Source organism: Candoia aspera, chromosome 7, assembly GCF_035149785.1.
Source record: "Candoia aspera isolate rCanAsp1 chromosome 7, rCanAsp1.hap2, whole genome shotgun sequence".
Classification (NCBI taxonomy): Eukaryota; Metazoa; Chordata; class Lepidosauria; order Squamata; family Boidae; genus Candoia; species Candoia aspera.
Genome location: NC_086159.1, coordinates 8,449,973 through 8,674,928, shown reverse-complemented (window position 1 = coordinate 8,674,928; position 224,956 = coordinate 8,449,973). Strand labels below are relative to the sequence as shown.

The 224,956-nt window shown below is 45.7% G+C and overlaps 6 protein-coding genes across 11 annotated transcripts; 2 read left to right on the top strand and 4 right to left on the bottom strand.

Moving 5' to 3' along the window:
- Window positions 1–1,304: 1,304 nt before the first annotated feature.
- Window positions 1,305–50,615, bottom strand: UBE2H (ubiquitin conjugating enzyme E2 H). Its single transcript, XM_063309192.1, has 7 exons — window positions 50,309–50,615; window positions 16,919–16,995; window positions 15,823–15,897; window positions 10,048–10,087; window positions 8,406–8,458; window positions 7,350–7,478; window positions 1,305–5,259 (listed from the first exon to the last, which is right to left on the bottom strand). Exons 1-7 carry the CDS (start codon window positions 50,359–50,361, stop codon window positions 5,135–5,137), a joined length of 552 nt encoding a protein of 183 aa, XP_063165262.1. The 5' UTR covers window positions 50,362–50,615; the 3' UTR covers window positions 1,305–5,134.
- Window positions 50,616–68,678: 18,063 nt separating this feature from the next.
- On the bottom strand, window positions 68,679–93,910 carry ZC3HC1 (zinc finger C3HC-type containing 1). The gene is made up of 10 exons (XM_063308228.1): window positions 93,668–93,910; window positions 91,717–91,828; window positions 90,625–90,775; window positions 88,936–89,019; window positions 87,590–87,717; window positions 84,529–84,704; window positions 82,643–82,862; window positions 80,937–81,155; window positions 72,293–72,493; window positions 68,679–69,753 (listed from the first exon to the last, which is right to left on the bottom strand). Exons 1-10 carry the CDS (start codon window positions 93,826–93,828, stop codon window positions 69,685–69,687), a joined length of 1,521 nt encoding a protein of 506 aa, XP_063164298.1. The 5' UTR covers window positions 93,829–93,910; the 3' UTR covers window positions 68,679–69,684.
- Window positions 93,911–95,362: 1,452 nt separating this feature from the next.
- On the top strand, window positions 95,363–135,776 carry KLHDC10 (kelch domain containing 10). Of its 4 annotated transcripts, none has more exons than XM_063308953.1 (9): window positions 95,363–95,573; window positions 101,367–101,588; window positions 102,678–102,832; window positions 104,303–104,451; window positions 105,410–105,494; window positions 106,050–106,116; window positions 107,073–107,120; window positions 107,959–108,098; window positions 135,570–135,776. In XM_063308953.1, the coding sequence occupies exons 1-9, from the start codon at window positions 95,435–95,437 to the stop codon at window positions 135,627–135,629; spliced, it is 1,065 nt and encodes a 354-aa protein (XP_063165023.1). In that variant the 5' UTR covers window positions 95,363–95,434; the 3' UTR covers window positions 135,630–135,776. The 4 variants fall into 4 exon arrangements, with proteins under 4 accessions (XP_063165023.1, XP_063165024.1, XP_063165025.1 ...); XM_063308954.1 differs by lacking the exon at window positions 135,570–135,776 and adding an exon at window positions 121,173–121,368; XM_063308952.1 differs by lacking the exon at window positions 135,570–135,776 and adding an exon at window positions 109,637–112,958 and having other exon boundaries at window positions 95,369–95,573.
- LOC134501290 (uncharacterized) lies at window positions 114,443–149,160 on the bottom strand. The gene is made up of 20 exons (XM_063308951.1): window positions 149,062–149,160; window positions 139,898–140,059; window positions 137,304–137,431; window positions 134,387–134,495; window positions 133,150–133,266; window positions 132,912–132,973; window positions 132,464–132,592; window positions 129,695–129,880; window positions 128,602–128,704; window positions 127,861–128,002; window positions 126,158–126,341; window positions 125,517–125,616; window positions 123,884–124,002; window positions 123,519–123,556; window positions 121,817–121,929; window positions 119,019–119,167; window positions 118,057–118,151; window positions 117,464–117,542; window positions 115,441–115,549; window positions 114,443–114,667 (listed from the first exon to the last, which is right to left on the bottom strand). Exons 1-20 carry the CDS (start codon window positions 149,114–149,116, stop codon window positions 114,594–114,596), a joined length of 2,253 nt encoding a protein of 750 aa, XP_063165021.1. The 5' UTR covers window positions 149,117–149,160; the 3' UTR covers window positions 114,443–114,593.
- Window positions 149,161–151,389: 2,229 nt separating this feature from the next.
- On the bottom strand, window positions 151,390–169,058 carry TMEM209 (transmembrane protein 209). 3 transcript variants are annotated; one of them, XM_063308315.1, is made up of 14 exons: window positions 169,044–169,058; window positions 168,245–168,384; window positions 167,014–167,072; window positions 166,530–166,661; window positions 165,095–165,333; window positions 163,963–164,167; window positions 163,448–163,623; window positions 161,945–162,016; window positions 160,568–160,664; window positions 159,761–159,886; window positions 158,864–158,961; window positions 156,519–156,633; window positions 156,108–156,205; window positions 151,390–152,040 (listed from the first exon to the last, which is right to left on the bottom strand). In XM_063308315.1, exons 2-14 carry the CDS (start codon window positions 168,379–168,381, stop codon window positions 151,900–151,902), a joined length of 1,695 nt encoding a protein of 564 aa, XP_063164385.1. In that variant the 5' UTR covers window positions 168,382–168,384; window positions 169,044–169,058; the 3' UTR covers window positions 151,390–151,899. The 3 variants fall into 3 exon arrangements, with proteins under 3 accessions (XP_063164385.1, XP_063164386.1, XP_063164389.1); XM_063308316.1 differs by lacking the exon at window positions 169,044–169,058 and adding an exon at window positions 154,660–154,733 and having other exon boundaries at window positions 168,245–168,387; XM_063308319.1 differs by lacking the exon at window positions 169,044–169,058 and having other exon boundaries at window positions 168,304–168,364.
- Window positions 169,059–202,964: 33,906 nt separating this feature from the next.
- LOC134501198 (carboxypeptidase A2-like) lies at window positions 202,965–218,720 on the top strand. Its single transcript, XM_063308808.1, has 10 exons — window positions 202,965–203,114; window positions 205,985–206,119; window positions 209,723–209,821; window positions 210,795–210,896; window positions 212,899–213,000; window positions 213,584–213,694; window positions 214,342–214,432; window positions 215,344–215,543; window positions 217,716–217,800; window positions 218,479–218,720. Exons 1-10 carry the CDS (start codon window positions 202,965–202,967, stop codon window positions 218,664–218,666), a joined length of 1,263 nt encoding a protein of 420 aa, XP_063164878.1. The 3' UTR covers window positions 218,667–218,720.
- Window positions 218,721–224,956: the final 6,236 nt, after the last annotated feature.

Here is a 224,956-nt window from a genome sequence, read left to right as displayed (position 1 = left end):
ACTCTTATAGGCAGCCTCTGAATCACCCCACCCCAAAGATGGAAATTGTGGACCCCCCCTCCGAAAAGGGGAGGTAATCCAGCTGTAGCACATCCGTTTTCTGATCTCTAGCTGATCTGGAGACCTCAGGATTTGTGGCACACAGTTCACAAAAGCTTATCAAGCGTTGCTTTCATTTGATGCCTTGTGAAGGAACCACCATGCCAGACGCTTGCTTTTCATGCCCTAATTTTGTTCTCAAACCCAAAGCAACCTTTTATTTATTTCATTTGAATTTATTAGCTGCCCGGGGTACAAAAAAATTTGATCCAAAAGGTAGTAAGTTGGCTTCCTCAAGCTTCCCTGCCAGAAGAAATCTTAAATTAGGGTCAGCAACTGGTTTCTCCCCTAGCTGAATTTGCAGTTCTCCAGTGGGATCACGTAACTTTTTAATAATGGGATGCTTCCTTTTTCAGTAAGAAAAAAACGGGGAGGTTGCCAAAAAGCAAATGGCTAATTTCTACCTAAAGAGATCCAAGCAGCTAATGTTTAACTTCTGAAGCTTTCCTCCAGTTCCTTTTGCACCAACGGCCATTTCTGCTCCTGGTCCACCTTCCGCACCCCCCGGACCTGCTTCCTCACTGGGTGTGCCAAAGCTCATGATTTCACAAATACAGGAAGATGCTCAAAATTACTGAAAAACACTGTGTGCACTCACACTGCACAAAACTGTCGTGTGCTTCATAGTGGCTTGTTTAAAAGAAAGACCAGTTCACACAACTTATCAGGATAAAACCCAAATGAATTATATTAAAGCTCACAAGCTGGGTAATCTCTGAATTGCAGGTAGCCTTCATGAACTTCTGTCACCCCAAGATTAGACTGTTGAAATCCATTTTGATCTGGCTTATTTTTTTTTACAGAAAGCAAAGGAAGTGGGCTTGTTAAGCCTCTGTAAGCCAACTTTCCCACCCAAAGCAGCCTGATATTTTACTTTGGCCTCTTTAACATTAAAGTCACCTTGTCTCTTGCTGGCCTGGCTTGCCTGGAATAATAAAAATTTACAAGTCACGTATTTGGCTGCAGAAAAGATGCCTCATGCCCGTTTAGTGCAATGCATGAAGCCAGCTGCTGAGCAATAGCCACCGAAAGGGAAAACACACCCACACCCCAACCGCCGTGGGAGCCACTGCAGAATTTGGTGCCCATGCGCTGGTATGTGCATGGCAGGAGAGCCTATTCCAGACTGTCACTCCTCCAAAGTGCCCTTAAAAGAAAAGAGCTTAGGATTTGATTCCTCTTACAGTAATTACCAGTCAAGGGGCCAAGGTATATACATATTTTATTTTTTAAAAAGTTTACAGTTTCTTTTATTATACACAACTATTCTGAGAGGTTATAATCCTTAGAAGAGGCATTCGCCACAGGGTCTGGCCCCCCCACGACATCATTGCAATGCAAAGAGGGGGAGCTGGGGCAGCTCAGACGCCCATGGAAGGGCTGGACATCCTGTTTGACCTCTTCAAGTATTCACACAATGTACCAAATACACTCTGGGAAATTAAACGAAAACAAAAAAACCTGGCCATTTCTCATGTTGCATCCACCCCTGCTTCAAGTGCCAGAACAACACAGCGCTAGAGAAATCAATGTCCTAGATCCCAACCTGGGACAGTGCACATTGCTATGACCATCCCCATGTTAACTCTACCCTTCGCTACTCGTTCCAAATCTAGCTGCAGAACACCAGCATGGTCCAAAAGCTGAAATATTTTCCATCTTTCAAGTCTCCTCCCTGCTCCCAAAGGAAAGAAGACACCAACCAGGAAACAAGAGTTTACAGAAGCTGTCCCAGAACTCTTGATTTTACATCTTTGTTGACCCATCTCTGCTCAAACCAAAAAAATAAAAATCTCCACGTGCTACCAACTTGAATTAAGGGGACAAGACCAGGGTCATCTGGTCAGTGTGATGTGTGGCCCTGCAGCTTCACTTCCATCTACATTTTAATTTTGTAACTTAAAATACAGCAAGAGCTGCTTAAGAGTCTGTTCAACAGATGAATCGGGGAGGCGGTAAGAGAAAAGATGGAGGAAATGTGTGCTTCAAGGAAAACTTTGAAAACGTCCTGAAGACAGGACTGGATTGCAAATCAAAAAGGATGTGGGAAGTTTCCCAGGCAGATGGCACAGCACTCAGAGGGATTTGCTCAGCAACAATTAAATCTGAAGATTGGATTGTCATCTCAACAGGCAGTCTGAAAAGAGACATCAGCACCACCAGCGGTTGGCAGTTATGATGATGGCATAATCAACTGAAGACTGTTCATCAAACAGCGAGCAAAGATCTTAACAAGCCAGAGGAAGAAAGGAAAGTGGTTGGGGAGGGAAAAGGAACAGAGAGCAACCTGTTCCAAGATCAGCAATGTGAAGGAGACAGAGCTGAAAATCGCTCCATTTAGCTAAATGCTTCTGAGGTGGTTCCTCACAAACTGTTTCTTTCAAGCTTGATCCCATGAAATCACAAACATTTGGCCAGCCATGATCACTAGGTTAAGTCAATACTACATCAATGAATGTCAGAACTGTTTGCAAGTGTGTGTGTAAGGCTGTGTGTGTGATGCTTATGTTCAAGAACCAATTCTAGCTGACAGAAAGAAGAGGGATCACCTTAAATCTTCATCTGAGCCATGAACATTCAAGGGATAAGATGCAGTGACAGATGCCAAAAAGGGCCTTTGCGAACCAGAGACTTAGAAGGGAAAGCAGGAGCCAGGGTCATGTTTGGGGGGAACTTTGTGTAAACATGGGTCACCTCTTTGTTGGAAATCTTTTGTTTTCTCTCCTTAATTAAAACCAGAATTGTGGCTTTGCTTAGGGGGAAAAAAAGGAGTCTTAATTTACAAGTGCAGTGTTGTCAAAATCTCAAAAAATATCAGGATTCAGACTTTATTAATTTTTTTTTTAAAAAAAAGATTACCTGCATAAAGGGAATTAGAACACTAGCATTTATATATACAATCCTGGGGAGCAGAAGAAGGGAACCATTTATTTTGTTTAAATTGGTACTCCTATCATGATAGATAGCTTGGCACTCAAGTCTAGGCCAAACAGCACCTAGAGGTCATTTCACAGGTAGACCAATTAGCAGCACATTTAAGGCAGACCATCCCCATCATGTGCCCTCCCACCCACCCGTGGCTGTGCTGGGATGGCAGTTGCGGGAGGGCACCAGGTTAGGGACAGGTAATCTAGAGGGTCCTGCTGTAGGAACAGCCCCTCCATGTCTTCTATCAAGACCCAGAGTGACGGAATGCCATCTCCTGTCGCACAGTCAGTTCACAGCTACTAACCACAGCCCGATTTCACCACTTTTTCAATGTTTGCGAAAAGGAAAAGATTATTACTATTAATTTTTTTTTTTTGCTTTATGCCTGTAGTTCGAATACTTGGTAAGCTTTTGCTTTATTAAAGGAAAATAATCATGCCAAAGTTAAGTTCTACTTTACAGATCTTTCCAAAAGGGAAGAAAGCAAATTGATCACGGTTTAAGATTGTACTCTTTTGTTACCCTCACCCCCCCAAACACACACAAACTCCCCGACTCCAAACTCCAGTGGCATTTAAGCAACGGGGGAAAATAATACAATTTACCAAGCTTCTCTTGACATTCAACTGCTCGAGTCACCCAAGTTCTGTATGCTGATCCTAGAAGATGCACCAAGCCCCCCCCAGCCCTCCCCTCAACATCCTGTCCCAAAATATCTAGAAATGCAGAGGAAGCAACATCCAGGGTGCAGCTCCATCTTACCAACACTCCTGCTATTATCCATATTCAAGCATCATCAACATCCCAGGTAGGCATTTCTGGTCTGAGGTTCCTTATGCATTCAATTAGCAAAGGAAGGAAGGAATTCTCATTTGGAGTATCTCAGACACCACCTTCATTAGCCATTTCCCCCATTCTTTAAGAAGAGTGCCCTTCCAGCCCATCGTGGTGGGATTTCTCAGATTGTCTGGCCTGCTCACCCAAGCACAGCAAACTGAAACTGGAACTGACAGCAAGCATTGGCACAGGGTGGGGGGTAAGGAGGGAATTATGACCAGGGATGAAAAGTGCCAATGCCACCTTTCACAGGCTCGGAGCACTTGGCCAAATCCACCTGGTCAGAAAGCTCTTACTGAAGTTCACCTTGACAGCGTTTGCAGAAACATCAAGAGAGCAAGAAGGGGTGTGTTTGTGTGTGTAGAATTACTACTGCTGGTGGTTTGGACAAGGGGACCAGAATGGACCGGGTTCAATGTACTCCGAGTTAGATACCCCACCCTTGGGCAGGGCTTGCTTGCTTCCTGTCCCTTAAAAGGAGAAGGGAGACAGACTGAGAATCCGGAGGAACGAGGTGACTACTGTTGAGATGCTGGCTTTCAAAAGTTTCCCCAAGCAAACTAGATACCATCACCACCATCACTACCATCACCAGTGTAAGCAGACAGGAAGTCCATAAAAAAAGCATACTTGGAATCACAGCTGCTTTGTAAAAATCTGACACTTCAAGAGCTCCATGCATTCAGTTGGTGGATTTTTTTTTAAAGGAAAAAAAAGGTTAACTCCATCCAAACGTGTAAGCAGCCAAGTTGAAATGAAGGAGCACCGTTGACTTCACTGCCTCATCTTTCCATCATTTATCCCCCCACCCCCCAAATATTTCTCCTTTACATTCTGAAAGTGCTGTTCCATGTTTGCATCCAAGGGCGTCTGCTGTCTTTGGAACACTTAACTAAAAAGAAAAAGAAAAACCAGGAAAAAAACAAAATGGGAATATCCACTCTCTCCCGAGCAAAGCAGCAGCTTAGGGTTGACTCGGCTGAAATGGAATTATGAATGGATGCAAGCACGCACCCAGGTTCATATTGCTACCAAGTGGAATGTCGGAAATGCACTGCAATGCATTTTGGGCTCTGAGAAATGACCGAAAGAAAAAAAAATCAAGATCTAAAGGGTGATATATATATATGTATATATATCTCAATGCTATTATTCATAAAAACCTTGTTTAGTAATAAAAAATTGCTTTGTTTAAATATGAATATTACAGTCTGCTTCTCAGCGCATGGTTAGGAAGTCAGTCTTTCCGAAAAGCAGGACGCTGCTTCTACTACAATTCCATATCCTGGGCCTCGTCCTCTGAAAAGTCAGACATGGAGCTCTCGGAAGAGCTGTCTCCGGTCCCTTCTTCCTGCTCTTTTAGTGCTTCCTCTGTTGCATATTTCTGAATGTATTCTGAATGACCGGGGGGGGGGGGAGAAAGGGTAGGGGGTAAGGAGCAAGAGGGGAAAAAAAAGAAGCAACGGTCAATTCAAACATTCCAAGGTCCAGGCGCAGCATTTTGACATACACATTGTACAAAGACACGCCCACTGCCTTTCCGGGTCCAACCTTGCCATGGTTGGACACTTATTACACTGACATTTATCCAAATCAGTTCAACTTTGCCCTATTTGCAGAGTACAATGGAGCATCCAGACCTTCATGTCTTCCAGGGCAATAAAACAGAGAGTCCAGTGGAATAGTTTTGTGCAAAATGGCCTCTTTCTGAAGGTGGGCCGGGAAGGACAAGGGGACCAATGGGGCCTGCTCTAAAACTCAAGGTGGCAATAAAATACTGGAGCTATCATTTCAAAGTGTAGGCAGGGATATGAAGAATAGTTCTGAATTGCTTCCAGATGGATAACCTTAACGTATTATTACCTAAGACAGAAGAGTTTTGGGCCTTAACTTCAGCTTACAGGTAGTCCTTGTTTAATAACCATTTGTTTAGTGACGGTTTGGACTTATGACAGTGCTGGAAAAACCGACTTACAACCGGTCTTCGCACTTATAACCATCACAGTGTCCCCACGGTCATGTGATCACAATTTCAGCGCTTGGCAACCAATTCACATTTATGACCACTGCGGCATCCCACGGTCACATGATTGCCATTTTCTAGCTTCCCGGACGCTTCTGGCATGCAAAATCAATGGGAAACTGCGTGATTTGGTTCACTTAACGACTGCCACAAAAAAGGTTGCAAAATTGGGTCAGATCTGCTTAATGACCGCTTCACTTAGCAACCAAAATTCTGGTCCCAACTCTGGTCATTAAGCAAGGACTACCTGTGTATGCTTAAGGCAAGAGACAGAAGGGAGAATTCCGATAAAGAAGATATTAAAAAGGGAAAATTTCTATTGTCAAATGCAGGTTAAGAGTAAGTGAGCAGCAACAAGAGAAGAAACATCAGCAGAAGGGAGAGAGACCCCCTAGGATTTGTTTAGCGTGTTTGCCAATGGCATTTCTCACTGAGCTCATTTGCAACTTCTTGCCTGATATGATGGAGCATTCAGAAATGCAAACTTCTCTCCGTGTGACATAATCCAGCAGGCTCCTTAATGTGCAGAGAAGTTCTCAGAGAGAGGCACGGAGGGCAGATACCTGCACACAGCTGCCCTGCCTGGCCTTCTCAAACATCAGGCGGGGCACAGTTATTTCAAAGCTCTACACCTCGCAACCATTTTAAATCCACCAGTCAAACAAAAGTTCAATTCAAGGATAAGATGCAATTTTAAAAAAAGAGTTTAAACAACCTTGGTGTGCTATGAAAGCGAGACTTCCATGCACTTCTGAAATGGAGCCCTTGAGAAGATGGTGAACTACAATTCCCAGCATCCCTCGCTATTGCCCATGCTGGCTGGTGCAGCTGCGAATTGTAGTTCACCATCTTCTGCAGCACCACCAGCTGGGCTTCCAAAGCTCTGATGTCCCCAGGCCAAGGAGAAAGGTCTAGTGGTCCCCCCAGGGGATGGAAAGCAAGCTATCTGCTCTTCTGCACACAGGGTGCCTCCATTGCTTCCTCCCACCTTTCCTTTTTAAAGAGTGATACCTCAACTGCTGTTGGGGCCAGAGAAAGAGGCTTAGGAGATGGGCAGGAGAAAGCCCATCTTTCTGCCCACAAATGGCATAATTTCAAGCCCCCTCCCTCCAATGCGGATTTCACCAGTTTCAGGTTATGCCTCGCTCATCCCCAAAAGCAATTCCCCCTGTGGGAAAGGGATGGGAGATAGAAGGAAGATGTAAAATGGATCGCACGCTTCAGAAATCCCACCCTGGGACTGTCAGCTGGTCCATCTTGGGGCCAACCCTTTAGCCACAATTCATGGCTCAGGCAAGGAGGTTTAACCTGACTGGGCTGCAAGATTTCCAGAATGTTCACCCTGGGAGGAACTCCACCTTTGCCCTAGAATGAATAGGACAGTTGGGTACATGTTTTTCCTTTCTTAGACAAGACCCCATAGCACAGCCCTCTTCCTTCCGCCTTCCACCCGAGCCCTTACCTTTAATTTTCTGTTTGTATTCTTCTGGTCGGTGAAGGTACATGGCTGCTGCGTCACCATTAAGGGGGTCTATGGGGTTGGGATAGGCCAGCAACTGGGGCAGGAACGACTCAAATATATTGGTAAGATCTGAAAGGATCAACACAAAAGATCTGAAAAATGACATGCTGTGTCTGAACCAGGTGGTCAAAAGAGTCTTCCATTCGTATCTGATTAGCTTTACATCTCTTTTCCCACCTCCCCGTATTGAGTCCCAGATGTTCTAGGATGGTGGTTTTTCAACTGTATGACCCAATTACCCCTTTCCTGGTCTCAAATAATGTCATGCCACCCACAAAAGAACAAAAACAGACTCTGTTGTTTTATGTAAGTATCTCAACAGTGGCAGTCACAATCTGATCCTCAATTCCCAAACAAGCAATTAGAAATTGCTCCATTACTCCCAGGATATGCCCAAATTACCCCTCGTCCAAGGAGTTGTGCAAAAATGAATGGGAGGTCCATCACACAGGGCTGACAATGAAGGCAAAAACAGGAACAGGAAGGTGGGCAACATTTCCTAACATGGAAGGAAAAGCTTTTAACAGCACTCGTATTACGGTAACCCATTTGGGGAGAAAGATCTGTCTCTCTTCCCCCACCACAATCTTTTTAGTGGTGCAGAGTTTTACACGCTGGCTTCCAGGGAAGCCCTAACCCATTTCACCCATAGGATTCAAGTCCCCCATGGCTTCAATAAGTATCATGCAAAAATTGTAGCCACAGCTACAACGGTGGATTTTTCCTTTGAAATGAACATGGCGGCCACAGTCACGCCATGAAGCCCTGCCCCCTTTTTATGTGTCTGCCTGGAGTCACCGTGTGAGAGTTGGGCAGCCTTATACATTTGCTTAACCAATAAATAAAAATGTGCACTGTGCCCCACATGAAAAAAGCTGGGTTTTTGATCAAGGACATCTTGACCTTTTCAATCCGCTCCCTGTGGACACACAAGGGATGGATGCGCCCCCCCACTACATTTTACAAACCACCCCAACGTCTTGTTTTTAAACTCACCATAGAGAGCTGTCCAAGTCTGATTAATTACATCTAGACATACAGTTCCTGACCTGGAATAAAGAAAGAGGAGAAGTGGTGGATTCAGTTACAACTCAACCCTGCCAATACAGCACAGAAGCGAAGAAGAGGAGCTAGCCAGTCCCCAGTTTAGATCCTACCTCGCCAACAGCGTAACCCAGGGGATGAACGTGGACCGCAAGACAGTTCTGCAAAAGATTTCTACTGAACCTGAAAGCCCCCCCAGGAACTGTTGTGAGCTGCAAACACTCACTCAAGGTGCTCTAAGCCAGTGTTTCTCAACCTTGGCAACTTCAAGCTGTGTGGACTTTAACTCCCAGAATTCATGGCTGGCTGGGAATTCTGGGAGTTGAAGTCCACACAGCTTGAAGTTGCCAAGGTTGAGCAACACCGCTCTAAGCCATTCAAGTGGCAACATTTTGCACCATACACCCTGCTCTCAGTTTGTGAGACCAAAGATTTGGGCCATTCCTTTGCACCATTTGACGTTTCGGGGGCAACATAGATGACTTCAGCCCTTTAGCTGCTTAAGGTCCCACTTTTGCTTCTCAACTCCTCTCCCCAGTTTCACGCATCTTTGCGTACACTCTTGACACACCAGGAAAGCCTGGTGGTGCCTTCAAGCCAACAGCATTGGGCACGTCCACCCTCCTGCAACAGCAGGAGGCAAGAGAGAGTTCCAGGCCTATGGGTTGATCTTGGGGGGATCTATAAGAAGCCAGTACAGATTTTCAAGCAGAAGCAAACCAGCCTCCCAGTTCCAAATTAGGCTGCTGAAATAAAGCATGGTGCAGCTTGGGAGAGGTTCCTGTGCTGGAGACCACCAAATCAATGGCAGCTTGGAGGAGCTGAACAAAAATGTACACACCCATTCCTGAATTCCAGATGCAGGCACGTTCGGAATTTGGAGGGCATTTGATGAACAGTCTGCCTAAAGAGCTGCTATCTGGAAATGGCTATTTAGACACCCAACCTACCAGAAAGGAACTGTTTCCCACCACAGCTTCTAGTCCTCAGGAAGCTGTCTACCACCCAGCTTACTTATGACTTTCAACTATTTAGTTTTCAGTAAGGTTTTTGGCAATGAAGACAATGCCAGAGGTGGCAGTTGCTATGGTTCTGCTCAGTGCCAAATTCCCCTTAATGTCGGAGAAAGTGAGGGAAACAGCAGGCATTGGGGACTGTCTTTAAATCAACTCAAGGTAAATTAATATACAGTGACAGCTGTGCTCCTGGTTAGCATTTTAAAAAGAACTCCCATTCAAAGCCAAGCCATTTCCACTACCTACCTAGATTAGCAAGGTTTATCCAAAGCCAGGCTTGGCCCTGCCAGCCCCCAGCCTAGTGACAGCCACCCATCAACCAAGCAGATTGAGAAGGTATTCCACACGAGACTGGACATTTGAAGACCATCTTAAACCCAGGGCAGCTTCTCCTCAGGAGAAAAGGTGTGAAAACTGGTGCTTGCTGTCCTCCAACATCCTTTAAGCCTCTGTGGTCATGCTTCTGCTTGCCTCGTGGTAGGACTGGAAAGGCTGGTGAAATGTTGCAGTCAAAGGCCTCCTTATTCCCACCCCAAATAAGATGCATCTTTCAGTAAAAAACAGCTTAAGTCACTTACGCTTCATCAATGTTGGGATGGAAAATTTTATTCATGAATCCTACAAGGAGAGAAACACGGGAGTTGTTAGCAGCTGGGTACCACTTTCATGGGGGTAGGTGCTGAACACACGAAGCGGTAGGTGGTACTCCTCACACCAAGAAACATTCACCATTTGCCAAAAGGAGAGAGAGCGCTAAATGATGGAAAGATTCTCTCCAACTGAATCCTCTAAGTGGCTTCCTTAACTTTAATAGCCACCCTCCTTATTTATGGAGTCAATCTATCCAAGGCTTCTGCATCTTGCATTGGGAAAAAAGCCACTGGCCCTTGAAACCTTGACATTATTATTTGGCAAGAAAAATGCCCCCCAGGAGGCCTTTGGGGTCCATCCTTAATTTAAGCACAGCAAGAAAAAAAATCCAGATGCCGCTTGAATAAAACGGACTTCAGTCTCCGACAGGAGGTGTCAAAGGGAGGCAACTGGAAAATTATGCTACTCAACTCCCCCCCAAAGGGATAGGCAGCAGTTTCCAGAGGTGAATTCCCTGGTTAATGAGAAACTGCTCAGAAATCAGAATCCAGTATTACTCACTGAACACATCTAAGGAAGCCCATCTTAGTCTTTTTAAAGCAAGTATTCAAGATATCCAGCAGTGAAGGAAGTAACACTCCAGTTGGTTGAACCATGCAGTTATGCTGATGGGACCAGGCTATGGAGCTCAACAGATGACCAAATATTTTGAAATCAGAATACTGGGCAAGGAGCAGAAGCAAACGCTTGCATATCATGTTAAGATACCCTGGCTGGAGCTGCTACACCTGAATAAAATAATCTTAAATTAAATTACCAGCATATTTTAACAGCTGCTCTCCAAAGCTTAAGTAGCAGTAGAATCAGTGTCCACTCCATACAGACACAAAAACTTGATTCTGCATGCTAAATGCCTTCCCACTGAGCTACGGCCTGTGGTATAAAGCACATGCCAAATGCTTTCTGTGTGAGATCAGGGACACGCACCCAGCAAAGCAATAAAGATCAAAATAAGTGCGAACAAAAAACATAATGCAGCCAAAGCTGTTCTGAAAAGAGGGGCAAACACCACATTTCTTTTCTTGCCCTGCATCAGTTAGCTGATGATTCACCAATAAAACTTCCCTCATCTGGTCACTTGGTGGCAACATTTACTCGCTACCGATAATATGGAAAGTGTCCTTGGGGAAGGACAGCATGCTTGTTTTTACAATGAAAGATCAAGAATTTTGTTCCGTAGCCTGGAATGTAAATGCAGGACTCTCAGCCCCAGAGACAAAGCTTCATTCATCCTGACAATGGCCGTGCACCAAGGACACTTCAAGTCTCCACGAAAGACGTGTGTGCACAGTCATCCCGTCTTTCTGAGACAATCCAAGATCCTGAATCTATAAAACGGACGCTGCACTGGGAGCACCAGTTTTGGACAGGACAACTTCCTAAGAAGAAGAAAGGTCCACATTCTATTTCCAGCAATGACCAGCCACAAACTCCTATGCAGAGCAGGGAGGAACCCAACATTCTGATGCCTGACCCCAATGGTCAAAGCTGCCTCTGCCTTTTTTAGTACAAGCGTGTCTTCCATGATTTGAAAGTGGAAGATGTCTCTTCCATAAATTTATAGATTACTGTTAAAAAACCCTTTTGTTTTTGTTGGAAACGAACTCCACGGCCTGTATTTTCCTAACCTAGCAGTCCCTAAATGTGTTGGGATTGGTAAGTGAGGGACTCGGGGTGTAGCAGCCCCAAGATGCCGTAAGGCAGTGTTTCTCAACCTCAGCAGCTTTCAGATGTATGGACTTCAACTCCCAGAATTCCCCAGCCCAGTTGAGCATCTGGGAAACCAAGCAAGCTGTCCTGATTCCAGTTCAAATCTTTTAAGGGGAGGATGTACAGGCCACATTTAAGCCTCTTCTTAAGCAGATAATTCAGCCTGTAGAGAATTTCATGTCTGTACAGATTAGGTTTTGATTTGACTCATTAACAGGAGAATGCCTTTAAGCTTCCCAGTTATTGGCCAGTCCTTTAATAGGCTAACCTCAGTGGAGCTGAGTTGGTTCAGAATGCAGATTTGGACAAATTTTGGAGGACACATCCTGGAAGGCTAAAAGGTTACCCACTTAATCAAGCACATCAGGAAAGTGCAAGAATCCAATAGGCTGGAAAGAGATGCTATTCAGAGATTTATATCAAGCAATGTAACACAATCAACATTCTCTGGCTCAGATTAGTCTGTTGGGGACACAAAAGCCTGGCCTCGCTCAAGCTTAAAAACTGTGACAATCCCACACATCCTCAAGCAGAAAACTATTCCTTTAGATTTTTTTCAAACTTGGCAACTTTTAGATGTGTGGACTTCAACTCCCAGAATTCCCCAGCCAGCAGGAAAAACACTGTTTCAGATAGTGGGATCCTTATAAGCCAAACTATAAGCCTGCTCTTCAACAGGAAAGCATTGAGAAGGGATGACTTCCCCATTTCAAAATACAAAGATATATTTCATTTTCTCCTCCAGGCTTAGAGCCTTAGCCGCTATTTCAAGAAAAACAACTCCTCTGAAATAAGCAGTATGTAACCGGTCTACCTTAAGAGTCTTTTCTGCAATTTTAAAATTATGAGTCTTTTCTGCAATTTTAAAATTATGTAAAGATAGTCCTCACTTAACAACAATTGGGACAGAAATTTTGGTTGCTGAGCGAAGTGGTCATTAAGCAAATCCAACCCAATTGTATGACCATGTTTGCAGTGGTTGTTAAGCGAATCACTGTGGGCGTTAAGTGAACCACATGGTCATTAAGCAAATCACACAGTTCCCCATTGATTTTGTATGCCAGAAGCCAGCCAGGATAGTCGAAAATGGAGATCATGTGATCATGGGATGCCGTGATGGTCAAGTGTGAAGGCCGGTCATAAATCAGTCTTTTCATTCAGCACAGTCGTAAGTCTGAACCGTCACTAAACAAATGGCTGTTAAGTGAGGACTACCTGTATGTCAAAAGAACAACACTGGAGTATTGTTCCAGCACTTTGGGAGACCAGTGTAGGGGGAGAGCCATGTTAGTCTGTGGTGGCAAAAAACACCCAGGTGGAATTTGGTAGCACTTTTTCTAACTAAGTCTTAATACAATTAGTTAGTTGGAAAAGATGCTACCAGACTCCTCCTGATCCTGGAGAGACCTAGGCAGAGAACCCAGCACGAATAGATCCCAAGTAACTGAATCATGATTGGGAGACCTGCTGCAATGTTGCCCCCAGATAGGCTCCAATCACCCCCAACCAGCATGACCGTTCCACTAACAGAGATGGTGAGAGGCAGTCTGGTGTAGTGGTGAAGCTGCTGGCTAGAAACCAGGAGGCTGTGAGTTCTAGTCCTGCCTTAGGGATGAAAGCTGGCTGGGTGACCTTGGGCCGGTCCCTCTCTCTTAGCCCAATCTACCTCACAGGATTGTTGTTGTGGGGAAAATGGGAGGAGGAAGGAGTATTAAGTAGGTTCACCACCTTAAGTTGACCAGGTATTTAAAAAAAAAAAAAAGGCAGGGTAAAAATATGATGATGATGATGGGGAGGGGGACTGGCAGCATTGTCCCTCAAAGAAAAGGCAGGTTTCTGCTCAATCCACTTTAATAGATTCCAGTTAGAAAAAGCAGGGTGGGTGTCTTGCCCACCTCACTGCCGGCAAGCGTTCTTCTCTCCGTTACTGTGGGAAAAGATTATATAAATGTAGAAGATAAATATTCCGCATTGCAGAGTCGCAGCCTAACTACAGAAAATCTGCTTGCAATGGTCAGCATTTGACCCTGGTGTTGAGGGCTGCGTGGCTTCCTGCCTCAGCCGGACACTGCGTTTTATTCTCTACAGAGATAAGTATTACAAAAATTGGCCTAGGGAAATCTGGATGAATCACAGAATCCTATACTGTAAGGGTTGGGAGGGACCTTGAAGATAATTTGATCCACTGCTATAGGACCTCCAAGCATCTCCAGCGAAAGAGAGTCCACCACCATCAGAGGCAGTCTTTTCAACTGTTAACAGCTCTTATCATTAGGAAAACTTTCCTGATATCTAAACGAAGTCTAATTTAAACCCTTTGCTCCTTATCTTCTGGAACCTCTCTGAAGAATTCTGCCCCATCTTCTACATGGCAGCCCTTCAAATACTTGAAGACAGCTCTCGTGTCTCCCTGCAGTCTTCTCCAGGCTAAACATCTCCATTTCCTCCAACAGTTCCTTGTAAGTTTATCCTTCTGGGCCCCTTACCATTTTGGCTGTTCTCCTCTGGACTTGCTCCAGTTTGTCCATGCCTTTCCTAAAATGCAGTGTTGAGATTTGGGTGCAATATTTTAGGTGTTGTCTGACTAATACACAACAGAGAGGCACAACTTCTCATGGCATCACTGTTTGGACAGTCAAGCACTGCATTCACTTTTTTTGCAGCTGCATCACACTGTTGCTTCCTGTTCAGCCTTCTGATACGCCAAGACACCAAATCTTTTCCTCATGTTCTCTCCCGTTCGTTGGTTTCCCCTTCCCACATGCAGAACTGTTCATTTGTCCCTGTTGAAATTCTTCTCTCTGGTTTCTGCCTATCATTCTGGTTTGTCAAGATCTTCCTGAATCTTGAGGGGTTCTCTAAGGGATTGGCAACTCGCCCTATTTTTGTGTAGTCTACAGCGTTAATAATCATTTATCCAACCCTTCATCCAAGACATTAAGCTGAACAGCACAGGGCCTAGAATGGGCTGCTTAAATTAAAGACAGCACTCCCATACCCCAGATTAGACAGGAGGCACAAGGCTGAGGCCAGAAAAGATAAAAGCATAATTCAGATCAAGGATGGAGATAGCTGGTTAAGGTAAATCTGGACTATTTCCTTTCCCGTCCACTCTTTGTCCTGGAAACTTACCACTGTTTCCCCATACTTTGAGAAGAACCAGACCCCAAGAAAGGACTCCCTTTTTTTCAGCAGTTAAAAAAAAAAAGATCTTTATTGCTAGACTGTTTAGTCACTTTGAAACAGCATTTCAGAACCCAGCAGCCCCAGGTGTGATGTAACCGCAACCTGTATATTGACTAGGAATTGTCAAATTTCCAGTCCTCACACATTTATTTATTAACCTTATATGGGCACCTATCTTATATAGAATCATCCCAGATGGCTCACAACAACAGGCAATAAAACAGAAAATAAACAATACAGGTAGTCTTTGACTTACAATAATTTGTTTAGCGACCGTTCAAAGTGACTTATAACCGGTCCTCACACTTATGACCACCACAGCATCCCTGCAGTCACATGATCAAAATTCAGGCACTTGACAACTGGCATGTATTTATGACAGTTGTAGCATCCTGGGGTCACGTGATCACCATCTGCGACCTTCCCAGCTGGGTTCTGACACGCAAAGTCAATGGGGGAAGCTGGATTCACTTAACCACCACAAGATTTGCTTAATGATTGTGGCAAAAACGGTTGTAAAATCAGGCGTGACTCACTTAACAACTGCCTCATTTAGCAATGGAAGTTCCAGGCCCAATTGTGGTCGTACGTCGAGGACTACCTGTAGTCACAAAACCCCTCACAAAAAAAAAAATAATAATCATATAATATTTCCCCCCATGGCACCACGACATCCCATCAACTCCACATTTGCTGGGCTTACTTCCATCCCAGCCCAGTGCTTGGGGGAAAAAGCCAGATCTTGACGGCCTTCTGGGTGTCTGTCCTAGATGGAAAACAAAAGATGACGATTTTCACTCTCTTACCTATAGACGGGGATTTGAAGGGGTATTTGTCAGGAAGGTCCACTCTAACTTTCCACACGCCACCTTCATACGGTGCTGCAATTGGAGATTAAAAAAAAAAGTTAGTCATACATACCCTTCAGGCTTCCAAGATCACACTACTTAATTGGATGCACAAGACAGATATGAAGGCGAAACAGAACACTCAATTCAAACCAGCAGGTTAGTGAAGAAAGAGCTTCCTTTACTTGCTCGGTATACTTCTTGTTTAGAGCTTTCAGCTGCCTGCTTCTAAATACACTAAATATTGTCAGTGTGAATTGTAAATCTTAAGATTAAGAACTACTGTAAATGTAAAGCAGCAAGAGAGGAATATTATATGGGGATGTTAAGACTGTAACACCCTAAATTCCTTGTCAGTATAGCCACGGAAATCCTAGAAAGACGGCTGTAGATTATTAATTTTGGAGGCTCTAATCTTTAAAAGAGGTATCCTTCTTCCGCTATGATACCTTTTCATTTCTAAAAAGAACTATTCTCATTTTCTAAGCATTGCATTCTTGATGAATATGTATTTATTTTCTTCTTCCTGACTTTTACTGTTTTGAAATCTGCTATTAAATGATCAACCCTAAACAGGCCACCACCGGTTTTGGCCAAGAATCTGCTGTACAGACTTGAAAAATATTGCTCCTGAGGAAACCTGTGTTCCCATAGCACTGATTTTTTGTAAAAAAAGCTTTTTGCAAAAGCTTCTTAAAATGCAAGCGGGAGGAGGACATAGCTTAATGAGAAAAAAGTGTTTTATATGGAGATTGCAGGTTAATTTGGGGCATCTCCAGTAAAACAAGGTTCCCAAGGTTGCAGAATGTCTCTGCTCAAGTTTTTTGACAGTCCCTGGCAGTCAGAGAAGACAATACTCAGTTAGAGGGATTTGAGGCTAGGCTTAACTTCGTGTAAAATGCTTCATGTGTCTTAAGAGGCATGGGGAACATGGGTATTTATCATCTTTCCCAATAATCTCTTTTTTTCCCAATCCTTCCTCTACCCTCCAGTGACCAATTACGAAGAAAAAGTTTCCTTTCAACATGTTTACGCATCTCAAGAGTATACATACTTCCTTGTGGTCCATAGAATTTCACTACAAATTCATTGAGTCCTCCTAGGATGGTGACTTCATGTTTACTCTCAATACTGAAGGCATTGGAGTCAAGGAAACATCTGATGCGGAGACAATATACTCAATTTGTTAATTAAGTAATGCCAGCAGTCCAGGATCAGCCAAGAACTGAATTCACTAAAATACTTACAGTCAGCCTGAAATAATCACAGAAACCCAATGATACTTTTAAAGCAACTCTTAAATGGAGCAAAGATCTTGCTGGATGGTACAACTAACTCTTGACTTTTCATAGACTTGCAACTTGTAAGAAACATTTCTGGTTATTGATGATAACGTTTCCTTTATCACTGTACAAATGTGCACCAGCACCTTACAAAACAATAGGATGGCAGGTTCCTGCCCCAAGGAGTTCTCGGGCTAAAATCTGAGATGGAGAAGAGAGGGTCAGAAAATGCATTTATTTTCAAGCACAAATTTTGGCTCGGAGAGAGCCCAGCGCATGATCATGCGATGCCTGTCCTGCAACTTTAGGAGACTGCAAACAAGTCCACAAAGTCAGTAAACCACCACAGCTCTTGCAGGACTGCAGGCCCTGCATATTCCAAAAGGAGGGGGGAAAATCCATCTTTTGTTTCCAGGAATGATTTCTTCCTCTTCACATGGACTAGTTGCAATCCTGAAATAAACCAAGAAGCTGGGCCGAATCACGCTGACAAAAATGATTTCCCCCGCCCAAAACCCTTACACCTGTCAAGTGCCATTGCACATCTTAGCATTTCTGCTTGGCCTATTAATGGGGATACTTAAACTGCAAACCTATTGGATGGATCTGCTCAAGCCGATCAATTGTCCAGCATGTTATGTTTACTCCGCACCTTTGACCTTAGAGCCCAATAGATCAAGGCTTTGCATGAGATGCCCCTGGTGCAAAGACCTGTGGCTTTGCTCTGCTCCCTCTGCCTGTACTCCACACTGCCACAGCTAATGTGCCCACGGAACACAGCACAGTCCGGATCCTAGCACCACTGGAAGGATGGGGCAACGGAGAACAACATGGGCAAGAGTTTGTTAGAGAAGACCCGGGGATAGTTCCTGGGGAGAAACAGAGAACAGCTAAATTCTGACTTGGCTGTTAACCGCACTTCCCTTAACTGGGAGGATGGATCTATCTATCTATCTATCTATCTATCTATCTATCTATCTATCTATCTATCTATCTATCTATCTATCTATCATCTATCATCTATCTATCATCTATCTATCATCTATCTATCTATCTATCTATCTTCTATCTATCTTCTATCTACTATCTATCATCTATCATCTATCAATCATCAATCATCAATCATCAATCATCAATCATCAATCATCAATCATCAATCATCTATCATCTATCTATCTATCATCTATCTATCTATCTATCTATCTATCTATCTATCTATCTATCTATCATCTATCTATCTATCATCTATCTATCTATCTATCTATCTATCTATCTATCTATCTATCTATCTATCAAATTTATACAGCTGCCCATCTCACTGCCGTGACTCTGGGCAGCTTACAAAGTTAAAAAAAAAACAACCACAAAAAAATCATTAAAACCATAGAAACCTAACCGGGGGGTGGGGGGGAGAGTACCATTCATTTCCCTAAAAGCACCACCACTTAGCAGGCTCTCCACCAACGCCACCGAATCCCCAGGCCAGGTGGCAAAGCTGTGTTTTCAGGCTCTTCCGGAAGGCCAACAAGGTTGGGGTGGGGGCCAATCTCACCTACACCTGCTGCTGAGGTGCAAGAAACGCTAATCTCGGCAAGGCTGCAAGCAGACAACCCCATGCTGATCCCAAATCTGCTTCTGGGGATGGAAGCTGCGTTTGCACGGGGTCTGGGCAGGAAGGAGACCAGTATTCCCCTAGCTTCAGTTCCACTCCGTCAAGGAGAAGCCATTTCCCCAACTGTGGGTGAAGGAGATGCATACTAACCCCGTTAGAACGTTAATTTTGGTTAAGGCCTGTTCTCACAAAGCACAAGGAGAGCATAAACATCCCAAAGGGCTTTCATTGCTCAGTCTACAGCACACTGTAGCTGTCCACTGTTTCTGGTGTTACCATTCTAATGACAAGCCTTTCCTTTTGTCCTGATACAGGCAGGCCACCGGGAGCTCATTACGCAGCGCTACGGGGCTCACAATGGCTTCCCTGTCATTTACGCTCTATTCAAAGGATGGGCTTTAACCAGCCAGTGCCAGTGAAAAACTGGGCAGCCGCACAAATGATTCCAGGCGTTCTGGATTGATGGGACTTCCAGAGATGCCCGGTGGAGCTGCATACAGCTTGGCAGATGTGCCCCAGGGGCCCTCCAAAGGTCAGAGGGAGGCTCGGTTGCACCCCCCCCAATTCCTCAGTGCTAAAAGTTTAAAAAGAACCGGAAGCTGGATTTTAAGGTGCAACACTCAGCACCCAATTTGGTTGTTGGGCGATGAAATTAATACAGCTGTGTTGCTTCTCCTGACAAACTGGATTCATGCTGGAAAGGTGCTGGACTAGGACGGGGAGACCCAGCTTCGGATCCACTGTTGGCCAAGGAGGCTCAGCAGGTGATTTGTAAGCAGACTCAAGTGGGTTGCTGTGAAGGTGTGGGGGGGAGAACGGGGAGAAGGGGTAATAATAATAATTTATTAAACTTGTATGCTGCCCGACTCTCAGTGGCTCAGTATGATGGATGCTGTCTTGAGTTCTTGGAGGAGAGGCAACATGTAAATCTAATGTATGAAGTCAACAAATAAGCTAGGACATCTGGGAGCTGTCCCTTCTGCTGAATTCTCCAGTTCCCTGAATGCTGAAGAACCTGCCCCAGGGCAATTTACTAAACAGCAAGGCAGCCCCATATGGGCCACCAAGAACAACTAATCCTTAACAGTTGCAGGGAGGTGGCAGTGGGGAGAACCAATCTATTTCTACGCTGAGCAACCTGAACAGACGGGCTGCAAGTGAAGTAAGTCCCAGTGTCTTTTATTACTTTGGATTTAGAAGGCCACCTGACTTCCAAATGATGCTTGGTGGCTCACATAATTGAGAGAGGGAAACAATAACATAGGCCCCTGGATGAAACATACTTTACACGACAAAAAGTCTCCTAAGAGCTCCACAACCAACTTAACCCCAAGCCTGGGAACACAACCCCCTTGGGAAAGGAATGGAATGTTTATTGCCTACCCTGATGTTGGGATAAAGCTGGATAAAAACAAGGATTTGAAGATTGACAAGAAGCCATCAGCACCTGAAGGAACTGCCTGTTTGCCAGTAATCTTAGCCATGGCCACGTTGTGCAACAGGCAATAAGGAACACCCTGATATCAGGATTCAGCTGGGGCTTAGATGGATTTGAAGCCAACCATCAGGACCAAAACTGACACGGAAAGCAATGGGGTGGCACCTCTAGTGCCACAGTCTGCAGCTGCAAGACACACAGAGAAAAGAGTCAAGCTGAAAGCAACAGAACTGTCCCTGCGATGCAGAACCCTTCCACAGCATTGTCCTAAACCAACCTTCTCCACTCTGAAGCCTTTCAGACACACTAGTCTTGAACTTTACTGAGCAATGGAGTTGGTCAGTTGATGTAGGTTTCCACATTTCCCTAAGCAAATATTTTCAATCCTGGCTTGTTGAATTAGCTGTAATGAACAGGTTCTTCTGTAATGCTGAGCCACAATGGTTAGGCTCATGCATGGTGCGAAGTCACAAATCAACTAATGAGAGCTTTCCTTATGAGGCCAGTCTAGAAGCTGAGTGCCTTGTTGACTAAATCCCAAGGAACCACGCAGGGATGGCCTCGTAGTAGCTGCCCAGAGATTACCATGGTTCCAGGAGAGGCCTTGAGATGGTTGAAAGTCGGTGAGAAGTAAATGCTCAGCAAAAGATAAAGGTGCTAGGTAAGGTTGAGAATTCCATTTAGAGGACACCATATCTCTAATCTTTTCTTCTAAGATGGAGCTCTTAATTTGCTTCTCTTCAACTACAGAATCTCATCCTGGAACAAATGCCAAGGGAGGAAATTGCTGTTTTAACTTCTCCAAAACTTGATGGTGCATAATTATAGCTTGAGTCACAGGAGCAAGTTGGAGGGCCGGTAGAACTTTGGCAAACAACTCCAGATCTGATGCCTCACTGCCCATGGGCTCTCTGAGACACTGGCCAGCACTCAGCACTTCTCAAAGCCAAGACAACATTTTGGCACATTTGTTTGATGAAACATACTCCTTCATCGATTCAAGGGTAACAGCAGCTTTTGGGAGGGTTAGAAAAATTCTAGGTTGCCACAAGACTTCCCTTTCCAGAAAAAATGCACAAGGTACCTACCAGTGCAGACTTAACCAAGGCAAGAGGAAGGGAAAAGGGAAACAAAACATGGAGTAGAAGAAATAAAGACAGAAGAATGAAGAGAGCAGCCCATCTGCTCTCTGCAGAAGATCCAACCAGTGTTTCTTCTAAAGGGGTCAAGAAATCACTGAGCAGAAGGACAGAAGCCACAGCCTTTGAAAATGGCTCATGAGGGCTGAATGTTAAGTTTCCCACTAAAACTCAGCATCTTCCCTAGCTCAGAAACCATTTATTTTTAAACTACTGGGCAATAATAAAACGACAATATTCAGCCTCATTCACACTGTCTAGAGCAGAGTTTCTCAACCTTGGCCACTTGAAGATGTGTGGACTTCAACTCCCAGAATTCCCCAGCCAGCATTATACCCCGAACTGGGGTGATATATTGCACAACTACACCAAAGCTGAGATGGTATGCAATATGACCCTCTGAAGGGGTTCCTGGCTGGCTTCCATCTCCCTCAAAGTGATTCATGGTATCTTAAGAAGCTCTACCTGCTGATATTTCCTACACAATATTCATTTTCCTAGGTTCTCCCTACTCATTGTCCAGCTGGCTCCACTTACAGAAACAATTCACTGCCTGATAGAGTGTTTTGCAAGAGCTATCAAAATTCACAGAGAGCCTGCAAAAAATTTGAATCGGACATACAAAAAGACTTGCAAGTTTTCTCCCCACCCCCCACCCCCCATTACCCACAGGAAAAAGTGGTGAGTTACAAATAATCAAGCTTGCAAGTCTAAAATATTGCTTTGCCCTCAAATAACCTACTGAAAGAAACATCTCTGAAGCTCAGATTGTGCCAAATCTGAAGCCATGCCCTAGACAATAGACATGTTATTTCCAGAGAGGGCAGCTGCTGATTTCAGTTTTCTTGAGACAATTTGGGAGGGGGGGGGAGAATGCAGAAGTGCTTTTTTTTTTTTTTTTTTTACAAGTGCTGTAAGACTGGTCCAAACTGGCTTTCAGTGACAGGACTGAAAGCAACTAAGGCAAAGAAGGGGGAAAACACCTCTCTTTTTGCCCAGAAAGAATGCACAAAGTATTCCCAAAGTTCTTGATAGAGATTTAGCCTGGAAACAGAAACTTCCCAGCTGTTTAGGACTCCAATTCTCATCATTCCCAACCAATGGAGCCATTAGTAAGGAATGTGCCCACTGTCATCCAAAACATGCAGTGGGCACCATGTTGCCTATTCCAATCTCTTTCCATTCAGACAAAAACATCCACTGCTCTGATGCAGTGACTTAGTTTGCCCTTGTCCGGCATCCACAGTTTCAGAACTGTCATCCACCTGGTGAGGAGCCATACCTCGCCAGGTGCATCCTAGCATCTCCCTTTAAAACGTTCCCAGGAAAAAGATCTTGGAGAGCCCCCAAGGGTCAGAATGGGTCTAATTTAGGGCAAGAACGCGCCTCCGGCGCCTCCGTTCACATCTGCTTCAAGCTGAACTGATGATCAAAATTCAACACCTAAATGGTGGCACTTTTCACAACTGTCTGCAATTCGCTAGATGAGACCCAGAGTCATCTAGTGTAACTATACACTGGCGTTAAGTGTTATTTTGGTGCCAGGGGAAGGCCTTTCTATTTTTCCTTTTAATCGTATTTTAATTCATGTTGTTTGAGATTCCGAATGATTGCCCTGCTGCTGCCTGGTTTGTGTGGTGTTTTCATTTTGCATTTCCTTTGATTTTATTGCATGTTTTTATTCAAACTGTATATTTTAAGGAGTTTTATTTTAAGCCACCTGGAGGGTTTTGGCAATTGGGTGGTTTAAAATGTTTTAATAAATACGGCTAATTTGTATTTGCAGTTCAAAACAGCAAAGCATTTGCACAGCTCTGGCAAATTTTACCCAATCCTGTCAGCCTTCTGATCTAAAATGCTAGCTTTTGTATGCCTGACATGCACTGTAGCTAAGTGCTTATGCAAACTGCCCTCTCAGCCACCAGACTGAATCCCAAGAAAAAGACTTTCCATAAGGTGCCCAGGAGACCACAATGGCAATACACACACACACACACAATGGCAAGATGACAAATCTGGCCATGCTGACCTGATTACGGGCTCCTACTTAATCTGATGAGAAGAGTAAAAACCAGTATGCCCAGTTCATATATCCTAAGATTAATCCAAATGAGAATCAAAATTCAGCTTGAAGCCAGATCCGGAAATACTCCAGATACCTTGTGGCCCAGAAATGCAACACCAGTTCCTAGGACTGTGAAATGTTTACTCAGGCCTGTGCAGCACTGGCAGTTTCAGATGGGAAGTATTGCTTTAGGTCTAATTAAAAACCATTCATACTACCATATCTAAGTGAAAAACAGGATATCTGGATAATTAAGACAAGGTTTCCAGCAAGTTTCCTGCAGGCTACTCTTTTTGCTGTTCCAATTTAAGTACTGTACCGTCATATTCCCAATCCTGGAAAATTTCTCTCTCTCTAGCTTCCAACTTGGCAACTTTAAGATGTGGGACTTCAACTCCCAGAATTCTCCAGCCAGCATATTAAGATGTGTGGACTTCCACGTGCTGGCTGGGGAATTCTGGGAGTTGAAGTCCCACATCTTAAAGTTGCCAAGATTGGGAAACGCTGATCTAGAAAGTGGCAGATTCAGGTTTACCTCCTCCTCTGCAAGTAGCACTGTACTGATGAAGGATTGGCACACACGTTGCCTGCACAAGTGGCTTTTTATGGAAACACCAGGGTGGCTGAACTCTCTGAGATCTGAGCAAAGTACATTTTGTTCAAGACAGGAAAGGTTGATAGCCAGACTGAAACTGTATCTTAACTCCCCCCCCCGCCCCACAGCAATACTCGTTCCCCAAAGCAGCAAAGAAATATAGCTGAAGTAACTGTAACACTCTGGTGATAAGTGGGCTACTGGAACAAACCATACATGGGTGAGACAAGAGAACCTGGAACCGGTGGAATGCTACTGCAACAGTAGACAATCCCTATTGCCGCCATAACTCAAACCAATGAACCGGTATACACTACAGCCGCTGTAATCCTGGAGATTTGGCTACACAATCAACACATCATGGTCGCAGACAAGGACCAGAAGACAGCGGTGGTGATAGACGTAGCGGTGCCAAGTGACAGCAACATCAGGGAGGAGGCGGCTGGGAAGCTGGAGAAGTACCAGGGCCCGAAAGAGGAACGGGACAGGATGTGGAAAGGGAAGGCCAAAGTGGTCCCAGTGGTGGTAGGGGCACTTGGGGCTGTGACCCCCAAGCCGGGAGAGGGGCTCCAGCAGACCCCAGGAGCATCATCGGAGCTCTCTGTCCAGAAGATGCAGTGCTAGGAACAGCTGCGATCCTGCGCAGAACCCTCAAACTCCCAGGTCTCTGGCGGGGGACCCGAGGCTGAGGAAGACACACACCACCCATGGGGGTGAGAAGGGAATATTTTATAAAGATAATTTTATTGAAAATTTTAAGAAAGAAGATTAAAAACTACCAGAAAATAATACAGAGAAAGAGAAGATCAAACAAAGAGCTATTTCCTGTTACGGCCAGACATATATAGAACTGAAATGCTGAAAGAGAGAAACACAAAACTTATTTCCTTAGTTTGCATGTTTTTATATCAACACACAGAACAAACAAAAAATCCACACAAACAACAAAAAAAGAGAATAAAAGGATTTGCCTAGTTAACCTGAGGCAATTATTTTTCTGCCAGAAATTAGGCATGACAGACATATTTGGCCTGAGTAACCAACTTGCCTTGCTGGTAGCTGGCGGGGGCTTCCTGTTCCACTGAGGCAAAAGAAGGGAAGAATCCAAGCCTCTCTTGGCTTTCCAAAAACTGAAAGCACAGCTGCATTTGGGGGGGGGGGCGGGAGGAAAGGGCAGCAAGGCAGTGGCTTAATGCTCTCCACTACAGGTCATATATCTAATTAAAACTGTCCTATCATGCTGCTCTCCCACCAAGGGAGAAAAGGGAAGCTTGGGGATATTTAATTGAAAAACACTGCCTTAAATGCTGTTATAAACTTGGCAACTTTAAGATGTGTGGACTTCAACTCCCAGAATTCCCCAGCCAGCCATGCTGGCTGGGGAATTCTGGGAGTTGAAGTCCACACATCTTAAAGTTGCCCAGGTTGAGAAACACTAATTTAAGGGAAAGTTTAAGGAATCCCACTTTCCTTGGGGCCAAAAGCTGCAGCACCGTGCCTTAACATTTCAATCTTAAAAAGTAAAAGACACAAGACTGTTGAGAGAGGCCCTTGCCTTGCCTGACAGGCCACGTGCCAATCCTGCAGCCAGGATATGGGCATATGCATGCACTGGGGAGCGGCAGGGGGAGAAGGGGGTCAAGCAGGAAAAGGAGCTGAAATGTACATCCTAATTTGCTCCTCTCATTCATATCCCCATGGATGCATGCCAGGCATCACCCTTTCAAGAGCAACACACACTCTTTCCCAGTGCTGCCAGCAGGTTTTTGCCAGGGCTTAGTTCTCATGTAAACCAAGTCAGGACAGTTTGGTTTTGAGTTAACACTAGACAACCTGTGATTAATTAGGTCATCATTTCAGAGATATTTCCTTACCAGATTCCTCAGTGCCTTCAACAACAGCAGAGCTTCTAATGTACTGGGAAAGTTCTTAAAAATTCAGGGAGACATTCAGAGATGTATCTGCCTTGAAAGTAGCCAAGGTTGAACTGTATAGCCCAGTCAAACATCAGGGGTTGACCACAGGAAATGTTTTATGACTTTTTGTATTATGTTATAAAGTATTTTATGATGATTTTTATGTCATAAAATATTTCATAAAATTTGCCAAATTTCTATTCCATGGGAGTCATGGGTTCCAGGTTTTGGATGCATTCCATAAGTTAGCCCATTTGGGGTACCTTGGTTCAAAAATTGCTGCCCTACGATGCACTGTTTTGCCCAGTTAAAGGTTACAAAGTATCAAACAGACATGCATATAGATGATGTGCCCACTCAATTGTTACGGTTTGGGATAAGACCTCTGGGTCTTTTCAACAAACATGTTTAAGAAAAACTTGAATTAACCCAATATGTGAACCCAGCCACCAGCTTCATTTCTGTGGGGCAAGGATTTTGCTACCAGCCATAGGAATGAGAGTTCAGAACATCCCAGCCGTAGCTCTTTGTGCCAACTGTTGTGGCTGAATGCTGCACAGTCTCCATAGAGCTAGTTCAACGTGGATGGTGTAACCACTGCGGTATAAACACAGCTTGTTTTTATCATGTTACTCCCTGGTCAAACAGGTCTTACAGGCTTTGGAAGCACAGGGGGTGGGGGTGAGAGAGGAAAATTTGCCCAACTCATTTTACCAATGACAAGAAGAGAGGGTCAGCCCACCACAATTTCCACCCTTTAAAAATTCCTTCCAGTGGGGTTTCTCCCTCATCTTAAAGTCTAATAACTGAAAGCTTTGCTCATCCGGGGTGGAGAATTTTTCTAAGGTTTTCAATCTTGCCAACCCGAGATGCAATTCACCATCGCAGCCACTGCTGAAACCACCATTGACTTAAAAGCAGGCTAGCTCGGGAAGACTAAGGAACAACCTCGGTGAACACAGTCATGCCTGAAACAGCCATGAACAACCGGTAGAGAATGGAAAGAATTAGCTGCATTATGCCAGGACAACTGACTGCATAAACAAACCCATAAGTATGCCTGATGCCGAGAAGAGAAAAACATACCACTTTTCTACCTAAGGAAGAATCCATTTTTCCATCAGACTCTTTTGAGAAGAACCAAGCAGGATCTGCCCTGACTGCTGCTCCCTAAAACCAAGAACCAGAGGTAACATTCATTAATGCAGCTGAAGATTTCTTTTTCATAGCTAGCTAACAGCTGTTGACCAATGAATCTGCAGAGGACCGGTCCCATTCCCTTTCTGGAGGAGTCCCTTTGGAAAACTAAGTTCTCAGGCTGGGCAAGGATGTTCTCCATGCCACCTGCTGAACCAATGCAATGAGGCAGGAAGTTGGCAGACCATGAGACAAAGCCACACATCCATTTCAAAGTTACTGAACTTCCAAGGTCAACCTGAATACTGGGACCAGGCCACCTCCTTTCCTTCCTCTTTGGTAGAGATTTTGACAAGACAGGAATGTTTTCCAATACACTCCAAGTCATTAAAGGGGGAGGCCAAGTCTCAACATATCCATATCCAAGTCAAATGTTCCTTCCAGATGAGCTTGACTCCTTAGGATCTCACCGACACATCCACAAAGCTTCGTTGTCAACAGAATGGAAATAATTTGCTACTGCTGTCTTCTGATTTGTTTTAGTTTCTAGTCTAGTCTACAGTTTTGAGATTTCCCATCCAATATTAAGGTGATCCATACTGGCTGGGGAATTCTGGGAGTTGAAGCCCACACATCTAAAAGTTGACAAGTCTGAAAAACACTGCCTTAGACAAAACTGTTGAGACACATGGAGCTGCTGCAGATCCAAGGGCCAGTGCTGACCTCCTGATTGCTGAAAGCAAGCCCAGCGCAATTGCCAAGGTCATGAAACACAGCACCGATAACAATTCCCCGCTGCCCTTTTGTGCCACCCTTGTCCCCACTCAATGAAACCAGCAGGAAATACATATAAACCAAGGGGCAAGAGGACGAATGCTGCAGATATTTCTCCCGTCCTACTAGTCTTTATTTTTAAGATCCTCTTGAGTAAAAACCACTTTCCGGTAGCATAAAAGCAGAACATCAGCTTCCAGTCTAGCTATACATTCGTTTCCACAAGAATTTATCTCTACAGATGTTCTTAGAATTTTTTTAAGTGGCTACAGTCTGGAGCTTTATTTAGGAAGAGGCTCACGATCCAAACAAGTAAAAGAAGGGGAAGGTACTGTCTGGGGTGAGTGAGTTTAATAACAAGTGGCAGAGACGATCACATCTTCTACTAAATGGGTGCTTTGTAGCTGGCCACATCCATTAAGACCCTCAATTTTATGAATGGCAACCCCCCCTTTCTCAAGCAACAGTTTCAGCAGCAGATTTATACAAAGTTCTCAGAATTCCACTCATGCCCACACACCACCGAGGTCGCCTACCCCAACTTAGGTTCGGCCTCAAAAGCTCAGTTTCTGATTGAAAGAGATGGAAATCCACCAAAAGGCTTTGCTCTCCAGCCCAGCTTAGGGAGACACTCTGCATTTGTCTTTCTGGTCTTCACAGCCCTGCTAGAAGGGTGGGAGACAGAGCAAAAGTTCAAAGCAGGCCAGAATGGGAACATCTGCAGCAATGCCCACAGGCAAGAGCTCCAGAAACATGCTGTTTTTAAAAACAAAAGCCAAGAGCTTTCCTGTCTTGGTCAGTTCCACACCAAGAGCAAAAGAAGTATTGGGGGAGAAGTAATATTACTGCATTTTTTTATAGGAGTACGGTTTTAATTTCTGGACTGGAAAGCTCTGCTTCTCCCTTCTCTGCCCAGCCCTCTTCCTTACCCTTGATACCAGCGCTAACCGTATTCCAATACTTGGGCGTCCTCTATTAAACCACATTTTTATGAGAGTCAGCCACACACTTCTGCCTAGCCTAGAGATGGACCACTCTTTTGGAAATCAGGCAGCTTTAAAAATATTCCCACTGCAGTTTGAAAATGCTGGGCTTCTTGCAGTTGGTTAAAAAACCAAACAAAACACCTGCCAGTTCTAGCTCTGCTCCATATCAAGCTTTTCCCCAAAGCCTCACTTGTCAGCATCAAGGGTCCCTGGGTGCTGCTTTTTCTCACAAGTGCTTCTCCCACTTGATATGGACTCAGGAGCTTTGGCATATGGCAATTTATGAACTATATCTGCACTTAATCATGCATGGTTAACTTAACCATGCTTTACTCATTTAACCTGGTTTTCTGGGTTTACCTGAGACAGAGAACTGTAAACCAGCTACCTGGGCTGAGTTTGCACAACACCCTAGAGCAGAGTTTCTCAACCTCAGGAACTTTTAAGAGCACAGCTGGCTGGAGAATTCTGGGAGTTGAAGTCCACACATCTTAAAAGTTCCTGAGATTGGGAAACACTGCTCTAGATCTTATAATGGATACATGCACATACCTCCAATTACATGGTCTTAGGGACAGACTGTCATGGAGAAAAATCTTTCTGTGGTCACTAAGAATTGACACCGACTTGATGGCATATAATCAATCGATCAATAATCAATGGAGATGGTAGGAGCGTGACCTGCAACCTTTGTTACAAGGTACATTTTGAGGAAAGGGAAGGAGGAGAAGAGATGATAGTGGACTTGGACCACGACTGGGAAGATGATATAAAAATACAGGTAGTCCTCGACTTATTACCACAATTAGGATCATAATTTGTTGTGGTTGTAAATCGAGTCACCATGTGACCAGACCTGATTTTATGACCATTTTTACAACGGCCATTAAGCAAATCACCATGGTCATTAAGGGAATCACAGGTTAAGAGAATCCAGCTTCCCCAATGGGTTTTTTTGGCTGGAAAACGGCAAAAAGGGTTACAAAAGGCAATCATGTGACTACAGGATGCTGCAACTAGTCATAAATATGAGCTGGTTGCCAAGCACCTGAAATGTGATCATGTGACTGCAGGGGGGTGGTGCGACATTTTGCGATGCTCGGAAGTGCTTTACAGGCCCATTCCAAGGCTGTCGTAACTTTGGACTGTCATTAAATGAATGGTCGTAAGTCGAGGACTATCTGTAAGGTCAAGTTTTAGTCCTAGCTAAATTGGCTCCAACTGACATTTATTAACACAACGGGAAGGATGACATATGTGATTTTACTGTGCTTACTAGCTCCAAAAGCAAGTACAGGGTGGATGCCACTAGAAACATCGCTGAAAGGGGTTACAGAGAAGCTGAAGCATCAGTACAATCACAGAAGAGAAGTGTGCAGAAGAACAGAAAGAAGAAGTTACACCTTCCCCTAAACATAAAAACTGCTTTTTTGGGGGGGGGGCGGACACAGCCCAGCCCAGTGTACTAAGCAGCATCATCAACTAAAGAATAGAATGTATTTGAAAAGAATATAAATAAGGGCTTCCTGCTCTGCCTCCAATCTAGCCTGAGGAAAGGGCTGGCTGACACATCAAATGGAACACAGGCTTGTAAATACAGTATTGTAATTGTGTTTACGCATTTTGCAAATTGCAATATTCTGCAGTTCCAGTAAGACAGCCAGCAAGAAAGAAGGCATCCAAATTTGGCAGAAATAAATCGTTAGGCAATTCTGATACAGAACCTAAGTCACGCAGACATATTTCCAACACTATTATTGTTCTAGGCTTCAAGCAAGACTACTGCTCTGAGGACCACCCCTTGGCAACAAACTTCAAGTCTGCCCTGACATTAGGCTTGCCTGTGGGTCAAGTGTCCCGAAATGCACCTGCGGCAGATGCATCTTATATTTGGCACGAGCACAAGGAAGGAACCTAATACTGTATGTGGACTAGCCCAACGCTAGCCCTTCCCAGCCTAGAGACCTCTGGGGGGCTGCAGTGGGGATCATGAATGATGAAGCCCAGCACATCTGGGAAGGCTGTGCTTGGCTTCAGACATCATGCTAAGCCATAATGCCATTGGTCTGGTTCAGCGTTACTGAGACATGTGAACCCAGACTGTGTTTCCATGGCTCAGTGTGTTGTGTGAATTCATGTAGTGGCAGTCTATTCAACAAACCATGGTTAAAAGAAAGCAAGGCTCATACGGTTGTTTCTTTCATACCCAAGAGCAGACCGGTTTCGTTTTGTTTTATATAAATGTTATTAAAAGTTTTACAAAGACATAAAAACTAACACAAACTAATAACCAATCGAGGAGAAACTAATAAAGTTAGTTAATAATCAACTAATAAAGTTAGTTAATAATCAACTATTAAAGTTAGTTAATAATAAACTAATAAAGAATAGAAGAAACAGAGAAAGAAAGGAAAAGGAAAAATAAGAAAATGTACAGAAAGAAAGAATAAATAGAAAGAAGCTTCCAATTTCCTTGGCAGCAAATATAAGTACAATTACAAAATTATCTCTTACCCTATGACTACAGAAAAAAAGCTCACTTTTATCTATTATCCATTTTTTTCTAATCACCAAAACCACAAATCGTAAGTGCATTTTTTTTTCCATTTCATGCAAAAAGTTTCTTTGGCTTTTTTACAGTGCTTCAGATTACCAGAGGAGTCCAGACTTCCATTACCTGCAAAGTGGTCTCTCTGGAGTTAAAATGCTCAGTTTCCCCTCTTCGAATCCTAGAACTGAGGGGCCTTTCTTCTCAAGAAATCCCAGACGGCCTTTCCACTGTGCTGTCAGATCTCGCCTTGTATCCAGTGCATGGGTGCAGCCTTCCATAGGGAACAAATTGGACCAAGCTGCTTTTCTGACAGTGACAGACCACTGCTGGCAATCACAGGCATACCTAGCAGCTCCTGAAGCTGAATGGTGCCAGACAGACTAAAAAAAAAAGTGTCTTATCCAAAAAGCTCATGGAAATGATTCCTTTGATTCTGCAATAACTACAAAGGGCAAGCCTTTTAATACATTTTATGAGGAAGATGGCACATTCTTTCCAATGTTATTTCCATTCCCAAGGAGGGATCCAGGAGGATTTCTCTGAGATCCTTCTTTCCCTCTCTGTTACACTTAAAATCATCCAATGGCCCCATATCCAAGGACAGCCTCCAGTTCCCTACTGCAGGCCTGAAGAGCAGAGAGGAAGTGTGTACTTGGTTCACACCCAGACACAATGAAACAGGCAACCTAAAAACCCCACTCTCTTGTCACCAACTCCACAAATTACCAGCAGAACAGTAACACCCAAATTGTAAGGTCAAGCAAAAGGGACTGAAAATGGGGCAAAAATGCTCCTTTGAACTGAAAAGCCATTTTGCTGAAAGACTATGATTCGGCTCACAAATCACAGCAAGCCACCATTTGTTAACCATGGTGTGTTGAATAAACCACAATTGTATTGGTTTGCATACAGATCCATTTATAAAACACGAAGCCTGCCTTCCCATAATGCAGTGTTTCTCAACCTCAACATAGCTAGCTGGGGAATTCTGGGAGTTGAAGTCCACACATCTTAAAGTGGCTGAGGTTGAGAAATACTGCTGTAATGCTAAACCTCACAGCCATGGTTTCACAAAGTATGTCAAATCATATACCTGTCCTTCAGAGCAACAATAAATGAGACTTTTCATTTCCATTTTTTTTTCATGAAATAGGGAAGGAATGTCAGAACTGATAGCTTTCACGCTCACACCGCTCTTCTATGGAAACCTCAAATTATGGCTTCTGATCACAGATGTCACTTATCTTACTTCCTTATAGAAGATACACTTTTTTCCTCCTACCCATCTCCCTGCCCCCCCAAACCCTTCCATGCAAATACAGCAACCCACCCAGAGATGCCTATTTCTGCTCTGGGTAGATCATTAGCCCAAAACATTAGCTAACCAATCGAGAAGAATGCCAAGGCGCTGCACTGCTTAATTCTCTCTTTGCGACTCCGTGTAATCAATACCTGGCTGGTGTAATCTCTGGCACAGCCAGATTTAAAGATTTTCAGAAAGGTCAGCAGGATTGCATTTCTCACCAAGTCATGCTCCCCCCCAGCATGTATTTTAAAAAAGGAAACCAGTTGGGTGGGGGAAGGCCTGAATACAGCCGAAAAGCTTCAGGATTCAAAAGCACTGATCTGATATAGGCCAGGAAGGCCACCGCCATTGTAGGTGTCAGACGTCTGATGGCCTGCCCTGGCAAGGACCGCGGGGGGGGGGGGGGAAACAGAGGTCAGAAGGACAGCTGAGAATGCACTGAGGTCCCGGGTTCAAGTCACTCATGAACTTATTAAAAGGCCTCACGCCATTATTCTCTCACTCATAGTTTCACTTCTATCAAATAACAAAAAGAATTTACAGATAGGCTCAAAGCGGAAGAATCCCGAGAGTTACAGGGATAAACACAAGGCGGCCGAGTGGAAACTTCATCCAAGTCTTCAGCCAGGTTCTACTGACTTCCTGCTCCTCTTCCAAGGACAGAACATGCTGCACCTAGACGGGCACCCACCTTGAAAGGCTACAATGAACTCTTCAAAATTCTTTCAGCCTTTATCTGTACAGGTAGTCCTCGCTTAATGACCATTCGTTTGGCAATGGTTCAGGCTTATGATGGCACTAAAACCCAACTTGTAACTGGTCCTCACACTTACGACTGTTGCAGCATCCCCACGGTCAGGTGATCACAATTCAGGTACTTGGCAACCGGTTCGCATTTACGACTGTCACAGCGTCCTGTGGTCACTTATCACCATTTTCGACCTTCCCAGCTGGCTTCCAGCAAGCAAAATCAATGGGGAACTGCGTGATGCACTAAATGACCATGTGGTTCGCTTAATGGACATGTGGATCACTTAACCACCACCACAAAAGAGATCATAAATGAGGTCGGATTCAGTCAACAACCGCATTGCTTAGAGACTGAAATTCCAGTCCCAATTGTGGTTATTAAACGAGGACTACCTGTACAGCTGCATTCTATCACCGTGGCCAAACACAAATGAGTACATACTGTACATTAAGGTGCTACAAAGGTGCAGAGGTGCACGCAGACACTTTTGTTCCTTTGAAATCTAGGTTGGTTCAGCATGCTGGAGACTATGGGAAACTTGTGTAGGCTTGGGCAAGACATTGCAAATACCTCTCCTTTTCGCTCAGCCTCAGTTTACCACCTGAAATATGGGAACACTGACCTATTTTAGAGAGTCACTGCAAATGAAACCTAGATGGAAAAACAATCCAGCACATTAATGCACAATCCAGCTCTGTAATTAATGGTGATTAATAGCCTCACACAAGTTCTCCTCCCCTTCCATCCCAGCTCTGAAAATACTTTGCTTTCCTGGTTTGTAAATCAAAATCATAGAAAAAAGACAAGTAATGTGGTAGCACCACTGAAGGGAAACAGGTCTTCACCTAACCAGCTGTGGGGCTGTATGCTTGTCAAACAAAATGTATTTGAGCCACAATTATACAGACTTTTTACAATACATTCCACTTCCCTGAATATTCAAGGGAATTCAGTATTCCTTTATCACACACTTTTTAAAAACACATAAGAAATTAAACATCAAACTAATTAGCAGTCGCTTTCTCCCATGGGAAACTGAAATGGGGATCTAGATTGGCTGAAGCCACTTTGCTGTAGTTGTTTCTCTCATTTTCTATAGAGCACTTTTTCCTGGAACTTTTCTATACAGCACATTCCTGAAACTTTTGCATGATTCTGAACAGTCTTTTGAATTTGCTCAAAACCTCTCTTCAAAGAAGCCACATACAGGAAGTTCTTCCTGTTAGCTCAGGACAGGCTATTCTACAGCTTAAAAATCTGAACACTCATAAATTGCCCACTAGTGTCCTTTATGAATGGTTTTGAAACCACTTAAAGCTTTATGAAAGAGGAGAAGAATATGACTCGAATCACACTTCATGGTAAACTATGATTTAACTATTGTTTATGGAATCAGCTCATTTTGTATGATGCGCTAAGCCATAAATAATAGTTTACAGGCTACCATGATTGGGATTAAATCACATGCTAAACAATATTGTTTCATTCTGGCTTACCAATGTGTGTGAATACAACCTTCAGGGTATACCTCACTGATTTTAAACAAATTTGAAAATGAGGGAATTTGGAGAAACTTGGAACTGTCCAGTCTTAAGACCCCGATGCTCTTTTAAAATGGGAGCAGAGAGGAGAAATGATGATTGAAGCTGCACAAGCACGGGGTCCCATTAAACCTCTGTAACTAATTTGGTTTAAATATTAAGCAGAAGATAAATTACCTTTTCTGGCCCAAAATCAGTTCAAGGAGCATATCTGATCGCCTCCCTCACATAAACAGTATCTGTACACAAAGGATCAGAAAGGCTACTAGGAAAGCTGACTTCTCTGACCTGGTTCCAACTCTCTACTAGCCATGGTATATAGCTTATTTGCCACTTCAGTTGTGACCAACTCAACAGTGCACATCCCATGTCAGAAAAATAAAAATTAAAAATTAAAAGAGCACATAACAAAACACATAACGTCATCTTAATTCAAGGAACACACTCTCAATAACCTTCTCAACAACTCATTGCAGAGGTGATTCATATCTACTTTCAGTCCCCAAAGTCTTCCCAACCTGGCTGGAACTCCCCTAACCTAGGGGAATGCTGTCCCAAAGGAAAAGAATCACCTTTGTGGCCCCTGAAGGTGACACTTCTTCAGAGCAGGAACCCAAAGAGAACAAACCCTTCCAAATCTCACTGGGTGGCCAGATACTGCTAGGAGCAGACAATTCTGAAGACCCCCAAGTTCTGAACCATGAAGGGTTTTAAAGGTGACAACCACCCCCTTGAATGGCACTTGGGAGTTTATTTAATTACGATTCACAGTGGCTGGAATCAAACTTAATGCTAAGCTGTTCACCATAGTTCACAATCCACAATGACTGCATTTGTACGACACGCCAAGCCCAATAGGAAACAAAGCACATTACAAGTTTAGGATGTATGTATGCAGAGATCTTCGTTTTGCATTGGAGGACATTCAAACATGCCAACAGGCTGAAATAAGCCATTTTCACACATGCAAAAGGGCTTCTGAAACTACATCTTCATTTGTTCCTTTGAGAAAAGGATCATACAGGCTCCTCTTCAGAGAATGTCAATGCCAAATATCTTGATGAAATGAACAAGAGTGCATGAAATCACTTTTCTAGATTCACAGTCTTAAGACCCACTCAAGCTCTGGAAGGATAGCCAAAAAACCAAGATTAAAACCTCTAAAACAACCAGATTAGAACATCACTTCTCTATCATAACTCTGTTGCTATCTAGGAAACATATTTTAAATTGGAGTTACAATACAACAAAAGCTGGTCATTTGTAGCTCCATTTCATTCTGGTCATTAAATTTAAAATAATGGATGCAATCCACTGAAGTTTTCCTGTGGAAACCCCACTGGAATCATTATGGCTGACCTTCATTTTATCTTGGCTCAATAAATCAGGTCAGAATAAGCCTTATGCACTCACATGCAGCCACTCTGCACTGAGTGAAAAGTATAAACAGCCTTTCTCAACTTTTTGACTCTGGAGGAGCCCTTGAAATATTCTTCAGGACTTGGGGAACCCCTGCATGTTCAGGCTCAAATATAGGCCAGAAATTACAAAATTATTATGTTTGCTTCATGTGTAGGCCTGTATATATGCATTCACAGTGTTCTCATACTCAAAATAAAAAATGAAACTGACCTCTTTAATGTGAAGTTGCCCAAATTTGAAATAACTTTTTAAATAAATCATGATCTCCCAGGGAACCCCTAGTGACCTCTCACAGAACCCTAGGGTACCACAGAACCCTGGCTGAGAAACCCTGATAAAGAAAGTTGCTACTCACCCTGGCTCATTACAGCCTTACTGAAAAAAAAATTAATGATTTCCAAATAGCCAGAATATAAACACTTTTAAAACACGGTTTCACATGCTTTTTTTAGGACCTTGAACACAGGTTGACACTATGGCTTACTGCGCAGCGCAGATCCAGTCAATGGGTCATCAACTCTCCTCCAAACTCAGAATAAATAAAAGGAGGCTCTGTTAGCTTTACGGAAAAAAAAAATAGGCAAAAGTTAAGCACAGCAGATAAAATACTAAAATCAAAGAAATCCTGTCTGCATCGATACTTATTACCGACAAATCAGGTTTTCCAACACAGAGATGGTCCCACTTAGGGCATTTTCTGATTTCAAATACTCTGCCTGGCACTCAGGCAGTTGAATAACCTAATCAAGGCAATAAAAAGGCAGGGTTCTTTAGGCATGCATGCCAAGGACTTGTGTCCTCAATGTATACAAGAATCTACTAGAAAGCAAGGGACAATGGCAGAAGGGGAGCTGAGCACACTGTAATACAAGGTATACAATGTTCAAGTAGAATAAACACCTACTACACTATGCACACCCAGCTGCAGGGCCACATTCACAAGTCAGTAAATAGAGGCCTTTCATCTTTCTTGGCAACAGAATAGGCAGGATTCCAAAAAAGGGGGGGGAAATAAAAGGAAAAAAAACCCTAGAGGCTACTTAGTACTAAGTTGGTTCCCCTAAACCCTATTTTAAAATAAACTTTTTAAATTTGTTGTCTGGGGAAACCCATAGGGCAACGTTCCGCAACTCATCACTCTCCAGATGTCTGGATTCACAGTTCCCCAAATCCTCCAGCTATGCTGACTAGCAATCCTGGGCATGGTAGGGCCAGCACATCTGGAGGAGGCCAGGCTAGGGAAGGTGTTGCAGTGCATCCTGTGTATTGTAAACGTGGACCCTTGGGGTCATGCGGATTTTGAAATATGATCTAAAACTGTTTCAGGTATGCACAAAGGTACACAGGGACAAAGAATGCAGGCAATTCACAGGGGGCTGCTGTGGGACTAGCACAGAGTACCCCTTTCAGATATTAGTAAGGCCTCTTCTGTTATTGCTTTGTAAAATTTCATAACCAGAAACCCGCCTGGGACCACAAACCAGCTGAAGGACTTCTAAGTGTTTCAGCCAGGCAAGGCAATAGAGAGCCAAGGTGGTACCTGCAAGATCTGGGCTCTTAATTTACAAATCCAACCATACACAGACTGATAGGTAAAACTTTTAAAAACCTGCTCAAAACCATGTTCAGCCACCCCCAACCTGGTGGCCTCCAGGTACGTAGAAACTGCAGCTCCCAGCCAGCATTTTGGGAAAAGCTGCAATAGTCAGAAATAGATCACATTTTTTGGAAGCATCTCTTATATTCTGAAGGAGTGTTTTTCAACCTCTGCAACTTTAAGACAGGTGGACTTCAATTCCATGAATTCTGGGAGTTGAAGTCCACCTGTCTTAAAGTTGCTGAGGTTGAGAAACACCATTTTAAGAGGTTGGGAACAGACTGGTGCCTTGGGAGTTCCTCCGGAGAATCTGGCTCCCTGCTCCTGGAGGCCACAAGCTGGATCAGACAGTCTCTTCTCTGATCCAGGAAGAGGGACATCTTACACTCTGAAGCCAATCCTCTGCTACTGAACACCCCACCTTTTAAACATAAACCAGCTGCCTCCCCCACATAATTACCAAGCGAGCTAACACAATAAAAACTTCCAGCCGTAAATCTACAACTTCCACCTAGCCAATTAGGAGCAGCTAAACAAACAAGAGGTAGGAAGTGATTGTAGCAGTTATTAGCTAGATCGCCCATGCTGGCTGGGGAATTCTGGGAGTTGAAGTCCACACATCTTAAAGTTGCCAAGGTTGAGAAACATGGAGCTAGACCACGAGGGTGAAAAACTAGTAAGGTCCTGAACCACAGTGGCTGGTTTTGACACCTGGGACCTGGCTTTGGCTCCTCGGTGCTCATTTTTAATTCTCACTAACTTACTTGAGAAGAGGGCTTGCAGGAATAAACCGACACAACCTGAGTACTTGGAAGAGGGTGAAAAAAGAAAGTCTAGCTATCAACACATTCTGGGATCTCCTAGAGAAAGTGAGAAATCAAAGCCTATTTCTAAAATAAGCCACCTTCCAGCCGCACAAGGATTTAAAGTGTATTGAACAATGTGGGAGTTCTGATATATACAACGCATACTTGTCAACTGTCAAGACAAGACTTGGTGCCCAGCGGGGTGCCAGCATCTGAGATTCATGGGTGGACTTCTTCATACAACTTCCCTGCCATCCTCACAGCTCCTGTTCCCCCCTCCTCAAAATATCTCAACCTATTTAAAAGAAACCTGAAAAAAAATCCAAACAGCCCAGAATTAAGCATTTCTATCAAGCGCAGGCAGATCAGTCTGAATTCTCCAGTAACAAAATCTCCACCTCCGAAAAGAAATTAAATCTTCTTGAGGCACAGATAGATTAAAGGATCCCTTGGTACAAATTCAGAGAGCAGCAACAGTTTTCAAGGACAGTAGGCTGGGTTCACACACTATGGTGATAGTTTGTTTTAGCTGGGTTTGCTTAACAAGCCATCATAGCCTAGACTGTCCATGGCACTAAGCTATAACAAGGGGTGTACGAAACATGTTGAAATGGAACTGTTCCAAATTTAAAAAGATCCGTCTTGAGGGCAAAACAGGCCATTGCAAATATTTTGGAAATGCTTCAAGCTCAAAACTGTGTGTTCAGTGCTGATTCAAGTCGGAAACACTCCCTGAATGTTAAAAATAGCCCATTTCACGCTCATGGTGGCTGTTCTGCCCTCAAAATGAGGGGTTTCAGACTTGGAAGGGAGTGCTTCCAAATCAAAATGGCCCCAAATGCTTTGCATAGCACTATAAACCATGATTTATTATTTACTATTATTATTATTTATCAAACTTTATCAGCGCCCATCTCCCCCACACAGAGGGACTCTGGGTGGTTTACAATAAAACAGGATTAAAATTCAGAACAATTACAAATACAATAATACAATAAAAAATAGAGATATATTTATAAAATGCAATGACAAGAAAACCATATTCTGGCTTAGCAGGAAGCGTGAAAGCTACATTACTTGGGGCATCCATAAGTGTAGAATCAATTTCCCCAACCTGATATACCCCAGAGCTCCTGGGACCACAATATCTAATATTCCAGCTAGCACTGGTGGAGAGAAGCCTGGTTAGATATTCCTGATATGATTCTTCAAGAATTTAGCAATGTTTGAAAAGATGAAGAATAAGATATGAGTTCTTATTTAGACGTTGTGGGAGGAGGGCCATGTTAGCCTACGGTGGCAAAAATCAGGAGTCTGGTAGCCCCTTTTCCAACTAATAAATTTTATTAAAAGGCAGAAGCTTTCAGGAGCTGCAGGTTACTTCATCAGATGCCCATGCTTTGCTCATGTAAGCATATGCCCTTTAATAAAGTTTGTGGGATGCAGGATAACATACCAGGACTTCAAAGTTTTAAAAACTTATCATAAATGAACATAATAAAGAATGCCTGTCCACATCTTTACATTATTTCATGGTAAGGCTAGGCTCCAAGTAACCAGTGGGATGTAAGAGAAAAAAGGTAAATGACCACTGGCATAATTAACATTTGTGAGGTAGCCAAGAATAACTCCCTTGTTCATTTTGTCTAACTTGAAGAATTTGAAGCCACCCACGTTCCTAAATGAGACTTACGTCTAACATCCTAAAATTTCATTGTCCCTTGGCAAACTCTCATGGCTGGCTGAGGAATTCTGGGGGTTGAAGTCCACACATCTGAAGTTGTCAAGGTTGAGAAACACTGGTCTAGACCAACCCCACCACTTGGTTTCCAGACTGGCACTAGAGCATTAAAGACCTGCAGCAGGCATGATCCTCCTCTGGAAGCTTCTTCTCCCACTAATTAGCGAGAGCCAAGGGCATGCGACGCTCGGAGAAAGTGCTTTTCCGGCACCCAGGCTTTCAGATTAATGATCAACTTGAGGCCCCAAATTACCACCAGCAGAACAATGGCTCAGCTCTTATGATCTGGCATCCCCATCGTAGGGGGCACCCACCATCAAGGGAGTCTAAGCTGTTTTTTTCTTTCAGACTTCTTTCTCCTCCTAGCCTCCAGGAGCTCAAATCTCACCACACTGATGGCCAAAGGTCACACACTGCCCCCGCTGAGCAGACACCCAAGCTGATTAACCAGCAGCACAACCTGGGCCAGCAAAGCAATTTGGCATCTGCACATCTCAGTGTACAAGGAGCAGAGGCCCTGAAACGAGCCACTTCAGCATCGTAACATAAGCCATGGGAAAAAATCACTGTCACAGCAACAGGACCAGGGGAAGGAAACTTCAAGGCTTCTCTTGTATGAAAGGCCCTTTCAGAAAGCTTTTGGGTAAGCTTGGCTATTACTTTTCACTCGTCTTACACTGCTTTATTCTCTCATCCATAAGATAGAAGCAAGCAAACATGCTGGCTGGGGAATTCTGGGAGTTGAAGTCCACACATCTTAAAGTTGCCACGGTTGAGAAACATGACTCTCACATTTCATAGGCTGAGGGCTCGGGGCAGTGTTGCCCAGTCATGGCACCTCTGGATAGGGATGAAGAGAGGTATTCTCCACACAGAGAAACCTTTCCAAGATATGGGCCATCCAGCGAGTCATACTTATTTGACTCCTTGCCAGGGATAAAGCTGGTCTTAGAGCCCACCTTTCTGTTGCTCCACTGCTCAGAACTGCTCCAGTTAACACATTATTAAATAATACCTCTTAAGAATGAAGAGAGATCTTCCAAGATCTCTCCTAAGACAGGGTGGCATGCTATACAAATCTGTGGCAGATGGTTCTAGTTACCCTATTGGAGAAAGCATCTAATAGAGCTGGAAAAAATGCACAAGACGCCAACTCTAATAATCGGGGTGCTTAAACACTTTCCTGGCAAGAGAAGACCTACGATGCTTTAGCTTGGGAAACAAGGTGACCGAGGGGGACATGATCAAGGATTATAAAATCACAGATGATCTGCAAAAAGTGGACAGAAGGAAATGTTTCTCCTTCAATCCAAACACCAGCTGAATGAAAAGAGATTTAGAACACACAGAAGGTTTAAACACTTCTTCACGCAGCGAAATTAATTCCCATAAGACACAGTTTTGCCCACCAACTTGCATGGCTTTAAAAGTGGGTTGAATAAGTTCATGGAGGACAGGTCTGTTAAGGACTGCCAGTCTTGAAGACTCTACATTACATCTGGGACAAAGGCAATTATGCCTCCAAATACCAGTTGCAAGACAGGGGTACATTTCCTCCTCTTGCTTGTGAGAATCCAGAGGTATCTGGTTGGCCGCTGTGAGAAATGAAATGCTGGATTAAGATGGGCCTTGGCCTGATTCAGCAGGGCTGTTCTTGCATTCTTGGTAATCTGGAGGGCTTCATTCCTGCTCTATGGGTATAGAGAAAAGAAAAGACAGCACAAGAGAAAGGTTGGGATCAGACTTGTAAGCAAGACGATAGTGATAGGGAAATTAGCAAGAGAACCTTCTCCAGTTTTCATATTGAAGGTTAGAAATAAACCCAAAGCCACGCTCCCCCAGAGTCTGTTTAATCAATAAGCCTTAAAGTACAAACAATGCCGTTCTGAGCTGGTATGCTCTACAACACCTTTGCCCAACTTGGCACTCTCCAGATGTGTCAGGACTGCAACTCCCAGAATTCCATGCACCACACTTAGAGACCAGGAGATTGGGAAAACCTTACTAAAGACTTTTTGCTGCCATCACAGGCTCCAGTTAAATGTTCCAAAATCTCTTTTCATTACTCCTATTCTCTCTTCACTGACCTGGAAAAAGCTTAGCAGGAACAGATGTGGTTAGTACTTGATAGGAAACCATGAAGCTAGGATATCTGATTTCTTGGGCAAACCCAGCCACTGGAGCTTGCAAACCATAGTTTTTGGTTCACATTGTGTGAAGCCATCCAACTAGTTTATTCAACAATTCAACCACACTCACATGAAGTACGGACTAGATCTCTTCTGATCTTTCCCACCTTCGTGCCATCCACAATCAGGGATCCCTAGCTGAATATCTTGAAAAAGAGAGTTGTCTCCCTATTTATCCTGTTAACGGAATTAACAAACAATGCTCAAATTGAGGTCTGCATTTATTTTTGAGAGCAATGCCTTAGCCTTTCAACACAGCCACAGTTTTTTTAAAATGCATTTCATATATTTGAAATCTGATTAATGCATTAATTGCTCTAATTCAATTCCTGCTTTCAACTTAATTAGGCTGAACCAACACACAAACAAACCCTTATTATAAAACAGATGAGAAAGAAAAAGCTTCATATGGCAAGCTGTTCTAAGCCAATTCTTATTAAGCCATTCTAGCCCCAAATATCCATTTTAATGATATTATAAGTAGATGCAGCCCTGTCTTCAAGTCTGCTTTACAAGCCTAAGCTCCAGGGGGACACACAATCAAACTGACAAAGCAACAATGAGACAGTGAATTTAAAATCAAAGCTGAATGCCCTTCCACCAGGCAAGAAACTCGGGAGAACCTGGTAAGTTCATTTTTGAGAGCAACAAGGTAAAGTCTTGGAAAGCTGTAATTCATCCACAGCTGAGATCACATAAGCAATTAATCAGCATGCTCAGACAACTCATTAATCGCAGATTAAAAATATGAATTTTTAATCAGAGCTGCCCCTCTGTGAAATGATGTTCAGCACTTACAATATGGTTGTAAACACTCTTCTTTACTATCCAGACAATAAAGATTTGCCACACTATCTGTGCTTTGCCCAAAAAAATGAAGGAACAATACAAATTAAAATTAGGGGGGGGGGATCAACTTGGGCCAAAAAGGTTAGTTACAAGATAATTCATAAATGGGTTGATTACCCTGTATTATTCCTTAATAAATTCCAGCTCATTTAAACACTCTCATTTAAAAAAAAAAAAAGAAATAAGGGGGGGGGGATGTGATGTTTAGGGTGACTATTTGTTAAAAAGCACACTGAATTCGGGAGGTGTTTGGTAGCTACAGATTGTATGACTATTTTGTTCTGCAAAGAGAAAAATAAAGACAGAATTTCGAAGCCTGAGTCACTCAGCCTGAGACTTAAGGGTATCTTGTGTCACCAAAATCAAGCATAACCTTGCATAAGGAAGGACAAATAATCATCAAAAATTCTAAACATCTCAACTGGGACAAAGCTTTCAAAAGATGCTTCACAAAGATGTCCCCCTCCCAGCCCCCACCACCAAGTTTGTATCTGTTAACAAGGAAACATCAAATGCACAAGATACAAACGTCCACCAATGTTCTAACTTTCCAACCCCATTATGGAATTGTCCAAAAATGAGTATTCTCTAATAACTATGATATATTCTCCTTCAATAAATTAACTTCTACTCCCTGGTCTGTTTTTTTCAAGCAAATAATCCACAGTGTCTTTCTTCTTAGATTTTCAAACAAAAATACATTTTTACCACTTCTAGGGTATCCCCTGAACACACAAATTTTGAAAGCCACCAATTGTATGTCATGACCTTCAGGCAGGGATATAACTCTACTGTATGGGTCTCTGGAAGGCATGAGATAATTTTATGAATCTCTGTTTATAGCGCAGTGTATTTGCGTTGCTCCGCTATTTATATTTTTACGCTGCTGCAAAGTGTAAGTTAAAGATAAATAAGTGAATGATTCTAGAGCAATTAATACAATTGTGGTTGGGTTAAAATTACTCATTTGGTGCTCCAGGACAGCGGTTATCTTTCAGATTAACGCCAGTGGATAAAACGGAAGGAAAGGCATCTGACACACTGAGCTCAAGAGAGGAAAAGCAGTCTATAAATGTAACCGACATTGCTGTAGTCACCAATTGTTATCATGGACTTTGTTTTCTCTAAATTCATAAGTTTCATTATTTTAAAAGATGCATATTCGAAGAAGATCTAGGCTGTATTTTGTACCTCTACAGAGCTGGGGTGAGGGTTCAAATGACTGAATTCCCCTCTATTAATTAATTAATTAAATGGAGACAATTCCAGCCTTAAGCCCTTTCCTAAAAAGATTGTTCTCTGTCTCTTTCTCTGCACAAACACATACACACACTCATATAAAAAAATTATATGCTGCCTAGAGTCACTGGGAGTCAGGTGGCATATAAATTTAATAAAGAAAGAAATGTAGCAAAAAAGACCAACAGAGAAGAATCTTTTTGAGAAAAGAGCTTAAACCCGGAATTGTCTCCATTACTACGTGGGTGAAATCTCTCTAGTGTCCACACAAACACACAAGTACCAATCATGCAAGAGGCTCCATGCCATCCACAATGATACAATTGATAGAGTATAAGTATATGTATGTAAGATTTAGATCCCTGCCAATTATAAAGAATACTTAAGATTTTCCATGGAAGTTAACTCCTATTCCAACTGTCTGTGCCCCAAATGTGACAGGGGCCCTCCAAAACACTACATGGAATTTTAATAATTTCACCGTCCAGGAAAATGCAGCCAATGACCATTACCAAGCCTTTGAACCAAAGGCTTTGAGTCAAAGAAGGATTCACCTTTCTCAGATGTTCCCACACATGGTGGTACAGTGAAGGCCAAGATTGGTACAGTGTCATGTTGTCCATCTTTGCCCTGTTTTTCAGGCTGCAGATATTTTATCTAAGCACTCTGCTAGTAAACACAGGGCCTTGGGGAAACTGTACAAAAGAGTTCAATAAAATCTTGCTGGAGTTGGGTAGACACACAACATGGGTTCTTTGTGCACAATAAAAGATTCCATTGCATAATTTCCTCTGCAGAAAACTGGAAAAAATACTTTTGGGGGAGGACTGTTAACCTACTATCTGAAAATACTACCAACAAAAAATATATGCAGCATTTTACAATCTTTTGTAAAAAGATTGAGTTACAATCTTTTCCTCTTTTGAATAACTAGCATCCATTCTCACCCCCATTTCAGAGGTGAGAATATGAAGAGTGACGAAGCACGAGCCACCTAAAACTGCCCTTTCCAAGAAACACAGTGGACTCAAATAAGTGTCCGTTTGGTTATAGCCTGGATAAGAAAACACATGAAAACGCCACACCATCCAGGAAAGGTGGAACATAATTGCACTAAGCCAAGAACAGAAATTCACCCTGAGCCCAACTCTCCGGCCACACATCTAGCTGTTTCTAGCCCAATGTTTCTGACAGAGAGGATGCAAAAGCCCTTTGAACCATCTGGAGGACAGGATTCATCCCAGATAAGAAAAAGTAGTTCAGAGTAGGATGGAATTAAGTGTAGCACCAGACAGCTTATCCCCCTTTTGACTCAAGGGAGAAGATGGCCGCACTACCATTTTCCCCCAGGTTTTAAACATCAGCAAAGTGGCTGCCTCCACATTCTCAATTCACCGTGGCGTGGTGTGTGCAAGGGAACGATCAAAGCTAGTTGCAAAGTAGAGGTTTAACCAACGCGCCCATCTGCTTGCAGGCCACACTTCCTGGGCCCAGCTAAGCCTTGACCTGGCACAGATTGTTCTGCTCTCACTGGCAGGATGCAACCTTCAGGCAGGCCTCCCCCTTCCCAGCCTCCTGCTTTGGTGTATAAACACCCTCTTGTCACACTCTCCATCAGCTGTTTGGGCTGTTCCGCCCAAGCCTCAATTTCCGGGTAGTAACAGAAGAGCCAATCAGCTGATTTGAAAGCTCAGCCCAGGGCCTTTTGCCTGCAAACACTTTTCCAAAACAAGCAGTTCCCTGGGCACTTCCGGAGCAGCGCAGCGAGGGGAGGGAACCCAAGTGCCATGGGGGGGGCGGGGAGGACAGAGGAGATTCCTCCACTCACAGACCTTCAGGGGCAAGTCCCAATTCCCCAAACCTCTCAAGAAAGGAGCAGTGGAGACTTGGAACTTAAAAGATTGCGTTCATTGATCCCTGATCTCTGAATTAAGAAAGGGTCCCCAGCCCCAAAGAGGCAGCTATGGGAAAAGAGGCTGTTCTGAGCCTAATGCAAGAAGAACCCTAACAAAGGGGGGAGGGGGGGACCGCAACCGGAGCTGCAATTCCCACACAGCGCAGAAGCGCAAAGCACACACAAACACCGGCTTCTTTCTAAGGTTTGCACAACGCTTAGAGAAGCGTCCAAAAAAACAGCTGAATGACTCAGAGCTTCAGATCATGCAATTACCAAGATGAGGTTTTCTTTAAACATGTGAAGAACTTACCCCCGTAACACAGGAGGTTGGTTAACCAACCTCGCCCTCTGGGTTGCAGAGAAGGGTGTACACAAGGCACGGGCGAGCCAAGGGCAAAAATAGGAAGGCAATGGGAAACTACACTCTCGTCACACCAGACTAGCTGAGGAAGAGACACAGCTCCAAACGCTTGGTTGGCAAGGCCACGTTTGCATTTCTTACCCACACCCCGTCGCAAAGTCAAAATACTGGCTCGCCAGGCAAAAGCCAAGATCATAGGGTAAAAGTACTTTAAAAGCAGGAAAGGTAGAATGAAACTAACAACAAAAGCGGAGGAAGCAGAGGGCCTCTGGTAACACCTAGAAGCAACAAGATGATGTCCCACACTGGCAAATATTATCCAGAAATTAAGTGCATTTAGGAAAAGAACCTTACTTGGGAGGAAGCCTCGATAAAAATCAATGGAACTTCCTAAACATGGTTAGATCGAGGCTGTGTCACAGTAACCAAGGCCTGGGTAAACCAAACCCTAACTGCACAGATAGAAAAGTGAACCAGGCAAACCACAGACAACAAAAGAGGTCTATTTTGTCATTCCACAGACACAAAAACTTGCAGACGCAGGAGAAATTGGTCTAGCTCTCTCAGAATACCAAGAATTATAGTAAGAGGTCTGGTCTGAGAGCTTTTTTAAAGAAATCTCTATGGTTCTTTTGTTGAACAGAAAGACCAGCAGCTAATCATGCACTGGAGAGGAATGCCAAGCTATTTTCTTTTCTCCTATCCACCACTGAATTAAACAGCGACCACACCACCAATAAGCCATACGAAATCTCACATGTACATATTTAACAGACCCTATTCTTTGTCTCAAAAACCACTGTGATCTTTTAGCATCACAAGCAACAAAGTGAACAGAAACTGGGGGAAGGTAGATGAGAGAAAGACTAGGTCACAGTGGGGCTCATCTCCCCATAATCTAGCCGCCTTTTCAAAATTTATATATAATGAGAATTTTTGTCACTGAACAGCTGGAGTTCTAGCCTTCTCTCAAATCAGTAGAAATTAACCATCAAATGCAATTTGTATTTGAGGGAGGACATGCATATGCAATTCGAGGATAAAAATAGCTTTGATTCCAGAGCAGTCACGAGCCACTTCCTATTTATTAAAAACATTTTTAAAAAAGGTCTACGTACATTATCAAAGATTGGTTTTGTTTTTTAAACAAAACATAGAGAGCTAAAACGGGGCTGAAAACATCATGCACTGCTTTAAAATAAGAATTTGACCCCGGCAAACCTAATCTAAATAAGTTTGTTTTATCTCTCAAAACTAAATGCTATTTGTAACCCCCTCACCCCACCACTACCTAATTCCTTCACGATTAAATTCTCCAGGGAGAGGTTAGCACATTCAATAAACATCTCGGAGTGCATTTCGGCTGACTGTGTCAATTGCAACCAATCTGTCTTCCCCTCCCCACCACCTGATAAACAGAACTATTAACACAACAATTCTATAAACAAATCCACTGTAATAATTCAGAAGCTTCCCACTCTACAAATATATAGGTAAACACACAAACACGCAGACGGTAAAATCTTATTAGGCCAAGAAAGAAATATGATAGGGGGGAAAAACCCTTTCCTTTAGAAAGGGGCAAAAGAAATCTACAGTGAAGTGTTACATAAACAAAAAAAGCAGCAGGACGACGGGAGAAGAGGGGCCACAGGTTTCGGCATCATTTCAATCCTCTTTCACCATGGCTACCCCAGGCCCATGGACCAGGTTTAATTTCTAACCCCAGCCCCCCCATTTGCTGGCACCAGAACCTTCCTGAACAGCAGCCTAGAACCAAATCAAGTAACTAGTAACACACCACCAGAAGCCAATCACCGGATTGTAACTGTCAACAACCTGCCCCCCACCACCCGGTCATCCCCAACTAATTCTGGTCCATTGCTCACCCCTCCCCAATCAGTCTATATTCAAAGTAGCTGTTGAGGGTGGAAGTTGTGGGAGAGGATGAATTATTATTATTATTATTCAATGGCTGACATAATATCTGAAAAGGGAAGAGCTATTCAAAACTGTGACGAAGACAGGCAAAAAAAAGGCCATATTTCTCTCCCCTCCCCATCCATACTGTGTTAATATTAAGGGAAATTCTTTGGCAATGCCTCCACAACAAGAGGGGATGTGGAGGACAATAAAATGTGCCCCTCCAGCCCCAAAGAGTGTGTCTCTGCCCTCTGTGCAATAGGGAGAAGGCTTGTGATGCCCCCCCAGCAGGTTTCTATAGGGAGAAACTGATGTTGGGGAGTGGGGGGGCAGCTGCTGGCTGGGGAAGGTGACTATAGGTGGGGCTCCATTATTTGCTCATTTGTGAGGAGGGGGGATTGACACCTCAGCAATTTCCAGAGCAAAGGGGGAGGAGGAAAGGAAAAAAAACCCGTTTTTAAAAGGTCTCTATTTGCCAAAGCAAAAGGAAATTGCCTACAGGAACTGAAGTGTTGTTGACACTGAGCAAAAGGGAAAATGTCTCCCATTCTGTCTGGGGAGGGGTAAGATAGTCTCCAGCCCCCCCCACCCCAAAAGGGGGAAATGGCTCAAGAAGATCCCCACTGATCTGCCCTTGCTGGAAAGTGTGGGTTGGCTGGGGAGGGGTCTTCCAACAGGGCTGGCTGCCCCTCTTAGAACTTGAGGCCTCTCTGGGTTTACCTGAAATGGATATTCCTGAAGGGTGGGGGGGCGGATTTTGCTCTCTTGCTCAAAGGGTTTCTTCCAGGCTTTCTTAACAGGGACCCTCCCCATTTAAAAAGCCCTCCTGGGCCAAGGAAAAGACCCACCAGCTCTCTGCCTCCCCTGCCCATTAAACACCAGTGTGACCCCCTTCCTCAGCCCTCTTCCAAACCTCTGACCCTGCCCACCCCAGGTTGGCAGTGCCCGCTCTGCAAAGGGGCTGGTTCCCCCTCTTTGAGGGGTATTTCCTGGGGGGCACCCAAAAGACAGGCCCAATGCTTCCATCTCCAGAGCCAGGAGCTTTGGCATGGTGGGGGGGAGGCAGGGCCTGTTCCCCAGCCTCCAGCTCGGGGGGTCCAGGAGTTTTCATTCATCCCTAGCAACTGGACGTCCCCCCGCGCCAAGGGTCTCCCCGAGACCCCCGCCTGCCCCCTCCCCTCCCAGCCCGTCTCCCTTTCATTGCTTCTGCACGGGGCGGCTTCTCCGCCATTCCCCGGGGAGGGGGCTTCCCAGCTGCCCCCCCACAGCCACGGGGGGCACGGGAGGCCCCTCCTCCCCCCCCAGGCTCCCCTCCAGTAAGGATACAGCTTGACCACGTCGGTGTCCATCCGCCTCTTGCCCGGGCTGGGGGAGGACATGGTGCCCCCCCGGCCGGCGGCCCCTCCCGGGCGGAGTCTCGAGCGGCTGCCTCGCTCGGCCTGTCAGGACCCCTCGGCGCGCGGGGGGGCGCTTCGGCGGGGAGGGGCCCGCGGTGCGCCTGCGCGGAGGCCTCCCCTCGCGGCCCCTCCCTTCGCGAGCCGGCTCTTCCTGCCCCGCGGCTTCCCCTCCCCTTCGCCGCCGCCGCTCGCTTCCTCCGCCGCCGCCGCCGCCGCCGCCGCCGCGTCCCTTCAGCTTCCTGCGCCCGCCCGCTCCCCACTCGCTGCTTCTTCCTCGGCCGCTGGCTCGGCTCTGCCAAAGCCTCTCGCTGGGCTCCTGACGTCACCCACAGTGACCTCACCGCCCGAGGCTCGCCTAATTGGGTGGTGGGGAGCCCCGCCCTCGTCTCGGCGGCCGCCTTCCCCGCAGGGCATGCCGGGAGAGGTAGTCCGCTGCAGTTGGGGCTCTGGGCCTCTGTCAGGCCTCCCCACTTGGACGCGGGTTCGAGTCCAGGCCTTGTCCCTTTTTTTGGTGGTGGTGGGGGGCTTCTTTAACTAACCTCCTGCTCCGACTATGAGCTCCTGAACGTGTTTGTAGCCCTTGTCCATGAATGAACTACCAGTGGGCACCTCTGGGCATGTGCAGAGTGCTCAGAACCTGGCAAGAGGGGGAAGTCCACCAAGCTGGATTCCGGGAGTGCCCAGCACTTGCAGCCTCAACGTCGGTTTGAAACCTCATGAGGTGATGTTCTGCGGGCAGGCAAGAGGGCCTCTGAGCATAGGAGGAGTGCCAGCCCTTCTCCCTCTGCATTGAAAACCCTCCTGCAGAGTGGAATAAGGGGGCAGAGTTCCCTTGTTAGCAAATCAGGCTCAGCCTCCCTGCAGACCAGCTGGAAAATTTCAAAGGGGCTTTGGAAGAATTCTACAAAGCAGAAGACCTATTTCGGGGCTAAAACGACGATTGCACCTTGGCATAATTGCCTTTCCAGACCACAGAATGCAAAATCCTAGCAGCGCGAGGGGGGCTTAGTTCCCCCAAGGCTGTTTCTATCAACCACCCAGAGGTTTTGGCTGCAAAGCAACGCACGGAAAGAAGGTCCTTGGCGTTGGTGGGTGGGCAATGCCTGGCCCTTTTTGTGCAGGACGAACACACGGGTCCAGCCTAGGAGTTCCCTTGTCTTCAGCTCTCCCCAAAGAGCTCCCAATATATGGGGAGCCCCAAGACCCTCTCCCCCAAAATCTTGGTGTTCTTTTGCTGGGTTTCATCGCTACAACTGCTAGAGATGCCAGCCACCCAAAATGTTGGCCGTGTAAATCAGGAGTGTCAGCCATGTATGGTCAAAAAAGTCAAGATGGCAGCTGCAGCAATGTAATGGAAGCTCCACCTCTTTTTATAATCAATGCATCCATTCTATTGCACTGTTGTGGCTGCCATCTTGACTTTTTTGACCATATCCTGCTGATTGAAAGGCCCTATTCAATAAGTCACACCAGCATACTTTTTCTCATAGTCAAAATTTCCTTGGACCTAATTGGAGCCTATTGGATCCTGCAAATGATCAATTAATTGAAACTCAATGCAGGGAGATTCCAGACTGGTAAAACGAATAATGTCTTTACGGAACATGGAACAGAACTGTGGAACTCACTGCCCCTTGATTGGTGGTGACCACCAACTTGGATGGGTTTACAAGGGGACTGCAGCAAATAATGGAGGATCGTTGGTCCCTCATAGTACTGTTATGATCCCTGCTGGTCGACCTTAGCGAGTGACAATGGGAGTGGATAGTTAATCTTTTTCTCCATGTTTGTGAATTTCAGACATCCAACTGGTCAACCACTGGAGATCACAGGATGATGGAGGTTGGCCTCTTTCAATGTAGTTTGTTGACCTCCATTAGACATGTGTTTTGGGCACAAAGGACAGAATAGAACCATTGAACCTCCCATCCTTTTGATGAAGATTCATGTTTAGCTGCTCTTCAAAGCCCTGAAGTCTTTTAATGCAGTGTTTCTCAACCTGAGCAATTTTAAGAAGTGTGGACTTCGACTCCCAGAATTCTCTAGCCAGCCATGCTGGCTGAGGAATTCTGGGAGTTGAAGTCCAGACATCTTAAAGTTGCCAAGGTCGAGACACTGCTTTAACCTGTTGTATTACACACCATGCCGAACCAAATCAATTACAGCTGTAGCTATACATTAGGCTAGTCTTCCCAAGCCTGGATAAATTACCCAAAATTGGGTAAAAGTGGTTTTTCTTTGGGTAATGACACACAAGCCCATTAAATTGACTTAATGTGTTTTACCTATGTTGGGACTTTCTGATAAGCGGTTTTGGGTAGTGAAGGAAAAAGTTTGGGAAGCACTCCATTAGGCAAAGCTTGAGGAACATTAACCTTCATTCATTTTTTCAGGGTCATTGGATGTTATGAGAATGCATCTGCTTGGTTAGTTAAACCCTGAAAAGAGGTGAAGTCAGAAACCAAGTTAATATGTCATGTGAATGCAGCAGTACAAGATCAAGGGAAGTATCCTTCCATCCTGTAATCTGTAACTCATATTTTATCCAGCGTAAAAGCTGAGTGGACCTTTCTCTCTGCTGGGAATTCACATGAATAGCTTGGTACCTCTCAAGCACAATCTAAGATCCATCACAGTTTGATGTCATCTGCAGATGCCACGAGGATTTCCTCTCTTAATGCACATAATTGAGAAAGAGGTTGAACAATGCTGGGTCCAGGAAAGACTCCCATGGCACCATGCATGTCACTACTAATTAAGGGATGATGAAACATTGATGTACAGTATTTCTCCATGAACCCAACTAACATCTACCCAGGGCTGGGGAAGAGGAGAAGGCTGACTTCATTTGAAGACACTTCCTATTTTGAAAACCAATTTAAAAAGCCAGTTTCCTTACATGGTACACTGCTATGGCATGGTTTGTTTTGACCAGGGTTTTTTGAACCAGCCATAACAGCCTGATTTATATCACTAGGGTTTCAAACCACGGTGGCTAGATTTCGCATACCACTTTGCCAAAATGAAGCAAACTACAGGTTGGCTTAGAATGGGTTTTGGGTGGACTATCCTGGGCTGTTTCTTGTGTTTAGTAAAACTTGGGAATGGAGAGACACAAATATAATAGTCCTGAAGGAGGTTCTCCAACTTTGCTGTTGTTGTCGTGTCTGACCCTCCGTGACCCCATGGACCGTAGCATGCCAGCCCTTCCTGTCCTCCACTGTCTCTCGGAGTTCGCTCAGATTCATGTCCATTGCATCAGTGATGCTATCTAGCCATCTCCTCCTCTGCCATCCCCTTCTCCTTCTGCCTTCAGTCTTTCCCAGCACCAGGGTCTTCTCCAGTGAGTCCTCCCTTCGCATTAGGTGCCCAAAGTATTTGAGCTTCAGCTTCAGTATCTGTCCTTCTCATGAGCAGTCAGGGTTGATTTCCTGTAGGGGTTTTCTTGGCAACTCCAACTTAGTGCCTGCCTATTTTGGTTGGTTAGACTACAGTTCCCAGAACACCACTCTCATTTCTGTGCTGCTCTTAATGTTGGTCAAACAAGTTTTGCAGATCTTTAAGCACTCACCCCCCAAAAAAGCTTGTTTTCTCTGTGTGTGTGTGTGTGTGTGTGTGTACACACACACAAACACACACACATACATACATACCTCATCTTAACTGTTGCCGGTCTTAGTGAAATATGGAATATTTCAGTAAGAAATATGCCGCTGCCTGTCTAACCCAGTATGGAATAGAAGGGGGTCTATCATCAGATGTTTTTGACTTAATGGATTAGGAGTGAATTTGGATGGGCTACAACAGAGGCCCAAAGGAGCATGTGTTTTCACTGTGTGCAATTTCCCCCGGTGAATCCCCTTAAGTTGCTGTTAGTTGTGGGGAGGGGTGGGAAGAAGTCACACTAGAAAATGGGTATTTCTGTTTTCCCCTCCGTGGACAATAGAAACGGGTAGTTTGTGGTTGAAATTCAAAGGTGAACTGATCCAACTGTTGCTTTGACTTGCCGAGATAATGTTTTCATTTTACTTTTTACTTTTTACAAGTTATTTAGTTCAGATTGGCCTTGATTCCCTCCCTAAATGGCTCTGAAGAAGGAAGGAGTGACAATCTTTATTTTTTTATGTATTCTTTGGGAACTGGGGACATTCTTAGGTGGCTCCACCATGATTGATGCTCTCGCCCTCTCCATGGGGTTTTATAGTTTAAAATGTTTGCTAATGTTTTTATTTTAATCACTTTTTATCTTTCTATAAATATGGTTTTGATCTAGTTGCTGCTTTTATCTTATTGTTTGTTCGCCCCCCAGAGTTGCTTTGTGTGAGATGGGCGGCCATATAAATATGGTTAATAAATAAATAAAAACCACCCAAGCCAGGTCTGGACCTCAGCACTATTTAGCCCAGTGTTTCTCAACCTTGGCAGCTTGAAGATGTGTGGACTTCAACTCCCAGAATTCCCCAGCCAGCAAGGCTGGCTGGGGAATTCTGGGAGTTGAAGTCCACACATCTTCAAGCTGCCAAGGTTGAGAAACACTGATCTAGCCTATGACTTCTGTGTGTGTGTGTGTGTGTGTGTGTCTGTGTGTCTGTGTAAGAAGCCAGTGCAATTAGCTGTGCAAAAAGCTTGTTTATTAAGCAGCCCTGTGTGGAAGATGGGGCTTTCTGCTTTGAAAGCCAGCACCCCTAGAGAGAACCCAGCTGCATGACACAAGCAGAGGGAACGTTGCTGGTTCTGCAGGTTGCAATTTCCATTGTTCCTGTTTCCTGCAGGGTTCTCCTAGCATGGCTCACAGGGAGTTTTCCTTTCCTCTCTGCCATACGGAGGTGGCACCTCAGCACCGCCCACGCTTCGGGCAACGCTCCAGCCCCACGTGCCTGCATATCTGCCTGGCATTCCGTCTGCAGCTAGGTAGCCAGGTCAGGCTGCTCATGACCTCATCATTCATTGTGGCAGGATGTCACCAGCAGGTTGACAGTGGAAATAGGCATTCTCCAGGGACCAGAATCCAGGTCTTGGCAGGGAATTGCACATCCTGAAGGACAGGCTGTAAAAACGATTGGCTTCCTCAAAGCAGAAGACAAGGCTTATTGTACTTACTGTGGCCTGACCAGTCCTCATGGGGTTCCCCTAGTGTGCACTACCTCCAGCTTATTTTCAGTGTGTCATCTCAATCACTGTTAGAAAACCCCAGCTTGCCACGGGTGAACCCCAGCCCACTGTGGTTTGTTGAAGTGACCCCCAAAAGGTGGCTTAGGATGTTATGTACCAAGCCCTGCCATTTTCACCCAATTGTTCAGGGGGTCCCCAGCACCCCAGCATTCTTCTGGGCCAAACAGGACCTTCTTAGATGTTGTCCTTCTTCCTTGCAAGGCTGGGCCCCCAGTGCCATCTTTGCTCTTTTCCCAAACTCCCTGATTTCTCTCCTGGAAGCGTACAATACAGGTAGAGCTGGTATGTGGCCTTGGGTGACCTCAACAAACCACCTGCTTAGAAACAACCTCCCAGCTTTTCTTTCAAAGGCGTTGCTATGCTAAAAAAAACAGAATGCTACCTAAGCCTTCAGACCAGCCTAGGCACTTTCTCCCCTTCCCTTTAAGACCCAGGAATATAAGTCAGCCCATCTCCCATAGTTAAGGATGGTTCATCCATTCAGGACAGTGTTTCTCAACCTTGGCAAGTTTAAGATGGATGGACTTCAACTCCCACAATTCCCCAGCCAGCCATGCTGGCTGGGGAATTGTGGGAGTTGAAGTCCACCCATCTTAAACTTGCCAAGGTTGAGAAACACTGATTTAGGATGTCAGTCGCTCTCACAGATCCCCATTTGCTTTGTTGGACTCTTAGCTGCAATCCATCTGGGCAAGGTTCGGCTTTAAGGAAGGGGCTCGAGTTGTACACTGTTGAGTGTGCTCCAGGGATTGTGCTCTATGCTGTCATGTAGAAGACAAGTCCTGAGAAAGGACAGCGCTGTTGAGTCCGGGAGAGAAAACAGAAGCAAGGAATCGTTACAGGGAGACTCTCCTATAGATCAGTCTTCCACAACTTGGCATCTTCCAGGGAAGATGGGCTTCAACTCCCACAATTCCTAGCCAGCCCGTGATGGGGAATTTTGGGAATTGGAGTCCAGTGTTCATGGAGGGTGCTAGTAGGGAAAGATGGCAATCCTTAACCAAACAGCATCTGGGTACAATACAGGCATTCTTATCTTCATGATCTGGCGAACCCTGTCAGAAGGCAAACACTAAGCCACGATGTGTGGTAAGCCACAATAAGCCCTGCTTTGTGGCTTAGTGTATCATATGAAGCTGCCCAAGGAGGATTGATTCACGGTGATGCATGTTTTCTGTCTATTAGGACGTTACCAGCCAGGTGTCAAGATCAGAGAGGAATTCTGGGTGCTGCAAAATGGTGATTCACAAACCAAGTTCATTCCAGGGCTACAATTTGCTCTCTCCAGACCGAAGCAGGAGAGACTCGGCTTCCAATTATCACTTTGGCAAGAAGCTTACAGGCCCTGCTGTGAGGATCACTTGTGAGGGAGAACTGCAGATGTTTAGCTCATGGCACAGAAAGATAACAAGCATGCATGCGTTTTTTTTCTTAAACCCACATCCATGCTAATCTTCTCTAGCCCTCCAGGATCTCACAAACAAGCATTTTTCATATGGTGTCTGCAAACATTTAAGATTCAGGCAGGTGCTGCTGCTGCTGTTGTTTTAATAAGACATGCCTTTATTTAAACTAGGCTGGTTTCACCCCCTTGATGCCTGCATTCCTGAAAGACATTTAGCCAAACCAGTTAGAGACTTTTTCCAACCCCTGTTGAAGATATCTTGCTTCTGGCCTGCAGGAGTGCCCAAGGAATGGTTTTAATTTTATTTCTGTTTTATTTCTACCCGTTGATGTTTAAATTATATAATTTTTATGCTGTGTTAATTTCCTGCCTGTATTTTGTACTTTAATTGTTCATTGTAAACCACTTTGAGACTTCTGATAATGGGAAATAGAATACCTCTTTATGATAATGGCATCAACAACAATGCTAATAATAATATAGGTAGTCGTCACTTAATCCCTGGAGAAGATGCTGATGCTAGGGAGAGTGGAGGGCAAAAGGAAGAGGGGCCGACCAAGGGCAAGGTGGATGGATGATATTCTAGAGGTGACGGACTCGTCGCTGGGGGTGTTGACGACCGACAGGAAGCTCTGGCGTGGGCTGGTCCACGGAGTCACGAAGAGTCGGAAGCGACTGAACGAATAAACAACAACCTCACTTAATGACCATTCGTTTAGTGATGTTCAGACTTACAACAGTGCTGAAAAAACTGACTTACAACTGGTGCTCACGCTTATAACCATCGCAGCATCCCATGGTCACGTTATCATGATTTGGACACTTGGCAACCGGTTCACATTTATGACCATTGCAGCATCCTGTGATCATGTGATTGCCATTTTCAACCTTCCTGGCTGGATTCTGGCAAGCAAAATCAATGGGGAACTGTGTGATTCACTTAATGACCATGTGGTTCACTTAATGACCATGGTGATTTGCTTAATGACTGCCCAAAAAAAGGTGGTAAAATCAGGTTGGATTCGCTTAATGACCACTTCACTTAACTGAAATTCCAGTCTCAATTATGGTCATTAAGCAAGGACTACCTGTAGAGGGCTATTTTGGCTACATTTGGACAATACAGTGATCCATTCTCTGCCTTCACCCGATGCACTGAATTATAAATTAGAGCAGAATTTCCCAACCTCAGCAACTTGAAGATGTGTGGACTTCAACTCCCAGAATTTGGGGAATTCTGGGAGTTGAAGTCCACACATCTTCAAGTTGCTGAGGTTGAGAAACACTGAACTAGAGAGATCCATTCACACAATGCACTAAAGCATCATAAAGGAGACAAGGTAAAAACCAACATAACCAGTTTAGTTAATGCAGCCACCACACTGTAGTCCTGAAGCTGAACTGCAGAACATGCATAAGCTACCTTGTTCTGAGCTGGTCTCATGCATGTTTGGTGTAAACAAGACAAAGCCTGTAAGACAGTGTTTTTCAAATGTGTCAACTTTAAGATGTGTGGACTTCAACTCCCAGAATTCCCCAGCCAGCTTAAAGTTGCCAAGTTTGAAAACCACTGCTGTAAGATAAGGTGTGAACTAGATCCCACCCTAACCATTTACACTTGTTCCAACTTTATTGTAGCAGCATAGCAGTTTTCATTTGCAGTCCATGGAAGAATTTTCTCTTTTCTCCCCCTTCCTGTAGATTTTCAGTAACTGCTGGTGCTGCCTTTCCCAGAACAATGTTACAAAAGAGCTTTGATTCCTTATAAGGCTTCAAAATGCCCAACAGTTCATCAGCTCTTTCAACGTTTCCTGATTACTTGAGCACCAGATTTTGAAAAAAAGATTTTAAAAAAATGTGCTTATGAACCTGAAGTGCAAACTTAGGAAAAGCATTCCTTCTTTGCTCATAAGCAGGAGCAAGAATCTTTTTTGTAGTAATGCAGGAATATCATAACAGCAGCCTTTTCCATATGCAAGTGCATACAGATGGAATCAGTTAATTAAGGTGTATAAGGTATATAATTAATCAACTAAGATTTAATTAATCGGGGTTTTTTAAAGACATAGGAACAGCATTTAATGCCATCCATTGTGCAAAGAGATATTCAAAGAGAAAGAGAATAGTCTGTAGCAGCCAACCTGCTGTTCTTGATATTCTGGTTTGTGAAGCCACAATTCATAGTTTAAAGCAAGGGAAGGCAATCTTTTCTATAAAGGGCCACATTGTTTACTTTCACAGTTGATACAATGGCACCCTACCTGTGTTTCAACAGGCGTGTCCAGATGGGGTCAAAAAAGTCAAGATGGTGGCCCCAACCACATGACTGAAACTCGGCTCCTTTTTTATATGCATCATCCACATCCCATGAATGTCCCTGGTGCTGCCTGGATTCCTAACTAACCAATTTATGCAAATCCAGGAGTGGCCGGGATTCACATAACACACTAAGCCCTGGTTTAGTTAAGCATGATTTTTGTAATAAACCACAATGGGCCCAATTCACAGTTGGTTTGTCTAGCATGCTAAACCAACTCCAAGTTCCATCATGGTTTCATGCCCAGGTGAACCCAGCCATGGTGACTGACCATAATCATGGCATGAAGAGTTGAATGATCTCAACCCATAGAGACTTGTTCAAGAGCATAATCATTAGATGGCAGTGTCTTATTTTGTAATAACATTATAATGATCAATGGAGTAATTACTGTAATTAATAATGCTATTAATAATTCCACCCCAGAAACTATAGGACAGCCGTGTTAGTCTATGGTGGCAAGAACATCAGAGGGACCCTGTTATCACCTTTTCCTATTCACAAATTTTATTCAAAGGCGTCAGCTGACGCCTTTGAATAAAATTTGTGAGTCGGAAAAGGTGCTAACAGGGTCCCTCTGATTTTTTGCAAGTCATACAATGATATACATTGTGTTGTTTTTTGTGCATCAAGCCACTCCATGCATCCAGTGAAGGGAGATGCAGCTCACAACAGCTGTTGCCTTTGAATAAAATTTGTGAGTTGGAAAAGGTGCCAATGGGGTTCTCCTGATTGTTTGGGTCTTCCTGCAGCTTCTTCTCCAGCCTTTGCTTGCTCAGCCCCGTGCTTCAGACTCATCTCCAGCCAGGGAGATTGTTCCTTCAGGGAATCTTAAACCTCCTCCACACAAGCCTGACTCAGTTTCCTTGGTGGACATCCCATGATGCGAGCAGATCACCTTTCCTGGCTGCGGAGTGCCAAGCTGTGTGGGCTGAGCCTGTGAGGCTCCACGGAGTCAATCTGTCAGTGCTTCCTGGGTTGAGTCTGACATGAAAGGCTTTAGGGAAATGGGCTTCACGTGTGGGAATCCACCCAAGTCCGCCCTGCCAAGGTGTGGCCCATTATAGCACCATGAAAAATGTCCTCTAGGGAAGAAGCAGCAAGTGAGTGGCCTGGATGCAATGTTGTTTTGAGTCTGTTTCCGGCCGAGGGTGCATTGCTGCCAAGTGTCTCACCAACATCTCACCTGGAAAATGGCTCCCTGGGTTTGTTTTCCCACATGACTGACCTAGCTAGGGAATGACCCAAGAACCTTGGGATTGTATCATGTTAGAATCGTAGGGTGGGAGGGACCTTGGAGGTCTTCTAGTCCAACCTTCTGCCCAGGGCAGGAATCCTCAGACGATCTCAGCAAAGGGCTGTCCTGCCTTCGTTTGAAGACCTCCAGAGACAGAGCCTCCATGACTCCAGGAGGCAGCTGTTCCATTGCTTCGTAGCAGGAAATTCCTTTATTTTGAATTGGGCTCTCTCTCTGTACAACTTCCACTCTTGGTTCTTGTCCTGCCATTGGACACTATGGAGAATAGAATCATAAAATCATAGAATCCTAAGGTTGGAATGGACCATGGAGGTCTTCTAGTCCAACTCTGTGCCTAGAGGAGAAATCCTCAGACCCTCCCAATCAAAGGGTTGAACAAGCTTGTCTTGAAAACCTCCAGTGATGGAGCCTCTGTGACTCCAGGCAGCAGCTGTCTGTTGCTTTGTGACCCTCCCAGTCAAGGCGTTCCTCCTTTGGTTGAGTTTGGATCTCCCTCTGGAAAGCTTCCATCCACTCATTCTTGTCCCACCTTTGGGACCTATGGAGAATAGAATCACAGAATCATTGGGTTGGAAGGGACCTTGGAGGTCTTCTAGTCAAACCTCCTGCCCAAGGCAGGAATCCTCAGATCAACCCAGGAAAATGGTTCGCCAAACTTTGCTTAAAGGCCTCCTGAGATGGAGCCCCCACAACCTGGATCTATCCACTGCTTCACAACATTCAGTCAGGAATTTCCTTCTTACTCTGAGTTTGAATCTCTCTCTGTGAAGCTTCCACATCTTTTCCAGCTGTACTTCCCAGAATCCTCAGCAGTGGTACACTGGCTGGGGAGATCTGGGATTGCAACCTGAACATGGGGAAGGCAGTTTAGCCTAATGATACCAAGCCTGCTGATCCTGGCCAAGATACAAAGTGATCCTAAACCAGATGGAAGAGTGGCACCCAGATTGCATTCACATCCTGTGCTAGACCATGGTCTCCTTAATCATGGTTTGCCAAATCAGCCACAGTTGGTGGGTTCCTGCAGCATGCTAAGGCAGGTGATCTTTGTCCCTGACTTCCCTCCCAGTGGATACCCATAAACTGGTACACCTCTTCCACCATTAAAAAGACAATGCCCAACTTAGATTTGCATCACGTGTCCTGTTAAAACAGTGTTCCTCAACCTTGGCAACTTTAAGATGGGTGGACTTCAACTCCCAGAATTCCCCAGCCAGCATATGCATATGCTGGCTGGGGAATTCTGGGAGTTGAAGTCCACCCATCTTAAAGTTGCCAAGGTTGAGGAACAGAGTTAAAATATTGAATAGTTTACAGTTCAGTGCCTGTATTCATAATACACTTAACTTAAATATCAAACAAACCCATTTTCTGAGTTTCCCCAAGCCATTGTACCATGTAACCAAAAAAGCTCACATAAAACATTGAGCTATCATTAGTAACAACAATAGCAAATAATAATAATAATAATAATAATAATAATAATAATAATAATAATAATAATATCCTGAACCAGAGTTAATACTAACCAAGCTTGGCATGTGATACCACACAACTGTTAGGTTTTTAACTAACTTAACTATGTGGGTTGTGAACACAGGGTGCGGTAGGTGTGTGAACATACAATATCAGCCCTTCTACAATAATAATTTTAAAATATGGAGGCTGGCCTAGTGTAACATTCTAAGTTAACACCAAAACGCAGCCAGATAGGTTTGCCAGTGGTTCAGTGTATTGGATGAATCAAGGCAAGTGAATTCGGCAAACCACGGTTATATTAAACCAGGGTTGGTGTGTTCTCCAAGGGATACTACTGTAGAAGGATTGTTAAGCCATCCTCTGGTTGGGCTGGTGTGAGCCCAGCCATTCAGGCTTGTAAACCATGGCTTAGCACTTTGTTTGAACCCAACCCAATGTGGTTTCCCTGGCAAATTATGCTAATGCTTGACGCGGTTTGTGAACTCAGTCCCAGCCACCCTTCCATTCTCATTCAGTCTTCCTCCAGCAAAACGCCTTTTTGCTGAAGAAGAAAAACCTGTCCTGAGGCTAAACACTGGGAGCAGTATTAATAGTTGCATCTTTCTAAGACACTAATTGGGGAGGGTGAATGTTAGCATCGTGTGAAAGGGAAGAAGGACCCTCGGACCACAGGCCAAGGGGGACATCCAAGAGGGAACACCAAAGGTCTGCTTTAAGGACTTTAGCTTCTGTCCTCTGCCTGTCCAAACTTCGCAGGACATAGTAGGACTTATTTTAAGCAGGGTTACCCCACTTCATTTTGCTTTTCCAAGTGCAAAGCCCGAGGGATACACAAACATACCGTTCAAGGAATGTCCCCCCTCAACCTAGAAATATATGATTCAGGCATAATTTTGGGGTTTGACGTTATACATTGTGCCAGGTTTCCTTTGTGTAATTTTCATGCTGTTTTATTTTGTCATTTCTTTGTCTTGTGAATCTCCAAGAGGAGCGGGACTGTGGTGAGATACCAATTTATTTATTTACATGGCCAAGGATTATATTGTATAAGTTGGCGGCCAGCCATATAAATCTGTTAAATAATTTTTTAAAAAAGATTAATTTAAAAAAAGAAGCAAATGAACGAATTGAGAGCCTTGTCATACTTTCTTATGTAAAAGGACAGGAACGCACACAAACACAAATAAATAAATATTTTTGGGAGCAATAGCAGAATTCTAGTTGTAGCTGGGTTTTGGGTCAATGTGTTGTGTGCAGGGGCATCTGCAGAGATGGGCAAAAAAGTCAAGATGGCAGCCATGACTGCATGATCAAAGCTACCATTCTGATTTTTTCAACCCCTCTCTGTGGATGTCCCTGGTTGTGTGAATACAGTCTAAGCTTGTTTCCTCAGAGATATTTCAACATACTGCTCAATGCTCCAGTAGCAGTAAAATATCTCCATCTTGCTCCCAAGAAGTTTAATTGGCTTATTTGTGGCTACAGAATCATTATTTTATTTATTTATGTATTTTTATCCCACCTTTATTATTTTTATAAATAACTCAAGGCGGCCAACATACCTAATACTCCTTCCTCCTCTTTTCCCCACAACAACAACCCTGTGAGGTGGGCTGGACTGAGAGAGAGGGACTGGCCCAAGGTCACCCAGCTGGTTTTCCTGCCTAAGGCGGGACTAGAACTCTCATATCATGCCTGATTGGCTCTTGGGCTGAGAGAGAGGGACTGGCCCAAGGTCCCCAGCTGGCTTTCCTGCCTAAGGCGGGACTAGAACTCTCATACCACACCTGATTGGCTCTTGGGCTGAGAGAGGGGGACTGGCCCAAGGTCCCCAGCTGGCTTTCATCCCTAATGTAGGACTAGAACTCACAGTCTCCTGGTTTCTAGCCAAGCATCTTAACCACTAGACCAGACTGGCTCTATATTAGGTCCCCACAATCCTCAGAATAAAATAAGCCTTGATTGTGCAAGCCCAATCATAATCATGGGTTTATGGCTCCATGCATTGGATTAACCCAGCCAATTAAGCATGGAAAACCAGCCTATGTCTTTCAGGTAAAGCTCCCTTCACTCCTGTGGCTTCATGCATACATCCAGTTCATGCAACAATATGGAAGTGATTTGCCAATGCTTTATTCTGGGATGTGTTGACCTGCTTAATTTTTCACAATTAGTCAAAAAAATAGGTAGATGCTGTAGGTAGATAAAATCTCCGTTGGTGTCCTGCTCAGACTATGAGATGGCCAGACAAGGTTATAATCAAAAAACACTCTTTATTAATACAACTGCTTACAAGAAGAAGTCTATGTGATTAATGAGGTAGACTGATTCTGATCAAGACCATCCGGGCAGCAACGGAAGAATTGGCAAGGCTGCAGGCGAGGGCGGTTGCAGAACTGTCCTAACAGTCAGGATTCACGCTGAGACGAGGAGTAGGTCTCTAGTGTTTATTACTGCTACATAAGACAGAAAATCCTAACAAACTGAAGAAGCGTGGGAAATACCCAGACAGATAAACCCCAAACGTTAAGGCGGGCCTGATCTGTGTCTCTTTGAATGGCTGCTTAATTCCTCAGTACTACGCATGCATTTTCCCCCCTGGATAGAGGCCCCCTCCTGCTCGCCATCAGTACTCATGACAGAACTGCTAGGCAGGATTCACTGGCTGGAACCGTGCGGCTGGATGAAACTAGGGCACGTGGCAAGGCTGGGACTGGAGACGAGTGTCTGTGATCCGAAAACCCATTCGAACTGGGATGACACGTGGAGGCTAGGCAAGACTGAGCTGGAGCCGCTGGGCAAGGCTTGACTCTGGAAGCAAGGCTGAACTGGACCAGATATTCCAGGCTAGGCTGGTTACTGGAAGCAAGACTGGACTGGGCTGGATGCTCAAGACAAGGCTGGGAACTTGAAACAAGACTGGACTGGGCTGGAGATTCCGGGCTAGGCTGGGAGCTTGGCACCCGACTGGGCTGGACTGGAGACTCTGGACTAGGCTGAGAACTGGGAACATGACTGGACTGGGCTGCAGGTTCTGGGCAAGGCTGAGAACCCAGAGCACAACAAGATGGGTCTGAAGTTCCTGAACTGAGCACTTGAAGCACGACTAGACTGGAGTGGAGATCCTAGGCAAGGTTGGAAGCTGGAAGCATGACAAAACTGGACTGGAGGTTCAGGGCAAGGCTGTGATCTAGGAATACAATGAAACTGGACTGGAAATCCTGGACTAGGCTGAGAACTTGGAGCAACGTGCTTGAAGCGCGCTGAATGTTGGTGGTGAGGTCCGGAACTGGATGCGAGGCTGAGGTTGCTAGAATCGGCCAGGAAAGGATCCTCTGTGACAGCGTGTGCAGGATACAGGTCCTCCACAACTGGAAATGCAGGCGCCGATTCCCCTCTGGCTAAAGACAAGGTTTCCAACGCAGGTAAACTCTCTTCTGCTGAGGCTGCGAGCTCGAAGGATCGGTTGTCTCCAGCAGCTTGCTCTTTGCGCGTCTGCCTTTTACGCCGATCCCTTCCACGACTTTTCTCTCCAGCAGCCAATTGGGCTGATTTGCGTGCTTTTCTGCACGCCTTTCCTGCACACTGATTGGAGGATTCAAATCCTCCTCTGAAGACTGGCCTATCAGCATCTGTAACTTCTCCCGCTCTGCTGAGTCACTTCCGGGTTTTGCTTTCCCGGTTTCTGCCTGGTAAGCTTCTGTTTCCCCTTTTGAATCAAAGAGTTTTGCTTTCTGAGTCAGAAGCCGGCTGAAACCTCACAGTTGGGTCCATCTTGATGACTTCATGGACACATCCAGGTAGTTTAAGGGATGGGCTAGTTTGTATCACATCCCATTTTAAGATAATATTGGGTTCCTATAACATCCTGGACTACCAACCCCAATTTAGTTTAGTGTACCACATTGTGCAAACCCTCTGACTATGTGCCATTAAGTCACTGTCGACTCTTAGCAACGACATTGATAAGATTTTCTCCAGGAGGACCTGTCCCCAACCTGGTCCTTCAGGTCTTCTATTGGTGCACCCATCACCACTGAGTCCATCCCTCTTGCTGCTGGTCATCCTCTTTCTCCTCTTTCCTTCCACTTTTCTCAACATCATGGATTTTTCAAAGGAACTTGGACTTCATATTGATTGATTCATTATGTGCCATAAAGTCACTGTTGACTCTCAGAAACCATGCACAGTAGATAGGCCTTCTCCAGTCCCTAACCTGGTCTTTCATGTCTCCCAACAGTGCCTCCATCTGTAACTGAGTCCCTCCACCTTGCTGGTGATTGTCTTCTTCTTCTCTTTTCCTTCCACCTTTCCCACCTTCTCCAGAGAGCTGGGTCTTCACATAATTAAGACTATGAAGGTATCTTTCTAAGCAGCTGTTTCCGCCTCTAATGAATGTGACCCAGTTTGACAAAAGAATATCAGATTTATTGCAATTTTCTCCTGGGGAATAGAGCAAGATGCAAAACGTAGAAATCCCTCTCCCCTGGAAAGGAATGCTGTGTTACTGAGACAGAAGGGAAGTAACTCACATGCATTGGTGTTGCACACACTGAGAGAAAGTCATTTGTACCCATCTGGACTATCTTTCCTGTAAGCTATTTATCTATCCTGTTTGGAATATCTAGTGCAGTTTCTCAACCTTGGCAACTTCAAGCTGTGTGGCTTTCAACTCCCAGAGTGGAAGTCCACACATCTTAGAATTGCCGAGGTTGAGAAACACTGCTCTACAAACCAGAGCAGGATGCAGGGTTTGTCTTCAGTTTATAGATACGGCAAAAAATCAGGAGTCTGGCAGCACCTTATCCAATTAACACATTAAAAGGTATAAGCTTAGCAGACACCTGGTTTTTTTGCCACAATAGACTAAAATGACTCTCCTAAAACTTACAGATGTGGAGAATCGTTGCTTTCAAGGCAAGCTGAAGGTTAGAAGTTGGTTTGACACAAGAGGCTTAAGGGACGTTGGGGTTGTTTTGCTGTTGGATCAGCTTGTTGTAGAAACCCAGCCATGGGGCTTAGCAACTGTGGCTGATCGATGGGCACGCCTGGCCAGTTTGATTAACTTGGCAACCGTGGCTTAACGTGGTGTATGCACGTGGTCCTGGAATTGTGGGAAGAGAGACCTCCAAACCGAAGTTCAGGGTGGGGATTTGCTTTGGGGAGCCTAGCTGGTCCTTGCATACAGATTTACTTCCATTGCCACCCCAGATGTAGGAGCTTTTGGGTTGCAGAAAGCAGGGAGGAAACATAATTCTTTGCACCCCTCCTTCCTCCCTCCCTCCCTCCCTCCCTTCCACCAATTTACAAGGCCGCCCAACTCACATACAGTAACTCCGGGGAGCCTATAGAATTATAAACTATAAAAATCACAATAGACACCCCTCCCTCTGCACAGCAACAAGCCCATTCATACCAGCCACTTGATTGGCTCTGAAGCTTGGGGTCCCCAGGCCCACCGACAAAACGACATCTTCAGGGCCTTCCCGAAAAGGAGCAAGGAGGGGGCCAATTTTATATCTGGGGGAATGTTGTTTCAAAGGGACGGAGCTACGGAGAAGGCCCTTTTTCTTGGCCTCACGAGATGTACTTCCCTATCTGAAGGGCCCCGCACCACACCCTGCCTTCCCACTCTGGTGGGCTGGGTGGATGTACCACAGACCAACCAAAATTCCAGCAGATGTGGACATTGAGGAAAGGGGTGGTGGTGGCATCACACGCCACATCCTGACATCACCATGCAAATGACATAAATTACGTCACACTGCTAAATTAACCTACTTTTAGAGTCTGCAAAACACACAACTGGCCCCTTTGTCTGGCAAGTCCACCACCGCCTCCCAAGGCCCCCCGTTCCATTGTTGAATGGTATTACCGTTAAGAACTTTCTCATGTCCACCTGACATTTAGTTCCTGGTAATTTAACTCCCCTGCTTTTTGTCCTAAGTGCGATGGCTGTGTTTCTACCACCACCCAGTCCTAAACAAAAGAAGCCAACCTACATCCCACAGCTTCAGTTACAGGAGGGGAGATTGAGTGAAACACATGGAGAAGGACCTTCACGACAGTAAGAGCAATTTGCCAATGAAACCGGTTGTCTTGATCGCCCAGAGCTCTCCCTCCTTAGAGGTCTTCAAGCAGAACTGGGTGAGAAAATTTAGGATCTTCTTTACTAAGCAGGGGACCAGATTAGCTGGACACCAAGGCTGCTTCCTCTAGGATTGGGTGGGCTACAGCACTCAGAAGTACATCCCTTCCTCCTTCTGCACCAGAGGCCTATCTTCAAGGACTACAGCGTCAAGCTCCATGGCCATGGTGGCTCAGAATTCTGGGAGTTTCAATCCCATCACTGGATTGGGTCTTTTGAAATGCTCTTTAAAAGGGGCTCTCTTCCCTCTCCACACTGTAGTCCACTGACAGCTTCACAAGCAGTCAACACAAAGACTTTGAAATGCTTGGTTTCAGTTTTCATCCTCATCACTTCTACCCTGGCACGAGATGGCCACTGTGGTACAGTGCTGAAGGCGTTGGATTAAGACTAGGGAGACTTGGGTCCAAGTCGGTCCTCAGCCACTGGATGACTTTGGGACAGTCTTTCTCTCTGCCTCACATCTCTTGGGAGGAAGGTGGGATCCACATCATGAGAAGAAAAGTAAAACGAACACACCTGAATTCCGTTGTTTATTTTGTACAAACACTGCATGAAACATCAGAATGTGGGCTTTTTAATAAAGGGGTACATCTAAGCAAAAGGCAGGCATGCTGTCCAGCAGTCAAACAGCTCTCACCAGTGCATCTACAACACTGGATCCAACCACAGATGTTCAGGTGGTTTTTAACATACACAACGTTTAAGGCAAGCCCTCCCCAACCTTCCTATATGTCTCCAGGGGGAAGACAATTCTTGAGATTTCAAAGTACAAAACTGGGGAGGAACATGAATTTTCTCCCCAGAGGAGAGATTGCATACCATCACATGGAATTCTGTACAATCTTTTTTTTTGCATGTAGAAATAAGAAGCCAGACAAGTGTTTCATTATCATCCTGGTTCCCCCAAGGTGGTGCAAACGGACCAGGTTTTGGCTCAACTTGAGTCCCGGGTGGTCAGCGCAGTTTTCCATTTGATGTACATCACAGGGCTGTCTGGCCCCAGTGGAATGCCAGGGACTGATATTGGTGCTGGTGCTGAGAAGGTCTGATCAGCTCCCCAGAGCCCTCCCCCAATCCCACAGACTTCTTTGCAGAGGCAGGAGGAAGTAAGCGAAACCACAGCCAAACGCAACTCCATAGCAAGGATGAAGAAAAGATGCCATGTGGGAAGTTGTTGACCACCTTGTTGCAGGACAGATCCAGCGAAGCTTAAACGAGGGGTTTCTCAGTGTTCTGGTGCTTGTTTGTGCAGTGCAAGGGTTCCAGAAATGCTCACACATCCCTGCCCACCTCCAAAGGAGCAGAAGTATTTTTCTGTGTCTGCAATGCAGGCATCTTCTTCCGTGTGGTCCTGGCATCGCCCAGGCTTCTGTCTATGAATGTGGGTGGAAGGCACGCCTTACCATGGCAGCTTGGCTAGACAGTAAGTAATAGTTTCTTCCTGGGCTCCTCCCTGACTCTATGGGAAAAGTTCTGCTGATCATACTATGTATTGTCCTGATGCTGCCTAAAGGCCCAGGTCTTCAGGAGGAACAGGCTGCTTCCCACTGACGGAAAATCTGGAACACTTTGCGGGATTTCGTCGAGAGATTCTGCGGAGGGAAGGAGAGGGAGAGATGCCAGTAACAGAGAAAGCGTTTATGTGGAGTGACACAGTTGTAAAGGAAAGGCTAATATGATTTTAGACTGTGTTAACAGAAGCGTAATTTACCAGTCTTACAAGGATCCATTTTATGTACTTCATCCCTCTCCTATCATCTCGTAAAGCCCCGATCTCCTCACCGCTGGCTTACAAAATAAAAACGAGACAAAACAGAGGAATCTTTGGTCCATCCGGCTTAGTCTGGTTGATACTGTCAGGCTGTGAAACCTTTGCATGCAAAGAGGTAACTAGCTGCTGCTCTGGATTCACACTAAACAGCTTTCTATGAAACCAGATTCCAGGAAAATTTGAAAACTTCCTCAGAGATGGTATTAAAAGCTAGGAGGAAGAATTTCAAGAAGACCTTTAAAGAGGTCATGCCTGTCTCCTAGAAGAAGATTTTCTACCAATTTCCTGCTGTGCAGGAAATGCAGAGGATGGTATCCAGTACTAGATGTTAACACTTCTAAAGGGAATAAATCAACTGGAGCAGTTTCAGATGAAGGCAATAAAAAAGTTTGGAAAAATTAAGGCGATCAAGCGCCAGAAGAATGAAACACTCGATGTCTGAGTGCACACATTATGCTAAACCAAGTTTACTAAACTATGGTTTGTTAAACAAAGTAGACCTGGCTAGAGTTACCCATCCTGCTGCTGTTAACCAGAAGTGGGCAACCTCCAGCTTGCAGATGGTTTGTGGTCCTCTAGCACCCGGTTAGTAGACCCAAGATCACTTGGAACAGATGGGGCCAAATCTGTCCCATTTTTTTTGGTCCTTGCTGTTTGGGGGAGGCTGCAGGAATTCAGGGTAAATGTGTGTCTTCCAACTCCCTAAATATCAGATCCATTTTCCTGATGTTTTCTGAGGTGGGTAGTTTTAAGGAGCAAAATTGGGGCATTAAATCTCTCCAAAAGTTTGAAAATTAACCCTACTCAATCTGGTGACCTTATGGCCTCACTGGCTATGCCCCAGGAGGCCCTAAAAAATTTAAAGTGTACCTCCTGGACAGATGGAATTTATTCACCCCAGCCATAAATCAGAGTTTACAAACACCTCGGTGTGTTTACATATTGGCTTAATCAAAGCCAATTGAACCCCATTCTGGCTTAGCGTGACAGATGAATCCAGCCTGCAAGTTCCTGAAGAATTATCCTGCCCTAAAGGGTAGGGCTACTTTCCATGGGCTCATTTAGGATTTTCTGCACTAAGCAGGGAACTGGACTACTAGGACTGTAGTGTCAGTGTTCTGCACTGGTCAAACCACCCCTAAAGTAGCGTGTCTGGGCTTGGGCACTACGTTTTAGGAAACCCACAGACAAACTGGAGCGTGTCTGGAGGATAAACTTACAAGGAACTGTTGGAGGAGTTGGATTTGTTTAGCCTGGAGAAGACTTCAGGAACATGTAAGAGCTGACTTCAAGTCAAATCCGAAGGGCTGCCATATAGAAGATGGGGCAGAATTGTTCAGAAAGGTTCCAGAAGTGAAGGCAAGAAACAAGGGGTTTAAGTTCCAAAGAAGTTGGTTTGCGATAGATATCAGGAAAACTTTCCTAGCAAAAAAATCTCTTCAGCAATAGAATACGTTGCCTCAGAAGGTGGTGGACACTCCCTTGTGGAGGTGTTTAAGCAAAGGCTGGATAGCTACCTGTCAGGGCTGTTGAAATAGTGGATTCCTACACCAGGAAGAGGGTTGGACTGGACAATGTCCAAGGTTCATCTAAATCCTTCCAATCCAATTCTATGAGCTACATCAGGAGAAAGCAGCATCTAGCCAACTTTATCTGGACACAGAAACTAAACTGGACTAGGGTTGGGGCTAGTTGGCACTGTTAAGCAGTTTACAATTTTGTGTGTGTGTGTCCGTCCACCCATCCGTCCATCCATCCTAGGAGTGTGGGCTAGACTGGAAAATTGAAAAGCATCACAGGTAGAGGCAATGATACACCACCTCTTGTGCCTTGTCAAGAACAATACATGGTTGTGTCCTTGGAGTCACCAAGAACTGAGGGGTGTTTACTCACTTACTCTCTTGAAGCACAATAAGGAAGGAACCTCCTTCTTGCCTATGCTGTACACCAGTGTTTCTCGACCTTAGCAGCTTTAAGCATGCTGTGTGTGGAATTCTGGGAACTGAAGTCCACACATCTTACAGATGTCAAAGTTGAGAAACTTTGCTAGAGACCAACTAGCTGACCACTGGTGCTCTGCCAGCCCTTCCAGGTAAACCAGACAGGAAACACGACTAGAGGAACTAATTCTACTTTATTGTAAGGCTACATTGATAGAATCTTGCAAGTCTGTAAGTACAAATCTCCCGCCCTCCCTATTTATCGCTTGAATGGTCAAGGAGGGTCTTTCCTAAGTTTCTTCTTTAGACTGCTACCCTCTCTCGGACTCCCTTTCCTTTTATCTGATCACTCCCCAGGCAGCATCTCTTCCCTCTATTCTTCAAGGTCACCCTCACATTCTATCACATGCTCAGACTCACCTCAGACTCCAGACGGGCTGGCCTTTCCGCATGTCTGGAAGCCTGGAGAACCTTCAGGACCACCTGCCAGCCAAGGTCTGCCTTCCCCTCCAGGCAGTCCCCGATGGCCCCCAGGGCCATTGCCTCCTTCACCTCATTGACCCAAGGGCACCAGTCACGGTGCTGGGCCAGGGGGTCAAAAAAAGCCCGGGCAGATGAATCCTGTTAGGGGAGAAAAAGAGCCTGTGTTCACACAACAAAATTAACCTGGCTAATGAATTAACTCACCTTTACCTGAGCTAGGCAGATTCAGATATCCCATCAAAGCACCAAAAATGACTTTTAATATGGACCACTCGGTTTTGGACTGACCTGACCAAGCCTTTGATTTAAGATGTACTGGAGAAAAGAAGATGAATGAGAATATATCTATCCAGCCTTCCCCAAACTGGCATCCAATCTTGTTGAACTGGGACTTTGACTCCCAGTTGGCTGGGAATTCTGAGGCTGAAGTCCAAATCCTTCTAAAGGCATCTGATGGGAAAAACCTGATTGAGCTACTGGCCAGTTGGAGCCATTTGGGTGAGAAAGAATATTGTTTTTATTGTATTTTAATCTTATTTATTCCAGTTTTATTGTAAACCGCCCAGAGCCACTCTTCGAGGGAGATGGGCAGTGACAAAATTTGAAATATAAGTAAATAAAATAAAATGAAATGCAAAAGTTCTGTCCAGCACAAAAAACTCTGTAACCCTTATCAAGATCAACTTGGCTGTCTTAACACATTTCAAGAGAGTCTATTTGCCTCCTTTTTAATGCCAATTTATTTTTTATTTCCCTTTGGCAATGTTGCTGGGGAGCTTGAAACTCTGTTGTATTTTTGTCGTGCCCTTTAAAAATTCAGCATTTCAGGAAAGCCTGCAAGTTTGTTTTCCTCTATGTACCACCAAGGAAGATGACCCCAATGGAAAACAAATTATAGGTACAGGCAAAAGTCCTGTGCAGGGCCCACTTTGTCAATTTTGGATTGCCAATTTTAGGGAAAGCCAATTCCCAATAAATATATTTATGTGACACTCTTCTGTCTATATAGCTAACTTTAAGATGTGTGGACTTCAACTCCCAGAATTCCTCAACCAGCAATGCTGGCTGGGGAATTCTGGGAATTGAAGTCCACACATCTTAAAGCTGCTAAGGTTGAGAAACACTGATCTATACTTCCCAGAGCCACAACCCCCCTCAAAAATGGGTGGAATCAGGACAAAAAAAAAAAAGGTATATTAATTGAATTAATTACCAAGGATTAAAATTACCTGTTGGTAAGACATTTGCTACATTTATAAAACTAATTAAGCTGTCATCTACATATTCACCATTCTCATCTCCTCAAACCAGCTCTTAGACACAGAAGCATACAGCCACGTACGTACACCTTTTCTTCTTTTCAGCAGAAACAAGAAAAAAGGAAAGGTCGGGGGGAAGGAAGAAGAAGGGGGAACTGAAGACAAGGTGAAGGGAAATGCCATCTACCAGGGGAAAAAAAAAGGAGAGAAAGGGTTAAATTAATCAGGGAAGCCCTATTTTCACCTTCAGCCCATTTCCTTGCACTAAAAAACTTCTACAATGACTCCTTCCCCACCCAAATCTTGAGTATTAACTTGGTTAGAGAAAAGGGCTGCAGAAGTATATTCATATATGGGGCAGGAAGCAAGAGGTTCTCCTCCTTTGCAAGACCGCAGGCAGACTGCGCAGATGTCTTCTGCTCTCCTGCCTGCAGGTCTTGGCAACTCTTTGACTACTAAGCTGCTCTTTAAATATGAAGCTCTCTCAAGCGCAAGGGTGCTAGAATGGCCTTGCAACTTAGCCCTCAGAGGCTGGCTTGCAACAGTTGCATCAGCCATTTATACATATATACATACATACGTACAGTATATACATATCACATGGTTTCCTTTTGAGATAAGCCACATTATTCAGAGCATGGAAAACAAATAAGGAATGATAAACAAAAGAAATCAAGGTGTGAGACAAGAAGAAAAGGCAATGCAACTCAATCCAATTCACACAAACACCATTCATCATACCTTTCCATGCCTTTCTGTTCTTCCGAACCCACCTCGCTTCCCCAAGGTCATTAATTCCTTTCTGTTCTTTAACTTCTCAGCTCTCTCTTTTTGAGGATCTCATCAATGCCATCCAACTGAGACTTTCCCAGTCTTGTCCTTTCCATCCATTCACTCCTCCTTTGTGTATTTGTTCTACAACTCAATCCTCATGAATTCTCTTTATGTAACCGAGCCACATGAACATATATCAGCAGCTAGAAGGAAGGAAGGAAGGGAGGAAGGAAGGGAGGGAGGGAGGAGCAGAGGAGTAGACATGCTAGCAGAATATGCCACATTGGGACCACTGGCAATAGCAGTGACTGGAGGGAGGGAAGGGGCTGGAAAGATGGGGGTGAGGGGATGGGAGGTCGCCCAACTGGGAGTTGCTGAGTGGAGGTAGTAACAAGGGAGCCTTGCCTTACTCACCCTGTAAAATCACTCAAGGATGCCTCCAAATTTTGTGGCATCTGAAGTCTGGAACAACCAAAGCATTCCAGGTCTCATTTCTACTGAACCATGGCTGATTCAAATTGGTCCAACATCGTGAGGGTTTGTTCTGGGTTGGCAACAAAACACGTCCATCCCTTGACCTGATCTCTTATCATAGAGTAGGAAAGGACCTCAGAGGCCGTTTGGTTCAACCCCCTGCTCAGGGCAGGATCCGCCAAAGCAATTTAGACAGAGGGCTATCTAGCTTCTGTCTGGACCTCTAGTGAGGGAGAAGAGGCAGCCTGTTCCACTGGCTGACAGCTCTTAGCCTCAGGACATTCCTCCCACCATGAATTTATTTCCCTGCAGTTCAAGCCATTGGTTGTGGTCTTTGGGGCCATAGAGCACAGATACACTCTATCTGAACCCCTCTGACTACCCGAAGACTCCCATCATCTCTCTCCTCCGCCTTCTCTTCTGTAGACTAAACACCTCCGTTCCCCTTTCTTCATAGAATGTGGATCCATCTTGGTAGACCTCCTCTGAATGTGCTCCAGGTTGTGGTTATCCTGTTTAGACTATGGTGCCCAGAACTGGACACAGGACTCCAAGTGGGATCTGACCAGGCAAAGTAGAGTGGGACAACTGATTTCTGTGATCTGGACTCTTATGCTCTAAGTTCTTTTTCATACATCCCCAAATAATATTTGTCCTTTTAGTGGCTGACTCACCCTGCTGGCTCACCTGGATCACCCACTTCACCCTACTGTGATCTACTAGATCAGGAATCTGGTAGCACCTGTTTTGATTAACAAAATGGCTCGTTCTTCAGTTATGTGCCTCTCCATCCATTTCCGTTTTGTCCCTTTTCTTTTTTTCAGCGTTTTATAAAGCTCTCTGGATATTCACACTGGTTACTTTAGACATTTTCCATTTTTCCTTCCAGTAGGATTCATTTGTGATTTTTTTACCAACACACTTCTTAGCTACCCCACTCTCACAGCTTCCTTCTTCCTTTCCTGTTCCTTTTAACACACCCAAACCCTCACTTCCAGGTAAGAAAGTGGGCAGAATACACAGCTATTTCCTCTTCATACTGGACCTGCCAGCTGTTCGAGGTAGGCCAGGTCAGGAAACAGACCCTGCAAGGACTGTTAGGACTTGATTGTTGTTGGGTATAATAACAGAGCCTTGGAAGTTGCCAAAGAGAATCAAGGTGAGGCTGTCTTGAGTCTCCTCCTTACTGCTTACCAAAGCTGAGGTTTTGCTTAGTCTTCATTAACGGCTTTTGCATTCCTTCACTACCTCTGCCTCCCTTGACCATGAACCTTCCTATCAGCCATTGCACATCTCAAGGTTTCTCCAACTACTTCCTTACCTTCAGTGAACATCTTACCAAGGCACCCGAGTGCATCTCTCTCTCTAATTTATACAGCTGCCCGTCTCACTTTTACAGGCGACTCTGGGCAGCTTACAACGAAGTTAAAACAGCAATAAATACCTAAAAAATACTATAATTAACAAAAGCATCAAAAACTATTTAAAAAATAATGTACAGGTGGTCCTTGCAACCATTTGTTTAGTGACATATGATGGTGCTGAAAAAAACTGACTTATGGCCAGTTCTCACACTTACAACCACTGCAGCATCCCTACAGTCAAATGATCATAATTTGGGCACTTGGCAACCATTTATGACTGTCACAGCATCCCATGGTCATGTGATCGCCATTTTCAACCTTCCTGGCTGGCTTCAGGCAAGCAAAACCAATGGGGAACTGTGCGATTCACTTAATGACCATGTGGTTTGCTTAATGCCCACAGTGATTCGCTTAACCACCACTACAAAAGGTCTTCAAATCAGGGCAGATTTGCACAATGACTGCTTCACTTAGCCACCGAAATTCTAGTCTCAATTGTGGTTGTTAAGCAAGGACTACCTGTACAACCTGCAATAACGATTCATTCCTTTTTTTTTCCTGTCTGACATAACTACCTTGGCACTTGACAGTATATTATGTCCTTTGGACAATGGCTGTTTCTATAGAAAGTTGTTTCTTTTAAGTTTGAAGCCACACAGAATCATTTTGGAATTGGAGGCCTAGAAATTCACTCCCTTATTGCATCATACAATCTGTTTAATGTTCAACACAAATGATTCAGACTCTTAGTGAACAACGCAGCATCACAAAAGTACATACCCATTCATGTCCCCAACCCACACACCTCTAACATCACTATAAACATTCCTTATACATTTGTCCTTAAATACATTCAACAACCGAGGGAATATCACTCATCTTGTCTTACTCCCTGCTCAACACTGAACCATCTGCTAAATGTTCCATTTACTCTCACACATGCTTTACTTCCACCACATTCAACAACTAACCTTTAACTGCACATTTGCACAACGCCCATCCTCATTCTTTTCAGCAATCATTCTCTTACATGCATTTTTTCCCCATTCATACACAGTATTTTTCATTCCGCCAAGCTTCCCATTAGTGTAACTTCACACACCCTTTTATGGCCCTCTGCAAGACAATTCTTTTCACTCTGTTTCAAGCAGTTTCCACATCCTCTTTCCTTACATCTTCCCATTCATTCTTTCGGTATTGCACTTCCCTTTTCCGTAGCCCTTCTATTTTTACTCTACTTTCTTTCTTTTCCAATTATTTTTCCCCAAGACCCACTTCTGACACTACCAACTAATGGTTTGTCCCATAGAATCTCTCATTACCTTTGGATCCTTCACTAAATCTGTCTTTCATCATAAACAATTACTCAAGCATACGTTAAGATTTATAGTCCTTCCTTTGCCAGGTGTATATACGAATAAACTTATGCTTAAATCATATATTAAAACCAAGCTAGTCTTTTTCTAAGCAGATATTCACCATACTCTTACCCATTCTCGTTTACTGCTGGTCACAAAATCACTTTTTCTGTACTATCTCATATGATCCATTCATATCCCCTAGCAGAATATTTTTCTACCTCCTCTGGATCTCATTCATTCAGAATGTTGCTCAGTTTTCAGTTTTCATCCAAACTCATCTCTGATTCTTCCATTAACTGGAAGAAAGCATGCAACTATCACTGGCCCATGGAGCCCTACTTTCCTTTGACCCCCACAACAGTCTGATGTATATTTCATTCATAATTAAACTTCCAGCTTCACTTTCTTCCAGGGACTGTATTCATGAACTCCACAAGATCTTGTCACTTATGTCCAGATTTATTATACCCTTTCCCTTTGTTCCACAAATACAGAACACTGTTTTGATTACATTCATTCATTCACGTTCTTTACTACTGATTCCCTTTTATATTGTTTAGAGGCATCACATTAACACCTAAGGCCACGGTTTTCCCACTGTATCATACAACTGTGAAAGCTGCACTGTCCGAAGGGCTGAATTCAGAAACCTCCCCAGCTATGAACTCTGGTGCTGGAGAAAATTGCTGAGAATTCCTTGAGAACAAATCATTTCATGCAGAATGAAGTACAGGAAGCACTACCAATGAAGCTAAAGCTTAGACTTTTTTTTGCACACAGACTGTCAAGGCAACTGGCCTTGGAGAAGACCTCGACACTTGGAAAATCAAAGGTAATCACAAGAGTCAGGATGCTAGGAGCTACCACTGATGACAAAAACTGGAGCTTCCAAAAATTCAGAGAAACAGATGCTCCCTGCAATGTAAGGTCACTTGTTTGTTTACCCTGATCATGGTTTAAATATGTTTGCCAGGATGATTCTTTTAAGGGTTTAGATGGATGGTTTTACTTTGTGGATAATATCCTTATAAATAAACAATAGTAATAAGATGTAGTTAGGTTATTTTTTGTTAGTTTAGTTGGCAAATAGGTGTAAATTATAGTGAAAAAGAAGAAAGTTTGTTAGTTTATTAGGTGAAAAATTATGTTTGAAGGGGTTTCTCAGGTTTTTTTAACTGGGAGAGAACATGTGTTTCAGAAGCCAATGCTATATTGAGAATTGAAATGTTTTATAGAAATAATGTTCATTATAATTTAAATTGGAGTAAGAGATTGATATTCATTTAGGTATATCTGCTGTGGAAAGTCAGAAGTCAATCTGTTGCAGTCTTTTTTGTACTTTCACACCTTTTTAGTTTTCTTCTTTTTCTTTGTGGGTTCTCTTGTTTCATCCTTTTCAGTTTTATCTATATGTTGAAAAAATTTAGTAAGGTTTTAATACAAAAGCCTGTAAGGTCACTTGGAAGTGACTGAACAACCACCACCATTATTCTTCTTCCATTCCAAACGGTCATGATCAGATGAGCTTATAGATGCCCGTCAAGGCTTTGGTCAATCAAGGGGTTTTAGGAAGACAGAAAATTGTGGACTAGGTTACCCGCCTTAGTCACATCTGTGCCACGTGCAACATTCCCTGCTGCTGCTAAGGATAGTCCCGGTCCTCTTTGGCTGTTGGACATGGACCACAAGTGCAACCACAGCCCAGTTTTACCCAAGCACGCTCACACTCTTCTGTGCGAACTAGGATCTCCAATTGAGAGACTGCCTTGCAAGCCAACCGACTGTTCCCTGCACCCCACCAATTAGAAGATCCAAGCAATGGGAACGTATCGTCCTTGACCGTGAATAGGCTCAGGAATTCCCAATATGCGTCCGAGCAGAAAGATCACCCTCTTTCCATCCTACAGGCTCAGCTGGGCTGCTGCGTGTATTCAGGAAAACACCCAATCATTTTAAAATCGAAAATAGTATGGCTGCCTTTCCACGGTAAAACGGTATTCACACACCAATGCCCTGACACACCCCGAATAAATCAACAAATCAACCAGCCAGCCCAAAGTGTACAAGAGGTAACCTCTAAAATTTCTATATGGCTCTTTTCCTGGCGGGGGAATTCTGGGATTTCGAGTCCACATCTCTTAAAGCTGCCGAGCTTGAGAAACACTGCTTCTCAGTGGAGGAAGGGCTTCTGCAACCTCCCTGTGTGCTGGAAGGAGCGCGCAGCTTCTGTAGCACCGCCCCATGTTGAATGAGGAAGCGTTAGGACAGCTGGATGTGAAGTTGGCTTATCCTCTTTTTGGATCAGGGGTGAGAAATCTTTCAGGTGGCGGGGTGGGGGCTCCACCTGCAGAGATGCAGGTGAGGAGTCCCCTTCCCTTCTCCAATAGATGATTAGCAGGGCTTTCAAGTGTGCAGTGGTATGTGGGAATGACCTTGAGAGACGAGGGGAAGAGATGCTGCCTAGGGAATGGTCAGATGAAAGGAAATAGAGTCCACAAGAGGGTAGCAGCCGAAAAAGAAGAAACTTAGGAAAGACCTGCCCAGACCACTCAAGCGATAAACAGGGAGGGAGGGTGACTTGGACTTTCAGACTTGAAGGTTCTGTTAATGTAGCCTTACAATAAAGTAGAATTAGTTCATCTTGTCATGTTTTCTGTCTGGTCTGCCTGGAAGGCTGACATCAATTTTGCAAGTCTGAAAGTACAAGTCTCCTGCCTTTCCTTTTTACCGCCTGATATGTTAAGGCAGATCCTTTCTAAGTTTCTTTCTCTTTTCATTATCCAGCTGTGGGTTCCTCCACTTATATCTGATCGTGATCATTCCCTAGGTAGCATCTCTTCCCCTCATCTCTCTTAAGGTCATCCCCACATACCATTACAAGTGCCATAACCATTAGTTGCTAGAGCATTCCTAGAAACACTTGACCGTCTTCTCCCGGTGCCTGCCACACAGCTGTAGCCAGTTGCTGTGGAGGGCAGCCTCCAGCAGGCTGCATCGGAGAGTCTATGCAGCAGAACCAGCCTAGAGAATAAGCACCCTTCCAATGGTGCCTCCAGCACGCCATCTTGAGCACCACAGGGAAGCATATCAAGTCTGCCCAAGGGGTCCCAACCCTGCAGTTACATTTCACGTCTTGGCAAGTGAGGAGGGCAGCAGCAGGTGGAAAGAGGAAATTTAAGTAGCAGAAGCAACTGGGACAATTTTCTCAAGGTCCCCTCCACAGTTTTAGGACCATCTATTGATTAGTGGGACCCGTCCTTCCCTGTTCACCACAGTGAACCAGATCTGGGAGTAGGGCCCCCCTTACCCGAATCCCCCTGCCCGCTGAGGCCCTCCATTACGCACTCACCGAACTGCTGGAGGAGCACAGGCGTGGCCGCTTGGCTTTCCGGTGTGGGCTGGACGGCACCTCCATGCCCAGGCCATAGATGTCACCTTGCCCCATGCTGCGGGTCACAGGCCGGCTCCGGGGGGTGGGGCTCGCTGCTTCGGCATCGGGGCGCTCGCTGGAGCTTGTGCTGTCCCCGCCCCGCGTACGGCTGATCACTGGGGACGGGCTCTTCTCATGCTGCAGGAAGGAAAAAGGGGGCAACAGAAAAAGTTAGGGAAGTTCACCAGATTCCAGAGTCAGGAACTGGAATCCCAAAGGGATTCCCAAAGGAAGGAGAGCAACAATAGTCTCACTCCATGAATATTTGGGAGGTTATCCCTATGTGTGTGTGTCTGTCTGTCTGCTTGCCTGCCTGCCATACAGGTAGTCCTTGCTTAATGATCACAATAAGGACCAGAATGCTGGGTGCTAAGGGATGTGGTCATTAAGTGAGGCACTACGTGACCAGACCTGATTTTACAATCATTTTTGTGGCGGGCATAAAGCAAGTCACTGCAGTTGTAAAGTGGGTCACATGGTTGTAAAGCAAATCATGACAGTCACAAAGTGAATCAATTGCTTCCAATTGATTTTTTGGGTTGGAAGCTGGCTGGGAAGGTTGCAAATCGTGATCACGTGACTGCAGGATGCTGCAAATGGTCGTAAATGCGAGCTGGTCGCCAAATGTCCAAATCGCAATGATGTGACTGCAGGAGTGGTGTGATGGTTGTAACTTCAAGGACGGGTCGTAAGCAACTTTTTCAGCCCTTTCGTATATCTGAACTGTTGTTAAGCAAACAGTCATTAAGTGAGGACTACTTGTAGCTTATATTTATCCATCTACCCATCTATTCTATCCACTTGCCAACCTACCTGGGCTGGCCAGCCAGCCAGCCTGCCTGCCTGCCTTCCTTTTTTAATTTAATCATAATAATTCATTAAAATTTATACGCCACCCAACTCCCAGCAACTTATTTATCAAATTTACATCCTGCCGCAGTCATAGCAGACTCTCAACAACTCACAATAAAAAATGAAACCCAGTAATCAAACAAAAAGTCTTGCAAGTGCATTAATCTTGTATCTTCCATCCATCCTGCATTCCCAGACTAAGTAAGCTGAGAAGCAACCATGCCCCACTTAGCTGGGCAGGACCAAGGGAGCACGAATTACCCAGATTTCAGCGAGGGGCCTGTAATGCTAATTGGGGGTTAAATACAGAACCTTGAAAACAGCAGGAGGCATTTCCACCTGCATCTCTCCTGAGTTCATTGAGGCAGAGTCCCTCGAAGGCCTCGGAAGGCTCCTTCCAGGGTCCTCCCCACCTGGGCTGAACTGCCACAGGTGAGACGTGGCAACCACGTCCCCTTCTGCCTCTTGAGTGTTTAATCTCCCTTCGATGTCTTTCTCAGCCTCCACTCAGCCTCTCACAGAAGCCTTGCTTACTGCCCAAATGCAACTGCCAGGCCCTTCAGCGTGATTCAGCGTGTTGGGCAAACCCAGAGGATCCAGATTTAAAAGGAGTATGGGATCAGGAGAGCGAGCCCCGACAACACAGAGATGTTTAGAGAAATCTTCCTCGTCAGCCCACAGCAGCCCATTCAAACCTGGCGGCCAAGACTGCTGCCAGAGACCTGCCCGCAGGACCCTGCCTCCGGTGCCTGGCCTTCAGCTTCCCAACGTACCTGCTCGGAGCCCAGAGGGAAATTGGTGTCCTGACTCCGGGTGACCATCCGTCGCGGAGAGGTGGGCCCCAGAGGGACTCTGTCGGCAGCAGGGGCAACGGCAGAGATGATCTCGATCTCAGGCTCGGTAGAGTCCATCTGGTGGAAGCCCCACAGCCCCACTTTCCTTATGCAGCGGCAGCAGCTAATCAAGGGGAGATGGATGGATCCAGGAGGAGGACTGTGGTGGGGGAACCCAAGAAGATGCCCCCCAAAGAATAAGTCAGAGACCAAAGCAAACTCACTTCATGCAAGGCAGAATTTAAATACCAGATACTGTGTGCAAAGATGTGCATATTCTCAAATATCTGCAGATTCGAGTATTTGAATACTGAGTTGGCAGGCAAGTGGCAAAATTCAGGGTTTTCAGATATTAGCAGTCCGCAACCTGAGGTCCTAGGCCTTAGGATGGCCCCTGAATCCTTCTCTGCAGTCCTGTGGCACCCCGTAACCAAAAAAGTATTAATCCTTACAGCTGGGCGGTCATCCAGATTCAAAGGAGCGAAAGGGATTGGGAGGGCCAATTGTGATGCACACTGTGCCCATTTGCAGCTTCTTAAATCAAGCACATCTTTTCCTGGGATTGCATGCTTGCCGCTTTGTGAATTCCAGGAAAAATCCATTTTTTTTCAGGAGTTGGCCACAAGTGTGATGTGAATGTCCACGTGTGCTCCGGATCATGTTTTCCCCACTGATTCTGGATTGCTGAACTGCTCTGCTAAAAATCAGCAGAATGTCCCACGGTTCTGAAGTGAGAACATACAAAAAGCTTACCTTAGGAAAGTGTTTCTCAACCTCAGCCACTTTAAGCCATTCTGGCCAGGGAATTCTGGGAGTTGAAGTCCACACCTCTTAAAGCGGCTGAGGTTGAGAAACACTTCCTGAAGGTAAGCTTAATGTAGCTTAGAAAATAAAGAAAAAACATACTAAACCCAGAAAAACCTTAAATCATAAACCCACCCCATTTTCACCATGACTTCACCCTCCTCAAAAAAATGTTAAGCTCAGTGCTGGGGGCCATCGAAAGACTGTGATTTATTTTTTCTATCGCCTTTTCTTCCTCTTTGTCCCTGGTCTGGCCCGTGCTGAAGTTTAGACTGCCAGCTCTTTGGAGAAGAGACCAGTTATCTTGAACCCAGTACAGTTTGGAATCTGGGGAAAAAAAAATCCCGCACGAAAGCAACAGGAAACGACTTCCAGATAGTTGCCACGGAAACCTGTGGTGCCTCTGTAGCCACCTGGAAGTGAGGCTGAGTCACTGAACTGCAGAGCTGGAAGGAACCCTAAGGGTCATCTGTCCAACTGCATCTTTCTCTTAAAGCTTATTGTGGGCAGAGACCTACTGCATTAAATTTTCTAGGATGACAAGCAGACTGAAGAAGAAGTAAAGAAAAGGAGAACATAGTTTTGTTAACTATGTTAACAAAAGGAATTATGGCACCATTGTTAGGCAATAAATGCTAATGACAACAGGATGACAATTGTCTAGAGCAGCCTTTCTCAACCTTTTGACCCTGGAGGAACCCTTGAAATATTTTTCAGGCCCTGGGGAACCCCTGCACATTCAGGCTCAAATATAGGCCAGAAGTCAGAAAATTATTATATTTGTTTCATAGGTAGGCCTGAATAGATGCATGAACAGTGTTCTTAAACTAAAAACAAAGAATGAAAGTTATATCTTTCATGTGAAGTTGCCCGAATTTGAAATATTTTTTTAAATAGATCGTGATCTCCCAGGGAACCCCTAGTGACCTGTCGCGGAACCCGAGGGTGGCACGGAACCCTGGTTGAGAAACCCTGCTCTAGAGAATGAATTGGACCTTTTCTGATCCTGATTTTCCGCATACCTGCTGGTCCAGCCACAAAGGGCCAAGATGCAAGCCGTGATGTGGACTTGAAGAAGGTCTGAAGGCCGCTTGGCTGATGTCTTCTCGTCTTCAGTTTTGCAGTTCTCCTCTTCCTCCTCCTCCTCCTCCTCCTCCATCAATTGCAAGAGAAAGCCAACCTTTTCTTCCGTCAAGGACTGAGAAGCAAGCATACTGCAGTCAATAACTCAATCCCATCAAATGGCTATCAGCTTCTTCTTGGTAGATGAATATGATTTCAAGCACCTTGGACTTCTCAAAGTGAACAGAGAGATGCAAAACCTGCTGTTCTGGGAATGAAATATTCTGGACAATATTGGTCTTTGGATCATGCTGATCTGATGTTCCAAAGATGGTCTGGACATATTTCTTCATTAATTTATAAAGCTGCCTGTCTCACATATGTGACTGTGGGCGGTGCACACAATTAAAATAACAAAAACTAAGCAATCAACACAATAAAAAAACATTAAAATTCTATTAAAAGCAGTTAAAATATTATAAATAGAACAAAAAACACAGGAGAGCACATTCCTAAACTTCTACGCAAGGTAACCACTTCATAGGCTCTATAATTTTTTTTAAAATTTATTTATTGAATTTGTCACCGCCCATCTCCTCCGAGCGGAGGAACTCTGGGCGGTTTACAATATAAAACAATAAATATATAATAAAACTTCAATATAAAACACACTATAAAACAATTTCACAGAACTACCAAATATAATAAAATCCAGATGGCTGTGATCTCACTCAGTCATTGTATAGGAGGGGCACTTCAAGGCACTAGCCAGCCCCAAGTATGACTATTCTCTTCCCTACCCCAAGCCCGGTGGCAGAGCCAAGTCCAACTTCCTCTGGAAGGCCAGGAGCGATGGGGCTAATCTCACCTCCGGGGGCAAGATGTTCCAGAGGGCGGGTGGTACTGCAGAGAAGGCCCGCCTCCTGGACCCCGCCAGATGGAATTCTCTTATCGACGGGGCCATAGCATGCCCTTTCTGCATGATCGGGTGGGACAGGCTGATGAAACGGGGAAGAGGCGGTCCCTTAGGTAACCTGGTCCCATGCCATGTAGGGCTTTATAGGTGATAACCAACACCTTGAGGCCTGATGGCAACACCAGGTTTTAAGGGCCTTCCGGAAGGTCAATAGGTTCAGGCCAATCTCACCTTGGGGGAGAATGATGTTCCAGACAGAAAAGGCCCTCCTCCTAGGTCCTGCCAGATGAAGCTCCTTAGCAGACAGGACATGGGGCTGCCCTTGAAGACTACCTAGAAGCTTCAACTGGTCCAGAATGTAGCAGTGCAAGCAGGGATAAGCTTGCCTTGGCATGCCCACATGGCGTCCTGCTCTTAGAGCCGCACTGGTTGCCAATATACCTCTGGGTGTGTTTAAATGTGCTTTTCTTTTTTTAATCGTATGGCATAGCAGTTCGGTGTTCCTGCATTTTTTTCTTGCTGGGAACTCCTTGTGAGGTCCAGCAGCCAGATGTGTAGACTATTTAGCCGTGACAAGTCACGTTGCCCGGGGTGCACCACGAGGAGGCTAGTCTACATTGCACCAAGTTGGGCTGAGAGAAAGTGACTGGCCCAAGGTCATCCAGCCCGCTTTCATGCCTAAGGCAGGACTAGAGCTGACAGGCTCCTGGTTTCTAGCCCAATGCTCTAACCACTAGACCAAACTGGCTCTCAATGTGCTGGTTATCACCTATAAAGCCCTACATGGTATGGGGCCTGGTTATTCCAGTGACTGCCTATCTCTCATGGTTTCTGCCCAGCTGGTAAGAACTGACAGATTGGGGGCACTCCAGGTTCTCTCCAGTGTCATCTTTTGGAATCCAGAAAGTGCACCTTCTCTGTCATGGGGCCTGTTTTCTGGAATGAGTTCCCCCAAGATCTGGACAGCTCCCACCATGATGACATTCAAGGTCTTGAAAACCTGGCTCTTCTCCCAGGTCTTGAGAAAGGGTGGATGGAGTCCTGTTCAAGGTTGGTGTGTTGTCTGGATTGCCACCTTGCAACTATTTTGGAATTCTTTTTGGGTTAATTTGACTGTATTCTTATTTATCTTTTTTTTATGTTCTTTATTTTGTGAGCCGCCTAGAGTTGGTTGGAATCAGGTGGTATAAAAATTGAACAAATGAATAAAGAGTGAATGAATTTGTTGATAGAAAGGGCAAGACTATGAAAATTGGACCAGGATGGAGTTGATGAAATCCTGAAAACACACAGGGGAGAAGGCGATGTCCCAAGTGGTGGTAGAAGCACAGATAGTTTGCAAGAATAGAATAGTATGGAGAGGTACAGGAAATGGTGTTGGTATAAATTAACTAGATTGAACCATGTTTCCTTTTTTTGTCTCTTATATCTTCTCTTTAATTTCCTTTGCTTACTACTTCTTATTCCTTTTTTAGGGTTTTGCATACAGGTAGTCTTCACTTAACAACTATTTGTTTAATGACAGCTCAGACTTATGACAGTGCTGAAAAAAACACTTACAACCAGTCTTCCCACTTATGACCGTTGCAGCATCCCCACAGTCACATGACCACGATTTGGGTGCTTGGCAACCAGTTCAGATTTATGACCATCACAGCATCCCGTGGTTATATGATTGTCATTTTCTACTTTTCTGGCCAGCTTCTGGCAAGCAAAGTTAATGGGGAACTGCATGAATTGCTTAACAACCACACAGTTCGCTTAACATGTGCAGTGATTTGCTTAACGACCACCACAAAAAGGTCATAAAATCGGGTCAGATTCGCTTAATGACTGCTTCGCCTAGCAACCAAACTTCCTGGCCCAATTGTGGTAATTAAGCGAGGACTACCTGTAATGTTCCTTATCGTGAAAGGGGACAGTGTGAGGGGTATGCACTGATGCTCAGATATTCGGACAAAGATTGGACCTGGTCATCTAACACAACACACTCTCTCCCTCAAGGCCGTGGGCTACTCATCATTCCCAAATGGGACAGACCTTGAATGGGATGCTGGAAGCTCCCTTCCCCTCACCCCCCTTTAGCAGGATGACCAAGAGCTTACCATGCTTTTGAGATCGTCTGGCTTCAGCGAGGGCAGCTGAAGCTGCAGCTGACACAGGTTTTGAAAGCGCTCAAGGAAGTCGTTGAAAAGAGCGCGAGGTTCCTCGACCAGCAGGACTGAAAAGCGATCTAGCCCAAAACAAAAGAAGCAGACTAGCATGAAAGGATGCCTGAGGGCTGAGATGCACAGAGGTGCTCCCTAGCGGCGACTACATTTTTAATTGCCCTCCCACCTGGGAGATTGCATAGTTTGGGGTTTTTCCAATTCGGTGGCCATAGCAGACATCATGAGAAATCCCCGTTATTCAACTCCCCAATCCCTTTCAAGTTCCCAGTCATGCCGCATGTGCTCGCTTCTGAGTTTATAAATGGCACAGGTTCTGTAGGACCCTGAAAAACAGGCCCATCGCCACCACCAGATTTGGAACCACCCACAATTCAGGGGCACCTGCAGGGGGATGGGGGCAAAAGAGTCAAGTTGGTGGTTGTGGCCACCGTCTTGACTTTTCTGACCTCTCCCACAAACACCCTTGCCACCATTTGGATACAGGGAGCCCGAGATGCAAATTTTTCACAGAATCAGAGAACTGGAAAGGACCTCAGGGGTCTTTTGCCCCAGCCAGACAGAAGGTTGCCAAATCTTTGCTTGAAAACGTCAACAGCCTGCCCACAGTCAAGGGAGCATATTTGGGGAGTGGGGGGCTGAACCACACTGCCAAATTTTGCTGAAAAATTGTTAGCATGGTGTCCCTCAATCTTTTGGAGAAAGCTAAAGATACCAGATGCAGTACAGTTTTGTGCACCTAGAAAGAAGCCCCATTCCAAATCTGGCTCCACATCCTTGTGGGATGTTATCCTAACTGTCTTGCTCCCCCCAGCCCACAATGGCTATAAATTGTTCTCCGGTTTCCCTCCCCTCCCCTTTAAACTGCTCTAGACTCTTCTGGGAGGAAGAGTGGCACAGAATAACAATACCAATACAGGTTGTCCTCAACCTACAACCACAATAGGGACCGGAAAATTTGTCATTAAGCGGTTGTTAAGTGAGGCATCATGTGATCACACCTGATTTTATGACATTATTTGCAGCAGTCATTAAGTGAATCAAGCAGTTCTCCATTGATTTTGCTGGTTGGAAGCCGGTTGGGAAGGTCGCAAATGGCAACCACATGACTTGGGACACTGCAACTGTTGTAGGGTTAGGGTTAGGCTAACCCTAACCCTTTCATCAGGGCCCCTTTTGAGCATCTCCCACATGCAATGGTGGGGGAGCAGTCAGCATCTACATCTGGAAGATCTGCATGTCCAGCTGTGACCCAGCTTTGCTGTTTCTTTCTCCTTTCTTACCTGGGCAAGGACTGTCTGGCCAGAAGCAGAACTTTTCGTGAGCTGCCAGCAAAGCCTTCTGTAGCTCCAGACATCGCTCCTTGTCTAGAAAGCAAACAGGCTGGGTGAACAGCAGAACCCCCTGAGATGCAGAACCATTTCAAAGATCATTCTTTCCAACTAGCCAAATCACAACATCCCCTGGCGCGACAATTAACAAAGCCAATATCCAGATACCTGTAAACGTAAGTGAAATTAAAATTCTCATGGGTGAACTAGAAAAAATAACAGAGTAGGAGCATTTAAGGGGAAATTTGTACCGACAGAGATTGGAGGGAAGGATCCTCCTTTGACCAGTCTTTTCTGAGTTTTCAAAATATGAATCATCCCCAAACTGGGGGAAAAAACCTGCCCACTCTGATTCTGAGGTCATACTATTAGGTTAGCTAATTTTAGAAAAAAGGAATCTGGGTGGTTAGGTGCCTCTGAAAACTAGTTACTAGGAAATTGTCCCTTATGCCCTCCTTGTAGGCCATAAAAGGACACATGGTCATTTACTTTGGTCATGTGACCAAGGGGGACACTGCAACAGTCGTAAGTGCGAGGACTGGTCGCAAGTCACTTTTTAAAGCACTGTATAACTTTGAATGGTCGCTAAATGAATAGTTGTATGTCAGAGGCAAACCCAGCCAGGCTGTTCAGGCCCCTCACAAGAACAATGCACAGATGTCAGCTGCTCCTTGAGAAATGCCCCGCTCTTAGCCTGTTGAGGCACACAGGTGGGAAAAAGAGATGCACAACCCTGAACATGGGGATGGATGGATGGACAGACATGGTTCAAGACTTATAGTTGGCAATTGCTTTTTTTCACCTCTCAATACACTTTTTTAGTATCTCTAATCAAACCTGTTTAGCAAAGAGCTGGGCCCTCAGATCTCTGCCCACTAGCCTTTGAGTGGGAGTAACAGTCTGGAGGACAGTCCACGTGGGTTTAGCTTCTGATTAACGCACCGCAGAGCACAGAACTAATCCTGCTGGAAGCAGAAGTGAGAAGAGTGTGCAAGAGAAGTGCAAAGGACCGGCTGCTTTTGTTACTATCAGTGACAGAATCAAAACCTCTAAGAGAAGCTTGCGTGTAACCTCAGCCTTGGTTACACAAGCCATCTGGGTGACTTTGGGTCAGTCACTCCCTCACAGCCCTAGGAAGAAGGCAAGGGCAAACCAGTTCCAAAAACATTGCCAAGAAAACGGCAGGGACTTGTCCAGGCAGTTGCCAAGAGTCAAGACTGATGTGAAGGCCCAAACAAGCAAAACAACAGGAAAGACAAGGGCCTGTCACGATCTTCAGTGCCTCCTGATCTTGGAAAGAATACAATCAGCAGACCAGCAGAAGCTGGGCAAAAAGACCTTGGCTGCAACCTGCATGTGCTGCTCTAGTAGAGCTTGAGTCTAGGAGAAGCCCCAAGTCGTGTAACAGCTCCTTCAGGAGAGTGCGGTCCCACTGGGAGGAATAGACAGAATGTCCATGGAAACAGAGGCTGTTGTAACTTTGAACCGTTGTTAAATGAATGGTCGTAAGTCAAGGATTACCTGTAATCTTTACCCAAACACTATGTCTGTATAATACCAATCATGAGGTGGTGTAATACACCTTGTACTGTTTCCATTCGCCTTCCAGATTTAACAGACTGGACACCAATATGCTCTTACACTTGCTGAAGTCAAAAGCCAACTGCAGACTGGCACAGAGGTAGGCCTGGCAGCTGGTGCATTTCAACATATCACATTCAACATTGGTCCATCCGTACTTGGCACAGATCAAGGGAGACAGCTGGTGGGGTTTGCCTGCCCACTTCAGAGAGTGTTGGTATTAAGGAAAGCAACTCAAGTTTTGACCTTCCTATCAACTTCCATGGGCTAGCATGAAACTTCATCCATCCTTCACTGCTAGCTACTGGATCTCTCAATACCTGAACAGCCCTTAGCCTGGATCTAGGACTGGAAGGGGATTATTGCATGTTTCATCTCTGGAGTCACCTCCAGTTTCATTAAAAATAGCACTTCCCACTTTAATTAGCTTCTTCAGTTCTAGTTCCTTTCCACCCCTTACTATTTTAATTCTGACATCCATTCAAAGGCCCAGGCCATAAGTGGACATCCTGTGGCTCAAGTCATACCTTATTTAGTGGCTCCCACAACATCTCCAGCTTGCTCCTCCCATCCCAAAACAGAAATTTGAAAAAAAAAAAAAAGCAATCTGTCCCTGACTTGGCACACTTAGGTGACAATGGGGCTTGTCACCACCTAAGAGCCATGCCCTCCCAGGCCCTTTAATTATTTCTAGGGCTGACAAGATTTCTTCATGTGAATTTGGAGAAGCTGCCATTTTCCATTTGCAAGAAACAGAAACTGAAAATAGTCTGCAGCTTTCAAAATCCAGACCTGCAAACTGAGTATAGAGCAGCCACTTCAGGACTATAGAAATATGAGACCTAAGATGAACCTTAGGCCTGTCTAGGGGGCCATGTTTAAGACAATCAGACAACAGTGTCAACAGCCCTGTTAACATACTGTTTAGCCACAGTATGTCAAGGGAATACAGCCCAACTTTTGCAGTTGGCTTATAGGACATGCTGAATTTTGTGAAGACCAGAGAAAGCCCACATAGCTGCTAAACTCCAAATTCCAAAATGGGAAAACTGCCAACTGGTTGGCATGGCTCAGAAATGTTATTCATTTTGCTTCCACGGTGCACTCCCCCCAAAGGATAAAGCAGCCTCGGACCTGGGAACAAAAGGATATGGTGAATGTTTCCACTCTACCGAAGAAAGCTTCTTTGCTGGTGGCTTCAAAACGCAGCTCATTGGTCTGGGGAGAGCCAATGGCTACTTCATATAAGGCAGAGGAATCCTTTCTGAAATGCAAGTGAGAGGCCTCAAAGAAATGATTTTCTGTTCGCAAAATGGTGACAAGCAGTGGTTTTTCTCCTATTCCTCCCCCCCATTCAAGCACCCAAAAGGGTATAAAACTAACCTATGGTGTAGGAATACACTGATGTCATTCTTGAATTGGCTGGGGCCTTTAAGGCCATCCAGTCTAACCCCCTGCTCAGTGCAGAATCTGAATGGAAACTTCCCAGACAAAAGGTTGCTTAGCCTCCACTTGAACACTGGCTCTGCTGTTCCACTGCTCTTCTTACAAATGATACCCACTGAAATTGGTATCGTTGCAAGGATAATATGCTGCAGATGTGGAGCGCTACATTTAAAGCCAACGAGGTGCTTCAGAGCACAAGGAGATCTGCCACAGTGTGGTGTTAAGGTATGGGTTGTGGAGTGGAGAGATCTGGGTCCAAGTGCACACTTATTCATGAAAGCTCACTGGATGACTCTGGACCAGTCACCCCTCTCAGCCCAACCTGCTCACAGTTTGTTCTTTTTTGCTGTGAGGAAAAATGGGAGAAGGAGGCAGTGTTTGTACATTCTTGGAGGAAAGGTGGGATATAAACCTAACAAAGAAATACTGCACCTTTTCCAGGATCATCCAACTACCCTCCGCAGCTGCTATATGATCTCAGGAAAGCATGGTTTTGCTTTAAGGAGCTGTGGACAGGTACATGTGCTTTGAAGCAACCTTTTGAAGTTGTATCCATAATGATGCAGAATATTATCTGGATATTTACAAAGCACAATCCAAAGCATAATTAGCTACAGACCATGTGGTAAAATGATGGCTTCTTTAGGCACAGAAAATAAACTACTTCTTCAGTTCCCTTTTGGCCGGCATTTAGAAATAAGATAGCCAGGTACGCATCTTTTCTCCACAAAAAAGACCAAGAAGCCGCATTTGCACACACTGGTGTGTCTTTGTTTTGTTTGTGGCTTAATGTAAAATGTGAAGCCAGGCCTTTTACTAACATTAAGGTACCAGACCTGGCAGGAAAGAGGAATCCTGCACCTTACCAACACACAGGTCAATACAAAAGGCAACCCCCCTTAGAATGAATTAGCTCTGTAACCAGGTTAAGCATGTTGGGTGACCTCAGCCTGGGCTACACCAGGAGATCCTGGTGTAGGATCTGATCTGATTTGATCATTGGATGCTCTTAGGTTCTCCCAGCCTTACACATCCCTGTATGCTCCTAATGAAAGATTCCTATTTGTTTATTTTATTTAAATAATTATATGGCTACCCATCGCACCACAGTGACTCTGGGTGGTGTACAAACATGATGATGATGATGATTATCCTCCCAGAGTTGCTTTTTGAGTGAGATGGGCAGGGACAAAATTCAAAATATAAATAAATAAATAAAAATTATTATTAAAATTTTATCCCTTTTTAAATTACAACTCAAGGCAGCGAACATACCTAATACTCCTTCCTCCTCCTATTTTCCCCACAACAACCACCCTGTGAGGTGGGTTGGGCTGAGAGAGAGGGACTGTCCGAAGGTCACGCAGCCGGCTTTCATGCCTCAGGCGGGATGAGAACTCACAGACTCCTGGTTTTTAGCCCGGTATTTTGATCACTAGACCAAACTGGCTCTTATTAAAACCCAACTATGAAAGCGATGGTTCATGGCGTCCCAATAAACCAGGACCCTTCCCATCAGAGAAACACACCCACCACCACCACCACCGGGCCGGGACCCACGTCTTCTCGGGCCAAATCGCCGCTCCCCCAGCAGCCGGGGAGGAGGCACGGCCGAGATGCTGGCTGGAGGCGGGCGGGCTCGGTTCTCCCCGCTCACCTGTCCAGGTCGCTCTCCTCCGGCGCGATCCCCTCATCGATCAGTTCCCGGACCTTCTGCGGAGTGATGGCCGGGGACTTGGGTTTGGGCCCCAAAGCGCCGCCCTCGTTCTCCGGGGCAGCCGCCGCCGCAGCAACCGCCACAGGGCAGGGCGCCGCCATCTTGGTCCTTTGGTAGAAAGCTTTCCCCCCGCGGAAGGCCGGAAACAGAAGTTCCGGGGAGCGTTAGTTCCGGCCTCGCGCTGCCGCCGGCTTCTGCAGTCCCTTTCTGTCCCGTTGTGCAAAAAGGCATGGGGCTGGAGAGGGGGAGGGAGGGGTACAGTGAGAAAAGCTTCCCCCAACTTGGTTGACCTCCCAATGCACTGGACTGCACATGCCAACCTTTTCCAGCCCTGCCTATGAATTTCTGGGAACGGCAGTTCAACACGCCTGGAGGGCACCCGGTTGGGGAAGGCGCCTGGATTAGAACAGGATCGAGGCGGGACGTTCCGACAAGCCGGTTCTACGCCGCAGGTTGGTCCTTGGAGGGCGACATGGTCTGCTCTACATGTGTACATCTCCGCGGTGGTTCTGAACCCGCTTCCTGGCTGGGTCTCCAGGGGAGCAACGCCAAGAACCGGGAGCCGCCTCGGAGGAATCGTGTTGGTGATGAAGGAGAGTTGTATTTCTCTCGGCCGTTATGCATTTGCATTTTTGTAGCTATTAATATAATTGCTTTTACTTGTAATATTGTTCGGCTATATAAATCGGTTAAATGAATGCCTGCCTGGTCTGCAGCTTTTCAGCGCCTCCCCTGGAGACGGACAAATTAAAGTCTCCCAAACCCCCGTTACGTGTGAAAATGCGAGAGCATCCTACGAAGAGGTCAACCTTGCACGAGTTCAAGAGGGGGCGGGGGGGGACTTGCCATGGTCTAAAATAGAATAGGCAACAACCACTTCCTGAGCAAGAAAGCTTCAGCTTCTGGCTTGGCCAGTTAAACGGGGTCTGATTAAGAAAGGAACTTTCAGGCCGGGTTGCCTGCACGTGCTGAAACCCATTTTCTGGATTCACACAATCCACTGAACAGTAAACCAACCTCCCAGGGGAGCGCGCATATAATATAATACACCGCAAAGAACCGACCGTCACCCCTGGCTGGGTGGGAGACTCAACTGAGACCTTGGAGAGGCTATTTAAAGTCTGCCTTTCCAACCTGTTGCTTTTCCAATGTGGTCACTGTAATTCCCATCATCCCCAGCCACTGGCTGTGGAAGACGAAGTTGGACTGCAGAAATCTGAGATGCAACCCACTCCCAGATGATTTCAGTACTATGGTCCATTCGCCGCCGAGTCTCCCGAAAATTGTACTTTGCAGCTAGGGGCATCCCTATCGCAGAACTACAACCCCCATCAGCCCCTACGAAGAGGGCGCGAGAAGCCTTTCTGGCTTCGATTGCTTCTGCCTACGCCCCGTGCTGACGCCGGGACGGGCGCGCCTCGAGAAGCGGAGGGAGGATTGGTAAGCCGCGTCTCCTGCCGGTCACGTGGTGCCGCCTGGGTGGTCAACGCAACGGCTCTCTATGGTAATTCGCCCTCCCCTTTCGCCTCGCCAGCGCGCCCTCAACAAGCGCGCCTCCGATTGGCTGGCGCGGGGCAGGGGTGAGGCTGATTGGCCGCGCGCGGGGGACTCCGCTCTCCCCCCAGTCGCGCTCCCTTGAGGCGGCTGAGGTGGGCTCCGCTGGGCGGCCGTTGGGGGACGCGGGGCCAGGCCGGGGCGGCGGCGAGCATGTCTGCGGCCGATGGAGAGGGCTGGGACGGCAACCGGCAGCGCGGAGGGGGCAGCGGCGACGGCCCGGCGGCCCAAGCCCCGCCCGGGGGGCTGCTCAACCGCTTCGTCCGTCTCCCGCCCGGCCCCGGACGCGGCGGTGAGTGAGAGGGAGGCCCTGGCCGGGGGGCCCTTCCTTGCTCGCTTGCCTCTCGGCTTTCTAGGCCCGCTCCCCCTCGCCACGACGCCCCTGCGAGGTAGGCTGGGCCGGGCGACACCGGCCCAAAGTCCCCCGGGGAGCGCCCGCGGCCTTGCTGGGGTTGGGGCCCGGCGCTCCCTCGCCCCCGGCCTTCTCCAGCGGGGCCCCGTGAGGGCTGCTCGTGCCTCGTGGGCCAGGAAAGTTGGGCGGGGAGGGGAGCTTCCTTGCTCCAGGCCACTTGACCTGTGAACGACGGTGCTTTGAGTAGGCGAGCGGATGAGCCTTTTAAAGATTTGGGGCAGGGCTGTGGCTGTTTTGTCACAGAAGGGAGCAGCCCCTGGGTGGTCTGGATTGTTCTCAGAAACCGAGCGGGCGGGTCAGCCGTGGTTATGGTTAGTTCCTGGATAGGGGACCACCAGGAAATCCCAGGGTGTAGATAACATCAGAGGTTGCAAGCACACCCAGAAGAAGGAGAGGAATCTCCACTTCCCTATTGTTGGATAGGCCCATGCAGTTACTGAGAGCTGAGCTCCACTTGAGGAAGATTGTGCTTTTTTGCTTCTTCCAGGGCTTGCTACGCATGTGAAAATAATAGGAAGTTAGGCTCTCCATTTTCAGCAGTTTTGGTCAGTGTTGGCCGCAAGAGATTTTAAAAGGGGCCCTAGGAGTGCATGTGGCCTAGCCCTGGTTTACTCTAGTCACCCAGTTTTCTCCGTTTGTTGAGGAGGAGGACTAAGAGATGATTTTGGCATCTCAATCATTCAGGGTGCTGTGCAAGCTCAATCACTGTCAGGCAGAAGCAGGTGGATAGAAGCTTTTGGGGATTTGGCTAGACCTTCAGGTACATTTTTGTCAAAGACATTGTGTTTTGCCTACTGTATTTTATTAAGCTAGTTTAAGAATAACTTATGCTTGCATTATTTATGATTCTCTTTCAAATCATTACTGTGTGTTTTGCTCTTGTTCAAACCCAGATACTAGGGTTGTCCTAACAGAAGCAGTTATCCCACTTGATACCAAAAAGGCTATGAATAATAGAATGTTGATTAAGTCTCCAAAAGTCCATTGGAATGTGCAGGAGCCTGGCTTTTGGCAGTTCTGGAGGAAAGCTTGGATTCTCCAAGATGCTGCAAAGCAGACAAGTTCTTCTTTAGTGCACTTGTGTGCTCAAAGCGCTTTTTGGTGGTTGAAGTACTGTGCACAGCCCTAAATAAACCTTAAGTAATACAAAGTTCAGCTCTGCGGTTGCTATGAGGATCATACGTGGAAAAGTGACAGGGTGGCTTGAGGGTCAAGCGTGTTACAAACTATGATTATTTTACCTTGCTCTCCAGAACTTCATATATAGATTTGTATGTGCTCAGTTTATTCTCAGTGTTAAAGACCTTTTTTAATTAAGCTGCTCAACAGTGTTTGGGCAGGCCTATAAGGATATATAGAGGGAAAATTCTATGTAGGATTAGTGTTCTTTGCTTGGACTTACTTCTTTCCTTCTCATGTAAATTGGATAGGTCTGGGACTCATATTCACAGCTAGTGGAAAGTGAAGAAAAGGAAGCCTTGAAAAGTAAAGTCTCTCTGTATGCTGTGCATTTTTTTAGACTCGATGAAATTTTCATCTTATCTCAGACTTACTCCAGCCTTGTCCAGTTATATTATTTTCACTTCTGTCTTTTTTTGAGATAATCAAGTAGCTTTCCAAAGGCCTATTACTGATAGGCTGAATTGGGACTATTCATTTATATAGTTCACAGTTTTTGCCACTTTTAGGGATAAGTTTCAAGTAATTCATAGCTGGCAGGCTGAATGCTGTATTCTTGGACTTGTGGCACTCCTTTTCTTGTCATCCTAGTTCTTCTAGCCAGGTGTCAATTAAAAGCGTCCAGAGGTGCTTTCAGATGCAGCATTGCATGGGTAGGCAGCCCTACTTGTTTTAGTTTGGACAAAAGATCCTTTACATTTCTTTCTGATATGGGGCTATAATGCTAAGTCTTGAATGGCTAGACCTTACTGGTGTGTGGTACATGCGGAACTAGCCGCAGTGAGCAGATCAGTCAAATTTCATAAATAATATTTTAATTTGCAATGAGTGAGGACTTTTCACCTCAGGGTAACATTTGGAGAACATGATATCCAAGTAGTTTGTTTGTTTGTTTATGAAATTTCTCTGCTGCCCATCTCATACACAATGACTCTGAGTGGTTTACAGATAATAAAATAACAGTCAGTAAAAACAGTACAATATAAAATCCATACAATATAAATATACATAAATACCAATAAAAATATAAAAATACCAGATATAAAATGTAAAATTCAGATTGGCAATAGGATCTTATGCTTGGCACGATCACGGTGCCAGCCACCCCCAAGAACGGCTATCCCCCCTCCCATCCCAAGCAAGGTGGTATAGCCATGTTTTCACCCCCTTCCAGAAGGTCAGGAGAGAGGGGGCCAGCCTCACCTCTGGGGGTAAGTTATTCCAAAGGGCAGGTGTCACGGCAGAGAAGGCCCTCCTCCTGGACCTGTCAGTCGGCAGTCCCTCATGGAAAGGGTCCGTGACATGTCCTCTCTGCCTGACCAGGTGGGACGGGTTGATGTGATGGGGGTGAGGCGGTTCCTCAGGTAGCCTGGCCCCATGCCATGTAGGGCTTTAAAGATGATAACCAACACCTTGAATTGGACCTGGAAGCAAACTGGTACCCAATGCAGCTTGCACAGCAATGGTGTTATATGTGCCCTCCTTGGGGCTCACGTGGCTGCATTCTGGACAGGCTGCAGCTTCCAGATACTCTTCAAGGGTAGCCCTATGTAGAGTACATTATGGTATTCTGTGCGGGAGGTGACCAGGGCATGAGTGACCATTTGGAGGGACTCCCGATCCAGGAAGGGGCGGAGCTGGTGCACAACATGAAGTTGTGCAAAGGCTCCCCTGGCCATGGCTGCCACCTGCTCCTCGAGCAGGAGCCGAGTCCAGGAGAACCCCCAGATTGCGCACCGGGTCCATTTGGGGTAGTGCCACCCCATCCAGAACCAAAGATGGTAAATTCCTGGATACTCAGGAGCCCCTGACCCACAGCCACTCTGTCTTGCCAGGGTTCAGCTGAAGCCTGTTGTTCCCCATCCAGACCCCCACAGCCTCCAGGCACTGAGAGAGGGTGGCCACAGCCTCACTCACTCGAGGATGGAGTCACCCCGTGGGAACACCCCGCGGCAACCTCACCCCGTGGCAACAGATGATCTTGCCCAGCAGTTTCATGTAGTTGTTGAAAAGGAGCGGAGAGAGCACCAAACCCTGCAGCCCCCCACAGAGGAGGGGCCGAGGGTCGGATCTCTCGCTCCCTATCACCACCGATTGGGGCCTGCCCTGGAGGAAGGAGGTGAACCAGCGCAGAACCACGCCGCCCACCCCCAACTCCCTGAGCCGCCCCAAAAGGTTACCATGGTCGATGGTATCGGAAGCTGCTGAGGGGTCAAGAAGAGCAAGGATAGATGCCCTGCCACCATCCCGCTCCTGCCAGAGATCATCCATAAGAACGAGCAATGCCATTTCCGTTCCATATCCAAGCCTGAATCCCGACTGAAAAGGGTTCAGATAATCCGTTTCATCCAGGACCCTCTGGAGCTGCAATGTTCACGTACTTCTCCTGTTCTTGATCCAAAATGTATAACACAATTATATAAACATGTCCTGTTCTTGCCCCATTTTTAGAGCTGAGAGAAAGTGACTGGTGCAAAGTCACTGAGCTGGTTTCATGCCTAAGGCAGGACTAGAAACTCACCGTCTCCCGGTTTTTAAGCTGGTGCCTTTAATCACTACACCAAATTAGCTTTTTTTTTTGTGCATGTTCAGGATGAGACAAAGACAGAAATGTTCTGGAGAATGTTCTTTTCTACTGCTGGACCATGCTGATCTGGCTTTCCTGGAGCAATAGATTTTGCACATAGGGAGTCCATGCTAATGCATAGGACTTGTCCCTAAGCAAATACTGCAGTTTTAGTTGTTGTTGTTTCTTTCTGGGCATATTTTATTTAATGTTTTATCATAGGTCAAAAAAGATGCCCTAATTGGCTTAGAGATAAGCTTATGGTCAAGTGCAAGAAGGAAAAAGAAATCAGAAAAGGAAAATAAGTGGCAAAAGGAGAATTTTTCAGTCTTTAGGCTTAATGAAATACCAGCTTTCAGGCAACCTCTGAAGTACTGCAGGGGCAGAACTAAACCAGATCTCCTAAATTGGGAAGCCCAGAATGTGGGTATTGCCTTGGTGAATGTTTTCTTCATCATCTCAAGTTGACTTTTGGTGGCAGAATGTGGAGAAGATCTACCCTAAGGACTGAAGGTACTTTTGTGATGGAGGATTCACATTTTTAAGTATTAATCATTTGGATTTGAAATTCTGAAAATGTTGCCTAGTCTGGCAATGAAACGTCTGCAAGAAAACCACAAGGCTCAGAGAGCACCAAGGACTCCACAATTAATCCATTTACTTGGCAGTAAATTTGCCTGGCAGTAAATTCCCCTGTAGTTAATGGGCTTATTTCTGAATGTGCATGCAAATATATCATGGGTCATATGTCCAAATTATCTGTATTTGCAATCGTTCTGCCAAATGATCCATATTGACTTGCCAAGTGTGGCAAGTCAAAACACTCTCATGCTGGCTGGGGAATTCTGGGATTCTCAGCTTTCTCTTTGGCAAAAAGCCTCAAGCAAGACGCAAGCCATATTCTAAAAGACTTCAGTGACCAGAGGTTGCCACTATACAATGAAACCTAGGTTCAGAGGACCCTCACTCAGAGAAGAAATTCCCATTCATTTGCTGGTCCACACATCTGAAAGCGGCCAAGGTTGAGAAACGCTGGTCTAAAGGCTTGTATTGTGCTGTGTAAACGTGATGTGTGTGTTTGTTTTTCTTTTCTAGCAACTATTTTTTTTAAATCAATGTTTTCTTGTATGGCAATGCATTGGGAATTAGTAAGTCAGAAATATTAATCATTAAAAAAATGCTATGAAGTGAAGCAAAGTCCAAAAGAAGGCTTGGATTTTTTGATTACGCTATGATCTTGCATAGACTGTGCATCTTAAACACCTCCAGTGGTTTCTTGCATCAGCTCATCTTTTATTTTTAAATTCTCTTTTTTATTTCGGTTGCTTGTTTCACTTAAAGCATTTATATTTATAACTGCTGGCAAAAGAATTGCATTTCATGATAGTCACTGTAATTCCATAAATGAGGGGAAATGGGTATATCTGGATAGGCAGGTGTGAAGTCAAGTACAAGGGAAAATTTGATTTAATTGACTGATTGGGGGGAGGGATGTCCTTTAATTAATATTAGTATAAGTAATAATACTGTATATTCATTATTTATTTACCTGTTGAATCATAAAGTGTGTCATCCACAGCAATATCATTATGCAAATTAATGAAATGGTGCAAATGAATGGGAATTTCTTCTCTGAGTGAGGGTCCTCTGAACCTAGGTTTCATTGTATAGTGGCAACCTCTGGTCACTGAAGTCTTTTAGAATATGGCTTGCGTCTTGCTTGAGGCTTTTTGCCAAAGAGAAAGCTGAGAATCCTGGGAATGGGTCCAGGTGTGTTGGAACGGATGCTGCAGGACTTTGTTGCAGGATGCTGAGATTTTATCCATTGTGATGTTTGCCCCACAGCCTTAGCACTTCCTTTGCTGCATCACCCACCTTTGCCAAATCACCTCTTCTCTAAATTACAAAAGGGCTTTATTCTGCTTTAGGCCACAGAGTCCCACCAGCCAGAAGTGGCCACCGCTGTGTGGCAGACAATGCCAACCTGTATGTGTTTGGAGGATACAATCCTGACTATGATGAATCTGGAGGGCCAGAGAACGAAGATTACCCGCTGTTCAGGGAGCTCTGGCGATACAACTTTGCTACTGGCGCCTGGCATCAAATGGGCACCGAGGGTTACATGCCTCGAGAGTTGGCATCCATGTCGCGTAAGTGCAAGTGGAAGAATTGCTTCAATAGTTCAAAATTGATCTTGCCATCTGTTCTTGCTTTTATTCCCTTTCTTATCCTTTTGTTTTTTAATAATTTTATCATAGTGTGCTCTCCCATTTTGTTTGGCTTTATTGTACACTGCCCACAGTCAATTTGGTGTCGGGTGGTGCCTATATTGAATAAATTAAATTAAGCATAGAACTCAGCACATTTCTGTATGCAAAAACTATATTAGAATAAGATTAGATTGAGAATGATACTGTTATGTCAGGCTTATGGTTGCAACTCCTGTATGTTTGATTACTTTCCTTTAGATTTGAAACCAAAAAAGCATGTGCATTTTGGATTCTACCTCTTATTTAGAACTGTTATGGAGGGAAATAAAATAATGGCTGCTCGAATTATATTACACCATATACCTTCTTTTTGGGACCCCCCCACTCCGCTGCATTTTGCTTGAATCCAATGGACCTCTGAAGCACTATTTAAAGGGCAGTGAACTCTCCATGAAATCCTGATCTGCAGGAGAGAGTGGGTGTGTTTGGTTGTGGTTCAATGCCATGGGTTTTCATTAAAAGAAATCAGCATAAATGCTTTGTATAACTCAGTGACTTATATCAGGTGGCGGTTCCTAGCTGACCTTATTTGGGCTTGGAAGGTAAGAGATTTGGATGGGAGGCCATCAGGAAATCTGAGGGCTGTAAGCTAAATTGGGACCCGCCAAAAATCCCAGATGAAGACAGTGGCTACCTAGTTCTGTTTTGCTGCCAAGAAAACTGCATGGATGCATTCTTACAGTTAGCAGGAGCTGAGAGCTTGACTCAAGGAACTTTATTTTTAACTGATGGTGGGTGAGATTACATGTGTTCGTAGTTTTTTTTAATGTTTTGATGTCCATTTGCATACCGTATTTGCTTTTTTTTTGTTGCACATGACAATAATACCACTCAAGGGTTCCTTTTCTGTTCCTTTATGGATTATCCCTCGTGCGCAGCCATGAAATGTATTTGCAGTAGATCCACCTCCTCCTTGCTGCTCTTGTTCACAAAACCCGTTCTGTGTTTTCTTTTGCTTTTTCTCATCAGTCGTGTTGCATGGAAATAACCTCTTGGTCTTTGGTGGAACTGGAATCCCGTTTGGGGAGAGCAACGGGAACGATGTGCATGTCTGCAACGTGAAGTACAAGCGCTGGGCCCTGTTTAATTGCCGAGGGAAGAAGCCGAACCGCATCTACGGGCAGGTACAACTTTTCCCCGGGCTGGCGGCATTTCTTAGGCTTGCTTAGGAAACCTGTCGAACATCCAGGGGACGGTCCTGCTTTGCTGGCATTTTTAATTTGGGTTGCATGCAGCCCCCCAGTTCTGAAAGCAGAACGAATAACAGTGCTCAGGTCCCTCAGCCAAAAAGGGAACTGGAACAAGAGTCGGGTATCACACCAGCCTTGAAATTCAAAGAGCCCCGTTTGAGCCACAGCTCATAAGGATACAGAAGTGTTCAGAGTAAAAAAAAATAAAGAAGATGTTTTAGATAGGCCCAGAGTGGTATTGCAATATTCCAAAATGTGCCGTGGCTTTTTTTTTCTTTGCCACTTACGTTAAATGGCGATGCTTTTAGTTTGTTGTGAATAGTTTGCCGGGGACTCTTTCCAATCCAACAGCTGTTCCTGCTGCACTGCTGCTGTTTTGCGCAGATGATGTTGTCAGGACGCTTGTCTCTTAGAACTGGTAGGGGCAACGGCAGAAGCTTCTCTTCTTAGAACCTCTGAAGATGGTAAATTTCGCTCTTTGCTTGGAACCCTTGGTCCATGCTCTGTAGCGATAAGGTGTTCCTTATCCCGTAGCATTGATGTCTGAAATACCCTTCCCTCTTGAGAGATTCTGAAGCTGTGATCCTAGATATATTTCCTAAGGAGCCAGTGCTGTCGCATGGTAAGATTTCATGTGAGTGGAAAAGTCAGCCCCCACAGACATAGTCTTAAATCATCCACTAATATACTAAGCCAGCTAAGAGTATAAAAATGAGTAAGTAAATTACATCAGCAAGTTGCCCTATGAGCCTGTCAAACAAAGTGAAATGATAAAGTGAATAAACCAAAGCAAGACGGAACAGAGAGAGAATTGCTGGCCCTCATTGCGCTGCACTGAGTCCATAAGGTCGTGTCTCTCTGTTGTTAGGATCTTAAAAACAGTCAGTTGCTCAGCGAAGCAAAGGAGGCAGTAATGTTGAATGTGCGTGCTTAGGTCCGCTGTGCCCGGGAAGCGTTTAAGAGAGTTGGATTAGGTGTGTTTTGGTGACTGGCTAGAAGAGAGTTCAAACAAGGATGTGATTTTTTGGGGGCACAGAGATAGCCAACTTATGGGGCAATCCCTGGCGCTGCTTTTGGCATTGATGTCTGATTTCTCTGCTCTTTTGTAATGTTTAAGATCAAAAGAAGGGTCGTTGCTGCATAATAGTTGAGCCTTATTAGCAGAGCAGGGACGGAGGGCATGAGCCGACTGCGGCCACGTTGAAATCAGGCAGGTCTGGGATTACAATTTGCTTGGAAAGCTGAGGAATTCATTACGAGTTTCCAAGTGTGTTAGGAGAGAGGAAAAACCTTTGCCTTCAGACCTCAAATTGTACTTCTGCTGTGTTCTTTTCGGCTAGAACAGAGATGACCACCCTCTCTCCAGTTTTTTGGGTGACCTTTTCTTCTTTTCTCTCCTGTCAGGCTATGGCCATTATTAACGGGTCCTTGTATGTATTTGGAGGAACAACTGGCTACATCTACAGCACAGACTTGCACAAACTGGACCTGAACACCAGGGAATGGACACAGCTCAAGCCAAACAACCTGCACTGCGACATGCCAGAGGAAAGGTCAGCTGGGCCAAAGTCCGTGAACTCTCTTGCGCTCAAAACCAGATGGAAGCTGATCCATCTTTCATACTTTGTCTGTACTGGTAGTCCTCGCTTATCAATAGTAATTGGGACCGGGAACTGCGTCACTAAGTGACGCGATCGTAAGGTGGGATGTCACGTGACCACACTGACTTACTATGGCAGTCTCAGTTGCCATCGTTAGGCGAATCCTGCGCAATCCCGAGGACCCGTTGTGAGTTCCCCTCATTCAGCGCCATTGTAATGTCAGATGGTCACTGAACGAGTGGGCGTTAAGCAAGGAGTACCTGTAGTAGTAGCGGTGGTGGTGGTGATGATGATATATGCATATGTTTCATAATAATACATTTTACTTAGTTACTTGTTTTTGTATCCACCTTTATTTGTGCAACCCGAGGCAGCGTACATAAAGCTCCTTCCTCCTATTTTCCCCACAGCTTTTGATAATGTTACAACCATTGGCTTCAAATATCAGGCTGAGACTTGTTAAGTCTGGCTTAATGACATGTGAATCTGACTGGTTGATGGCTTGCTGGATCATGTGAATCAGTTATTATAGTTCAGTGTTTCTCAACCATGGCAACTTCAAGAAGTCTGGACCTCAACTCCCAGAATTCTGGGAGTTGAAGTCCACACATCTTGAAGTTGCCAAGGTTGAGAAACACCGTTATAGTTTATTCAACAGGCACGATGGGGGATTTAGTAAGCTTCCCCTTGCCTCTTTCCCCACCTGTAACACTTAACTATAGGGCTTTTTTCACCCAGCCCATTCTGTCCCTTGTAGAGGCAAACCGTTTCTGCAGATAGGCGGGTTTGAGAAGCTGAAGAAACAGCAAGGCAGCCCTTCTTTAAAAAAACCTCACAGCACTGCTGAAATTAGTTACATGTTTAAAAAACATGAGTATAGTTATAAATATCTCTGGCTCTGTCCTTTCAGATACAGACATGAAATTGCACACGATGGGCAGAGGATTTACATTTTGGGAGGTGGGACGTCTTGGACAGCCTATTCCTTGGACAAGGTAAGGCGTTCACTGGCAAAGGCCTTTTAGCAGCTTGATCTTTAGCTGGTGAAGAGAGGGTGGCAGGAGCCCTATAGAAAGAAGGGCTGAGTTGCATAGTTGAGTAAGTGTAAGGTTGAGGGAGTGATTCAGTGAATACAACTTACTGGGTTTGAGGCAACTGCTACCTGTGTTGGGGTTGGGACTCCCAGAATTCCCTATCAGCATAATGTTGGGAATCATGGGAACTCTGAAGGGCGCTTGGTTTCAGTCACACCTCCTCTTGAGGGAATAGCATAAGTTGGTTGCTTCTGAAACCAACTAAGGGGCAAAATGTTCTTTCTTCTCTGCCCCTGGTTAGAAAAGTGGTATGTGAACCTAATGCAGTCACAAAGAGAGTTAATGGGAGACCCAGGCTTGGTGGTTTAGACAAACAGGTGAGAAAGGACATCTGATGTCTTTGACATCTGTCAAGGAAAAGGCAGCTTGTCCTGAGGGAATGCCCAGCCTTCACAATGGCTTTATGGTCTTGTTTGCTCTTCGATTGTAACTGGGTGTGTTTACCTGTTGCTTAAGATTCATGCCTACAATCTTGAAACTAACACTTGGGAAGAAATCGCAACAAAGCCTCATAAGAAGAAAGGTAGGCATTTATTAAACTGTATTTGTTGGTAGGGACGAAAGGGTGTTTTGAAGCCAAAAAGAGAATGTGTGTGTGTTAATGACTTGTAAGTGCAGGAAGAAAAATCATGATCCAGAGGCATCATTCACAACCGTTGACTCTTCTAATTTAATTTTCTAATCCCCGTTTATTTGTGTAGCTATCAGGAATTGAGCCTGAACTGATGAATGCTTTTCCTGTACCGTAGGGCAGTGTTTCTCAGCCTTGACAACCTTGGCATTGCTGGCCGGGGAATTCTGAGAGTTGAAGTCTACACCTCTTAAAGTTGCTGAGGTTGAGAAACACTGCCATAGAGTTACTGGAACCGTTGCACAAACGCACTTAAAATGACATATACAAAAAAGCTGGATATAGGTTAACTCTTCTAGGCTAATATTTCTCTAATGCTAGTTTAAGTGTTGTTATTTTAAAAAATGTAGATTTAGTTTCCTGGTGAAAATTTGACTTGTCAGAGATTTTTTTCAATTATTTATTCAGAACTCAAAATGAATTATTTCAGTTACTTTGTTTTTTAATAAATTTGATACTTAGAATCTTACATTTTCTTGAATAATATCCACTGCGCATACTTTATTTAGGTTAGCTATTGATTCAGAGTAATTTCTGCGTACATTTCAAGCTGATACTGATTGTGTCCCATATTTTATTGTCTTGCTGTCCTATATCAATTACGCTTTTTAGATACCCATATAGGACTTTTTAAAATCATGCTTTAGAAAAATGGAAAATTTAATTTCATGGTGCTTTACTTTTTTACTTGTAAAGATGGAAAGGGCAGTTGATGTTGTAGAGTTCTGCAAACCCTTAAGAATCACAAGCACTGTGGATATTCTTTTGGGGGGCTAATCACTAATGACAGAAGCACCTTATTCCATAATAAGTAACCAGTAGCTCACATTCAAGCTTTTGACCCACAGATTACCCTGCAGCCCGAAGATGTCATAGTTGTGTACAGATAAAAAATGGTAAGAAACAGCTAACTTTGGGGCATGTACAGCAACAGAATTTCCTGTTTTGGATGGGTGGAAGTAAGGAGTAAGGAGTAAATTGTGTATTTAAAAGACAAACAGCACAAAATCTGGGTAAGAGTATATTAAAAAAAATATTTTTAATAAAACCCAACGATACTGCATAGTATTTGCTGTCATGTTCTCATAATTGCTAGACAGAATTTGGCCACATTATGGCCCTAGACCCTGCTAGCTCTCTGCCTGGCAGTTCTTTTATGAGGGGTCTAATTAATATGGCTTGTAAGTCTCTATAAAAATTACAGTGCATCAGCCCATCTCTACATGGGACAAGCATCCTTAAACCTTGGCATTTTTAGAACTGCCAGGGTGGAAGGGGAGTCGGTCTTGGAAAAATTGGGATGATAGTTGTGAGAAAGGGAAGGCTGTCTTTGGAATGAAATACAGGGGGAGGCATAGTGGAGGCTTTGAGCTTGAAAGACACAGTGGCAGAAATCCCTTCGCGTCCCACAACCAGCATTTATTGAATCTATTTGTGCTTTGAGAAAGAATACTGGTATTTTTATAACAACTTTCTGGAGTAAGCAAGGCTGGGAATTTGTAAGCTTCGTGGCTGAGTAGAAATTTGAATGTGGACCCCCTCTGGTTTTCCTCTAGCCACAACTCGCTGGATTAAGGGATACAAGTTGCAGATTAGGAATTGCAGCTCCCAGAGTGAGGGGAGGATGACATAGAAAAGGTGTCCGTGAAAGAAACCCTTTAGAAAACTGCCTCTTCTCATTCCAAAGTTGATCCATTGATGGGGAAAAAATCCTTCTGTCTCCTCTCAATCCAGATGTCTTTGTCTGCGGGGGATACAATGGAGAAGTGATACTAGGAGATATATGGAAACTGAACCTGCAGACATTTCAGTGGGTGAAGCTCCCCGCAGTGATGCCTGAGCCAGTTTATTTCCACTGTGCTGCTGTGACTCCGGTAAGAGGTGGTAAAATTCCTTTCCCCAGTGAGTCCGCTGCAGAGGGGGCTTTATTTGCATGTTTGTGGCCATCTTGACTTCGACACGCCCCCCACCCTCTGCAGATGCCCTGGAGCCCATCCCCACCCCCTGAGCTGCCATTTGCGCCAGAAGACATCCGAGCCTCCCTCCAAAAAGCCATGAACTAACTAACCTAACATCCATGGTTAGTAGAGTCTTAATAACTTGGGAATGCTGTAGACATCCTTATCCAGATTCCAGCAAACCGTTTGACGGAGTCGCCTATGACATTCTGATTAGCTGGCTGGTTAAGTATGGAGTGGGTGGTGTGGTTATTGGATTAACTGCTGACTTGAAAACCGTATTCCAGAAGTGTTCGTCAGTGGAGTGACTGGTCAAGTTGGGTAGCCCCACGTTCTGTCCTGAAAACTCTTCAGCATGTTTATCGATGACTTCAGTGAAGTGGTGGAGAAAACAGTTGCGGCCTTTGCCGATGACACAATGTTGGGTGGCGTAGCTGATACTCTAGAAGAGGGTTTCTTGAAGAATGACCCAAGTGTGGGTGAGGGTGAACAGGGCCCCCCAGTCCAGGAATGTGCAGTTGGTGCACCAACTGGATTTGTGCAGAGGCCCTCCTGGCCATGGCTGCCACCTGCGCAAGGCTACCCCACTCAGAACTAAAGTCCCTAGGAATAGGAGATCCATGAACCTCCAGGCCTGTTCCTTCACACCACCTAGGCCAGTGTTTCTCAACCTCAGCAGCTTTAAGACGGGAGTTGAAGTCCACCCACCTTAAAGCTGCCAAAGTTGAGAAACATGGACCCAGACCCTCACAGCCTCCAGACCTGGGCAGCAAAAAAATTGAATATTGAATAAGTAAAAATTTAAAAATCTGGGGCAGCCATTAGGTAAAGGTAAAGGTTTCCCTTGACGTAAAGTCCAGTCGTGTCCGACTCTAGGGGGCAGTGCTCATCTCCGTTTCTAAGCCTTGGAGCCGGCGTTGTCATAGACACTTCCGGGTCATGTGGCCAGCATGACGACTCGGAACGCCGTTACCTTCCCGCCGAAGCGGTACCTATTGATCTACTCACATTTGCATGTTTTCGAACTGCTAGGTTGGCAGGAGCTGGGACGAGCAACGGGAGCTCACCCCGCCGTGCGGTTTCGAACCGCCGACCTTCCGATCGGCAGCTCAGCGGTTTAACCCGCAGCGCCACCGCGTCCCTTTTGGGGCAGCCATTAACAAACAGTTAAAAGCCTGTCAAAGAGTTGTGGCTTTACAGATTTTCCAAAGTCAGAAAGAGTTTGAGTTCTGAGAGTCTGGAAATGGGCCACCCCAAGGTATTCCCCAGGCAATGAAAGTGGGGGGGGGGACTCCGCGGTCCTTCCTCCTCCCCCCTTCTCTGTCTGCTGCCAGAAGATGCCAGGCCGCGTGTTAGAAGCTGCCTTGCTGGGGAGAGATTGCTCTCGCTTCCCAGGGGCCTTGCGAGGCGCAGCTCTCCCAGCAGCATCCCTTGTTGTTTCTGATGCTCCGCAGGCCGGCTGCATGTACGTCCACGGAGGAGTGGTGGATATTCACCGAAACAGACGGACTGGCTCTCTCTTTAAGATGTGGCTGGTCGTGCCCAGCCTCCTGGAACTGTCTTGGGAGAAGCTTCTGGTTTTCTTCCCCCACTTAGCGAACCTCAGCCAATCGCAGCTTTTGCACCTTGGACTGACGCAGGGACTCATCGAGCGTTTGAAATGAACATCCTGCTCACCGATGCTAACTTTAAAAGCGGCCCCTCTCGCCCTTCCCTCTCGCTCATTCTCTTTTTTCTCTGTATTTATGATCCTGTGGAGGATGCTGCTAAGGAGGCAGAAGGCCCTGCTCTAAAGCCTTACTCTGCAAAGTACTTCAGATGCCTTTCCTGTTATTTTTTTTTTATTTTTAAATTTATTATACTCTGCTTTTTTAATTTATGGAGACCTATAAATACATCATGAACAAAAGCTGCTGTTGCTGAGATAATTTGTACTGGTTTTGCCACACGCTTGTAGTCGCGCAAGGCGAGGATCCGGCCGCTGCCTTCCCACTTCAGCCCTCCGCTTTTCCATTTTGTAAGATGGGCTCATCTGCATCGAACGTGCTCCCTCTGGAATCCAGCGAGGCTGAACGTGAGGGGATTAGAGAGACCCAGCACCATCTCGCTATTGGTTTGTGGTCCTTTTGCAGATGTTGCAGTGGGCAAAACCAGGGGCTGCCCCTTGTGACTGTCTAAAATAGGTCATTTGTTATCCTTTCCTACTGAAACACCCAGTGTGAGTTTTGTTTACGTGCTGCTGGCTGGCTTCAGCCCAGTTGCCTGACCTAGAAAGGTCATTGCTGAGTTGCCATTCCTATTTACATCAAACATTGGAAGAGTTATTAGAAAAAGAACCATGAAGATATACTATTTTTCCTTGTTGCAAGTGTGTTTGTGTGAGTAACGGGGGGAGAGGGGGATGCAAGTTCGGTGCTGCAGCTGTATTGGAAACTAATTTTTCTTCTGCTGTTCTTACCACTGGCCTTTTGAGTTCTTGCTTTCAGTCTTTTTTTTTTTTAATTGAAATCCTGTTCCAATTGGATGGGGATATTCTCTCAGAAAAGCTTTTCGTTAGCCAATTCTTCATTCCCAAGAAAGGCTGTGTTATAGCTGGTTTGTCTCTTGTGCATGAGCAAAATCCCCAATATTTTGCTGTGAACAGTATTTGCCTTTTTAGAATATGCTGGAAAAAGAAACCATGTCTGTGTCTTGTTCTGAATGTTTGTTGAAACCGATTCTGTAAAATGTTGCACCTGAATTGGCATCAAACCATAGCTTGAGAAACGAGGGTCCCAATTCTGTTTTTTTAACGTACTCGGAAGCCTGCTGATGGTCGTTGTTCTGTCGTCTCTGATTGGCATGCTGCAGCTGTTTCTGGAACCGGTCGGCATGGGGGGAAGGGGCACCCGGCACTCTCATGTGGAGCCTTGGTACGTGGTTTGACTCTGAACAGGGTCAAACACCGCACGGACCGCGATACAGCAAACCTGCCCCTTGCCCTCAATGCGAAGCCAGCTTTCGATCCTGACTTGTGACCCCGGTTTGTTGACAAGTCTAAACCGATTTGCCTGTTAGCAGAAAATTGTTTGCTCTAAAAATACGCAGGGGGAAGATGGAAAAGGCTGTCCTGCCTCGGTGTCCTCCATCCAGTCGTGGTGGAGAGAAGCCCGTAGGAATGTGCGTTGGCCTCGCGGAGGTTCTGTTTGGACGGCTGTCTCTTCCTTGCTGTCCTGGAAGAAACTTGGCGGGCCGGGGAGATCCTTGCAATTGGCATTGGCGTATCAGATTTATACAGCCATTGTTTTTGTCTTTGTTACCTCTTTCAAAAGCATAAAGAACTTTGTGGTTGTGAGAACTATCTTTTGTCTGTAAAACCCCTTTATTGCTGGAAGCAGTCCTCGAACCCCAAGACTGTAAAACGGTGTGTCTGTGTGTGCAGAGCTTGAAACAGACCCTATTTGGGAGCAGAAGAGGAAGTGAGGCTGCAGCCACATCTGGCTAAGATGCAAGGCTGGCTCTGCCTTTTATTTAAAAGAGGGAGGAACTGCCTTTTCCCCTCACAGGTTGGAAGCCCCTTTGGTGATTTTGACTTGTAAAAAAAAGGGGGGGGGTTTCGTTTTTTGCAGCTCTTCTTCCTTTCCGGGATGAATGATTAGAGCAAGCTCACCCTCCTTTTTTTTTCTAAAAGTGATGGGCACAAGCTAACTGAGCAACTTGTGAAACAGCGATTTTTTTTTCCAGCAGCCAGGGTTCCTTCCACTGACAAAATGCCAGAATTTTTTTTTTTTTTTAATGGCATGCGGTGGCACTTTAAAGATAAACACTTTTATTATAGCATAAACTGTTTGGGATTGTGTAATAAATTGGACTTTGTGGAAAAAACAAAGTCAACCAAAAGCAACCCAGCGTATCCTTCCTGCAACAGGAATTAAGGATGTAGATAAATTTCATTTCTGCAGTCCCAAACGGGCCAGCCCCATTTACGTTGTGCGGTCTGAGACAAAAGCTTAATTTCTGCTGATGTGCCTGTCTGGCTCACCTCTCAGCGACTTTGATTTAGGCCAGGAAGTCTGTGTGTTTGAACAGGCTGGAGCAGTTGGAAAGAGGCTGCAGCGCCTGATGGGATGGCCTCAGGCAGGGCTCCCTTTGAAGCAGCAAGAGCTGAAGCAGAGGCCCAGGCAGGCAGGCAGGCCGGCCAGGCTTTGTCAGAAGGTGGAGGGTTTTCTTCCCCGAGTGCTCTGGGGCCTTGCCACCACAGGGAATGACAACCAACGTTTGGGGGAGAGCTGCTTAATTTTGCATACAGCTGTTCTCAAGCTGTTTTTAGTTCGTTCTCCAGTAACTGAACAAGGAGGCTTGAAATAAGTTTTGTGTATTGCCCCTCCGATTCCAGTTCATCACCCTACCATCTCCCCATCATGCCATCCTTATTCCGACTGGCCCAAAGCCAACTCCTGGCCTGGGTGAATTAAGAGCTGCCAGCAACCGTACAGCCCGGGAACCGATTCAGAACATCGACTGCCCCTTGTCTCCCATTTAAATGTCATTTATGGTCTGTCTGCTTGGCACTTGACTGAATAGGCAAGTGACGCCTTTCTCTCCCCTTCTTTAAGCCCTTATCATTTGGGTTGGTTTTATGCTGAATCACGGACCAGCCATCCACTGTATTATTTTATTATAACTGTATAATTCACTGTTCTGCCTTATTGTGTGTTCTTTGAGTTCTGTGAATCCCTTACACTATTGTGAATTTATTTTCCATGAACACTTTTGAATAAATATCAATGATCTGCAGTCTGAACCCATGTTGGTTTCACAGAAGAACTGAATGCCCGCCCACCCTTTCTAGCTCTCGGTCCAGGATTCTGCACAAAGGCCTACTCCAAATGCATGAGAATGTGCCCTTACTGCAGACACAGCAAGAAAGTGGTTGGCTTTGAAATCAATAAATCTGCAACTTTGGAAATGTGGAAGAGGGAAAAGTCAAGGAATGGGTGCTATTGTCAAAACAGGCAAAAGCTTTGCAAAGCAGGTGATCTGGAAAATATTTGGCCCACCACCTTCAGGGTTAAACGTACAGGCAGGCACCCTCTGACACGATGCTCAATGAACTAATCATGGAGATGCCATTGCCTTCCCAGGAAAGAAATGCAGGCTAAAACAAACTTGGTAAAATGCAATTCCTGTGTCTCCACATCTCCATCTGTGTCAACTAGTTACTGTCACATCTAAAACTGAAATTGAATAAAACAGGTTAATAGAAGAATCATTTACAGCCACAATAATTTAGCTCGGCCTTCTCGTGCCGGGAACATGGGAACTATGACTCCCAAGGTTTCTGGTCTGATGGGAATTGTAGTCCTGGCCCTTGGGAAGACACTAGCTTGACAAAAGCTGAGCTGTCATGTTATCTGAGTACCATCAAAGCCTCATGTTAGATCCAGCAGGGTATAAAAGGAACAGGTTCTGCTCAGTCCACCTCTACCTTTGGACTTCATAAATCTGACTTGCTCTGTCAAATTTCTTGCTCCCCACGAGGCCTGTCACATCCTCGGCACCCAGAATCTCCAGCCAACGTAAGCTTGGCAGACTCCCAAACATGTATGCCATTGGCCCTAGTGACTTAGAAGGATGGGAAATGCAGTCTGCCACAGAGCTCCCCAACAAACTTGAGGGCTTCGCTTGGCTTTTCTTGTTAGGATGGAAGAGGCACTGTGGTCCTGGGCAGCGTATGGAGGATCTCTCCAATCCACAGATGATCCTTCAAGCACATCTGGTAAAGAGGAGCCAAAGAGCAATACACCTGTCGGGGTGGCCCATGGGAGTCCTTTTTTCTGCCTCTAACCAAAGCTGGTTCACAAGCCAAGAGGTGGGTGTGGGGGGGGGCAGGAGATGCCAATTCCACAGCTGCCTCTGAGGAGCCAATATTCTCCCCTGAAGCAAAATATATCTTCTCCAGCACACTGTAAAGAATATGTTCAAAACTGGCTTCTTTTATTTTGGGCTCAGTCTCAAGATAGTGGCCGCTCAACTGGAGCTGGAGCTGCACGGCCAAAGCGTGAGGTAGCTACGAGGAAGAGATGAAGCAGAGCACTTCCCTGGTCTGTCTTAAAAATCACCAGCATCCTTTTGTCCACAGGAGTCACCTGCAATGCAGCCTCTTCTGCCCCTAAATGTTCTTCATTGCTCATCAAAAGTTTGCCAACCTCTTCTGCAGCCCCCACCCCAATCTTTGTAGGGTTTTATGCTGTAGGACACCGAGAGGCTCATCAGCTGGAAGTGTCAGTGGCAGCCTTGGGATAGAAATGCAAAAGGAAGCTGAAGTCTGTCCTGAGCACCTCCCGATGAGACAGTCATTTCTTGAAGTGCTTGTGGGAAGCTCCTGCCTTTCCAAGGGGAAGAAATATGGAAGCCCAACGGCGTGATCACTCAGCAGCCAGCAGGAGAAGGAGCAAAATAATAAACAGCCAGGAGGATAAAATAGACCATCACCAGCACAGTACCTGGGCGGGAGACAGAAAGCAATGTGGGCAGTTAGAAGAAAGAACAGTCCCCCAGTTCGGTTGGGGGCAGGACTGCAGCCCCAGCAAACTCTAGATTGGCTCAATGTTGTCCACACAAGAGCAGGCAACCGGTTGTCTTCCTGACGCTGCTGGTCTCCAACTCATGGCACCCCTCCTCACCAACGAGGCTGGCAGGACGTGCTGGGAGTTGTTGACAGGAAGACCAGAGATGCAACCCCACAATTAATAAAGTAATTAAAACAATCAATTTTATAGTTTTTACATTTCATTCCTTCCTAGCCCTACAGTGTGCAGTGTCCTCTTTTCACAAAAAGCATTCATGCCCCTCAACTGCCTGTGTTTAACAAGGTGAGAGTTAGTATGGGGTGGTGGTGAAAGTGTTGGGCTGGCACCAAGGAGAGCCAGGTTCTAGTCCAGCATTTCTCAACCTTGGGACTGGCTGGGGAATTCTGGGAGTTGAAGTCCACACACCTTAAAGTTCCCAAGGCTGAGAAACACTTGACTAGTCCCGCCTCAGCCACAGAAAATGACTGGGTGACTTTAGATCAGTCGTTCTCAGTCCACGCTATCTTCAACTTTTACCACAGCTTTGTGCTATAATAAAGATCTTAGTTAAAAGATACGGCGGCCCCTGAAAAACCAAGAATCCCATCTCAGTGCATCGGAATACATCCACGTCACTTTCCTGGTGATTTTCCGAGCCAGGCTGCCCCAAGGAATCAACGTCTGCCCCTTTCTGGAAAAGTGCTTACCTTGGAAGTAGTCGCACTTGCCATCCATAAAGATGTAGTTCATGAGGACCACGCTGAACATGCTAGCGTAGACATGGAGGTCACTGAAGACCAGGATGAAGTCTGTTGGCTGCCGAAAAGAAAAGGCACAAGGCAATCTACAGTGAGCCCCAAAGTGATGGCCGAAATCCAATGGCCACTTGATGCCTTCTTTTCATACCTGGATTCTTTCTCTCTGGAAAACTGAGTTCCAACCAGAAATGAGAGCTCCTTCGTTATAATTGGGCAGAGTTAATTTCAGGGGTGTGTGAGAAGGTAATGCTAGCCCAGGTTAAGCAAGTGGGGGCCTCCAGATGTTCTGAACTATAACCCCAGCAAATCCCCAGCTGTATGAATTGGGCTCGATGGGAGTTGAAATGCAAAGCATTGTGAGGATAGCCATCTCTGCCTTAGATCATCACAAGTCACTGATCTTGGTGGGACCCTTGGCTAGAAAGAGAGTTGGTTATGCAGAGGGCAGCCAAAAGGTTGCAAGGCCCAGTGGCAGGGATTTGCCAGAAGGAGCGAAGTTCTTTGGGTTCCCCACTGAAAAAGTGAACTTATTTTCTTAGGAGGCGCTTGTTTCCCAGGCATGTGATTTGGAGACTAAGAATTTATGCTAACAGGACTTTCGAGCTCTTCTAGCTAAATGTATTTGCCTTCAAACTCAGACCATTCATTGGCTGGTGTTCATACTACAAGCTGAACCTCAAACCTGAGTTAACAGAGCACCACCATGTTTGCATAATGTTATAGCTTCATAAATACATGTATTAGGGCAGAGCAAGCATGCTAAGACAACAGCAAAGTGCCCGTAGCTGAACCCCAACTATTTTTTTTATCTGGTCAATCGTGTCTGATTCTCGGAGGCTGCTGGACAAGTCCCTGCAGTTTTCTTGGAAGTGGTTTGCCATTGCCTCTTCCCCAGGGCTGAGAGAAGGTGACTGGCCCAAGGTCACCCAGCTGGCTTTGTGCCTAAGGTGGGACTAGAACTCCTGGTCCCCCAGTTTCTAGCCTGACGCCTGAACCACGACACCACACTGGCTCTTCAACCCCAACTACCCAACAGCAATTTAGCCCTGTCTAGCATGCCTTGAGCCCAATCCCTGGTATTTTTCTATGAATCTGCTCACAACAGACCACTTACTCACACGACCTTAATTATCTGTAGTTACTGAGGGCAATTTTTTTTTCTTTAGAGAAAGGCAGGCTATACAGGTAGTCCTTGCTTAGTGACCATTTGTTTAATGACCACTTGAAGTTACAACGGCGCTGAAAAAAGTGACAACCGGTCCTTGCACTTAACAACTGTCACAGCGTCCCTGTGGTCATGTGATCAAAATTCAGTTGCTTGGCAACTGGCTCACACTTACAATAATTGCAGTGTCCTGGGGTCATGTGATAGCCGCTTGTGACCTTCCCAGCCAGCTTTGGACAAGAAAAATCAATGGGAGAAGCTGGATTTGCTTAAAGCTGCATGATTTGCTTAACAACCACAGTGATTCGCTTAATGACTGCAGCAAAAAGATCGTAAAATTGGGCATGACTCACTTAATGACCACATTGCTTAGCAATGGAAGTTCCTAATTGTCATTAAGTGAGGACTATCCATAGAAGATGGAAGTGGCAAAACAAAGATCGAGGCAAGGAGACTGGAATGGAGATCATTGTTTCAATGACATGAAAAGGGGCCCTCTGCTTCTAAGAAAGGGATCCATTTCTTCTTGTGCTCAGCAACTCATTGTGACTGCCACAAGGCAGCTTTCCCCCATCTTGTCACCCTCCATGACGTTTGGGACCACCATTCCCAGAATCTGCGAGGTGTCCAGTTGGAGACGCACATTGTGAGGCACCTGAAAGGCGGTTGGCTCCTTTGTGCTTATGGGAGAGCAGAGACCCAGACAGAGAATCAGAAGGATGGGTCACATTTCCAGGAGCTGGAGAGAGGAAAGGCCTCTCTAAGGGAAGGCAGGGATCTGTCTGCAGATTCTCCCCAGTTACTTACGTAAAACATGGTGAAAAGCACCAGGATGGGTATCTGCAACATGCAGACCTGGACGGCAATGCAGTTCCCAATCTCAATGCTGCAAGAGAAGGGACACAGGAGAGGAGATGGAAGAGGCGCAGCTCAGAAATGTTGGACGTGTCTGCTTCCCATAATCCACTGCCACCTGAAACCCTGCTTGGGCAGGGGCGTCCCCCAGCTGGCTTTGTCTGCTTCCAGTTCCCAACAATTTCAAGCTTTTTCAGTATTATTTTTATGCGGCATGCGTTTATCTCTATGGATAGTATACCATAAGACCTATTTTCCCCATAAAAGGGACCTTGTGAGGTAGGTTGGGCTGAGAGCAAGAGACAGGCCCAACATCACCCAGGGAGCTACAGTGGCCGATGGGGGACTTGAACCTCAGCCTCTCCACTTCTCCTTCTCGGAGTTGAAGGCTGCCCATCTTAAAGTTGCCAAGGTCGAGAAATGCTGATTTACCCCGATGCAGAGAGACCGAAGAGATTTAAACCCAGTATGCTGCTCAAAGGGGGCCTCACCACAGCCCGTATCAGACAGACAGCCCTGCACCCACCTGTCATGTTCGCACCCACCTCAGGCTGAGATTGTTCTGCAAGGCAAACTGGATTCCGTTGATCAGCTCCGGGATTTCTGGCACCATGGCTAGCACAGTCACGCCAATGAAGTACTGGAAGATGAGGGAAGAAGCCAAGGTTACAGCCATCCATCCCGGATCAACCACTACCACCACTCACCAAAGGGCTGGACAAGGCCATGATTTTCAGCATACCCAAAAGCATGGTTTTCCAGGTGACAGCTAACAGTAATAAGTTAACAATTTATAGCGAGCCAATGATAGCTCGAGCTGCTTCTTTAAAGACCGTCCCTTGGGACTGTTATTAAAATAAAGACTCCTTTGCCATCCCTCCCTTATTTCTCTCCTGTCTGCCCCCCTCCAAGTCTGGATCCTTGGGTGGGTAATGGCGCTCGCCAGAAATCCAAGTGGTTCTTGTTTCCTGAGTTCATCTTCTTGGCTCTTGGCTCTTCCCAGAGCACCAGCGAACTGCAGCCCCTCTCCTGGCGTCACTTTGAACCCCTGGCAAGAGGAACTCTGCAGGATTAGCAGTTTTCCAAGCAACATCATTTTCTCCCACCTTAAGGATAGGAGGAAAGCCCGCCGGTAGAGCTTAGTGCTAAAACTGTCAGCCTCAAGATACTCCAGCTGTTCACAGACCACACTCGGACCCTCAAGAGAGGACGCTCTCCTACTGTTTACCTGCCATTTCTCTAGCATTTCACCCCTTTTAGCCTACTGCAGCATTCTCCCTCTTAATTTCCCCGCAAAAGTCAATACATGAGCCTCTGTGGCCAAGGGCAGGGGACTCTTTGGCTACAGTAAAAAGCCTTCATAACTACACCATGCTGATGAGTAGAAGAGGATCTCTCCCAGATCTATTTGACTGGAAACGACAATTTCCCACTAGCTGTGACTCGGCTCTCCCAATAAGCCAGCTCAGAAGACTTCACACCAAGGAAAGGACCTGTCCCTCCTTACCTGGGAGACCGGGGAGTTGTTCAGAATGGGGCTGATATGCTCGGTGGCAAGGTCGGCACAGGCAGACATACCGAGGGTGGCCACCAAAAGAATGACCACGGCTCTCCAGCGGGACCAGTGGACCACTGCACTGTGATGGTGACCAGGCACTGCAGAAAAGCCAAAGAAGCGTCCTCAAGCAGGGCTCAGTCACAGCTCCGCTCATCTCTGGCTCTACGTCTACCCCACATGGCAAGGAAAAGATTACAAATAAACAGCACCCCCAAAGTAGATTTCTACAGTGGAGGGCTTTCTGGCAGTGGAAGGAAGGTCACCCTTCATGGGGCAGAAGTCAAACTTTCCCGTCAAAAGGAAACTCAGAGTGAAGCCTTCCTTCTTGAGACGGATGAGTCACCTCCAACCCACCTGCGTTCCCGCCCAAAAGTATCTGAAGAACAACATACTTCCTGGCATCCAGGAACAGTCAGGGAGCTCACCCCCTCCTTAGAAGAAAAAGGGTGGAACAATTGGGAAAAAAGGCAGCTGTTCCCACATGGTGCAATGGTGGGCACTTGCTCCAGAAGGCTTTAAAGGAGGACTGGAGACATTCAAGGAGCGCAAGTCCATCAAGGGGTCTTGAAGACTCCATGTCACTCCTGAATGGAGGCAACTTGCTTCCTAACCCCAGATCAGCCTTGGCCTACCCAGAAGGGTTAGTTTAATGTTCCTGTGATTCTCTGCCCCACATGGCATGCCAAACCTTGCATCACTGCAGGAAGTACATTGCTCTGTCAAAAGATAGTGATAGGGCACTTTTCTAAAGAGCTGTGCTTCAGCCCTGTGCCCAGAAGCAAGCTGAAATGGGGGGGGGGGAGCAGATACAATTTACATAGATTTGCATAGCTCCATCCCTGGAAGGAAGTGGGAGGAGGCAACACATGCCCTCAAACCCGCATAAATTGTGTCTAAAAAAGATCCAAGATTGTGGAAACAATTACTCAAGTCCAGAAACTGGTGTTTTAATAGTTCTGCATCAAGGGGAGGAAGAACAGGTAACGTCACTCCTGTTATGACACAGTTGCACAACTCACGCAAATGACATCATTTGTGCCAGCTGGTTCACATAGTTGCATCAGCTGCACAATGATGTCATGCACATGATATCATGGTTGAAAATCTTTTATTGCCTCAGGAGGCTGCCAGAGAGAAAAGTGCAGCTTGTCCTGTAATGCGATTCCCTGTTGGAATGCTGGCCCAGGATAACCTTACTTATTTATCTATTTTACAATATTTGTAAGAGCCAGTCTGGTGTCGTGGTTAAGGCACCAGGCTAGAAACCGGGAGACCGTGAGTTCTAGTCCCATTTTAGGCACAAAGCCAGCTAGGTGATCTTGGGCCAGCCACTCCCTCTCAGCCCTAGGAAGGAGGCAATGGCAAACCACTTCTGAAAAACCTGCCAGGAAAGCTGCAGGGATTTGTCCAGGCAGGTTCTGAGAATCGGACACAATTTAATGGATAAAAAAAAAACTTACATGCCACACTCATCCTCGACTCTGGAGTTGGGCTGTTTGTGATTCAGCATGCAGTGTGAATTAACATGCACCTATGCTTTACTTGATTGCACATTGTATGAGCACTACCACTGGTTTTTGTTTTTGTTTTAACCTGAGTTTATCTCTCGTCTGTCCTTCAGGAGCTCAAGGGGGCTGCGGGAACCCATCTTGTTTCTTTCCCATCTAGAACCCTGTTCACTTTGGAAGCTAGATTAAAAAGCTTTCCCAGAAAAAGAGATTAATACTGAGATAAGCAGATATTGTACGTCAGGAATTCAATCTTCTTTGCCTAATCTGGTTCTGCACAGTCTGGGTAGATCACAGCCACCAGCCAGGGATTCTCAGATTGTGGGCCAAGACCCTGGGAAGGGTCACGAGCAATGGAGAGGGCGTGCCATGGTTTCTTTTTTTTAAAAATCTAAGCAGGTGTGTGCAAACAAAGGGGGAGAACCATCAGAACTCATCCTGAGCTTCACCTCCCACTTTGCCCACAACTGAGATTCTACCCAATTCAAGAAGGTGATAGATATATATGGAAATGTAGTTATTAAAAGCAAGGAATGCATCTATTTCTCTCCCATTCCTAATCCCAATGAAATATTAAGGATTTTTTTTTTTACAGGTCTGCCTCACACAAATCCGTTAATCCCTGTAGGGATCACAGTACCACAGGGAACCACAGCCCCACACCTCCCAGGAAGATGCAGAACTTTTTTTTTTTTTTTGCATCGAGGGCCACACTTTGCCTTCGAGCGAAGTCCGGGGATCGTCATCAAAGTGAACGGTGAGAGCAGGATGAAGATGTGAGCGTGGGAGCCAAATAAAAAGCAATCAATTCAACTTAAAATGAACACTAAGTTACATTAAGTCAGTGTTTCTCAACCTTCGCAATTGTGAGATGTGTGGACTTTAACCCAGAATTCCCCAGCCAGCTATGCTGTCTGGGGCATTCTGGGAGTTGAAGTCCACACATCTCAAAGTTGCCAAGGTTGAGAAACACTGCATTATGTTAATCGGATGACCAGGGGCAGGAACTTTTTGAGGCAAGAGACATATCTGGAATGTGGACTGCCCGTGGGCACACTCACCGAATGGCTGCCAAGGTAGACCTGGCCGCTCCCCAAAGGCCCACGCGATGGAGAGTGAGCTTGCAATGGCTCCCACAGCTTTTAGAGGACCCCCGTGGCCCTGGGATCTCAGGCTGAAAGCCAACACCTCCATGCCCTGCTCTTCCACCCAGGGCGAGCCAAGAACAAGGCAACTTACTGTGGCAGTCGCTGATGTGGATGTCGTAGATGTGGGAGTGCGTCTTCAAGGTGAAGATGAGCCCGATGAGATAGGCCGCCGGGAGGAGCAGGGACACTGTGTACACCAGGGGTCTGCCCGGGAGAAAGTGGTGTCTTACCCCAGGGATGTCCTCCAGGCCAGAGGAGGTTTGAAGCACCTGGAGAGCCAGCTTCCTGATGGGGGGCCCTCTGGATGGGCTAGGACTATCGCTCCCATATTCCTTGGCAGCCGGGATTTGTCACTGTAGCCCCACCCCACCCCACCCACAGAGCGCCCCTTTGGGGAAGGTTGGCTCAGGCAGAATATGAGAAGCGGCTTAGGCTAGCGTTTCCCAACCTCAGTGGCTTTAAGATGTGTGCATGTGCTGGCTGGGGAATTCTGGGAGTTTAAGTCCACCCATCTTGGTCCCTGAGGTTGAGAAACTCTGGCTCAGATGACCGGTCCGTTGGCCAGGATGGTCCATCCCAGCAGAGAGAGGGTTTCTCCAGATCCCCAGCAGACGTCCTTCAAAGGACAGGTTCAAATCAGACTTTCTGGGCTTCAATCCAGATCTGAAACAGGTCCACCGAGTCAGACACTGGCCGACTCACATACATGGAGGATAGCAGGGAGTCCTCAAGAAGCTGGATGGGCCAAGAGCTAATGGCTCCCTCCGTGCCTCCAGTGAGCAGAAGCAGTTAAAAGACGGGGTGGTCCTGTTCCCACAAGCCAATGGGGATGGGCAGCTGGTGGGCTGTGGGAACATCCAAAAGGCATTCCTTGACCCAGTCCCCAAAGGAGATTGGACGTAGCCCAGACCAGCAGAGCCTTGCATAGTCCAAAACAAAGTGCACCAGCCAGTGGTGTAATCAGTCCATCCTGCCTTGGCTATCTAGTCCTCCCAGCAAGAGAGCTGGAAAGAAAGAGTGGCCAAAAAAGCCAGGTTTCCACTGCAGAACTCACAGCCAGCTGAGAACATGCTTCTCTAACACCAATGGACTGCAGCAGCTAAGCCACGCCTACTGCTCTCTGCCCAGCCAATGGGGAAGGAGCTTGTGAAGTAATGGGGTCTTGCCAGACTCTCTTGGCACAAGAGCTCATGAGATGCCAGGCGCTCCTCAAAGAAAATGAACAGGGAGTCTATTCCCAAGAGCAATATCTGACCTAAGTACAGTTAGTCCTCAAGTTACGACCATTTGTTTAACGACCATTCGAAGTTACAATGGTGCTGGAAAAAAGTGAGTTATGACCAGCCCTCGCACTTATGGCTGTTGCAGCGTCCCCACCATCATGTGATCAAAATTCGGCATGTATTTACGAAGGTTGTAGCATCCCAGGGTCACGTGATTGCCATTTGCAACCTTCCCAGGGGGCTTCTGACAAGCAAAGTCAATGGGGGAATCCAGATTTGCTTAACAACCACAGCAAAAAAGGTTGTGAAATTGGGCATGACTCATTTAACGACTGCATCACTTCACGATGGAAGTTCTGGTCCCAATTGTGGTCGTAAGTTGAGGACTACCTGTAGGGTGACTGTGTGCTGCCAGAAGCACCAATAAGGAGATCTGAGAGGTTACTAGTGAGGTGTGTTGTGAGAACAGGGTCACAAAGGACAAAGAAGTCCCCAGCATCTCTCACTAACCTTTGAAAGGGATGAACAGGACTACTTCCTCCCCACAGCCTCCCAGCAAGAGATACTCACTCAATATGGCTGTAGTAGAGAGTCCCGTTGTTCTCCATCTACCAAGACAGAAGATAGGTGTCAGAGGTGCTTAGTCAAGGCCCACTTACTTTGAACAAAGGAAGCCCAGATCCTTTGACTATTGGAACAACCAGAATTAACCAGCTTGAGCCAATCCAAGGCCCTCTGGTGTGTTTGGATGTCAACTCCGAGACGCTCAGCCCATCCAGGAAGCTGCCATCCCAACACAGCTGGGGAGGGGAGGAGGTGCCAAGGCTGAACCCGGCTTTTGCTCATCCATTTTAATCTGGTGCTGAAAGAAGACTGTTGGAGGCATTGCTCGCTCTGATGTGTTGCTGAAGCCCGGCTTGGAGGGTCATGCTCACCAAATCGAAGTGACAGCTCTGGCAGATGTAGTGCCCAGGTAGCTCATGGGTAAAATTCTGGCATTCCCCACAGACCAGCCTTCCATAGACTTTGGAGAAGAGAGTTGGCGCAAAGACACCTGGCAGGTGAAGGAATGTGGGGGAAGCATTCACATGTTATGCCACAATCAAGGGCAAAACCATCCAGGTCATGGGGCAATGGCTAATTGGCACAGTTCTGAGAACCATCACACAATATTCTGGATCTGGCTTGTTTATGTTGTGGGCAAAAAAATCAGCAAGTTTCTTCTTAAATTAAGGAGGGATGCACCCCTTCACTTTGCTCAAGTGGGTTACTAGCAAATGGATATACAGGTAGTCCTTGCTTAACAACATTTGTTTAGTGATAGTTCAGACTTATGACTGCTGGAAAAACTGACCTATGACCTGTCCTCACACTTACGACCATCACAGCATCACAGGAGTCACGTGATCATGATTTGGGCACTTGGCAACTAGTTTGCATTTATGACCATCTCAGCACCTCGTGGTCATGTGATTGCTATTTTTGACTTGCCAGCTGGCTTCTGGCAAGCAAAATCAGTGGGGAACCATGTGATTTGCTTAACAACCATGTGGTTCGCTTAACACCCATAGTGATTTGCTTAATGACTGCCGCAAAAAAGTCATAAAACCTTGTCAGATTCACTTAATGACTGCTTTGCTTAGCAACCAAAATGCCAGTCCCAATTGTGGTTGTTAAGCGAGGACCACCTGTACATCTCTTTTCCAAACTCGTTTTGATGTTTGGTAGGGATGAAACACGTCTGTGACATCACAAGCACTAGCCAACTAGGTTGAACATAATGGCTATTTTTTGTCCAAGGAAAATAGTGGCTCTAAATCACTTTTTCCCACCACTTGAAAGCACCCATGACTCCTTCCCTTCTCTTCTGTTATCTTCATCGGATGGTCTTTCAAGCTGCCCTGATTTTGATACACTTTGGACAAGGCCTCAGGACAACTGCCAAGGAATGGATTAACTGCAGCGGGGTGCAAATCCTTTCCAATCTGAAATGTTTTGAGTTTGGAACAGCTCTTCGGGTCTCCCTAGAAACATCCTGACACGGTCCCGTCTATTCCAGAAGTGTCCCATACCTAACAGCCCCATTTCATTCATTCATTCATTCATCATAAGTATTCCCATTATTATCATCATTATCAACTGGAATGCTTCCAGAATGGCCAGGACCACATAAAAACACATCTGGTAAGGGCAGAACACGTTTTGAGCTCAAAATGTGACGTTTGAGGTCAGCATTTTGCATTTGAAATGATTTGCACTTCCCTATCAAAAACTGAGAGCTGGTTTGGTGTAGTGGTTAAAGCACCAGGCTAGAGACCAGGAGGCTGTGAGTTTGAGTGCTGCCTTGGGCACGAAGCCAGCTGGTGGACCTTGGGCCAGTCGCTCTCCCCCAGCCCTAGGAAGGAGGCAAGGGCAAACCACTTCTGAAAAACCTTGCCAAGAAAACTGCAGGGACTTGTCCAGGCAGTCTCCAAGAACTGGACATGATTGAATGGATTAAAAAAAAAAAGAAAAAGCAACAGAGTTAAAAGAGCTCTCGAAGAAGCCACGGGCACACGCAGACCCTACCTCCCACAGATAGAAACAGAAGGGCAGAGCTGATCCCTGCCGATCGGCTGTTGAATCTTTGTTCCTGATGTCGGATGCCACCAATCACCATGCAGAGTCCCTTGAAGACAGAAGGAGAAACACCTTTTATCTCTGCATTAGATTGGGAAGCAGCAGCTTGGATTAAGCAGGAAGGATGAGCTTGACCCAACACGGCACCCAACACAGGTCCTGAAGTACAACTCAGATAATCTCCAGCCAGCAGACATCCACGAGGATTGGATGAAAGCTTAGTCCAAAAATATGGAAACAGGAGGCTGAAAGGCTAAGCTAGGTGGTTTTCTATACTGTGGATGCAGGACTGGCAGCTGCAACTCCACCCCAGAGCAGTCCCACTCAGCATTTTTCCTCCAACAGCGTAACCCAAAATATTGGACCAGTCATGTTCCAACACCTCCAAAAGGGTGAAGAGTGAATTTCGGAAATAGTTGCACAGTTACAATCTAGGTGCCTGTTTGCCCCTGTATCTAACTGGAATACATTCGCTATAGAGTATTCCATATTCCAGCTGCAGCATTCCAATCAATTTTGGGCCGATCGAACTTGTAGAACCAAGGATGGAGTGGAGGCCCCATCGATATGAGCCCAAGCCCCAGACTCACCGGGACAAAAAGGACGCAACCCAAGAGTGTCCCAGTCAGAGCAGACTTGACAATTTCCTCATAGCACTTGTTCTTCTCGCGAGCCCCCTTGATGAGTGCAGTGATGTAGAACGTGAGCTCCGTGATGGAGCCGAAAGTGGCGTTCACCACTGCCCCCACCGCAAAGTTGCTTTGTGCCGAGATGCTGGAGGAAAAAGAGGAACAGAGTTTCCCACAGGCAGACTTGACAACCCCATCTTGAGGTGCTGCTTAGGCTCTTCGAGGAAGGTAAAAGAGGGAAGAACATCAACAGTCAACTCCAGCATGGACAAGAGACCCTGAGCTTTGGCCCAAAGATGCCCTGAAGAATCAGTCTGACATCCAGACCTTTAGCTCGACCACCAGCTAACCTGATGGCCTTGATCAGCAAAGCAGGACAGTGACACAATAAAAGCAATTTCCATCCTGCTGCCTTCTAGAGCTGGTGGAACTCCATCTCTATCATATTTTATTAACACCTGAGTGGGGACAAGGGTTGTCACAGTTCAACGCAACCAAAGACTCTATAGGTCACACTAACCTAAAAACCTCACTGGCGTAAGATGTTTAATTACATCGCACAAGGTGCAGCTCTCGTTCTGGCTTCCACTAATGTAGGCCTGTTAATTACCAATGTCTCCACGTCATGCAGCAGACTCTGCCCAGTTCCCACTCACTTTGCCAAATGCATTCTTTGGGCCACATGGGCTAAGGAATGGAGGCAGAAGAGCTGTGATGGGATTCAGGCAATTACACCTTCGACCCGGTGGGTGTTCCAACCTTTGTGTTGTGCCCAGGACAGCAAACAGCAATAGCAGGAGAGACAAGTGCAATTGTCCTTAATATCAAACATTCCCCTACAGGTATGTCTCGTTTAGCGACCACAATCGAGATTGGCCACTTGGTTGTTAAGCGAAGTGGTCACTAAGCAAAACCCAATCAGTACCATGGCTATTTGGTGGTGGCTCCATGGGGACCAAGAGCATCAGCCCAGTTAACTCCCTGTGTAGCTCAAATTCAGCTGCCCAAACAACCCTTACTAGCCTACTTATTTGCACAGCACAAAGGTACCCCTCATTTAGTGACCACAATTGGGACCAGCCACTCGGTCAATATGTGAAGTGGTTGCTAAGCGAAACCGTGACTGTGCTTAAAATCTGACTTCAGCTTTCCTTTGCTTGACAGACCTGCGAAGGTCATAAATGCAAGGATTGATTATAAAGTGACTTTTTCATCGCCGTTGTAACTGCAAATGGTCACTAAACGAGGACTACCTGTACTTAGTCACACAACTGCAATCCACTGGTTCAGCTGTCTTTTATACCGACCCTGCTGCTTCTTGCAAATGGCCTCAAGCATCATTCCAATCAGTCCCCTTTTTCAGTATCTGTCATCATTTCAACTACCCTTCTCCTGTGCTTCTTCTGTCTGCCCTTGAGGATATTCCAAACTCTCAGCATGCCCCACATGGTTAGTGTATTTATGAAAGTGGAAGGATGAAAAGTGGATGAACAACTTGTTCTGGAGGAGCCACAGTTAGTCTAGAACACAGGACATTTCCGACACCACTCCTTTGTACCCAGTTTGGAAACCAAGGAAGATGACAGGAATCTTGGTAATGCTAGATTTTTTTTAAAAGGATCCCACTTCTAGTTTTCTGGATTAAATGTTCATAAAAGGTTTACCTGGCAATGGCCATGCCTATGTAGTAGGAGAGAGGCATAATGGAGAGTAAAGCCAGGGTGAACTTTGTCATGGAGCTGGTGTAGTAGTTGTGTTTATCGGCATAGCCCAACACAAGAGTCACAATGACCAATGGAAGGAGATCTGAGGGTAGGTGTTTAAGGAAAACACATCTGTAACTGTACATTCAGTCTGTCATGATGGCAGCACAGAGCTAACTTAGTTGAGCTTGAAAAACAAAGCAGGATAGGATCTGGTTAGCATTCAGATGGTAGACCACTAGAAATCCATGGCTAGAGACTCACTTGGGAAGTTGGAGATACACCCCAGAAGAAGGCAACAGCAAGCCACTTCTGTGCTGTTGATAAGGCAACTACCTGGAGGTGTCTGTGAAGTCACCAGGTGTTGAGAACTTTCTCGAGGTAACAGCCTAGTGCTACTTAGGGTAAATGAGAAGGAGAGGGAGGGAAAAAACATGGTGAGGGGGATGAGACCTGGGATGACCTTGGAGGAGGTACAAAGAGGTCACTACAGCAAGCATTTGTCCATACAGTCCTCAGGAGTCAAACTTGTTTTGATGGCACCTATTTTTCCCTTTGTATCACAAGCCGGTCACGTCGTGGCTATCGGTCAAAGAGAGCCACTGTTGGGCTCAGCGTGCCCCCGAGGACCCAAGAGGTAGAGCTGGGTATCATGGGAGAGCATGCTCCTCAGCTGGCCCCTCACAGCCCTCAAAAGGATACTGACAGCGAAAACATTGATCCCATCGACAGCGTATTTGTAATAGTATGCATTGACGGCCCGGTAACAGCAAAGGACCACTTCTGCATCTAAGGGTACTTCAGTCTGGAGCAGAGGGGGGAAAAAAGAGAGAGAGTAAACCAGATTATGCTCATCACCATATTCTGCAGTTCAGACCTCTCTAATCTGGCACCCTCCAGAGCTGTTAGTCTCCCCACTGGCTGAGGATGAAGGGAACTGTATTTGAAGGGCACCGCATTGAAAAAGGACTTCTGTGGCCAACAAGTTTTGGTTCCATTATTGCCTTTTTTTGCAAATACTCAATGGGGAAAGGAAGGTGGACACAGCTTTAGTTGAGTGGCCAACAGCTACATCTATTGGTAAGGTTGGGGAACCAATTTTCATCCAACTACAGGTAGTCCTTGCTTAACCACAATTGGGACCAGAATTTTGGTTGCTAAGTGAAGCAGTCATTAAGTGAATCTGACCAGATTTTATGACCTTTTTTGCAGCGGTTGTTAAGCAAATCACCACAGTTCCCCATTGATTTTGCTTGCTGGAAGCTGGCTGGGAAGGTCAAAAATGGTGATCACATGACCGTGGGACGCTGCAAGAGTCGTAAATGAGAATCAGTTGCCAAGCACCTGAATCGTGATCACGTGACTGCGGGGACGCTGCAATGGTCATAAAGGCAAGGACCGGTCGTAAGTTGGTTTTTCAGCAGCGTCGTAAGTCTGAACTGTCACTAAACAAATGGTCGTTAAGTGAGGACTGCCTGTACAAAATGCAAAGAAAAGCACCAAACATGTTGCTCATCTGTTCTTAAGGGCTATAAAAGGAAAGCTGCATATGGCCAAAGCCTGTGCATGAGCTTTTTTTTTTAAAGAAAATTGTGAATTTTTGAGACCCTGACAATCTACCAACTTGCCAAATCTGATATGCATCATGGAAGACAAAGAGCTGCCAGACTTCTGACCAAGTTGCATTTTGGTGCAGACCCCTCTGGGCCCACTTGCATCCAAGGTGAGCAGCACCGGCAGCATTTTGCCCAGTACTCAGCCCTGAAAGGCCCCAATCCCCTTCTGGCTTTCTCACCTTCCGCAGACGCTGAATATGGACGCGCTCCGGAGGAAGGGGCAAAACCGTGGTGATGGTGCGCAGGCTCATCTTGGCAATGGGGATGAAGAAGACGAGAAGCCAACAGACGAAGCAAACCAGAGCATGGGCGAGGACCAGAAGTGGGAAGCCGGTCAGGAGCCAGATGAATGTGCTGATGCGTTGCTGGGAAGGGTGGAAAAGAGAGAGCTACAGTCAGCGAGGTGGAGCTCCTCGCTGGGGAGAAATGCACTTTGCAGGAGCAGAACTTGAAATCATGGGTGGCTTTCAAACAACCATTCATTCATTCATTCATTCATTCATTTTCATTCATTCATCAAATTTACAGGTAGTTCTCGCTTAATGACAGTTGGGACTGGAATTCTGGTTGCTAAGTGAAGCAGTCATTAAGTGAATCTGACCTGATTTCACCACCTTCGCAGTGGTTGTTAAGTGAATCACTGCAACCATTAAGCGAACCACGTGGCTGCTAAGTGAATCACGCAGTTCCCCATTGATTTTGCTTGCCGGACGCCAGCTGGGAAGGTCGAAAATGGTGATCACATGACTATGGCATGCAGCAATGGTCATAAATGCAAACTGGCTGCCAAGTACCTGAATCGTGATCATGTAACTGGGGACGCTGCAACAGTCTAAGTGTGAGGACCAGTTGTAAGTCAGTTTTTCAGCACCGTCATAACTCCGAACTGTCACTAAACAAATGGTTGTTAAGCAAGGACTACCTGTATATGGCCATCCATCTCACAAGAAGTGACTGTGGGCGGGGCACAGCAAAAAACGGTAAAGAATAAACATGTCAAACAGAGTCATCTTAAAAAGTTTTTTAAAAGCATAAAAGACACAAGAGAGGGAGCCACCTCAAGATCAAACCAGTCCCCTGATGACAGAGCCAGCTCTTGAGGGACTTCTGGAAAGTAAGTAGGGATGGACATGACCTCACTTTGGCGGGAGAATATTCTAGGGTTCCCCCACCTTCCTTCAGGAGCCCAAGGAGGCTTACATCTCCCCACAACCACCCGGTGAGGTGGGCTGGGCTGAGACAGAGACCGGCTCAAAGTCAACCGGGGAGTTTCTGTGGCTGAGAGCAGACTTCAATGGGGGTCTCCCTCATTTTGTCAGCGGGCCTGGGGACCCCAAGGCGATTTGGGGCCAATCAAGTGGTTAGTTTGAATGTGTCTGTTGCCACCAGGGCAGGGTGGGGGTTTATTGCTTTTTTGTATTACGGATTTTTAATTTTGTAAGCCACCCAGAGCCACTGTGTGTGAGTTGGGCAGCTACATAAATTTGCTTAATTAATAAACAAACCAACAAACAAACCCAGTCCAATTTCTTCACCATTACCCCAAACTGGCTTTCAATGCCTTTCTCCTTTGCTTCAGATAATCCTACATCACTGCATTTTTTTAAAGATACCAAGTAGAGGTTGTGTCATGAGTAAGGATGGCGAGCAGGGAGCTCCCATCCAGACTGTTAAGTGCATGCGTAGCACTGAGGAATTAGGTAGCCATTCAAAGAGACACAGATCGGGACCGCCTTAACCTTTGGGGTTTATATGGCTGGGGTTTTCCCACGCTTCTTCAGTTTGTTAGGATTCCTGTTATGTACAAGCAATAAAACATTAGAGACCAGTTCCTTGTCTCAGCGTGTTTCCTGGCAGTTAAGACAGGTTGTAAACAAGAACAGAATAAGGGGAAGTGATGGGCCTCCAGCTACTAAATCTTGGCCATTGCAATTGTTTTTTCAGTACTCCCCATCCATACCCAAACAAAGTTTCTAGTCCTCAAGAATGCAGAGGAAAGCCTGGGAAGGTATGGGTCCTGTGCCTAGAGGTTGTTCAGTGTGTGCCCCCCTCCTGTGGTCACTCATGACTGGCCTTTCTCCACGAGGGTGCCTGCAGTCGAGAAGACTTTCTCCTCTTCCGCTGGACGACCAGTTTCCCTTCCTGTGTTCCCTCCTTCCTGCTTGTATTAAATGAGTTGCTTTTATTGTGTATTTCCTATTTGCCTATATTTATTTTAGAGCTATAAACTAAGCCACTTTATAGTCACATTCTGCAAACTGCTTTGAGAGACTTCTAGATAGGAAGGGGCATAAAAGAGGTTAAAATAAAACAAGATGATGGTGTTTGATTTCTGGGGCAGGGCCTCCTTGCCTCAGGGGGGACCCCTTGGGAAGGCTTTGTTCAGGATGAAAGAATTGGATCCCACGCTGGTCTGCTGAGTTCAGCCCTGCTGATCAACAAGGCCTTGTCTGGAGATGGCATCCGCTGAATCATAGATGTTTATGGCATCCAGCAGGAGAAGTATGGACGTGTCTGGACTTCTACCCTGAACCCGGATCTCCCATCTGGTTGGGATGTGGTGGGGGAGATGAGAAAAGGGTATTAGCACTAAACCCCCAAATGCATTTGGATGGGCTGGGGAATTTCAAGAACTGCCATTCCAAGGCATCAGAGCAATGCAACTTAAAGACACATGGATTTCAACTCCCAGAAACAGCCAGTCCACACATCTTAAAGTTGCCAAGGTTGAGAAACATTGCAATGGAGAGTGCCATGTTGGGGAAGGCTACGTTACCCTGTTAAAAGCCTGAATGTGGCAGCTTATCCCACCTGCCAAGAAAGGAGCCGCAAAGATCCTTGGAATGAGCAGGGGAGCACTGGCACTTCTTGGAAGGATTCGGGAAAACACCCTCACACTCTTACCTAGCAGCATGAAGACAGGGGCAGCCAACGCCCCCAACCCTTACCCAGTAAGCCGAGCTGCCTGGCTTGCTCCAGTCCTGCCGGGTGAGCAAGGGGGTGGTCACCTCGTTCACCTCAGGGATGGTGTGGTTCTTGCTGAACTTCATTGCACAATCTCGACTGTATGTTTTCGTCTGGAAGATGGGGAGAGGAACCGATCTGAACACTCCCTCCGAAATTAGGGCTACCTGATCTGCAGTGGGGGACCACCAGATGAAAGCCAAGGGCCGTTGTTTTCCGTATCTCTTTCCTACCATCTCCAGATCTGGTAGTCCTAACATAAATGCATCTTGGAATATGCTTGATTCCAGCTTTCCCGTCAGCATAGATGAAGGTCCTGCTGACTGGGGAATTCTAGGATCTGGGGAGACCCATCCACCAGGTTGGGGAAAGATGCTTCAGCCAGACCAGAATGCTTCCCACTCCAGGCTGACACACCTCTCTGGCTCTTACCTTCTGAATTACTTTCCCAAAAGGCCAAATAAAGTATCCAGCAAGTTTCAAGCACAGCTTTCCTGAAAGAAGGAAGAAGATTGAAGAGAAAGACAGGATAAATTTCTCTCTGGATGGACAGTCAGCAGGCATACACATGCACATGTACAGTCACATGCACCTCCGTGTTCCTCTTGCCTCCTGCCCCAGGAAGCCCCGATCCCCCTTCTCCAGGGATATCCAGCATCAACATCCTCACCATATGGAGTTCCCAGCATGGTGAGGAACATCAGGAGGGAGACCAAGACGTAGAGCAGTGAGAGCCACCATCCAAAGAGGAGGAGGTAGAAGAGGTTGCCACATGTCAGCATGGAACCTGGAGAAGGCACAACCACAGAGAAAGGCCACAAGTCAGCTGTTGACTCCACCTGTCCTTCCAACTTGGGAGCTTTGACAGTCTTGCTGAATGGCGACCCAGGCACATCCTGGAAGGACTGAGTTGATTACAATTTTCGGGAGGTGTGGGGATGCAATCCCACAAAAGAGGCAGCTATTATTTTGGTAAAGTTAGATCCTCTGTCATGTGAGTGTTGATCTTTATTTCTAGGTTTGTGTCAGTTCAGCCACATAACATGAGTAGCAGGCCTTCTGCTACGGGGTTGACAATGCACTGCATGTAATGCCACTGCCTGGAGACCATCAGCTTCCATCTCGCCTTCAATAAAACTAAAAGTGGCCAACATTTCACAAGACAACGAAATATTGGGAATTGTCCATATGGGCACCCATGACGTTTCTGGGACATCACATCATGGCGCCCGCTTCTCAGCTCCTTGGCAGCTACATACCTAAAACTGAAAATAATTCCTTCTGAGCGTGATTCTTGGATGGCTTTCAAAGGAGACTGCAGAAAATCACGGAGGCCAGGTCTATCAAGGGCTATCAGTCTTGAAGACCCTGTGTTACCTTCAGGGTGGGGGCATCATGCCCCCCAGTGTCATTTGAGGGGGAAAATGGCAGGAGAAGGATATGATTCTTCCTCCTGCTTGTGAGAATCCAGAGGCATCTGGTTGGCTGCCGTGAGAAATTAAATGCTGGATTAAGATGGGCCTTGGCCTGATTCAGCAGGGCTGTTCTGATGGTCTAGCCCTACAATTCCTCCAGGAAATAAAGCCAGACTGCTCACTTGAGGGAATGATACTAAAGGCAAAACTGAAATACTTTGGCCACATAATGAGAAGACAGGACACCCTGGAGAAGGTGCTGATGCCAGGGAGAGTGGAAGGCAAAAGGAAGAGGGGCCGACCAAGGGCAAGATGGATGGATGATATTCTAGAGGTGACGGACTCGTCCCTGGGGGAACTGGGGGTGTTGACGACCGACAGGAAGCTCTGGCGTGGGCTGGTCCATGAAGTCACGAAGAGTCGGAAGCGACTAAACGAATAAACAACAACAACAAGCCCTTCAATAGCAGCAGAAAGTGGCTCGGGATTTACCTGTGGGGCTTTTGATTACAGTCAAGTCCGAGTAGAGCTCTTTGACTATCTCTGACCGATCCTCCCAACGTCGAGCTGTGACGTGGCTCTTCCATTTCTTAAAGCCAAACTGTATGAAGAAGCATGAAAATGTACGTTGAGACTAGTAAGAACATTTTTTTTCTTACTTTTTGCTCATGGATACATATTACATTGTTCTGGGATGTTGGGTTATGTAACATTCCAAAAATATTATGTGCCCCATCCAAGGCCTTTGGTGAGGGGGAGTGAAGACCCTCAGTTCTGTCCTTGCACAATCTGTTGTTCTCACCATCTTTTATTTGTGTTTGTATTATTATCATTATTATTTTAAACCTGGTTTTTATTGTATTTTCCTTGTTATGAAAAGCCCAGAGTCACTGGGTGTCGGGCAGTATATAACTTTGATTAATAAATAAAGGAAAATAAAGGCTACCTGGAACCAGAAATCCCATTATTATTATGCTATTTAAAATTGTGGGACCTGTAGATGTGCAAGTTACGTTAAAATAACTATAGCAAAACTCTTGAAAGCAGAGGAAAATGCAATAATGTTGTAAAGTTAACTTAGCCCATTAGTGGCCAGCAGGAATTCAATTACGATAAGTTTATATAAAAGTGGTATTATCAATGTTTGGAATGATGTATTTCAGGAAGGCTGTGGACCTGGGTGATCTCTACGTTAGTTATGATTGTGCTTAAGTTTGTATTTACTATACCTGTTTAGAAAAAGGTCTAATTATTAAATTGGCTTAAACTGGAAGAACAGTTGCTCTGTCTCACAAGTGTGGTTCTGGAGGAACATTAAGGCAGCTTTCGAAGTCTCTTGAGTAAGAGTTTGGGGCAATTAAAATGCTTCAAGGCAATTGTCTTTCTGTCCCAGTGCATGCTCAGACAGCTCTCCATAAAACGATATTGCACAGCCAGTGCTTAATGGAAACAAACAAAATGGAAAGAAACGAAAATAGAAGCGGTGTGAGCAAGCAAAGAGGGTTAAAAAACAAGAGTAATACGTGGATTACCACGAAATAACTTGTTGGAAAGAGAGCAAGTATCCAATAGAAACCCTGCCTATCAAGGCTTGTAAATAGGTGTTCATCTTAGAGAAAACTCTTCTCTAAAGAAATGCAGTTGTAACAGGTGAACGTGTTTCTTCTCTAACCAGAATTCAGACTGTCTCCAGGCACGGTCTGAAGGCATCTCCTACAGCTGCCTGGCCACCTAATCTGTGCCTGGATGGGAGACCACCTGGAGAACTTTGCAATGACATCAGAAGCTCTTCCAGGAGAACTTGGAGAATGTACAGTAATGGCAAAATTAGCAGCATATATTCACAACAGAAACTGAACCAAATGTAAGCAAGAATGGTTTCCATACTTACTGCATACTATGCAGCAAGGGAAATGTAAGTATCTGGAGTATGGTTCTTAAGGGGAAAAAGAATTTATTTATTTTCTACCCCGCCTTTGTTATTTTTATAAATAACTCAAGGCGCAAACATACCAAATATGCCTTCCTCCTCCTATTTTCCCCACAACAACAACCCTGTGAGGTGAGTTGGGCTGAGAGAGAGAGACTGGCCCACATAGTAGGAGAGTTCTAGTCCTGCCTTGGGCGTGAAAGCCGGCTGGGTGACCCTGGGCCAGTCCCTCTCTCTCACCCCAAGAGCCAGTCAGGCGTGGTATGAGAGTTCTAGTCCCACCTTGGGCGTGAAAGCCGGCATAGTATGCAGTAAGTATGGAAACCATTCTTGCTTACATTTGGTTCAGTTTCTGTTGTGAATATATGCTGCTAATTTTGCCATTACTGTACATTCTCCAAGTTCTCCTGGAAGAGCTTCTGATGTCATTGCAAAGTTCTCCAGGTGGTCTCCCATCCAGGCACAGATTAGGTGGCCAGGCAGCTGTAGGAGATGCCTTCAGACCGTGCCTGGAGACAGTCTGAGAGGGAGTGACTGGCCCAAGGTCACCCAGCCGGCTTTCATGCCTAAGGCGGGACTAGAACTCTCCTACTACAGCTGATTGGCTCTTGGGCTGAGAGAGGGGGACCGGCCCAAGGTCACCCAGCCAGCTTTCATCCCTAAGGCGGGACTAGAACTCACAGCCTCCTGGTTTCTAGCCCATTGCCTTAACCACTAGACCAAACTGGCCAAATTGACTAAAGAACTGAAATCAGGGACACACAAAAACAACTTTTAAATGTCTATAAATATTACATGTTAGAGTATAATAAAGGGGGAATTAGAAATTAATATTTATCTATAATAGTTTTAATATTTTTTCTCTTCTTTTTTGTATTCTTAAAAAACAAAGAATTGAGATTTCAGCACTTAGCTCAGAGATTTAAATTCTTACACTGTTAAAACTATTTAATGCAATTCAATGTTTTCCATGGTTAATTTCCAGTCCAAGATACACTAACTGTAATTTTGGTAATTCCTTTGTCCACTTAGAGGTATTATATTTCTCTACTGAATATTTTTTTCGTTTGCTTGTTTGTTTGCTCCTTGCTTTTCTTATAAAAACATGATTAACTTTTTTTAAAAGGAGAGACTAGAACACACACAAAGGCAACTTCCCCACCCCCACCCCAAGATTTTTGCCTGCTCCATAAAGTGCAGAGTGAGACACATTTACCTGTCTGCGCCCAGAAGTAAAGGAAACCTTATTATATGCAGCTGCTTTTTTTGGCTGCCATTTCTCAGTCCCCTCTCCTTTTCATCCTGATCTACCTTCGCCCTACCCCCTTTTTAGCAACAAGGGCTGGTGAGCACCTTGACAGGGTCTTCCTTTCCCCAAGTGACCACTGCTAAGATGGCAAATGTGCCCGCCTGGCCACCTGCCACCTCCAAACTCCACTCTTCATCCTCCCTGACCCACGGAGACATTTTCAGGCCAACCTTGTAATTGTTGGAAAGCCTGTGGGCTTCCACCTCGTTCTCGGCATTCAGCGTCATCTTCAGCAGGCACCTGTCACACGTCTGCACCTCCTCGGAGTGATGCAGGCAGCAGCCTGGACTGGAAAGCGCTAGAGAGCAGACGGGGGCTAGGAGCCAGTGGGGTATTTTGGCACGAAGGGCCCAGCACCCAATACTTTTCAGCAAGGAATGGCAGGCAGCTTGCTAAACCAGTTTAATCTGTCAGCCTGATCTTTTGGATCTTCACCACAGCAAACCATAAAGGTTTAGGATGAACTATCAACAGTAAAGGAAGCATCAGTCAACAAATGTGCTGCAGACTAGCACTTGGTAGAGCAGCCATGAAGGCCTTGGAAAAGGTCTTTAGATGCCGGGAAGTGTCTATACCTGCAAAGGTCAGAATCATGCAAGCCATGGTATTTCCATAGAAGTGAAAGTTGGACTTTGAAGAAGCAGGAGAGGAACAGTATTGGTGCTTTTGAACTTTGGTGTTGGAGAAGACTCCTGAGAAGACCACGGACAGCCAAGAAAACAAACAAGTGGATTATCAACCAAATAAGCCCAGAGTTCTTCCTCAAGGCACAAAGGACCAGGCTCAAATTATCCTAGTTGGGACACATTATGTGAAGACCCAGCTCTCTGAAGAAGGCTCTAATGCTGGAAAAGGTGGAAAGAAAAAGAAGAGGAGGACAACAAGCAGCAAGGGGGATGGACTCAGAGTGGCGATGGGGCACCATCCATCAGGTTGGGGACAGATCATTCCGGAGAAAATCTATCTTTGTGGTTGTTAAGAGTCAACAATAATGTGATGGTATATAATCAATCAACCAGTCAACATGAAGACTGAGCTCTCTTGAGAAGTCTATAATAATAGAAAGGTGGAAAGAAAGAGAAGAAAAGGATGATTGGCAGCCAGGTGGATGGATTCAGTTACAGGGGAGATGGAGGCAGCAATGGATGACCTGAAGGACCGGGTTAGGGACAGATCATTCTGAAGACGACCTATCTATGTGGTTGCTAAGAGCCAACACTGACTTGATAGCACATAATCATCATAATTAAACCATCAACTAATTACAGCAGTTGGGTTCACACAACATGCTAGGATGCAAATGTGCATTAGAATATATGTTAATTTGGTTAGATTTTGAATTGGGGGCTGCCTAGAGTCCTTTGGGACTGAGGCAGTCAGTACATTTTATACATCAATGGTTGCCCAGTTATGACACAGGGTGGTGTGTGAATGCAGCAGTTAGATCTGGGGGAAGAGGGCACAACTAGGGCAAATAGGAAGGCCTTGGTTACTCTCTCCCATGGCCTCTGAGCACTTCAGAGATGACTCTGGTGAACAAAATAAGCCAGCAGCTGCAACCAGGTCAAAAAGGAGCAGAAAACGTTGACCAAATGTGGAGGGGGAGGAGGAGGAGCAAGAACTGCTCACACCAGTCCTGGACTCTCGGAAGGCCTCCTTCTCCCAAACCACCCACCCCCTTCCCATCTCCTTGGATGGACTCACAGAACAGAGAATTGGAAGGGGCCTTGGAGATCACCTAGTTCAACTCATTTTCCAGACATCTATCTCATGGAAACTGAGAAGATCTCCTCAGCCACTGTGCCCTGGACTTGGAGAACCCTCTCGGCAAAGGTGGTCTCCTCCCTCTTCTCTCCACTAGCCTTTCATCAGATGGGGGTTCAGGTCCTGAATGACTGCATTCTTCGTAAAGTGGATTTAACTGCAGTGGTTAATTTCATTTGCAAGGCTGGTTTGCATTATAAAGCTCCCTTGTTTTCATGGTTCTAATACTTTACAGTATGTTACTGTTATCCAATTGTTCTAATTACTGTTTTAATTCAGCATTCCGGGATTCCAGCATTATGAGATATGTGATCCCCACACATCTGGCAGCAGGGGACGTGTGTTTTAACTTTTGCTAGCCAGCTTCTTGCAAAGGCAAGACAGGATATAAAGTTTTGAGGGACGTAGGAAGATGTACAGGGTGAAGCCTGGCTTGATTTTTTCCCTTGCTGGACTATCAAAAGTTGGGCATTATAGGCTTATAGGACTAGCCAAGGCAGGGTCCTCCAGCAGCTGATGGACTCCAATTTCAGGGCTAAGAATAAGAATAACACTGACACATACACAGCTGGCTGGGTTCACACAGTGCACTTAAGCCTTACCTCATTTTAACAAAACACCATTCCTTTGCTCAAAGAATAAGACCCATTATAGCAACCTGAAGATCTGCTAGCCCAGTGGCTGGGTTCCCACAACTCGCTCAACCACAAACTTCTCCCTCTGATTTTAGGTAGTCTAGCATGTTTTGCAAACCCAGACAACTGACTTGCAGAACGCTTTCTTCCGCCACTTGTACGGAGCCCAGGGCTTGCAATCTGTCCGATGCACTTGGCCTCCCGATCCCTTCCTCACTGGCGTATTTCTTGGCAAATAAAAGGAGACCAACAGCCCCTGGCCCCATGCTTAGGCACTGCTGACTAAACGTGAGAAGCAGGACTTAAGTCTCTTTCCTCTCCTGATGCCCCCAAAGGGAGCATCTGTCACAGCTTTGACCCTTTACCTGGCAGTATCCTGGGCGTCAGGATCCCATGGCTTAGGCGGTGGGACTCCGAATGCATGTCCCCTGGGTCTCCATGGATGTTGTTAATGGCAGCACAGTGTCTGTCGCAGAGAGAGCCTCTTCGGTGAGGGTCACTCTTGTGTTCCAATTCTTTGGGGAAATCTGCAAAGCAAGAGGAACCGTCGGTCCTTACGGGTGACCAATGACTCTTTAAGGTGTCCCATGATTTCTTTCTGAAAGGCAAGTTAAGAGTCTAGCACCGCCAACCTTTGGAATTTCACACAGTCCTGTGATGCAGAGAATATGCCTTTGATCGCTTTCACCGTGATCAAAAATAAACCATGTTGCATGCATTTTCAAGATTCCCAAGGGGCAGCGATACTGGCACATTTGTCACACAAGATTTGAGTTGAAGTTGCTTAAGGAAACATAACTGATCTTTCTCCAGTTCAGGTGAACTTGGGCGTTATTGCTAGCCTATCTTACAGGTCTGTGGTATGGATCAGAACAACCATATCAACTTCAAATATCCTGAAAAAAGGAGTAGGTAGGTCTTTTCAATTGGGGCTGTATCATCATCATCATCATCATCATCTTGGCCTCCCAAAGCCCCAGAGGGGGCTGTTTAATTTCCCTCCAGGGCAATCTGGAGTGAGTTATAATACAAGAGACACACAGCCTTAAGACTTCAATGCACATTTTGAACCTTCTACTCAATGGCGATGGGGGCACCACTGGAAGACCTGAAGGACCAGGTTGAGGGCAGATCATCATGGAGAAAATCTCTCCATGTAGTTGCTAAGAGTCGACAATGACTTGATGGCACATAATCCATCCATCACTCTCAAACCTCCTCCGAATCAGAACACAAAACCCAGCAGCCATCCTGAAAATGTCCATGTCACATTCTGAGAAGTGAGCTGCTAAGCCCTGTCCTGAGTGTTACACAAAGACCACTGTAAAGTCTCTGTTAAAAGTAATTGTTCTAGAGGAATGAAGGCCTTTCAAGGAAAGATTCCCCAGTCTCCTTTAGCCTGAGACTCTGGCCATACGAGGCAGCTCGTCGCAAAGCCAGTGAAGTCACCACCCGGGAAAAGAAAACGAGAAAATCCATCATATGATGCTGACAAGAACACACACTGCTCCTTTGAGGCTCACATGATGCCAGCCAAAGTAAATCAGTCGCACAACCACAGCTGTGTTAATGAAGATCACAACGTTTTGAGGTTGATGTGCACATAAACTATGCAATTAAGCATTTATTAAACTCCCCGGAACAAGAGCAAAAGCAAAAAATTAAAAAAGGGTGACCTGCCCAGATTTTATTCCTCCCAGTATTATTGGCACCCAGCACGGATGGATTAGCCACCTTCCCTGGAGCGCAAATCTTGATACTAACTTGTCAAACATTTAAATTGTTTTTTACTCCATCCTTTGATGGGGAAATTCACAAAGGAGGTGTCCACAATAGCAGAAAGTATAAAATAAAACAGTATGGATAATTTTTATTTATATATATATATATATATATAGAGAGAGAGAGAGAGAGAGCGCACATTATTTAGACTAGATAGTTATACATTTTATTATCTGTTACTTTATTTTTTTCTGATATTTTAAAAATCAGGTTTACAAACTCTTAACCTTTTACCTAACTGTGCCATCTCCACAGAGAACTTCAGTTACTATAATTCTCCAATAAAAAAACAAATCAAGTGAACATATTTCCCCTCCCTGCAAAATGCAGTAAACCACCCAAATCTTCAGAAGCTTTCCTAAAGGCTGATGAATGAGGGGGCTTCTGGTTTTGAAAGGAACTCCTTCCTGCGATGTAGGAACATTAAGAAAAATGGGTCTCCTGGTTATTCCTACCCTCACCGTCTTTTGGGCAGAGCAAGGAAGAGTTTGTATTGATCACATCTGGGCTGGACAGGCTAGTAAAACAAAAAAGGTATTCTCCCCAGTAATTCAAGATTAAGCCATTTACGTCCAGAGGCTGCAATATGGCTTCCTGAGCACTCTGTCTCATCTGACTATATTTTTTGTAAAAAAGTGGAACAAATTAACAGGAAGCCAGCATTCTGCAAAGACAGCACCATGTGCACCAACCCAGCACCGCTCAAAATTAAAAGGGACAGGAAGTCCAGAATTAGGTTTGAAAGTTTGTCCACCTGCCTAGAGAGACGGCAGAAACAGCTGGAACAAGAGCGGGGGGAGGCAAGTAAATGGGTCTTTCAGGATGGGCCACCCCCAGGCAGCGGTCTTGCAACAGGACTGACAAAAATACTTTCCGGACAGATTCGAGAAAAGGTTGGAGATTCACACTGCAAATTTTAAAAAGGAGTTAAAGCCAGCACTCTGAGTCCAACAGTCTAGCATAGGCTGGTGAAATAAGGGCGACCCAGCCCAGGCTTCACCAGCATTCCAGGGCTGAAGCGTCAGCCCCATATAGAGCAGGTTACGGCAGCCTAGCCGGGACGTCCTTTCCAGTCAGGTTCGGATGCCAACGGCAGCTCCATGACAGGAATACATGTATCTATAGCATGATTCCACTCCTCCAGGTGCCCCCGTTTGCATAAAACCCAGGAATTTTCCCAAACTGTGCATAAGGACACCCAAGGCCCGCTACATTTCCTTCACCTCAGAGCCTTCATGTGCAGGTTTGTTTTTTTGCAGCCCCCAGTGCCCTGCCTGGATCACACCACCGAACTGTGGCAAAGCACTTTTTTCTTTTTAAAGGAATTCTGCAGTCATGTCAAATAATTCTAAATAATTGCAACCCGCAGAAAAGTTTCCTACTCATCTTACCTAGTTTGATCAGTGTTCCTATCTTGCCTGGCGAAACACAGCCTCATCCACCCCAAAGCACTTTCCAATTTATTTATTCCTTAAGATATATATCTTGTGTTTCCTCTAGAGCAGCGTTTCTCCATCTCAGCAATTTTAAGATGTACGAACTTCAACTCCCAGAGTTCCCCAGCCAGCATCCTCATTTAGTGACTGCCTCATATAGTGACCATTCACACTTACGATGGTGATGAAAATGTCATTTTGAGACCAGTCCTCGCATTTATGACCTTCACAAGTCTGTAATGCAGTGTTTCTCCATCTCAGCAACTTTAAGAGGTGCGGACTTCGACTCCCAGAATTCCCCAGCCAGCATGGGGAACCGTGTGAGGTTGCTAGGTTGAAACATGGCTGGCTGGGGAATTCTGGGAGTTGAAGTCCACACCTCTTAAGGTTGCCCAGGTTGAGAAACACTGGTCTACAGCGACCAGCCTGGCTGAACAATCCTGCACTCTCCCTAGGACTGCTAGCTTGACATCTTTCGCCAGCTGATAGCATCCAGCTCAAACCTTAGATGACTTCTTCCCCAATCAGGACTGCAAGCAGAGATTAGCCATGGGGCTGGAAAGGATCCTGCAGGTTCAGGGGGACCACTTCGACAAAGCCTCGCTGTTAGGGACAGGAAAACAGCAGTGAGAACAGCAGCGCTGACGTTCTGTTAGTGAACAGTCTGGAAGTGTCTAGCTGAGACCTGCTGGAATTCAGTTGCAGGGCTGAGCCTCCCTTTTGCTCTTCTCCAGCAAAAGGCTCTTGCAGTTTGCAGGGAGAGAAATGAACACAGCAGCAAGCAGCTCTGGGAAATCTCGAAGACAAAGACCAATTCAGCCACACGTTATTACCAACATAAATGCTTATCGATGAACATGGCTGTTTAAAATATTTGATCTCATGATTTTATCTGTATATATGAGTGTGTCTGTACAGGTCATCCTCGTTTAGCAACTGCCTCATTTAGCAACCGTTTGCAGTTACGATGGTGATGAAAACATCACTTTGTGAGCAGTCCTCACATTTACAACCTTCACAGGTCTGTAAAGGAAAGGAAAGTCAGATTGTACACACAGTTACTTAGCAGCTGCTTTGCTTAATGACTGAGTGGCCAGTCCCAGTTGTGGTTGCTAAATGAGGAAAAGCTGGATACATTTTTTAAAATCCGTTCAATCATGTCCGATTCTCGGACACTGTCTGGGCCAGTTCCTGCAGTTTTCTTGGCAAGGTTTTTTGGAAGTGGTTTGCCATTGCCTCTTTCCTAGGGCTGAGAGAGAGTGACTGGCTCAAGGTCACCCAGCTGGCTTTGTGCCTAAGGCAGGACTAGAACTCACAGCCTCCCAGTTTGTAACCTGATGCCTTAATCACTACACCAAACTGGCTCTCCGTATACATTTAAATCTAAGTAAAATCTTGGTCAGGTTTTATGCTACTTTTATTTTCAACTTCATATTTTTTTTTATTCTTGTAAAAATACCATTTAAAAGGGAGAGAGAGATGCCAAGCTGAATCGCAGTTGATTGCTAAAATGTGTCAATGCACCCCTACTTGATTTTCTGCCACCAGGTGCCAAATAGTTATATTTTTTTGTATGGGAGGTGAGAGGAATGAAGGATGTCAGCCAAGTGAGTGATGGGACTAGGATCCTGAACAAAATTAAAACGTTTCCTAAAATAGGTATTTACAGGAAACTTTGGCAATAAAGAAGATGAGAAAATGACCCGGGAAAATATACCCTACTAAGGTATCCTGGGAAAGAAAAAGCCACTGGAAACAAGTCCTCAGTCACTATCATGGCCAAAACAGACCTACGGTTTAGAAGGACTACAGTTTGAAATCTAAGCACTGCATTAAGGACATCAGGTGGTCTTACACAGGCTACTCATAATAGCGTGATAACGTGGATCTAATTTCTACTGCTCTTACTCTTCCCATTAAGGCAACATGAGAACAATTCTGATCCAATTTAGAGGCATGATTAAGGGGACGTAGGCGGTACACCCCAAAACAATACCGAAGGTCGCACGCAGGAGCCCGCAAAGCCCCCTGCAGCTTGCAGGTGCCCAGCCCTGGCCACATTCACAGCTGCAACTGATGGGGCTGCAGGAAGATGGATGCAGTAGCCATTTCAGCTAAAAAGCTCACCAGGGGGGGGCTTGTTTCATACATAAGGTGAAAAACAAGAAGAGACACACAGGATCTCACGCAGCTTTGGCACGAAGGTGATCTTATTTGTAGAAGCCTAAAACATGATTGTCATCTTGGGCTTGGTCACCTTCATGGAGCGGGAAGGGGTGAAAGGGCAGCTCAGCCTGGGTTGTTCGAGATGGTTATCAAGATAAAGACCATCTTATCTGAAAAGGTCCTAAACTGCACGTCTGCTGGAAAAATCCAAGGGCTTTATGAAGTCAAGGCTTGGGGTTGGGACCAAGGAAGAGCATCTTTTCATCTCTGGCCGCCCCACCTCAACCAACCCCTTGCAGCAGTGTTGATCTACATCAGTGTTTCTCAACCTTGGCAACTTTAAGATATGTGGACTTCAACTCCCAGAATTCCCCAGCCAGCTTGGCTGGGAAATTCTGGGAGTTGAAGTCCACACATCTTAGAGTTGCCAAGGTTGAGAAACACTGCTTTATATGCTAGCTAACTAGCAGGGCTAATGGCCAGCTAAGAGAGGCTAGGATGTGGCCCACCAGCATCCCTCTGGACCCCAGAGCCTCTCCCAAATGCATGATTTGCGCACTTTTTCATTTTTATTTTTACATTTGGAAAGATTATGGGGGGCTTAAAGAGCAAAATGGTTTTTTTTTTTTCTGTCCAGCAGATGCTTAAGGCCTCTATTTCATCCCTTGAAACTACTGAAATTGTCTCCCAAAAGGTGGCCCTCAACCAGCCATGCCAAGCCTGGTGTAGCCCTCATGCCAACAGAAGCTATGCATCCCTGGCTGTGAAGATGCCAGATTTTTTTGGAGGGAGGGGCGATGTTGGGGCTTCTGGAATTGTGAGACTTCAGAACATTCAGAGAAATTACTTGACTGAACCCAATGCGCAGCCTTTTTTGTCTTCTCCTTCCAGAATTTCAGACTGGAAACCTTCAGGCAAATTATTTCTCATTGCAATCACAACTATACAGAGAGGGGCGGGGCAGGAATTGTGTCCATCTGCAGCCCCCAATTTTGGACAGACTCACAAGGCCTCAGAGGCAGTCCCAACACAGGCGGGGAAAATATGATGTATACAAGGGGGCTGATCTAGTCCTCCTATGCCAGTGTTTCTCAACCGTGGGAACTTTAAGATGTGTGGACTTCAACTCCCAGAATTCCCCAGCCAGCATGTCCACACATCTTAAAGTTCCCACAGTTGAGAAACACTGTCCTATGCTATCTAAGTCTGGTTTGCCGTTCTGATAGGAATATTTAAGACAAGGGAAGGAACTGCAAAAAAACGATAGGCTGTTTACTTATTGGGCTAAATTTTAATCCAACTGAAAGAGTTGCTGAAGGATCTTGATAAGAGAACACTGAAACTCAGGATTGGTGAGGATGATGCAAATTAGAGATGAAATCTGTAGTCTGATGCATTTCCTAGCAGATTTCAGAGCTTCCACACCAACAGGCCTGAAAGAATCCCCTCTGTCTACACTAAACTGGAAACAAGGGAAGGAGGTTCAGCCCAAGAGGGACCATCCTGAATTTGTGGACCACTGTGACTGTAACTGCTGATCAATTATAACTGTGAGAGGCTGGGCAAGGAACGGGAGAGAGAGAATGGCATAAACAATCAAGGGACATGAGTCGCCTGAAGCTTATTTCATCAAAGGCAACTCAGCCTAAGTGGGGAGAAACTTGGGAAGGAGCATTTGAAACATTCAAGGGAGTTTGGGAAACCTTGAGAATATCTGGGCCACAAGTTTGGGGTAACAGCTGCATATCCTGTCCAAATTTTGAAGAGCACTCAGGCTTATTAGCTGAGACCAAGAATTCAACTAGCCTGTACTTGTTCCAACAAGAATGAGGCCGACCTGGTACTTCAAAGCAATCTAGCCTTTCAAGTTTACATCAAAACACTTCTCTTACCTTCATCTGAACACTCCAGGTGGATTCGTCTTTAAGCAACAGTCTACCCTGGTCGCTTTCAGACATCCCCTTTCAAGACTCCCTGTCTCTTTGAGTGAGTGGGGTGTGTCCGTGGGCTCTATAATCTGGATAGCCGCACACAATCCCCAAAGGACCGCAAATCAGAGTTAAGTACAGAACCCAAATTCAGCAAAAATGAACCCAACAGGCTGGTTTGTTGGCTGGTAAATCAGAACCGAAGCCTTAATCAGCCCCGCAAAAGCTCTGCTAATAAGGTGTAGAGAGCAGATAAAAAATTATTGAAAACCAACATCACTTGTTTTCTAACTTCCCCCCTTTCTCTCTCTCTTTCAATACTGTTTTATTTCCATTCGGTTTTACTTCCTCCAAATTCTGTTCCACTGCTCTTCTGCTACCGACTTCTTCTCTATGCTGATTTACTCACTGTCTTAATTTTAATGCCTAGTTAAAATATCAAAGTGCAGAGAGTTAAGGGACAGAACATCAAGGCTGCGGTTTTCCCATTTGCCTTCAATGGACTGATATTTCATTTTCTTCCGTCCAGTAAAATCTGTAGATTTTAGATTAAATTTTTAAAAGATATTCTTCGCTTGTTTGGACCAAAAGCTTTTATTCAACATTTCTGACACTGGTCAGTCAAATTTACTTATTTAGTTTTTATTTATTACATTTTCATGGCCGCCCATCTCATATACATGACTCCGGGTGGCTGACAGTTAAAACAGAATAAAAACACAACCAATAATTAAAAAAAAATTAAAAAGCAACAACTGAGAACTCACAGCATTCCACAATCAACATCGCCAAGAAATGGGCTCACCCACACTATCGGCGCCCCAGGCTTGATGGCATAACCAAGTTTTTAATGTCTTGCAAAAGGCCAGCAGGGTCCGCGCATCTCAAATCTCAGGGGGGGATGATGTTCCACAGGGTGGGAGCCACGGCAGAAAAGGGTCCTATGACACTGCCTCATGGATGGGACCCGGAACACGCTCCAGGGCCGCAAATGCGGGGGGGGGGCATGTGCCCCGGGCGCCGCGCTGGGGGGCGCCAAAATGAACGCTGGGGGGGCGCCAAAATGGGCACGGAATCCATGTTTGCCCCGGGTGACACAGACCCTAGTTGTGGGCCTGCACACCTCTCCTGCCAGATCTAACAGGATGGGGAGACGCCACTGGGGAGAGATGGTCCCGTAAGTAATCTATCCCCATGCCAAACACCGCTGAAAAACCCACAAGGACAGTCTACTAGGAAGGTAATCACACACTCTACTTTTGTACCTGATTTTCAAAGACAAGCTGCCTCTGGCAATGGGATAGCACTAGAAATATTAAATAATGTCTAAGAAAGGAGGAGAAAACAGAAAATGCTGGACAAGAAATAATTAGTAGGTGGAAGCAAAAGAAAAGAGAAAACAAGAGAAAACAAGTTCCGAAGCGACACTCTACATCTTCTGCAGAGCAGGATGGAGGTCTCCCATCCGGCTGCAACAAACCACGAAGGAAGACGTGTGTGTGCAGAAATGCGAGATTATCGGCGGGCGGGTAGAGAAGAAACCTTTCTAGCCCGGAAGCTTGCACTTCCGGAGCGAAAGGAGCGCGCTTGCGAAAAGACCCCAAGGGGCCCGTTGCGTCTTGCTTGAGGAGGCAGGACCGGGCAGGGGGGAGCGAGGGGAGACACCCGAAGCGGAAAGGGGTTCCTGCTACCGGGGCTTCCGGCACAGCCGTCGTTGACGCGGGAGGCGCACTATCGGGGGTGCCGGGTGGGGCTTGCTGCGACGAGAAACCTCGGTCAGCCACCGCGGCGGAGGAGCGGGGGCGGGGGCAGAAGGGCCCCTCCCCAAAGCCAAACTCTACCCGAGAGGTGCCCTCGGCTTCTCCCCCATCCTGGCCGCCCAGGCGGGTGCAGGACTACCATCCCCATCCGTCCCAGCCGCCCTCCCACCCCAACCTGCTAGCAACGGACCTTTCTCGCGGCGCCTCCCAGCCCAGCCCAGCCCTCCCCTCCCCATCGCGGCGCCTCTCCCCTCATCCTCAGCCGATGGGCGCTGGAGCCCCGGGAGCTCCGGCGGTGCCTGTTCGAGGCAAGCCGCCCCCCGCCTGGCGGTGGGAAAGCAGCGAGGCCGCGGCGCGCAGTTCCCACGTTACGCAGCCGCGCGCAGCTGGAGGATGCTCAGGCACGGAAGGGACGGGGCGCGCCCTCCCGCCGGCCGGGATGCCCGCCGCCACTCACCGTACGCGTCCTGCGTGGACCTCCGGCGGCGGGCAGGGTCCGGGTCGCGCGACATGGCCGGGGGGAGCCCCGCGGCGTCTTCGCTGCCTGGGCGAGGCGGGCACGTGCGCCGGGGCTTTAAAGGGCAGGGCAGGGCAGGGCAGGGCGGGCGGAGCATGCGCCGCCCCGCGTGGAGCTGGGCCGGGGGCTCTCGGACCGAACGGGCTATAAAGCCGGGAGAACACGCCCGCCTTGGAGTGGTGTGCACCCGATTATCCCGGTCCAATTTAAACGGAGACGCCCGGCAGCCCGGCGCGGGGTCGGGCGAGGCAGAGCCGGGTTCAAAAAATGCCTCGATCCCCGCTTCGCCTCGGCTTATGGCAGAGCCTCAACTCTCCCCTCCACCGAAGTCCAAAACTGGCATTCTAGCAGAGTGCCCCGTGTGAACCTAACCAACATCGGGCTACCCAGGAAATCCAAATTAAAAACCATGGCTTAATATGAGGGATGAACCAAGTCAGTTTTTAAGGGAGCAGGCTTTACAGGTTGGTGGGATCCGTCTTTTCTCTCTCATTTTTACAGATGCCAAGATGAAGTCCACCAGAGTCCAAGAAAATTGCAAACGTTGGGGGTTTAAGTGTTGGGCAGGAGTAGCCAACTTGCAGGGGCAGGGACTACTGTGCTGAAGGGATTCCCCCCACATCCAACCTAGTTTTATTTCTTTTTTGAAAGGTGCGAACAGGAAGTCTGGTACGCAGCTGGTTTTACAAAGGTGCAAACTACAGAGGATGGGCTGCACATTATATGAAGTCCTTTTGTAAAAGTTGCATATAGGCTCAAGTTCAAGTCTATTAAAAGACCATGCAGCATAGATGATGGATTTGGCCAAATTCAGTTGATTATGTCCAGACCCCAAATATTTTCAATTTTCATGGTGGGAGCGTATCTCCTAATGTGAATCACAAGGGCACAGACATCCCATCTTCCCCTTTATGAAAGAATTTAAGCATTTTTAAAAAATTGAGGTGGGGCAGGGAGCCAGACCATTCCTAAGAGCAGGATCTGTGGATATTATTGCTGCTTGCGGACCCCATCTTGGGGTCCTAACGCTGATGGCTTCGCCACCTGGGAGCTACAGGATGCCTGTTCAAAAGACATATCGTGGAGAAGCTGCTTGGGGGAGGCTGAGGTGCAGCCGAGAGAGAAAACCTGGAAGTCAGCTGTATTGCTTCAATATGGCTAAGAAGGACCGTTTAGGAGGAGGTGAGATTTGATGGGACATGTGAATTGTCTGTTATTAGCTAAAGACTGCAAAATGATTCACTTCAGCTTCTGGGGCACATCAAAGAGAAGAAGGGATCACCTGCATGAAGACCAGAAAAAAGCAGGTGGAAAAGAAGGGAGCCAAACGCATACACGGGATGTTGGAACAAATAGTAACCGAAACAATTCTATTTAGTATCAGTGCCAAGCCATCCACAAAGATCTCAGACTGATGAGGAGAGCTGGGCAGATTGTGGCAACAGTTACAAAACTCACAAGGCCAGTATTTCCAGCAGCTGTGGACACCACCCTGCCATTATGCCAGCTTGTTTGTTCTTGTGTAATATGATGCACAGACACACATAGTCAAAGCAACTGGGGAAAGCCCTACTTACATGCAAGACCATCAGGCCAAAATACTCTAGTCACAAACACTGTTGGGTAGCCTTCTGTTAAGATTGAGACCAAAGAATAAGAAGTTTAGCAGTGCAGTTACCTACACCTAGCGAGTGGACATAAACCTTCATTTGAAGATTAGGAAAAAGAACTTTTTAAAAAGCTGCTTTTAACAGACCTTGATAAAATTTGAATTACCTTTGTGTGTCAAATTGCTGCTGCGCTAAAGCTGTAGTTTTGAAAACTTTCATTTTTTTGGGTAGCCAAGCAAGCAACTGTTAATTAATCTTTCCACTATTAAGTGAGGTCTACCAGAGTATATTCTGAAGAAAAACAAACTGCAGAACTCCCATAAAGACGTCCACAACGAACTAGGAGTTTCTTCTGCAGCCTCAATGGTGTGAATGCCATTATGGACTCGTATAGCAGGCATTTCTCTATGCTTCTGTTAACAGCAGGGTGATAGGTTATCCAAAGAAACGTGCATTGGTCTAACAATGTTGCTTCTTCCGTGATCCAGTTATATCAGACAACAAAAGCTGCTGTTTTTCAGGGAGAGTTTTGATGGAATGACAGCATGAAGTTCAGTTTTTCAAGAATCCTGGAAAAAAGGCATGTTTAACAAGAGACATTTAAAAAAAAACTTTAAAATAATTTTTGGGGTGTTCTCAAAGCAAACCAGAGCCAAGGTTTCTGCTATGGGAATAACTGTAATACTTCCACATAAAACCATGCAGACATACAGAGTAAGAAAACGTGTTAAAACATTTCTGTGCTAGCAATGTAAGGCACATACCTTTGTGAGGAGGAGAACCAGAACTGCACAGAATCCTGATTTTAGTATAACCTTTTGATTTTTAGGGTATGCTAGGGCTACTATTTAAAATTCTAGTTGTACAAAAGCAATCATCAACAGCACGTTTGGGCACTCCGAATTTAGTTCAACAGTATTATTTCTGAGCTTGGGATCCTGATCAATGGAGTATGGCAAACCAGATCTAGTGATCTTCTGGTCTTGCTTGCTTCTCATCAAGGAGAATCCAAGTCTTCAAAAGGGCAATTCAGTTCATCTAGAAAGGATTAAACTTTCCTTCTATTTAAACCTGTGCACAGAAACAGCACTGAAATATCTTTTACTAGTCCACGTTGTTCTTTTGTAAAAAAACCGAAACACCTCTCTCTTTATATCCCAGTGACAAATCAAGGCAGTGCAATCTCACTGCTAAATCCTCTTCCTGGGGAAGGATTTCTCCTCTGGTAGTTAGACTTCATGGCTGGCAAATCAATTAGTCTCCAAAAATCCACAGAACATTCACACCAGATAAGCCAAGGTTTACCCGCCTGCAAACAGAATTACACCCTTTATTATTAGATTGTAAAAGCTTCATTGGATGTTCAGGACTTCACAAATTCTCTCTAGCTGGAAACAAACCATTCTAAATCGGAGGTGCAGGATGAGTTTGTGCCAAAGGGACAGGATCCATTTTTTTCAGTGATTGCTCTCTATATCGTTACACTATTTCTAAATCTTGTTATGCACTGACATCACATTTCTATATCTTTTGGATACAATGAAACAATAGCATTAAAAAGGCCATCTGTTTAGCTGTAGATGGTGTTTGTTTATTTATTATCCTGCCTTTATTGTTTTTATAAATAACTCAAGGCGGCGAGCATACCTAATACCCCTTCCTCCTCCTATTTTCCCCACAACAACAACCCTGTGAGGTGGGTTGGGCTGAGAGAGAGGGACTGGCCCAAGGTCACCCAGCTGGCTTTCATGCCTAAGGCGGGACTAGAACTCTCATACCACGCCTGATTGGCTCTTGGGCTGAGAGAGAGGGACTGGCCCAAGGTCACCCAGCTGGCCTTCATGCCTAAGGCGGGACTAGAACTCACGGTCTCCTGGTTTCTAGTCCAGCACCTTAACCACTAGACCAAACTGGCTCAAAGGGATTGAACTTTAACTTCAAATGCTTTAACACAACACAGCAGAGAGGGGAAAAAAAGACAGAGCTCTGCATTGTGCTGGTTCAACTTCCCTGCTTCCTGCCCTTGTTCAATTCAACATAAAACTGATTACAATGGATCACGAGCAAACTCTTATGTGCTATCACTCCTCCCATTGCTAGTGAAACAAAATAAAACAAAACCAAATGCTGTTGTATGGTAGGACATTATTAAAAAAAGAAGTTATTTTCTATTAGAGCTATAGAGGTCTTTTGGTGTGGGTAATATATTAATTAACTAATTAATTGTTTCAAACACTGCTCTGGGATAGGGGAAAAAAAAAAAAGCTTATGTAATATCAGCCCCACTAGGTAGACCAGACCAGGAAATCAACTCCAAAGGAAGGCTAAAATTACTTTTATTGAGCTTGGCTATACCTTGCTTAATGACCATTTGTTTAATGATGGTCCAAAGTTATGACAGCCTTGGGAAAAGTCCTTTACAACCTGTATTCACATTTGTGATTGTCACAAACCATTGCATCACCCCATGGTCATGTGATTGCAATTCGGGCACTTGGCAGCTGGTTGCAGTTATGACCAATTGCAGCGTCCTGCAGTCATATGATTGCAATTTGTGGCCCTTTTTTTGCCTTTTTACAGCAAAAAACGTCCATTGGGGAAGCTGGATTTACTTAATGACCCATGATTTGCTTAATGACCATTTTTAAAATGGTCGTAAAATTGGGTTGTCATGTGATGACTCACTTAATGACCGCACTGCTTAACAACCAATTTTCTGGCCTCTAGTGTGGTCATTAAGTGAGGACTACCTGTAACAACAGACTCTTGGAAGTCTGATTGTGCTGCATCTCCTCCCCCTTCTTATATTCCAGTGAATCAGGGAGGTGTCTGCCTGAGCCACTTCCACACATTCTCTCATTGCTCTGGACTTAATGTTTCAGCCCCTTTTGCCTAGGTAGCCATTCCTGCATATCTCCATCAGGGTCATCTTCCTTACTCTCTACACCCTCCTTTGACAGGCTAAAACTTGATGAGGTGAACTAGCACACTGCGTGATAAGAACATTACAAGACTGCCTCTAGGATGTCTATCCTTGCTTTATCCTTGATCCAGAATAATCTAGATGCATTGCACCTTGTCTTTTGGATCAAGACTTAATATACAGCAAAGCATTTAGAACACCACAAAATTAAACACTTGTGTTTACCAGCCACAGTGGATTTATCCCCACCTCAGTCAAGGAACCCAGGTGGCTTACAGATAGTTGCAAGTAGTCAATATTAGCTTAGTAGCTGGGCTTCCTACTAGAGCCATACAACACTTTGCAACCCTTCAGAAGGCAAAGACAGAACCTCTGCAGCAGCTGTGCAGACCTGGAAAAACCCTGGCTGCTTTCACCTGTGGCAGACAGGCTCCTACAGATTCCTGAGCACTGAACCTCCTGTCTTCTACGGCTGCTGGTGTGTCACAGCTGCTGCTCCCACACCGGTTTTATTCTTCAATTCACCAGAACTCCGGAGTTCAATACAATCACCTCAAATAAAAATTAATTCCAAATCTTGGTAGTTCCATGTTCAGGCCTCCCTTATCCTTTCCCATGGCCTGCACTCGCTTCTTTCTCCCCATGCCTCTAATTCAAGTGTGAGAGAAGCCAGCCCTTTCACAACGTGCGCCAAGAGCCAGCCCTGCAAGTGGCCACATTCCAGAGCTGGTCCAACCCATTTAGAGGGCACACGATTAAGTCATGCTGAATAACGCCTTCTAGACAAGGAGGTCACTGGTCACTGAAGTTTCATAGGAACACTGGCATTAGCTTTAGAGGAATCACAAGTGTGGATTAATAGAGGATTCAGCCACAGGAAGAGCTGGACTTTGGGCACTAAGGAGAAATGCCAGGGATATGTTTTATCTGTTCCTCCACTCCTTCCCTCAGAGCAGGCTATTAAATTAGCTGTGGGGGCAGAGACACGTAGAACACCATACCTACCCCAGCATCCCAGATTCTTTAGTCTTTATGATGTACAGGAACATGAGCAAGGTGTGGAACAAGTTGTTTCTGCCCTAAAGGGAAAGGTGAAAGGAAGGTGAGAACCTGACCAGTTTACACTTCTAACAAGGTGTGTTGCTCTCCTTCCCTTGTGCCAAGTTTTGCTTTTACCCTAAACTACTTTGAGTTGTTAAAGACAAGCAAGTCAAAAGGATAGAGCTGGATTCTGCCCATGTCAAGGATCTGGCAGCCAATTCTGGAGCAAATAAACTTTCAGCCTTCTGAATAGCATCTTAGCCTCTCCCACTCTTAAAAGAATCTGTACGTACTATGCTTGGCAGCTGCTTAAATTTTCAGGTTGGCGATGTACATTTTCCTTGAGTAAACTCTGAAAGGGAACAGACGAAAACCTCCAGCTTGGTTTATTTATATACAAAACACATGTCCTATTTACAGTTCCATCAAGAATTGGAAGCGGGAGGCAGACACCTAATGAGGAACATGTGAGGCTCAAGAAAAGCTCTACGCAGTCAATTTCATTAGAGGTCCTGCTGTCTGAAAAAAAAGTGATTCCACAAATCTCCTTAAGGGATAAGCAGCACCATTTCCCAACGAACCTCAGTAAGGACAGCAGTGTGGAGACTGAATGAAATTGCATTCACAACTCCTTTGAGTACTTTATCTATAGACTACTGTAACATGCTCTCCGTGGGGCTGCCCTCAAGGATTACCCAGAAGCTCCAACTGGTCTATACAGCAATCCATCTTCTAACTGAAAGTGGCTGATTCAACAACATTACACTTACATTGTGGACATTGAACTTGCATGTCCTGTTCAAAATGCTGGTTATCACCTTTCAAGCCTTCTATGGGTACCCAGACGTGGCCTGTCCCATGGCTGGCTGGCTGGCTGGCATGCTGAGGGTTCCCCACAAGAGGTTGGGTGGGGGGGTGAGCCCAATGACATGCCTTGACACCCACCCTTTGGAATACCTTGCCCCAAGATTAGGAACAACTCCAGCCTTTCAAGCTTTAAAAATTACATTCCATGGAGTAAATGATGCTGATAGCATACGGCTGCCTGCGTTTGTTAGGCAAGGTTTGGTTTGAATGCTTTTGTTTGCCTGCAAAGCACCTTGAGGCCTTTGTTGATGTGGGCATAACCGTTTGTATGAATGAGCAAATAAACAAGACAAGTAAGTAGATTTCACGAAAATGTCCCATTACTATAGACCAGTGTTTCTCAACCTTGGCAGCTTGAAGATGTGTGGACTTCAACTCCCAGAATTCCCTAGCCAGCAAGGATTCTGGGAGTTAAAGTCCACACATCTTCAAGCTGCCAAGGCTGAGAAACACTGCTACAGACAACTGAATCCTCACTGCTGGCCCCTGTGAACAGCACTCAACGCTTTCTGTTCTGGAAAAGTCAGAAGCTGTGGTAGTCCTACCTTAGGGAGATTGTATACTTGTTGTTGATAAATCAGTTCATAATGGGGAGGGTTGATGCTGCTCTGATAGATGCAAAACAAATTCTCGTTTGAAATATCTGTGAACGACAGATTCAGATTTTGCCTCAATTACAGCCTGAATGAGCCAATTAAATTAAGTTCCATCTTAATATGGAGTGAGATGCAATCCAGCTCACAGCCTGTGGAGTCCGGCTGCCTATACATAAATGCCATGCCCCAAAATGTTCTGAGGACTGCAAGGGCAAATGTGCAGAACTCCACGCGAGCAGAGACATCTCCGTTTGTGCGGAGAATCTGTGGTCCGTTGTGGCCTCTCTACGCACTCAACAGCCACTGAGTACAGGCCTCCTTCCACCAAGCTACTCATTTAAAAAAAACAAACTCCATTACCTGGTTTATCAGGTGTTTGAATGAAATGCTGGGAGGTAAAAGTTTTCCCATCGGGATATTTTGGATGCGGAGGAAGCCTGGCATCAAGATATGTGCAGAATACATGCATAAGGATCTGAAGGGAGAGGAAGAAAGTTGAGATTTAGCACCATGTCAGACACTTTGGAAACAAAAGGCATGAAAATAGGGTATGTAGCCAAATCCATATGGAAGGCACAAACCTTCTTTAAGCGCTGACAGGAAGACCATGTGGGCAAGCCCAACATGTTGCCGATCAGTACTTCTTTTATCTAGGAATACTGTGTACACACAGCATCTTCCAAGAACAGTGAGGTGTTTTTCTGGGCAATGTGACAGCAGAACGGAACAAAAGAAGGCCAGTACAGGTAGTCTTCGACTTACCACCAGTCCTCGAAGTTATGGCCGTTGCAGTACCCTCGCAGTCACACGATCAAAACTTGGGCGCTTGGCAGCCCATCCACACTTATGACTGCAGGGGTGCTTCAACCCCCCCCCCACCTATCTCCCCCAATCTCTGCCCCTATGCTTCACCATCCCAGCTTACCTTGCTGTCCTCTTCCTCTCACGGCTGATGAGGCGTACCCAGCCTGGGCCTTCGTGCCAAGAAGCCCGTTGGCACGAAGCCTTTGCGAGCAGTTTCTTCAGCGACCAATTCCTACATGTGGCTCTGTGAGCCAACCCTTGGCCTTTCCCATTAGGCGAAACAGCTTCCTGCTTTCCCCATTGGCTGGAGACAATTTTGCCCAAAGGGAAAGGCAGGAAGCAGTTTTGGATTGGGGTGGGTCCTCGGCTAACGACTGGTAAAATTTGCTTAACGATGGCAAGGGGGATTCCCATTGCTAAGCCATGCAGTCACGTGACATCTCACTTTATGACTGCATCACTTAGTGACAGAAATTCCGGTCCCAATTGTGGTTGTAAGTCAAGGACTACCTGTATACAGCCTCAGAATTGCATTTTCATTCAACACAGGGGGAGATAGGTTTATCTATCCTCCCCCCATAATAGAAAAGATTGACAGAGTTATAACTAGCTTAGCAGAGACCAGACAGTGTATTAGATGGGCAGCTCTGCCTCCCATGTTTCCTAATCTGATCCTGGCTAAATTAATCATGCAGCATAGTTAACCAGAAAAAGAGTTTTATTATGTGCTTATAATGAAGTCCAAAACAGACACAGTGTAAAACAATTGATCCGATAATGTATTACAATAAGCTATAACGTTAAACAGATTTTCTGATCACAGTTAAGTTCAGTAATGACCTAAGTATAGTGAAGTCTGCCATTCAAAAGGTGGATTTGAATGGTAGACTTTGAATGTGCATGCAGCTACAGCAATGAAAGGTATTAAGAAATGTGTTGTGAATGGCGTTCCTCTACCAGCTGGCAGAACTGGGACTCTCCCCAATCCACATCTGAGGATGGACAACTGCATGCCCTGAGTCACACATCACGTCCACCAGGTCGCCTGCCCAAACCCCTCTCTTTCTGTCAGAGAGGACTCCCAGAGAAAAGCACCAAGAAATTGCTGAGGTTGGAAAGAGGGAAGGATCACCTTTGTGTTGTAAGCCACTGAGAGAGTTAGTTTAGGTTGCAGCAGGATATACATTTAGTGGATTGATTGATTGATTGATTGATTAATTAATTAATTAATGTTTCTTCAGCCTCTGATAATCAGAAAAAAAAATCCAGAAGCTGTAAAAAAAGCCCACTGCAGTAAATGAGGGAACTTTAGGTCATTCTAAGGGAGGGGTAGTAAGATTAGCTAACATATTGTGCACTTTTAAAGATCTGTGTGTTTAAGTCTACTTTATTGTCTCTGATAAACTGTGTGTTTTATGCAGATTGGCCCCTCTTTATATCAGAGTTGCTTCTATCTTAGTAGTAGGTCAAAAGCGTCAAAAAGCATCCTCCCCGCAAGATCTGGCCGGCTCCCACTTTTCTAGCCTTCCGGAGGGCCTTAAAAAGCTGGCTTTTCCCTCAAGTGTTGAGACAGGGTGAGGCTGGAGCCCAGTGATTGTCATTATTTATGTACTAGAGTGTGCTGTTTTAGGGTGCCAAGACTTGCTTTTTGGGAAGTTGGTTGTTATTGTTCCTTTCATGCTTTTATTGCTGTTGGGGTGAGCCGCCCAGAGTTATGGCACAGAAAATGGGCTGCTGTATAAGTCAAATCAATCAATCAATCAGGTAAATTTGATATACCTGAGTAGATCTGCAAGCAGCCTTGGTAAGAACAGAAAAATATAAGGAACAATGAATCAGATACACATTGTTCTTAATGCCATTACTGATTAAGAAGTATTTGGACCCCATGGTGGACTTACTCCAGAGTCAGTTGGTAAATCAGTATCCCATCTGCGTGCTTTGAAGTCTCCCCCTCGATTCCACCTGAAGGAACTCATGCATCCACCTTGGGAAAGCTCTGTGAGTTAGCAAAAACATACCATAAATTATACGCAGGCAGGACTGAAGCAGGAGAATGATTTCTTCAAGCTCTTCTTCATTTGTTTCATTGTCAGTAGTCCTCGGGTTATGACGGCAACTGGGACTGGGATTGCCGTTGCTAAGCGATGAGGTCATCCTGGTTGCCGTCATTACACCAAGACATGTGGGTTGTTAAGCGGGAAGCAGTGGGGTCCCAGGTAAGGAGCACGGGGGTGCTGTAGAGGGGTGCCATGGGGTGATGAGGAGGCTGGGGGAGGCCTAGCACAGGAAGGGAGGCCGGGGGAAGCAGGGTGTGGCATTACTCAAGAGAGCGAAGGGAGGCCAGGGGGAAGCAGGGTGCCGCACCACAGAAGCGCAGGGAAGGCAGGGGGACTTATCGGAGTGACTTGCGACCTTCCCCATTGGTATTGAGGAAAGCTGGCAGGAGGCTTGCAAATGGCGACCACATGACCGCGGGGCACTGCCACCACTGCAACTGCGAGCTGGTTGCCAAGCACCCGAACCGCTATCACGTGATCGTGGGGGTAGTGCGATGGCCGGAATTTGAGGACCATTTATAAGGACCCCTCGTTCAGTGCCGTCACAACTTCGAACAGCCATTGAATGAGTGGTCGGTAAGCGAGGACTACCTGTACTATGTTACTGTTCAAAGCCCAGATCCGCCTTCCCCCAATATCCTATGGAAACTAAAGAACAAGAGAGCGGGCTGACTCATACACCCTGCATGAGAACAGGACAAGTGCTAAACACCTTCCCCCTACAACATGACCATTTACCTTTGATCCTTTCTACCAAATATTCCTGATTTGGGGTAAGGTCCAAGTACTGCACTATTGTGTTCAGCGTAGGAATGAGCGGAGCTTTTACCAAAGCTGCTTGCTTCAGACTGCTGAGGCTCGCCTCTGCAAAAACGAGAGAGAGAAATTGCACCCCTTCCCCATAAAGAAGGTCCAAAGCTTCAGGAAGAGGCCTTGATAAGAACAGTTTACTTCCTTTTATTCAAGTTATAACCTTGCAAATCAGATGAACGGAAGAGGGCAGCTGTTACCAAGACCTCTTGATTGTGCAACTCAAACATTCAGTATGCCTACTGAACCCTTGGTCTGCCCCTGCTCCTGAACAGAAGCAAAAACTGAATAGTTTCATATCGGAATGTTAGTCAACGAAATATTTAGCTGAAAGAAATTCTTTGTTAGCGGGGATACAAAATAAGAAAAGCAGTTTGATTGCAAAAAGAACCACCAGGGAAGACTGCTGTGCATGCTCAACCCTCACAGGGTATTACAGGAGCCACAGCCACTAGACCTGAAGTTGCAAAAGGAAGAAACGTGATTGCTAGCAAGCCTGTGAGGGCATCCGAGGATATCTGAGCCTTTGCACTAATATAACCCTGTAAATGGTCCATCATAGCATGTTTTTTTCTGACGGTGTTGACAACTTCAGATACTTCCAGATGGCAAAAGCCCTTTTCTCTATAACGCTGCTAAATTCTAAGCTTTTTAAAATATATAGTTATTATTTAATCTATATATTTCACTTTGAACACACGATTATAGCACCCGGTTTTTGTAGCGTAACCGTACCTCCAATCTGCAGCTCTGGACACCCCATTCTCCGCAGCTGAGTGCTCACAGATTCCATCTCCTGAACAAGAGGCACCAAAATGGTCTCATTGATCCACTGACAGGCCAGAAAAGGTTAAGGGACAAAAGGAAAACAGAGGTCAGAGGAGTGGCATGTTCCGTATTTGCTATTTCACTTACGTACACAGCACTGAACGTTTCCTAGCAATAGGAAAAGGCCTCTCAGAGCAATGGATTACCAAGAAGGAGAAAAAATACTCAAGGATTCAGAATAAAAGGAATATGATGCAAACCACAAACCGTTAGCTGAGAGAAATGACAATTGAATCTCATTTGTATTATTTTATTGCGCACAGAACTTAGGAAAGCTGCATGCTGAATCGAAGAACTGTGTCCAGCTGCTATGTCATTCAACTGCTGTGACATTCGGGAAGGGGCAGAAGAACGCGTTCATTGTTCTTGTCTTTCATACATTCTCACTTTGAACAACAGAGGCATGTTTAAGTCAACCAGAGATGCCACTTCTACAGTCAAACTCTACTGCTAACTATTTACCTGGACAGAAAATTAGCCTGCTCTAGACACTATTTCCAAACCTGAATTGAGGAAAAGAATTTTGAGCAATATGCAGTAATGACTCAAAAATGTCCACTCTTTTCATTGTGTATTTTATTAGTCAAGAAGCATTCCGTTATTAACTATACCCACAGATTTTACAGAATATTCTCCAATTAAAAAAAACAACAGTGGATATATAGCAGCTTATTGTTGCCATTATAAAAGTGCGAGCTGAGATAAACTTGTATTGTTTTGCCAGTCATGAAGCAATTGTGATGGAATGTGAGGGCGACCTTGGAGAACAGAGGGAAGAGATGCCGCCTGGGGAATGATCAGCTAAAAGGAAAGGGAGTCCGAGGGAGGGTAGCGGTCTAAAGAGGAAACTTTGGGAAGACCCACCCGGACACTCAGGCGATAAATAGGGAGGGAGATTTGTACTTTCAGACTTGCAAGATTCTGTCAATGTAGCCTTACAATGAAGTAGAATTAGTTCATCTAGTTGTGTTTCCTGTCTGGTCTACCTGGAAGGGCTGACAGCGATAGAGCTGGTGTATTAGAGAAAGAGAAATTCCAAATTAAGGTGATCCTCAGATTGTCTCTCAGTTAAGCAGCCAGAACAGCATGATGTGCCTTCAGACCAGTGTTTTTCAAACTTGGCAATTATCAGATGTGTGGACTTCAATTCCCAGAACTCCCCAGCCACCATAACACTGCCTTAGACTATTTCAGGCTGGATCGTCCCTATTTAAAGTCCAACCTCAAGAAGAAATTTCCAGGTCAGGGCCACATTTGACTCCCAAGGCCAAGGGCAAAACTCACATTTCTGAATTTAGCAGTCCAAGAATCCATGTGATCAAGTAGCTGTCTGCTTGTTGACACTCGTGCCCAGACCTGGCCAGGAAAACAAGATGTATTAGAGTATGACAACTCCATGCAAGGGAGAAAAGTAGGAGAAAGACCTTCACAAGGCACAACACCCCTTTGTGAAATGCAAAAAAACCTCTCAAGGTCTCATGGCATATGCTGTCCTCTCACTATCCGTGCTTATTCCAAAGTAAGTACTACAGACAGTCCTCGCTTAATGACCATTTGTTTAATGATGGTCCAAAGTTACGACGACCTCGGAAAAAGTGCTTTATGACCTATACTCACACTTACGACCACTGCAAAATGTCACACCACCCCCACAGTCATGTGATCGCAATTCAGATACTTGGCAGCTGGCTCGCATTTATGACTAGCTGCAGCATCCTCCGGTCACGTGACTGCAATTTGCGACCTTTTTTGCCAGTTTCCAGCAAAAAAACATCCACTGGGGAAGCTGGACTTGTTTAACGACCATCGTAAAAATGGGCGTAAAATCAGTTCTGGTCACGTGGTGACTCACTTAATGAACACACCACTTAACCAGTTTTCCAGTCCCTATTGTGGTTGTTAAGTGAGGACTGCCTGTAGAAGACAATGAGATTTATTCCCAAGTACACGTTCCCTGGATGCAGCATTAGAACATCTCCTGGGTCCCAGCAGTTGGTACTATTTCACAGAAGGGACTTGCGGCACGCCTGTTCTACTGGCAGGCACAAATGGTGAGAGAGGCAGTTTCACAAATAACATGGCCGCATCCCACAAGGGCTTTTTAGGTTGTAACCACCACCTGGAGTTGTGCCTGGAAGCCTGCTGGAGCCAGCGCAACCTGCAAAGTAGAAGCGAGGAGGCCAAGTCCAAGGGGACCCCTTACCTGTGCACCAGTTGTGTCTATCATACCTTTACCAGATGATGGAAAGTTCCCAGATCTGGGGGTCCTAAAACCTGTGACCATTCAGTATAAAACTTACCACTGCCTGGATCCAACCTCATGTCATCTCTCAGGAGGCTTTGACCAACCAGAAGGAACAGGGATCTAAAGCACAGGTAGCTGTGCTCACAGCCCCAAGGACCAACGGGCTAAACTCTTCCGAAACAGCTGAACCAGACTGCGCTTTAGTCAACTCCACAGGCCCTGCACAGCTGCAGCCCAGCCCAGCGAGGATCGGAGTGACGTCACTCAACAGATCCCTCAACTAGTTCTCACAGCAGCCCTACATATGTTCTTCCGACCCCTCCTTCACCCAGGAAGGCCAGCAAATCTTGAACAGGGCCACCAGCTGGCTCTCTGCAGATGCAGTAACAGCAGGAACATGGCTTATACCTGCATTAACTCCACCAACTTTAATATATTTACAAACTACACTTAAAACAGGAAGACTCAGCAGGATGTGCAAACTGGACCAACTGCTGCAGAAAACAATGGAGAAAAACTCCCCCTCCGTCAGTGTGGCTCACCTCTTCTGCAGCCTGCTTGGAACTCAAATCAGCTTCATCTTTGTGAGCTGATGGGGCTTGGGACCGGCAGGCGGGCTGGTACTGGAATTTCCTAAGCATCTGTGCGTAGTCTGCCATGGAGCGACTGTAGTTCCAAAACGTCGGACTGTTAGAAGGAGAGCTGGAATCTGAACTGCCTGAAATGATCACGAGAAACACACAGATGGATGGAAATGACGTTACTTGACCACTGGAAGCACCGGCCGGTACTCTGTCCCATTGTGGCTGAGCGGCTACGTTAAAGAAACGGAATGGTGGCATTTGCCTAAACATACAATGTGCAAAAAATAAACCATGTGGCTTAACAAGTCAGCCTAGTTTCAAGCAATGCTAAGGTAACAAACAGAGTTCCACAATCAGTGTGTATTGTGGGACTCTGTCTGTTATCTTAGCATTGCAAACTACTCAACCCTGTAGTAACTTCTGTGAATGTGCTGTGCAAATCTGCCCCACGTTCCTTTTGAGCAGCTCCTCACCCAGCTGGACTCTGTGCTGTTTCTCCTCCTCATTTCGAAGGAAGCTATCAAGGGACTTCAAATCCATCATATAGTCTGCCTTTCCCGTGGGAGAGCTGTACACGGTCGGGGAGGAGCGATATCTGGATCTCATTCCACTACTCTCCATTTGCCCAATGCTAGTCGGGTACATCAAGGGACCTGGAGAAGGACTGAACGGAGGCCCCTAAGTGGAACAAAATGAAAAGCTGCAAACATGTATCGGGAATCCAACTTTCCTCAACTAAATGATCCTGAAGTCACACTTTTTTTGTTTATCTGCAATTCTGCTGTAAGATGGGGAGGCAGTGCAGGCTTTCAAAGACTTTATCTTTCAATAGTAATAGTAGTAATAATTATTATAATTATTACCCTAGGCAGTTTACAAATGGCTTAAAAACATTTAAAACAATTCATTACTGTCTGAAATACAGTACTTGTCAAACAGTAGGAAACAGTACAGGTAGTCCTCACTTAACAACCATTTAGTGACAGTTCAGACTTACAACAGTGCTGAAAAAAACAGCGTACAACTGGTCCTCACACTTATGACTGTCACAGCGGTCCCCCTAGTGTCACATGATCATGATTTGGGTGCTTGGCAACCACATTTATGACCATTGCAGTGTCCCATGGTCATGTGATCACCATTTTTGACCTTCCTGGCCAGCTTCTGGCAAGCAAAACCAATGGGGAACTGTGTGATTTGCTTAACGACCATGTAGTTCGCTTAACATCCACAGTGATTCGCTTAACAACTGCCACAAAAAAGGTCGTAAAACTGGGTTGGATTTACTTAATGACTGCTTTGCTTAGCAACTGAAATTCTGGTCCCAATTGTGGTCATTAAGCAAGGACTACCTGTATTTACAAAAGAAAAACACCTTGATAATTCGTAGTTCTGGATAACAAAATATTACCTTAATGCAGCCCGGGAGGGAACTGAATGCAAAACAAGGTGAGCTGGAAGGGAGAGGAGCTAACAGGGGCTACAGATCTTCATTTCAAATCTCGGTCCAGCAGTTGAGACATCCCTCATTGTAATCCCCTGGGACATGCCTGCCTTATGCACCATGGTTTAAACACTAGATGAAATCACAGCTAAGCTCCCTACCTTACTGTAGTTGCTGCCTGGAGAGTAACTCACAGCAGTGCTGTAGGACCCACTGCTGCCCGAGAGGGCTTGAAGCTGAGGGCTGTAGCCAGAGATGCAGCCGGCTGCAAATTTAGGGCTGGCGCTGGGGGAGCGGGAAGGACTGTAGCTCAGGACACTCTGCCCCTGGATGGGAGGCGAAGGGGTCGAAGGGGGAGTTTTCTTGGGCACCAACTCACGTGGTGGAGTAGTCTGGACAACTGAAATTAAATCAATTTTAAAAGATTAAGAAGAACAGCAAAGGGAGAAGCAAGCTAAATGCAATCATTGGGGGGGGGAAAGACTTTCTGAAAGAAGTTGGAGCAAAATCATTCAGAGTCGTTCCAGATGACAAGGAGCATAAAGTACAAGGAAGTAGTTTTCAGCTGGACGTTAGGCAGAATTCCCTCATAGGAAGAGCTGTTCAACAATGGGACAGACTGCTTAGGAGATGTTGAAAGAGAGGCTGCAGGGCCATCTGTTGGGGATGCTATACTAATGGGTTAGACTAGATGATCGCCAATATCCCTTCCTACCTTTACATTCTATGTTTATGTCTGTTATTATTTATTTAACTACATTTCTAGGCTGCCCAACTCCAAACAACTCTGGGTAGATGCATAAAGTTAAAAGAACAATCCCATAAAAACCACAAACATCTATAAAAACAACTACCATCCTTCCACAATCCCTTCAAAACTCAAGAGAGGCTGGTCCATCCATCTTAACCCAAGGCCCAAGGGAAAAGCCAGGTTTTTAAGGAATACTTGGTGGGCAAGGCGGGGCCAACCATTTCTTAATATACTCAGAAGTCCAGCTGCTACTCAGGTTTCTAAAGAAACTTTTCTCTCTCTTGGGAATGCAAAGGACGCTGGCAATAGATGACAAGTGTTGCTTGCATCTTAAGCAGAATTATTTTTAAGGACAAACATTATATTTCCCACTCCCATCATCCAAACTATGATCTGTGGGTTACAGGAATCTAATTGTAAAGTATCCTCCGGACATTTGTTCCACCAGCACAGTTCCTACGTGGGAGCTACACATGCTGGAAAGGGTTACTTGAATGACTGACTCTCTAAACAGCCTTTCTCAACTCTTTGACCCTGGAGGAACGCTTTAAATATTTTTCAGGCCTTGGAGAACCCTGAATATTCAGGCTCAAATATAGGCCAGAAGCTACAGAATTATTATATTCGTTTCATGGGTAGGCCTGTACATATGCATTAACGGTGTTCATAAACTAAAAATAAAGAATGAAGCTTACCTCTTTAATGTGAAGTTGCCCGAATTTGAAATATTTTTTTAAATAATTTTTTTTAAATAGATCTCCCAGTGACCTCTCGAGGAACCCTAGGGTGCCATGGAACCCTGGTTGAGAAACCCTGCTCTAAAAGAACTGGCAAAACAGACCCACCTGCATTTTGCAATCCCAGGAGCGTCTGTTGTCCAGGACTCATAACCAAGCTGGTGGGAGCCATGGTATATTTAAAGTATCTCCAGAAATCAAATAAGGCATTGAGGCTGAACAAAGATGCAAATGCAAGTTCTAGAATAAAAAAACAAAATTACAGTGGGCCATAAATGAAGATCAGCTTTAGCCAGGGTTGGTGACGGAAGGAAATGTATTGCTAAATAAGGTTAGCACAAAGGGAATTTCACCAGAAAAGGGAGAGAGGAGGACGAATCCATAGGGTGCTATGTCTGCACCCAAACCTATCACATAGGCCAAATGCCAGATGGATGACAAGACCATGGAAAAGAAGTCCTCAAATCCAGCAAAATCTTAAACACAGAGGTTTGCCAACTTGCTTAAAAAAAAGAAAAGAAAGACAAAGGCAGACATTCTAAGGCACTGAAGTCAACCACCACTTTCTGCTGGAGATCTCCAGGGCACTCACCAATATACCACAGTATCCAGCAAGAAATGTTGTAATAGGAACTTATTAGTTTTCCAGACCTAGAACAAGAGAAAAGCAGATTAGTATTAGTATTTCTGTTTTTCAGAGTTTCACAATACTGTATATAGCTCAGCTGTTTCTCACATCACCAACTAATGATGTGGGTACAGGTAGTCCTCATTTAACAACCACTCATTTAGTGACAGTTCGGACTTAAAATGGTGCTAGAAAAAAACCAACTTACAACCAGTCCTCACACTTATGACCATTGCAGTGTCCCCACAGTCACGTGATCACGATTTGGGCGCTTGGCAACCGGTTCACATTTATGACCGTTGCAGTGTCCCGTGGTCACACGATTGCCGTTTTTGACCTTCCCGGCCAGCTTCTGGCAAGCAAAATCAATGGGGAACTGCATGATTCACTTAACAACCACGTGGCTTGCTTAATACCTGTGGTAACTTGCTTAATGACCACCACAAAAAAGGTTGTGAAATCAGGTAGGATTCGCTTAATGACCGCTTCATTTAGCAACCAAAGTTCTGGTCCCAATTGTGGTTGTTAAGTGAGGACTACCTGTATGTGGGAAGAAAAATTTTCCTCAGATTAACTCAGTGGTGATTGGAGCTGCATCCTCCCTCACCCCACAAGAGCTTCTCGTGTCGTTCCTCCTAATCTAGTTTGTGATGGGTCTTGCACTGAATTCTGCAGACCAACCTTGCTTCCATCCACGCCAGAGCAGCCTCCTTTCCTCAATAGCAACACCTAAACTTTTGTACCGCATTTTACAGTGTGAAAAAGCACTTCACATGTCATAAGCAGTCTTGCATTATTTTTCCTGATACAGCAGAGAGAGGATTAAAGTTAAAAGAGAATCATTTGGCAAAGAGTCCTTAGTGAATTCCAGGCAAGAGGAGAATTTTAAGCTGAGATTTTCTAGCTATCTCTGAAGGAGCCTGTAGCGCCTTTTCCAACTAACAACTTTTACTAAAAGGCATCAGCTTTTGTGGGCGTCAACCGATGCCTTTTAATAAAAGGTGTTAGTCAGAAAAGATGCAACCACCTTCTGCAGCTTACAAAAGCTGCTGCCTTTCAATATAATTGGAGATATGCTGTCAGACTCCTGATTTCTTGCTACCATAGACCGACACCACTCTCCTCCTATAACGTCTATCTTAATCAACACGTACAATTAGCTTCATTAAGGAGGTAATACAGCTCTCCACCTTACATTTCAGTGTAAACCATGCCAGCAAGTGACAAGTTTAGAAATCCCCAGGCCAAAAGCACTTTCCTTGCTTCTGTTTCTTTCCTCATCTTGATGGTTCTGTCAATGAGGGACACGGATGGACTTTGTTCCCCCTGCATTGTCTGGAAAGAGCAAGACCAGAACATCATTACTTCACCTTTCAGTGCATCTTCGTCCTCTCTTTCCCTACTTTTCTGTCTCCTCCACTCAGTTGTTCACAGCACAGTGAATGAAGCAGCAAATTCATTATTTGAGAGTTCACACGGCTTTTCAACATTGAAAGCAATTTTAAAGAGATTGTGTGATTGTGACTCCCTTTTAATACTGGGTATTTTAATTCTTGTTTTCCCCAACATGTTCTTTAGTATTGCTTTGCAGTTATTACTAGTTTTATGCCCACCCCACATCCGCATGTTGTGCGCCCGCAGCTGCCGGATCTGATCCAGACAAGCGCGTGCTGCAAACACCAACGGGGCACATTCGGACGACCAGGGCAGAATTAGGGCTTCGGCTCTCCAGCGCCGCGTGGGCAGCTGGCCGTGGCCCGGGGAATTCTGGGAGTTGTGGTCCAAAACGTCTCGCGGGCGCCATGTTAGCAGGCGGGGCGCACGTGAACCAGCCACTCGCCCTGAGGACGCCGGTTTGAAGGGGGTACAGGGCAAGGACCCCCACGTCAAAACACCCGGGGGCATGACAGAAACGCGCATGCGCACTCTCTAACGGAGGGAAAATACAATCAACCAACTCCCCCCAAACACCCCACACCCTTCCGCCCGCTTACCAGCACGGCCTCACGCTCCTTGTCCGAACTGCGCCTGCGCAGCGTGGAATCCCCCCCCCCGTATGCGCGCTCAGCGAGGAAGAGCAAGGAGGACGCGGCGAGGGTGGGCTTTGTTGCCGGGGCGACAGGCGTGAAGGAGGGGATTGGTGGCGGCCCTCGTGATCAGCGCCGATTGGCCCGAGCCCTGTCGTTTGACGTTTTGGCGGGAGACTTAAAAGGATTAAATGCATGTTTGGTTTATGGATGATTTCTTTGGTTCCCCCCAAAGGTTACAAGGCGCTGAGTTAGCTTGGGATCCGGGCTGAATTCATCAAGAGGGTTCCGGGTGTCTGGGTATCCACCTTCAAGGAGTTACAAGAGCAAAGAAACACAACAGGACCTAAAACATGGCTTGTCTAACCATGATAGTGTTCACACAATGCCCAAAGCCATCGATCCAATTGCAGTTTACAACCACAAGCTGGGTTCACACAGGACCTAAACTATAGCTTGTCTAACCACAATAGCATTCACACCATATCTGAAGCCATCGATCCAGTTGTGGTTTACAAGCCATTTTGGCTGGGTTGTCATAATATGCTAAGCCAAAATCCACCCAACAATATTATTATGACTCAGTGTGCTGTGTGAATGAGGCTCCACCAACCCAGAAAATCCTGTGGTGCATTTCATGGGCATCTTGTATGAGCCCTAATGACAGGTTGCATGCCTGTACAATGACATCATGCAGCACATGAGGTCACTCCACTCTCCTCCACAGATACCCATGCGTTTTCTTGTCTTCTGTCATTCATCCTTGATTATGAGATTTTGTTCCTTAATGTTTTTTCCAAATCCTCCTAGGAACGATTTGATCCTTCAGATGACCCTTGACGGGGCAAGGTATACCTTGGCCCAAACAATCCATATGCAGAGTGCATTCTTCACCTGCAGAATTCATTGCCACAAGATGTGATGGCCACTGACTTGTACAGCTTTAAGAGGAGGTTGAATGCATTTATACAGGACAGGTCTCACAAGGGTGAAGAGGCCATGTTATACCCAGATGGGGATCATCATGCTTCCAAGCATCAGTTGCAGGAGAACAACGGTGGAAAAGAGGTCTAACCTCTTGTGAGCATCTCACAGGCATCAAGCAGGGAGAAACCAAATGCTGGACTAGGATGGGCCTTGGCCTGATCCAACAGGGTTGTTCTTAGGTTCCCTGGACTTAATTCCCACAAGACATGGTGGCAGTCATGATCTCGGATGGCTTTTAAATTCCTGGAGGACAGGTCTATTGAGTGCCATCAGCCTTGAAGACTCCAGGTGAGGGGCATCAAGTTTCCAAACATCAGCTGCAGAAGAACAACCATGGAAGAGAGGTGGGTCTCCATCTCCTGCTTGAGAGCATGCTAGGGGCCCTTGTGAGAAACCAAATGCTGCACCAAGCTGGGCCTTGACCTGATCCATCAGCGCTAGCCTTCTGATGCCCCCATGCAGCAAGTCTGTTGCAGACTCCAGAAGTGGGCAGGTTATTCACAGGAGGTTCAGTGGTCTCCATGGTTGCAAGAATGCTGCAAAACCAGGGTTCTATCTCTTCCAGATGACAGCTTGGGAAGCAAAGTGTGTCAACACAATCCGTTGCCTGGCCACTGGACTGCTGCCATTGTTCCCACTCTCCTGGGAGCTGCTCCAGCCTGGCACAGCATTCTGGGCATTTCTGCATAGCAAGTGCTTTCTCTAATGGCCTTCCCTTTCCTCTACTCCTGGTGGCATTATTCTGACAAGGAGGCGGTGGCCTCTGTCCCCCGCAAGGAAAACTCCTGTGACGAGGAAGAGGAGGAGGACGATGAAATTTGTTGGTTTCTGGGAGAAATGCTGCTTTTTTACTGTTTGGCCATTGTCATTCTAAAACTCAGTTACCTTGGGGTGAACAGGGTAAGAGTCGGTAATTAGTTGTATTCTAATGTTTGAGGAGAAGATGTCAAGCCATAAAAATCCCACCGAATTAGACCAGCCATGGTGTCCAGCTTCCCATAATGGGCAACCAAAGATGTCCAGAAGGTCCACGCATCCAGTGCTCAAAAGCCAAAGCCCACTGCTATGGTTGCATGAATATGCTGATAGACTGCAACTGCACATGAAGGCTTATGGTAGCCATTATGACCAATCTTGTCACCATTCCTTTGGTACCTCCCAGAGTGAATCACCATGGCTGCAAATTTTGTATTAGGAACTGGTTCAGCTATTGCTCGAAGCCAATAGGCTGCGCTCACACAACATGCGAAGGATGTTAATGGAACCATGGTTTAGAATGTAGTGTGAACACAGCCTATGACTTCGACACCCCCAATCCTTGGTTCACATGACGCTGAACCACAAACTAACCATATAGCCTGTTTTGCACACATCCCAGGTTAGGATGCAATTGGCTAATTTGTGGTTTAAACAGCCATGCAAAATCCACTCTGCTATGGTTTGATTTTGTCCTAGCATGTTGTGTAAATGCAGCAACATAGTTTGAAAACCATGGTTTATTCTGCTTCTGCTTCATGCATGTTGGGCAGTGTGAAAGAGGGAGCATTTCAGAAGAGGCCCAGAGTCTCTGCCGCCTTCCCCTCTCCTATGCAGCCCTAAAGGATGGCACACTTCTGCCCCGTTGTGCCGGAGATCTTTCTTCTTCTCAGCCACCAACACGGGGACTGGCAGGAAGAGCGTGGGGCAGAACTTCAGAGGCTTTGCTTCCATCTTTGGAAGAACACTGTGGAGTTGATGAGTGTCCTCTTTGGGATTTGCAGCCATCCACAGATTTTGGGGCCCTGCCTGGCTCTTCTCAGCCGACTTGGCTGCCCTTCCTCCCCGTTTGCGTATCCCCCACATTTTTAAAACTGTGTGAAGCAATGGAGGACCCCACGGCAGAAATAGCCCCAGGGAGGAAGGTGGCAGTGGAGTCTGCAGACGAGGCCCAAACTGTCCGATCTGATGGAAGTAGCACTGTGTTGCTGAAAGGCAAGCCCCGCCCCTTTTGTATGTGTGTTGTGACATCGCCTGCACATCCCAAAGGGGCGGAGCTTGTGGCAGGACGGTATGATGTTGCCTTTGTCATTTTGGAAAAAGCAGCCCAGACTGAAGATACCCATGGAGGGAGGCAAGCCCTGGCAGGCAGCCCTGGAGAGCAGAAAGTGACTGAAACTGCCCAGGGAAGGGAAACTGGTGAATCAATCTCAAAAGGCCATTTCAGTAGGCATGGGGTGTGTGTGTGTGAAAGGGGAAATGACATTACATTTGTCCTGAATGATGTCACATGCCTCAGGCATGCCAATAATGTAATCTGCGTCATTTGTGCAATGATGCAAGTGATGTCATTGAGGTTGGTGCCAGAGGTTTACGATTTCAACTTCCTTCATTATTTTCTGGATCTTGCCCTGGCATCCTTTTAGAGCAGTGTTTTTCAACCTTGGTCACTTTAAGATGTCTGCACTTCAGCTTCCAGAATTTCCCCCGCCAGTTGAAGTCCGCACATCTTAAAGTTGAGGAGGTTAGGAAACACTGTTTTAGAGCATGCTATGAAAATAGCATTGTGCAAATTTACCTCCTCTTCTTCTCCAAATAAAATAGCTCTCATCTTTCTTTAGTTGGATGCCAAGTTAATTCTGGCTAGCCAGTGCTGGCAAGGGGCAAGGGACCAGAGGGGATGGGGTGTGCCTATGCCAGTGGTGTCCAGGGATGGGGAGACAAAAAAGTAAAACTGGCAGCCCTGAACATGCAGTCACACCCTGGGCCTATGCCTGCAACACTCCCAGAACACAACTGCTCACAACCCCAACCAGTGACCTGACCTTGCCTACAAAAGAAGAGATGGCAAAGAGTGACAGATTTTGCACACCTTGAAGCTGTGATGGGATACAGTTGTCTTAAAGGAGAGAAGCCTGTTCTGCTATGGTGGAGCTAGTGAGAAGATTGTCTCACTCACGGGCTAGGTATGAGAAGAAGACAGCATTGTGTCACCCCAAGGGAAGATTAGAGTTGCCCAGGTATGACGATGTCAAGTTAAGTTGCAAGTGTGAGAAGATAAACATGATCAAAAAATCAACGTTAATAGATCATAATGTTGGAAATCAGTGGAATGCTGTCAATGTCTAGATCAGTGTTTCTCAACCTTAGTAACTAAGATATGTGGACTTCAACTCCCAGAATTCCCCAGCCAGCACATTAAGGTATAGACTTCACCTCCCAGAATTCCTCAACCAGCATGCTGGCTGGGGAATTCTGGGAGTTGAAGTCCACGTATCTTGAAGTTGCCATGATTGAGAAACACTGGTCTAGATGATCATCTTTTAGAGCAGAAATGGAGAACCCATGGCAGTTTGGTTCATGTTGCCCAAACTACATTACACACCTCTGGCCAACTTGGTTTGGGTCACTAACTAGACATCTGGTACAAGTCCTGAAGACATTACACATGTCATGATGTCACCACACAAGTGACAGGAATTATAGGATTTGCACAAGGATGTCTTGATCCAGGTGACATGACTCCCCCCATGGATGCCTGGGCTACTGGGAATTGAAGTGGAGCAACATCTGTTGGGCAACAGCTTCTCCAGCCCACGTGGTGGTTGGGCTTTGCTCCAAAGTACCTCTTTCCATTTTGATGTGATTACTGTAGGACAGTGTTTCTCAACCTTGGCAACTTCAAGATGGGTGGACTTCAACTCCCAGAGTTCCCCAGCTAGCTTTGAATTCTGGGAGTTGAAGTCCTCTCATCTTAAATTTGCCAAGGTTGAGAAACACTGCTGTAGGAGAAGGTTCCCCACAGTTTTAGACCCCAGGAACATGTGTGAGAAGTATGGTAATTATCTATTTTCCTCCTTGTCGCTATGCATTATACACATTTCTTTTAAATTGGATAACTCAGATGATTGGTTTCCATGTTTCCCGGCGCAGTTCCTCCTGAGACAACCCTGCGGAACTCTGTCTTGCAACTGGACGGTACATTCAAAAGGTAAACAATCATGCTTCTTCTAGCTGCATGTTTTACAGCATTAATGAGCAAAGGATGTGGGGGGAAACAGATGCTGAAGAAAGGCAGGGCTTCTGCACCCACTGCATTCCTTCTGGGATGGTCTGAAGTTTTGGGGTAGCAAGCTAAGCCCCAATGGCTGTTTTCTCACACCCTCCCTCTGTGGTTAACTGGGCTGTGGCTTAATCAGCTCACTCACTTTCCAGGGCTTGCTAAACACACTGAATCATCAGATCACCACCAGGGCTGGATTCCTAGAACACCCTCTGCTAACATCTGGAGGGCCGGGCTCATGCAAACCACTGGGACATATCTGCACAATCTTAGAACACAGCTAGTATGGTGTCATTTATTTATGAAATATATATCCTGCTCACCATGTTTCCTCTGCCCATTTTTCCCCACCACAACAATTCTGTAACGTAGGCTGGACTGAGAGAGAGCCACCGGTCCAAATCCCCCTGTGGTTGAGGATAGATTTGAATCTTAAGTCTCTACGATCCCAACTCCTTCCCCATCACACCACCCCGGCTTTCTTTAGGGCTTAACTTATGCATGAATCTAGTGTCTGAGTCTTATTCAAGAAGCCTTGTTAAACCAAACTATGGTATGGTATGATCTATGAACCAGACAACAATCTCTCCCCTCTGCAATGCCCTTCCTGCCAGTTTGGCACCCGCTGTTTGAATTACATTCATAAAGACACTTTTGTCTCACTTCCTATTACTATGTATAGTATTGCAAAAGGTCCTTGAGATGCGTTAAGAAGACAATAAGCCAGTGCTTCTCAACCTCAGCAACTTTAAGATGGGTGGACGTCAGCTCCCAGAATTCTGGGAGCTGAAGTCCACCCATCTTAAAGTTGCTGAGGTTGAGAAACACTGTCATAAGCTACTGCATTCTGTTGTGTTGACAGCTAGGCCTTGGATGGTGCCATATAACAGGCCCTTCAACTAACAAAGCGGCAAACTGCCAGGTCTCACACATCCCTCAAGTGCATCCTGATCTGAGCTGGTGTCCAAACCATCACCTATATTCCATCCAAGTTCATAGCAAAGTTTTTCCCAGCAGCATAGCAGCGAGACAGCTTGGCGAATTTATAGAACTCACTGTTTAGTTGAGTGACCCATAAATCTTATCCAGTGGGTGTCACGTATATAATGTGAATGCCAGCATGTGTCAGCAGATGGTGGCATTCAGCCAACCATAGCTAAAACAAGGTTGGGCCAGTTTAGTCTTTGGACAGAAACCCCATTAGGAAATCCCAGGGCTGTGGGATATACCAGGATGCTGAAAAATACCCAGGGAGAAAAAAATGACCAACTATTTTTGTAGTGTTACCCAGAAAACTGCAGATTTGTCCCTGTAGCCCCAGCAGTCAAATTTGAATACAGGTAGTCCCCAACTTATGACCACAATTGGGACTGGAACTTCTGTTGCTAAGCAAGGTGGTTGTTAAGTGAGACATGCCCAATTTTATGATCTTTTTTGCTGTGGTCATTGAGCGAATCACTGCAGGCATTAAGTGAATCACATGGTTGTTAAGCAAATCCAGCTTCCCTAGACTTTGCTTATCAGAAGCTGGTTGGGAAGGTCACAAATGGTGATCACAGAAGCCCGGGATGCAGCAACAGCCATAAGTGTGAAGACTGGTCATAAGTAACTTTTGCCAGCGCCATGGTAACTTTGAACGGTCACTAAACAAATGGTTGTAAGTTGAGGACTACCTGTAAAAGTTTGAAAAACAACAGTAACTCTCGCAAAAGAAAAGAAGCCCCCTTTTCTCTAACCAAGGATAGATGGTTTTTGTATCGCAATGCCTGCTTTTAAAACGAAGCCACCTTTCCCCAGAGGACAAAGAAGGTGTATTTCTTACTTTGATCCTTTTTTAAAAACAAACAAACAAACACTGCGGATGTCATGGACCGCATAATGTATCCCTTTGTCTCCTGCTGCCAGGCCCCCCAGGGTGTGCCTGCCGATGCCACTGCAAGTTCACCATCTGTGGCCTGCTGAGGAAGCTGCTTGGGGGGAAGGACACGGGAGGGGCCGACAGCCCCCCCGCCTCCCCGCCCATCAAGAAGCGCCTGAAGAGGCGCCTTTCCCTGCTCAGCCAGCAAACCTTCTGCGACAGCGATTCCTCCGGCTCGGCCACCCTGGACTCGCAGGTGTCTTCCTGGAAGTGGAGCCAGACGGGCGACAGCGTCAGCATCACCAGCCGGAAAAGAAAGCGGGAGGTCCAGCTGCGGGAGCCAGCGTCCTCCTGGGCGAGGCAGCAGCCGTGCCTGCGCTGCAAGGCGAAGAGGACGCGGGAGTGGCTGGTCCAGCACTTCTACAGTCCGGATGTGCCCCTCCAGGGCAAGAAGAACTGAGCTGAGGCCGGAGGGCCCCTCTGGCGATCTCTCGCTGGCCAAGTCACCTTCGGGGGCATGGCCTGCCGACCGAGCAACCTCCGTAGGTGGGCGGGGGCCCGTGCTGGGCCAGGGCAGCAGACGGCTCGTATCAATAAAGCCTAGAGATGTGTTGTAAGCAATGATGCTGTTTTCGACACACAGACGAAGGCATGGACCAGTTGACCTCTGTTGTCCTGACTTCGCAGTGCCGCCTATTCTATCAATACAGAAAGATCGTTTGCCTTGCTGGTTTTGCGCAACGTCTGTCAATTGCAATGCAAATATTTTGCTTTGAAGGGCACTGGTAGGCTGCAGGCATCTGTAACCTGACCCTGAAGGGTGTGTGTGTGTGTTTGTGTGTTTTACTGCATTCAACGCACAGTGTTGTCTTTTCCAGCCAGACTTCCTCAGCCTGCCAAGGCCTGGGCGGCTGTGAATTCTGACAGCTGCACTCCCCAGCTGGGGGAAAGATTAGCATCCTGCAAGAGGTTTAAGCTCAGTGGATGGCTAAATAGCCAAACACGATTTTCTTGATAAACCTTAGTGTAGAATGGAAAAGAATGCCAATACTGCAGATCAGAAGGGGTGCGATTAGGAGAGAGAAATTTACCTGAGCGTCTTTTCCTTTTGCTGAATTGGTATTCTTCAGTTATCTGTGAACCAACAGGAAATAATATCAGTTGTTGGGCCCTCTCTGCCTCTGTCCTCTCTCTCCAGACTCCCATCTGGTGCCTGACTGCCCTCCAAGGCAGCAGCGTCTGCAGGTGTGTGTGAGTGCATGTGTGTTTGTGTTTGTGTGTCAAAACTGGCCAAATGATGGATGGAACCTTGTAATGCAAGCCCCACCCCTTTTCTATATGTATTGGTTGTCTCTCATACATGTTTAAGCAAGCTGCCTTATGTAGGATAGAAAAATATGGAGAGATATCATGAATGGTGTTGGTTAATTAATAATATTGCTTATTCAAAAAAAAAAAAAACCAGGCCCGGTGTGCATCATGACATTCAGTCCACCACCTTGCTGATTTTGATGCAAACTGTGGATGCCGTTGCTTAAGGAGGCTTCTCACACTTTGAAAATGTTCTTGGATGCAAAATGGGGAAAAACTCCTTTAACACCAGTAGAATTATGAATTACTTAAATCTGTCACACTTGTGGGCTGAGGGAATGGTAGCAACGTCATGGGGACAAGGCAGGAAAAAAAGTTGTTGCAGTTGTTAGGGGCCAAAAAGGCTACTTAAAACATTTATTGCAGAAAGTTGGTTGGGACACCAATCAACCACACCGGTCCATTTCCACACACCACCCAAACTATTCCCTCCACTACCCACTCTCCCCCACTCCCTGACCCCCACAGAGGCACCGTTCCTGAGGTTTTGGCCCTGTAAGGGTAATGCTAGTCTGGCAACTTTGCAGCTCTCCCCTGTACTCTGGGGAAAATAAATGAGGGTGAAAACAAGAAGATTTTTGTCAGTTTTCTTTAGAGTATGTCATTCTTTTCTTTCTGGAGTGGGGTGAGTGGATTTTTTTGCTGTAGATCCTGCATCAGTGTGGAGTGGGAAAGACATAGTTTACTTCTTGTTTTCAGCATTTTAATCATGGATTGCATTCGACACGCTTCTGAGGGTTTAGGGACTGAAAACAGTGGCAGTGTGGAAGTGTCTTGAGTTTATTAGTAGCAGGAAATGCTCTGTAAATGGTAGAAAGATGCACTGTGTATTCCTTTTTTTAAAAAGTAATTTTTCTCAAGATAAGAAAAATGTGCACATACTGTAGGTCCAGATTGCCAGCCGATACATGTGAAATCTAAACGTCAGGTATGTGCATTTTGTTGATGACTGGGTTTACACACTTCCCTGTATCAGGGCTTGTTAACTATTGTCAGCGGGAAAACCTCCCAAAAGAATTCCAATCCACAAGGTTCGATGATACAGAGAAAAGAGTTTATTTGTAACGCATTTGCAAAGGCGGGTTCCCTCCATGCAGGTGCAGGAAAGAACCAAGAACAAGGTTAACACCAACTTTTTATACCCTAATCTGTCCTCCCCCTCTTGTTGAGGGCTCAGCTCACAATCTTCTTGTTTCCCAAGCATTCTTGAGTTAGTTACTAAATTTATGTGTTTATGTGTCCGGGATGATTCTGCCTCCTTATCTCTTTCTCCTTTCAAAGGCTAATCCCACTCAAACACCTCTTTATAGATGCCAGCTACTCTACACAATCAGCTATAAATTCCTAACCTAAACGGCTCTATCTAACACGCATATCCTCAGCCCCACGGGTTCAGGGTCCGGTCACCCACCTGTGGCTAACTCCCTTTTTCTTCTCTCATGAGTTTGAGGCACCTTCAGGGGATGCTCTTCACCCCCCCCCTCACAACTCCCCCCTTTTTCTCTTACTTCCTTACTGCCTCAAACTCAAGCAACATCTAACGCTCTGTCCTCCACTTCAAGCTGTCACACAATCCTTTCCCCATCTGAATACATGCAGGGGCACATTGAATACAACAGCATATTAATATGCATAAGCAAACTACAGCTATAATCACAAAGCAAAGCTGTTTTATCCACCCAAACCCTGGTAACCAGTCCCATAGCCAGCTCCAATCATCATCTTCTCCCAGGTTTTCATTTCCCCATTGTTGATAATGCCGTTTAACTGAAGCTTCCATCTCTTGGATGGTGTGAGTTATAGGCACCAGCCCATAAGGCTAACAAATCCATACCAGTGGATTAACCGTAGTTCCATACTACAGGTAGGCTGGATTTCAGAACTGTATCCTAATCCCTTTTCATATGGAAATAGAAATTCCCTATTGTGCTAAATTGAGTTTTCAAAGCTTCCCTTGAACCCTGTGACTCTCTTTTCCAGGTTCAGGGACCCGTATGGTCATCAAAACTACAAGGTATTAGACAAAAGTTCAGGCGCATTTTTCTTTTTCTGCACAGTCCAGTGTCCAGCAGTATTTGGCAACACCAGTGTCTTCTTTAGGGTTTCTCCCAACTCAGTTGCCGACTCCCCTCCGTCTGGTTTAACTCGATTTCCAGACTTAAAAGGATGCGTCTGCTATTCCAACAGGAGGACTCTGTGTTCCTGTAGATAGGGAGACAAGGACAAGACTTGCGCAGATAACTGTTTCAAATACTTGCAGACAAATTTCCTCCCCATGGCATGCATGTCTCCTACTTCTCCACTAAGAATTCCAAGATAGAGTCACCCATCTCAAATGGACTGACTCCTAGTCTTTTCTTAGGAGCAATCCAGAGACTTAGTATTGTTACCACAAAGGCCTGTGTCCATGTTCTAGACACACAATCTCCCAAAGCGTTTGTCCCATGTGACCAGATTGGTAGGTGTAGTTTTGGATATATCTAAACACTACTTTGGATGAAACTAACTTTCTTGCCAATAACTTCCTTAAAATCAAAACTTTAAAACAATCACAACAAAAAGAAAGCATTGACATAAGAGCCCATCTAGTGTTTGGACTGTTTCCATAACCAAAATTGTCAAAACAAAAACAAAAACAAAAATTCAGATAGATCATACCAGTCCATGGAAGCTCTACTTAAAACCATACATTGTCCAAAATTTTCCCTCTCTCTCTCTCCTGTTTTTATCATCATGTGCTATGTTGAGGAGTGATTAAAATTTAAGCCATATAAAATTTATAAAAAACACACACACTTTTCTAAAACTGGAATGCCAGGGGCAGAGCAGAGTGGAGCTGTGAGAGCAAAGGGGTGCCCCCCCCCTCACTCTGAGTCATTGCCTCTCTGAAACTGCCCACATTCCCCCCCTTTTCACAAGAGGAGTAATCATTTCCTTCTACAGCAGAACGAGAAATCTCTGAAACTTCTCTGATGTGTGTAAAGGCACTGCAAAAGGAAGAATCCTAAAAAGATGGGGGAGTAAAGGATCTTCTGTAAAAGCATTGCCCCTCCCCTCTGTCACCCTTCTGTCCCCTCATCTGGATCCTCAAGCCTGTAACAAGCAGGCAAGAGGCAGACTGAAGGGGGGAGTTTGGGTGAGACTGGGCAAATAATGAAACACACATACTCCTCAAACAATTAAAAAAACAAACAAAACAAATGGGAAAGGATTGACAAAAACCTTTCAACTTTCCCATCATATGCATTCAAATTACATAAATCACAACACACACACACACAAAACCTAAGAAATAGACTCACACAATCTCTCAACTCTCCTTTCACAACTCGAAACAGTTTCTCAACCTTACATGTACGCACACATTCAAACAAACAAATGCTCTCTAAAAGAAAACTGCACACCAATGCCTCAACAGGCTGTTGCCACATGCAATCCATCACAGCCCTGCAGGAACACAGAAACTCTTCCTCCCTGCCTTTCAGCCAGGAGAAAGGAATGCTTTATTAAAAGGGCGATAGCTCCCATCAAGATGAATCTAGCCGCTCCCAGGCCTATTGGAGTCAATCCACACTCAACTGCCCTATTGTGATTTAACTCAACTCCCCTCCCCAGAGAGCCTGCGTCTCTCCAGGGCCTTCCCACGCCTGTCTGTTTCCCGAGCTCTCCATTCCATGGGATACCTCCTCGACCCAATCTTCCGAGAACTTCCCCTGCCTCCCCCTCTTTGGGGCCGCAAACCTTGAGCTACAAACAAGGCATGTCATCTTTCTTTTTCTTTCTTTCTTTCTTCCTTCCTGGGGTTGCCCTGTAAACACCCTGTTCATTTATGGGCTCTGCCAGCACCCCCATTTTTCTGGCAGCTCAGTATAGTCTACCTGTGCCCTTTGAAACGGCCAGGAGGCTAACGGTCGCCCCCCCCTGCCTCTCTTTCTTTCTAGCTGCCTTTTTGTTGACTTTTAAGCAAATTAAGCATTTCCAACACACACTATGGGCTATGGTCCACATAGTTCAGCACCAAAACTTTCCTTTCACTGCATTTATCAAAGCATCGGTTCCCCAATGCCCTCCTTCATGCACTTTTTCCAGAATTCCCCTCATAACCTCGGGAGATACTACTTCTACCCCTCCTTCCGTTTGCCATCCTTTCTCTGTTTCTCTGCAACCCTCCTCTCTTAACTTTTTCTTTCTTGCTCAGTGGGTTTCCAGACCGGGCTCTCTGGAGGGTCCAAAATTGGCACCGCCACCATTTGTAATTCCAATTGGCCAGCGGCCTCCTTCGCCCATTTATATGCCCACCGATTTCCCACCACCCCTGGGCTATGGCCTCTCTGATGAGCTGGTATATCGCTGTGCCGACCAACTCAGAGGCAAAGCTCCCTCTCTATCACTTCCCCATTCCCTTCAACAATCGCAAAACCTGACTTCCTCTTTCCCTCTTCTACTTTGCTTGACCCATCCACAAACCATCTTTCTCCGGTGCTTAATTGTGGGGTTATTACAGGGAAAAACTTCTTTCCCTTTAGTCCCCTCTCTAACCATATTTTTCTAAAATTGTGTACCACCCCATAGGCATTCTTTCTCTCAAGTCATCTCAACATCACAAGTTCATTCTTATTTCTCCTTCACTTTATTTAATTCACTTTTACCCAATTCCCTTCCACACAAATTAAATTGGTCACCTACTCACAGCACTGAACACATGGCACAATCAAATCCCATGTCCCTCCATTCACAGCAAAGCCAAAAATTTGGAAGACACACAGCCTGGCCAGGGCTATGGATTTCCAAAAACCTGAAGCATTCCCCCTTTACTGTGGAGGAGTTCAGTTCCCCTAAAGGGACAAACTCACGTTTAACTCCTTAAGGGACAAGCTCACATAGTTTTTTCTCTCCCTTCCTTCCCTCTTCAAACTTTCTCTCCTCAGCTCAGGACAGATGCCCATGCCACACACACATGAGCACACACACACTCTGCACCATTTCCCTCAACAAATATACATACCAATACACAGGCAACTACCTACAAACGGAAAACATTTTCACATACTCATACAAATTCTGACAGTCCTGAAGGACTCCCAGGATTGATTTCTACTGGTTCTCTTCTTCCCCACCATTTCCACACCTATACTTTCCTCATCTCTGAGTGGCGGCGTCCTGCTGTGTTCCCTTTGTTCCATAACCTCCCTTATTGTTGCTACCCTGATCCTGCCCTTCTGCTTACATTTTTCTGTTTCTTTTGAGAGATCCTCTATACTCTCCTCAGCCCATCTTGCTTACTGCCTTCTCTCACCCTGATCCTTGATCAGCACTAGCCCCTCTCGACCCTCTGATTGTTTTACACCCAAGGTAGAGTACTCCAGCCCACGCTGGATTTGCTTTCCAGCAATTTCAAGCCTCTGACTGTCGGGGGCAAAACCGGGCCGGCCTCCCAGCAAGCGCTGGCTAGTTTTTAAAGTCCGACCTCAACCTATGGCATCGAGACGAGTTTAAAAAGGCATTCCTCATCACTGCTGTCCTCTTTACTTACAAAAATGCCTGTGGGCGGGTCTGGCCCTTCCTAAGACACATGTTACCAGACTTCTACATGAGGCACCTGGTCCGTGAGACCATGTTCCACAATATAGTTCTTTAATTGAGTGATCCAATACCCATCGGACATCCCATTGGGATCCCAAAAATAGGGACGTTCGGGATCGACCAATGGGTATTTTGGCCACTGTTTTGTGCACAGCTTAATCATCATCACCTTCTCTAAGGCTTTTGTATACCTCTTTAGCCATGGCATGCTCCACTGGTTTATAACCAGTCCTAAGGGCACATCCGGATCTGGCCCTCTGCTGGATCCTACTCGATTGCCAGCCTCCAGTCTCCTAGGCAGTTTGCTCTATTCTTTCCCCATGACTGACCGTTCTTCTCACTGATCTCGCCCCGAGGACTCCAGCCCGCGCTGGATGCGAATTTTAAGCCCTCGCTTTCACGGCAAGATCTTATCAGACTCCCAGCAGACGCTGGCTATTTTTAAAGTCTGACTCCTTCAATACCCACCCCCGATGGAGCACTACAGCCGACCTGAGGCACCGGACTCTCACGGCTACCTGCAGGAACTGCGACTGTTTAACCACCCACACCAAAGAGTCCCTCGGTCAGTCACGTCCTCCCACAAGCCTTACAACTCACCTATTCCAGCTCTCGTCAGAGCCTACGACTGGACAACGCTCAACTGATCCTCCTCGATCAGTTGGCCTCCAACCGGTTGGTCTTCTCCACCCGCTGCTCCGCCAGCTGGGCTTCGCTTCTTTTCTCTGGATCGTCGCTCTGTATAGGAACCTGGGCAGGCGGTCCCGAGGGGTCTCGAACAGGGACACTTCAACAACGGGAAGCGGTGGCCACTTACCCTCTCATAGCAACCCCTCTGGATCGGTCCTGAACCTCAGGCTCCTGGCTGGCTCGCCAAATTGTCAGCGGGAAAACCTCCCAAAAGAATTCCAATCCACAAGGTTCGATGATACAGAGAAAAGAGTTTATTTGTAACGCATTTGCAAAGGCGGGTTCCCTCCATGCAGGTGCAGGAAAGAACCAAGAACAAGGTTAACACCAACTTTTTATACCCTAATCTGTCCTCCCCCTCTTGTTGAGGGCTCAGCTCACAATCTTCTTGTTTCCCAAGCATTCTTGAGTTAGTTACTAAATTTATGTGTTTATGTGTCCGGGATGATTCTGCCTCCTTATCTCTTTCTCCTTTCAAAGGCTAATCCCACTCAAACACCTCTTTATAGATGCCAGCTACTCTACACAATCAGCTATAAATTCCTAACCTAAACGGCTCTATCTAACACGCATATCCTCAGCCCCACGGGTTCAGGGTCCGGTCACCCACCTGTGGCTAACTCCCTTTTTCTTCTCTCATGAGTTTGAGGCACCTTCAGGGGATGCTCTTCACCCCCCCCCTCACAACTCCCCCCTTTTTCTCTTACTTCCTTACTGCCTCAAACTCAAGCAACATCTAACGCTCTGTCCTCCACTTCAAGCTGTCACACAATCCTTTCCCCATCTGAATACATGCAGGGGCACATTGAATACAACAGCATATTAATATGCATAAGCAAACTACAGCTATAATCACAAAGCAAAGCTGTTTTATCCACCCAAACCCTGGTAACCAGTCCCATAGCCAGCTCCAATCATCATCTTCTCCCAGGTTTTCATTTCCCCATTGTTGATAATGCCGTTTAACTGAAGCTTCCATCTCTTGGATGGTGTGAGTTATAGGCACCAGCCCATAAGGCTAACAAATCCATACCAGTGGATTAACCGTAGTTCCATACTACAGGTAGGCTGGATTTCAGAACTGTATCCTAATCCCTTTTCATATGGAAATAGAAATTCCCTATTGTGCTAAATTGAGTTTTCAAAGCTTCCCTTGAACCCTGTGACTCTCTTTTCCAGGTTCAGGGACCCGTATGGTCATCAAAACTACAAGGTATTAGACAAAAGTTCAGGCGCATTTTTCTTTTTCTGCACAGTCCAGTGTCCAGCAGTATTTGGCAACACCAGTGTCTTCTTTAGGGTTTCTCCCAACTCAGTTGCCGACTCCCCTCCGTCTGGTTTAACTCGATTTCCAGACTTAAAAGGATGCGTCTGCTATTCCAACAGGAGGACTCTGTGTTCCTGTAGATAGGGAGACAAGGACAAGACTTGCGCAGATAACTGTTTCAAATACTTGCAGACAAATTTCCTCCCCATGGCATGCATGTCTCCTACTTCTCCACTAAGAATTCCAAGATAGAGTCACCCATCTCAAATGGACTGACTCCTAGTCTTTTCTTAGGAGCAATCCAGAGACTTAGTATTGTTACCACAAAGGCCTGTGTCCATGTTCTAGACACACAATCTCCCAAAGCGTTTGTCCCATGTGACCAGATTGGTAGGTGTAGTTTTGGATATATCTAAACACTACTTTGGATGAAACTAACTTTCTTGCCAATAACTTCCTTAAAATCAAAACTTTAAAACAATCACAACAAAAAGAAAGCATTGACATAAGAGCCCATCTAGTGTTTGGACTGTTTCCATAACCAAAATTGTCAAAACAAAAACAAAAACAAAAATTCAGATAGATCATACCAGTCCATGGAAGCTCTACTTAAAACCATACATTGTCCAAAATTTTCCCTCTCTCTCTCTCCTGTTTTTATCATCATGTGCTATGTTGAGGAGTGATTAAAATTTAAGCCATATAAAATTTATAAAAAACACACACACTTTTCTAAAACTGGAATGCCAGGGGCAGAGCAGAGTGGAGCTGTGAGAGCAAAGGGGTGCCCCCCCCCTCACTCTGAGTCATTGCCTCTCTGAAACTGCCCACATTCCCCCCCTTTTCACAAGAGGAGTAATCATTTCCTTCTACAGCAGAACGAGAAATCTCTGAAACTTCTCTGATGTGTGTAAAGGCACTGCAAAAGGAAGAATCCTAAAAAGATGGGGGAGTAAAGGATCTTCTGTAAAAGCATTGCCCCTCCCCTCTGTCACCCTTCTGTCCCCTCATCTGGATCCTCAAGCCTGTAACAAGCAGGCAAGAGGCAGACTGAAGGGGGGAGTTTGGGTGAGACTGGGCAAATAATGAAACACACATACTCCTCAAACAATTAAAAAAACAAACAAAACAAATGGGAAAGGATTGACAAAAACCTTTCAACTTTCCCATCATATGCATTCAAATTACATAAATCACAACACACACACACACAAAACCTAAGAAATAGACTCACACAATCTCTCAACTCTCCTTTCACAACTCGAAACAGTTTCTCAACCTTACATGTACGCACACATTCAAACAAACAAATGCTCTCTAAAAGAAAACTGCACACCAATGCCTCAACAGGCTGTTGCCACATGCAATCCATCACAGCCCTGCAGGAACACAGAAACTCTTCCTCCCTGCCTTTCAGCCAGGAGAAAGGAATGCTTTATTAAAAGGGCGATAGCTCCCATCAAGATGAATCTAGCCGCTCCCAGGCCTATTGGAGTCAATCCACACTCAACTGCCCTATTGTGATTTAACTCAACTCCCCTCCCCAGAGAGCCTGCGTCTCTCCAGGGCCTTCCCACGCCTGTCTGTTTCCCGAGCTCTCCATTCCATGGGATACCTCCTCGACCCAATCTTCCGAGAACTTCCCCTGCCTCCCCCTCTTTGGGGCCGCAAACCTTGAGCTACAAACAAGGCATGTCATCTTTCTTTTTCTTTCTTTCTTTCTTCCTTCCTGGGGTTGCCCTGTAAACACCCTGTTCATTTATGGGCTCTGCCAGCACCCCCATTTTTCTGGCAGCTCAGTATAGTCTACCTGTGCCCTTTGAAACGGCCAGGAGGCTAACGGTCGCCCCCCCCTGCCTCTCTTTCTTTCTAGCTGCCTTTTTGTTGACTTTTAAGCAAATTAAGCATTTCCAACACACACTATGGGCTATGGTCCACATAGTTCAGCACCAAAACTTTCCTTTCACTGCATTTATCAAAGCATCGGTTCCCCAATGCCCTCCTTCATGCACTTTTTCCAGAATTCCCCTCATAACCTCGGGAGATACTACTTCTACCCCTCCTTCCGTTTGCCATCCTTTCTCTGTTTCTCTGCAACCCTCCTCTCTTAACTTTTTCTTTCTTGCTCAGTGGGTTTCCAGACCGGGCTCTCTGGAGGGTCCAAAATTGGCACCGCCACCATTTGTAATTCCAATTGGCCAGCGGCCTCCTTCGCCCATTTATATGCCCACCGATTTCCCACCACCCCTGGGCTATGGCCTCTCTGATGAGCTGGTATATCGCTGTGCCGACCAACTCAGAGGCAAAGCTCCCTCTCTATCACTTCCCCATTCCCTTCAACAATCGCAAAACCTGACTTCCTCTTTCCCTCTTCTACTTTGCTTGACCCATCCACAAACCATCTTTCTCCGGTGCTTAATTGTGGGGTTATTACAGGGAAAAACTTCTTTCCCTTTAGTCCCCTCTCTAACCATATTTTTCTAAAATTGTGTACCACCCCATAGGCATTCTTTCTCTCAAGTCATCTCAACATCACAAGTTCATTCTTATTTCTCCTTCACTTTATTTAATTCACTTTTACCCAATTCCCTTCCACACAAATTAAATTGGTCACCTACTCACAGCACTGAACACATGGCACAATCAAATCCCATGTCCCTCCATTCACAGCAAAGCCAAAAATTTGGAAGACACACAGCCTGGCCAGGGCTATGGATTTCCAAAAACCTGAAGCATTCCCCCTTTACTGTGGAGGAGTTCAGTTCCCCTAAAGGGACAAACTCACGTTTAACTCCTTAAGGGACAAGCTCACATAGTTTTTTCTCTCCCTTCCTTCCCTCTTCAAACTTTCTCTCCTCAGCTCAGGACAGATGCCCATGCCACACACACATGAGCACACACACACTCTGCACCATTTCCCTCAACAAATATACATACCAATACACAGGCAACTACCTACAAACGGAAAACATTTTCACATACTCATACAAATTCTGACAGTCCTGAAGGACTCCCAGGATTGATTTCTACTGGTTCTCTTCTTCCCCACCATTTCCACACCTATACTTTCCTCATCTCTGAGTGGCGGCGTCCTGCTGTGTTCCCTTTGTTCCATAACCTCCCTTATTGTTGCTACCCTGATCCTGCCCTTCTGCTTACATTTTTCTGTTTCTTTTGAGAGATCCTCTATACTCTCCTCAGCCCATCTTGCTTACTGCCTTCTCTCACCCTGATCCTTGATCAGCACTAGCCCCTCTCGACCCTCTGATTGTTTTACACCCAAGGTAGAGTACTCCAGCCCACGCTGGATTTGCTTTCCAGCAATTTCAAGCCTCTGACTGTCGGGGGCAAAACCGGGCCGGCCTCCCAGCAAGCGCTGGCTAGTTTTTAAAGTCCGACCTCAACCTATGGCATCGAGACGAGTTTAAAAAGGCATTCCTCATCACTGCTGTCCTCTTTACTTACAAAAATGCCTGTGGGCGGGTCTGGCCCTTCCTAAGACACATGTTACCAGACTTCTACATGAGGCACCTGGTCCGTGAGACCATGTTCCACAATATAGTTCTTTAATTGAGTGATCCAATACCCATCGGACATCCCATTGGGATCCCAAAAATAGGGACGTTCGGGATCGACCAATGGGTATTTTGGCCACTGTTTTGTGCACAGCTTAATCATCATCACCTTCTCTAAGGCTTTTGTATACCTCTTTAGCCATGGCATGCTCCACTGGTTTATAACCAGTCCTAAGGGCACATCCGGATCTGGCCCTCTGCTGGATCCTACTCGATTGCCAGCCTCCAGTCTCCTAGGCAGTTTGCTCTATTCTTTCCCCATGACTGACCGTTCTTCTCACTGATCTCGCCCCGAGGACTCCAGCCCGCGCTGGATGCGAATTTTAAGCCCTCGCTTTCACGGCAAGATCTTATCAGACTCCCAGCAGACGCTGGCTATTTTTAAAGTCTGACTCCTTCAATACCCACCCCCGATGGAGCACTACAGCCGACCTGAGGCACCGGACTCTCACGGCTACCTGCAGGAACTGCGACTGTTTAACCACCCACACCAAAGAGTCCCTCGGTCAGTCACGTCCTCCCACAAGCCTTACAACTCACCTATTCCAGCTCTCGTCAGAGCCTACGACTGGACAACGCTCAACTGATCCTCCTCGATCAGTTGGCCTCCAACCGGTTGGTCTTCTCCACCCGCTGCTCCGCCAGCTGGGCTTCGCTTCTTTTCTCTGGATCGTCGCTCTGTATAGGAACCTGGGCAGGCGGTCCCGAGGGGTCTCGAACAGGGACACTTCAACAACGGGAAGCGGTGGCCACTTACCCTCTCATAGCAACCCCTCTGGATCGGTCCTGAACCTCAGGCTCCTGGCTGGCTCGCCAAATTGTCAGCGGGAAAACCTCCCAAAAGAATTCCAATCCACAAGGTTCGATGATACAGAGAAAAGAGTTTATTTGTAACGCATTTGCAAAGGCGGGTTCCCTCCATGCAGGTGCAGGAAAGAACCAAGAACAAGGTTAACACCAACTTTTTATACCCTAATCTGTCCTCCCCCTCTTGTTGAGGGCTCAGCTCACAATCTTCTTGTTTCCCAAGCATTCTTGAGTTAGTTACTAAATTTATGTGTTTATGTGTCCGGGATGATTCTGCCTCCTTATCTCTTTCTCCTTTCAAAGGCTAATCCCACTCAAACACCTCTTTATAGATGCCAGCTACTCTACACAATCAGCTATAAATTCCTAACCTAAACGGCTCTATCTAACACGCATATCCTCAGCCCCACGGGTTCAGGGTCCGGTCACCCACCTGTGGCTAACTCCCTTTTTCTTCTCTCATGAGTTTGAGGCACCTTCAGGGGATGCTCTTCACCCCCCCCCTCACACTATGGTTTGTTCATTCAACATTCCAAGCTATAAACCACTATTTTCAAACCACAATTGCACTGGGTTCATCAAGCACATTAAACTCAAACCAAACAGGCCACATTATAGGTTAATGTGATGCATGAACCTCAGGAGTGTGTTTTCTTTGATCACAGCAGAGAAAGGCAGTTCTGCACACCTCACCTTGGTACATTTCTTTTTGCAGTGGAAATCAGCATCTTTGTTCTTTCTTCCCCACTTAAGTTCACGGGGCTGCTGTTGCAGGCTTGGCTGGGCCTCAATCTCACGTTCTTTGCACATTTATTTACTGAGCTTATATACCACTTCAAGCAACATTAGTAACTGATACTGTAATTGGATTGAAAACAAAATAGGTAGAAGTGTATAGTCAAAATAACACAAGGCACCATTAACAACAATCCCAGAATAATGTTCTTCCTGCAGGATGGATCAAAAACAGTGCTTGGAAAGCCAGACCTTACTCGCTTTTCAAAACGCAGGAACGAAGGGGCCAAGCTGATCTCTAAGGCAATGCTGGCTGGGGAATTCTGGGATTTGAAGTCCGCACATCTTAAAATGGCTGAGGTTGAGAAACACGGCTCTATGGAAATGCTGTTCCAGAAAAGTATGGGCTGAGAAGGCCATACTCCATGGTCCCTGCAGATGACACTCCCTTGGGATAGGAACCTAGAGGGTTAAGAAGTTCCATCTTAATGGATGGTTAGAATCAACTGGGAATAGGTGGTCCTGAAGATACCCAGGCTTCAGAAATGATAACCAGCTCCTTGATTTGCATCCAGAAGCAAACTGGTAATCAATGCATTTCTTGAAGCAGTGGTGTTATGTGGGTAAAATTGCTGGGACTCACAGCTGTCTGAACCGCTGCATTCTTGACCCACTTGAAGCTTCTGGGTGGGCTTTAAGGGCCGCGCCAGGCACAGCACATTACAGTGGTCCATCTGAAAGATGAGTATGTCATGATGGTGAGCAGAGCTTCCCGCTTTAGGAAAGCTAACTCGTGCGCAAGAGGTTCTCCTGACCAAACTGCCGAAAGCTGTGAATCCAGGCAGATCCCCAGATTACCAGCTGATTCTGCCCAGGGAATTATAGCTCCCCATCCAGAATTAAAGATGGAGTTTCTCTGGAGTTGGAAGGCACTGGCGTGCACGAGGAAGAAGGAAATAGAAAAATGCAAGAGTTGAAAGAATAACATGATGCTGACTCAGCCTTTTATCACCCTGTTGTAGGGATAGATAGGACCCTGCCTCCAAGCCTTACATTAAAAATGTGTGTTTCCCCTTGAGCAGGATAAAGAGAATATCCTGAATATCTGAGTCATATCCTGTATTTAAAAAATGACCCCGGGCAGTTCAAGAACCAAGAATTTGGTGTGCAGCTACACCTGTCTTGCTAATCAAACAACTTCTCTACCCTTTCATCATTGCTGCTGCATTGTTGGCAACATCTGCCAAGGATAGAACAATCTCTTCTACTTGATCATACATGGGAATTTCAGCATATGGAGCTCCTTAGGAAATGACCTAAGAGTGGGTTATCAGGGACACCTAGCCATAAATACAGCCCGTCTGGACCTACACGTTCCTGTTTCGGGACCTTTCCACCATGAAGCTGATTCTGCTTTTCGGAATTTTCCTTGGGATCACCTGGGGCTTGGAAACGTATGAGGGGTGAGCTACCTTCCGTTCTGGCCGGTTTGGCATCCACTGTCTATTGTGTTGTAGAAATGAAGACTAGGACGCTCGGGTCTTCATTTAGGAAAAGAGTTTAATATGCGCATAGGTTCAGACAAGCTCATGCTTCAAATTCTGAACCCCGAAGGTACGGGGTCCTACTTCTTTTATACCCCCCCATTGGGTGATTATACAGCATAGACTAAGTGTCAACTTCGAGAAATATGATACAACTTTAAAAGCAAGCCGTGTGAAACAAGCCTGGAGGGAGCTGGAGAGCTTCCCTCCCGTCCCTTATCTTTGCTCAATTAGCTGCTACAGAATACACATACATTCCTGTTTCTTATCTGCCCGTCCGGCTCTTCCCCACATTCCACACTTGTAACAGATAGCTTACTTGCAATAGACAATTGCCTGATGAAAGGGCTTTAGTTCTCTGTTGTTTCCTTGACCCTAATTCCAATTCCACCTGATTCCCCCCTTTGAAAGTATTCAGCCTTTTCAGGGCAGATTACTTTCACTAAGGTTATCATCCGGGATAGACTGATATTCCCACATGGCCAGGACTTGTGAGGTAGCCTCCTTTTTGCCAATAGTGAGATACTGTTGGTGATCGCACAGGGCAGTATCACACACCCCACAGCGATCAATCCAATTAGGGCTACGATAGCCTGGAGTCCTGGTAGCTTTGGGAACCATTCCCCAAAAACGTCTCCCAAATGCAGTCCCTTCCAGGTCTGTACAGGCACGTGGGCTAGTTTCACCATTCTATCTGTGATTTCTTGTACCACTTTTCCACTTTCATCTATTTCAAGGCAACAATTTGACAGATTAAATTTTCCACACACTCCCCCTTCTTTTAAATCACGCATTGCCGTCGCTGCCCCCTGGGACATGAGGGGTTTTCCGCAATCTAGCTGAAGGTTAGGATTTAATGGTGTGTTTCTCTGTGCTTCGGCCCAAAGATTTTCTGCACACATCCCTTTTCGAAGTATCCCTCCCACATGATTACATATTATACTTGATTCTCCCACTCTTAGGCTTCCTCTACACTGCGCTGTTACCACATTGTCAAACAGCAGGGGGTTCCAACTGCACCCACTGTTGGGGCTGAATTGAGATGTGTCTCCCTTCGGGACATTTCGGACCAGGATGGCCCACATTATAAGAATAATCAATCCCTATTTTCCACATCTCCCATCTACCAAAATTTGAAATGCAAAAAGTGTTCCCCTTAATTCCCCTCATTCCCCCCACCAGAGTCACCAGGGTGACGATTATCCACAGCTCCTCCAGTGCGTAGAGGGTCAGCTTCCGGGGGTGACCCAGCAGTGGGATGCAGTAAAACTTCCCCGGTTCCTGGTGGTGAGTTCTTAAAGAGTTCAATCCGAAGAGGATCAGCTGTTGGGCATACGTGCCACTTCCCCTGGTCCTTTGCTATTAGCTAATATTAGTATTTACACCTTAAAATCTCCCCCAACCAAGATCTATATGATATTGCTTTATATGGATATATATATAGATCTTCCTTATTTACAAATTGTATTTTTCTATACCTTACAATTCCCCCCTTTTAATCTTTATCAGTTTGTTCAATTTGTAACTCAAATTGTTGTAAAATGTTTCTTGCCTCTAGATATCCTGGAGTATCAACTCCCCAGACAGTGCAGCCAGACCCTGCAAGGCCCGAGCAACAGTTCCATTGGGGGCTGTGCTGCCCGGAATAAAGGCACAACAGCTCCCCCCCAGCACCACACAGACTCCCCCTTTCTCCGCCAACAGCACACACAATGCCATCCCACTCTCCCAGGCCACCCCACTAGTGGCATCCAACCGTTCTGCAATACCCTTCACAACATCTCCGGTACAGGTCATGAACCCCTGTTGGCCACAATAGATGTAGTTGATCCAATCCACATCCCCGTTGACCGTCACCCACCAAGACAGAAAGGATTCAAATCCCGCCAAAATTTGGCCTCTAGCCCTGAACTCATCCGGCACTCCCCTAGGCACTTCCACCCCGTCTACACATACTTCACTGTCAAATGATCCTCCCGGGGCATCTCTCTTATTCCTTCTGGGTTTTAAAGTACCCCTTTTAAATGCAAGAGTAAATGGAATGGCCACTTAGCTGCTGCTCACAAGCAAGCTGGCCAGCCTTGTGCTTCAGCTGCTTAGAGAAGTTTGCCACAGGCCGTTTTCAATTTCCCAATTTCTGAGTTAGTACCCCATTTGCAACCCCTTTGTTTTCAGAAGCAAACAAAACAAAACAAAAGTCTTCCTGAGGTTGGCAAACCTAAAGCTGGAGCTTTCTCTTCCCCCGTAAGACTTTATATTATCTCAAAAGGGGAGAGCCCCAGTCATTCGGATGTCTGAATACTTATTCTCAGGAGAGCAATTGGCAAGGCCTGGGGCCACCTCAATTTCGCCTCCTGAGCCAATTTTGCCACTGCCCTCTTTAAGAGCCCATTAGCCTTTTCTAAATCCATGTCTACCAGGAAGAGTTGTAAACCCACACAACCAGCAATTAAGATATTTAGCCTGACAAGCTATTTTCTGAGTTAAAGCTATTAAGGTGTTAAATTTTTCACCCTCCTTCAATAGTTGTTCATCAGTCCACTCGTGACTCAGGCGCCAGCCTATAAGGCTAACAAATCCAAACCAGTGGATTAACCATAGTTCCATATTACAGGTAGGCTGGATTTCAGAATTGTATCTTAATACCTTTTCATATGAAAATATAAATTCCCTATTGTTCTAAATTGAGTGCATCTTCAAAGCTTCCCTTGAACCCTGTGACTCTCTTTTCCAGGTTCAGGGACCCGTATGGTCATCAAAACTACAAGGTATTAGACAAAAAAGTTCAGGCGCATTTTTTTTCTTTTTCTGCACAGTCCAGTGTCCAGCAGTATTTGGCAACACCAGTGTCTTCTTTAGGGTTTCTCCCAACTCAGTTGCTGACTCCCCTCCGTCTGGTTTAACTCGATTTCCAGACTTAAAAGGATGCGTCTGCTGTTCCAACAGTTGGACTCTGTGTTCCTGTAGATAGGGAGACAAGGACAAGACTTGCACAGATGACTGTTTCAAATACTTGCAGACAAATTTCTTCCCCATGGCATGCATGTCTCCTACTTCTCCACTAAGAATTCCAAGATAGAATCACCCATCTCAAATGGACTGACTGCTAGTCTGTTCTTAGGAGCAATCCAGAGACTTAGTATTGTCACTAAAAAGGCTTGTGTCCATGTTAATCCTGCCTTTGGTCCTAGCCTCTCCAAGTGTCTTTTTAGCCTATAAAGAAAGCCTTTCACCCATTCTAAGAAACAGTTCACCCCAAACTCCCCTTTTGGAGGTTCCCCTGGAGTTGAACTTGGTTGGTCTTTGGGTTGTCCTTTTGGCATACCACACATCTCACACACACCTGTTTGGCTTTCAAAAAGATTCCAGGACAAATAAATATTCTAGACACGCAATCCCCTAAAGCGTTTGTCCCATGTGACTAGATTGGTAGGTGTAGTTTTGGATATATCTAAGCACTACTTTGGATAAAACTAATTTTCCTGCCCTAGCAAAATACCACCTTAAATAAGTAGGCTGGCCATCTCTTCGCCACCTGACCCAATTGCCTAAACAACAAGTCTCTTTCAAAACCCCCAAAATTGGGTCAAGACTTTTACAGCCAAACCTCTAATTTTAATATATATATATATAATGACTTAAAGTCATTCAATTTTTTTTTCAATAAAAACAATATTATACTTCAATTGCCAATATTTAATTCCCCAATAACTTCCCTAAAATCAAAACCTGTAAAACTAGAAAAAAAGCATTGACATAAGAGTTTATCTAGTGTTTGGACTGTTTCCATAGTCAAAATTGTTAAAACAAAAAACAAAAACAAAACTCAGATAGGTCATACCAGTCCATGGAAGCTCTACTAAAACCATATGTTGTCCAAAAAACATTTTTTTCCCTCTCCCTCTCCTGTTTTTATCATCATGTGCCATGTTGAGGAGGGATTAAAATTTAATCCATATAAAATTTATAAAAACACACACACTTTTCTAAAACTGGAATGCCAGGGGCAGAGCAGAGTGGAGCTGTGAGAGCAAAGGGGTGCCCCCCCCTTCTCTGAGTCATTGCTTCTCTGAAACTGCCCACATTCCCCCCCCCTTTCACAAGAGGAGTAATCATTTCCTTCTACAGCGGCAGCTGCAGAAAGAAACTTAAAAGATTATCTCTGATGTGTGTAAAGGTATTATAAAAGGAAGAATCCAAAAAAGATGGGGGAGTAAAGGATCTTCTGTAAACGCACTGCCCCTCCCCTCTGTCACCCTTCTGTCTCCTCATCTGGATCCTCAAGCCTGTAACAAGCAGGCAAGAGGCAGACTGAAGGGGGGAGTTTGGGTGAGACTGGGCAAATAATGAAACACACATACTCCTCAAACAATTAAAAAAAGTGGGAAAGGATCGACAAAAACCTTTCAACTTTCCCATAATATGCATTCAAATTACACAAATCACAACACACACACACAAAACCAGAATAAATGGTGGATGCAGGCATGGCCAGAACCTGCAGCCTCCTAAGGAATACTCACACAATCTCCCAACTCTCTTTTCACAACTCAAAACAGTTTCTCAACCTTACATGTACGCGCACATTCAGACAAACAAATGCTCTCAAAAAGAAAACCACACACCAATGCCTCAACAGGCTGTTGCCACATGCAATCCATCACAGCCCTGCAGGAACGCAGAAGCTCCTCCTCCCTGCCTCTCAGCCAGGAGAAAGGAATGCTTTATTAAAAGGGCGATAGCTCCCATCAAGATGAATCTAGCCGCTCCCAGGCCTATTGGAGACAATCCACACTCAACTGCCCTATTGTGATTTAACTCAACTCCCCTCCCCAGAGAGCCTGCGTCTCTCCAGGTCCTTTCCGCCGGTGAGTTCTCTTCTCTAATGTCTCTTCTTTGATCAGGGTCCAGCCTGCACCCTGCCTGTCACCGTTGTTTTCCTAGCCCTCCATTCCATGGAATACCTCCTCGATCCAATCTTCCGAAAACTCCCCCTGCCTCCCCCTCTTTGGGGCCGCAAACCTTGAGCTAAAAACAAGGCATTTCATCTTTCTTTTTCTCTCTTCCTCCTGGGGTTGCCCTGCAAACACCCTGTTCATTTATGGGCTCTGCCAGCGCCCGCCCCAACTTTTGTAGTTTTCTTTCAATATCCTCCCAACTTTTCCCTTTTCTGTCAATAACCATCCTCTGTTCCTCCAATGTCAGGAAGACTGATAAGAAAGTCTGAATATCTTGCCACATTGGATTGTGGACTTGCATCAATCCAATCCACAGACTCTCAACTAAATCACAATCTTTGACACTTCAGCAAACCTTCTATCCACATACAGTTGCCAGTCCTCAGCTCTCTCACAAACAAGACACAGTTATAAAACTCAAACATACTTATAAACATGGCAACTGTTTTGGGTTGCTTTCCCATCAACAAAACAAACTTGGGGCCAATGTGCACCTATGGCAGCCCAAGATATCTTCCAAAAAGACAATAAAAATCAAAACACACACACCACACAAACAAAATATATGTGCATGCACAAACACCCTCAAAAATAAACAAAATAAAAACTATTAACTTTTCAATTCTAATTATTAGGTCTCCCCACAGGTCTCACCTTTTTTTTTCCTCAATTGCCATTGTTTACCATTTTCTTAGAAGGTTCCTTTTCCCAATTTCTCAACAAGAGTCCGAGCGGACTCTCCTTAGGTATGTTTCTAGGTAATTCTGGAAGGGAAACCTTCCTTTCGGAACTTTTATTGCTGCCCATATTGATTACTGCCTTCCCTTACCCTGATCCCTGATCAGTACAGCCCTCTCTTGACCTTCTTGTTGTTTTTACCCCGCCCCCCCCAAGGTAGAGCACTCCAGCCTCGCTGGATTTGCTTTTCAGCAATTTTAAGCCTCTGACTGTCGAGGAGGTAAAACCGGGCCGGCCTCCCAGCAGGCGCTGGCTAATTTTAAAGTCCGACCTCAACCTAACACATTGAACCAGCCACGCGGGTCTCCGCTTTACAGCGAATCGCCACTGATCTATGCACTGAAACTGATCCCAATGTCCATCTTCGGTCACCTTCTGATGGACTTTACTAATAACATTAGAACTGAATGTCCCCTCTTCTGGCCAGCCGACCCCGAAGGTGGGCCACTCACTTCTACAAAAAAATCTTCAGAGTGTCTGGGTCAGCCAGGGGATCTCCATAATCTCCACCAAAAGCGTCAGAAAAGTTTCTCACCATACACTTCAGTGGGGTGTCGGAGGTGCCACTTCCTCCCCCCATTTTCTTCTATTTTCTTCTACAACCTTAGGTTTGGGGCAATCCAGTCACCCCCCTTTTCTCCGCAAACTTCACCCTGCTGGTCTCCCAGCAGACGCTGGCTCTCTTTAAAGACCACGAACTTCCCGTCCGGTCTCCCAGCAGTCGCTGGCTGTCTTTAAAGACTAGGGATGACGGTATTTGCGTGAAAAAGGGTTTCTCGGACCTATGTTTTTCTCCTAGGGTTCCCTCCCTGGGTTCTGCACACACTACAGCCGACCTGTGGCACCGGACTCCCAACGGCTACCACCAGGAACTGCGACTGTTTAACCACCCACACACAACCTACATGGACTTCATTAGGCACGCCGGCCCGAGTCCAGGGGGGTGTACGGGCCCCCTCTTCTATCCTCAAGTGGGATAGGCACCTCTTCTATCCTCAAGCAGGATAGGTACCCCTTAGTTTAAGTATATACTTGCCTCAGTTATCTTGGTTCCACGTTCACTCAGCCCGTCATTCGCACCACGCCGGCTGGCTCTCCATTCAGACCTCTCTTTTCCTTGTCATGAAGGGTTCTTGGAATCGGGAGGAGGTATCCCCGGGACCGAACCGTTGACTCGGTCGAGACCTTCAGGAGAACTCTCCTGCGGCGCCTAGGCATCGACTCCAGGCGGCGGCTCCATGCCTTGGGGTTCCTCCCGTTCCAGCGAAAAATCGCCCTCGAGCAGTCCCATCTGGGTCGCCAAAATTGTTGTAGAAATGAAGACTAGGACGCTCGGGTCTTCATTCAGGAAAAGAGTTTAATATGCGCATAGGTTCAGACAAGCTCATGCTTCAAATTCTGAACCCCGAAGGTACGGGGTCCTACTTCTTTTATACCCCCCCATTGGGTGATTATACAGCATAGACTAAGTGTCAACTTCGAGATATATGATACAACTTTAAAAGCAAGCTGGGTGAGAAAAGCCTGGAGGGAGCTGGAGAGCTTCCCTCCCGTCCCTTATCTTTGCTCAATTAGCTGCTACAGAATACACATACATTCCTGTTTCTTATCTGCCCGTTCACATTCCACACTTGCAACAGATAGCTTACTTGCAATAAACAATTGCCTGATGAAAGGGCTTTAGTTCTCTGTTGTTTTCTTGACCCTAATTCCAATTCCACCTCAATTGGGTGGGTGGGCTTTTCTTTTTCTGGATTTGTTCAAGCAGTGGCTGGACAACCATCTGTTGAGGATGCTTTAATTTGGTTTGCTGCAGGGAGCAGGGGGGTTGGAGTAGATGGCCTCAGGGACCCCTTCCAACTCTAGGATTTCAGTTGTGGTAGACTCTGGCTGGATTCCTACATCATTCTAGACCATAATGTGGTTTACTTCTTTGTGGATTACTGTAGTGTGTTGCGTGGACTTAGCTGATGGTAGCTTATTCTGTAAAACATAATTAAGTAAACCTTGGTTTAATGTGATGTGTAATCCTTCAATGAGGGCTTTTCCCCACACTTGGCGGTCAACCTGTTGTACTTGTGATGTCCTTTGGTTTTTGGAAGAAATCCATTTAGTTCATGGCTGCGAGAGCTGGACCATCAGGAAGGCTGAGCGAAGGAAGATTGATGCTTTTGGACTGTGGTGTTGGAGGAAAATTCCGAGAGTGCCTTGGACTGCAAGGAGATCAAACCAGTCCATCCTCCAGGAAAGAAAGCCAGACTGCTCACTTGAGGGAATGATATTAAAGGCAAAACTGAAATACTTTGGCCACATAATGAGAAGACAGGACACCCTGGAGAAGATGCTGATGCTGGGGAGAGTGGAGGGCAAAAGGAAGAGGGGCCGACCAAGGGCAAGATGGATAGATGATATTCTAGAGGTGACGGACTCGTCCCTGGGGGAGCTGGGGGTGTTGATGACCAACAGGAAGCTCTGGCATGGGCTGGTCCATGAAGTCACAAAGGGTTGGAAGTGACTGAACGAATAAACAACAAGCATTTAGTTCTGTCTTTGGTTTATTGTAAACCAAATCTTGTTTGCTTTTTCCTCTGAATCAGTGCAGTTTTATAAGTGTTGGCTTGACGTCACCTCCCTTCCTGTCTTTTGGCTAGCCAGCCATTACTTCCCACCCTACAGGTTCAGCCACTTTGTTCTGAGGTATGTCTCTTCCTTATGCCTTGGGTAAAATGGATCTCCCCCATATCCAATCTACAGTTGCCGCTTTTGAGAAAAGCATTTGATTGCAAAGGTGCCTAGATGCTCTCAGATGTCACACTTCACACAGCAATAAGTATTCTCCAGAAACCCTGCACTGAGTAACAGCAGAAGCTTCACAGACACATCATGGCTACAGAAGTGGCTTTATTCCAGACAAGAAAGAAATGGTGGGATGTTTCCGCCTGCCCCTTTGAGTCAACAAACTTTGGGCTGTTATTTTCCCAGATTTGGGAGTCACAGCCATCTGTTCCATGTGGACATAATGGGTCTGTCTGGGCTGAGAATATCTGGTTCCCACCTTTCCAGCCCCAACACATGCTATTATTTCACCTTCACAACTCACAGGGGCTTTTAAATGCAATAGAGCAATGGTGGCACTGCAGCTAGGAAGCTTTAGAGGGTTTCAGTGCTTTTGATTAGCCTTCCTTTGCATCGCTACCCCAGCATAGCCTCTCTAATTTTACTCCAATTCATGTACTGAAAAACATGGAACATTTTTTTCTTCCCTTCTTTTTTTAATGGAGTGAAATTTGGGGCATCTTGTTACTTCTGACTGGTGGAATCTCATGGACACTGGGTAATGTTCTTTTTACTCTTATATTGGTGAGTTGGAGGGAGAACAGCTGAGCATTGATTGGCTCAGGGGATTCTCTGCATGATTCCATGTTTCAAGGTCAGAAAAGAACAATTTTGGGGCAGTTTTAAACCACTTGTGGTGAAGATGTGGGGTGGAAATACTAGTGATGGGGAAGTGTCCGAGTCTCTGAAGCAACCTTCTCCATCCTACAAATGTATTTGACCGACAGGCCAGCTGCCATAAAAGATACATGTAGTCCTCATTTAACAACCATTTGTTTAGTGACGGTTCAGACTTACAATGGTGTTGAAAAAATGACTTAAGACCAGTTCCCACACTTATGACACTTAAGACCGTCACAGAGTCCCTGTGGTCACCTGAACATGATTTGGCCACTTGGCAACTGGTTCGCATTTATGATCATCCCATGGTCACGTGATTTTGACCTTCCCAGCTGGCTTCTGGCAAGCAAAATCAATGGGGAACTGCATGATTTGCTTAATGACCATGTGGTTCACTTAATGTCTGCAGTGATTCACTTAATGATCGCCACAAAAAAGGCCATAAAATTGGCTTAATGACCAATTTGCTTAGCAGCCAAAATTCCAGGCCCAATTATGGTTGTACAGTGAGAACTACCTTTATAATGTTCATATCCTTTTCGTTCATATCCTTTTCAGGAGAGATGGGAGGTGATAGAAATTCGAAATATAAATAAATATAAATAAATATCTGGGGGCCTGCTGTGTGGAAATATGTTAATTTGCTCTAAAAAGGTGCATACATTTTTAAAAGGAAGAGTGGCTATAAGCCTTTCCTATGGGATGTTTAGACACAGAATAGGACATAGTGGTAACTATACCATCTACAGAGGGTTTTATTACTTGTCATTCTTGTCCCTTTGTTCTAATTAATTTTAATTTAATTTTATTTTATAATTTAGGGATTGCTCAGCTCCACAAGGCTCTGGGTGGCTTACAACTTTAAAAGCTAATAATAATAGTAATAATAGTAATAATAATAATAATAGTAATAATAATAATAATAGAGTGTTACTCATAGATGCCTAGAAGAAAACAATCCAGAACAGATGAAAAATCCTGCAGGAGTTGGACACTCTCTCTACCCCAGGGCATAGGAGAAGAGACAGGTTTTCAGTGACTTTCTGAACATAATCAGGGCCATATGAACACTGGGGGGATGCTGTTCCAAAGGGCAGGGCTGTGACAGAGAAGGCATGCTTTCTACATCCTGATAGATGACATTATCATCTTGCAAGAATCCTATAAGTTAATTCAACTTACTCTTCCTCTGTTGCATGCCAGAATTTAAGGCAGAATCTTTCCTAAATCACTTTGGGATTTTATGGCTGATTTAACAATCTAAATCTGAGATTCCCCTGCACCAGGGATGTGTGTGTTGTGTCTAATGTACATAACAACCAGGCAGAGCTTTGATTGCATTGTTGCAGCCTCCATCTTGACTTTTTTGACTGCACTCTGGGGATACTTTGCCAGCCTCATAGCTCTCACTTGACCATAAACTATGCCATTATAGTTGGGGACATTCTAGTGCGGGGTTTCTCAACCTTGGCAACTTTAAGATGTGTGGACTTCCGCTCCCAGAATTCCCCAGCCAGCCATGCTGGCTGGGGAATTCTGGGAGCGGAAGTCCACACATCTTAAAGTTGCCAAGGTTGAAAAATACTGTTCTGGTGCTTAAGAATGGGCATATTTTAGGTGATCTTACAAGAGGGAGGGTAACATCATTCTGATGAATTTGCAAATTGTTACGAGCAGCCTTCTAAAATTTATAAGCAAATTTTACTGATTTTCTGTCTCTCTTCCTCCAGGTGTCATGCCTGGCTGAGACCATTTCCTCCCACTTCCTGGGGCCCAAAATAAAACCAGAAAAATTGCATTGGCTTCACCTGAAATGTCTCAGATGTTTCAAAAGTGCAAACGTTGTTTAATATTTTCTAAATGGAGAAACATTGGCTAGCATATCCAATGGACCATTCAGGGGCATCCATGGGGAGGTGGGTGCACAGGTGTGTCAAAAAAAGTCAAGACAGGGGATTGACTGTATGATTGGAGACCCACCCCTTTTTATGCATCTTCACGCAGGTAAAAAAAGGGGGCAGGGGCTCTGATCACATAGTCACACTTGATTTTTTTTAACAGCCTGTGGAAACCTCTTTGACCACCATTCTTAACTTGTGGCAGCCGGTTTCTTGCCCCCCCCCCCTGTGAAATGCTCCACTGCACTTTCCCCATCTTTGGCCTTTTAATACATCTGCAAATGGTCCACCTGCCTTGCTCATATAGTAATCATCCAAACAGCTCCTACCACTGGTGGGATTTCCCTTCTAAAGGGCAACACCCAACACCATGGACGAATGAATGCAGAACACCCAGCAATGTGCCAAACTGGGCAAACAACTCACTTATTTTGATTTTGACTGTTCTAGTGACCAGGTTCTCCGAGTGGAGCCGTGCAGTGACAAACAAATTCATTTGCTGAAAGAATTGGAAGGCCTTAATCCTCTCCAGGTGTGTGAATCTGTACAGGGTACAATCCATTTGGGAATTAGAGTTTTGGAATATGGCTGGCTGCTTTTTTTCAGAAGCCTATATTTTACCTAACTGGTTATTAACATGTTGTACGAGGTCCCACAGATCTGCACCAACATTCATTTAGGATGTCATTTGCTTATCTATCTGGAGAAGTCTATAATTCTGGGAAAGGTGGAAGGAAAGAGAAGAAGGGGACCACCAGCAGCAAAGGGGAAGGACTTAGAGTGGTAGTGGAGGCATCATTGGGAGACATGAAAGACCAGGTTAGGGAGAAGGTGTATCTACTGTATGTAGTTTCTGAGAGTTGACTTTATGGCACATAATGAATCAATCAATGTGAAGTCCAAGTTCCTCTGAAAAATCCATAATGCTGGGAAAGGTGGAAGAAAAGAGAAGAAGAGGACCACCAGCAGCAAGGGGGATGGACTCTGTGGCAATGGGTGCATCGCTGGAAGTCTTGAAGGACCAGGTTGGGGACAGATCCTCCTGGAGAAAATCTATCTTTGTGGTTACTAAGAATCAACAATGACTTGATGATATGTACAGTAATCAATCAATCAGTGAACATGAAGACCTAACTCTCTTGAGAAGTCTGTAATGCCGGAAAGGTGGCAGAAAACAGAAGAAAAGGACCACCAGTATCAAGGTGGATGGACTCACAGCAGCAGTGGAAGACCTGAAGGACCAGGCTGGGGACAGATCCTCCTGGAGAAAATCTCTCTATTTGGTCACTAAGCATCAACACCAACTCTATGGCTCATTGTCGTCATCATCATCATCATCACCGTTTATATATTTGGTTATTTATTATGTCCTGCTTCTGGGCACAGACTCCTCAATGCAAAGCTAGTTTGTAATTACAAATGGAGAAAGTGCTTCATGCCTGAAGATCTTTCTCTCTCTTGCTTTGCATTCCCTGGCAATTTTCAGGCTGTTCTCTTCTTCCAGAGAGGCAGAAGGAATCACAGAGGGACTCCAACTTGTCTGGCGGTCAAGATGCCCCAGCAGAAGCCTGTCCACTCTTCTGCAGAGAGTTGCCAGACCAAGTGATGATTGCAGGGAGAAAGTCAGCCTCTGCTTGACACCCTGGGCTGCGTAACCCATTATGTTCGAACACTACCCATCTCTGATAGGGCAAACTTTGAAGATTCACTTCAAAGGCAATTTAGCTGAAACTTTGAATCAGATCAACCTGTTTTGAATTGGAGGAATGCCTGAATCACAGGCCTCTGAATCAATCTGACAGTTCAGGAAGGTTTTTGCATAGTTGGTTGGAAAAATGGAAATGAATTTATTTGAATTGTCAGATTGTGGACAGTAAGTGATCCATACACTCCTAGGATTTGGACCATCCCAGGATGGGTGTGTGTGTGAAGTGTAGGTTGGTGTGTAGAACAGCTGGTTTAGCTACCTGCCAAACTGCCTGACTAACAGGCTGCAAGTGTGGAGCTGTGTCCCTCTTAGCTATTGGTTGAGCTAGCGGTCTCCTGGATGAGCATTCATTCTGCCTCCAAAAATAAGTTTGCTGACAGGTTGCAGACATGGAAGAGGGACCTGGACCTAGAAAAGCAGAGAGGAATGACCAATATTTCATGAGCTCTACCCCATGGTGCTGCCCCCCACTAATGAAATAAAAATGCACTGTGCAAAAATGTTTCCTGACAGAAGCAATGGGAAATCAGGAATGTCACCAATGGCAACAGAAACAACCATACCCAGCTGGCAGAAGACAACTCTCTTTTCCCAGTTGAAATTAAAATTTTTGCAGTGCAAGAGAACAGTAGATTTGCTGTTCCAAAAGAGCTCTATGCCTGTGTATCTGCAGAGGTCAAGGAGGATGACCTTGATGGAAAAATGCAGGAACTGTTCCCTGAGCCAAAGGGGCTGAAGCATTTTTAAAGCCCAGAACATCCAGATAACATTCAGAAGCAGCTCAGGTAGACACCTCCCTAATTCACAGGAGTATAAGAAGGGGGGGGGGGGGGAGGTCCAGCACAATCAGACTTGGAAGATGCTGTTATTAATAATATTAATAACATCTGAATAAAAGTAGTTTTAGCCTTCCAGTGGGATGGATTTCCTAGTCTGGTCTACCTAGTGGGGCTGATAGTACCTATAGAAGTTCTGTAAGACTCAGCAAGCATTTTGGGACTCAATGGAAGTCAGGGGCTGTTCCCTCCTGGAGCTCAAGCCAAAATGGCCATGGGGGTGGTGCCCAGGGACTAGAGGAGAGGGGCTGGAGCAGTGTTTCTCAACCTCTGCAACTTTAAGATGGGGAATTCTGGGAGTTTAAGTCCACACAGCTTAAAGTTGCTGAAGATGAGAAACACTGGGCTGGAGGGTAGGGGCTTAAAGCAGCCAATAAGGGCTGGGCAGACCCCACCCCTGGCTTGTCAGCAACCAGATCATCACAGCATGCTAGACCAGCTCCACACCAGAACTTCTGCCAGAAGAAGAGGGAAGCATGAGACTGGAACAGATAAAGCTGACCTAAGGCTGCCTCTGCTGTGGGCTGGGGAGGATGGGGTGGGGATAGGTGACTAAATGGCAGAAGAAAACTATTACCAAGGCATGTTGGTGCTGTGGTTGGGAGGCGTGAAGATAAGCCCTTGGAACAGGTAGAAGAAAAGCAGGCGGGGCATCCGTGGAGCAGTTGAAAAGGTGAAGATGGGGGTGGCAACTGTGATCAAAGCCCTCAGGTCTTCCATCACAAGGTTATGGCCACCATCTTGACTTTTTTGACCCCTCTCTGTGGATGCCCCTGGAAATGGGATTTTATGCTGGCATTTTGGGGTGGGGCAGGAAAGCAAATGGCCCTTTTCCTCAAAAGTTTTTCTTCTTTTTAGCTAAATTTCTGGCGGTTTCCTTTGCATCCTGATGAACCTGTGGACACCCAGGTGCCCTTTGCATGTCTCCAAGCTGTCAAAGTCTTCCTGGAGTCACACCAGATTAAGTATTCAGTCCTGATAGAAGATGTGCAGGTACAGTGGAAGGGAAAAATCAATGAGTGGGATTACAGGTAGTCCTCACTTAACAACCATTCATTTAGTGACAGTTTGGACTTATGATGGTGCTGAAAAAAAGCGACTTATGACCGGTCCTCACACTTACAACCACTGCAGCATCCCTGCGGTCACGTGATCACGATTTGGGCACTTGGCAACTGCTTCACATTTATGACTGTTGCTGGGTCATGTGGTCACATGATCGCCTTTTTCAACCTTCCCAGTCAGCTCTGCCAAGCAAAATCAATGGGAAACTGTGTGAATTGCTTAACATCCATGTAGTTTGCTTAATGCCTGCAGTGATTCGTTTAATGATTGCCGCAAAAAAAGTTGTAAAATCGGGTTGATTCACTTAATGACCACCGCTTAGCAACTGAAATTCCAGTCCCAATTGTGGTTGTTAAGTGAGAACTACCTATATTGTATGAAAGAATTCTCCATGCACTGTATTTGGGCAACATGTCCCACCTTTCCTCTTCCAAACAACCACAATAACAATCATGCTCAGGTCTGGGCATTGGGGGATTATGGGGAGATTTTGTTTATTTGTTGATTTGTGAGAGTTTGACCCCATGTTCCTCTGGATAGTCAAGGTGGCGCCCACAGCATTCCTTCTCCAATTTTTCTCAGCAGCCACAAACCACACCGGATTTGTAGGCTGGGCTGAGAGGGTGGCTGGCCCAAAGTCACCCACAGTCAGTGGTAAACAACATGTGAGCAAATCCGACTATTGCAAAAGCAAAAATTCCTTCCAGCTCAGTTATTGAGGAAGGTTCCTGTCCCTCTGAATCAGAAGCATGCAGAGTTGTGGTGCTGAAGGAACAGCATCAGCCAAGCAAGGGGACCTTGAGAAACCTGGTTTAGTGGAATTATCAGAAAACAGCACTGATTCTGTGTTTCCTCCTCGCTCCTTACCCTGCAACAGTCAACATACCCAATCCTCTGTCAATGCATTCACACAAATCCAGGCACTGTGTTCTGCAGCGTGCAAAGCCCCAGTAACTAATCCATCCAGTGTCTAATCCAGTTTTTCTCAACCTCGGCAACTTTCAGATGGGTGGACTTCAACTCCCAGAATTCTCCAGCCAGGATGCTGGGGAAGTCCACACATCTTAAGTGCTGGCTGGGGGATTCTGGGAGTTGAAGTCCACCCATCTGACAGTTGCCAAGGTTGAGAAACACTGGTCTAATCAAAACGGCCCAAGGCAAAAACATGCTAAGACAGAGCTGAGTTCCCAAAACACGCTGATCCACATTTTAGGTTAGTGAAGCATGTTTTGGGAATGAGGGCTGTCTCCAGGAAGGGGTTAAAAAAATTCAAGATGGAGGTGCAACTGCGTGTGCAAAGTCTCACACTTTTTTTATGCATGCAGGGCATGTAAAAGGACACAGGGCTTTGATCGTGCAGTTGCAGACACCGTCTTGACATTAAAAGCATCATTTTTCTGCAAACCTTGTATTATCCTCAGGCTTGCTGTTTCTTGTATATGCTTTTCCTCCTGTTCTGAGGGGGCAATATCTCTGGCTTACCCCTACTGAAGACCACTAAAGCAAGCAAGCTGCATTATGAAAAGGTTTAATGGCTTTTTAAAATTTGGCTTCTAATTATATTACAGTTTGTTTGGGATTATTAGCCTCAGGGGCAGAAAGGCAGGATGTTTATTTATTACAGTTCTTCTCTCCTGCCCAATTCAGGGGATTATGGGAATTAAATTGAAATAACAATAATGGCAAATATAATGCCAGTGATAATTATAATTACGCAAGGAAGATGAACGGAGAAGCAACACAGATTTGTGGCCAAGTAGAATGGGCCCAGACAGGCCCAGTTCCCCACCCGGACAGGGATCATATTCTTCAGATGATGCAAAGGCAGAAGGCTCTCATTATCTGCATTTCCATTTGGCGATTTGACACCTGCATGGCTCGTAAATGCAGACCAGATTTCATCATCCATGATAAAGACTTTCATGAATCTGCTGGTTTGGGCACTTAATTTGGTTTAGAGCAGGATTTGGTGAGGTCTTTTTGTGTGTGAATGTTTACCCATGTATGGAATGCCAGATCAGCTGTTGTGCATGTGTAAAATACATTTTTTCAAGGTCTTGTTATCTCATTAGGGTGGGACAGAATCCCCAGGAATAACAAGACTATTGGAACTTGTAGTCTGACCATGGGAAAGAGAGGGAAATAATAATACCAACAACAAGAACAACAATGTTATTATTTTATTTTATTTATTTTATTTATCAAATTTTATCACCGCCCATCTCCCCCCCAATGGAGGGACTCTGGGCAGTTTACAATAAAAACATTATGGGTGAGCCCATTTCATGGATGGGATGAATATGAGATATTATTAATGTTCTTGGCTGCTATTTTACACTGTTGATGTGGTTTTTAAAATTTGGGTTGTTTTTAATCCTGTTTTTATTTCATTTTTAATTGTTAGCCATCCAGAGTCATGTATATGAGATGGCCGGCTGTATAAATATATTAAATCAATCATTCAATGAAACAAACTTCAAATAGAGGTTGAGCAAATGTGAAAAAAGGAAGTCACAGTGGTGCCGACAGTTGGCTGCATGCTTGGCCATTCCAAAAGATCTGGGAAAGCACTTGGACACAAAAAGAATCAGGGGGTCTCTGGGGTATGGTCAAAAAAGTCAAGATGGCAGGTGCAATTGAAGGTCTGCCTGTTTTTTTTTTAAAAAAAACAACAGAGCTTGGATCGCACGATTGCAGGTGCCCCAGGAAAAAAATCTCAACTCATCAGTTACAAAAAGTTGCATTACTTGGAATAGCACAAATCTTTATGATATCCTTAATCCTTCTAGATTCTTGGGAAGGATCCAATAGTCAAAACTGCCAGATGCAGAATTATCTGGTAGAATGCATGTAAATAGCAATAGCAATAGCAATAATAGTTGATTATTGGCACACTGGGTGCCATACCAAAAAGTGTTGGACAGCACTTAGAAAACCTGCACATTGACAAAATTTCCATCTGTCAATTACAAAAGGCCACACTGCTTGGATCCACACATATCCTACGCCGATACGTTATGACATCCAAGGTTCTTGGGAAGACCTCAATGCGAATGAAGGCCAACACTAGCTAAAGAACTGGCAGCTGTGATTTCACCTTGTTGTGTGAAATCATAACCATAATAATTTTCCTGAGAAAAGCTTCCTTCTGAATGCAAATTAGCATGTCAGAAGTTTAACCCTGCATACACACAGCTGGCTGGCCGCGTTCAAGGAACATCAATGCTCCAGAGCTCTGCATTGCACAAAACCTATGAAAAAATTCTCTTTTTCCTCCTGTTCCTCCTTCAGAGCTTTCAAAAAGCTGTTCCATTCCCAGGAACATTCCCAATAAAATGAAGGAACCTGCACTGACATTCAGTGCCTCTTTCCAATCTCCCTCCACTGTGGAACTTTTAAAGTCCAGTTTGCTCCTACACAATCACTTTATGTTTCCCTCTTTTGCCAACTTTAGCTGGAAGGTGTTTCCCAGGTTCAGACCCCTGGGAGAGAGGGTGCCTTCCCCATTGTGAGCCATGTTCTTGTTTTTAGGCCTTACTGGATGAAGAATCTCGAGAGATGCACCTTAATCGACAACGGGAATATGGCAGCAAGAATTTCAACTATGGCGCTTACCATACCTTGGAATCAGTAAGTTAGATGCGCGTGGTTTTGCTTGCCTTTTGCCTGAATCTCTCATTGAGTGGGAGATCACCAAACCGTTGGGCCCAGCAGATGTTCTTGTACGTATGGGAATCTAAGAGGGTAATTCATTAAGAATTTCCTTCTTGCACTCTTGGGTAATGCTAGTGAGCATTGCATGACGTCCAGGACTGCTACTCCAAGTCCTCCTGGCCCTGGTCATCAGGTGGCCAGAGAGAGCCTATTGTTCCCATAGACTCCAATAGAGAACCAAGCACTCCAGGCCCGATTGTGCATGATGACCTGGAGCATGGGCAAGCTCAATGGCTCTTATCCAGCAGCCAGCAATATGCAAAGTTCAGAGGAGATAGGAGAGTAGTCCTCAAGGATCTGTTACACCTGCTCAAAGATGGAGCAAACTTCTTCTAGGTTATACAAAGCAAAGGAATAGAACCAAAGGGCGGCAATTAGCTAAGCGTTAAGGGAGGAGGCTTCCTGTTGCAAAACGCTCCTTGGCAGACAGATGGTGATGGGCTTTTTTTTTTTTGGCTGGGGGAGTGAATCACAGTCCATTTACCCATCTTTCAGGGATGCTGTGGTGGCAATTCACGTGCAGAGCATAGGATGAGACTCAGGGGCATCGAAAAAGTCATGATGGCATTCATGACTCTACAATCAAAGCACCACCTCTTTTTACATACGTTGCAATCAATCCCATGCTTGCAGCCACCACCTTGACTTTTAGGACCTCCCCTCCCTAGATACCCCTGACTGGACATCCAAGGTTATAGTTCTAGAGCAGCATGGCTGGCTGGGGAATTCTGGGAATTGAAGTCCACCAATCTTAAAGTTGCCAAGGTTGAGAAACATTGGTCTAGACTAAAAAGGCAGCTTATATGTCAAACATGTGAATTTAACATATCCTTTTCTGCCCTCCTGCAAACTCCGTCTCTCTCTTCCTCTGTATCCATTTCCACCTTAGATTTACCAAGCTATGGATGACATTGTGGCTGAGCACCCCCAGATCGTGAGCAAACTCCAGATTGGGGAGACTTATGAAAAACGACCTCTCTTTGTCCTCAAGGTAACGTTTGGGTCTGTATATTAAAATCCTGTGCCAACAATTATTCCAAAATCTGGAGTGAATTCTTGCCTATCTTCCTGTATTTTGAAAGAATGAAATAAGTGCATGAGTTTTCTATTAAATTTAAGGGCCTTTCCCAGTACCAAGTTATGGATCTATTTCCCCATCCCTGAGTTGGCAGGGAACAACACCAGCTCAATTTTTCTTGTCCCCAGTGCCATTCCTTTCCCTGGCTCACTTGCCTCTGTCCACAGAATCTGATCCCACCAAGACTGAAAGATTCTAGTCCTCTTGAGGCTGCACTTTGGATGCTACTGGAGCTCTTATGGCAAAGGGATTTTTTTAAAGAAAAAAACCTCCTCTCCCCTCCCTCCCTCCCTCCCTCCCTTCCTGAACAGTTCATCTAACTGGGACCTCATGTGTTCCTTCATAAAATCCCCAAAACATTCATGAGATCTCAAAGCCACTTTTATGGCATCTTTTTAAAAAAGGAAGGAAGGAAGGAAGGAAGGAAGGAAGGAAGGAAGGAAGGAAGGAAGGAAGGAAGGAAGGGGAAAAAGATAAACAAAGAGGTCTGTTTGTGTAATATTATACAGCTACTGTAAATTATTGTTGTTGAAATCAGATCTTTCAGTGTTTGGTCTTTAAAATAAAAAAGCATAAACTGGTTTCTGCACTGTACATTTCTAAGATGGCCAGTGGTGAAATGTTTGTTCAGGCAGAGAAGGAGAAGCAAATCCCTTGGACAGAAGTTTGTGTGGAATGTGAAAATCTCCAAGGTGGTGGGCTGAAGTTCTGCGCCCAGGCGTCGGTTGCAATCCCACGCCTGCCGCCTTGCGGATGTTGGTACTTCCACCCCTCGCACCCCCTGGATTCCCTGGCAAGAGAATCGGTATCCTAGCACTGTGGTCTGTGTGAACATTAAAACACAGACAATATCTATTTATAGGCCCCTCTGTCAATTTCCAAACACTTGATCATCCTTCAGAAGAACATGAGCACATACTTAAAACAATGAGACATTCAGAACCGAATTAATATGTGAATTAAACTGTGTCCTATTTATGAAATTTTGCATTTTCACAGCTGTATTTTGAGCAACACAATTCCAGGAATTAACTTGGCTCACCAAGATCTTCCAAAAAAGATGCATAAGTGTTTGGTATGCATAGCATCTCAAGAATGAACATGTGCAATAATTCCCGGATTTCCTTTCAAATGCATATGAGGAGAGCGTGTGGATTTTAAAGGGGAAAATTGCTGCCCTGAAAAGATGTAAAAACAATGCCAAGCAAAGTTGGTTACCAGTACAAGCTGTGATCATCAGAAAGCAGTGGGGCACAGCTGGAATTGCTAATTAATGCAGAATAACTTGGGTCCTCTCATTCAGATACTCATTCAGAGGCAATTAAAGTGGCTAATCTACTGTACTGCACAGATTTCAAAAGCTTTATTTTACAGGACTTCATCGGTCACAGACTTAAATGCAGTTAATTTAATTGAAATCTTTGGCTTTAAGTGCACTTACCTCAGCACTGAACTGTCTTCTACATCAGAGTTTTTCAACCTTGGCAACTGTAAGATGGGTGGACTTCAACTCCCAGAATCTCCCAGCCAGCACTTAAGATGGGTGGACCTTCCCAGCATTCTGGCTGGGGAATTCGGGGAGCTGAAGTCCACCCAACTTAAAGTTGCCAAGGTTGAAAATCATCGCTCCATATGTTGAGATGCTGACTTGGTGAAAATGAGCAACTTTTTGTATTTCATATTGTTTCATTTTTTCTAGTCATTTGTATATTGTAGTAATAAAACATATTACTATATATACTGTATATCTGTTGCAACCAATCCCAATAACTGATTTTTTAGAATCCATTCTTTTAGATTTTAGCAATATTTTATTTGATGGTGTCACATGACAATCATTCTGTATTGCTGTTTTGCTGTGCCACTTTGCTGGGAAAAAAAGGACTATTTGTAAAGTCCACATTCTGCCTGACAGTTCAGCACTGGGGGAGAGAGGCGCCGTGCCATCTGGATTGATGCCGGGATCCACGCTCGAGAATGGGTGACGCAGGCAACTGCTCTCTGGACGGCAAAAAAGGTCAGCTGCTATGGAAGTGTCTGAATGCCCATGGTGGGAATGTGTGCGTCTGGCTCTGCCCACTTTAGGGGCTGGTCCTGCCCACCTGGCAAGGCAACCCCTTGACCTCCCTCTTAAAGATGTGTATAGCCCCTGGCCACGTGATATGTCCGGGTGCCAAGAGGTGCTCATCAGCTTCCTTCTTGAGGTTCCAGGAGCTCCAAGTTGGCATACCTTCATATATACCCATCACACTATTCCTCAATTAAAGTGCAGAAACAGGGACAGAACAAAGCTCCCTTTTGCGCCCAAGGAAGTGGGAGGATTTCAGGGTGCAAAACAGGGGCCTTAACCCTGCAGAGACATGAAGAGGAGTCATGGGGGGGCCTGGCCCCTCCAAAGCCGGAAGTGGACCCCAAGTGAACACAAGTGGTGAAACCTGGATGAAAGAGTGGCGTGAACCCACAAGGGGCTTCTGATAAGTGTGGACAGCTGCAAAAGCATTCTTGCAGGAGAGATGAGGGATGCTTGCCCAGAAGAAGGTCCAGGCCTGGAATCCCACCCCACCTTCAAGCTCTTCTCATTTCTCTTTTGGCCTCCTCAGATTGCCTCTGACTTTGGGAAGGAGCCGTCGCTAACATCCCTCTTAAACACCGTGGATATTTTTCTGCTGGTAGTTGCAAACCCTGACGGATATGTCTTCTCTCACACCAAAGTGAGTATTGATCCTGAATTGCAGTGGGCTGTCTCCTCTTTCAGTCTAGAGCAGGGTTTCTCAATCTCAGCAACTTTAAGATGGGTGGGCTTCGACTCCCAGAATCCCCCAGCCAGCATGCTGGCTGGGGGATTCTGGGAGTTGAAGTCTACCCATCTTAAAGCATGCTGGCCCGGGGATTCTGGGAGTGGAAGTCCACCCATCTTAAAGCATGCTGGCTGGGGAATTCTGGGAGTGGAAGTCCACCCATCTTAAAGCATGCTGGCTGGGGGATTCTGGGAGTGGAAGTCCACCCATCTTAAAGCATGCTGGCTGGGGGATTCTAGGAGTGGAAGTCCACCCATCTTAAAGCATGCTGGCTGGGGAATTCTGGGAGTGGAAGTCCACCCATCTTAAAGCATGCTGGCTGGGGGATTCTGGGAGTGGAAGTCCACCCATCTTAAAGCATGCTGGCCTGGGGATTCTGGGAGTGGAAGTCCACCCATCTTAAAGCATGCTGGCTGGGGGATTCTGGGAGTTGAAGACCAACCATCTGAAAGCTGCCGAGGTTGAGAAACACTGTCCAAGAGCATCTCAATCTTTTGCAATGACTGTTCTTTTTGTTTTGTTGCTGCTTCCAACGGCACCCCCCTTTTTTTCATGTTCAGAACCGTATGTGGAGAAAAACCCGCTCCAGGATTCCTGGCAGCAGATGCGTCGGAGTTGATCCCAACCGAAACTGGGATGCTGGCTTTGGGGGTAAAACTAGGCATTTCCTTCTCTGGGGCTAGTTCTTTAATTGTCTAATGCTGGTATTTCCCCTCTGTACAAACCATGGGTCCTATTTTGCATCAGGGCTAAAATTCTAGTCTCTGTTGTTATTCCCTGCCCTGATCGGGAGGCTATTTGGGCTTTAAGTACTTTAAGCATCCTTAGAAGGGAAAGATACTGTTGTCCAAATTGGTCTTAAGGCAACCACGTAGCTTCCCCTGTCTGAGCTACTCTGCTTTGTACAGTTTAAAATTCCGGATTAAGTAAACTAGAAGTCACGGCAACAGATTTGCATCCATCTCAATTAGCTGTGATGCAGCAAATAATTGATTGGCAGGATGCAGTACATGGTCGTCCTTATTCGGAATCATCAGAGGTAGGTAGCCAGATGTCATTCTGTGGGGCTCACACCTTCTTCCAAGAATTGAACTCATGGGCCGTTGCATTTTTGGACGACTGCAGACAGTGCATTACCTTTAGGAGCTATCCAAGCCCTGGCCCTGTTGCAGGAAGAGGTGTCCAGTACCTGTTGGGATGGTATCTACAGTCCACCTTCCCTTAAGTTCTCAGAAAGACCAAGTGAGAGAGAGATAGTAACGTCTGTACCTTCTGCTCCGAGAGCTTACAAGAAGGTGGGCCATAGACACCCTTCTGATAGCCATCCTGGAACTGAATTGGGGAAACTACAGTGGCATCAGCCATAAATCAGTGGGTCAAGCAAGCCTGCCTGATACTTCCCTTGAGTGACCCACAGCCCTGCGCAGGGATAAGAGCGAAAGGCATCATAGGAACCAGTTGGAAATGGGTGTCTGAAGACCCCTCTGAAAAGCAGACACGTCCATTTGCCTCGGACTCCCGTTGCGTTTTGACTGGCTTCCTTTGGATTCCCACCTTGGCAGGACCTGGGGCCAGCAACGACCCCTGCTCTGACTCTTACCACGGACCCAGCGCCAACTCGGAAGTCGAAGTCCGCTCGGTTGTGGATTTTGTCAAGAGGCACGGGAATATCAAGGCATTTATCAGCATCCACAGCTACTCCCAGCTCCTGATGTACCCCTTTGGCTATAAATGCGACAAAGCTCAAGACGCAGAAGAACTGGTAAGGCTCTGGGTTCACCGGGCAGTGACCCTCATAGGCTTTGCTTGTGGTTGGCTGACTGACTGCATTCACACAACACACCTCACCAGGTCAGCTGCATTCACACAACATATTAAGTCTAGTTAGTGTTCATCTTGCTGTCCCTTAGTTTTGCACCAATCCACCCAGCCTGTTTAGTTTTCAGGCCAAGGGCTACCAGATCTGGGCTGCAGAACAACAGATGATCACTAGATGGCAAGAAAGAGATACCGAAACAAACTCTCTGCTGCCCCATAGTGACTGCATGAATATTTGCAGTCCAGATCTGGTAGCCTTATATCAGTGTTTCTCAACCTGGGCTACTTTAAGATGTATGGACTTCAACTCCCAGAATTCCCCAGCCAGCCACACTGCTTAAAGTTGCCAAGGTTGAGAAACACTGCCTTATATTATTGGCTGGGTTCAAACATGGTGGTATACCATTAATCCTACAAATCAGGATGGCTAGATTCATGCAGCGTGCACGACCTGATCACCACAACCAAGATCTGGTAGCCTCATATTATATACACCCAGAAGATCAGTCAACATCTGGCAGCTAAGCAAATCACACTGTAAGATGTGAACCTAATGATAAGGTTTGCTTGGTTTTTTTAACTCCCTGTAGGGTTAATAGGTATTTGATAAACAAAAGGCTGCTTATAATGGTACATGAAAATCAGTTTTCATGTACGTAGAAGGTGTGCTTTCTAGCTGTGGGTTAAGGGACCATGTTCTGGAATAGATCCCATGTGGCTTCAGTGGCTGGAAGGCAAGTATCCCATTAACCTCAAGAATACTTTCCTCCAAGTTGAATTGGATCTAAACCCTCCATCAGGACTCGCAGAAGGGAGAACCAGAAGCTCAAAATAAGCTTTTCTTCAATATCCAAGATCCCGATTAGATAATATCACTATGAGGCCAATTTAGGATTGCCATTTTTATCAGAAAGTGGGCTATAAATGTGACAAACCAATTCATTAAGATTCCCATGCTCTCAAAGTAGTCTGCAGGTTCTCAACTTCCTCTTTCTTCTGCCTTTCCATGTTTGCATTAATTTTCCATTAACTGCATTAACTTTCCATTAATTCCTTGTGCTTTAAGAGGAATCAGAATTAAGGGAATTGTCATTTCACAGTCTTTGCCATGCTCCTGTTCTGGGATGGTTTTTTCCCTTGGACTTCCCTGTCTAATCTACTACTCTGGGATTCCTTTGTGGCCTCCGCTCCCATCAAAGAATGAACCAGGACTGACCTTATTATATCACTTCTGAGCTCAGACACTGTCAACTTCATGCCATTGTCTCACTATTTCTCATGGCTCCCTATGTATTGAAATCACTGTTCTTTCTGATTGATTGATTGATGATGTGCCATCAAGTCATTTTGGATTCCTAGCAACCACATAGATAGATCTTCTCCATGAATATCTACCCCTAACCTGGTCTTTCAGGTCTCCCAATGATGCACCCATCACCCCTGTAACCGAGTCTGTCTACCTTACTGCTGGTCATCCTCTTCTTCTCTTTCCTTCCCATTGATTGATTGATTGATTGACTGATTATGTGACATCAAGTTGATGTTGACTGTTAGTAACCACACAGATAGACTTTCTCCAGACTGATCTGGTCCCAACCTTGTCCTTCAGCTCTTCCAACGGTGCCCCCATCGCCACCGTAACTGAGTCCATCTCCCTTGCTGCTGGTCGTCCTTTTCTTCTCTTTCCTTCCACCTTGCCCAGCATTAGGTCCTTCTCCAGAGAGCTGGGTCTTGGCACCATATGTCCAAAACAGGATAATTTGAGCCTGGCCATTTGTGCCTTGAGTGCGTTTATTTGTTCAATGATCAACTGGTATATTTTCCTGGCTGTCCGTGGTCTTCTCAGGAGTCTTCTCCAACACCAAAGTTCAAAAGCATCAATACTCTTCCTATCCTGCTTCTTCAAAGTCCAATGTTCGCTTCCATAGAGTGCCACAGGGAATACCACAGCTTGCCCAATTCTGATCCTAGTGGACTAAGAAAGTCCAGCACATAAAAAACGGGTGGCACTTCAATTGCATTGCCATAGCCACCATCTTGCCTTTTTTGACCCCACCCTGTGGATACCCCTGCTTCCAAGGGAATCCAGATGGTTCAGTTCTGATTTTCCCCCTAGGATATGGTGGGAAAAGCAGCTGCCAACGCCTTGACTTCGCTGTACGGCACTCGCTACAAAGTGGGATCCATCTGCTCTGTCATTTGTAAGTTTTGGGGTATATTTCAGCATGTGCCTCTTCTGGCGGGGGGTGGGGAGGTAATGAAATAAAAAAAATATTGTTCTGTTTAAATTGAACCCTTCTTTTCTTTCTCCTTTGAACCCCTAATCCCCTTTGTTCCCCAACTGCTATTCAGCTCTGGTTGCCAACAGCCTCCTAACTTTCACTCCCATCATCATCAGACAGCATGGCCCTTGATGACTGTGGATGATGGGAGCTGTGCATCATAGACTGGGAAGGTGTAAAGCTAGGGAGGTGCCTGAGAGGCTCAGAACATACTTAAGCAGCCCACGTCAAGGCCTAGCAGATGCATTCATACAACATACTAAGCTGGGTTAGTTTTAACCTGGATAATTTGGGGGGTGCCCTATCTGCTGGATGAACGTAGTCTGTTTGTTTCTGGTCCAGTGGATCCTGTGAATCCAGAACATGAATTAATTCAACAACCCTGCTGAGGACATTGCATGAAGGAATTGTAGGATGTAGAATAACCTTCTGACCTCATGCTGCCCAGATGTATTGGGACAACCATGGTCTGGGTGTCTGATAGACGGTGCAGACATTCTGTATTTGTCTAAGGAAGACTCTGATGCTACTGGACAGTAGTGAGCTGAACCTACCAAGCTTTCTCAGACCCATGTTTTCCCGTGTCCTCTATTCTAGACCAAGCCAGCGGTGGAAGTATTGACTGGACTTACAATTATGGGATCAAATACTCGTTTGCCTTCGAACTGAGAGACACAGGGCGCCACGGGTTCCTCTTGCCTGCCAAACAGATCATTCCCACAGCTCAGGAGACATGGCTGGGGCTGAAAACCATCATGGAGCACGTGCGGGATCACCCGTATTGAGAAGAGGAGGAGCAGGGAGAAGATGGGATTGTGGCATTGTATTCTTACGCTAGCGGGAAGCCAATTACAGGAGCAACAGATCCCTTTAGATGCCCCCCCAAAAGAAAAAATAAATCAGGAGTGTTTAAATAACAATCCACCAAGCAGTTAGTTCAAGGTATAGCAGAGCTGCAGACAGCCATTGAGGGCAGCAGTAGTGCAGAAATCTCTATGCAGTTGCTGCCCCTTTGTGGTCACTGAGGTTTTTGCATCCCAAATCTGATATGCCTAAGCTTATTAAGTACAGTAGCCTTCCTGTCATGGTGGACTCTGGTGTGTTTGGACTGCAGATCCCAGAATCCCCTAACCAGCAGTGAGGCATATTTGGCAAGAAGTGTCTTGCTCACATGGGTTGGGACTGTATTGCCCAGCATTCCCAGCCAGCAATGGGGAATTCCAGGAGTTGTAGTCCCAGTGCATCTGAAGGCCATCGAGCAGACGTTCTAGCACAGTGTTTCCCAACCTTGGCAACTTCAAGATGGGTGGACTTCAACTCCCAGAATTCCCCAGCCAGCAAATGCTGGCTGGGGAATTCTGGGAGTTGAAGTCCACCCATCTTAAAGATGCCAAGGTTGGGAAACACTGTTCCCGCACATTTAGCAGTTAAGGAATGAAGACAAACACTGCCCAGAGCAAAGTGCTCCTCCTTTCATTATAATTCACATGTGGCTCCTGAGACAAGCAGACATCAAGATCTTGGATTAAGCCTTCTTCTTCAGACTTTTCTTCAGCAGTTCATCAATAAAACCTGCTTCCAACTGGCCTCTGTAGTTCTTCATTGTTCTCCACTATGATTCCCTTGACCATGTAGCTTATGGCCCTGGGGCCCAGACACCTTTGCAGGAAGGTGCTTGATGACGGAAGCCTCATGAAATGCAGGAGGGCCAAAACAGGACACGGGCTGGGAGATCTCCTCAGCGTCTCCCCTGCCAGGCCTTCCTCTGCCTGCCAGTCTGTGAACTGGCCATCTTCACATGACACAGGTAAAGATTTAGCAGATGCAGTCAAACAGCATGCTGAGTTTGACTGGTTTAAACCCTAGTTAGTTTTCTTTGTGGCTTAGCAAATTGAGGGAAGCCAGTTGATTTGGTCACTTATTTTGTTGTTTATTCATCCAGTCACTCCCGACTCTTCGTGACTTCATGGACCAGCCCACGCCAGAGCTTCCTGTCGGTTGTCGCCACCCCCAGCTCCCCCAGGGACGAGTCCCTCATATTGGTCACTTATAACCAAGTACAATAGGTTGGAAGAAATCAGAAGACGGGTTACAGGACTAATTGTGCCACTTGTGTGAACATATAGGTAGTCCTCGCTTAATGACCACAACTGGGACCGGAATTTCAGTTACTAAGCGAAGTGGTCATTAAGCAAATCCAACCCGAATTTATGACCTTTTCTGCAGCGCTTGTTAAGCAGACCACATGGCTGTTAAGTGAATCACGCGGTTCCCCATTGATTTTGCTTGCTGGAAGCTGGCCAGAAAGGTCTAAAATGGTGATCATATGACCTCAGGATGCTGCAACAGTTGTAAGCATGAGGACTGGGTGCAAGTAGGTTTTTTCAGCACCATCGTAAATCCGAACCATCACTAAATGAATGGTTGATAAGCGAGGACTACCTGGAGTCAAATTAGTTGGGCCCCAATAGCCACATCCCTCTGTGTCTGCCTTCAGGTTGGTGCTGCTGCATAAGAATGAGGTCCCCCCACCAGATCTTTTTAGGGTGGAGACAATGGGGGAAATGCCACAGATATGGAAACAAAGGGAACATCCAAATTATGGCTGAGCATTTGGAAGGATCTAGACAGATGGCTAACTATGCAAGCAAGGCAGTAGTGCTGATTGGTTAAATGCTCCCAGTCTGACTTCAGCATCCGGGATTTTTCACATATTCCACTTGACTGCACCAGTAGCTTAATGGAGGAAAAATAACAGAGGAAACCATCCCTTCATGTAGATGCAATGATAGGCAGACCATGGGGATGGCTGTAGATCTGGTGGCAGCATTTTCTTATACTCGCTGGTTGGGCTCACACAAAACATGAACCCTAAAACATCAGGGGCAACTTTAATTCCACCATCTCTGGATTTCTAGGCCTTCAAAATCATATATTTGAAAGCCTTTAGAATAGTGTTTATTGATCTCAGCAACTTCAGGGTGTGTGGACTTCAACTCCTAGAATTCCCCAGCCAGCATGCTTTAAGATGGGTGGACTTCAACTCCCAGAATCCCCCAATCAGCATCCTGGTTGGGGAATTCTGGGAGTTGAAGTCCACTTATCTTCAAGTTGCCAAGTTTGAGAAACACTGGAGTTTGCCACAGTCTGTGGCAAAACACATCCAACTCAGTGGATATCTTACCCCCACCCCTCCAGGTCCCTCTCCTTCTATTGTTCCTTCTTCTTCTTTAACTTTCGAAAAAGTTTGGGCATATTTACAGTGACCACACATCCTTTGTTATAAAGGAGAGTTCTTTATTTCATGCTGGCTGGGGAATTCTGGGAGTTGAAGTGCACACATCTTAAAGTTGCAGAGACTGAGAAACACTGTTTATAAGGACAAGTCCCAGGGTGTCCACAGAGTATATAAAACACACATAAAAAACAGGCAGATTGCATCAATTGTATTCTCATGGCTTCCACCTTGACTTTTTTGCCGATACCCCTGTACCTCCTTGGACCAATGCCTCCATCGATTTCCACACGTCTTTACCAAGTGATGCACCCTAATTGGTTTACTCTCCTGCCTGCTGTTTGCACTCTCGCAACCCTAAGGATGCAGGGTCAAAGTCAGAGGCCACGACAAAGGTCTCCTGGCACAAAATCCAGCCAAGGATCACCTGGCAGGTAGGCCCTTCATCTCTGCCCTATGCTGGTCCCAACTCCTGCTGGTTTACTCACCCATAAAGCAAATCTTCTATTTTCTAGAAAACAAATCTAGAAAAAGCAGAAGAGCCCTCGGACCGATAGCCGAGGAGGTCCACAGGCCAGGAAGTCATGGTTGTGGTTGCCATTTTGACTCTTTTGACCTCCCCTCCCTGTGGATGCCCCAGCTAACAGCTGACTGTTTTTCTAATTCTGGCCAAGGGCATCAGCTAAGCTTGGCTGAGGATAGAGAATGTCTCCCGGCGCCCACTTACAGCGCTGGCCTCACAGCCTCTGTCCTGTTGCTCCCCTCTACAAATGCTGGGATGCAGCAACAGATTTGCTCCCAGACTTACAAATGCTAAAGGGTCCATGTTCCACATGCCCAGGAAAATTTTGGTGAGGAGGCTGAAGACTGAGGATGAACTACACATTTGGGGGCATGGTAGACATCATGGGTGGGTTTTTGGTGGATGATGGACCATCAGGTTGGTGTTGACACTCAGTGACCCCATAGATAGATTTTTTCCATTTTCTCCAGCCTTCAAGTCTTCTAAGGTACATCCATCACCCCTGTAACTGAGTCCTTTCATGAAGCAGTTTGGCCATTATCTCTACCAGGTTTTTAATTTGTTTGTTTGTTTGTTATATTTCTCCACTGCCCGTTTTGTGCAATGACGACTCTGGGCGGTTTATAAGTGAATAAAAGAATAAAAGATTCATTATAAAATATAAATATACATAAATATAAAAATGTAAAATGTAAAACAATATAAGATATGAAGTCTAAGATGGTCTTAATGAAATTTTCTGGGGCCGCATCTAGGTACCAGCCACCCCCGCAATTGACAATCCCCCCTCTTGCCCCAAGTGAGGTGGCAGAGCGAGGTCTTCACTCCCGTTCGGAAGGCCGGGAGAGTGGGGGCCCGCCTCACCTCTCGAGGTAACTTATTCTACAGGGCAGGGGCCACGGCAGAGAAGGCCCTCCTCCTGGACCCTGCCAATCGACAATCTCTCATGGATGGGGTCCGTAACATGCCCTCTCTGCCTGACCAGGTGGGACGGGCCGATGTGATAGGGATGATGCTGAAGACTGTGGATGAATTACACATCTTGATTGATTATGTGGCATCAGGTTGTTGTCAACTCCTAGTGACCACATAGATAGATTTTCTCAACAACCATCTGTCCCTAACCTGGTCCTTCAGGTCTCCCAACAGTGCCCCCATCACCACTAAAACTGAATCCATCCACCTTGTTGCTGGTCATCCTCTTCTTCTCTTTCCTTCCACCTTTCCCAGCATCAGAACCTTCTTCAGAGAGCTAGATATTCTATTCATTGATTATGTGGCATCAAGTTGGTGGCGATTCTTAGAGCCAGCATGACTGGCTGGGGAATTCTGGGAGTTGAAGTCCACGCCTCCTCAGGTTGCCATGGTTGGGAAACATGTAGTAGATATTGTGTTCCAGGCATATGGCCTATCCAGGCATGAAATGTGCTATCCCGCTCAGATCCCACTCCTGACTCCCTTGGCTTGGTCCACCGTCCCTGCCCATCCCCGGCCTGCCCTCCCCGGCAACGGGAGATCAGCCCAAGAGACTTTGCACCCTGGAGATGCTCTCAGATGGATGGCACTGTGGGAATGGGGGGCAAGGCTCCTTCATCGCCAAGAGAGTTGTTGTGGGTGCCCGAAGCCTCTCTCACTCATGGGCCGGGAGGGGACGAAGGCAACATCACGGGGAACATGGGCAGAAATCCTTGTGCTGTGCTTAGATGCAAGAGGAGAAGGGAAGTAAATGCTCTGATCTAAATCTTTATCAAGTTCACTCCAAGCCAGTTCCAAGGAATTCGTGGGCAGCTGTTATATCTTAATCCAACCTTACTCTACCGTACTCAGAAGTGGGAAGCAGGTGGTCTGGTCCCCCATCTCGGCATTGCTCTAAGGCCCTGCCCGGAAGGTTTGGAGAGCTGCTGGCACACTGCGTTGGCTTCCAAGGTCTCTCAATGCCAAACAGCCCTGATTAATGATGAGAAGAACTGCCTTGGGTGCAAGAGAAGTTTTTCCACCCCTCTCAGGTTGGTTAATGGTTAACGGTTCATTTTCCCCCAGTGGAAAATTTCCACCCAGCACATGTGACTTGAGCAGATGCTCCAAATCCAAAACCTGACAGCTCAGCGTCTCTGTGTGTGCGTGTGCATGTACACAGGCAGTTTTATCACACTAAAGAGGATGATATTTTTAAAATGTTCCGAAGCCAAAGGCCGTATCAGATTTTCGATATCAGCAGCACCATAATGAAGTCTGTCCCTGGAAGCAGCAGATTCAGTTACACGTGGCTTTGCTGGAAATGTGCTGTACTCAAATAAATACATTAAAATGTATCTATATATATATATTTCGTCCTGGGATGCATGGGTCAGAGGGGAATATCTTTCCGTGCTATTCCGCCTTCTGACAACCCTAACTCAGAATGGCCACAACTCTGCAGGAATCAGTTTGCTGGACTGAGGGATGTCCAGGGCAGGCTGTACCACTGGGAAAATCTCTTTCTCATGGGCGTGAGTTTGGGCCACTGAACTGGGAGACTGGCCACAGGCCAAGGACCCCCAGATCAGAGCCCCCACCCCCAGCTTTGGTCTTGCTTTTGAACAAAGGACAAAGCTTGCTTAGTTGCAACCTGGGTTAGCTTTTGCTGACTTAGGATGTGGCATATTTGAAAGTTACTTTAGGTTTTTAAGTCTTATAGGTGTTTTTAAAATAAAATAAATTCTTAAACTGTTTTTGTTAATGTTGGAGTTAATAGTGTGAACCTAGAAATGGGCTGATTCTATCTGCAGGCTAAGCTTCTTCAGGAAATACAGCCAGGGAGCCCCTCTGCAACTTGGCTTTGCTATGCAATATGCCTACAGTGACCGTTCTTTCTTGGAGAAAATAAAGGACATGCCTTAAAAAGGGGCAAACTTGACAGAGATTCATAAGGATAAAACATTGTAATTGTTCGTGTTTATAACTGTGCTTTACAATGGAAAACTCAAGAGCAAAACCAAGAAAAACTTGACCAGAATGCATATTCTAATAAAAATATCTAAAACCAAACTGTAGATGTCACTTTATTTTAAAAAAAGATAATTCAGTTCCCATCTTTTCACGTGAGTGAAAAAGGCTGTGACCTTAAGCGGTACCATTTGTATGGTGAAAGTTAAATGACCAAAAGAAAGGACATGAGTGAGTTTTTGAAAAAGAAATACATCGAAAGGACAGCTTTCTGAAATAAAGGACAGTACTTTACAATAAAGGACATGCAGCGACTGTAAATATGCCCACACTTTTTCAAAAGTAAAGGAAGAGGAAGGAATGATAGGTGAGACATCCACTGAGCTGGGTGT

What these genes read in the sequence shown, in the direction of transcription:
- UBE2H (XM_063309192.1), bottom strand. Translation starts at nt 50,361, where the DNA reads ATGTCCTCCCCCAGCCCGGGCAAGAGGCGGATGGACACCGACGTGGTC. An exon ending in GACACCGACGTGGTCAAGCT is followed by an intron (nt 16,996 to 50,308) that starts GTATCCTTACTG and finishes CAATGCCTTCAG; the next exon opens with TATTGAGAGTAAACATGAAG. An exon ending in ATTCTATGGACCACAAGGAA is followed by an intron (nt 15,898 to 16,918) that starts GTATGTATACTC and finishes CTCCAATTGCAG; the next exon opens with CACCGTATGAAGGTGGCGTG.
- ZC3HC1 (XM_063308228.1), bottom strand. Translation starts at nt 93,828, where the DNA reads ATGGCGGCGCCCTGCCCTGTGGCGGTTGCTGCGGCGGCGGCTGCCCCG. An exon ending in GGCTTTTGACTTCAGCAAGT is followed by an intron (nt 89,020 to 90,624) that starts GTAAGAGCATAT and finishes TTTGCTTTCTAG; the next exon opens with ACAAGGAGCGATGTCTGGAG. An exon ending in CAGACGATCTCAAAAGCATG is followed by an intron (nt 84,705 to 87,589) that starts GTAAGCTCTTGG and finishes CTTGCTTCTCAG; the next exon opens with TCCTTGACGGAAGAAAAGGT.
- KLHDC10 (XM_063308952.1), top strand. Translation starts at nt 95,435, where the DNA reads ATGTCTGCGGCCGATGGAGAGGGCTGGGACGGCAACCGGCAGCGCGGA. An exon ending in CGAACCGCATCTACGGGCAG is followed by an intron (nt 102,833 to 104,302) that starts GTACAACTTTTC and finishes CTCTCCTGTCAG; the next exon opens with GCTATGGCCATTATTAACGG. An exon ending in CAGCCTATTCCTTGGACAAG is followed by an intron (nt 105,495 to 106,049) that starts GTAAGGCGTTCA and finishes CTGTTGCTTAAG; the next exon opens with ATTCATGCCTACAATCTTGA.
- LOC134501290 (XM_063308951.1), bottom strand. Translation starts at nt 149,116, where the DNA reads ATGTCGCGCGACCCGGACCCTGCCCGCCGCCGGAGGTCCACGCAGGAC. An exon ending in TGTAATCAAAAGCCCCACAG is followed by an intron (nt 133,267 to 134,386) that starts GTAAATCCCGAG and finishes TGCCTTCTCCAG; the next exon opens with GTTCCATGCTGACATGTGGC. An exon ending in GTTGCGTCCTTTTTGTCCCG is followed by an intron (nt 125,617 to 126,157) that starts GTGAGTCTGGGG and finishes TCTGTCTTCAAG; the next exon opens with GGACTCTGCATGGTGATTGG.
- TMEM209 (XM_063308315.1), bottom strand. Translation starts at nt 168,381, where the DNA reads ATGCAGGGGGAACAAAGTCCATCCGTGTCCCTCATTGACAGAACCATC. An exon ending in CCTGGGATTGCAAAATGCAG is followed by an intron (nt 165,334 to 166,529) that starts GTGGGTCTGTTT and finishes ATTTAATTTCAG; the next exon opens with TTGTCCAGACTACTCCACCA. An exon ending in CCAAGCAGGCTGCAGAAGAG is followed by an intron (nt 162,017 to 163,447) that starts GTGAGCCACACT and finishes TTTCCTGGCCAG; the next exon opens with GTCTGGGCACGAGTGTCAAC.
- LOC134501198 (XM_063308808.1), top strand. Translation starts at nt 202,965, where the DNA reads ATGCAGAACACCCAGCAATGTGCCAAACTGGGCAAACAACTCACTTAT. An exon ending in CTCTCTGGACGGCAAAAAAG is followed by an intron (nt 213,001 to 213,583) that starts GTCAGCTGCTAT and finishes TGGCCTCCTCAG; the next exon opens with ATTGCCTCTGACTTTGGGAA. An exon ending in ATCCATCTGCTCTGTCATTT is followed by an intron (nt 217,801 to 218,478) that starts GTAAGTTTTGGG and finishes CCTCTATTCTAG; the next exon opens with ACCAAGCCAGCGGTGGAAGT.